Genomic DNA, 288358 nt, shown 5'->3' on the forward strand with positions numbered 1-288358 from the left:
TGAAGAAATGTCCCCATAGACTTAAATGACCGACACACTTTGGTTTATTTTCCGTTTTAAGACGTTGAAAGATAACCGAGTAATCTATAGCTTGTGTGTGAAAATTCAATAGTTTTTACTATTTGGAGCAGGTGATTTATTAACTTAGAAATTGACAGTACATATTTGTCATTTACCTTGCTTCTGTAGAGTGTTTTCTTAAAATTAACCTGGACATATCTTCAAATAAAAATTTAACACATTTTGAAATGTGAAAAAGAGACAGCACGAGTCACCGTGGGTTAAAATATATACCGTGTCACGACAATTTAAAATGGAGATGGTTAATCGATAATTATGCTTTGGTTGAAAATCGTTTCTTTCTCTTTGTCAAACTGACATGAACTGTAGGTGTACTATTCTATCAATGCAAGAGGCGTGGCTTATCAGGCGATGTCTACCTCGTAACCGTGTGTTTCCTGACAATACACACAGCTGGCTTGTCAATCATCCAGCAGTGGGCGGAGCGTTGTGACGTCACGTTCCCATTGCACGCATTCGCTACCGTGAGAGATACACGGCCTAAGAGAATTATGTCTTACTGTGAAAACACTGTGTGTGTTTGAATTTGAGTAAATGTAAGAAGCCACGGATATACATTCAAGATGATACCGATGTAAGTAAGAATGTTGCTTGTGGACTGTGTACGTTTGTGTCACTGTAGATGTCCGTTAGAAGGACGAGGACTGTAAAGGTGAGCGGTGCGAGTCATATCGGTCGATTGACGGCGGTGACACAGGAAATACGCTTGTGACGGACCCTCAAAGTTCACCTGGATATCAAAGTCGTTATCAAGAGGTTTGTACGTCCACCATGCAAAACTTAGGCCATTGTTTTGTCACAGGAACAGTTTGGTGATGGAAAGTTTGGAAAGGAAGATCATGTTTGCTGGTTAGCGAGCTGGTCTAGAGCTTCACGCACAGGTGTGTACACAGGGCTCGTGCGACCGTGCGTGTGCTTCTGCTGAAACATGGCCTCGGCTAAAAACAGCATCGAGAGGCCCGCTCCAAGGACTTCATATCATGTCATATGTATCATATTATTACAGTTTTTAGTGAAATTTTCTCAAGGCCAGGGTCCAGGAGTGATATTTTACATACCCGAGGAGTCGCCCATTGAACGACGGTGGGGACAATCAACACAACGGCCGGGTATACTTACACTATGCCCACACCGTCGCTATATTTCACGTTAGAAAGTTCAACAGGCAAAATTAAAACTTTGCAAGTTATAAATCGGGAGTCACTGTCAGAAGATCAGATCAATATTTTCATCATTGGAAGACACCCTTCTCTGTCCGGTCAACCTATGGAAATTCTTGTCAAAGTTCAGGATATAAATGACAATATTCCAGTGTTTCAAGAATCTGTGTATCCTGTTGCAATACCCGAAAATTCGCGAACAGGCTCCCAGCAACTTTTAGTTACTGCATCCGATGCTGATGAAGGAGAAAATGGAACTATTACAAGTTATAGAATTATTTCAGGCAATGATGATGGTAAATTTCGACTCATTCCCCCCAAGTTCTGTAACACCATTTATGTATTTGGAAGTGCAAGGTGTTTTAGACCGGGAGACCAGGGATTCATACAAACTGAACGTTTCGGCCAGTGATGGTGGGACACCACCCCCTATATGGATTCATACAATTAGATATTATGATAACGGACACCAATGATAACAACCCCACATTTAACCCGAGTGAGTTTGAGGCTAAAGTGAACGAAAGTGCACCAATAAATACAGCTGTAGTAACTGTCCATGCTACAGATGCGGACAAAGGTTTAAACTCAGAAATTGTGTACAGCCTCAGTGATGAGAACAGCGGCCAGTTCAGGGTGGAGGAAAGGACAGGTGTGATCAGGACATTAAAAACTCCCTTGACTTGTACAAGAATCTGCGCTCGTTCATTGAGGTGTAACCCAAACAGCTGCTTGATCACCGTTGAGGCATCAGACAGAGGATCACCATCCCTCCTTGGCCGTGCTTATATCACTGTTATCATCAATGATGAAAACGATCACGATCCCATTATAAGTTTTACTTACTATCCAGACCGAAGTAAGGATTTTGCTACAGTGGATGAGAATGTAACGCCTGGCAAAAAGTTGCATCTGTGTCTGTCATCGATGATGATTCTGGTGAAAATGGTAACACATCTCTCTCGATCATCGGTGGTAATGAACTTGGACATTTTAAACTTTTCACACTCTTTAACCCGTACTTAAGTGTAAATTTGATTCAGGTCATTGGAGATTTAGACAGGGAGAAAGTGAGCATGTATAACCTCACAATGAAAGCAGTTGATCATGGATACCCTCAACGTAGTTCCACTGGCCATCTCATAATCTATGTAAGCGATGCTAACGACCATGCTCCAGTTTTTGCAAAACATGAGTACAGGGTGAAGATGAGCGAACTTGAATTGCCAGGAAGTTTTGTGGAAAGTGTGACAGCCTCAGATGAAGATTCAGGCCCAAACTCTGCATTGTCATATTCAATTGTGACAGGAAATGACCTGAATTGGTTCCGGATTGATCCAGCTACAGGTCTTGTTACCACCCAGGACAAGCTAGACCATGAAACTACCTTCCAGGTCATCATGAATATATCGGCAAAAGATGGGGGCGCTCAGATTTTCAGAAACTACACCACACTGATTGTTACGATTCTTGATGAGAATGACGTGGTTCCGACATTTGATCGATCGGTGTATGATGTGAATGTTCGAGAAGACATAGGGGTTGGATCTGACATCATCACTCTAACAGCGACGGACACTGACGAAGGCTTGAATGGAACTGTTAGGTACCTGTTTCACCCAGTGTTGATCGAAGCTACCCAAACACTTTCCAAATTAATTCTATCAGTGGCAGGGTCAGAACAGCTAAAGAGTTAGACCGAGAGACTGTTCCTAAATACACCATTTTAGTCATAGCAAGAGATGGTGGAAACCCATCACTTTCATCCACAGCATCTGTGATAGTCAGCCTGAACGATGTGAACGATAACGCCCCTACATTCCGAGCCCCGACAATACTTCAGCAGTATCCTAGAGAACCAGCCTTCAGGGACTGATGTGGTCCAGGTGTTTGCCTTTGATCCAGATGAAGGACTCAACAGACGCGTCACCTACAGCTTCTTTGGGGACAGCTTCAGCAGCTTCTCCATTGATGCATCCACTGGATGGGTCCGGACAACCAAGCAGCTGGACAAAAGTCGCAGCCCATACCGTCTGACTGTGCGGGTTACTGATGGTGGGGGGAAGATTGCATCTCCTGATGCTTCTTTGGAGGTCACTGTCGCTAACGTTAATGACCCTGCTCCACAATTTAGTGGTCAAAGCTATACATTCTCCATTGAAGAAGTTGGTGAAAATCAGATTCCTGATGTGAGCAGAAGTGTTGGAAGAGTAACGGCTACCGTGTCAGACAACACCCCTGTGACATATGCTATTGTTGGGGGCGATCCTTATGGAGTGTTCAACATAGACAGAACATCCGGGCAGATTACCACTGTAAAGAAAGTGGACCGGGAAGTACAGTCTGAGTTCCACCTGAAGGTAATTGCAAGCGGTTCTCGCTTCCGGGAGACATCAGTGAAGGTAGAGGTCACTGACATCAATGATAACTCCCCTGTCTTTGTGGACCAAACCATGGAAACCTCCGTGCATGAAAACTGGCCAATCGGCCGGAACATCTACCATGCAGAAGCCAGGGATGCTGACTTTGGTCCCAACTCGGATCTCTCCTACACCCTGACGTCTAATTCTAACAATGTCTTCATGATTAAGGCCCAGACTGGAGTGATTTACCTGAACAAGCCACTCGACCAGCTGCCATCCAACAGAAGCACCCACACCCTCACTGTGACAGCAACTGATGCAGGAACGCCCCAGCTCTCTACCACTGTCGACATCACTGTCTTCATCCAAGATGTCAATGATCATAACCCTGTGTATCAAAGCAGTCATTATGAGAGGTCTATCCATGAGTCTAAACCAGTCAATGAACCAATATTCCAACTGATTGCCATTGATGAAGACTTGGGCCAGAACGGTGCTCTTGTGTACAACATCACAAGAGGAAACCTGCAACATCGGTTTGGTATATTTCCCCGATGGTACTCTCTATGTTGCTCATAAACTGGACAGAGAAGAAAGGGACATCTATTCTTTGTCTGTGACCGTCAGCGACCGGGGTGCAGAGCCTAGAAGCTCGGTAGCCAACATAACATTTCATATTCTCGACGACAATGACAACAAACCAGTTTTTAGCAATGACACATATGAACTCTATGTTCGAGAAAACATGCCCCTGAGAACCTTCACTGGAACAGTCCGGGCAACAGATGCTGATATAGGTAGAAATGCTGAGATTATCTTCTCAGTTGGAGGTGATCAAACCAATTTTACTATCAATCCTCAAACTGGAGAGGTATTCACATTGAAATCTTTTGATAGGGAAAGTATGCAGACTCTAATGGGAAGAGATTATTATGCTTTTGAGGTAACAGCAACCGATAATGGACTGAAACGTCTTCATGAAACTGCTTTAGTGAAAGTTTATGTCACAGATGATAATGATAACCCACCAATCTTCTCGAAGCAAATCTACACTTCATCTGTGATGGAAAATGCCCAGCTTGGAGTGAGACTCACCACAATCACAGCCACTGATGTTGACATTGGAGAAAATGGAGCAATTTCTTACGTGTTCCTGTCAGGAAATGAACAGAAGAAGTTCAGGATTGATGAAACACAGGGTAACGTTTTTCTCATCGCTGAGCTAGATCGTGAAACAATAGATCACTATGACCTAATCATCTTGGCCTCTGACTCTGTGGATGTGAGCAACCGCCTCAGTGCCACTGCTACTCTGCACATCACCGTCATGGACTTCAATGACAACATACCAATGTTTGTCTCTCCTCCATCAGAAGCCAGCATCCTTGAGTCAGCCCAGCCTGGAGAACTTATTGCTTCGTTTTCTGCTGTGGATGATGACATTGCCAACAATGCCGTCCTCTTCTATGACATCAACCTTGGCAACAACGGAAACTTCTTCAACCTGGACAGGCACACGGGTAAACTGTACCTAAACAAACCCCTGGACTACGAGAATACCAAGAAGTTTACTCTGGAGATAATGGTGTCTGACGCAGGGGATGGTGACCACCAAACACTGTCGTCCAGCACCTCATTCGTCGTCAATGTCCTGGATGTCAATGACAATGCTCCCATATTCAGTGATGGGTCCATCTCAAGCTCTGTGAGGGAAGATTCCGCAAAGGGCAAAAATGTGGCTTCAGCTAATGCCTTTGATGCTGACTCAGGTCCAAATGGGCAGATTCTGTACAGCATCATTCAACAGAACCCTGTGGGCAACAACTTCCAGATAAACCCTGCAACTGGTGATATTTACATCCATGAGAAGGTTGACCGAGAAGTGTCTGAACTCTACACAGTAACCGTCATGGCAACAGATCAGGCAACAGATCCACTTTTAAGACTCTCCTCCACGAAAATCGTCAGCCTCATCATCCTCGATGTAAATGACAATGCACCAACATTTAAGTCTCAGAACACATTTCCTGTTTCTTCAAGTGCCACTCGTAGCATCATCACCACAATCGAAGCAGATGATCCTGACACCGGTAATAATGGACGCATATCGTTCAGTATGGTGTCTGGTGACACCACTCTGTTCTCCTTGGCCTCCAGTGGACAGTTGAACCTGTTGAAGAACTTCCCTGTGAATCCAGTCTCCTACTCCTTGACAGTCAAGGCCACTGACCATGGACAGGATGATGGGAGGCCCGATCCCAAATCAACAAGCATGGACTTTACAGTTTTGGTCATATCTGAAAGTGGTGGTCCTATATTCTCCTCACGTTCGTACAGTAGTGGTGTTCAAGAGAACCAGCCTGTTGGTACAAGCGTTTTGCAAGTAGATGCGACATCTTCCCAGTCTGGATTACGTGTAGAATACTTTCTCACAGGCGTTTCAGGCTCCGCAGGAAGGATATTTGACATTAATAAATCAACTGGAAGGCTTACCACTGCACAAGTTCTTGACAGGGAAAAATTACCGGAATATGTGGATGTCACCATTTATGCTGCACTGATTGGTGGAAATGGCCCAAGAACTCGCTCCACTCAGGTAAGACAGAAACCTTCCTATATTGAAGGTAGACAACTCTTAAAAAATTGGCTACATCAATTCTGTCTGAATCTCTGTTGTTTGTAATCAGTGACACCATATATCTTCTTGCTTGAAGAATGGGTCTTTTAAAGTTCTTTTTGTTCTGGTAATATCAGCTCGTAATGGCCCATATCATAACAGAGGTCGCCTGAAAATTATACTACAAGCAAGTTTTGGCTAGTGGACTCAAAAGAGTTCAGCACAAATTCATAGATTCAATTTGAGTGGCATTTAATTTATTTCAACAATGATGTAAGAAAATATACACACAAACATTTTTTTTGTCAGTATTGAAATGTAGCCAGTTTGTAATACAGTAATTACTGTGCATGAGAAAAGTTTTGAAATCGCCATGGAAACATGATTTCTGTAATATAAAGTTTTCACTATTATCTCTGCAGAGAACAAAACAGATACATATGTTCAAGCATGTCAAACTGGTTATATTAAAAACATATCCAAGGAATAGAATTTTTCTTCAGTTTGAATTTTAGCAACAAATTTCTCCGGTTTTGACACCAGATTCAATTTCTGTTTCCATGGTATATTCAAATGTTTTCTCTTGTATTGAATTTCATGTCAAACGTTATTCTCCGCAGACCAGCAAGAATACATTTACACTGCAACACAGCCATTTACTGACACTGTATACCACAAGCCCTACATCGTTATTGGTTTTCTTAGAAAACTCATCACATTACACATTCTTTCAATATGCCCCAAGTAGCCCAACAAACAATACACGATCTGTCAGCTGAGAATATTCTAGCATGTCAAATGGATATAATTGAAATTCAAATCTTGACAAAATATATTTTTCTTTAATGTATTTTCACATCAACAAAGCATTTTCTTGACAAGTGGCGTTAGCTTGTCCCAGGGAAAACGCATATCTCTTTGAATATCTATAATGAAATTTGAATACTTTTTTAACTTGTTTGAGTAACCTGCTTTAAGATGAATCATGAAAGTTGTTTATTTCATATTTTTTTTAAGGAACAGGTTATTGATTTTAACAAAGATTATAAAATGATTGTAACGTCCATTGTGAAAATTCTTATGGTAATATCTGAAGAAATTCCAATGGGATGCTGTAGATTTAGATTCTGTTTTAAATTCAGTTTGGTTTTTATAATGGTTCAAATGAGCTTCGTCTTGCATTCAATCTCTTATATAACAGCATACCCTGCTTTCCCATGTGATTTCAAAGCTCGTTGTTATAATCAATAATAATGTAATAATAGAACCGCAGAAACATTTCCCATGATTCTCAGCATTGTACCTGAAAACGGGAAGCTGTTGACAATGATTGCATTGACGACTGACCTACTAAAGGCTAACTCTAGTTCAACCCCTCAGAACCAAGCTATAATATTGACTTGGTCAAGACACCTACTGTTCACGCTTATTCGCAATAGATCTATTGGTATTCGAGCTTTTCCGTCCCCGCTATTGAAGTGGTGGTATATGGGCTGGTGTATAATCTGTTTATACTGGATCGGTTGTCACTCCTATGTTATGTCAGGCTGGTACCTGTGGGGTGTGGGTAAGGCTGGCTGGTGCACAGCACTTGAAGTCATTGTTCAAGGGACTATTGCAATGGCTATTGTAGTGTGCTTGACTTTCCTTCTGTGCGCTGTTCCACAGGAAGGAAATAATTATTGAAATGTTTGTGTGTTTTTCAAAGGAAAAAGTTAAAAAATATTTGAAAGGTAGACTGTAGGTTATAGAGCCGGTGAGTAAGTGAGTGAAGTTTAGTCCCCAAGTCAATAATGTTGATATGTATTTTCTTGCTTGTGGTGCACACTTTGTTTCTCGGAAACATGGCTGTTTTGAGTGGGGTGCTGATAATACATGCCATAACGTGTTTCGGTGTTTTTTCACCGATGCAATTACTTTACCATGTGCATGTAACAGGAAATGCCATGAAATGTTAATTGCAAAGTACATGTAGTTGATTATTGCCAATGTTGCAATAACTCACTCACTCACTCACTCACTCACTCACTCACTCACTCACTCACTCACTCACTCAGGATATTACAGCTATACTTGAATTTCAGAACCTGTATGAAATAATTATGTGAAAAAGCCAAATATTGTTATTGAGTTTATTGATGGTCATGAAATATGACCATTTTAATAAATAAAGGTTAATTTCAAACGGAGGTTAGACTTCCAAGGGAGATAATTTATATGACATGTGTGATGAGGGGAACCTTAATATATGGGCCCCTGTACCATCTTGCAAGTGATTTATCCCTGGTGCCGTTTAATTTACAGCTTGACTGTAACCAAACTGCAAGATGTCTTTGATACAGAAAAATTGCCAGGATTACCTTGTCTGGTGTGAATTAAAAATTCTTCCAATAAACGTGAAATTGATCGTAACCCAATACAGGCGAACTGGGTTCAACTCAGATTCTTCTTGGAGGGAATACTAATTTGTCTGGTGATCAGCCCAGGTCATTAATGAATGCATTTTTGGAATGTACACTTAGGTATGGAATGTCATTGCAATTCACTAGAGGTCTTTCATTGTGGGTGCAGTGTAAGCTTTTGAACTCTCCCTTGACACTGAGAGCTTCTATTGTGATGTGCTGGTAGTGAATACAGAATGTGATTAATTGGTTTATTCTGGTGGAATTTTTGTTGGACACTCAGGTGTTGCAAAAAGCTGGACTGGGGATGTGGAAAATGATTAGTGAATTGATAAGGTTTTCAAAATGAAAGCAATTTAAAATTGCTATATCGTGGGTTTAGGGCAGCAAGGTACCAAGTGCACTTTTGGGACATTTTCACATTTTTAAAGATTATTGACCACTGTGATGTCATTGATATTCTGTAAAAAAATCAAGGCTGTTTTTTAATTAATTGCAGAGATATTTAATTATGTTAAAAGGTACCAAGTGCATAACTTAGAAATGTTTAGGGCAGCAAGGTACCAAGTGCTATGTGCTTAGGGCAGCAAAGGGCCCATGTGCCACTTGGCTCCTTGCTGCACTCACGCCACGCGTCAAGCCTGGCTATTTTAGCCATGTGGCACTTGGGCCTTTGCTCCACTAAGGGTCCTGCCTATGTTGTTGTTGAGTTTTTATACACATAGATATCTGTGAAGTACTATTTCATGATAAGAAACTAGAATTGACAGTTAGTTTACTTGATACATCCTTCTTAGGGATGGGGAACCTTAACTTGGTTCATTTGCCGCATGGTTGTAGACATATTCACACGTGGACACCGATTTGAGGAAAACATGGACAAAGTAAAAGTAAGTGTTATTCTCTTTATGATTTTGTTATTTATATAATTGAGAAGAGAATGTGTCAATGTCACGGGGAACTGATGTTTTAAAAGAAAACAAACATTAAAATCATGTGGATATCAGAAGAATAATTTGGACTATAAATGTGAATTTCTTTCTCAGTTTGCTTAGTAACATCATTTTCATAGTGAGAAGAACCACGACGCGGATACATAAATTATGAATATCACATAAAACTTATGCTACAGAAAACAATTTACCATTTGAATGGTTCCTCAAATGTATCGTTAAAGTTTCTTTGGACTTTAAAAAGATGTTATACACTGGGATGTTCTTCCATGGTATATTTTCTCTTTGGGAATACATTATAACAGACAGGTATATGAAATGTATTGTTTTAATTGCATGGATAATAGGATCCAGGTGGTACAATATGAATGTAGTGAAGGGTACATTCCATTCTCCTATTTCACATGCATGAACAAGAAGATGTACAGTTTGTATCCTTATATTGAACAGCAGTTGAAGTATGATAATATTCTAATCTTACAGGATTCGGCAAACAATGATCTTTGGCCAGACGATGATGATGATGACTTCACTGTGTGCCATGTACATTGATGAATCAGGTATAGTACATAACCATGTTTGATACCTTGATAACTTGAGCAAATGAAGGGCTTATGAATAACTCATTCACAATCACGCTGCATTTAAACATGTTACCGTCTTGGTTTTCAAAGAAATCAATTTACACCCATTTCTATATGGTGGCTTTTGAATTCATTGATATTTATACTTTTCCCTTGCAGATCAAGTACAAGATGGACAAAAAAGGATTTTTCAATCAACTGAAGTTCTATCAGACGGAAATGAAGATGACGTACCAAAATCAAATTTGAAAAGCAACTTATCTGCAGACAACGACTGCCCCCTCAATAGCACAAACAGACAATGTGCATTGTCAGAAACAGACGATGAAGAGGATGTTCCATTAGCACAGTTACTCCCTGTGCACAACATGGCAGAATTAAGTGATATAGATAGCTCTGGGATTGATGAAACATATCACCCTGCATCATCTTCAGATTCTGATTCCAGTGAGTCAAGGGATTCTAGGAAAAGAATAAGAAGCAGCCCTGTAAAGTTCAGAAAGCGACAGAAGAAAAGCCCCAGTCGAACCTCAGCATCAACCAGTTGTGACATTCAAGCAAGTACGTCTTCCACATCCTGCAAAAACGATTATATGCAAAGAGCTCAACAAACAAGTGCTGAAATGCAAAATCTGCTTATTCTTGCCAGAAGATTTCACAACAAGAGACTTGACCTTCTCCTCAACAGCAATGAGTTACAAGTGTCAGCAGTACCACCAGACGGAAATTGTTTTTTTGCTGCAGTAATCGCAAGTTTGCAAGAAACGCTCTGATCCACAGTCTTTATGAGAAAGAACGTCGGCGAACATCTCCTTGACAATTATGAAAAATTATATGGGTTTCTTGCCACAGGGCAGTTAGATAAAGAAGACCAATTCACTCTCTTTAGACACGAGGTGAACAAAATATCAGGGAATGGAGTTGGAAATGTCCAATCGGAGATTGTCTGCCATTGGCTATTGCCAATATGTTTCAGCGGCCGGTGAGGATTTTTCAAGCAGTGTCTCCACACCTGTCCAATATGTGGAACCGGACATAGCACTGAGTAAAGATAGCTGCCTCAGGTCTTGGCTATATTGCTGCACGCTGTGAGGAACATTACGAGGCATAGTTCCTCTTAAAGCAACACCTGCAACCCCAGAGAAGACCATGGAAACTCAAGTGGAAACATGTAAAGTCACAACATCTACATCAGTACCCATCCCGGGTTGTAACTCCTCACAAAGGGCTGACTACAGAAGCCCCAAGAAAAGGCCTTCAAGCAGGAAGAAGCTCAAAGCTCCAGAACTATGGAAGAAAAATATCAGGAAGGCAAAGCTGCAGAGGGCAAGCCTATGTATCCTGTAGAGGGAAACTAGTAGAAGAAAAGCACGTGCAAGATATCAGTTGTGATAGGTGTCGCTTTTGGGTGCTCCAAAAACATAGATTCGAAACAAGGCAGGCAATCTTTGAGAATTATTACCAACTACCATCCTATGAAAGGCAAAGAAGTTTTGTGTGTCAGATGGTGGATTCCTTGTCACCGGTAAGGTCAAAGGGGAAGAAAACAACTTCTCGACAGTATCATTTTGTCTATGAGGAGAAGAAGATTCGCGGTGTGCCGGGACTTTTTCTTGCAACACTCAATATTGGGAGGAAGGTTGTGGATCATGCATTGAAAATGAAAGAACATGGTGTGTATACAGGCGAAGACAGAAGAGGTGTCACTGCATCTGGGAACAAAATTGACCTTGAAACAATAAACAACATAAGAGGCTGGCATATAACCTCCTTTCCACAAATGGAATCACACTATGTGAGGAAGGACACTGTGAAAAAATATCTCTCGCAGGACTTAAATATAAAGAAAATGCACATGCTTTACAAGCAAAAATGTCAAGAATCAGGTTCAAACTATGTCAAGGAGAGCAAGTATAGAGAAATCTTCTGTACAGAATATAATATTTCATTCTTTAAACCGAAAAGGATCAATGTTCAAAATGCAGTCTGTATGAGGGAAAGAAGTTGGCTGGTACCATTGACAACGAAATTCTCAGTAAGTATGAGGAACATCAGAAGGACAAGGTAGAAGCCAGAAATGAAAAAGAACGAGACAAAGTCGAAGCCAAATTAAATAAAGCCCACTATGTGGCAACGTTTGATTTGCAAGCTGTTCTAAATACTCCATGCAGTCTTGTTGGGGAGCTGTATTATGCAAGAAAATTGTCTGTCTATAACCTTTCCTTCTACTCTCTTGGGGACCAACAAGGAACATGTCACCTGTGGGATGAAACAAATGGAAAAAGAGGAGCCAACGAAATTGCCACATGCTTATTAAAAAACACCTTTTCCGTATGTCAATCGAACAAAAATGTGAAGGAAGTGACATATTTCTCGGACTCGTGTGGCGGCCAAAATCGAAACCAATTTGTTGCAGGCTCCTTGCTCTATAGCCTTCAAAAAATTCAAATTTACACAAATTAAATCACAAATTTCTGACATCAGGTCATTCTCAAATGGAATGCGATTCCATCCATTCAGCTATTGAAACAGCTAAGAAAAAGAACCCAGGTATTTGCACCTGTGCAATGGAGCACGGTGATATCTCTGGCCAGGGAGGTAAGAGATATATTACCATTCCATTGAAATGAGATGATGTTCTTGATTTCAAGGAATTTGTAAATGTTCTATCCAAATATGAAGATCTCGGTTGGAGGAGAGAGAATCAACTGGCTGAAGATCAAGTGGATTCAAGTCCGACGGGGAAGCTGTGAACTCAATCTTTGTCAACTATGGTTTTCAGGAGGACGACTTCCTGGAGATCAAGGTTATCTCAGGGACTAGGAGGAAATCTCAAACAGCAGCGCTTAATGACAAGAGCTCCAACACCTGCTTACAATTCCAAGCTGTCAATTTCTGTTGCAAAGAAGCAGGATTTGTTAACTCTGTGTGGAAAAGAAATTATCCCGACAGAGTTCCACCCTTACTATGAATCTCTACCAACATCAGCAACATCTGTTGATCGGCTTCCGGGCCTGCCAGCGATGAGGAGTGGACGATTAGGGACTATTAGTGACAATCATGTAGCAAGAGACTAATTATGAGGCCATTTCAGTGATTGCCAAATACAATGTATTAAACCGTAACCAATTTATGTAACATAGTCACTTTATGATTTCTGTAACAATATATTCACTTTGATGTTTTGTATTATAAGAAATTCAAATAATATGCATCAAGTCAAACTGAATGGAAAGCATGGCATTTCAATCGCTGCAAAATAGTTTAGTTTGGAATAAAAGTATCATCTCTTATTTTTATTTTTTTATTGTGTTAATATGGTAAATAGTTTTATCTTTATAAAACTTGAAGGTCTGTTTTTCATATTGTGCCCAATATTTTACATCGCAATTAATTAATACAATGATAGCATCTGAGATATGTAATAGATAAAAACAAATCGCACATTTTCACCAAACAGATATCACGATTGACAAGTTAAGGTTGACAATGCGTTAATAATATGATTTTCTAGACAAACATATTTCATTAACATCACCGGCAGCAGTTTGCTAAGTGTCAAATTTCCATATTAAATAGATATAGAGTCAAATGCTTATGTAACAATGAATCCTGTGTCATTAGGTACTCCTTAAGTCAAACTTTATGGCATAAATGCTACGGGCAACAAGGTACCAAGCGTCACTTGGCACATTGCAACACTATCTCTTTACTGTGCAATGTTCGTGGCAGCAAAGAACCAAATGCCACTTGGCACATTGCAACCCTATATTTACTGTAAACTGGTTTGTGCAGCAAAGAACCAAGTGCCACTTGGTACATTGCAATTCAAAAATGACTGTATATAATGTTTGGGGCAGCAAGGTACCAAGTGCCACTTGGTCCTTTGCAGCTCTGAAACTCACGCTGAACATTGGTGAAATGTTGGGGCAGCAAGGTACCAAGTGCCACTTGGTACCTTGCTGTCCTGGAATGTTTGAACAAATTCTCTTCATTCAAAGTGTACCATCATCACAATAATTGATGTAATTAAGAAATTAAGGCTTCATTAGGAATGGCATCAGAGCATTTGATACATTCACACCACCTCTATTGAACATGTATGTATTGGTTAAGCTAAGATATACAGAGCAACAGATATGGTCATTGAAAACTTCAAATGCGATTTTCTCAGAATGATGAAATATGCACTTGGTACCTTGCTGCTCCAAACCCTCGATATAATACGTTGAGTTTTTTTTAGGCTTTTTTAGAGATTATTATTTTTATTAATTTTTTTTTTGCTGTGTAATAAGTTACAGACTTTCTGATTTTTTCCTGTTTCAATAATTACATATTGTTTAATTATCATAATAATATAGTCAACCATTTTGACAGACATGAATATGATAATATGAACTAAAGTTAATAGTTTGTATATATTCATTTATTGTAATTATGGAAGAATCTGATAGAAATTTTAAATTGCTTATGGGAATATTATGGTTTTGTAAAATACTCAAAGTAGTAAGTTTTAAAATAAATTTAAATGTAAAATGTGAAATTAATGATAGTAATAAGATGATAGGAATCTTAATTAAAGTGAACTAAGAAACCTTAACGAATAAATTGTTTCTATCAAATGCGTCATGAGAGATTATCTTGTCTCCATGGGATTTTTCCCTTGAGAAATATGATATTGAATGAAGTCAATCTGCTGATCGGTAACTATCCCTTGTGTGAAGGATATTTAGATTGAGATTACCTGTCGATTGGATATACCAAGCAGACAGTTTGTTCTACTTAGTATCCTTGGAGAGGAGTAATGATTTTACCCACAGTGAGTCAATCCTTTATTAATATGGTAGGTCAGATCATCAACACTAATACGGTTATCGAGTCGAAACATTCTGACAGGTTTGTGTGAAAGTCAAGCAGACGTTCTGTGATCAATTTCTCTTATTTGTATATTGGGAATTTGTGACTCACTCCCCTAAGGCCTCATCTCAAGAATGGACATTTATTTTCAAAGAAAATAATCGATTGTACTGCATCACGGTAACAGTAATGTGTGACAAATGTGTCAGCGAAGTTCAAACACATCTGTTAACTTGAATTAAATGTATTTAGTTCCAACGGGAGAATTATCTGTCAGACCTTTTTCGCTTTTGTTCCGAGTACACTTTTCGCAATTTATATACACCATTGTAAGATATTCTATACAGTCATTGTGATAACTCAATTTTAGTGGATATTAGGCAGGACAAAGACACGACACACTTGAACATGTTGGTAATATCTTGTTTTGTCTGGTTCTCATTTCGTCAGAGATTAGATAGCCTTTATATTGTACATAAGTCAGAACTTAACTTCAGATAATGGCGAGTCAAGTGTTTGTAAAACTCCCCTCAGAGTTTAGGTTGCGAAGTTGATTCAAATTGTATCAGCTGATAAATACTCTATATTCCCAAAGCTGGTTATTTGACAAACAGTAAATTTTTTAGATAAGAATTTTTAATGGATCTTATATCGAACCCCAAGGTTGGATTTGAGACAGCTTGAATTTTCCTTGGCGATCATGTCGATATCTCAACTTGAAAAGTTTGTGGTGGTTTACCTCACAGGTGCTTGCCTCCTTTGTGGAAGTAATGGAAGATGAATATAGAGTTGAACCACTTAATAAGTATAATTCATGTTAGGTTTATTGGAGACTATCTGCCAGATTCGGGTCATATATAATATGGACTGGATGTTCATATAATCTTCACTGCTTCACTGACCATGCACACATGGGTTGACATGTTCGCATACTTGTAGCAAGGTACCCTCCAACCCTGATGACAAGCACCTGTCACCATCTTGTGACATCGGCACATCACAGGATGAATAGGAGGCTCTGTGTTTTGTAACACTCGGATGAGTTATGACGTTCACATTTATATTCCTCCGGAGACTGTTACAGATTTTATCCATCACTCAGGGCAGTGATGTTCAAAATGATCCAAATTATCCTGATAATAGAACCACACCTTTCCAAGATTTGACCATAGACTTACCTGTATCAAATGTTTCATTTATTTTATTAAGTTAGGCCAGACCAATTTTATTTCTTGTTTTACGGATCCGCCGGTCATATTTTTTCAAGATTCAGAAAAATAAATCCTCATGTTTTTATTGGCCAAAAATGTAAACTTACAAGAAAACTTCTTTTAGATTGTTTTTTGCCCCATATACACTTCATAAGTTCCCAAAAGTAAAATACTTTTGGTATTTAGAAGGAATATTACTGTGACTGGTCATTTTATTTTTTTCCCCTCCTGTCTTTAGGTTTTCTCAGGACAAAAATCTGTAAAACAAGAAATAAGATTGGTCTGGCCTTATGTATTTTTCTGTCACCGTGTAGTAGAATCGATAAGATGTACATTAGCTTCTCTTGGACAATGGTTATCGACTTCAACACATTCTGTTAAAAATAACAATCTTTTGTATGGTAATAGCAGCATCAAGTTTATGTTGTAAATATTTTGTGTTACGTCTTATTGGGTATTGATTACATAGAGCATGTTTGTTTATAGCTTGACAACTCGAGCTGTGATGTAAAGTGATTGGCTAATTTCCAATATCAGCTGGTCCCTAGGCTGCACAGGAGGGTAATACAATAGTTAAACCACTTGGGTTGTTGGGGACATGCTATTCTATAAACTGACCTTGAAACAGTGAATCAATAATATTCCTTGCTAGTCTAATAATCTTTCAAGTTGAGATTCACTTGTGTTCCAATATATCATAACATTATTTAAGAAATCATATTTTCATTTTTCATACTAATTGTTAGTGAGTAAGTATGGTTTTATACTGCTAATATTCCAGCAATATCACAGTGTTGAACACCAGAAATAGGCTTCATACCTTGTATCCATGTGGGGAATCGAACCCGGGCCTTTGGCGTGACGAGTGGACGCTTTACCCATTTGGCTTCCCCACCGCCATTAATTGCTAGTCATGGAACACACAGGTGTTCAATATGGCGGTAAAACCCCTTGGACACAACACTTTTTTTTAAACTGACATATTTATTCCTGTAGTCCTTTCTCAAGGAAATAGCTATGCACCATGGAACTGCAAAGCCAAAACAAATAGAACAGAGAGATCAGAAATCAGGATACAGTATGTTTTTCTTTCTGACAAACACACAAAATACAAAACAAGACAACATACCATTCACACATAATGCACAAGGATAAAGTTGTGGATGAAAAAGCATGGTAGCGCTTCCTCAAAATACAACACATGAATAAATCTAAAAAACACACAGCATATTTCAGGAACATCATTTCATGTTTTTAATAGCACTGAATTTATCTGTTTCCCAGTAAAATATTAGAATAGGATGTTGTGTCTTGTTGACGTGCAGGGAAGATATTTACATTAAATTTGATCAGGAATCGCCTGAAGTAATCAATTGAGTAAACTAAGAAAAGGAATTAGATGTTTCATGTTTCACACATAACTCTTAATGGTTCTGAGGAGAAACAAAACAGTTTTTGATGTTACCATAATCTCTAAAACAACAAGCAGCCTCTTTGCAAACAGCTTTTGCATGTGATCATTCGATTCTATTAAGTGGTCGTTATTCATCGGGAGAAATTAATCCCGGTGATAAATGCTATACTGAGGACCTTATTATTGACTAAGCCTTATCAATTATTAAATTTTATGATGGTTTTCTGTAGGATTATGTTCAGGTATAAATATTTAAACACAGCACTGAAATAGTATCTTCCTGACAGCTGATTTTAGCACAGGACCTGTGAAGCCACCGTCTAAGAGTGTGAACATTGATGTGACGGCTAATATGAATATGTCAGTAACTAGGTTACAGTTTTAATGTACTAGTAATGGAGTGTGAAATTTGTTGAAAATTGTCAAGTTCTCAGTTTCTATTATTAGTTTTTAGAAAACATTACCACTGCTAAAATTAATAGGATTTGGTGGAGGTTTCTATTTCTAATGCTGTTAAGAGGTTAGATAGACTTCTATTGTGACCACCAAGTTAGTTTAGCTTAAGTGTGGAAGAATGTTGATGTAGTTAAGCTCAAATGTGAAAGAACTTTGAAGTTGTTGAGCTTTAATGTGGAAGTACTTTAATGTAGTTTCGCTTAAAATGGGAGAACTTTAATGTAGAGATTATTAAAATAACAATGCTTTATTTAGGGATTATGCTATTGACCTAGATAACTGAGACCAGATGAGGTGATATTTAGATAATAGATGCATGTATGTATATCATGTATATGTGTGTCGTTGTAGCAAGATCACCGTGTGTGACATGGACTTCATGTAGTGTCAGCTGGTCTAGTCATCCGATTCAGTGATTTAGAATGAACTCACGCAAATGTGACCTTTTCAAGCAGCATTCCGGTCTCTAAATATGGCTCTCCTTTACACTTGTGACATTTCATGAAGATCGCAGATCTCGGGTTGTTGAAATAATTTGAAGTTTACGTATCTATTTCTGAAGGTTTATGTGGCTGAATCCTAACACTGATGGTTGTCAAATAGTTTACTCGAAAATCAAGGCGTACTGGTTTGTGAATACATCTATGTTATCTATGGTTTGTACAGCTACAAACCTTTGCTCACATTTCACTGTATCCTAATTGTATAGATCAATGCTCATGCTGTTGATCACTGGTTTGTCTGGTCCAGACTTGATTATTTATAGACCACTGCCATTTAGCTGGAATATTGCTGAGCACAACATTAAACAACAAACAAACAGAAACAAAACAACAAAAACAGTTACAAACCTGTAGACTACCATAAGTTTTCAATTTTCTTACTGTTGAAAGCCTCCGTCTACTGTATGTTATCGATGGTTTGTACAGTTACAATTCTGTAATTTATCAGCCACCTTCTCGTAGACCTAATCTACAGCTACCACTAGCTGTTTATGAAGCCACAGCTATGTTGTTTAGCTACATGGGTATTTACTACTCATAGACATACGCAACACTTTATTAACATGCTAAGGTTACAGACCCCTCCCCGATTTAAATGCAGGTCATTGATGGTTACAGTGTGCTGAAGTAGTCACAGATTTCTTTCACTTTCTCAGGAATAGGCGCCATGAGTTTGGAACCCTCGCCTCAAATAAGCAGGTACCATTGGTAATTGTCCCAAGTGAAGCCCATCGGTTTGTAGTTCAAGTTGGGGGAACTATGCCAGATAAAGGGGAAAAATGGCCATAAATCATGTTTTGACATGTGGAATAAATGTTATGTTGTCAATGAGATAGTAAGTATAGGGTGTCATATTTGAAACGGTTTGATGGGAGGACAATGGCAGGTCACATGACACTTTTCTTGTTTGACGGCCATGTCAACAGGTTTCTAAACCAACAATCATGATACAATTTATAACTCTTGTTGTAGATGCAGAAATGGTAGCTGAGAAATAATGTTTTTGAAATATACTGAGGAAAACAAATAAGGGAACACCGCTTCATGGCAGTGTTCCTGTATTTATTGTCAGATTTCCTATTCAAAGCTGGTGATGAAAACTGGAAAATATTAAGGAACACTTGAATTTTCCTGTGTTCCTTTATTTGTTTCTCTCAGTATATGTTAGTCCATGAGGAATATTCTTGGTGGCATAATCATTGTTTTCAAGATGATTATGATTTTGGATTTTTTAAAATATTTTACTTAACTCTTTCAACACCAGTCAACCAGAGGCATTTACTGCCATGACACCGAGTTCCCAGAGACTCTGAGGTCATAGATGAAGCCTATGTTTATGAAGGAAATTATAAGCTTGTAAAACGTTATTGCTACTACATCCCATACACCATTTAAAAGATCTAATCCTACTGTTGATAAATATGAAGTTTATTTTTATAATATTATTAAATTTATACAACTACAACTTAAATAAATTTATATTTGAATGAAAATGCAAGCTTACATTTATAACGTCCAGATAAACCACGAAAGGAGCAAAAACTATGGCGATTTTTTCCATTTGTGACATGTCACAATATGCCCGTGCCTTTTCTTTTATATTTTCATCTTTACGTAATCAGAAAATTATTATAAAAGATTTCTTAAACAATATGTATGGTGCAGCCTATTTCCGATATCTGTGGCTTTCAGCTCGGTAAAATGACATAACAACTGAAAATACCTCCGTTTTGAAGCTTTGTATGAATAACATCTTGTGACAAATCGTTTGATGTCGGGCATCGTTCGAAAGCTCTGAACATCAACAATATCACTGTACCCTTGTCAAGAGTATTTTCACAGTTGTAAGAAGCGATTTTATTGGATAAAAATTGGTTTCTAATGGCGGCTTTTTAGCCACAGTCTGCTATAAGGGTCGTCATTGGTCAAAATCAGACCGTGACCTAAGGCAGCCAATCATATTACAGCAATGGATATCGTCCTCGTAAGCGAAAACCTTTAGATTTAGACAAAAGTTTTGGGTAAAATAATGGTATTCTGAACATATTAAGCAAGAAATCGCTACCTATCGTAAATTATGGAACTTATTGGATGTATCGTGCTTGGTTATGACCTGTGACAAAAATGCTTCATGTATGTATTTTCGCATTAAACATCGTGTCGGCGTGAAGATTGAGGTGAGCGAGATGTCACTCGTCAGTGACTTGACTTGCATTACATGATCGCACAAAAGATGGAAATAGTAATTTTATATATGCGTTTGACAACTTTAATGAATGCTGTTGTTGATTTTATTCATTAGTTATTCAATTTATTTAATAATTTCCTCGAAACATCGTTACTTTGCTCTTTGACAATGTTTATTGTAGACCCGCTGCCGAAGCATGTGTCCGAGAATCGTTGTTTTCAATAACATTGCGAAAAATAGTTTATAATTTTAATTCTGCTGATAATATATGATAAATTGAAATTTAATAAGTGTTTTTAGACATTGTGAAATGTGATAGATTTGATATATGAATCAAAAGTCAGGTAGGTTCCTAAAATTATGTCTCATTTTGACGTGACTACTGCCTGGCCGATTAATCGGCCTCCGGTGTCTGGGGACTCATAACGTTGTGGCCGATTATTCGGCCTGCGGTGTTGAAAGGGTTAATCATGAGTGAAGTGAAAATAGTTTGAAATCTGGTGTTAGCTACAGTGTGTTTGAGAGAAAAATGTGTTAAAAATAGCTCTGTCTTTTTTGTGTGTGTGCAGCTGAACTTTTTTGCATGATGTACAAAGTTATGTAGTTGAGGAAGGGAATTAACACTTTCACTATTGGAATTAGTTTGTGAGACAACGTTCTTGTGACTGAGGTCAGTGTGATGACACTGGGGAATTTGGATGTACACAAGGTGGGAATAGCACTGTGACATTTACCATACATCTACTTCTAATGAAAAACTAACACAGAGCATCAGGGGAATCAGAGGCCACAATTTCTCACCTGATACAACTAAGGATGGAACGACTTGGTGACTCAGTTCTTCGCAAAATGTGGTCATGGGGAATAAGTTGTTTTAATGATGTAATTTGTGGACACGAAACAATGTATTTATAACAGTTGTTATTTGGGTTTGAGAAGGAACTGTGAGATTCATATTTCCCATGACAATATTTGATAGACTCCAGTTTTTGTAATGGGTTTGGTTTCAAGTAATTTCTTTGATTATGAAACTTTATATATTGGTTTCATGTAATTTCTTTGATTATAAAACTTTATTTGTAAAACGGTTAAGTTTTTATGACAATGCTTATACTGTATATCATATTTTACTTTTTATATTTTACTTTCTTTTTATATATAGCTAGTCAAACACTTTTGCTACAATTTGAAAAAATATTGAGAAAAATATTGAAATATTATCACCTATTTCAAGTTAATGAAAGTGTATGTACATTTCATGTTTGAAAATGATTATTTTGAAGGTCTGTTTGGAAAAATCAAATCCGCATTTTTTTCCTCAAGTTATGTGATGCTGTGAGGGGTATTAGCATGAAGAGGTCATCATCTGGTCATGAGGTTAATTACAGGAAAGCAGTATGTCGTAAACTGTCTCTGATGTAATATTGCCCCAGCAGCCAGCTTATATCCGACTGTCTGTTCCCTAATCTCCATAGCCCTTCCTTCCACCCGCTCGGATGATCCTGAAGAGATAATTACTTCTTGTTCAAATCCTCAAAGCTGCTTATAACAAAGAAAAAAGCTACTTTTCAGTAAATGAGAGAAACTGGCAGATTTCCCCCGACGTGTTATGCAATATATCTCTCACAGAGCCTGGTCCCGTCATTGTCTCTATAGTCCCCCACTGCGGAGGTGTTGGGAGTAATTGGTGCGTACCTGTTGGGAGGGTAAAGGTGTACCTCTCTCACCTACGTCGTTACCTTTCATGGGTCATGTCTGAGGTGGCTGGACGCACCAGGGGGTACATCGAGAATGTTTGCCACAAAACTGGTTTGAATTAGCCGTTTAACTCAATAAACAGTTAAGAATATAATCAACTACTTCAATGTCAACTCAGGTTCATTGGACAGAGGCTCTTTGTTGTTGGAACTGAAAAAAAAATAATGTCATGGAAAATCAGTAAGTTCGTTCTGAGTCTGTGAACGAACATAAAATTGATTTTTGTCACCTGTTTGATCAGAAATATAAGTGTCATAGAATGAGTGAGTGAGTTTAGTTTTACGCCGCACTCAGCTGACATAGAATGTTTCGCAGTTAATTATAAAAGTAAATCTAATCTTGAGAGGTACAACTGATGTAGGTTTTAAATATTGTTTTCACGTGGTGGCCTCAGCAAATTTTGTTAAACAGTTTTATCATTTTAGTGCAGTTTGAAATTTTGGTCATTTTCTTAAAAATGTAATATTTGATAACAGGGTGTTGTCGACTAACCTTGATATGATGAAAAAGAATGAAAACTTTTGAAATATTTCCTGTGTCAAGTAGTCTGTGTGTTGAAGCATTCGATATCATCACCTGTGTTTTGAGGCGAAAAGTGTCATTTTCACCAAAGGGGAAAGATTGTGTGTTTGCAAACAAGCAACACAGCAGTCTGGGTTTTGTCCCAATATTGACAGCATAGGGACTAAGCCAGTTTCATGTTTGTCTGTCGTGGGCAAATTCTCTTCCAGCTGACAACTCACCATTACTGTCACTTTTTGTTCTGCTCTGAGATTTGTTATAATGTAAGGTTTATTGAAGTCTGGAGTTTGGGGTCTACCATGTTCAATTTCCTGTGTTAAGGTTTAAGAGTAAATTGTTTACAGTTTGAAGTTTTGTGTATTTTGCATGAAAGCTTATACAGGAAATAAATTTTTGCATTTAATGAAGCAAAAATTCAGTATCCTGCTGTTTGCTTTATACATTGATTTAAATGTGTTTCTTTTTTATATAGCCTTTCAAAACCTCCATAGCATAGGTAGAATGTACTTGAAACTGAAAAAACCCTAAAACATCTGTGTTATAAAAAATTAAATTTTAAAACTCCAATTCAAAATAAACAACACTACCAGTTAATGTGTCAACATAGCTTGAACTAAACTTCCAAATGCTGTGTAAATTATGATAAATGCATCTTGCCATAATTGCATTAAGTTTGTTGTAGTAGTTGTTTGGAAAGCAGTATCTTGAAAACGCTAAGGGTTGACAACCTCCATATTATTTCATTCAAAGGTTTTTGTATGGAGTCTTCATGTCTGTTCACCTTGGGCTACCCTTATTGAATGTGCTATGAACACCAGCAAATACACCAGCGCCCTCTACTGACACCATATGAAAACGAGCAATGGAGAATTTCTAATACTTCACTGGGACAAAGAACATGTTCAATAATAACTCTTCTGTGGCTGCCAATACAACACTATTGACATACTGCCCATTGTCCAAATGACAGCTTTCCTATTCATGTTTTGGTTATTTTGTATGTGTGCGTTAATACTAATAACACTGTACATTCAATAACCCGCTTGGTGAAATATTTTATGAAGAAATGAAACAAAAGCATCCAGTCATGTAGACAGAAAGAAAATCAGACTCTAATTGTGATTTCCATGGTTACATATTGTGTTCAGTAAGTTAAGTGTGCTGGTTGCGATATTTGCTAAATTTGAAACTAATTTGTGTGAATATAGCGCACATATTTGTCTTGAAGTCGTAAGTTGGAGTAAGAAAACACCTCATGTCGACTCGGCTGTGATGACATTATGTGATACGTTGTGTGGATAGGTCCTCAAATAGCAATCTTGTCTTTGTGCGATAATGGGAATATTTTCATTTGGCGATCCAGTGTTGTTGAGTGTTTGCTCATATGTCTCCCCTGGCCTCAATAGCGGGATTGATAAAATCATGCAACCTGAATACTCTGTACAGCTTCTCTTGCGAGGAAGACGTGACACAGAATAGAAAGACGATCGCACATGTCTTCCAAAGCTTTTCAAACGTGGTTGTGATCGTTGAATGACAATGATCTGGCTCGGAACTCTGTCCGCCTGGCTGAACGCGGATAGACTTGCATATCACCATTGGATAAAGAAAAACAAGGCCTCAGGCCTGCCATTTAACAGCATTAGGAGATTTATTTACTCTTGAACTTAATTCAACTGTACTCTTCAAATAAAAGATGCACTGCATTCATCTCTTGGACTGTAATAGTCGAGTATTTTCTGCTTGTACTGGTTGTATTTTTCAAAATGTTGACATTTCTGGTTGAGCTCTGGGCTAGACTGGTGGTGTGTTGTAGAGCTTTTGTCCAGCCGTCTCACAGTCCACTAGCTTCTTTCAGTGTGTGACAGATTTGAAACCTGTATGTTCAGCCTAAATTGTATCAAATGTACCTATAAACCTGCTAATGTCTCTATGAAAGTACATTTTCTCTTCACACAGAATATTTAGCTGGTTCTATTCAGTTGTAAAGCTGGCGTCACCTGATGAATGGTCATAGCTCCCTCGTCACCCTCTTTGAGCATCCAACCAGGCCGAGATCAGGCTGAACCAAAACAAGTTTAAAATCCTATCTGACTGGGACAACACCATAGAGATTTTCTGCTATGGTGAATTTGTCGGTGAGATTCAAAAAGGAAAATCAAGAAGCCGCGATAAAACTGTGCCCATCACCTAATCCTCGTGCCTACGAGTCTGGCCTTGCGATACAGGAAAAGCATTTAGCATGTTTCCGCCAGGAGTTTTGTGGCAGTGTGTGTGTATGGGTGGTCAGGGGACTGGGTTGTGGCTGGAATCTATAGCAAAGGTGATACTCTTCGGTCTACAAACTTTACTTTTTAGCATTCCAAGGTCTGCGTTCTCACAAAACAAATAGTTCCTGTAGAATTGATTTGAGATTGAGAATGTAGGGCTATGATTAGCATCTACAGCAGAGAGCAAAATAGACACAGATACATAAACCACCTGGTGCGTAGAGATGCTCGATGTATCTTGTGAAGCAATGAAACGGCATTCAACATGGCGTATTGATGTTTGGTACTGCAATATTGTTTTTATATAAATGCGCGATATGTTGTCGATGATGGCTGAAATAGATGTATTACTTGATTATAGGTTGAGAAATGTGCCTGCTGTAATTGATGAAGAAAAAAACGCAATTTCCTCACGACAAAAGAATATTTAACAATGTAGTTAAAATGGACATTGATGCTTGTGAATGTTGGCAGATTACATGATGTAATCCAGATTATCTTGGTTAGGCTGTGGGCTGGGGCAGAAGTAAGCTGCTTGAAGTGCACCATGAAAGGTTTTCATTTCAAATTGGGTGATTTGTAGAGAATTATGTGTCGATACAACTATAATTAAAGGCTGAGGCTTTCTGATATGTTTCAGAACCATGTGTTTGGAAACAAAGTAACATTATCTGAAGATTCGAGGATTTAGACCCTTCCTTAGCACAAAAGCTCATCTCAAAGACCAATACAAATTCGAACCTGTGGAATGTAAATTGATGTACAATTTTTGTTTAATTCTGAGTGTAATTATGTCCTTGACATTTCATATATTGTTCCAACTTAGCAAACATCACCGACGCAGACCATATCCGCCTACTCGGTGTAGAGTTTAGCCATGAACTCTAAACAGTACAAAGGACATTTGGCTTATTGGCGTTTGCTTCAGTCGTTAGTGGTCACAGCCCAGTGGCACTATTGTTGGTCACAGAGATTATTGTGGACGAAACAAAGGAGAACATCTACTTTTTCTTCGGATTTGATGGAGATTAGAGTTATTGCTTGACTATAGAGCTGCCAGTGGCCTGACAATTTCAAAAGCTGTTGTAACGGCTATGTTGACATTTGTGGCCAATCAGAGGGGCTATTCTTCAGTCAGTGGCTCTCGCCATAATACTTTCCCTAGTTTACCCTGGGTTCTTGCCGCTAGTAGATACTTCAGCAAATCATCATGTTTTTCCTGCAACTTTGAGCTTTTTCTGCGCAAAAGTCATGACCTTTGAGATGGCTTTACCTTAAATGAAAAGAAAATATTTTTGTATGATTTGTTGACTTAGTGACAATAGCAATGTTAGATCTTAAAGTATCCATTCAGATTTGTTGGGATGAGTGGAGATGGTTGCCCCTAACAACCTTCATGTCTGGAAAATGGTGTTTATGATGTAAGATGGATTTCTCATGGCAGTTATACCAGACCCAGTTCCAAGACAACAGCTTGACATGTTTTTCAATAAACAAAGAAATACAACTTTGCCAGCTCCTTGTAATTATTTCCCTGATCATTTAATTTTTTTCTTTGAATCGTTATTCGATGAAACCGATTGTACAAGTGTAATTGGAAATTATCTGGCTGAATTGATATCTTACTTGTTGAATTTATTTCTCAAAATGGCTGTATTTCAATTCAATTTAGATGTACAAATTCTTGTTTAATTTGCAGACATGTCACAAGAATAGCTATGCGGTGGTTTTATTTCCAGCAACCAAAGTGTGGGGCCTTTGTAGTTAAGGCGACAGAAGTTTAATGGTCACTGAAGGCTCACAACAGGATGTCCGGTTTCTGTCACGTTGATAATGGTGTTCCTTGCCACTTTCACATGAAAGGCTGATGCGAGGCTCCCATGTAAATGAGGCCATTTATTCAACACACAATCATCAGGGAATTTTTTTTATATTGATGACTCGAATATTTTTTTTGTCGTGATGACAAGAAACGTTTCTTATGGTATTGTTTCTTATTAACGAATTACATGTGAATGATTACACTCAGCTTGCTTTGGATTTTTTGGGTCCTTTGAGTTTTGGCTGATTTTGCAGTATTAAATTGAATGGAAATGTTCAGTCAGTCAGTTGACATGATAATGGATCTGTTGTGTTGAAAAATTGTTAAGGAGGGTATTGTCACGGAAACATAGGATAAAATTACCATGCAGAACCCGGGATCATCTGTCTAAGATTTCAGGTGTCACCAATACATATGCTACGGATGCCAACAAAGTCATGGAGATTTATGCTTGAAGTGGTCTCAGAATACCCCCCTCTGGTCAGCATACCGCTTGTTGTTTTATAATGAAACCTCTGAACAAATATAGTATTTCCTTTTTGTCCCATGGCCACCTGCCTGTTTCTGGCAGGTAAACACACTCAATGTTTAATAAATCACTAGGTTAGTCTTTGCAGGCAGATAACCGAGTGTTTCAAACTTGACATAAATTATCTCCCTTTCTGATTTATCATCATTCCTGGTTTGTTTGTTAGGAAGTTTGTCAAACCAAGAATCTGCTGATTTTCATTTTTTGCTGGGAAAATTTCATGGACAGATCATACTTTTAGGGATCATTTCTATAACATGCATCGCCATGACTTCAGGTAAAACTGACGGTCTACCAAACCACAAGGATGATAGAAAATCAGAATGATTATGTCACGGGAGGTGATACACTTGAACTTTTTAACCTTCCAAGCCTTTTCTGAAACAATATTAATAGGCTGGCCCTGGGCTGTCAGGAAAGTCAATGTTAAGATCATAAATATTCAAACATGGAAAGTTCTCTGATCATTGTGTATACAATCAAGGCAAATCTAAAATTTTAATCTAGTTTAGATTTAGAAATATTTCAAATATAACACCTTTATATTTTCCTGTATGGAATCGACAGACTCTCTGGCTAGATGTGAAGGCACCCAAACAAAGATAAGGCATTACCCTTATGTCTCTGAAAGAGGATATTTTGAAAACTGGTGTGATTTCATGACGTTGATGGACATTAAGATAACCAACAATGGATGGTGTGATAAGACGGCCATGTTTGAGGGGTGGCTTCCTCTTTGTAGCCAGGTGAACGTAGCTCAATCCTCCAGGATGCCGCCTGAGATACTCATCCATCGGGAAGGGTTCTCTTGTAATATAAAAATACAGAACTGTCTTCAATAGATTAGATGTGCTTGTAAAATATGATGGATCCGATTTCAAACTTTTCATAAATGCCAAGTTGGTAAAATATTTCAGCATTGTGATACTGATTGTCATGTAGTTGGTCAGAGTTCTGGTTTATTATGAAACCTGCTTTTGAGAAATCACTGTTTGAATGTTTGAATTGGCTTGATTTCCAAATATGAAAGACATGAATCTTGTACAACATAATAATCTTTATAGAAAGTTTCGAGGTCATCCATGTATAACATAACAATCTTTATAGAAAGTTTCGAGGTCATCCATGTCTGACTTTGAAGCTGTTGTTGCTATACGTCTGTGTACAATACGTGTGTATAACAGTTCCCGACAAACGGCCCTTGTCAATCAGACGCAATTATATCAATGACGTTGGATGCTAAAGATTTTATCAATATTAGACCGCTGGATATCGAAACAAGCATATTTTCCCTAAAATGGTGTCTAAAGTGCTTGCTCTGCTGCAATTTCCAAGCAATTGATATAATTGTCTGATGAGATGAACTAGGCAGAATCTATATAATGTTCCTTTGCACGTTTTACAGACAGGCTGTAACAATGCACTTGCTCATTGATTTGATGCTGTGTTTTAGGTTCTTGGAGAGGTCCACCGGTGTGGTAATGTTATCCATGCAATCATGTCCTGCTAATAGTAATAGGCAAAGATAATGACTATCGAGCTGAATCTGGTCCGTTCATTTCATCTCAGACCACTATAACACTATAGTGGCATTTCACATTATGTCCAACCATTTCACCACCCAGCCCAGACAATGCAGTCGAAAATATAAGTATGATCCTCTTGTTCTCAGCTGTACATGTTAAGAATATTGGACTGACAACTGCTTTCAAGCAAGGTAGTTGACCAGGGCCCTGTTCTTCAAAGCGATCGTAACCCTAAGATGATCGTAACTCCCATACTTTAACATAGACTTATGACAGTTGTAGCGCTACGTTCGCTTTGAGGAACAGGGCCCTGTTGCACATCGGTATGCTGGGACTAGTTTCAGGTGTTTGATGGAGTAATTTTGAAGTTAAAAATATTTGCAGAAATGTCTTGTTTTATACCTATTTTTCAGTTTCATGTAATAATTGACTATAACTACCGTATATTACTGAATAAGGAGGTCGGCTTATCTACGGGTAACCTCAGCATGCCTCTCCTGTTAATAAAGCATATTTGTCAATGTAGATACTTTACATTTATTTATTGTTCAAGTATATATGTTACAGTAAGATTGTGAAACAAGGGATTTCCTGATAACCCCGAACAATACTGTCATGAAAACATGTAATCCCTAAAAAATCGTTTAGTTCATGACATTTATTAACAAATAAATATGCAGACATGAAAATTCAGTTAAATATAGACATGTAAAAAAGCAGATTCAGAATAATAACTTGTATTGTAAATGAAACATAAAATGTTTATGAAATCAATATTGACCTTCCAGTTGTTGGCACACAGCATGCTTATCATGCACTTGATAGTGCTCTGTGTTTTGATGGTCCATTGACTGCTAGAAATGTTTCCTTGATGTTCAACAGATGGGGACGTTGTTGTTAGGTATGTGTTTCGCATTGTTGCATGTGACACACCTGGCATGTACAGGTATAATTATATATCAGAGATTGGGCTGAAATGAGCATGTGAAATGTTCCGTGGAAATTATTGATATTTTTATTTCTAATTGCACGAATTGTCAATTCTATGTCAATCGATAAGTGCATTATTCATTCCATGAATTTGTGGGAATGAAATTAAACTTCACGACAAAAATTTTAAAAAGTATGACGCTCAATAACGTAATGGTTGTCATAAAAATTTAATAATAGCTAAGTGGGGTTAAACATGTGAAATGACAAATTCCTTTCAACGTGGTAATAAAAACCTGAAAACATCTATCTCAAACAATGAAGAAGAGCTCTCAGCCACTTGTTGATCACACAACTCATAATGTACACTTATTTCAGGATTGTGGTTCAGTTGCCTCGTGGTTAAAGCGTTTTCTTGTAACACAGAATACCTGGGTTTGCTTCCCTATATGTGTGAAGCCCATTCCTGGTGCCCCTTGACATGATATTGCTGGACTATTGCTGAAAGTCACTCACTCACTCACTCACTCACGATTGCTGTATTGAAAAAGCTGGCTCAGGTCACCAAGGTGGAGCTTGCCATTTGTCAAGGGTTGTTAATTGTGGAGCACAAGCCCCAGCCCAAGCAGTCAGTGTTTGCCAGTGGCAATGGCCACCTTTTCCATTATAGATTTCATTACCTCTCAATAAGGGTCATGATCGACACTATTTTCTATCAAAATGGGGTACAGTGAGTGATACAATGAATTCCTATAAAACCACCTGGGGGAAATAAATTCCACCATTTTACGATTTGTTTATAATGTTGTGTTGATAATCAAACTCTTAAGATTACCAACAGACAGTTAATAAAGACATGTTTTTATAATTAATTGTAGATTAGGAAGTAAGATCCTTCCCTTAATCTTGTACTTAATGCTCTGTTAATTGTATAACTATTTGTTATTAAGAGGATTTATGAATGTTACAAAGAAAGGAACATTGATAGTTCATGTTTAATTTGCAGTCATAGTTAAAAGATTAACTCTTTGTGGTTAAAAAATAACTGCATTTTAGTGTGGTATGTTCAACAGGAACCAAGTTCACAGTGAAATGCTAAATATATTGAATAAATCCAGAGGAGTATTGCACAACAATCAACATTGATGAATAATAATCATACAAGTTGGCTTTCTAATTCGAGAGTCAACATTTATTAATAAAATGAATGCCTTTATGATGTTTAGATACCAAGAGGTAATCAAGTATTATGGTTAAAAGCTTTATGATATGTTGTTCATAAAAACATAGTTGCAAGGGAAGTAGTATTGAGAATGGTTTTTGGTTGTTGCAAATGAATTGTGGTAAATAGTCTGGAACAAATTTATGCAGAATATTTTTCAGAATTCTGTTTTTTGTGTTTGCTGATGAATCATCAACTGTGGGAGACTGACAGAATAACATGCCTAGTTTCCCAGAGCATACCTGTGTTGGGGTCTTTCAACATGGAAGCCTGGGTGGCAAAATGGCTGACTTAACACAGACATCTTTGCTCACAAGTATTCGGTTTCAAGTCTTGGCTGGAATTCGTTAAGTCATAAGATATGAAATTTGAATGATATTCATGCTTCAGTAGAGGTCTGAGTATTGAGTTTCATTTTTATTCACTGACATTTATTTCAGATGAATTTCAATGAGTTGAGATAATATTTTTTATGAGCATGATGATATTGATAATAGTGACAATGTCAATTATATTGCGATGATCGACTGTCTGGATGTGATGGTGAAAGACTAGCTCAGTTTTCTCAAATATTTGTATCGAGGTATAGAAATCTGAACGATATCCTTCTTGCTGTATGACAAGGTGGTATACTATTAGCTGTGTTATTGATGACAACAACTTATGTCATAACTGCACAGAGAATATGAAAAACAAAATCGGAACATTCAACACCACTGAGATTTAGTACAAACCATTCAGCCCAGAGTGCTGAGTCACATGACTGTGTGATGTATCATGCAAAAAGATGTCGTCAAGGACCAAATATGATACAGTATTATGAAGATCTTTTGTGACAGAGGTACGTTTTTCTCTCTCGGCGAAGACTGTATTCATGGTTGATGAAGCCGATTCAACACCGGCTCATACTTAATTACACCTCCCAGTAAGCATTCAAAGTTTACCAGTGTAACGTTTGAGGGAGATTATAATCTCTATTCTGTAGATTGTAGATTAGGCTATTTTTAGAAAACTTGTATATATTATTTGGAAAGATATCAAGAAACTGTAATCATGTTGTCATCAGCAGTCTGTCTGTTCAAACTGAATTGAAAAGTGCATGTTAATCTAGATATTTTTCTCGTCACTGACTTCCTATGCTGGACTGGGAAAGAACACAGCTTTTGTGTCTCGACAGGATTGGAGAGGGCTGATTTTAAATATGTTTGACTTTATGTGGTGCATATTGATTTGAATAAATCCAGTCTAAATGTGCATGGCAGATTGCACAGTGCACTGGCTTAACCCATGGAGGCGGAAAAAGTAAATACAAATTCAAGAAATTGCCAAGGTCCGTTTTCACTCAAGATGTCTTTGTCATTGGTTGGATGAATACGGATTTGCCAAATAAATACTTCGCTGGCCATTCCATGGCATCACCACACTCACCGAACAATATTTCAAGGGATGAATGTTTTCTTGTTTTCCATATGAATGGGACAATATCCTTGGAAACACTTAATATGCCTTTAAAATGCATTGCCTTGGTGAGTCCTGCTTACGTTTATCAAGAAAGTTTGAACTTTCTCTCATGCTGCTAATGTTTTAAACTTTTCAATGTTTGCTTAGCATATTTTTGAATAACCCAATATTCAGTTCAGAAACATTTGTTTTATTTTCTATTATTTCCCAGTTTGAGGGAGTAGTTTTGTTTGACATCATGTTTGATCGCGTTTCTGGGTTGTTTGAGGTGACTTGAACTTTTGATAGGTTTCTGATCAGAATTAATTTTATACACGCTAATAATTCTTACACCCAATTCCAAATGTGTTGATTAGGACAGGCCGTCTCCAAACACAATAATTCAGTTGTTTTTTCATTAATCATGTAAACACGAAAGGCTAAAGCTAGTCGTAACAATAAAGGAAAAGCAGTATTTCGCAGCCAGACTTTCTTTGAGTGTCTTTCTCTGTAGCTCCGGAGTTCCTGTAACTTGGTTCTTTGTAAGCCTGTAATTACAACACATCATTGCGAGCAACCTTAATTTACCCCCAGCCACGCGTGAGTAACCCGTTTTGATAGCCAGTGATGCTAAACAGCAAAGAGTTTGAAAAAATGAAACTGTCTGAAATATCCACAAACAGTTTTCAGGGAATAACGATCCTTATTCTATGTCTATCTCTCTAAATTTGAAGCCTTTTCAATTCTAGTTGAAAAGCAAATTTTTCAGACCATATATCTGTCAGATACATCTCGTCAAACGCTTAAAGGCTTCACTGAGTTGTTATTTATGTGAAGGATATTAGGGATTTCTTTCAGAAACTAAATATTTACAAAATGTTGTGTTTCATAAAATTGTTCATTGTCATGAATAACTGGATAATAAAAAATAAGGATGCATGTTAAAAATTTAATTTTCGGCTGTCACATTATCTCCTAAATTAAGGGTCAGTGTCCTCTATTTATCAATTAGGAGGAAATATGATATTTCCCTAAACACTTTATACTATGTGTGTTGTTATTTTTTAAGACAGTTTTGTATCCATGTGAAACCTGATATAGGTATCTTCTGGTTTATACAGAAAAGTTCCTGTAAAGATCCACAGGTTTTTAACAGTAACTTGCAACTTGTACCACGATGGTAAAGGTGATGTGAATGGCCATGAAAGGGACTGATGGTGTGATAGAACAAAATTCTTTCTGGCTGCGAGAAACAGTATTCCTTTTGTAAGTCTTAGTAAAACTTGGAAGATGCTCCAATGAAAAAACTTTCAAAGTCATTTTTCAGAAGTGTCAAATTTCTGCATCGTTAGTAATAAACAAACTTCTCATTATGGCTGAATTGATAATTGACGTTTACATTTGCAGTAGATATGATTTATTCGAACCTTTATGTTAAATTGAATGAATTGAATGAAGTATCTTTGAAATTTTCCAGCTGACTAAGTATGCAGGTAAAATTGGTCGCCCCAGAGGCGTTATTTGTTTGAAGGATCAATAAATCTACGTAATATCTTTTACGACTCAGCTCAGTATTGTGCCAGGTTTGTTGCACTGGAGAAACACATGAGAAATTAAGAAGTAGGTTGAGAGTGTCCCATGTAAATGTAATGAAAGGTATTCATGTGGGAATACTAGTACATGCTTGGAAGCTTCATGAATTATGCAAGCCCGATGTGCGAAGCAGTGATCAGTGACAAAGGTGTGGAAGAGGCCTGCTCTCCCTCTGTCTCCCCAAACCATGGAAAGGAGGCAAGATTCAATATGTTCCATCTATGTAGTGAGCTGACTTAATGTTGGGGGTAATTGCCTGATCCCCAGCTGTTTTGGCTTCCCAGGATCATGTTAGAAGGAAAAATGAAAGATGTAAATATAGTGGAATTTTGACAGTGATGAGGTTTTTAGGTTTGCAATGGGTAATGCCAAATCATCATGCAGAATTACACATACATCAGTGCTGACTTCTGTCTGGGTCGGTTCTGTGATACTGCTGCAGTTATATCATGGTAGGTTGCAGCATATTTTGGCATGTAGACGTTCTTGTCAGGAAGTTTCAGATTAGGATTGTCATGAGGATTATAGGGGCGGTGGGGTAGCCTAGTGGTTAAAGCGTTGGCTCATCACGCTGAAGACCCGGGTTCGAATCCCCACATGGGTACATTGTGTGAAGCCCATTTCTGGTGTCCCCCACTGTGATGTTGCTGGAATATTGCTAAAAGCGGCGTAAAACCAAACTCACTCACTCACTCACTCATGAGGATTATATGATGGTCATAGAGCTCACAGATTTATTGGGTTGTCAAGCTCATTGGCTTGGTTTTCTGGTCCAGATTTGGATATTTGCAGACCTTTGTCGTATGTCTGGGATATTGCTAAGTGCAGTGCTAGATGATGAACCAAAATCTTTGGTGTTGAGATCTTTAATGGGGTCCTCTCCTGTTTCATAGGCAGTAAAATGGTTATTGGATGGTCACACCTGTTGAAGAGCATGGGTTCAATTGGAATAGCTGACCAGTTTGGAAGATGACCACCCAACAGGCTGATCGTATGATAGATAATTATTTCGCAGACTCTGATTTCTGGAATGATGCAGTCTGGTTTAATATGCCTTGAAACAGTTTTTTCCTCAATAACTCAATCCTAGTCTGGTTATTATATGATGAATTTAATAAAAATTGCTTGATAGGGTTGCAAATCTATAATATTTCTCTGTGAAACAGTTGAAATTCTAAGCATTTTACCTTCCTGATATTGTGTATCATCATAATTCTTTGTTGGGCCACTGTCCGCCATTGCCTGCAGGGATAGTTATGTGTATCAGTATCACGGACAACAATGATCTTCCTTCCTCCCTGTCAGGAGAGCACCCGGAGGCTGTGACAGACAGCAGGGTTGACAAGGGGTCCTAGACATAACATCCCCGATGGAGGGGTAATGAGGCAGAAGGAACAGACACAGACTTGTACTTGGCTGGCCATTCATCTTCAGGACCCTGCTATTCCCATCCCAACTTGCTTCAAGACCACTTGAGTCTTTTATTCATCTTGGTGACCTCCCTATCCCATAGAAATCTACTACAGGACTTTTTCTTGGCTAATCATTTTGGAGACCTGGCCGCTTCCTTACTAGACTTGCCACAAGGCTGTAGAGATTTGATAGTAGCGGACATTAATCTTAGTGACAGGGCAGTTCACATCCTACTTTCAGCAAGCCTTCTTGAGACACTGTGACTCTAAGAACACTTTCAGCAAAGCTGCTGGGGATGCTGTGACTGAAATACTTTACCATATGTTCTGAGATATTTTATGCTTTTGGGAATTCCATTTTTTTATCAATTAGAATCATTGTGGGATACATTTTACAAGTCTGTAAAAACTACAGGAATAATATGCCCTTCTGGGATGTATTGGAGATTGGGTGAGATTTTCGGCTTTGAATGAGAGGTTAGTGACTCACAATAATCAATGGAAACATTCACAGTAAGTTGGTGCTGAGAGCTGCTGGGATGAAGGTCTGTGTGATGTGTTCATGGTATGGTGTATAGTCGCTAGAGAATTGTTTCAATGTCCAGACATTGCAAGCTGCCATCCACAGATCTATCAACCAGGGCATCAGTTGTTGTGGAGTTGAATCTAAAACACTCATATAGATTTCATATGTGTCTGTGGCACTGAGTGAGTGAGTGAGTGAGTTTAGTTTAACGCTGCACTCAGCAATATTCCAGCTACTTGGCAGCGGTCTGTAAATAATCGAGTCTGGACCAGACAATCCAGTGATCAACAACATGAGCATCGATCTGCGTAATTGGGAACCGATGACATGTGTCAACCAAGTCAGCGAACCTGACCACCCGATCCCGTTAGTCACTTCTTACGACAAGCATGGGTTACTGAAGGCCAATATTCTAACCCGGACCTTCAAGGGTTCGGTGGCACTGAGAAATAGTACAGACATATATGATAAACTACAGTTATAACAAACTCAAAAGACCACACATTTTAGATTGTTATAACTTTAGTCCGTACATTGTCCTGGGACCCCAGTTTGTTATAACCATTGGTTTGTTATAAACTTGTTCTTTATAAACATGGTTCTATACATTCTTATCAAATGACCATGCAGATTAAGATGGACAATTCCTCTTGAAGTTAAGACATATGAGATAATTATGATATTTTAAAATTTCCTCAGGTTTATAATAACAACTAGAAGATGATGAGGGATGCAAATTTGATGTCTGTTGCTATGCCTTGTGGGAAGCAACAATTAATTAGCTTGTACTTTGATCCGAGTAACAGTCCGACTTTTGAATCCAACCTTGGGCAATGATTTTAATCCTTGGTTCTGTTAGTATGATAGCTGGTGTGGTGGGGTAGCCTAGTGGTTAAAGCATCTGCTTGGCACATCGAAGACCTGGGTTTGATTCCCCATATGGGTACAGTGTGTGTAGACCATTTCTGGTTGACCCCCAACGTGATATTGCTGGAATAATGCTAAAAGCAGAGTTAAACCACACTCTCACTCACTCACTCACTCACTCACTCACTCACTCACTCACTCACTCACTCACTCACTCACTCACTCACTCACTCACTCACTCACTCACTCACTCACTCACTCACTCACTCACTCACTCACTCACTCACTCGTGTGATAGTTGTGCTGGTGTACATCCTTTATTTCTGTAACATTCGTCCAACAAGGTTATGGACATTGTATGATGTACCATCTGTTGAACGTACTGAAAACCCAAATCATTTATTATATTTTTTTAATAGAATCCATATCCAGTCAAGTGTACGAATCCATCCATTTTGTTCAGAAACAAACTAAATTTCAATTGATAAATATGGAGCTGGAGTTTATAATAATTTCACACCTTCCTACATCCACCCAACACGAGACACACTGTTCCTGAAACCCGACCCCAGCTCTGGACCTGAGGCTGTTTAGGGGAGGGTATTGTTCCAGGTTTATTTCAGGTTTATGGGGCCACTCTGATTCCTGCCTTTGTTGGTGTTTATCATTTGGAAATAATGTTCCCAGTAAGGATAGACAAGAGATACTTGACGAGAATTATCTCTAGGAAATTATCTAGCTAATATTGTCCCTTTAGTATAGACTAGCCGACCAATGGGAGGATCTCTTCACGCTTGAATTACCCCCAGGTGTGTGTGAATAAAACATCTGACACAAAATGGAAATCAATCAGAACTGATGGCGTCTGCTGGGCAAAAAACAATAACTCATTTGTTGGAGGCATGTTTGGTGGCTGAAAAACACTTCCCAACATATCTCGTCATGGGCTACATCGATTCTTCTTCATTTGCGTCTGCTTAGTTTTCAGCAGCAAATTAGCTCATTCACTCACTCACTCAGCCACTACAGGTGACAATTGCTCGGTAAATTTTCGAACCGAAAGATACGCCACATAATGAGAGGGAGATTCATGCCGCATGCTGTCACATTGGAGTTTGCTAGTTGGGACAAAAGTGGCAGAAAAAGAGTCCAATATGTCCTAGATTCTTTGTAGGGTGTAGCTTAAACCTAATAGATGTTTTATGTTGTATGGGCCTTCAGTTCCCTGGTATGTCAGGATAGTTCCAACATTCCTGGAATAGGAACATCTGTGTTGATCAAGGTCCAAGAGTGTGTTTAGGCGAGGAGAAGGTTAGGACATTTCTGAATTATTGTTGTTATGCTGTTCACATGTGCATCTGCATACCCACATACAAAGACCATCTGCATATGGGTTGGCAGAAGTTCTTGTCCAATATTCATAGAAAGGCTTTCTAACGTTTCCTATGTTTATTTATAATTCTTCAAGTTGAGTTGTCATTTCCAGAGGTGAAAATTTATGTGACTTGTTTTGAACAGGAAATATTCACTGGAGTACATGAAACAGAAAAAGATTGTTTTACTTCTGATGTAAGTCAGACTGTATTTCAGCACAATCAGCTGTGGAATCGCTACAAGAAAATTGTTTGTCGTCATTAAGTAGAAACAAAAGTGTCATAAAATATTGCCCATTTTCCCACACACATGCTTGTATGTCTGCTCCCGAACAGCTTTCCAGCCTGTCTCCATGAGGTATCAGGACGCTGCCGTTAATTAAACTATGAAAAATGTTCCTAGGTAATAAAAGTTGACTTTTTAGAAAAATTGGAACACATGCATGTTCTTGTAACATCCTTGTTGGTCGCTATGGTGATGTATTATAGTGCTTGCAGTTTGCCATTTCAGTTTTGTCTTTGTCACTACTTAATTGGGCTCTGGTGTCAGAAAATCAGTCTGCAAGAAAACTGTATCTTACAAGGTGTCTCCTCAAATGTTGACTTAACTGTTCATGTATGAAAACAAATTGTAGACAAACTCACCAGTTTGTCATTGATAAAATAGGTCACTAATTAGTTTGTTCAGATACAGCTGAACTATAGAATGGCTGCTTACACTGTGGAACTGGTTGCTTGGAATTATGCTCAAGTTTGTTCATTCTATCATCCACTGTCAGGTACACATTCTTTAACTTTCAATACTTACAATGTCACCATTTTGTAGATGTAATAAGACTCACTCAATTCTTTATCATTCTCTTTTTTAAAAATTAGCTTTAAATAAAAAATTATCAAATACCTTCTTGTAATATTTTTAATCAAGTTGAAATTTAATTGCTATATTTGTTTGTTTTTTTTCCATCAAATTAGCTCAGTTAATGAGAAGAACATTCAGTGATGTCACAGTCAGAATTAAATTTAATCTTTAAAAACCATCGTACATTTTTAGCACACACTGATAGGCTGCTGGTATTTACTTCTCCAACTGAAAGAGATGTATTTGATCTTTCATCGCTGTCGCCAGTTCTAAGTTTTGTAAATTTTTCAATTCGCCAACCAATTAGAGTCAAGAGGCCCGAATGGAGATGTTCACATATACATGCATGTTGGCCGATGTGTAATTCCATCAGCAAGTTAGACTCCTCGTTAGCATGAAGCAGACAAAAAAGGTGTATACAGACTCCGCCATGTTGCCTCCAGTGTGCCTCTGATGGATAGATCTTGTCTTTTCTCACCCACCCGTTCTCGACCAGCTGCGACCTTCGTTAGAAAAACACAAAAACTACAAGACAACATTATTCCCCGCCAGTGCTCATTTAATTGGCTTGTTTTGTTTGATTGGGTTTTTAATTGGCGTTTGCTCTTTATTATACCTCGTTTTTTTCACTCCTTGGATCAGGTTTGTTTTGAGAAGGCTTACAATTCTGTTTACCAAATTTGATACTATTTTCCTGTATGCAATTGGTGTTTTTGGTTTGGCATTAAGACATGACGTTCTAAAACCAGAAATTGCTCTTATTTATTTACAACACTAAGATAAAAGAACATATGGAATCCTTCAAGTGGTACAGAAAAAATTACTTTCTCACCTGTTGATGGAAGCTTCAAAAGTTTGGCGAAATTTGTTTTTTTTTATCAAGGAAGTGATGGTCAGATATGATCTCATTGTAAATATGCCATTGGATAAAATATATTGTATGGCAATTCCATGTGGAATAGTTGCAGCATCAAATTCATGGGAAAACAATACTTTTACATAAAAGGTTGATGTAAAATTAATTATAAGGTATATTATCACAGAAATTGGCTATTTGCATTGTTTTGGCAGTCAGAATTGTTGAATAATGAGAAATATGCACATCTTGTAATTGTATTATTGACGTGGTTTAAAAGGGATTATTGCCTAAATGTGAAAACATGGTAGCATGTTATGTTCGAGCTAATTGCTATTTGCTAATCAGATGGCCAGTGTGGCCTGGTGGATAGAATATCAGCCTGGAGTGTGAAAGGGTGGTGATATGATCCCTGGCCATGTGGCGCCATGACATCAGACGATGGTACTCCTATAACCTGCCTGGCGCTTGGCGTTCATGGGATTGAGTAACAGTACCCTTGGATTTGGTACCGGTATACTGTGTCTTTGAAATTCATATTCAACTGTGGCACCATACCATCCGAAGATGGTACTCCTATAACCTGCTTGGCGCTTGACGTTCATGGATTCAGTAACAGTAGACATGGAATTGGTATACCGTGTCTTACCAATCCATATTCAACTGTGGCATGGTATATTTGTGGGATAGTACTATGAAACAGGCATTTGTCAGACCAGTACAAACAGCTACACAAACGTATGCTTGCGCTTTGCTCAGAAATGGAATAATCTTAAACACGGCAAGACCTAGACCAACGCTTGGTCTCTGAATATATATAATTTTGATAGTATCAAACAAGCCCATTTAAATTGAAAAGGAGCCCCAGGGAGACCAGAGATTCAGACTGAACCCGAGGAAATCTAGACTTGCTTTTTTTAGGGCTTTAGTACTGCAGATAGGGCTTGGCAGTGGGGAAAATAATGTGGTTCAGGGACTGTGAGACAGACTAGACAAGACCCTAAACCTGATATTTTCTCACCAATATGACATTAAACATAAGCAAAAATCAGCATTGTTCATATGATTGCATTGCACAATGGAATAAAAAGGATATTGTATCATCAGTCTTGAAATAGGTCTCACAGGTTTAATGAGAAAGGGAAAATAATGTGTAACCATATGATATCGATCATCCTGAAATTGGTCCCGAAAGGTTAACCTTAAACAGATAGATGTGACATAAGCTTAATTATGATATATACTTTCTTCAACAAAATCTCAAAGGGTTGCCCATAAGCAGGATTAATATCTTACTTTCCAAGCAACAAACAATACTGGAACATCCTTAGAGGCCTTCAAACGACATAGCTGTAAAGAGGGATTGATGTAATTGCCAGTAAGATATATAGGATTATTACATTAACTACATGTTACAAATATACTTGTGTATGCTTCATATAACCAGTTCTCCTAACCCAGCCTTTGAAAGTATCGGCAAACCTTTTTGTTAATGGAAACTTAATCCATCGTTATGTGAGTGCTGAGTGATGTCCTCTCTCCCTGAGTCTGACCTGTTTGTATGATTACAGCTTTAGTGCTCTCTCCAGAGGGAAGACAGATATGACTTTTCAATCAATTTTTATAACGTTTTCCTTACATTGATTGTATCACAATGGATAGTTGGCATCAACTCTTCAGAGAAATTTGATTTGCTTCTGTCCATTCCATTTCACTGTCTGTTATGGAGGCTCTGGGAATCTCGTCTTCAAGACTAGGAGAAAATTGTAAGTCTTCCTGAGATGTGATTGGGAGGTAGTTTGAAAAAGTTGTTAAGAATATCTGTTGGGAATTTACCCAAAGTGTTGATATCTTTGCACAGTTATCATATAATGTTTTCATTTATGGCATGGCCGAGGAGAAGGAGTTTGTAAGCGATAAACAAGTTCCTGTTGCTTTGGAGGGATTATGTAAACACGTGCTTATGATTAACAACATCGCTGGTGATTGTAGCTGGCGCTATCTGCCATCTATTTATAGCTGGACATAATATTGACGGTGCCATGCCAAATGTACTGGGAAAATAAGCTGTGGGTCTAAACCTACGTTTCGCTGAAAGGAGAAAACAAGCCGAGAAAACAGGAAATATGTCAGGTCAAAACTGGGAATCATGTCATGGATGTTGGCGCATCTGACCTCAATCTGTTGATTCTTGTGTACATGTATCACAAAAATGCACTCGAACATCCATTAAACTGTTATGTTAGATAATGGATGAGGTTTCAAAATTTAGTTTCCAAATATTATTCATATTACAGTTTGGAGACTTCGCATGATTTATCTTCTTAAGTAATTATCAACAGATATGATAAACATGTGTTTCGTTATGGAAGAAGCGCAACGACACGCATGGTTATTGAGAGCTTTTGCTGGAGATAATGCGTGTTAATTAACAACCAGCCATGAGATATTGGCATGGGATACGAGACCATAATGGCCCACAAGACAGGCGCTATATGGTGTATGGTGTCGCTCAGCTGATGGTTCCTCCTAGTAGAGGCAGGGTGATTACATCCACATGCACAATACCATCACCCCTTCCCCCTGCTGAGAGGGGCGGGGCACCCATGTGGCTCACATTAGACCATCTCTCCCGCACATCTCATAAACAAGAAATTCGCCAAGAGAAATACAGAGTGTTCCATAAAACTTCCAAACATTCAATTATTTCCAATTTGCCACGCTATAAGAAGGCTTGATAAGTTTCAGGACTGACTTTTTAATGTGGAGAGATGTTATTTTCCTTGATCAAACAGGTTTTTCAATATTGAAATGTCCATATGAAAATATGTTTTTAGATAGTCAGGGCATGTCTCTTTTTTTAACTTGCTTAGGTTCTGATGGTTAATTAAGGAATAGTAAGTCTAGCAAGCTTCGTATGAAAAATGTCCTCATGACATTTTCAGTATCACATTACAAATTTGTTTAATCTTTTTCAAGTTCACAGACATAGTTTCATGATACGGAGGGTGCACTTGGTGTATGTTTTTCAGTGATGTATCTTGACAGGGTAGTTGGATGGTTAATGGGTTCATTGTCGAGCATAATTACCAGGTTTGATTCCCAATACTGGTTCAGTATGTAAAGTCAGTTCTTGCTTTTGTAACCTGAGTAGACCGTTCAAAAACATGTAAATTTGGTACAAAATGATATCTCTACAAATCTGGTAGTTATGGGTTGCCTGATGCATGGAATGGTTTCTTTTCAAACATCTAACTGATTTTGGTTTCAAAGAAGGCTATAAAGCATGAAATTCCCTGTTGATGTATACTTTGGTAAGAAAAATCTGTTAAATATCCTCTTAAAAAGATCATGTACCCTTTCATCTGACCAGGGCAAAACAAGCCACCCACCTCATTCAATTTTGACACGATGGGTCTGTTTGCAATTTTACCAGATAGACGTCTAGACGATGTGCTGTTTTGAATTCCCTCCTAAGCTATGCAGTCTCAGATGTCAAATAATCAAATTATTCTCCCTTTCCTAACAAAAGTGATGCCAACATTTCAGTAATTTAATACCACTGTTCCTTAACTAAGTCAGAATTATGTAAATATCAATGGCTTCTTTCCCAATATAGCCTTTTGTCATATGTTTTGTGTTAGCTGCTCAATGCTCTCCAGAACTTTGGGTGTAACGGAAAAATATAAGATGATTTGTTTTGTGTGACTGCATCAGTTTCTTATACAAATAGGGATGGTTCACACTTGTAATTTGACATTTTGAGAATGAACTACTGAAGAATTATGGATGCACCATTTTTTTTCGTTCAAGTTAATTTGTTGTTTTTTATGTCATCCATTTGGTTTACAAAGACAATTTACCAAATTTAATAAGCCATTTTAACAAATTGGATCTAATTGTGGGGATATGATTCCCAGTAAACCTGTCATACCTCAATATCAGACAGATAATTTCCAATATCGAACAAATATGTCTCCCAAGACAACCAAGCGATACGACTAATAGCACACGGGCATGCTATTATTTCGCATCTGTTGGAAGGATCATAGCAGACCGGTCGCTTGACCAATGACCGGTGTATTATGCATATTGACTATTGGCAGTTTCGTCTTTGAAGTTTTCAAATTGTTGTGGAGAATACTTGTTAGATTAGCAACTGCTCTGATTTCAATATTGAGCTGTGCCTGGTCATAAATCAAGCATTTGGACGCAGATTGTAGGGTATCAGTATCACACCTTTCAATTAGCTGGAATTCATCAGTTATGCATTCAGAGCTTGGGCACTGAATTATATTTCATGGCACCTTCATCCGTTTTGTTTATTGAATCACCAATAAATGGGTATGCAAAGATCGTACCATCCACCAGTGCCTTCTTGAAATCAATAAAAGATTTACTAACAAAGTATTTGCCTACAGCAAGATTTCTCATGATTTTTTTCTGCAATCTTTGGAGAAAGTTAATGCACTAAATGTCAGGATTGTGTAGACAGCTTATAAAATTCATCAATATGTTGGCAAGTGTGGCCCAGAATCAACTTTTCATTTCATGTTAACTGGAGCAGATGATCATAAATGTGAAATTAATATTGTCATTAATATTTTCTGAGAGGTAATTTGTTGGTAATCATGTTATCTTTCCGCTGTACAGCTCCCTGAAATATTACCAGATATTTATTACAACATGGCTACCAAAATTTGTCATCTCCAGAATTTGGAAAGCCATAGTAATTAGGCTAAGAAATAAATGTGGTACTCCTTGCAGTGGAACCAGAAGATGGCGAGAAAATATCTCCGAGGACCTTTGATGCGATTATTTGACAGCAATTATTAGGAATGATGTACCATTTGTGTAGAGTGTAGATAGGCGGAAAGGTGTTATTTGTCCTCTGAGAGTCTTAAATGCCCGCTAGAGTCTGGTAGAGACTGGAACGATTCCAACTTTGTCTGTAATAGATTCTTCTTTTATGGCACACTTCAAGAAAGGCTCTCGATACCAAGAAGTGTTGAAATGTATATTTGTTTTCTGGTCTACAAAGTACTAAAGATACTTCAGAACTGAGTTAATGCAATGTAACACCAATAGGAAAATATAGGTATTTGATACAATGTTTCTTGTTTAGATGTCTGCAAAATGATACACAGACTTAGAATTGAGTAAATTAAACATGTTGAATTCAATATAGCAAGAATCATGCCATAAAATAGTTGTCAGATGCAAAAAAATATTTCATGCCTACAAAATAAAATGGAGACTTAGATACTGAGTAAAATGCAGTTTAGTGCCAATCTGTTAAAAGAAACCGTGCTGATGGTCACAAGTTTTCTTTTGAAGTGTTCAGAATAAAACTGAGAGTTAGAAACTCAGTTAATTGCAATATAGAGGCAATGAGACCAAAAAATTACTGCTTGACACCATGAATATTTAAGCTGTTTTCACGCAAGGCATTAATCTTGGGGCTTGATTTGATAATGTAAATGTACGAATGGAACCCATTTGAAATGTAGGGGTTTTGTCTGAGTGGTTGCCAGACAAACCAGGCGAGATGTCTGCAGCGCCAAGCATATTCTAAACACTTTATCCCGGTTAAAATCCTATTAATCCTATCTTGGTTGCAGTTCCTTTGTTTTTGTTACGAGCCGGAACTGTTCCATTTACCCACCTTGACCAAGCCCTGAGAATCCTGTTTGAGTTGTCTCATCTCTCTGCAAGGGGAATCCGAGGATATTTCATCAAGCCAAGTCTTCTTCACAAGTTTTATTTGATTAAGTCGGCTTCATTTACCTCTATTTCAGAACACAAATACAACTGTGTAAGTTTCAGGGTCAAACGATTGTTTGACAAGCCAGCCAATCAAAGGATGACCTCCTTGAGAAAACTGTTAACATCACCAGATTGTGGCAAGGAATGATTCGTTTCGCATACTGTTTGGTTGGCTTTTGTTTCAATTTACTCACATCCATTCAAGGCCATAATGTCCGATATAATATGCCTTAAATAGATTTAATATTTAATCTTTCGCAGGCTATGTGTCTGGAGGCTGTTTCTTACTGTTGTCACAATTGATCACGATGCGAAGAAGGCACTTCTTCATTCTACTGCTCACTGATAACGAAATTCTGGTCGTCTAATGTATATTTTCCCATTTTGTTGTATCAAGTTTTAGCATAAGAGGCAAACAGATATAATTAATAATGGGTAAAAATTGACTTTGATGTGCTTAAAGTTGTTGTTTTTTACAAATCAAAGAGTCATCCTGTAGTGGTGTTTTATGAAAGGAAGTGGTTTCTCAGTCTGACAAACTGAAATGACTGCTCTAATTTTTTATCCTTGAGGTAATCATTGTAAACATTTTATTTGTCAACAAATACATTTTCTTTAAGTCAACACTGATATTTATTCCAACACAAATACTTATAAACTGCACAAATGTGGCCACAGCTGTAGGAACATATAGTATTTCAGTTCAATCTTGTCTTACGGGATGTAGGCAGTAAGCGGAAAATTAAGGGACCCCACTTGAAGAAAGGTGGAATGGAAGGGAATGGTAAAAGAGTGTTAAAAGAGTGTTAAAGAGTGTTATGCAACTTTTTCAAATTGCTCAGAGGAGTTTAAGAAAGATGAGCCTTGAAAGGCCCTAATGAGGGGGATCTAAGTATATAATTCAGGTGAGGGGTGGATTTATAACAATGTGATTATAGGGTGTGAGGGATCTCAGAACTGTATCATTGCAGGGGGCTACCGTGGCTTTTGTGCTGATCGGGCGCTCTCCATTCCGGTGAGTTTGGTGTAAAAGCTGTTACATAACTGAGGAGTTATCAACAGTTGGTTGGCTATCAGTACCTGGTATGTGATAAATACTTATTATTCCCGTGTCACAGAGGACATAAACTGTAAAAGTGCCTTCCTTTGTAAAATATAGATGAGAAGATTTAAGTGAAAGGTTTAACACTTACGACACTGTCGTTCAGTGCATTTAAACAGGCGGTCTATTATCAGAAGCTGCCATGCAGTTCGGTGGGAGTATACACTTTATCAATTTAATTTTGTATTGAGATAAGTTGTTTAAACATATGTTGTGCAGAGAATAGGCTGTTAAAATCTCATGTGATCTGTTGTCAACCATGATGATATTTTTTAGGGCAAGGTTTTAGGATTTTGTTATCTTCAAGATTGACAAGTCTAAGGTAGTTTTGTGTTTATCTATTTTAAGACTGAAATTGTATATGATGTTTGATTTATTGAGTTTAATTTGTGTCTGTGAGAGAACACAAAGTTTCATAAATCTTTCAACCAGAGTAAGTCGGTCAGTCAGTGTGCCACTTTGAACATATTGGATTTTCAACACACAGTCTTGTTAATAACACTTTCCTTACAACTATCCAGATCTTGAATCAATTTCACTAATTCCATCTAATTTGATCAAGAGTGTGTAAGATTTTATTAAAGGCGTTTTGTTTAGTGGAATCAAATTATGTTTAACACGCAATAAAGAGGGACAATTACAAACAGATAACAGAAAATCTGGATCTGTTTCAATTGCTTCAAGCTACAACTAATTCCAAATGCTAATGTCACTTAGACTCTCATCTGGCTTATGTGAAGTAAGGATGGTAAGGGGTTTGTGTGTTCTAAAGGGTTAAAGTATGTGTGTGGTTAATCTTGTCCTGAATCTACCCGTGCGGTTGTGATAAGGCAGTTGGCCCTCAGGCTACGATATGATCTTTCTACGATTGAGGTTAATATTTGGTCGTTCAGCCATAAATGTACTCCAGGTAACCCGATCAGAAATTCTGTGATACGCACAGTTCCAGATCTCCAGATTTCATACAGTCTTCACAAACCTCCACTCATCAAGATGAAACAGATCGCCATCATTGATATTGTTCACATGTAGATGTTGAGATGTTCGGTAGCATCTTCCCAGATGATTGAAAGTTGATAGTTTTCATGCAAGTGTTTGTTTCTGTACTTCCTCAGGCTGTCATAAATATAATTGATCTTGTATTAAAAAGTGTAACTGATCTAACAAGCATAACTTGATCACTGATCTGTGATGACAGTTGAAGATTAATTTTCAGTGCACTTTTATGCTGGTATACCTGGTCTTTTCTTGGATGTCATGAATATTATTACCATTTGAAATCCAAATGGCTCATCACAGATCAGTTTCAACATCCTGGAGCAAACTGAAAAGTATTTCACTTGGGCCATAAACTAAATTGAAGCTTGGTAGATATATTAGTATTTCCTCGAGGTGTAGTTGGGTAGCCTAATGGTTAAAGTGTTAGCTCACCACACCGAAAGACAGAGTTTGATTCCCCACATGGGCACAATGTATCAAGCCCATTTCTGATGTCCCCCACCATGATATTGCTGGAATATTGCTAAAAGCTGTGTAAAACCCAACTCACTCACTAGTATTTGCTCGGACCGACTTTATTTCAGATGATACATTATCAGTCCAAACAAAATTTTTTGCTTAGATTTTTTAGATTTTTTTCAGATCTTTTGATCAGATAATTTTTGTTCCCAAAATTTCTGTCAAAGATCTTAGTCGCCACAGACATCAGTACATACAGTCTGTGCACACCGTGTGACAAGCAATAGATTACAGATGCTGTGATTAACGAGAGAGTGTGTCCGGGCAGGGTTTAACAGAAATAAGTAATGGATATGAAATCTGAATATGATCCATGACAGTCATCCATCACCCCAGACAGGTGAATTGTCTTGACCGTGGTAATATACAAAGTCTTTGATCTCTAGCCAAGATGAGACTGAATCCCCTAATGTCAACGTTTACATCAGAGGATTACCCATGAGACCTTGTGGCAGCCCCTGGCGGCCATTGTTGTGAGGTACTACATGCATCACTTTGTCAACTAGTTGCATGTAACGGACCAACAATGGCAAGACTGAGGAGGATTTACTGGGACTTAGACGAGATAAATAACTTGTGAAATGTTGCCTTTGAAGTGGTGAACCTGGCACTTTGTTTCAGTCGCGTCCTGGAACAACTGAGAACCTGTATTAGAGATACTTTCATCATCAGGTGCTTTGTAATTGTTTAAAAGGTGTAAATGTCAGATGAGTTTATACATTTGGGATTTGACAAAACATTGTTTGGAAAAGAGGGACACATTGTTTTTGGTTTATCTGTATGTTTTTGCCATTTGTTTTATGTCGCTAGAATGCTACACCTTGCAAATGACCTTGGAAGCTAGGATAATGGCGAAAATGAACTCAATCATTCATATAAAAATATTTAGCTTTGTTTGTAGAGACAGAATTCTGTTAGGTCTGTAAAACAGTTTGAAATACATCATTCAGGAAGAAATACACTATTTCCACGGCCCTGGCTTTGATCCAAAGGAAATAAAGAGATATGAGTAGAATGTTTCATAACCATCTATGAATATTGTTGTTACTTTTTGGCGGCCATGTTTCTGATGTACACAAAGAAAAAAAACGTTTTTGTATCCCCAGTTAGCAAGAATGACGCTTCAGTCATGTGTGATCAATGGCGGCATGTAAATACACTCTCTAGGGCGTGGAGGTGTAAAACAGATCCAACCCGGACACATCAAACAGAAAACTTATCCTAACACTGTCCTATCCATTGGATCAAAAACTTTATTGAATGTTGGAGCCAAAAGTTCAGACACTTTTCACAGTCATCAATAAATTTTCTTAATATTGAAATATTGTATTACACTCGAGGAAAATAAACTCTGAAAAAAGAACACTCCTTGCTTAGAGCCATCTCATTGGGCGAGAGATTGTCAGTAAATCTAAATATTTGAGGCAAACATAAAGACATGCGGCTATCAGCATGGAGACAACGGCTGTCCAAGGATCAATGGCTGGACTTTGTAATGATAAAAGCTACTGTGGACTTTCTAACCTTATGTTTACATTTTCCAGCACTTCTAGGGGTGATATTTAGGTGATTGTAGGTTCAATTGTCTTTTCATCAGCCTGTCGCTCATACACTCACGTAAACAGGACAAACAAATTGGGACCTCTTCAGATCTGATGAAGAAGGGTTTGTCCAAACTGGACTTTGAGATTAGGGCGCATAGTCCGACTGACACCAGTCGGATCCCAACCCTCGGAACAAAGTACCCATTTGTGAAATCTTTCAACCAACATTAAGTTGAATAACTCACCAAGCTGGGCACGGTGATGAATGACTTTCGTGCTGGTGTACATTGTGTTTGAGGTTGCGTTGCTCACAAGTTAAACATGACTTGCGTTTGATTGCCTTCTGATGCATAGACTGTCTTCTCAAGTATGGTGTGTACAATTGGTGGGTAAATACAGGGATCCCACTGGCCCGCCAAGACTTGCAGTTATCTGAAACACGCTATGAAATACTGGTACTCTTAAATTCCTCACTAGTTGCAAGGAAAATATTCTCAGATTCTCAGTGATGTTAGATTACAGAAAACAATGCAGATTTGTAATCACAATTTAGTGTAGTGAGTGAGTTAAGATTTTAAGTCAAACAGCAGTATTTCAGCTATAGCGTGACTAGACAATTTATTGTAATTACATACAGTATGATAGCAGATTTTATATGTAGTTTGAAGAAATATTGAAATCTGAGGGTGAAAAGTTACTTTTAAGAATAGTGACAGTTTTGATGAACTGTATAATTAAGCGCAAGAATGTAGGTTTTTTGTCAGTGACGAAGAAACAATAATCTCGTTGAATATTTCCTGTCAAGTTTCCGTCTTATCTGATCAAGGGAAGTGAGGAATATTTAACACCCTTTTTTCTCCCTGTTTGTGTTTTGACATGTCGAGTCCATATGCGGGGGGCATTGTGTGCAGGGACAGATGTGTTTTTACTGCTGCAAAGTGGTCTTCGATGTACGCTGTCACGTAACTTCTGCTATTTTGTCTGCCGAGAGAGGAGGAAATTACTTGGCTGCGGCTACATTCTGAGGCAGTGTGTGAAAAACTGTGATAACCTTGGTATTTAACACTTACTTTCTCTTCCTCCAAGCACTGTCTTGAGGGAGCTGTTTCTCTCACACTGCCATATTCCGAGATTGCCAGATCTTAAACTGTCTGTGGAGACCTTTACTTGCTGAACCATGTCAAATGTGATCGTGTCTTATGAGAGTGGATTTAGCTAGGTCTTACAGAGGTGTGCCTTCAGGGACATGCCTTGGTCTAGTGGGTAATATGTTTGCTTGTCTTGTCAGAAATGTCTGGGTTTGATTCTGACACTGTCTGATCACACTTTGTATCATCTTTGTAGACTTGTGTCTTTAGGGACAATTGTTGGTCCACTGGGTAATGTGTTTGCTTGTCTTACAAAAAGATGTAAGGTTGATTTTGAAACACTGCCTGACCATCCAATCTTTAGAGACTTCGGTCTTCTTTGTTGTGGTTGAGTTTCATCCACAGGAGACTTAGTTCTCCGAGTGTAATTTGTTTGCTTGGCTTGCAAAAGTATCATGTTTTCTTCATAAGCAACTTCTAAAAACGTAGAATTCCTCTTTTTAAGCCTTTTACAGCTTCAATGAGGTGGGCTGGTTCAGCTGATAATGCATTTGCAAGTCATGGTTGTCTGGGTCCATTTTTTAACACATCAAGCACGAATATTGATGATTTCAAACTCATAAAGGCCAGCGGTATATATGCCTCTGAAGCAGTTTCTCCATTAAAGAGAAGTGCTTATTGATTGACAAAAATGTCAGAGATTTTTATTTGGAAATTTCTTCCGACTCCTAACTACCTGTATTTACATTTCATGAACTGACGGTGTTATATGTTATTGTGCACACAACTGTAAAAAGTCTATTGCATTAATTGTGTGCCGTTAATATTCCCCAGGTCAGCCTTGCATAACATTATTACTTTGGTGGACGACCTTGCATTCATTTGCTTCTAACTTTGCCCCGGAGATACAAGAGGGGTGAGAAATATGTATTGAACCTGCTGGGTTATTATCGCCGAGATAATTCGTGGCAGGAGACGCTCGACACAGGTAGAATTAAATGGGGGTCGAGGGAAAAGGCCACAATAGCCTTGTCCGCTCAGCACAGCTCTTCACAATACATGATTTAGTGCTCATGACACAGGCATAATATCTACATTGCTCACCCTCGACTAATGGTCTGCACCCTCGTTAGGATGCAGAGTAACTTCCCTTGTCACCCTTTACAGCCAGGTGTGAATGGTCATTAATGCCGTGTCGTTAAAGGACATTGTGGAGGTTGAACATTACCATGATAGCCACAGCATACGGCCATTTTACTAATGGCTGGAATTAGGTTATGCCATGTGTGAGTGGTTTTTGTGATGGGATTAAAACAGATCGTGATCGAGAAATTGCAGAGTGGAGATAAACGCCACTTGATGAAAATAGAAACTACATTTCCTGTACAAACCGCACAGTTCCATTTACAGAGAGAAAAGTCCACCTGAATTACTCAGGGGACACTAAGCAATTGGATAGTTAAGTGATGACCAGACACCTTTCCCCACTACAGCATACAAATGAGTTAATGTGATAAAACTCTTGTTACTTGAAGTAGTGGAGAAGAAGGTGTTAGCATGTATGTAAAGCAACTTGTGAATGTGCCATATATGGGAGTTACTTGCAGTTAAAACAGTAACATCTGCATGCATGCAGAAGCAGTATTTTCAAGGGAGGGTTAAACATAAACAGTTTTCAAAAATTAATGAAACATATTGATAAACAGTTTTGGAGGTGTCTAGAATAGTGAGGAAAGGATGTATCGCACATACCCCTTGTATTCTATTTGATTAAATCATTTGGTTACAGAAGCCAAAGCAACAAGTGTTGAAATATTTAATTTAGGAACTGATTTATTGTAGTTGGGGTAGGCTGCAAGATGTGAAGATCGGTCTCTACTGACTGGAAGGGTTTGATATTGCCCTTTACCATGACCATGTTCACTATCCTTGACCTGTTCGTGATCTGATGGTCACGCTCCTGCTTGAGCAAACCACAATAACAGAGTATTTTAGTGGAAGGAAATGATTGCTTCACACTTTCAGCCTTGAATGACAGTATATGCCTGTCTTACTCATGAAAGAGTAAGGGAGTTTTTCACCACACTCAGCAATGTTCCAGCTATATGGCAGTGATCTGTAAATAATCAAGTCTGGACCAGACAATCCAGTGATCAATATCATGATCATCAATCTACGCAATTGGGATACAATGACGTGTCAACCAAGTCAGCAAGCCAGACATCCCGATCCCGTTAGTCGCCTCTTACAATAATCATGAGTTACTGAAGATCAATTCTGACCTGGATCTTCACAGGCAACTCATGAAAGAACCAAGAACATTAACTTGTTTGGCGTTTCCTGTTAAATCCCTGTCAGTAAGTGTGTTCTTGTTGATATGTGTGTTGCATGTAAACCCAGCTTTCTCTATTCCAAACAAAGATCGTATAGATGGGATAAGTGAGTATAAATCTCATAATCCATGCTCAATATCAACTATACTCATAACGACAAGCTGTCAAATATGTTGTAGTTGATTGTATCTTTGATTTAAATATGTATTGAATTTTGTTATTTGTGAGACACTTTCTCAGGAAAGATTCTGTAGATTTGGAGTAAATTGAAGTTAATTATGTTAGATAGTATTAAATCATGCATGTTAAATCCTAACCTGATACTCTTTTGATGGGAGGTGTATTATAAATGATCTAATCTTATTTGTATGACATTGATGTAAGTAACCCAACATAGCTTCCCTTCCTGCAGGGCATTCGTGGTTCAGAACATCGGACCACATACTTTCTGTATTAACTCATCTTGGAACCATGGCAAGCATGTCATGTTAATCATCAATCAGACTTCATCAATCATTAGCTTTTGACTGATTTTCCATCCCGAGAATGAACGAGCATTCCGGCGATTCATATTGAGGACGGTTAGAAAAACATTTTGGAGATCCATAGTTGGAAGGGAAGTAGCATGAATTTAATGCCTTTGATAAGTGACTGTAGGCAACTGAGAAGGAAGAAAAGAGGCAAATTTGTTTTTCCTTGCATCCTTACGAGGGAAAGTGTTTGAATTCTTCCTTTAATGATAGGTCCCCGTTACTTGTGGAGAGTGGACAAAGACAGGGGTTGGGGAGGTAAGAAAAAGGGGGATAGCTGGTGTAAATTCACAGCTTTTCTGAGCAGTGTTTGCTGAGGAGAAATAAGAGTTTCCCCTTTGCTCTCCATGGCTTATTGTGTGACAAGTGTTACCAGTTGTACCCCGCCTGTACATACCTGCACTGAATCTGTGTTAGTGTGTGTTTAAACCTGGAGTGCCGGCAGTTACACACATCTACATGCAGTCATTTTTATCTGTGTAGTACGTTTGCCATGATCAACCAGCCTATACCGAATTAAACCTGGAGTACTAGCAGTTACACAAATCTCCATGCAATCGCTTTTATCTGTGTAGTACGTCTGCCATGATCAACCAGCCTATACTCGATTTTAAAATGTTTTCGGTTTCAGGATAATACTGAATAGGAAATTGCATGGAATCATGGAACGTTTGAATCGCGTATTATTTATCTGTAATGTGATATGATTTATGTCTCTTGAAATTCGATTTTCTGTGTTTAGGGAGACCGTTAATAAGCATGACAAATAACTACTTTCAAAAATGCAAATTTCTTCCATACTGTGCAATGAATTTACTGACCAGTAATTAAGATTAATTACTTTAAATCTTGATTTATAAGATCTCTTTGGAATTGTTTAATGATTTCAGAAATCGTAATATATTGTCCTGTCTTGCAGAAGAAAAAATAAATTTAAATAACTTTATTACTAACATATTGCCATGGTTAGGGGGACAGTGATAGATAACTCACTGATAGCACTGATAATATTTCAAACGTATCAAACTTTTCTTTAGATAATACTTCATCAAACTGCCATTGATTATTTGTCAGAATGAAAATACAGTGGATTGTGTCGTAGAGTGCCATTCAACACTTGTATCAATCTTAGAACCTGATTGCTGAGATTTGCAAACAAATTTCTTGACTTTGTAAATATGCTTTGTGTTCATGGCCCTAGTTTCATTTAACTCTGACGAATGTAAAAACCATTTAATCCTGTTAATCCATAAATACGTGGTAGTTTTCGACACATTCATGTCATCCAACTTAAAATAGTTATTTAATTTTTTTTAAATCATTATGTGGAGTTATTGAGCTGTTTTTAGTAACTAGTTGTAACAATAAATATTTTTAAATAATGATAATTAGTGGTAGGTATATATCATGCAGTTGTAACAATAGATATTTTTAAATACTTTTAATTACTTGCAGGCATATATCATGTAGTTTGATATCTGTCACTACAGTAAGCGCAATATAGTCACAAACATGAAGGTATTGATTCCCTGACTTATATATATATGGCTTCCAATAGCTTTCCCTTTTGTTAAATGTCAATCTTGTCTGTTGTGGGTCCACACTGGAAACCTATTACTTGTGTCCACTCCCAGTTATTCCTAATTCCCAACCACCGTGACGAGCTGTATTAAAATATGGCCAATCTATTGACTGCACCATACTGCGTGACATTATTGAAAATTACATGCTAGTAGTCCTTGAATAAAATAACTCTGCGAGATCCATATTGTTAGCGTGGAGAAGTGAATACAATTCATTGTCGAGGTTGGCATTATCCTGCCATAGGTCAGAATTTCAGGATTTAGTAACAGGGGGTATGTGAGGAGGTTTGAGCTCCCAGTTCATCCCAGCATGCATCATTATTTGCAAAAGCTGGAGTGCATTTAACAAGAATCCATATACCTCTTTGTCGAGAGTCCACGGCCACTCTCAACAGATGGATGACCAATTGGATATTTGATGTTGGTGAAGGCGAGGAAAAACCCTTTATCTCGATAGTTCCCTGTTGGGAGCGTCCAAGGGCTGTCTTGTCCAACACATTGTTTCTGATGACCAGTCTACCTGTGGCCGAGGGGTCACGAAGGACCTATCCAGGTGGGCTTTGTCAAAAATCAGAAAATTCAAGACCTGTCAGGAAATGTTGTGCCTGGCAAACGTGGGACACAGCAGCTCACGTTAGCTTATGGGTCAATGGTGGTGCAAAGAAATTGTGGTAATGAGCTTGGCTTTTGTAATGGTTTCTCTGAAAAGAGGAAACAGTGATAGGTAATTACGCATTCCGCGGGACAAGCCTGGTCTGGCTGGGGAAGCAAATGTTTCTTTATGGTAGCCATTTCTCCGCATCCCCCGAAATGACACCCTGACCGAACCTGTTTTCATTGAAACATAATCTCAGCAATCTTAAATCAATGTCCATAATGGACTGATCTGGGCTTGTTTGTTATAATCAGTTTGAAACCAAATACTATGTCCTGGGGCATTGTTTAGAGGTGGCATGAAGCTTGTAATACAAATGTGTGGAAACACAACTACAATCACAAGTTGACTAGTCTCCATTTAATTTGACGTCTGCCTGAACTGTCTGGCTTGGAACTCTTGGTTGGGTATGAAGCATTCAATTTTACATAATTACAGACTGCATCATAACAATTAAATTAAACCACTGACAATGGCATCGCATATGAGGTTTTCCTGACAACCAGTGATCATCAAATAAAATTTGTCCATTTGACCTGGCTTGTCAGTCAGTTGACAGGAGGACAGTATGGGTGAGAGTTCATGCTTGGTGCAAGGGTAAAACTCTTGATCCTGAGATTATCATTTTGGTCATGTGAGGTGGTCAGGTTCCCAAGACTACTTGAACAGTGTCAAGCTATTGTGGAAGCATTTCATATTCTGTAATTAAAGGATTTAATAGTGAATAGATCGAGTAAACAGAGCCTAGAATGTCCTTGAAAGAATGTCCACTGATAGCCAGTTAAGCTGCCTTTTATATGCAAGAATTTGAAGCTTGTAATATTCATCTTTGATTCTTGTGCCCTTTTCGTAAGTGGTAATTACGTTGGTACCTACAAAGGCTTTCAAATGGCCATGTTCAACAAGATGTACAAGATGAGATTGTTGTAGAATTGTCAGTTATGAATTATATCTTCTAGTCTGCAGACAGTCAGGAGTGATGAGCTGCATGACCAAAACACACACTTGGAATAAGTTGTCAGTCTAGTAGCGTTACAGTGATTTGAATCATCGACACCTTGGAATAAGAATCTCAGCAGATGACATAAGGTCACATGGTTTCTGATGAAGTTTGCACGATTTTTTGAGTCATCATGTCTAAGTGTCTTAGATTCAGGAAATTGAATCATTCCCTTCTCCCCTCGAACAGACAAGTGAGATGTACAACCGCAATGATTTCCTGAAGAATTAGTTTGGCAGCCATATTGAGCACAGAACATATTGTTGTATCAAGATTAATGATTTCATATTTTGTGACTGAAGAGCATATTAGGGAATATGTTTACACATTACATACACTGCTTCTAACTTGTAACCAATCAACTTCTACTCCAGTAAACAAACTGGCAGTACATAGATATGTTTACAAAGAGATGGTCTATAAATGGCATTCGTTCAGAGTCTGGGTGTATTTTATTTTAATAGTCATCAGGGGCAAATGACACGTTTCATGCCATGTTGAAACATGAGTACCTCCTATTACGAGCGCCACCTCCGTATATCCTTGTGTATTGATCTCAGCTAATGCTTAGAGTTGATGCTTTGTTTCTTATAGGCAATTTATCAGCATTACATTAATTTCTGTTGATGTGCAGTCATATGGAAAGACAAATCATTTGCAATATCAGTGGCAGCCTTTCTGCCACTGTCTGGTCACGGGAAGGAGCTGCAATCCATCTTGCCTGTGATGCAGCAAAACCTGCTGTAATAAGCTTAAGTCAAACACCTCAACTTTCTTTATGGAAGATTGATTGACCACCCTTCAAAATGAAAAATTACCGGCATTAGCATTATGTAAACATGAAGGTCATGGTTTACGGGAATAGTAGCTCAGAGGTGTGAAAAACAAACAACATAATTCAAGATTGAATGGCTGTAAACTCAGATTGAAAGGTTCTGTTCTTGTCATTCTGATGTCTGTGAAAGAAATGGATGCAGTTTAGAATATCTGCTATTCATTAAGGCTTGGTCAATGGTCTGGGCCAACATTCATTAATCTCCCTTGAAAGGACAGGCACCGTGCCCAAATCAATAGAGATTACCTCCCCTTGACCCCTTCATGCTCAGGTAAATATGAGCAGACGTCAACACGTGGCAGGAATCTTGAGATGAATAAAGGACATTAAGATTGTGGCAAGGTCTTCCTCCCACCATCCTATTGTGTGCCCTTGACAGCGGAGGTGCAGTTGCCAGGAAGTCCAGTCCCTGGACACTGGTCTGGACCAGTAATATTCATTATTATTCATTAAAAGTTTGCAAGCTCTTGGTCAAGTTAGTCTCAAGAGACAGCTTTTAAACTAGCAAAGATGACCACATTATCTAATGTCATGTATGTGATATTATTCAAAAGTATCTGAAGGGATTACTGATGGCTTGTCCACTCCATCTCATCATTATCCTTGACCAGTCGTATTCAAATTTATTCATTAGTGGTTTGATATGCTTTGGTACAGGGCTTGATCCTGCCCTCATTATCTTGCAGCTTTTGAGCTTTTGACCACATACTATCTAATTTCATTGTACTCTTTATTTTACTTTTGAGTCACTGCTGGATTTAACCTATCAAAGGCAAAAAGTTGTAAGGATCTGAAAACAGCCAGTGTTAATCTGCAAGCTGTTCCTTTGAAATACCTATTTTGCCTGAGGGAGAAAGCCTGAAAGTCGAAGTGATTGTCTGGCCCAGCATATGGTCATAGTTGAACACAAAGCCAAGTTGTTTTATGTTCCTTTGAATCTCTGTGTCCTTTTGAGTGTGTTCCAGGTGACAGCCTTGCCATTGACCAGTGGTCAGTTGTATGCTCGGTCCATCAATCGGCCATTTGGTCATTGGACTGTTTTGTTAGGTGTGCCCTCAGGTGGTCTGCTGGCCCCTATTCTTTCAGTGCCTGATTTTAAGGGCTCTCATTTTCAACATTCGTCTGGATTAATTATGATCATGAAGGCTATCTTTGCTAACTCTTGTATTATCGGTTTGCAGGCTTTGTTCTCCATGTATTTGTCTGTTTAATTTGTCCTGTCGATGTTCTGACCTGAATAATTAACACACAAAAACTTCTTGGATGAAAGGTTTATTAAATTATCGCACATCTGTTTTATTTTAAATGTGTGGATTTTGAAGGGAATTTGTCATGCTTCTGTTCTTGTGTATTTGATTATTTTTAGTGCCAGTCACATGGAATCAGAGGCTTCTAAAACTTAAATTTCTGAATGGTCTAATTACAGGAAATTGACTCAGTCAGTTTCAACGAATTTTCAACAATATTTCAGATAAGAATGGAAAAAAATATATAACTTTGGAACACTGATAAAGATGTTTTGAATGCGTGATATGAAGATTGATATTTCTGCGTGGAATTTGGTTAAGATACGTGTGGTCATCTTCTCTGTAATGTTTAAAAGAGAAAATTTGCTGAAATTGAAATAATTTTCTGAATCAACCCAAGATTGAACAGCGTTAAATTGCTTTAATAGATGTTTTCCATTACGTTTGCATTTGCAACCAAATTTGTTTCAAGCAAACATTGCATTGATGAAACCGTCTTGAATTTAAAGAGATGTGTGAGAAAACGCTCATTAATCCAACATAGCAACATCACTTTTTTGGAATCAATTTTGACACGATTCCATTAATAGAATTAAATCATCAAAAAATAGACCCTGTTTGAGTTTTTGTCTCCAAGTCAAGGAATGGGGTATTAATTATTCATCTTCATCTGGAGACTCTGGCGCACGCCACCTTCGTCTTAGAGAAGCAATTTACAGAGACCGGGTTCTCACAGTTAAAAAACTTACCAATGCAGTTTGAATTCCTCCCCAGGGATTAACATTGATTGTACTCTTGACTTGGCATGTTATCTTCATTTATCAAACCCAATTAAAAAAAACATGGCGTTAATAGGCCAAGGTTTTTCATATTTCATTTTCGTCTTTCTCCAAGTTTGAATGGAAAGATGGGACAAATTTTATTGATCAATATCATTTTTCAATGCGTGTATTTCTAAAGTTTTCATCTGTATTGATACCGTGTGAATTCTTTTTAGAAAGTTGTGATACTGGTTCTTAGGCAAGATGTTATGCGACAATTGGATTTTCAATTTCTTCTGTGAATGAGACAATCTGCCACAAATTACAGACAACCTTAGTGCTCAGGCCTGCGTGTATGTGCAGATTTGAGAACTCCCACCAGTCTTGTTCTTGAGCGTTAACAAAAGATTGGGTGGTTTCAGTGTGTGGCTTGGTTATTGTGTTATCATATGATGGCTTTGATTGTTACTCTTTTTATCGACCACTGGTTTAGACGCCTCTGTGGTATGGCAGAAGAATACTGCTGTAGGAAGTCAGGCAACAGACAATTTGCTTTTTCATGCACATTGTGTGTGTCTAGTGTGTGTCTAGTGTACCTGAAGAGCATGCTTAGCATTTTTCAGAACACCTGGTGTTGACACAGACTTTCAGTGATATTTGAGGCAGTGTGGTAGCCTAGTGGTTAAAGCATCTGCTCGTCACACCAAAGACCTGAGTTCAGTTCCCCACATAGGTTCAATGTGTGAGGCCCATTTCTGGTGTCCCTCTGTGATATTGTTGACTGACTGACAGTATGGTTTTATGCTGCTTTTAGCAATATTACCAGCAATATCACGGCGGGGGACACCAGAAATGGGCTTCACAAATTGTACCCATGTGAGGAATCGAACCCAGGCCTTCGGCGTGACGACCGAACACTTTAACCACTAGGCTACCCCACCGACCCGTGATATTGCTGGAATATTGCTAAAAGCTGTGTAAAAGCATGCTCATTCACTCATTCATTCAGTGATATTCATATAATTAACTTTGCCTTTTATACACAATGGAACCTGTTTTAGCAGATATCGTAAGTGATTGTTCTTTGATGTTGACATAAGTATATTTCTTTGGTCGTGACTCAGTTATTTACAGGACAATGTGCTAAAGTTCACTGTTGTTGATGGTACATATTTTAGAGAATAAAACTTTTTTAATTAAAATAAAATACAATAAAAAGGAGCCCAGAGACTTTCTTGTGGTAATCTAAACTTGCATGGACTACATTGGGTATATTTGTTTCAGGGTCTGTATTACAGGCTACATAAAGCCATATTCACTAACTCAGATGCCCACTAATCTATATTTCAAGTCAGCCATACATGTCAAAGTGCTGCAGATATCCAAATACGAGTCATATATAGATTTCAGCGTGTTCGGTACAGGCTAGGTATGTCTGTATGCCTGTTTTGCATGAGGTAACATTTGGTGTGGAGGTGTTGTAAACAGAACCACATGTTACCAAGGATTATGGCAACAATGTGTCCAGAACACATGATTATACCATCACAGTGATACAGTGCAGTGGTAGCATCACTGCTCCATCATCATCCTCATCCTCATCCTCATCCTCATCTCCGTCATAGGGGTGGTGGGGTAGCCTAGTGGTTAAAGTGTTGGCTCGTCACGCCAAAGACCCGGGTTCGAATCCCCACATGGGTACAATGTGTGAAGCCCATTTCTGGTGTCCCCCGCTGTGATGTTGCTGGAATATTGCTAAAAGTGGCGTAAAACCTAAGTCAGTCAGTCAGTCCTCCTCCCCCTCCTCCTCCTCCTCATCATCATCATCATCATCATCATCATCATCACCACCATCATCATCATCATCATCATCATCATCATCATCATCATCATCATCACCATCATCATCACCACCATCACAAGCTCTTATTGGTATGAAGGTCATTATCAATACTGTACATTGTTGATCTATTATTCCCATCAATATCAGACCAGGTGTGGTTTAAAGTCACGTTTCATATTCTTGTGTATATATATGAACTGTTTCACCTCAGGAGTAAGAAAATCAACACTATGAATAAATTAACGCTTTTTGAGTTGTACATGTGATTGCAGATAGATATGTGAATATTTATGATGATTGACAACACACTCTCACATTCGCAATGAAGTCTTTTATCACACAAAACAGTTGTCCCCTTTAATCATTACGATTCTGTCCCTTTCTTGTACCTTTTTGTAATGCTGATGATGTATATAACTGGCTAGAACATCGATTTCTAGCTTCTTTACTGGTTGTATATGAAGTATGTGGATACTTCTAGTCATGGTGCAAAACTATTCAAACAACTTCAAACATCAGATGTTCAATAAGCCCTCAAACACCAAAACCACCGACCACCCAACCACAAGGCCTTAGTTGATTGGTCACCATTTAGTGTGGTTCACCAACCACAGTGTATTTTTCCAGATATTAGTGGTTATCTGTCAGGGGACTTTAGTACCTATTTATTGCAGGTTAAGGAAGTGGTGTTGACACTGTGTGTGTGTACTGGGGCCTCCTTCAGTGGGGTCCTCTAGCACGAGCTGTGGATTATAGCCAGTGATACAAACTCACTGGAAGGGTCTTATCTAAGGAGTCTTCAAAGGTTAATAGGCTGAAGAGCAATAAATGAAACCAAGTCACTGTAGAGCGTGTAAAAGTCCTTATCATTGGATTCATGTTTACTTTAGTGTGTGTAATTCCTGATTAATTGCTTAATGAATTCATGCCTCTTTTAGAAGAACTCTTTGATAATTTCGGAGCACCTCGTAAATGCTTATTTTGAGGAGAAAGTCAGTGGTTGGGTTAATGCTTGTTTGTATATTCATAAATTATTTTCTGGTATAATAACTAATTAATTGTTGAATATTCATACAATATTGGGTGTAATCTTTCATATTTGGTTATATAATCAAACAAAATTCTCTGGTATAATAGTGCATGTTTGGTTATTTATTCCAACAATGTTTTCTTGTATAGTAGTGGATATTTGGGTTATAAATAGACACAATATTCTCTGGTATGTTTACACATATTAAATATTTTTCTTTCATGATAAATTGCTTGGTGAGTTTCTGCTTCTTCAAGAGCATTTTTTTAATAATTTCTGAGTACCTTTTAAAAGATGTATTGTGAAAGAAATATCTCTGTGTTTATGTTTTCATGTTTTGCTGTATATTTAAACAATTTACTTTGGCATTATAACACAGATACGATGTATATTTTACCTGTGAGGGCTCCGGAAAAATGGGTATTGTGTTGTTGATAATCAGTAATATGTTACCAGTTCAAAGTTAACCAGTGTGAGGTGATGTTGTCCATCAACATGGCCATGTGTATGATATGAAATATTGTGTAACACTTGATATTTCCCCAGCTCACATGCGGTTTACGTTAGCCATGTGCTAAATGCGTACCTGGTTGTCACTCACACTGCTGGTAAATCTTACACAGCTCCTCTTCCGAATTCACACTTTCTCAGCTTGTTCAATCATGAATTGGGCTTCCTCAGGGTTTTTTAAGGTTAATTTATCAAGAACATGTTGTCCTCCCTAAATTGTTACCATGGCAACGAAGAGGTTACAAGTGCATCCTGATTGACATTGTATTAGATTTGCAGTGTGCTCTAATGAGAAAGGACAAATTTGCTGATGGGAAGATTGTCAACTTGGAATGAAACAAAGGGAGAAAGTTGGAGATGAAATCTTATTTTTGGCAGTATTTAATGGCTGAAAATTGAGATGCGAAGATGCAAGTGTTTTGGTTTGGAGTGAGAATGGATGAAATGTGTAGACATGGGATCTTTGGTCAAAGGTCTGCAAGCATATGGTAGCCACATTGTCGGAGGAAACAGTAGTCATATTTGCTTGTCTACTTACCCTGTGTGTTGTGTTTGTGTGATTGAGACAGAGTGTTGACAGCTATACGGCTTGATCACCACCCTATATTGGTATAAGGTTGCCCATTGCACCTCTCAAAGAGCAGACGGACTGACCAGCGGCTACTATCAACATAACTCTTGGTGATGTTACAACATGGGTAACATTCCCCCTCCCACTATCAGTGGGGTAATGTGCATTAAACCTTGTTGAAAAACAAATTATCAAGTCTGTGATCAATTAAAGCGTCTGGTATGCAGACTTCGTTGTGTCTAGTGGAGATATGCTTGAGTTTGCTGGTAGTAATTCCTTCAAGATCTGTAATGAGGTGCATCGTGTGATTGCATAATACTGTCCCAGAATTCACCTCTACAAGCAGATAAAGTGTCAGTTTACAATTTATATAGCTATCGGTCATGTTTACTTTCCCCCTTTCCAAAATATTACTTTCATGTTATTGACATGAAATCCTTATTTTGAAAACACATTCCTCTATCAAGGGTGTTTGAAATTTTCGAACTATATTGTAAAACGTGTTCACGATATTTGAGAATGTGAAATTTTAACTAAGACAAACTGTGGAAAGAATGAGCCTGTGAATTCTGGAAATCTTGTTTTGTTTGCCCAGAAACCAACCTGTCAGGGATTCCTGAGGCTCGGATTAGTCGTATCATTTCTAAGAAAACAAATTCGGTGGGGTTATTTGTTAACACTCTTGGCAATGAGATACCCTGAATTGGACTGTGACACGAGAACAGGCAGGAGAGCTGGGTGCAGGTTTTGAAGTTTGGTCGAAGTAGAGCTGTTTTGTGATATCGAATGCTTAAAGTCTCGTCTAATAATGGAGTTTTGCTGTTGTTTGAGAATAAAACAAATAAAAGTTGTGCTGTGATTGATTTCCATCGTCATGCACCTAGGTAGGTCATTTAAAGATTGCTCTCTCTTTTTTTATTCAATCACAAATAAAGGAGTGTTGTTTCGGACAGTGTGAATTGATTTCACATTTAAATGAAGATTGATGAAAGGTATTAGGTTAACACAGAAAAGCGTTGATAAATCACAGCATGTTCGGCAACCATTTTGCATCGTAAGAGGAGAATAAACTGGAGTTAATTTCACCAGTTTCAGGTCAAGAAAATTAGATTTGAAAAGTTTGTTTGAAAGATAAATAACCAGTCTCCTTCTTGAATAAATAAGCCAGCAAAATCTGCTTAATGAGCTTTCCTTTTCTTCATTCGTTCATCTGTCATTCTGGCAGTTCATTTAGCTTTCCCCTTGATTAAGTTTTATGCTGTGCAGCTCACATTCTGGCTGACGATAAGGTTAAGTCTCCACATTTGAAATGAAAGATCAGGCAAGAAAACAATGCGAATATGATTGATTTGTGTGGGTACAGTTTGCAGGGAAATAATTCTTTTGATGTTTTGAAAATATGAATAATGCATCATAGACGTACAGTTCTTTCATGGATTGCTGTGACAATCTGGACTTGAAGTCAGTTGTGTACACTTGTTCCCTATCCATTGGGATGAATGGATACAACTGTTGCCTGCATGATTCATCTCATTGTTATGTCTAGGCGGGTAATAGGTTTATATCTACTCATGCGAGACCCAGACTATTTATGTTTATTCTCTGCTGTTTACCATAGAAACGGGACAATAGGAAGCAGAAGATGTACTCAGATGGTAATGAGACAAGTTGAAACATTGACGTTTTGCTAACCTCACAAGCCAGCATTGCGTGAGTCTGAAAGGGCCTGTGGTGAAAATGTCACATTTCATGAAATACATTTTAATGATTAGGTTTACACCAGGCAGATGAGGGTGTGAAACTGATGATCGCATGTTGTATACAATAGCCATATTGAGCAATCATTAGACTTGGGAAATCAAGCATTGAAAATCGATGAGCGGTCCGATTAACTGTTTGAAATGGAGGATGTTTCAGGGAAAAATGTCAAAATGGCATGGTTAGATTTCATTACATGTATTGATGTGCTTTGTTTTAACATGGTATTTGTGTGTGAAGCTAGGACTAATGACAACTAACACTGGGGCAGCATGTTGCACATGTGAGGATGTACTTGTTTAAATACCAGATAGGAATGGAACATGCGGCCATGTTGTGTCGGCCATGTTGGAATCAGAGCATCGCAGTGTGAAGCCTTTTTCTGAAAATGCAAATCAGCAATTTTCTTTTTTCTAACACAGTGGATTTTGGTAGCCCAGTTTTTATAAGTGTGTTTGCATGTCTTGATGAACGCTTCAAATCCTCCATGGTATGATGTGTGTTAAAACTTTTTAGTCTCGCAGCAAATGTCTTCAGAAGTGATTATGTGCCACAAAGCAGTATGAATTCGAACCATTAAAGCCAACGGGTAGTTAGTCTTGAATATTTGCCGAAACAGATTCCAAAGGCTGTAAAAGGCAAAAGAGTGATGAAAATTATACGAAGGATCACTGAAAACTTATGTCGACAGGTGTTCATGAACACACACTCAGTTCAAGATAATATCTGGTTATGATGTAGTTGGCTATAGAACTGTTTATCAATTTAAATTTGACATCTTTATAATGTTAGCTGACAAGTGTCACTCAAATAAATACTTGCAAATACAGCAAATGTATTAGATTTGGCAGGCTGGCAGCAAACAATGAGGAAACTTTCTGCCACCCAGTTAAATGAAGTTTCCCCAATCTTCTTGAGACCAGATTTCATTCTAATGTTCATTTGGTAAAATTAACTGGTTTAAAATAAGACAGATTCCAGGATCTCTTGCCAAAAACCCTTCCAGGCAACAGACACGGTCTTTATGTGAGTGTAAACCAAACACACTTATCAGTTCAATTCAGATCTACCCAATTACGATGTTTACCCTACAGCATGCTTACTAACACTAAATGGTGGAACTCGTTAAGTTCTCATTACACCTGCTATAAACTACCGATCTCCCAGCATTCCCTTCGACCCCATATCGAGGATACAATACTCACATAATCCTTAGTCGAGGACAGCCTACTGGTTTTCTCAATCTAACCTGTGTCCAATTTCGAACCTTACGGGTTCATGCACGTGCTCTTAATTGAGGCAGAGTTATTGCTGGGTTCATAGTGACTATTTAGAGGATAATTACTGCAGAATCATAATGAGTTTGTGTTTCCTAATGTTGAGTGTTGCTCATAATAGCATGAAAAATTGAGTCAATGGACACAGCAGATGATTGAATTTCAATGTGGCGTGATTTATGTTTATTACCTGACCTAAGGAACTCTGCAGGATTAGTTTTAATTTAAATTTAACTCATCTTCATCACTAAATTAATTCCTTGCCGTATCCTAACTGTGAACAAAGATATATTCTCAGACAGAAAGAGCATATTGTTCGTATGTATGTAAGATATGCCATTTGATGATTCTCACATTATCTGTTGTTAGGCGAGTATTATGTATGGCAAACACTATAGGAATTCCCTTTGAAATAAACCAGCTCTTTTGCAAGGATACTTGGTCTTTCTCATGGCCTTTTATCCTATAGGATAAGCATTTAAGCCCAATACAAATAAATCATTCCTGTCTTTGACCAGTAATTTTTTCCCCTCAGGGAAATATTCCGGCAACACTGACTCTGGAATGATATTTAGCTTTTCGCTTTCCTTTGATCTTACGTCATCTTTGAGTAGTTGTGTCCTGTCATCTTGGCTGCAAACATTTGGAATAAGACCGAGACCTGTTACATTTAATCATGCGGAATATATCTGTCAATTTGAGACTTTTTTCTGATGGATTCTTCACATTGCCACCTTGAATCAGACGACATCATTCCTATGTCGTGACAAGATCATGCTTTGATATGTGTTGAAAAATATTTGTATCATGAACTATTCAAAGGTGTAAGTTAACATTTTAAGCTCATTTGTAAACAAGTGTCATGAATCTTAAAAGACTTTTTTTGAAGCTGAAATTACAGTTGGAGTATTATGAATTCTTAGACGTGTTTGTCGCTAGATGCCAGGTAACCACTGAGGATATCTTAGCAACCGGCCTTGAGATTTATAAGCTCTCCGCCTTGGTGACAGCTTGGTAAATATGAAAGTATATAATACTTGCAGCTCTTAGATAGGGTGTGATCAGGTTGATGTCATTTTAATGTCGTTGTGTGAAATCATATCGAATTCTGCAAATGTTAAGAGTCTTGAAGCTAATAAATATAAGCAATAAAACTAGCAAAGTGAAGAGTCCATTGTATGTTTCAATAATTGCAATGAGACAGTGATAATACTAGGTGTTTGTCAAGATATGAGCATATCCTGCACCACCAGTGACCCAGGTCCCAAATACATGCAAAACCAAGTCAAATGTTTACTTGAAAAAAACCCACAGGAACACATGGTACAAGTCAAAATAGGCAATTGCAAATTATGAAGGGTTATAAAGAAGGAGGACATACTTAATTAGGAGATAAACTAGGTTTTAACGTTAAGGATGCAGTGATTTTGAGATATAGATTGAACAGGATCTAAAATGGATGATGCACACAAATGTACAGGATGTGCTGAGACATGACACATGCATCATCACACAGAAGGTACATAAACACACGAACATTTCATGCATCACCTTCATGAACAGATGCATACAGTGTGCATCAGTATGTTAATGTGCATTTTTACAATTTATGTCAAAAGTTTCTTTTTTACCTAAATTGCTCTTTGTGAAGTCCTTCATTTTGGTAATCAAAATATCTAAAATATGCTGATTTTGTTTCCAGGCTCGGATTCGGATTGTGGATGAGAATGACACGCCCCCACGCTTCTCAAGCTCCCTCTTCCTGGAGACCATCTCCGAGAATGCCCAGCTTGGACAGTCCATATTGAAGGTTGATGTCTCCGACCCAGACACCATCGGCAGCACACAGTTACAGCTGAATGGAAATGGCGCTGAGGATTTCTCTATAAGTCAAGATGGTGGGTGATAAATTGTTTTTACATTCCTTGAGTTTATGGCAACATATAAACATTGCTATGAAGCCCTGCTAACTTGGAAGGTCTTGGATCCATCAGAAATATATGCAGTTTTGAGAATAGAGTGCCTGTATTGCCTGATGGTGCGAATATGAGACTTTTGTCCAAGTTAGGAATGATCAGAGATCATAAGGTAGTGCTGATTGACAACTGGTCCCAGATATAAATTTATCTTATTTAAAAATGTCAAACAAAATATTGATCTGCAAAACAAATCCTGATGGAGCCCACCACAATCTTTAATTTCTGGAACTGAGGCAATCTAGATTTGCCAAATCATTCTAAACTTGAGTCAGAATCATGTTTAATCTATTCTCTTGGGTCTGGAGCTGAGGCGATCTAGACTTGCCAAATCATTCTAGACTTGAGTCAGACTCCTATTTAATCTATTCTCTAGGGTCTGGGAGACAGACAAGAGGTAAGACAATATTGAAGAATCTGTATTGAATTATTTGAGTTGAAGTTCACACAGTTTGTTTTATATATTCTACAGTGTCTGAATTTCTAGACACTGGCTTATCTTTGATGTAGATGTATCCTTTGACCATTTCACATGTCAAACACATCACAGCCCTTCCTGACATTCTCATGATTTTAGTTCCCTTTGCTAACTTTCTGATTTCCATTCCTGCCTTAGTAGAATTCCTTTACTGTACGCCTTTAATGTTAAAAGTGTCCTTGTGGCCTTGTAGCCTTTGTTCCAATATGGCGGCAGTCAAAGTTCTATACCTGAACTTTACATCCCATGCTTGAGTGCTAAGATCGGTTTGTAGAACAAGAATAAAAAGATTTGCTTGAGCTGAACCTCAAGAGATATGGACCCAGTCATGGAACCAACATGTTCTGTGATAGGTCAGGAAAGTGAAATAATCTTGGCAACCGAATAGGCATTAAAACATACTTCTACTCCAATTGAAGACTGCAGTCCATCAATTTGTCTGTTACTTCAAGTCCCAATAGTCTCTTGGAGCTCCACAGCATGTCTGGCACCGATATGTCTTTATTGTAAAGTAGAGATTTCTACCCCACTATAAAACAGTGCACTCTGGAACTTTCAACTCTGGATTTTAAAAAGTTCAGATTTAATTTGATTAAGGAAATGGGTTTTTCCTTTTGAAAGATTTTCTTCTTTAGATTTAATAACTTTCTTGTGAAAATACAGATAAATCTAGGTCTGGTGTAGTTTTTGCCTCGTTCTTTATAACTTGACTCCTCTCAATTAATTTCAAAACTTTTCAAGACCTGTTTTGAAATGAGAGCTCCCAGCTTCCAAGCCATGTAATGTGTCCAAAGTCCTTGTAACATGGATGGATTAGGGCTGACTTCAAATTTCCATAGATGACTGCAGTGCTGGGAAGTTCAGCTTCCTTGACGCTGACGTGATGAATATTTCACCAGTTGATCATTTTTTAACGGGAAGCAACAGAAATAAGTGATGCTCTGGAGATGGAGTTGAGTGTTAACCTGTCTCTCCTCCCCCGGCCTGGAGGGTAACGACTTCTGCACATCTACCATGAATGTGCAGTCGGGACTGGCAAAATTAAGTTAATTCCCCAAGAGATCAGGCTTAAGCTGCTGAAACACGAAACTGCTGCATCGAGAGTGATTTTTTACTATATCTCTTTTGAATAAAATCTAAATTGTCAACCAATTTTGCCCATACACTGTATGATTGAGTTGGCTTCTTAGGAACCCCCTTCAGAGAATTAGCTTATCTGCAAGCATCAACTGACAGTTTCAAGGGGGAATCTTCATAAGTAGCTTTTGAGAAGAATGGAGCTGACAGTTGGTTAATCAATTTCACTATTTGTTGCCAGTGCTAATCAAGCTGGAATCTTAGAAATAAGTTTTATGTTGAGAGCATACTTATCTTCATTGACAAAGCTGATGTTTATGTTGGTTTAGTTCCGAGCTTACACACTTTGGTGTAAAAATCAGTTCCTACCAAAGTGTTTACAGCATGAAATCATTAATAAATCGTTTTTATTGCAGGTACTTTGAAAACAGCAAGAGTTTTGAGTCGATCCCGAAGGAGGTCATATGCTTTCCGCATCCAAGCTTCAGATGGGCAGCAGACGTCATTTTCCGATGTTCAGATCTCAGTCAGGGATGAAAACAATCACCCTCCTGAGTTCACCCACTCTTTTTATTCCTTCGATGTCCCCGAAAACTCTGCAATTGGCACAACAGTTGCTAGTGTCACAGCCATTGACCAGGATGAGGCATCCAATGGTCAGGTGACCTATGAACTGGTTTCTGATTGGGGGAAAAGCAAGTTCCAAGTTGAAGGCAGCCTGGGCACCATAACACTGATTGACCAACTCGACTTTGAGGAGGTAAATAAAACTCTAGCCACAAGTACAGATTTGCTACAGATAGATGGACAGTTCTAATATATGAATGCTAAGTTACTTGAGAGAAGTGCATTATATTTCATTTTAGCCTCGACGTTTTGAAGAGTTTAATATCATCATGATGATTTTGCATGAGTCACGCCACAATGGAGAGTGCTAGAGAAACAAATACCTGTCTGAGAACCTTTATAGATATATGACCTGTCAGTAGGACAATTGTACATACCATGCTTTTATGGATTTGCAATTCATGTTCCGTAGTGCAACCTTATCTCAAATAGTTTGTTCGAGTTGCAGACAGGAAATTTGTAATAACATTTATGTCCATTTTTTGTGCTCTTCTGCTTCAAAGAGCCAGACTCTGCTACTTGCTGCTAGGGGTAATATACATATTGCAAATACATTTTCAACCAGGAAATGCTTTGATCTGATGCACTTTCTCCCAAAATTAGATTTAGTCGTAGACTTGGGACTTTGGATGAATGAAATGTAAACAATCTCTTAATTCAGTTGCAAAACTTGCCATTTGTGAAAGTGAATCAATTTTAAAGTGGTTGGTTTCAATTTTGATATGAATTGATAAGGGAGGGCAATAAATATTCTGTATGGGAACCAAATTTTAATAATTGTCACATCTTTGACTGTTGCAAGTAGATCAAAAGTTTCCATCTAACATGTTCTGTTTATATATTCAAGGTACAGTTGTACACCCTGAACATCTCCGCTAATGACGGCGGCAGTCCCTCCCGCGTCAGCACCGTTACCGTCTACATGAACGTGAAGGATGTCAACGACAACACGCCTGTCTTTGATCCAATGTCTTACAGTCAGGAGATCTGGGAGAACGCCCCCATTGGGACAACACTCCTCAACGTCAGAGCCACCGATATAGACACAGGTATGTAGACTCATCTTTCTTGGATGCATCAGGTGCGGTGAAACTACAATCTGTTGTGAGCATTATTAATTACAATCATGGTGTCAGTAAGCCGATGCAGGCTTACCGAGAATACTGACAAGCTGAGGATTACTGATAATTTGAACAGATAATGGATAACTTTGTTTTATTTTCGGTGTATTTGGTATCATGTGACATCTTGTCAAAGTCAGAAACAAAACAAAATGGCTACATTTATTGAACCTGCCATAGTACATTATGCCATCTCAAAACATTTCTCAGTAATTACATTTGCTGAAACAAAAAGAATTTTCTGGTGATTACTTAACACGGATAAGTAACAAAAAACGGCATGACACCTTTTTGAAGTGTTGCTGTACACCTGAAAAATGTTGAGTTTCATGTTACACATGTTTCTTCTGTCAACTACACTGACTGTTGTGATGACTGTCAAATTTCATTACAGTGTAGTGAATTATGGTTGACATTCGTTAGATCGATGGTGTATTGCTTTTAGTATTACACAGAAAATGGGTCAAAGTGAAACGTGTGAATGTCTCTATTGTAACACCACTGTGTGAGTTAACAGTGGAATAGGTAGGCCCCCAGTGATTGTCAGAAGAGCTGACATGAAGTTGTCACGGTGTGGGACATGGCCGATTGTTGCAACAGTCCTAGCAGGCATGGGTTTTCATCATGTTATCAATCGGGGTGGTTGGGTAGCCTAGTGGTTAAAGCGGTCACTCGTCATGTCAAACACCCGGGTTCGATTCCCCACATGGGTGCAATGTGTGAAGCCCATTTCTGGTGTCTCCCGCCGTGATATTGAAGGAATATTGCTAAAAGCGGCGTAAAAACCATACTTACTCACTCACTCATGTTATCAATCAATGGGTATTTAATAAAAATATAATTTACCTGTAGGTAAAGTGTTCGCTCATCACACCAGAAGACCCGAGTTTGATTACCCACATGGTGTCCCTGTGATATTGCTGGAATATTGCTAAAAGCGGTGTAGAACTAAGCTCGCTCAGTCACTCACTCATTCACCCACTCACCCTCTCACCCACCCACTCACTCACTCACTTTGTGGTATTTCCAAACCAATGTTGCACTATTGTGTGCTGATTCAGTTAGCATAGTAGGAAGTGTGTTAGCGTCTCAGTAGAGCATCGAGTTCTGCTCTTCACAAACTTTAAGCCCTTTCTTGTTATGCTGCTTAGAGCTGGAGAGGACTCCACTCTCTGTAGTTGATCCTGAGTGGGTTATTCTGGAGTTGTACTAAATTATTCCAATCCCAGCTTTAACCTAGAACAAGCACAGTGTGATGAGACGGCATAATGTAGTTCACAGCAAGTCTCCCGTAAGAACGTTATATCCCCTTGGATCCCTCCCGGATCCTCGTGTAACTAGAGGTTAATGAAGAGATGGGTGGTGTTTACACTGATGCTGACCACAGAGAAAACTAATACACCAGCTACCTGAGTCCACAGCTTGTCAGGGTGTCCACCACGGGTCAAACAAACTTGACCTCGGTCTCAGGGAGCATTTTGTACATGGGATCAACCATTTACCTGCCTTGTGTGTTAGATATGTTCAGGTCTATTTCTTGGCCTCTGTGGAAATTGCTTTCATTTTGACATGGATTTGTGTGTTGATGTGTGGCAGAATGGAATTTCAGAGATTTGTCAGTTGCGTATGTCAAGAGTTGTGATTCTTCACACTTGGTATAAGGGGTGGTGGGGTAGCCTAGTGGTTAAAGCGTTAGCTCATCACGCCGAAGACCCAGGTTTGATTACCTGCATGGGTCCAAAGCGTGAAACCCAGTTCTGGTGTCCCCCGCCATGATATTGCTGGAATATTGCTGAAAGCAGCTTAAGACTAAAATTCACTGACTGTCTCACTCTCTCTTGAAGTACAGACCTAAGGGTATGTGCAATGACCAGGGCAGATGTCTGGCTCCAACACCCACCTACCTCCGACACTAAACAAATGCAACGTTTTGCCAGTTCAGGAGGTGCTTTAGATCTTGTCCTCTAGTGGGGTTAGCTTAAACATATTATTGCCTCAAGGATGGGGTGAAGGCAAAAGTCAAAACCTTCAGCTGCCAATTAACTGTAAAACTGTTCCAGATTATGTCCACCTCACATGGGGTTTGCATGCTTAGATCAACACATTCCCAAGTTCTCTACGGGGACTCTTCAGCTGTTACCATGTCTGTTTCAGCTTGTTGTTTATGTTGTAAAACAGTCTTCAAACAATTTCAGTGGTCTTTGGGTAGGTGTGTAGTTGGAGAGTCACTTGTTGGTGGACTTGTTCTGTCCCCCACAGGTCTCCTTTGTTAAGTTCATGGTCAGCTTTTGGGGCGGTGGGGTAGCCTAGTGGTTAAAGTGTTGGCTCGTCACGCTGAAGACCTGGGTTCAAATCCCCACATGGGTACAATGTGTGAAGCCCATTTCTGGTGTCCCCCGCTGTGATGTTGCTGGAATATTGCTAAAAGCGGCGTAACACCAAACTCAGTCAGTCAGTCATGGTCAGCTTTGTCATTCTCGCCATGATGTTCATGAAATGTTGCATTTAGCTACAGTAATGTATCGGAGGGTAGATATGGTTTGTTAGTTTCATTGGATTTAAACTTCAACACATTCATGGTCGGAATACTCGCTTTTTTTATGATTAAGTGTTGTGGTTAAAATGTTGGCAAGCTATGCCTTAAAGTTTGATTCCCTGTGCAGTTGAAGCCATATGTATCCCCAACATGGCTGAAACCCAGTTATCTTGATATTGTCAGCAGAGGCATAAAACTCCACCCACACACTCATTCAGCTTTGTAATTAAACAGTTAATTTATTTATTTTTCTGAGCATGGTTTCATTCTCAACAATACACATGAAAATTGTCAATTACAATCATGAAACAAGATTTTTGTTTGCAAATGTTTGTAAATGTTTGCAAGGGCTTTTTGAACATTTAATTTTTTTATTTTTATTCAAATCAGTGCACATGAAATTGCCAATTACCAAATGCGAAACTAGACAAAATACCACACCTTTCCAAGCTCAGGACATTATAGATTCCAGTAATATACACCTCCTTATTGTGATTCTAACACATCAGCCCCAAAGGAGCACAGTGTCAGTCAGTACTGAATATGCATCTCTGAAAGTGTCAGAGAATGTACAGTTCAGCAGATGGTTGACGAATTAAACGTGACCTTTCCCAATTACGCCGTATCAATTTTTTGCAATTGCTCGAAATCTAGGGTCTGTTTTACACTCAAGTTGGAGGAATGTGCTCACCTTTTTCTCTCGGTCACAATCAGCGAGGACGGAGGTGTAACAAATATTGAGGACGTGCAGATTGAAGAGCGGCCATGTTTACCTTCCAGGGTCTTTGATGATGTTCTCTGTCTTCCATTGTGCGTAGGGGTTGCCTGATGACTAGTGTTACACTGATACATCACACCAGTTTTTACTGGTCATTAAATTCCTTAGAGGATTATTGTGAGACAGGTTGTGATTGAGGTACACCTTTTTGCCCTCCTATTCGCAGTGTTCATTTGTCTGCGTAATGTAAAGTGAAAACATGACTAATGGTAGTTCATCGTTTAAAAAAATCTTGTATCTGAATTTTTTTATTTATTTTTAAAATTCTGTTTGATTATACTATTTGAATGATATGGGAGTTAGCTCCAGTTGAAGAAAAGGACACGTTTTGTTTAATGCATTTTCTTACACGTTTTCTCATTTGTAGCTTGAATGGGTATGGAAGTCATGCGATGGTTCGTGTTCAGATTGGACAGATTAACATGTTATTGGGTAGGATATTCACTTATCACACAGAACCCTGTAGGGACTTCAGTCGAAAAAGGTCCCTAGCACTGTAGCACTTGTAAGAGGTGACTAAATTGGATGATGTGTTCAAGCTGTGTAATTTGGATGATTGACTGCAGCTTGATTGGATGATGTTGTTCATGTTTGGTCTAATCTTGTTGAGATTAGATTTAGATGATTAATTTTCACTCCTCACTCACTGCAGCTCAAGCTCCTGACTCCTCACGATCTCACTGTCTCACTCACTCCACGATCTCACTGTCTCACTCACTCAAGATCTCAAGATCTCACTCTCACTCAAGATCTCATGATCTGCTCACTCATGATCTTAATCTTGTCTCACTGACGATCTCACTCACGATCTCACTGTCTCACTCTCACGATCTCACTGTCTCACTCCACGATCACCCTGTTGTCACTCCACGATCTCACTGTAACGATCTCACTGTCTCCTCCACGATCTCACTCAGTCTCACTCACAATCTCAGGATCTCATCTCACTGTCTCTCAAGATCTCTGTCTTACTCACTGTCTCACTCACGATCTCACGATCTCACTCACTGTCTCACCACACGATCTCACTGTCTCCACGATCTCACTGTCTCTCGATCTCAGGTCTCACTGATCTCACTCGATCTCACTCATGATCTCACAATCTCACTCCACGATCTCACTGTCTCACTCCACGAACCAAGATCTCACTCATCTCAGTCTCAACAGACATCTCATGATGCAGGTTTGATCATATATGTGAACCAAGTCATCAGTGAAAAGACATTGCTGGCTATATATGTGGAGTGAGTGATCAGCAGCATCAGCATCTCTCTGCATCTCTAAGAGCAAGCGGAGCATGTAGATGTCGAGAAACTTTTCTTAAAAGTTTGCAGAGCCGAACAGTAAATGATGAGAAACACAACCCAAATTAATACTTTTCCCACATCATTCAACAGGTGACAAGCTACCTGAATCCATAACTTACATGAAATATGAATAAATGTATCAGGTTTCTATATAATCCCCCAGTGAAAGGGGTACGGAGGCTGGTCACCTGTAACAGTTACATATTCATGTCAGCCGCCATTATGGCTTTCTGATGGATGCAAAAGCGTTTGTGTACAAATGTACGTCTATTTGATGGGCTATTTGCACCTGTTGCCTCTGAAATTAAATGAATGCCAGGTCATGTGACGACTGAATCTAATAGTCAAGCTTCCATTGACTTATGTTCATTGGAGTGGAAATATGGGACGCATTGACTGAGAGTGAAATCTTCAGAAATGTTTTGTAAATTTTCAAAGACCATCCTTCAAAGTAAACAAAAACGATAGACTGTCACAGTTAATAGTAATTCCTTTGGGAGAAGCTTGATGATAGGGATAGAAGGATGATTAGTACATGTGTGGGTTTGATAGACATTACCGACTGGTAGATTCTGGAAAGGTAATAGTTTTGTGCATCGATGGATGAATATGATCATAAGTCTGAAGCCATTCTGGTATACCTCACGCGTCTTACTCAAAGGGGGGATATTGTGTATTAGCAAAAGGTACCCTTGTATTGAAATTGAAAAAATTGCAAATCTTTTCATAGGTCTCGTTTCAGGTGAATCAGTTTGGGAGTTATTTCCTTTGAAGGTGTTCATACTTTGGAATTGTTGAAATATGAAAGGGATGTTGTCCAATAGAAACTTTCTTTAATGATTCTGAGACATGAGAGGTCTGAGACATGTTTACTTTGTATTTCATTTTATGGAAGATTGAAAACAAGGTCCACAATGAACCAGGTGGAATAAGAACTTGGTTTGTCCCACTGAAAATGTCAAATTATTAAGTTGCTGAAAGTTGCTGAAATGTTTGAGTGCTAAGATAGTTGAAATATTATAAAATTTATCAGGTGGTTTAAATGGCTGACAAGTAGTTATTTTCTTCCTTACACTTGCAAGATTTGGTCATCGACATGATGAAATTCTTACAATTATGGACAAAATGAGAGAGAAATATGACAAGATTCAGTTTTAATGGTGTACTGGTTTTTGTCTTCTACAAAGGGTTAAATAACTCTAATTTTGTAAACCACACATTTACCTTTGGATTAGTGTTACAAGTCCCAAACATTCTAAAGTTGAAACGAACAATAATTCATTTGAACATGTGGTAACTTTCATAATGATTTGTGATGTTTTTGAAAGTTACATGTTCCAGAAATGTCTCTTATCATGCTTTGTTCTTTGGTTTAGGAACAAAAGCAGTTTTAAAAGCATTTCATTTTCATTCTTTCTCCTCAGAAAGTAATTCTATGTGAACAAGTTGAAAATGTTTGTATACAAAGGACAGAACGGCAGATATTTGCTTTGTTAACAATATGCTGTAGCAAGAACAAGAAAAAAGAGATTCTGATAATCTCTAAATAATATATGTTCTACTTCGGAAAATGGTGTGTAAATACACGTGTACAGACGCTGTTGCTTTGTAATTATCTTTTTGTTTACGGTTTCTTGAAAATGACTTTGGAACAGCCTTAAGTTCATGTTATGGAGGTTGGTATGGGCTATTAGCAGCGGTTGCGGAATATTACAAGGCTTAAGCAGACCTGTTCAGTTGAACCTCAACTGTTGAAGAGGATTAAAGAACGTGTATTAGCTTCGTCAAGATGTTCGTGATGCTGATGAACTTTGGCAACACGTGTCATGTTTAATGACAGTTTTATGTTTCTATTAAAACTGTGACATCTTTGGACTCGGTGACACGTTTGAGAATGTTCTGGCTTTAATGTTGTCATAAATGTTTAATTAATGCTGTCTCCTTCTGACATCTGCCTATTAATTGGAAATAACTGTATCCATTTTCATCCATAATGATGAATACAATTTGACATTACGTCGGAGGAGTTATAATGATCAAATGTTCATTTGAATATGTATGAAATAATAAATAAGGTCTTGTCTATAATACAAAGCAATAAATGTCAAAATAACGAAATGAAAAGTGAAATGATTTTAGAGATAAATATGGAGATTTTACAGAACATTTTTTGTTTTGTTGATTAAAAGTGAGAATGACATTCAAACAAGTTTTCTTGACAGATCAAGAACCAAATGAACCGGAAATAATGTCAAGATCATAAAACAATGTAATTAGTTGTGAACTAGGCAACATTATGACTTCATTATGATAACATGCTAGCAGGTACATCAGTCATCAGTCTTCACAGGAATCAGTTAATCAGAATCAGTCCTGGAGTTCATCACTGGTTTATGATACCCTTATGATATCAGCCAATATGGCTGCCAGATTCCATCATCATTTCAGGGCTGATTTAGTTGACTGCAGCAGTCATGACCATGATGTGTACCACTTATTTCCTTCCACCTTTTACAAGCAGTCTTGGATTGTTTAACTCTACCTGTTTTGTTGATTCTAGTAATCTAAACTTTTTTGATCTGAATCGGTTGAGAGGAATGTATAATTTTTTGGCTGATTTGATTAAGTATTCTGAATTTGCCTCATTTCCGATTGTTATTGGTTTGGGGGAAGATATAGAGTACTGAGAATATAAATATTGTTTGTCCCAATACTTGACCCGTCTGGAAGGAAATGGCTGCTCTTACCAGCTGTTTTTCTCAGGAAACTTCTCGTATTTCATATCAACAGAATCACTTTCTGTGCAAACATCATAATCCCACTGCCAACCCTAGGTGAGGACGCCATCATCTCATGAGCTGCCAAGAGCCTTAGCAGTGTTAGGAGTTTGTCCATGGGCTGAATGATCCAAGTGCACAGACCAGCGATGAACATTTGTGTCACTAAATAAGTGAATTACAGCGCTCATATTGGAAATTTAGCAGAAATGAAAATGGAAAGTATAAGACTAAAACAATAAAAAGCAACATAGAACATATAAAAAAATTCTATTATGGAACAAGTCTGTTTCAATTTCAGCAACTCTGATCCTTTTAATTCATTTACTTTCAGAAATTGGGTGGGGATGTCTGAAACAATCATATTGATTTAACATAAACTTTTTACCAATGCAACAAGGAAAATATTGGGCCTGAAAAAAACAGTTGAAATTTTGGATGTGAGTGGTATACACCTCCCGCAGTTGCCAAGTGGGCCCATCGTGGAAGTTCCGCTGGAAGGTCCATTGGGAGTTTAGCGTGTTGATGTTGTCTGCTGGAATGTATTTTTGTCTACGCTATCTTGTTTGCTGTTGAGAGTGACATGTCTCGGGTTTCCATGAAGTCTCTATTCCACAAGTAATCTCACCCTTCTAAACAACCGATAGAATTAGCCAGTTAAACTAGACTGTATCTGGACTCACGCAAAGTGTTGCCCCTAATATAGATCGGTGGGGAAAAATCAATTTGAAAGAAGTCTTGTTAAAAAGTAATTAGCCTTTTCAGGCTTAAAGTTCTTGATTGATTTTGTTTACTTTGTCTGTGTGATTGGTTAACTGTTTGAAGAGTTATTGTCTTGGTTTTCTGTTACCAAGTACTGGGTTTGAATCCCGACATTGGGACTGATGTTGTGGAGCAGTTTCTGAGTTCCAAGCAACCTATGTCTGCAATGCTGGTTAAAACAGTTTAACCCAACTTGTACATTTGTTGTTCGACTGCTTCACTTGACATATAGCTATTAAAATAACAACTTTATTTTGTTGAATCTTTCCTTAATCAAGAACTGTCAACAGAACATCCTGAAATGGGTATTAAATGATCACAATAGCTTCTGAATTTGTTATGTTAGTGGTTGGAAGCTCAGGAAAGATCAGAAGACCTCATTGATTATGTGTCACCATGGCAACAAGGTTGTTGCTCTCATTATCAACCACTGTTTTGTTTGGTTCAGAGGCGGTGGGGTAGCCAAGTGGTTAAAGTGTTCGTTTGTCACACCAAAGACACGGGTTCAATATGACCACTTGGGTACAATGTGTGAGGCCCATTTGTGGTGACCCCGCCATGATATTGCTGGAATATTTCTAAAAGTGGGGTAAAACCATGCTAGCTCACTCACTCACCTGTTTGGTTCAGTTTCAGACATATTAGCAGGTCACTGTGATCTACCCCATGGAGAAGTAGTCTTCACTAATTTATGCCTGTCATAAAAGGTGATTACGTGTCGATGATGTCTGACATTATTCATAAGATCAATCACCACTTTGTCTGAACCAGACGTGGGTATTTAAAGCTTACAGCACTAAAAGTGAGACTGTGCTTCATGGTGCCCAGGTCCTCTCCAATTCTCTGTGTTGTAATTTGTGTCGGTGCAACCTGGGTTAACATAAACTGCTAGACGTCATAAAATAAAACTGGCCAGACACATATTGTTAGCCTTAAATCCAGCTTGTTAGGACCACCAATTTCCTCACAGCGCGTTCCCCTTAACACAAAACACAAACTCTCAGGTCTAATTGAAATATCGCCGACAATTGCATAAAAGCCCTTTCACTTGACTGAGTGGCCATATCATCAATGCATTTGACTGTTTGAGAACATCAAGATACAGCTTTTAATGACCGGTCAAATGAGTTATTGTATTATTGTGTAGAACCTCCATAAGCAGGAGGCTGATGCTGCAAGTCTGGATGGAGCAACAGCGAGGTGTTGTGAGTGAGAGTGTATTGTTGTGTTGAAGGAAGTGAGTGTGAGAATATGTCGAACAGTCGGAACAGTCAGAGGGAGGGGCACAAGCCAATAACAGATCCATATTGAAATAATCCCTGTATTTCCCCTCACATCACGGCAGGGACATCTGCGATGGTCAGCACAAAAGTTAACCTGAGTCGTGTGGGATGTAGGTATTGAGAGTCGTCAGAGGCATATGCACCCGCTGACTTGCGTCTCGGCTACGTACACTGACAGCTGATATGTTCTTTGTGCTGAAAGAAAGCCTGATTTTTTTGTATGGCTAAAGTCAGTCTGTCTTGGCTGGCAGGTATTACGATCACAGCCTTCCAATTGTTTGTGTTCCGAGTTATATACGTGTATACACGACTGTATATGTGCCATTTACATAACAAAGTTCCCGTTTAATGTCATGAGAAGTTTACCTGTAATATGTAATCAGTTGAGTTTCTTGATGTGCCATTTGCAAGCTGTAATTTCTTTGAAGTCACGACAACTTCTTCAGTGAAGAGGGGTGGTGGGTAGCCCAGTGGTTGAAGCATTCTCTCGTCACACCGGAGACCTACATACAACTCGTGATGCCCATTTATGGCAGGGTTCGAAATACCCCATATATTAGTATGCCATGGCACAGTAAATATTGAAATGGCACGGCTGAAAAGTGTTCTCTGTGCCCTTTTGATACGCCTAATTTTCATTTAATCCCCAAAACAATTATTTTTTTCCAAACTGAATAATACCATACATATTTGAATGCTCATAAACCCATTTCTTTATTTAACATTAAATTTCAAATGATCATCATCATTGTCATTTATTCTAAAAACATGTGGGCATACTTGATTTCTGAAAGGCACACCTAAAATATTTGTCTGGTGCCCTTAGGCACACTTAGAAAAAAAGTATTTCTATCCCTGTATGGTGTGTGACTTATTGCACCATGTAAAAACCATACTTACTCACTATTACGGGTCATCATGTCAGAAACCTTGACGGAAGTAACTGATAGACATTGTCAATATTAATCTGCTAACGATATAGGATAGATTGTTTACTCTTATCTCATAACAATGATTGAAAATGTTTCAAGTTATCCACATTTTGAAACAAGGAGAATGTTGATGTTAGATCATAGTGAAGATGAATATTACACTTGTAATATAAATTTTCTTTGTCTCAAGCAAAACGACAATATTTTTTGTTATCGTTTTACTGTAACACAAGGATGGTGCTGTTTTAGTACAAGGACACTAAGCCATCTTCGCACCATGACTGCTCTATGTCAGCAGCTTAGCCCATGTTAAGTATAGAAGCTACAACCATCTAGCACTAAGTCTCACTTGTCGAAACAAAAGCCAATTATCATTCCCCAGCCTTTTAGGGAATTAAGGTGTTTGTGGGATATGAGAAGTTTTATAATATTCCGCAGTTAGGCGTAGAAAGCTCTCCCTACGAGGAATTGAAGAGGAGATAATAGAGACGTGTTTATCTTGTCAGTGGTGTCTGGTGAGTAGTTCAGATGTCTCGTCCCAGGGCAGACTAATACCTACATATATACACCGCCAAACGACAAAAAGTGTCTTTTATTGATATTGTCTTGGTGAATATCTCGCACCTCAATACATTGGGGATCGTAGGTGAATTTTCAAGCATCGTAAAGTCTCTGTCAAGTATGCAGAGTCGAAGAATGAAATGAGTTTTTTGGGACGAGGGATCACTCTGTGATAGAAAGGATATAACATTGGGTTATTTTCTCGGCTGATTAGATTTAATTTCTTTGTGGCCGAAAATGACAGAAAAGAAATTGTGCAATAGATGATCACCTTCCTTGGCCAGACATGAATGCTAAGCAGCTCCGACACAGTATATCATGTCTATGTTATATAACTGGAATATGAATACAAGTTGCTGATTTCAAGTCCATTGATCTTCACGCTGGTACGAAATGGACAGTAAAGTGTTCACATGTATTTCTCATCTGTAAATAGCATGTGACAGAATTATTACCAAGTGTTTTCAGTTGACTGGGATAATATTTGGCAAAGACAAGCAATTGAGTTGATATTTTGGACAAATTGTGTCAATATTATGGATTATAAATGTTTGAATGCACTCTCACGCATTCGTCCACACAGGACTGTCCAGTCTGAAGGTGAGGTTATGGGTCAGGGGATTTAAGGGCAAGACTCCTACTGTCTGTTCTCGACCCCATCTTCAAAAGCAAGGCTTGAAATGTTGGAATACTTTCATGACAGTTGAGCATGTTTACGATGACCAACAAATTGATTCCAGATCATTTCTGTCCGATTCATCTGAAATTTCCATTCTTTACATCTGCTACAATCACTGTCTGTGATATTGGTAGCCATCTTTGATGTCAGTATGGGACATGCCGTCTGCAACCTTGAAATCAGTGAAAATCTTCATACAATTATTATACAATTTTCAATAAAATTTGGCCTCTAATTACAATTCCACCATTTAATCATTTCAGTAATTACATCAAACAAGATTATTCCTGATGTCTACAAATTATGTCCATAAGATTGTTTTACTGAGCTGGGTTATGTTGTTTTTCAATTATACAATTAAGTACATATTATTCCATGATAGAATTATCTGAAACATAAAATACATGAAAAATATTGGAAAAAAGCCTAATTGCAAATTCCAATAAGTGCTTCCGAGAAAGAGTACTTACAAGCCCCATCTGTTCGCTTCATCTGTGCTGGATAGCCAAACAAAAAATGTTTTTAAATATTCCCCCGAAAATGAGAAATTCCTGGCATGGCGAAGGATGTTTTGACAGCCTCCTGACAATAACCAGAGTGACGTATCCAACCCTGGCTGGGTGATTTAGCTGTTTTCTGATAGTAGCTTGTTGTGTTCTGACCTCACAACCTATTACACCAATTGTCGTGTAAACACACCATTTTATCCTACTCCCCAAGTGGAGAGTCTGTGTTTTAAGACACTACAACTGGATATTGCCTAAAATGTTCAGAGTCTGTGTGTTGTAAATAGGAGATAAGTGAGGGGAAACTTTGTGATTGTTGCTGCTGGCAAATAAATATAGTTTTCTAAAGTTAATTTATTGATTTTAAAAGTTTTTGTGTTTGTTACCAGTCTAATTTGATAAATGGAAAGTCTCAAGTGACTATGTTCATATTGAAAACTCACTTTTTTGACAGTGCCTTTGTCTAAGTGCATCTGAGCAAAGATGTTTGGAAAAGTATATGATATAAATACTTACTTTATTATTATAACTTTATTATTATATTGATGTTCAAAGAGCAACATGTTACCTCGTGGATGTCAGAAAACAGATTTGCTATGTTTTTTTCTGTCAATATGAAAATGAAATCATTCTTATTTTCTCAGATGAATGTTTGAGCAGCCTTTAAGCCATGATGTGTCTTGGCATTACTGGCCAATCAGGACAGAGGCAAAGTGTAGACATTTATATGCTCTGGTCCACACTATACCGTTCTCTATGGGTATTGTAGGATGTGTTTGTGTGTCATGTCGGACCTCAGCTTAAATTCCCATGTGTAATACATGTCCTTTTCTGGTAGAAATGACGTAAAACCATGCTTACCGATGATGAAAGCAAAGGAATCAAGATTATAGAAATAAATATGCTATGAATGTTATGTTCTTTCACATTTAGGGTTGAAAAAAAGGTCACACACTAATATAAGTCCACAAAATATGACAGAAGAAGAATCTCCCTATTGCGTGTTTCAGCTTTATATTCAGGGAACTTTGTTGATTTGTCTATATATGTATGCTACTGTACACTGCTGAACTCTGCCTTCAAAGTATTTCAGAAATGTACTGAAGGAAATACTCATTGACAGATCTTTCCTACAAGGAAAATATGCGATTAATGATTCCGTCTCCAAATGAGAAAAGTGCAATTAATTAATGAATGAGCAGGTGCTTGAAATCTTCTCCCATCTTGAAGCAGATGACATGTTCAAGTTTAGGACATGTGCCCCCTACACCTGGAGGAAATGAAGCGGTGAAAATGTTATTAAAAATTCACCCCCTCCTCACTGCAAGAGCTATCAAACTCTTAACGAAATGGCTATGCATTCAACTCACATTAGTAGCCATGAGATGGCTGATTGACCACCATCGATGACAACAGCTTCTGAATTGTTTCATGGCTGACCACTCCAAGCCATGGTTGTAATGACCATTGATTCAGTTTCACTAGGGATTCAAGGTCTTTCCTTTACGGATTCACAGCCATTATTAATGTATCGCCCCTGCTATCTTACATGAGGTCTGCACGGACACTGGATACTAGTTTCCTGATAACCACTGGTCTAATGGCTATATCATATGCTACTATCCTTACAACTGACATTTTATAGATAAGGCATGGTTCTTTTATCATATGTTTAAGTGATACACAAGGACTGGATCATTGTATTGAAGACTTGTACTCAACTGATAGCTTAAAGGAGACTGTTGCATATATTGATGTTTTTAATTGTCATAATGTGGGCATTTAGTGTGTTTCAACTGCATTGTTTTTCAAAATTCAATAAGTTCCAAAGAAACCATCAGGTTTATGTTTTATCAATCAGATTGGCCCTGAAACATCTTTATCGATAATGTCTGTAAAGCCCCGAGGGATTATTCTGAAGGTCTGTGTTATAATTAGTGCCATGTTGGTCAATAAGTGGGTGTGGTTCAGGGCTGTTGAGTATGGCAACAGTGTTTTCTTTGGGAACAGGTCTTTTACCATCCTTATACCTGCTTTAAGACAACCTCAAAATAATTGCAAGTCGATCAATTTAGCACAGAGGCAAAATACCCTTATTGAAAAAGGACTTTAGCAGACGTGAATATTTGTAAGATGGCGTATGATTTGCCAATCTGAAACTTGAAAGAAATCCTAAACAAACATAATTATTATCAAGGTGGCTTAGACAACATTGACTGACTATTCTTAGCATTCTGCGTCGACTTACGTTCTGCTGCTATCACTGCGGCATCATGGGATTACAGCCTCTTTTTGGTTTCCTTCAGATTAGATAAGGAATTCTTCAAGGCCCAGGCGACCATTTAAATCATTTTGAAATGCATAGACAGATTTTACATTTAAGTTTTCAATTTTGTATGAATGACATGAATAAAACATATCTTAAGAAAAAATATATATGTATTTTACACGATACATGAAAAGATTGCACAAAAACACAGAAAAGGAATCTGAATAATGAAATTCCTTCCAGTAATAAATGGCAGTATATTTTTATTAATATCATTGCATCGTTTCCATATCATGATTGCAGATACAGAGGCTGTATATTTCTTTGTGTTGAATAAGAGGAAATCAATATTTTGGATAGTTATCTTTAACAGTAGATATTGCGTTGTGAGTCATCATTGAATAGAATCTTCGTTCCTGCAAGCAGTGCTTTCTGTAATGGGTGGAAATCTTGCATAATCAACTATAATGGCTGGGATCTTGCCTGGCCATCACATAGATGTAGTTCAAACCTTGCTGACAAATAATATAACTTTTGCATCGTAAAAACTGCTGGTGCATCTTCAAATGACAATAGGCCCTTAACAATGAGAAGATCGATGAACAGTTCAACTCAGACGTTGCATTCAATTCACCAGCTATACACTGGAAGGCGAAAAAGTGCACGTTCATCAGTTTTGAAAGTTTCATTTCTTTGGGAATGGGATCGCTTCAGATCTGCTTGGTTTTATTTGGAGTTAAAGGTTTTCAAAAATGTGTCATCAATTGATGATTAGATAACTTGACAAATCACACTGGCTTAATAAATATTCTTGAACACAAGAGAAATGCATTTTGTCAGTGATGGAATCTTCAAAAAGGCTGAAAGAAACAGATCTTGCTAATATATGTGTTCAGGACACTGTGAGCTTAATCACATAGTACAAGAAATGTTGAATCTAACGATGGGATCAGGATTTCAAAGACTGTTTTTCTGCTTGTGTATATAGGATCACCTGTTTGATGTGATTTTTGTGCAAGTTTATATGCTTGAATTTCATCCCCTACCTTAATCATGTTTGCATCTAGATAAATGCTGACTCCTGTTCTGATGTAAACCCGGTTCATGTTTTGACAGACACCCTGTGCTGATACAGGCGCATATCACACACGTGACATGTGTTTTGTCGGTTATACAACACAGGCGCTAACTCAGTTATCCAGTAGGTCATGTTGCATGAGAATAATGGCTGCTTTTGAGTGGCCATATGTAGGATTTGTACTTCGTCTGGAGTATTTTCGTTTTCTTTCGTTTAAATATTTTGTTTGTGGAGTTGGCTTTGCTTAATAATATTCTTGTAAGCTTTATTGTCCATTCCATGAAACATATTTGCACATGGTCAATTATGTCACACATGCTTAGCAAATATTGAAACAACTTAAAAGCTAAATAGTTACCCTGTACATATGTGGGGGATTTTTGTTGAGGTAAGTTCGTTTAAGAAATATATGTCATACAATGTTTCAGTTTTTCTAAACATTCTGTTTGCTTTGAAATGGATGGATCCTTTTATTGTATGAACGCAATAAAGGAAGTAGTTGTAAAAGAAGTGTTCAGGTATATAGCATATTTACTGTCTGGGTTCATGACAGTGCAGACACTGTAATACAAATTTGAACTTCTTCTTTCAAGGTTCTGCCAAATCATTCATGTAATGCATCAAGATGTGTATATAATCTCTTATCTTTGAGATATACAACGAGTATATGCCCAAAAGTGCCCTGGGTATTTTTTCCCCTTGCACAATAGAGACCATAAATCTTGTTTAAATGATTTCTCCAGTCAGACTGTGAAGATATTTCGAAAGATTAAAGTTCATAATTTATGGTGGTTGATTGTTAAATACCAGAGAGGGTATGTGTGAACAGACAATATCAGTCCTTGTCAGGGGAACAGTCTCAGCCAGCAGGTGCTAGTTTCCTGGTGACATGTAAGAGGATACATGTTTTAGCTGGGGATTTTTTTTATCAAGTTGTAAAAATGATAAACCTGACCTGAAATACAGAAATAAATGAATTCTAAAGATGTTCAGGGAAGTTATCAGGGAAGATTAGAGCCATGAAATATCATAGACAGGTTTGAGAGAAAAAATGTTTAAGTGCATTTGTTTTATCTGCTCTCTGTGGGAGGAGACTGGCTGACTTAAACACAGATGTGTATATATTTTGAACTAATCAAAATAGGCTTTCAACTAGAACTGCTAGCTCCAGTGTTATTTTACCCTGTGAAGTAGACAATAGACACAGTGAGTGATCAAACAGATGTATAAAAGGTAGTTTTATGGAGAGCATTGTTTGCTGGGATGTGATCCAGTTAAACCTGCCATTACATCAGGTGCAGCTGATATTAACATACCTGACTTGATGGGGTTTATAACACCCTTTTAGTCATAATGGAACCAGTCATAGCTGTGTATTGGTTTTAAAGGTATATATTTGCCTATGATGAAACTGTAAATATACTCTTTAAAAAAAGTAGGGGAACTTCATTTTGAATTTATGATTGAAAAATTGGGAGATATATTGGAGTCAGTCATTGTTGATATGATAATAATGAATGTTTTGAGAGTGCATCACCACTTGCACTTCTTTATGACCATAGTTGTTTGTACAGTAATCGCTCTTGAAAGATTATTGGTGTATGACGTGAAATTTGCATGTGTATGATTTTCATTTTCAACCAAACAAAAACCGGCTAGAAACAAACACTAACAACTGTGTGATACAAGATGATTGTCAAAATTAATAGTCTACAGTGATTTATCGACCTTCTTGAAAACCGTCAAAATCAAGAATGACGCCCCATGCACGTGTATGGGGCTACTGTGTTGTGCACGAGCATTCCATGCGTTGTGTTTAGGTGCGGTGATAAAGAAAACTGGTGGTGTGTTCATAAGATGTCTGTCTTTGAAAAGTTTGTTAATGCTTATACTTCCTATACAAATTGAAAGTTCAGGCTCCCCTACTTTTTTAAAGAGTGTACTTCAAATATGTTGTGTTTTTGGCAGTAGATTTTTTACACGAGTTTGATAATTCTTTGTCAGATGTCTCAGTTGTATTCACACCACGGTTGTAACGATGCATCCAACTATCGATGCATTGCAATTGTTGAGTCTCCGATAGCAATTAATCGATGGTAGAAATGAAAACCTATCGATGCATCGATAGTATGTGTGACTATCGATAGTTTAGTAATTGACTTCCGATGATAAATGTGCAGCGCAAACTACAGGAAGTACCAGATTTGTTCACTTTGATTGAGAGTGCAGACTTGCAGCTTGATTGAGTTCATGTGTTAACTGTTTACCTGATCTGGGTTTCAAGTTTCTTGTCAGTTATTAAATTGACTGAAACTACTTGTTTTTATTTCATATAAACTATATGTTCATTTGAGACAATTCAAGGAGAAAAAACACTATTGCAATAGTATTGCAATATTTGGTCACAATAGACTATCGCTATTGCAATAGTATGTTCCAATAGACTATAGACTATCGCTATTTGTTGTTGCACCCTCAATAGTCACCCCTAATTCATACTGAATCTCACAGCTGTAAATGTTCACAATGTTCTACATACGTTTTGTTTTGTTACGCAGGCATCAACAGTCAAATCCGGTACTCTCTAGCGGGTGGAGATAGGAAGAACCAGTTTGGCATCGGACCGTTTAATGGAACGATTTACACCATCGGCTACCTGGACAGAGAAAACATCCCAACCTATCGTCTGATCGTCATAGCAACTGACCAAGCAGAGCCCCCTAGTGATAGATTATCAACTTCAGCAACTGTAATAATATGTCTTGTTTTTGTCTTTGCATTTAACAATATAATAGCATTGTGAATGTGAAGCAGGCGGACTGTCTGTGACTAGTGATTGTTTCATAATTAACAGCCCTCTCCTGTATAGTGTCAGAAATAGTGTCTGATTACAACTAATTCCAGCTTCTAGGAGCCATAGAGCACTACAATTTTTCTGACCCAATTCTAGATGCATATGATTAATTATTCACAGAACACCAGAACCCAATTGATTGAGGATTCTTGGTAGTAATTTAAAACTGATTTTAGCTGATAAACATGATTACTTCATGTCAAGTGTAAAATGGCTTGATCAAACATTCATGTTAAAAAATGTTTAAAAAAACAAACTTATTTTCATTGTAAACCTCACTTGAAATTGCTGTGTTATATGTTAATTGATCATGTGATTTCATTTAGATGACAGCTTATGTGAACAGAATTTGTTTAATATCAACATAACATAAGCAATTAGATGTTTTGCACTCTAGAAAGCAATCAGAATTTCATTAATGTCTGTGGCATTTCCCGACATTATTTAATTAAGTTGTCCTATTTTTTACATGTATTTTATATTACCAGATATTATGTTTAAAGCAATACTATACTTAGGAAAAGGTGATAGTAGTGTTAAGGTTAGTGTACAGGATTACAATGAAGGCCCAAAGCTGGCAGTGGTAATAATAGTCAGTTTAGGTAAGGTTACATGATAAGGTTACATGATATTGGTAAGGGTACATAATATGTAAGTAAAGGCAATAATATGGCAAGGTATGGGTTCATTATATGTATAGGAAAGTGGTAGTAGGTACCAGCTTAGGGTTAATGATGCGTAAGGAAAAGTGATTGTAGGGTGATCAAACATGAAAATATAGAATCCTTTTTTTCTGCTATAGGTCACAATTCAACTGAAGGATGTGAATGATTGTCCTCCCAAGTTCAAGAGCCCCAATGCAACCTGGGTAAAGGAAGACTCGAGCAGGGGGTCGGTTGTGTTCACTGTGCTGGCAACAGATGCCGACTCTGGTCAGAATGGTCAGGTGTCGTACAGTCTCGCATCTGTTCCTGGGTTTGGATATCCGTTTACTCTGGACCAAGCAAGTGGACACCTCCAAGTGAACACGGGCCTGGATAGGGAAACCATTGCAAACTACTCTCTGACCTCACTGCTTCTGACAAAGGTCAGCCATCATTGAGCACCATACAGAGTCTGACTGTTCATATTGAAGACGTAAATGACAACGCCCCGCAGTTTATGAAGCAGACGTATGGTGCAACAGTGCCAGAAGACATTGCTGTTGGCAAGAGCTTGCTGAAGGTTTCTGCAACTGATCTGGATGAAGGTTTGAATGGAATCATTCGTTATTACATCATCAGAGGGGATGACAACTATGACTTCAATCTGGACATGAGTAGCGGTGTTCTAAGGATACAGAAGAATCTGGACTATGAACGAAATCAGCAGTACCACCTGATTGTCCAAGCAGAAGACAGTGGCGTCCATGTTGTGCGCAGTGCAACAGCTTCCATAGTCGTTAATGTCACTGACGTCAACGACAACGCACCTGTGTTTGTAGATTCACCCTATGTTGCATTTGTTCAGGAAAACAACAGAAACATTCCTGTTCACTTAATGCAAGTGACGGCCAGAGACGATGACTCAGCACCGAACAGTCAACTGACTTATTCTCTTCTAGACGATGATGGAATATTTCAAATTGAAGGTCGGTCAGGGGAGATAACTGTTCATCAGACACTTGACAGGGAAGCCACAGCAGAATACAAACTCATCATTATCGCCAAAGATTCAGGTATGAATTTTTGTCATTTTCCCTATTACATTTTCAGGCTCATGAAGACATACTACACTTGCACTTCCCCCCTAATACATCAGATTGAATTTGCCAGCATCAGAGAAATATTGAGATATTTCTATATGAGCTGAAAGGCAGTTGACAGTTTAATGATAGAGTGCCATCCAAGTTCTTCTTAAGATTTAAGGGTTTGATTAATCTGTTATAAATTTCTGTCTTCAGTAGCTAATGGCAAAAAAGATCAATTGATTACAAAAACTTGAACATCAGAACGGAGTTTCAAGTCGATTAAATGTTCCACTAATCGGCTTCTCAATCAGCCAACAAGTAAATAGAATTTCTTTTCGAAATGTTGGCGTTGAAATTTGATTTCTCATGGGGCGAGCTATTAACCGGCATAAAAGTATAAACGTCTACAAAAGAAGAATTAATATGTTTCGAGGGGAATCCACATATTTCACGAGAATGGATTGCATTGATAGGGAGAACCTAGATGTGTGCAGGTCCTGTGATGACCTGGCACGGGCTGTGACAGCCTGGCTCCGAGCAGGCCCCACATAAACTGCACATCGGAGTTGCATGATTCATCAATTAAAGCAGCCTGAAATCACAGAAGCATTGAGGATAATTATGTTGTCTTATCCCGCACTGTTACACAGTCTTTGATCAGCCAAGTATTCTTTGAGTTGCGTACAAAACACCAGGAATTTATGTCAAGTCGCGTCTTCCGACTTATGCCCAGAGGCAGTTGTCAGGAAGATATCAAATTGAGTGGAAAGAGACCTAGCAATAGGAAAACAGTATCTTGTATGGGCAGACGCAGACATAGTACTTAGCATGTTGTCATTGCTTGTATAATCATCGTGATGGAGTTTTCACTGAATATCTCTGATTTGATTCTCAGTGTCCACAACCACAACCAGACCAGGTCTCTAACTATGACAAATTCTGCACCAAATTGATGGGGAAGGAATATTTTTCATATCCATTCCAAACGTTCTCTGGTGAAATGATAATATTTCATGTACCAACTTGGTTGAAATTAGATTTGGCATCCATGCCATTTGATCTTACATTTTTCATGGAAATAAGCGAATTTAGATTTATATATGTGAGGGAAGATAATTATGAAAAGATTGCACGAGTGGATTATTTTATTTACTGATCATGTTAGCATCTGATATATGGCATTTGAGGGCCCATAATGCATTTGTTCCCAGCTCGTGATGTCTGACTGAACACTTTTACGCTAACAGGAAGATACAGCCTTGGTTAGTCGCCTTTTGATCTCAAGCATAATTCTTTGTATGTGGGACGGTGCACTGCCAATTTTCGGAAGAGAATCGTGAAAAAGTGTTATCAAGTCAGCTTTGTTGAGATCAGCAATGTGGCAGCAATTACTGTATCCACCTATAAAGGCAGCCATGGTGGTGCTGATGCTCTGGAAGCAGTGCACATGCAGTGATAAGCCATGTGATAATGAGGAATTATTCTATGCACACACAGTTAGGGTAGGATATTTGCATCAGCAGCCAAATATGGATAATCACCTTGAAAGAAGCTTCTTTCAGGAATCTGAGTTTAAACAGATCTTCCTGTTTTCGGTTAAGCAAGAAACAAATGGTTGGTCTGTAATTGTATTTCATATGTCGTTTGAACCCTTTAGACATTTTTATTACTGAAAATGTAGTTCTAATCCATTTGATGCTTTTACTTCTTTATTGCAGTTATGGAGGAGTTTGAACGTGATCTGTCAGTGCTTTAATGTACAATTAATGTTCTTGTGTAGACGTCTGGCTTGGAGTGTATATTTCATGATATCAACTTCATGCCATTGTTATGGAAGAAAAGGTGTTTTTTTGTTTTGGATATCATGTTTCAATTCTATAAACAGTCATTGTGCACTGAAAAATATCAAAAGACTTTTAAGGGTGTGTATGTGACTCTAATATATCTTGAGTAATGTTCATTGTGATCCTCAGGGTCTTGTCCGGATTGCGGTGGAATATGAACACGTATTCCTAATGGGTTTTTTCCTTTTTTTCCTTTTATTTGTCTGGTCAAAAAGAATCTAAACCTGTGATCAATACAGCATGTTGTATTTTACAGTGTAAACTTAGACATTTTTATGAGAAGCATCCCAGCTGAATCCTGGCCATCTCCTTCCCAGATCCCTTGTAATTTTTGCATCAACACGATTAACCCGAGCTAACAAATTTCATTAAAAATACATATTTGTTTCCCAATTTCTATGTTCAATGAAACTAACACATTTTGGAGTGTGGAAAGCCATCAAAGTGGCATCCTAGTCCTCTTGTGAGATTTTACAACATACTTTAAAATGTAATTCACTTAAATGTCAACCATAAAGAAAATTATGCCGTTTAATACCCCTTGGATTTGCTCTTTATGGAATATAATTGTCCTGTTTAATAGACAGTGTAGGAATAAAAGTCAATTGACAGCCGGGTATATAATTATTGTTGTGAGAGAATTTATTTCCTTTGATCTCAGTTTGTCATTATGCGAGGATAACATTTCATCAGATTTAGTGTCTTCTGCTTCGACATTCTTTAGGATCTAGAACGCAAAATGTCACAAACATTAATGTCATATTTTTCTTCTTCACAGCCATTGTAAGATTAGGAAGAATAAATTATGTGCGATATATATTTTGGTGACAATATTTTGTTAGTTTTAAGATAAATTAAACTCACTTCCAAACTTCTGAAACAAGTATTTTATGTAACCAGCTGTAAGGGAAATAGTACATCAAACATTAAAATGGCTGACATGTATGTATCTTACAAATGAAACTCATGAGTATGTATTGAACATGGAAAGAAGTTTTGATGATGCTCATATTTGTTTTTATAAATTCCACAAGCTATGGTTATATAACCGTAATTAGTCATATGCATTTTGAATGAAATATACACCATCTGGCCAAAAAGAACTGTTGTTATATCTGTCTGCTCCTAATAAGTCACTTCAGTAAAAAGTTCATTGTGTAGACATTTAGGTTGAGATGTATCAAACTAATGTTTGAATTTCTTTGTAGTCATTGTTAACATTGACTGGGATTTTGAAATGTGGTATCAAGAAAGTGTTATTCTGTTGAGACTAGGGTGCGTTACTGGTTGGAGATGTAAGTAATTGCGTCGGGTTGGATTGTAGGAAAGGCATGAAACTTGGTGACTTGTCATAAAAACAGCATGGATTTGCCATAAGGCCAGCTTTTGTGAGCATTGGAGACTATTAAACAGCAGTAGGCTTGGTTCAGTTTGCTCACTCCAGGTCACATGGGGGGACATATATCACACTAGACAATGAAATATCTCTTTTGGATTGAATGAGCGTTCCATCTTTGAGCTAAATGAAAACATCATGAAAACATATATCATACATCTGACACACTGACAGATAAGAAAGTGAAAGTATTTGAAATAATAATAAATGGGATTCAGTTCTGAGCTCTGCCCTTTTCTAGGAGGGTTGTTACAGATATATAAATATGACCTGGGTGTATACAGTTGGTGTTTCGATAAACAATATTCAATGTAAACAAATATGATTTAGTTGTATATTGTAATGGTTTGTAGGGAAACAATAATGGTTTCTAGGGAAACATTTCAAAGTAAATACAATTCAGATTTAGTTGTATACAGAACTGCTTTTCAGGAAAAGAGAATGTGCAATATAATTTGAATACATGTAACAGCAAATTGTGATGCTTAGCATTGACTGGTCGATAATCAAAGTAGTGTTTAGCATTGAGAATTAATTGTGGTTATAAATAGTTGCAGTTTTCAAGTTGGTGTACGGATCATGAATATAGATATGCAGACATTCCGAGGACAGTGTTCTGTCGAAGTTCAATGTTCACTGATGCATTGTGCTGGTTCGACTGTACTGTGCAACCTTTCCTGTTAATGTACATGTTGGTTTAATGACTATATCTGTTGATTCATGTTAGTATGGACCAGTGGGCCATGACCGCACTGGGGTATGTCATGCATAGCTAAGCTGACTGGAACAATACGGTGCTTCATGTTCCAGGCGGTAATTGTTGCTGTTGTATCTCCTGATGAGAAAAGTCTCATTTGTTTTAATAAATCATATTGGATTGGAATTGAATAATTAGCCATTCTTTTGTGATATGCGCAAAACATCTGCTTTTGGCTGTTGACTCAAACACCTGGAACAGTCAGTATTATTTCTTTACATTTGAAGATTCTTTGCTTAAGAAATGTTTCTGGTTCAGTGTTCTTTGAAAAGAAATCATTTAGGTATAATTCACGATTTCACAAAAGAGATGCAATTTTTGAAATCGCTTAGATGAAATTAGTTGTGATGAATAATGCATCAGGTTATTTAAGTCAATTACACTGTGAAGTCTCGGCTATTTTTCTTAAATCGCTTTCATAAAAATAAAAAATAATCGTTTGATAAATGGCAACTGAGGAGAATGTTATGACTCTACAAAGACCTTATCTTTCCTAGTTTGTCTTCTGTGTTCTTTGGGAATAGGGTTGGCGGGAAGCTTTGATTTTGTGTAGTCAGGTGTACTGGGCTGTAGCCTATGGCTACTATTATTCAAGAGGGCTAAAAATATTGAATCCTAAACGATGTGAAATCTCAAGCCTCTGAAGTTATGTGAGGAGCTACAGTAAGATTGCACATTGATTGCAATCTCTACGTTTAAGACCCAGGCTTCTAACAATGCTCAGAATGATTACAGAAGACATTTCTTCGTTTTATTATTTCATTCCAAACATGAATATTCATAAATGTGAGCTGACAATTGGAAACAAAATGGTAAAACTAATTTTTTCTATGCATGAGAAAATAATGCTCGGTATTGATTTCAATCCAAACATTTCCTTGTATTAGATTTGTATATACATTGATCATGTAAATGAGGTTCTTGTATGTTGTATTTCGGGATATCTCTCTCCAAGAAATATTTAATGCAAGAATTTATTTCCACACCGTTCCAAGCATCTGCATGAATGGACGGATAGTGTTACAAGATAACATTTACGAGATTCAAATTTGACACCTAAAAAATGTCATCTGATGGTGTTAGCATGAAAAGTGTGGATGAAAGTGGGAATGGTTTGTTGCCGAGTTTAAATCAGCAGTGAACCAGAGATGGTTGCTGTCACTGAGGTAAAAAAATGAGTCCACTGGTGTTATTTCTCTCCGCCAGCTGCTTCGACGCGTTGTGTTGCTCAACGTGGTGTGCTCATGTGGAAGAGAATGTTGGACAAGGAAAAAATAATGTCATTGGTTTCGATTTGCTGAATCATCAATTAATAATGCTAATGATTATTTCGAATAAAATTGTCAAATGTTGATATATTCTTAGAAGAAAATCATAAAAATTTGATTTGTGATTCCTGAAGTTGTTTTGGTTTTTATGAATTGTCTAAGTGGTTGGGTAGTCTAGTGGTTGAAGTGTTCGTTTGTCATGCTGAATGCCTGGGTTTGATTTCTACAATGTTTTGAAGCCCATTTTTGTGTTCCTTGTCATATTGGTGGAATATTGCTGAACTTAACTCATCTTACTGACTACAAATTGTCTCTTTAAGTGATTTTGTCCTCGGCTTTCAACAATATGGGCTAATTTTATCAGACACTGTCCGTTTCTATGTCTTTGAAAATCAAATCATTCCTGCTCACATCAAATGATTCAGTATATATCAAACCGCTTTTATGTGCTGCCACAGTCTTATAAGTTTGTCTGACTGCATTGATGTTATATTTAGTATGTGTAATTATCTTACAAGAGTCTCGAGGTGGACGTGTGGAAGGTTAAAGTGCAGTGTTAGTGTAAGCCCTCTGCTTTGAACACTGGTAATGACTGGCTTCTGTCCTGTAGCACACCATCTGTATATACAAGCTCTGACTAGCCAACTGACAACAAACATAGTAGGTCTATATACAACATGGCAGGATTGACCACAGACAGCACAGACAGCAGCGGTTACAACAGATGGAAGATAACTCAGATATCTCCCACCTGCTGCCCTCCTTGACCATTAGAGCTTAAGAGTCTGGTTATGAGGAACGGCTTTGAACACAAAATATTGAATTTGTGAATCGATGGAATAGGTTCTTATATACATGCAGAAATTATCACCATGAAATTGTGCATTGATGGACTGATGGTTTGATAGTTCAAAGTGAATAAAAGCTTTCTGTGATTTACCTTAAGGCATTATTTAAATTGTGAAAGGAGCTAAATGTTGTCCAACATAAGTCATGTAGCCTTGCATGTGAGGAACTGTTTAGAGTGGCCTTCATTAGTGAAGAAAGATTTTATCCTGAATGGATGATTATATTCATTAAAGCAACAAGTATTGTATTGTGTTAATGGAGCAGACAACAGTTAACGTCAATAAATGTGTACTTGATCATCACCGTGACAACATTTACTGAATTCCATTCCAACCAGAGTTGACGTCTGCTCCCAACATGCCCTCAGCTGACCACCCCTGTTGAAACTGGACAAACACCACCAAATCAATCCATCATACCTAGCATTGATTCCTTATTTTATTGTACCAATAAATGTCTTCGGTTGTTCATTGCAAAGGGCCTTTCACTCAATATTGTAGTCTTTCCATTCAATATCTCAGTCCATCACTGCCGAGCATTATCTCCACAATACCAACACAACATGATGTGTCATTGTCAGGTCAAAGGTTATCATGTTTGCTTGATGCTAAAAGCTTCGTAAAACAGGGAAAGTCATGAGATTCATCTTGATACTGTTCTGATTCCGTTATATTAATTGCCTCGTAGAATCTTATCAAGACGTCCAAATAAAGAAGATTGGTGTCTTGGAATCAGTTATCCTGCATGTCCAATAAACAAGGGACGATGTATTGGAAGTTGGATGTTTGTCTTAGAGAAGTCTTTAGTTAGGAGGAGAGGTCTCACGAGGACTTGTTTATGGTCATCTCTGCTGGCTATTACCTACCCTGGCTGAGATCTGGTGATAAATGGTCCTGTAGAAAGAAAATTCAGACTTCCACATGACCCTGCTGAAACAGAGTGTAAACAATTGGTTGAGGCAAGTTCAAATCTCCAAGGTGTCGTTACATTCTTGTATAAATATATCAACTTTAGGTTCCATTTATTCCCCATTTGGTTAGTTTACTATAATCAAATGGCATTTCAAAACAAAGTTCTGACTTTTAGTGGTGTGAAGGGTGGAAAATTACCACCTTCAGATTCAATTACCGTCTAGCAGTATAAACAACCGGCACTACTCTGAAACCTCTAGAGAATGGTCTTGTCAGAGAGTGTGTGTGATTTCATTAGGGAAGCAACCTTTGGCTTGTTTTGGATCAGTCATGTGAGTTTATTGTTGTTTACAGGAGGAGCTGCAATAGTGAGCATGTTTAGTGATCTGTAGCTCCCCTCAGGGACTTCTCAGTTGGGCCAACCAGTCCAGATCGTCCTCTTCTGTCTAAGGTTACTTGTATTAAAGGGACTGTGGGAGATTACACCATTGACTATAATATCATTTGGCAGATTAAAAATCAAATTATGCAACTGGTAAATGGCTGTATTAATCAGCTATGGTTAGAGATGAGTCATGAAATTGTAGATTATTACATGGTATCGATTTGATTGAAATTGTGTGAGTATGATTTTAAGATTTGCTCCCTGGGTGCTTCCAGAGTTAAGAATTTCTTTGGATTTTATATTCCATGTTTCCTTGATCTCTTGCTTTACATAGATCTGGTAATTAAGTGTAAAACCCAAGAATTGCGCTCACAAAAGCAGAGTCTTTATGGTATGGGTTTTCAGAGTTTTGAACATTTTATTGTAGGATTTTTCTGCCTTTTTGATGAAACTAAATTTTTAAAAACTCTTCCACAGCTTTAGGCTCTTTGTAAGATTTTTTCACCCAACAATGAAGTTTGGAGCCTTTCATCTCTATTCCAAAGAATGACCATCCAATTAAATTTTGTATTGATTTCAATTTGAGGCACGTTCCCCTTAAAGGAAGTTGACTAGCTTTTAAGGAAGTTGTGAAACTTCTTAGATACGTCCCTAGGGCATTTCACCCTACCACACCAAAAACGTGCAACTGCTGTAGCCTAAATGTGCATAGCATGTTGCCAGTCTGGTGCCACAAAAGTGCAAATGAAGTCGTCTTCTGCTGTAGCAGAAACAAATGTCTTTCCCAGTTGACATCAGCAAGTGTAGATGTTGTCACTCAGCTGCCCCTAAAAGAACAAACCTTGCCACCAAAGTGTGCATCGCATGCTGCCTGGCTTTACCACCCAAATGTACAGAGCTACTTTCTCCTGAACATCTTTGCCTGGGCCGGTGTGGGAGGAATAATTAGCCTTAATTCTAATGACGGTCTCTGCTAGTCTCCAGTCTGTCTGCATGTGGCATGGCAGATGGTCGATTTCTATTCCTCTGTGTCTCCTGAGAAAAGGTAGAGAGGAATTTCCTCAGGCCTCTGTCTCTGAGAAAATAGCCCTGGCCGCCTTCAGTGTTCGGAACCTCTCATTAACACCTGAACTGTCTGTAAAAATAGGTTTTAATTGGATTTTGAGAAAAGCCACAAGACTGTCTTTTGAAAGTGTTTGACAATTGAGGAGGTGGAAATTGAATTGTCAACTTTTTTATTCTGGTTTTCATTTGTTTGAGATATTTAAATTAGGAAGCAGTATCTAGGATCGGCAGCATCAAGGATGAGGGATCACCTGGTGTAGATCGAGAGCTCTACCAAGAGCACTGGGCAGAGTCCCGTCAGTGTTGGCACATCAGGACTTCTTGCCACAATAAATGTTTCCAGCACAGTGGGACTGAAGACATATTATCCACCAGTCATCTTTATCTCATCCCAGCTACAGGGTTATCAGAAAGGGTTGCACATATCCCTGTAGGATGATGTGGACTGTTTGATGTATGTTTTCCTTCTCGATGGGCTGGTCTCATGGGAGACTGGTCCGCTGTATTGAACATCATAGGGCTTGACTTTATTTTCATTTCCTAGTTGGTTTACTGTAGAACTCCGTTTCTAGAACACATCAGGGAAGTCAACAGATGAGCCGGTCTCTGTGGGACGAAATGAACGCTAAATGAAACTGTTGATAAGCATTGATAAGTGTCTTTGACAGCTGAGCACAGATGTGGGGATTGACAAGCTTTTCCACGTGTTCCATCACCACGCTGTTCTGAATGAATTAAGCCTAATCAAAGGATGGACATTTTCAGCTGTCTTTTCTTTCCCCCATCTTTCCTCCATGTTCATTGTCATGTTCTATTCTCAAATGAATTTATGTCTCCTCATTTCATGAGAAACATCCTTTGGTGTTGACACTGGGTATTATTCAATCAGAACTGTTTGAATCTCATGAAACTCAAACATCAGCTTTGCTTGTGTAATGGTGCCAATTAGTGTTGGAAATCTATTGTTACAAGAATTAGTCATGACATGAATACCTCATGTTCTCATCTTTGATTGAGAAGACCAAGGTGGCAGCCATTTTGTTTTGACAGGAGCAAGGTTCTCTTCATTACGTCTGCCAAGATCCACCACCGCAAGTCGGCAATACTTTGAAGTTCAAACAAGAGAAGTGACGGGTCCCTCACAAATGTTTTTTCACCCCGTTTGCCTATGCAACTCACAAACATGGCAGTTGATTGCAATCCAACCCGAAATGTTCAGTAATTAGGATTCATCGATTTTGAGTTGAGTAATTATGATAAGGCACTGCCTAATTACTGTAGTGTTTGAAATTCGGCACACATAAATAGCGGTGCCACTATCTTGTCAGAAGGGATGAGGAAACTGCGAAATGATGCAGAGATCTTGTTGGAAGTTAATGTTTGAAAGGTGCAGTCTTTTGGTATATGACATTAGCCTGTGGGAGGAATGCAAACAGAAACACATGTTGGCGTTGGGCTGTATTGGGGGGACCTCCCACTATTCTACCATGGTACTCTCTGTGCGAGGTCTTTGATGTGCCGGCCATGCTGTACTTCCATATCAGACAGTAATCATCATGAATGTTGAAATGATTATTGCATTGTCGTATCTGGGGAAACGGGATGTGTAGGGTAGCTGAGGCATGAGATGCTGCTTGTTTTTTGTTAAATGTTTTGAAGTTTTCTTCATTATTGTTTAATGAGTTTGAAATGTCACAAATGTGACAACTGTGAAGTTTTGAGGAGTTTTATCTCACTGTGTTATGTGAAGTTTCAATGATAGTGGAATAGCTCAATGGTTGTGTACAGCTAGGCTTGTCCTACTGGAGGTCCAGGTTCTATTCCCAAATAGGTTGTATAGGTTCATAAGTAAACTTTCAATGATAGTGGAATAGCTCAATAGGGAATAGCTTGTTATGGAGGTCCAGGTTCTATTCCCAAATAGGGTTGTATGTTCATAAGTGAACTTTCAATGATAGTGGAATAGCTCAATGGTTGTGTACAGCTAGACTTGTCCTACTGGAGGTCCAGGTTCTATTCCCAAATAGGTTGTATATTATGTTTATAGGTCAATTTTAGGTGCCTGTAAAGTGATGCTGTGTTTCTTCCTTTGCCTCAGGCTGAAGGATAGTTGTGTGATTCTTGAATATTGCCGAATACTCATGTTACATATTTGCCATGCTCCAGTCTAGACGAAAGAAATGCAGGTTTGTCTCCCACCAATCATTACCAAATTCCCCGTAGCATTCTTGCTGTCAAGACAAGTTCCTTTGTTACTTCATTCTGTGCCTAACCAGCTCTCAGACATTTGATACGAAGTTTGCTGAATATCCATATGTGTCTACAAATGTATGCCTGAAGAAGCCAGATAATATGCAAGGAATAGATCAATTGCCCTTGCATATGACCTTACACCCCCATCACATTGCATGGGATATTCCATAACAATAGGTGGATTATTCCATTATGGTAATGTGATGGGTAGTGTCATTAGTTTTCATTAGCATAAATGATTGAATGAAGGAAGGAAATGAAGTAGAATCGGGAGGAAAGCGATAATCTTTCCTCCCATGGAATTGAAATTTGTTTCAGAATGATTGGAAACTTGAAAAAAGGATAACTCCTGCCGCAGCGATGCAATTGTTCAGTTTGAATATTTGAGGGCAAATCCATTTGTTCGGCGCTTAATGTATTGGTAATGTGAACACTGTTTGCATTAACCAGACATGCTTTAAGTCACATCAACAATGTAGATGCAGGAATTTCAAGTCCATGCACTTAATTCCAATGATAAATGCAGGTAGTGTGTAAGACGGGTTTGATTTTCTGTCAATCACATTGACGAGATACATGCATCTCAACTGATAGTAAGGATCCTCTTGCATACCAACGTGTCATTAGTAATCGTGTTAATTGTATCAAGTACCTGTAACACTCCTGTAACCACTTTAAGGAATCATTTTTCCCTTAACTCCATTTCTGTATTGATGGGCACAAGGCTCTGTTTGGTATTGATGAACGCAAGTCCTCAATTAAGCGCCAATGGTAAAGTCTTTGACTGGTGTTTAAAGTTGGTTGGACAGGAAAACATGAACTTCATAGATGAGGTAGTATTCTTGCTTGTCTCCTGTTTTCACAGAGAGAGGGACAGTAAAGAACTTGTGATCCATGTAGTTTAATGTTGAGCTCATGCCTAGTGTTAATTTCCAATACATGGAAGACATGGTTTGTACCTTTGAGGCATTTCTTTGTCTCCAAGAATGAATTAGTAATGGTATTTAGCCATGTATGTAGCTTAAGTCAAGATGGCTGGCCTTCAATGGAGGTTGTTGGCCCGGGAGGCTTGGCTAATTAACGCTAATGGTGACTGTGTGGGCCAACACATAAGGTGGGAACAAAAACATTAAGTTTTAATTAGTGAAAAGAGTTTTTCTTAAAGGTTGCTCAATGCCCATATGAGAAAGAAGGAAATATTGAGCAGTTACCTTGTTTCTCATTATGTAAGGGTTGTCCCTTTCTTAATAACATTACCAGGTGCTTAATTAGCAATTTGGAAAGGAATGTTAAGAGATTAGACTTGTGGATGAAACCCATGTGTTTGTGACTTAAAACTTACAGATGTGAGGGAAAGCTATGGTTAGGATTTTACAAAATGTAAAAAAAATCCAATAAATCAACTGTAAAATTGATTTTTTAAATTAAATTTTATTAAATCTTGAAAAAGGTGATTTGAAATGATTAAAGAAAGAATAGTTTAGTTTTGATGTATGTTTCAGATATTTCAGAAAATTCCCATTTTGATAATGGTTCAGGATTTATGTTGTAATTTCACGTCATAGAGATTTGTGTGACAACATTATTACACAGAAGATTGAAACATTTATAATGAATACTGTTAATGAAAATGATGCTTTTTATGAGAGTGTATAATACCAGTGCCTTCCTGTGTAGAGTGTAACAGTGTGTCGACCAGGTGGAAATCACTGGAGTATTTGGATATTGATGAGCTCCTTGCTCTGTGTTTTATAACAGCAGCTTCCCGCCAGGTAAATCTTAGACCTGGGTCGACGAAGATAACGAACTAATTGAGACAGGTGATTAATTAATCATCAAAGAAATTACAGCCAGAGGTTCTGTTAATCAGCTTTCCCAAGATGAAGGCTGGTCACCTTGGAAACCTTATCACATGTATTTTCTCTACCAAAAAGCATGTTGTTAATATAGACCAGTTGTAGAAATATCGTTCCTTGCCATATATGGTAAACTAATTTCGCTCAGGCAATATGTCTTTGCAGCAAATAACTAAGAAATCAACCACTGTAATAAATCTTCTGGATTATATTAAATCTGTTTATGACATTTTTCTTCTGGTACATGATATTCCAATGCCTAGTTTAATATGTGATAAACCTAAGTCCCTGTTTTGAAGCCTTTGCTCAAGGATCTTGGTTTTGTATGAGTATCTGGTTTAACATGTGATAAACTTAAAGCCCTATTTTGAACCCTTCGCTCAAGCATCTTGGTTTTGTATGAGTAATTTCAACGTGAGAAAAACTTTGAAAGACTTTCAGTGACTGAGAGCAATTTGCAAATTGTTAACACAAAAAGGTGTTTTTATTGGCTCTACACTGTGTGGTCGTTGTGTTAAAATTGTGCTGTAAAGTATATATTTTAAGCCAGCAAATGCCCTTTGTGGGTCATATTTCCGAATATCGAGGTCTGAATGGCAGGTTGTGGGCTTGAAGTACAGAGTGTTTGAATGTTGAAGACTATTTGTTATGCATCATGAACTCCTTGTAAAGTGGAATCTATTTTTGTGGCAGTTGGCATTGTTGTAAGCAATGGCGTTGTTGCAATGTTGAAGTCGAAGCTGCCATTGCATGTTGTTCAGGATGTAAACTGATCGACAGTTTGCAAATTGATCCCCCAAACCACTACGCTGCTGCATGTCCTGTATGTAACTCTGATCCACCATTGGAAGGTTATTGGTATCTGGACTACAACGGCTAGGATCCGGTTCCACCAAGTTAACCCATTATGTTTTCTGTGCAATGGTGCATAAATCATTGTCTGGAATAAGATTATTTCAAATCATAAAAGGTGAAAGGTTACTAAAGGGTTAAGTTTTCAATTGAATGCTCTTTCATGAATATTATTGATTTTATGTAACTGATATATTTATCATTAACCCTAGACTGAGAGAATATGTGTTATCTGTGAACATATATAATAAGTAGAAATTGTGTTGATTTACATGTGCACCAGATTGGCTTGTGAATGAAGAAAATATTATTGTGATAACCCGAAAAAGGATTTATATATTTCCACCACTCTGGTATTAATAATTTGTCCTGCTTTTTGTAAAAAAGTGAAAATATATCAAAACCTGTTCAGTCACATGTCTTGAATCTGGTGGGAAAAACTGATAAATCCTTGAAAGCAGTTTGGCTGCTGTCATGGTAACTGAAAAAAGATAGCTTTATGTGACTGTCAAACCATTCATAAAACCCAGCACGTTAATTTTAGGTTTGATAAGTTGTTTGGAAGGGATTTTTCACACCTTCACAAAGAAAATTGAAACATTAATCTTGTGATAATTAGTTGGAGATATGTCAGTTTCAATTGTAGGTTTTATGAAATGGAGGCACAGCCATTGACGGCAAATGTCTATGATAGCCAAGGCATCTATCACATTCTATTGTCCTCAGGTATCTAGAGTTCGTGTTTGGACTCAGCCTTACTCAGTAATGGAGTTCACTCGAGTGTAATTTCACATTCTTGAGTAAGTAATATGAAACGAATACTGAAAAACTGCATTAGGTCACAAGACTTCATCTATTGTGAACGTGGAGAGGTTGGTTTTAATATGACTTGTATTGTTGATAATGTCGGGCCAGGCATGATAAACACTAGTTTTATCCTTCTTGTTTGAATCGATGAGATGGCTGTCGTGTAAAGAGAGGGTGTTGTGTTTTCTCAGATGTTCAGGTGCGATTAAGGATCATATTTAACCTATTTTTTAGTGACATGTGAAACTGTAAATATTCTACAATGGTTTGTCAACACCAACTTCAGACACTTTGGCTTTGCAAAAGTGTTAAACATCTAGGACCTGCATGACAGTCTTGACTTTAAGTTTTCTTGTATGAGATGATATGTTATGAGTGAGTAAGGGAGTTTAGTTTGATTCCGCACTCAGCAATATTCCAGCTATATGGCAGCGGTCTGTAAATAATCGAGTCTGGACCAGACAATCCTGTGATCAACAACATGAGCATCGTTGTGCGCATTTGGGAACCGATGACATGATATGTTATGATATACATGAAATAATGTTCAAGTGGTTTTAGGGTCAGTGGGGTAGCCTAGTGGTTAAAGCGTTCGCTCGTCAATCCGAAGGCCCGGGTTCGATTCCCCACATGGGTACAATGTGTGAAGGCCATTTCTGGTGTCCCCCGCCGTGATATTGCTGGAATATTGCTAAAAAGCGGCATAAAGCCTCACTTGCTTACTTACTTCAAGTGGTTTTATGACAAAGTCACATAAATTATTTTCAGACATACAAACCATATTGGGGAATTAAACCTAGGTTTTAGAAGTCTTTTCTGTGACCCCTATCTTTGCTTAACTTACTATTTGCCAAAAATATGTATCAAAATAGCTCACTCAAGTAAAATACATCATTTCTGTATTTTGACATATTGTTGTACTTAGAGATTCAAACTGTCATATATTTTCTTTTCAAAATGTGTTTGGAGAAATTGCTTTTTTATGGAGAAAATTCAGATCCCATAAATTAGATTTCCTACAAACATTGTTGTAAGGTTGATGTATTTCAGCTATTTCGTTGGCGCCACGGAACTTTAATTTGACAAGATATAGGAATGTAACGATCATATTTCACCCAATAAAATGCTTTGCATAGAGAGACAATGCAGCGTATCTGTTTTTTTAAGTACCATCAGTTAGGAAATTGCCATGAAACATGCTTTGCCCAGCTGTTGGGATTAAATTAACTTTTAGGAATTCGCTCAAATTTCACAAATGCCATGTTGTCAAATAATTTTCTTACAAAACTAGATTATATGTTCATACTTGATCAAACTCTATGGTACTTTTATGATATGAAAATATTTTGAGATATTCACTTACAACATAATGATATGATAGGGCACTTTCCAATATTTGTGTCTGCTGTAATGAAGCATTTGTGCACATACATCCAGTAAACAAGTTGTGCAAAATTTGTGTTGTGTTCTGAATGCATGAAGTTCAATAACGCTTATCCAGTAACTGTTATAAAGATTTAAGGATTTCATACCAGTTCTGTACTAGTCAGATATTCATTGAGCACCAAAATCATTGTAAAATGACTTTTCGGATATTTATGTGTTCATTAACTGTGGCGTTGAAAACAAATTCATGTTAGAATGAAGGCGGAAGATAAAAGGTAAGGTAACACTGTTTTTGTTATATTCTTTTTAAATTAACAGTAGTTCAGATAGCCATGTGGTTGTTTCTTCACTTGCACATCGGAGTGGGTTCAAATCCAGTGGATGGTTGATTGGGTAGCCTAGCCTAGTCATTAGGGATTCACGGACCACAGCAAAGGTTCTGTTCCCATTTTAATGCAATGTGTGAAGTCTATTTCTGGTGTCCCTTCTTTTGATATTGCTCCAATATTCCTGAAATTGTCATAAACCACTCAATCACCTCCAATTGGACAGTTTGAGTCTTTGCAATTTTTTTTATTCTGTGGCATAATATGGCTGCAATGGCTTGATTAACAACATAAAGCCCTTCCACATTCACCAAGCCTTTTTTGAAGAGTTCCATTGCCCTGCATTGTGACACAGCCATTCTAAGGCTTGTTTTATTGCTGGAACCAATCTCCCAATGGGCTGTTGGAAACTCTTCCTTATTAGCCTGGTGATTAACCTCAACAGTGTTATTGGACTTGATTTAAGCAAACATTGTCAAATACATGTAAATATTGTAGATATTTCACTGATACATCATATGATATGAGAACAAATTTGGGATTTGGTAAACCTCACACAGCTGTGTGTTTGTCGTTCTGGTTGTTCAGGGAAAAAATGAGGCTGATTTGTATTGTTGATGTTATTTCAAAGTAAGATGTTGTTTATAGATAGAGAAGACAGCCTAAGATAGCATTGAATGTTTATGTTTAGATACGTCTGTGTGAGGGTTATCATATAACACACTCATAAATAACTTGGCATTAGGAAACTAGTATCTACTTTTCTTATCATGGCCATTTTTTCAGAATCATTGAAGAGTTTGCGATTGGTCTTATAAAATGTTCGATGTGTTTCTCTTATACAATATTTGGTGTTGATAGGTTTTCAGTAGAAGAGAACCTTCTTAACTAACAAAACAATGTCAATATTGATGCAGTATCCATGATACTCACATGACCTGTGAGATTTTTTCTGTTAGTATTTATATTTTTGGTCCTAGAACAGCCGGTAATTGGAGACATCTCAGAGACATTTTGATAGTGTGAAGTGTTGCACATTGGTGTGAAAGTGTGAGACCTCGGGATACAGGTGCCTGATGTGGCATGCTGGGTAATCTTGATGAATGTTGTCAGGCTGTGATGAATGCCTTGTATCCCTCATTGTCACTGTAAGGAATGCTGATCTACAACTTGTACTGGGTGAACACATATCTCAAACATGATAAAACTTTACAGTTTGTCCAGAGTATTTGATGATATATTAGGTTATGAAGCTTGGTTTTATGACGACTTATAAACTATGACTCATTTTATTGAATATTAACCTGAAATCAATCAAAATTTCTGTTCAGAAACGATCAGTTTCACAGATCATTTTTCTGTCCTTGGACATGCTCTTATTTATTGATAATACTAATTAATCTAATTTTTTTTGTAAATGTGTTTTTTGCTTTTCTGCTAAAATTAAGTATACTTGGTAACATTTTGTGACTATTGATTGAAATTGATCGACATCAGTGGTATAACATATTGTTTAATTGAAATATGTCTCATCTAGAGCCAACATGTATTATAGTATTATATTCAATCAATGAAATGAGAGACCAGATGGGGGCTATTAGTTTCTCATTTGAGTTTTATCAAGATTATCCCATAGATAAGCGACATTTCCAACAGTTTTTGTGGCACTTTTACAACTGAAGCCCGAAATATAGGCACATATAGATGTCTTTATTATCAGAAACATGACCAATTAATGCAGGTGCTGGTTTCAGTACATATGTGACCAGCTGACCACAGATAACCAATCAGATTGGGTTATCGCTATTACCCCCTTGTGAGAAACAGCCAATTATAATACAGATGTTACCAGTCCATGTGAGGATAACCAATCGGAATGGGTGATTTATGGATGACAGCCAATCACATTGTTTGATATATATTGTGATGTATGTTGAATCCTGCCTGCCACATCCCAACATTCATCAGTCAACATGGCTGCTTGGTCTTGTTAAGGGTTGGGAAGTACCATTCCAGTAAGCAGAATGTTTCATGTAAGGTGGTTATCAAAATATACACGATTCTAAGGAAGGTGAAATTTATGTGAAGTTAATGGTCCGCAGATGTAGAACTATTTCCAACAGAATTGAAATACATATTTCAAATTCTAGATCAAAGTTTTTGATTTGATTTAGCATCAGCAACTAAGGTTTATGACAAGAAACACACTTTTTTAAAGTTTGTTGAAAGAATGTTCATTTCGACAAAAGGCCAGCACAAGGATGAGTGAATAACTGGAAGATGTAAGTTAATCAGCTGTAACTTCCTGCTGGCTCATGACCTACACCGCAATTTGACTAATGTTTACTCACAACCACTATGATTCCAATTTCGGTGAGTTCCAGACTCGGCTCAGCTGGTATAATACATCTGATCTAACACAACGCAGCCTAGTCGGACTACAGTAATCACTCCCCCACAGGCCTGGGTTCAAACATGGCAGCCTATTCACTTGATTAAATGTCCTTGTTTCAACATGATCACGATTTATAGACTTCATAAACAAACATGTCCTCTACCTTCAGGCCACCTTACAGGTTTCAATTAATCTTTTTCCTCTACACTTTGTAAATTGTTCAGTCTGTCGCTTGGTCTTTGATCCAACATTTTATCTGTCAGTGACAGAAAATGTTTGCGTTCGCTTGTTAAGTTAGACTTGATGTATCTGCTGAGGTAGAAGTTTATAGGTGGAAACTGTCCTTGTACGTGTTTTCGATTTAAATGATATACTCTGCTGCGATTTGATTTTCAGGAAAAATATTCAGGTTTTGGAGAAAGAAAGACCTTTGGGTATTCTATTTTCCAGAAGAATAATTTTATTACTACGATAATATACGGTAGTTTGAATTGTATGGTTGATTCAGACATGAATTCTTGAAAAAAGACCTACCGGTACAATTGGAATTCTATCTTGTTTGTACTTTAATTATGCCAGTGTTGAAAAACAGAGTGAGGAGTTTGTTCCCAAGGGAGGGTTAACGGTTGTGTTGATGATACTATCATCCCACCAACTGAGTACAACTAGCTTTGACCTGGCCCATGCCCTCTGGTGAACTCTTTAATGGAAACTGATAGGAGCTGTTGTGTCTCTAGCTTCTTGTACAACTGTGTTGTAGATGTCTCCAGCAGTTGTTGAAAGGTTGCTGTGGCTGCTGTTGCAGATAGAGCACCATAGGTCACACTGGAGATGAACAGTTGAAACACTATACACTCGGTCTTTAATTGGAGTTAAGTCAGAAGGGATGAGGAACTTTGACATTTGTCATCGTTCTTTGTAATATATTGATTTCGTTATGTGAAACATCACTTCCTTTTAATTGCTTGAATTGGATACTCGCAAAGACGTTCTTTCATTTTTAATCTTTTTTATTTCTGTCACACAGTTTTATTTGTCATTACTGTAAATACTATGCAATGTCTTACAATTTTAATTAAATTTTCAGACATTATGTGCACTACTTAATTTCCTAATGTTATTCTTTTTAAGAGAATGGCATTGTGATCAAGTTCTGCAATAAAATAGGTTTTATCAATTTTTCATATCTTTGTAAGGCTGACATTGTCTGGAGGAATGATTCAAGCCCTGTTCCTGCTTCAAAGAACATTGCTAAAACAAAGATTTCTCCTGGGTGTATTCTTGGGCTCAACCCTAGACTCAAGCTTGCATGTCTTTTGATAAATAATTCAACATGTTAGTCACCATGCTAACTGTGGGTGCTGGTGAGAAATGAAACCTTTCTTAAATGTTGAAGTGATCTTGAAGTCTTAGCATGTATAATCACAGAAAAACAGCCAAGTGTCATTCTCAAGGCGTAGCTGGAAAACAGTTTGTGCCAGGAATCCAAGACAAATACAAACATCGTAATCTACCCTGACAGAGTCAGACGTTCCTCAAAATGACTTCAGAAGGAGATATCCGAAGACCGGGGGTTCCCAGTAGTCTCAACACTGTTATGATTGCATATCATTTCCGTGACATTTGAATCATGGAGTTTTTCAGTGATAAGGAGTGATCAAGTTGCATACAAAAGGATTGAAAACAGCAGAGGTCGTTGAAGATGTAAACGAGCTAGGATGGCATTTGTTGATTCTGATATCATGGATATTCTTGTGGTCGTTGCTTGCCGTCTCTTAGGGCACCCTACCGCTGCGTGAACTCACCAGCCCACTCTCCGATCAAGGCAGCAGCTGATGGGAAAACCTCGAAAAAGTAGTTTAAAATATGAGGCACCATAAAGGTTATCCAGCTGTCCAAATATGTGGGACTAGGCAGGATGGTATTTGTTTCAGAAGTTACCCCAAATTGGGCCTCTTTGGTTTGGGTGGGAAAATATCATGAGGCATGTGTTTACACATTTTTGGAACCCCATGTGAAGTAATATGCATATTATAGCAAAACAGATGCAAATGTTTGAAATAAGTATTCTACCTTTAGCAGAAAGGAAATCGGGTTTATTGTAGGTTTAAGACATTTTCAATATTCCATACACTTTCCAAATTCCTGATCTGATTTTAAAATATGCTCAGCATATCATGGCATTTCTGGTATATAGTTTGAAGCAAAGGGGGACTTTTTGGGGCCCTGAACATTGTCTGACATGCATGCTTTAGAAAAAACGCTTTGAAGCAGCAACCTCAAAGTTGAGCATGTTTATGTGTTGCAGTGGGCTAAAATTTTCGCGATTCTTAATATTTATCCCTGTATGCCTGATGGTATCTTTTGATGAGGATAGACCATAACTCAGATTTGATAAGAGTGCGATATGTATCACGTCAGCGCTGAAATCCACACTGTGAATTATCATCAAATTCAGTAATAGCTTAGAAGGTTCTACGAGAGAAAAAATGGTAATGAATTTCCACACTCATAAGTGGTGGATATTTTTTTTGTGTGTAGATACACAGCCTCAGGCCATCATGCATCTAGAGTTATCAGTTTTACTTGAAGCAGTTGAGTAGATAGTAGCTTCCATTTTGAGTTTGAAAGAAACTGAAATCCCTGGCCAATATTACGACTGAAATGTAACTTTGGCTGAAGTGATCAAATGATACCTCAAATCTGGGTGATGCTGAAAAAGTCCGATTAAGATGTAGTCGGGAAATAGATATTGAATTTCGGATGTGGTTTTTGGGAAGCCAATCTATTCCCATGGAGGTTTGAAACCTTCCATTTTCCTCCTCACAGCCATGTTTACTCAGGCGAATAATGAGGTTTGATCAACTTTTTGTGGGTTATAGAACTCACTGAGAACATATGACTTTCCCTGTGACTTAACTTTCCTTTAGAAAAAATCCCTTGAAGCCAGTAAGATGTTATCTGTATTGGGGCTGGGAGCAAAGTGGGTTTTCTGACCCTAAATATATTGGTTTAACTAATTGAATTTTGAACCTTTATGCTGAAGAAATCTGAAACTTGATATCATTTCAGATATCAAATAAAATCATTTCTTTCACAATGCAATAACCCCTTCAGATAGTTTAATAACTGTTTACAAGCTACTCTCATCATTTTGAAGTGACGTTAAGCCGTTATGCAAATTTCACTAGTATTTTCTTTGATATTACGTTTTCATCAGCTATTTAAGCCTTCTAAGGTTACAGTGTTTTTTTGGTTTTCACTGGCCTATTTAGTTCATTCCTATTTTGTTGTGTTTCTGTTAATTTAATTGGTCCAGGTATCTAAGTTGTATAAGGCGCTACAATTTCCTGTACAGAGTTGCTTCCCTTGGGCAAACCAGAAAGATGTGATTGTGGGTTTGAATCCCGAATTATCTTCCTAGGTCTGTCAGCAACATAGGATTGAGTAAATCAATGCTCATGCTGTTGATCACTAAATTGTCTGGTCAATACTTGATTATTTACAGACAGCTGCCATATAGCGTGAATATTGTTGAGTGCAGTGTAAAACTAAACTCACTCACTCATTCAGCACCATAGGTTCCACCCAATGGTAAACATCTGCAAACTCCTACACTTCTACCTCTCCTCTCACATTTAAGCCCCACACAAACTGTGATGAAGCAACATTAAACCCAGCTCACTCACGTACGCAGTCTATTATTTTCCTTTCAGTGTTCTCTTGTCTTTGAAAAGAAAATCCCACCCAAATCCAATGATGTATTGTCATTTAGTGAAACTCATGAATTTTGCATATTCTGTGGCCCAGGGTTTATTATGAACACAAACACATACACCATTAAACTCTCATATTATCTCCAAAAAGAAACAAACTACTAACAGCTGTGAGGAAGATTGTATCTTGGATGCAGGCAGACATCTTGAATATGGCGGACATCCTGCAGCACTGGTGTCAAGGATTTGGATTGAGATGTATCCGGAATTGGTTGCATGACACGTCTACCTTTTCCTGTGGATACTGAGAACAAAAAGGTTTTGAACTTATGACAGCAAAAACTGTTTTTTGTGCTCAATATTACTTCTTGTTTTTCAAAGATGAAAAGGTCATGTTCTGAAAAGAAGAGGTAGGATAATGACCTGTTGTGGCCCATATCTCCACAGATTAGGAACTGAGTAAAACTTATATTGTTTATGTAATGAAAATCATCAGAAATGTTCATATGAATGATGATTTGACATTCAACAACTGTATGTTTGACTCTTGAGACAATGCTAAATGCATAGATTATGGAAAAATGTGACAAAAAAGCTGAATTTAAAGGTTATCTTGAGGCATTTTTTTCATATGTCAAATTTGACCAGTCTATTATAGATGTGATTCAAAGCAGATCAAACACATTGTAACAAAGTTATCTTGGGTCATAAACTTCATCATACTGTTTCATTTAATGTTTATTTGAAAATAGAGGAATTTTTTCACACATTCTAGCCATGCTTGTGTGTGATGATCACATCAGAATTTCGAGTGTTAAGAAAAACAAAAGCTTGGTGACAGCCTTTTGAACATGTCTGACAACTGGAACCAATATTCAAAGTTTTCAACAAGTTTATAATTTGACATTTCATGCGGCCAAGTAACGAGACCTTTTCCAACCTCATGTTTTTGTGACCAACACTGAGGGTGTTTTCTGAATTTGCAATATGGTTGGTGAAACTGGTACAAGGTGAAAGTATGTCTTTTTTATCTGCTGTGTTGCCAAACTGCACCTCAAATGTTAATTCCTTGCCTGAATTTGAAACGAGGGGAGTCTAATGAAGGGAGCATATTTTTCTTCTTTTTAATTGAATTTACATGACTGTTTCTATTCTTTACGAATGGGACTTCTGAATGCAGGACATGTGCTTTCTGAAACCTTTTCGCCACGTCTCCTATTTCCCATTTTTTTCTCCGAAACAATTTTAGTCTCCCTTTGAGCAAGAATCTGGGTATCTCATTTCAATGTCAGAGGAATTAAAAACAGCAAAAAAGTAGCGTGTCTCAGGAGTTCTTACAAGGACACATACCCATAATGCAACTGTTCCGTGTGCCATTACTCTTCAGAAATGGAAAGATTTATGACTGGAATGGATGCCACCAAGATTGAGCAGCAGATAGCTTTTATCACTCCACAGCAACCGACAATTCATACAATAGATTCGCTGGAACTGCGTCTGGCTTAATCCACTGCAATTGCAACAGGGGAATGTATTTGTACCCGCTCCCAACTTTTGACTTTCCTGTTTCTGGCACCATGGCAAATACTTCTTGCAATGGTTCCTGCCAAACTAGAGGGTATTGCAATACAATTTGTTCCGAAAGGTTTGACTTCAAATTGTAGACACATTATGCAATGTGCAGGAGTAATTGGTTTGATGCTAGAGTGCCTGTCATGAGTTTCCAAGGCATTGCCAAGGTTGTCTCATCTACAGTCAACTCTCGTATCCACTAACTGGTATATATTCTGTATTTCACATCAATTTTTCGGAACAAGGCTATCCAATTTCTTCTTCCATTACCAACAGGCCACTAAAAGAGATGTTTAAAGAAAGAAAATATGGTTTTGGAACAATCAACATACGAGGAAAAAATATTTTAAGGGTTTATTCTATGGAACTTTACGACATTTTTGTGAGTCCTGGGCAACAGTAATTTGAAGATATTTGAAGACTGCATTATAGTGATTGGTTTTCTGCCTGAGGGGAATACTTTCATCTTTCCATGAGCAATATGTCACAGAGAAATTTGAGATTTTGCAGGATATTTGATGGATTATGAGACCATATTTGTTGAATCATTTTCCTGTGTCATATGAGTTATTGTTCTATTGATCTGTTTGGAACTTAAAGGGTGAAATAAGGACATAAGGTGGGGGAAAAACAATGATTTCCTGTTAAACTTAATGAAAATAATTTTTGGAGTTGAAAGATTTTGTTTGGCATGTTTATTTCACTTCAAAGTATAGAATTTCTTGTCAGTGCTACTGTTGTCTGTTGGGGTATGATAGTTGAAATTTAAAAGGAAATGTCATCTTTAAAGTGTTGCCTCATGTACAGAAAATCGAAAAACTGTTTTTCAGATTTCATTTATTTGATGACACAAACTGATCTTATTAAATTGGTCCTGCATTTTTGCTTTAAATGAAAATTTGTCTTCTGATTTTGTTCAAAGTGTTGTGTAATGAATATTTTTATGCTTTCGTGGCCTTCCTTTAGTTTGAAAACTGTTTCCCTCAGAACAACCAATATCTCTTTTCTGTGTGACAAATGTCAATAATTGTAATCCTTTTTTTCCTTTTCGGCAAAATTGTTGATAATATTAATGGATTTTCTGTCAGAACTTAGATGGTGGAACAAATTCTTCATCTTTCAAATATTGGGTTTGCCACGTTGGTGCCAGCTTCAAGCTCTAAGCCAGAATCCTTAGCTGCATCCTGCGTGGCTTATCATGTTTCACACCCGTTTTGTTTCTGATTAATTACATCCTTGAAATATGACTGATCTTTCTCAGCCCCTTGGTCAAGTGTACACTTCACAAGAATAATCTCAATCTTTCAACTCCATCCTCCACATGCTGTATCAACAAATAATTTGGTTACATTGAGAAAGCATAATTTGTTGAGTCGGCAAGTAATTTTGAGGAAAAATGTAAACTCATCAATTATAGATCCAGGTTTAGGAGCTGTCAGGAATACTAAAAAATACAATGCGAAGATTTAGAATTGGTTCAAGTGGTGGATATACGCGAGGAGTTTCGATCTTTTATGATTGTCGATGCAAACAAGGAATGGAATATTTCTCTTTAAAAAAACAATATTTCTGGTTCATATTGATAAAGGAAGGACTGAGAATTGATCACTCTTGTGTTTTTTGTATAATCGATAGCACTCCTATTGAATGTGGTAATGACAGAGTAGTGGAGTGTTAGCAGGCCTTCATCATCTGGTTTCATTGAATCATATGCTTGTGCTCATTTGTAAAATTAACTCCGAACTCCCATTTCGATGTACTCTGAACAATATTGATGAACTGCTCAAAACTGTCGTTGGAAACCCTACGTTATACAAATGGCCGACAGCAGGTTGTTGGCTTCTGACATTTGATTGACATATGATGACAAACATGCAAGATGGCTTAGTTTGCCCTTTGTAGTTACACGATCTGTCAGGTCATGTGACTTGTCATGTGACTTCTTGTCTTTGATAGCGTTAGATAATAATCTACGACTATTCATAACAGCAAGACTGGACTATTACCAAAAAAGATGCCGAGATTTGACATTTCCTTGTACAAGTGTTGTCAGCGGATATAGGAGTCTGATTACTGATCAGGATCCCTTTTTCTGTGACACTTATCCCTTGGACGTATTGGAAAGGAGATTGGAGGACTGATTTGTGCCCTGTGGGATTGTCCATCAGAATTTGTTCTTATGAACAGAACTGCCTGAGATGGGGCTTTGATGGTCACAATGGCATATAATAATAATAATATGGCCTCTTACATAGCGCTGAACTCTACGCAGCATGGACACGCTCAAAGCGCATACAACATGATGAACATTATTATCCCAGATAACCCAAGCTGCCTGTGAGGCGCCAGAAGGTTGATAGTCATATGACTTATCCCACCGGGTACCCATTTTCTGCTTGGTGAACAGAGGCAATTTTTAACAAACTCACTTGCCTAAGGTGTGACCATGTGTGTGCTCTATTGTGGGGAAGGACAAGTTCTAGTCAAGCTGCTGTACACGACACACATATAAGTTAGGTTTGCTCAGAAGGAATATTTGGACATGATGCAGTTAATAGTGTTTCATGGTGCACTTGGCATCTTGACCCTTGTTCACATTATTGACCATGTTGGTCTGTATATAAATATTTACTTGGAGGCTCGCAATAAAACAATATGGATTATAAAAAATTTTGAAACAGGCTTTCCATGCACTCCTTTTTCATGATTTTAATCAGAATCAAAAAGGATTCTCAGAAGTGCCGTAAGTCCCCATTGCCCCTAGCATGGTGACCTTACCTTTCTTGCACTCACTCACTCACTCACTCAAAATGGCTTCGGAATGTGGATAGAACAATGACATGTTCTTACTGGCCTCATGTTTTGCTCTGAGTGAGAATCAGTTTGAGACAGCCTCCCACTGGTTTGTCTGGGCTCCCAGTGGATTTCAATTATATTTTGTACTCTAATGTAATAATGTCAAATTTCTACAAGACTAATAATATCACTCAGTGAATTGGGAAATATCAAATTAAACAGAAATCAATTCAAACATTTTTCTGTTTCATAAATACGAAAGTGATAATTTTCATTCTTGTTTCCGTCTTCTGAAATTCAAATAACCTACATTGGAGGAAGTTGATGCTATTACCGTCACTTCCTCTGACAATCTAAGTGATATGTGTAGAAATGAAACACTTCAGTTATGCATTTAACTGTCATGTATAAATGTCTTGTATGAGAAGAAGCTGACACCTTGTCAGTATAACAGTCACTAGTCCCACCATCTTGCAAGTCTATAACAGCATCACTGACGGAGGTTTGATACGGTATAACGTAAATATCCCACCTCTCATGTGGAAGTAATCTCAGCAAGATGGTGATGGTCTGTCTAAAATGTTCCAGCAGCAGAAAAAGCTAGCGACTGTGAGACAAAGGAATTTAATATACAAGAGGACAACCACACTCAATGAAAGTCACACTGTTATACATGCCCCCAGTCAATAACCCAGTTATTTCCCTAGGACGGTTTACATAACAAGCGGAACCATCCGAGGTGATTGCCATTTTAATTTCTGCGGCCTTCCTGTCAGAGTTGTCTGTTAGTTCCATCTCAGATACATTTTCCTGAGATGAGAAGGAAAAAACTTGCTTAATTTTCTCGATGCCAATAAAAACAAGTGTGGGATATTGGTTTGGCAGACGGTAGTTGGACCAATTATGAAGTCGGGCTTCGGCTTTTGAGACGGAGGTAGGGAACGGGGGATGTAGTGATGTACCAGCGTTACATCAAACTCAATGGACTGTTAAATGTATTCTAGATGTATTTACGCGAATAGTTCATTTCTTTGCATGCTCTGTTCCTTTTTTTGTGTGTCCTATTACCATTTTCTTGAAACAAATGAATCATAAACAGTTCATGATTGTTACTGGTTAAACTTTTGGTAACAGGCACCAAATGTTTGGCCCCAAAAGTTTTCAACCTTGCCCTATCATTTTGTTCCTTTTTCTGTTTTTAGGGTATACATGTTTTTCAAGGGAATGTTTCTTTCAAATAATGTCATTTTGTAGATTTGGATGTAAAAAATGTCAAGTATACAAACAGAATCAAAGAACTGCCGACATTGAAGAATGGAAATCATTTTATCTAGTTACTTTGTCAACAACAATTCACAGCTGTTGCATTTGTTTTGTATCAAGTTTACTTTAGTTGTTTTCAGCACAATTTACAATTATTCTAAAGCTTTTGAAGTAAATATTAGACAAACAAGTTCTATCTGTCTTTGATAGTCAGACATGACTCATAACGTCTAAATAATTGATCACCTCAGTGCCTGCTTTTTTTTAGCAATCATAAAAAAAAATTGGAAGTCTTGTGTAAGATTGACAGTAATTCCAGTTGAAAGAGTGATGGTGTTTGGGTCTTAAGCGTGACCATATATTTATCTGACCTTAAACTTGTATATCCATAAGGATTACAGTCACAGCAAAAAAGAAAGTTTTTTGACTGTTTAAACTTTTGAAGGTCGCTGTTTTTGGGTTTGAGTGAAGCCTGCTGTATTTGTACAAGACTTGCCTCCCAGGGGCTTGTAGACTTAACATCAATGTCATGCCAGCAGGTTTTGCATTAATGGAGTCTGAGATTGGAGCTACAAGTCATGTTTTGTGTCTCATTTGTCATGTTGTTATGTTCCTGTTGGTATAGGTTCTTAGGTCCTTTGTCATTAGTCGCCTAATACTTATATCATACTCCATACAAAGGTCAGTATTCCAACACCCTCTGCAGGGGATCTCTAGCTCAGTATGTATGTAATATTATAAGATTATGACTGCTTAAGAACATGGGATCACTGAAGTTGGCCTGAATTATGACAAATTGAAAAATGAACTGATCCATCAAAACTTCTTAGATCATATATTTTGCAATCATTGTTTATGTGTTTTTTTGGGGTGGTGGAGTAGCCTAGTGGTTAAGGCGTTTGCTCGTCACGCCAAAGACCCGGGTCTGATTCCCCACATGGGTACAATGTGTGAAGCCCATTTATGGTGTCTCCCACCGTGATATTGCTGGAATATTGCCAAAAGCGACATAAAACTAAGCTTTCTTATTATGTGTTTTTGTAGACAACACTGATTGGTTAAACATGACCTTTGCATGTTACTGGTAAACATTGTCATGTGCACATTTCAGAATAATTATTTTTCTTATCCTTATTTGCGGATACCCTGATACAAAATGGACATTGTTTTATTGGATAGAAATACAATATTATTTTCTTGTGCAAAATACCTTTACATTTCGAGCAGACAATCACACAAGAAATTATGTAGCACTTGCTTTGTGACACTAAATGATAATGTTCATTATGATGTTCATATGTGACTTGATGTCACTTATTTCAAGATGAGTACATCAATGATCATTGGCACCTTCGGTGATGTCATTTTCAAATGTATTTTCTATTTGACACTAAATGATAATGTTCATTATGATGTTCATATGTGACTTGATGTCACTTATTTCAAGATGAGTACATCAATGATCATTGGCACCTTCGGTGATGTCATTTTCAAATGTATTTTCTATTTGACACTAAATGATAATGTTCATTATGATGTTCATATGTGACTTGATGTCACTTATTTCAAGATGAGTACATCAATGATCATTGGCACCTTCGGTGATGTCATTTTCAAATGTATTTTCTATTTGACACTAAATGATAATGTTCATTATGATGTTCATATGTGACTTGATGTCACTTATTTCAAGATGAGTACATCAATGATCATTGGCACCTTCGGTGATGTCATTTTCAAGTGTATTGTCCATTTGACACTAAATGATAATGTTCATTATGATGTTCATATGTGACTTGATGTCACTTATTTCAAGATGAGTACATCAATGATCATTGGCACCTTCGGTGATGTCATTTTCAAATGTATTTTCTATTTGACACTAAATGATAATGTTCATTATGATGTTCATATGTGACTTGATGTCACTTATTTCAAGATGAGTACATCAATGATCATTGGGACCTTCGGTGATGTCATTTTCAAGTGTATTGTCCATTTCAGAAGGAGCCTTGGAACAATTTGAATTTAGTTTAAAGGTTTTATGTCGTTTTCTTGATATTCCGAATGGGTATGTTTTGCAAGGGATCCTTGCTTCTGTTCACACATATGTCCTGGAACTCCAAAGGTTGATGCCACTGTTTTAGCTACTCAGAGAGTTGCCGACAGAAATATGGGTGAAGTGACGAGGAAAAGAAATATTTATTGCCCACAGAAGAGTTCCCCTCACATTTGGTCTGCTGTAGACATTCTTGTAAACTTTCATAAATTTTCTGTTTGGTTGTGTATGATGTGTAGGCGTACTTCTCCTGAGAGTGTTTCAGTTAAAGGATCTTACCAGGCTTTCAGCATGGTATATTTTAATCCAATTTTGAAGCAAAGAAATCTTGTTAAAATCTCTAGTTGGATTCCCCCAAAGTATTGGTTTTTGCAATAGGATTTAGTGTTTTATGCGTCTGAGAGAAGGCTTTAATGCTATTAGCACTTTTAACCGAAAAACAGTGAGGAGATCTCAACAACATGTGATGAAACTTTCAATAATTCTTTTTGCGAGATACCAATATGTTCAGAGAAAGAAAAGCAAATGTTGTAAGTTGGGTTTTTTCATGTTAACATTTGGTTTGAGTAGGAATGTGGGAAGTTTCAGTGTTGCAACAACTAAAACTGAGAAAAAGTTTTCAAGAAAGTAGTAAGTAACAAAGGTAATGTTTTCCTGGAAACTTATGTAGAATTTGAACAAAACATGACCCTGAGTATTCTTTTGTTATTAACATGTTTTTCATTTGCCTTGCACCATGTGTGTTCAGTAGACCGTGAAGATGGTTTCTTTGAAGTGTACATGTAGACAAACACGCACAGACACCACACAATTAGGGAAGGAGCTGGAAGGGCCTTGGACATGATAAATGATATAACCCTTCACCTACTTGTGCGAAGAACAACTAAAACAGACGATTTCCCTTCACTTCTGACCTCGTGGCACACCTCAACATACCAAGTTTCATGCTTATCTGTCACACACCAATTTATTGTCTTGATATGTTAAAGGTTAGGGAAATAGTATTTGAACAATGGTGTAAGTTTTCATTTAGATGGTGTTCCATGTTAATGAGTGTGTGATCTGATCTGAGTCTTCAAAAGAGTGCTGTTGCCCTCTGTGTTACTCTTGGTCATAAAATAGATGGGAGATACTGCCTCATTATGTGAGGAACATGGTATACACATGAAAGTACTTGACCTTCACCTTGAGACGACTTATGTAACTTTGTCATGTCAGGTTGGATTTCAGACTCTCAGTCCATGAAGCATTGGTTTTGTTTATTCATATATGTTTCAAGAAAAGCGACAACTGTGGAGATTGTTGCATATAAACTTGTTTATTTTTTAGGATTTACTAATCCTTTGTTGTACTAATAAGTAATGCATAATTAAAAGAAAAAGAGAAAATATTCTTGGGAAAAAAAACTTGTTCATTTTGAAAACAGTTTGAAAAATAGTAAAAGTGCATTTTATGAAAATACATGTTTAGGTAAGCATTATTAGTAATTATTGTTTGAAGTATCAAGTTAATTATTGAAATAGTTTTGGTAAACAGCATCTGACATTTTCAGTTTCAGATTGTTTGCTACTATCTGTGTAAAGACTAATTCTGTTGATCTTGTTGCAGGTTCTCCTCGTTTGACAGGATCAGGGACCATCAAGGTGTTGGTACAGGACGTCAATGACCATTCTCCAGCGTTTGACAACACGCAGTACACAGGACATGTCCTGGAGAACCTGTCCTCGCCTACCTCCGTACTCTCGGTCGAGCCACAGACCAGGACGAGGGGGAAAACGCAGAGATTGTGTAAGTGTTCCCATGGAGATATTTTAATTACTTTTAGTTCATTCAATCATCATTAAGGATCTGCCGTCATGGTAAAACTACATGCTCTCTGGCACCAGACTCAGGTTTTATAATTCTGTGAAAAAAACCAACCAGTTGTGAGATGAACTGTGGTGTGTTATTGATTTGGGAAAAAAAGTTTAGAAATTCTAGAAAGTAAGATACTTGCTGGCAGGCAGTTTTATCAAACAGAGACTCAAAGATGCATCTCTGCTTGTTTGTATTTATGGCTTATTTCATCATCTGTGGAAGGATCCATCAGACGAAGCTAAAGTATGTGATCAGGGACCTCCTACCTGTTCTTCATGTGGGCACAATTCCACAAATGATCTTGATCTATGGCTCTTCAATCTTTTAAACTTTTAAGAAAGATTTGTGATATAGTTGCAGCTCTTAAGAACACTTAACTGGGAATAGAAGTTTATAAAAAGTTGTTTTGTTGATGAAGAGGAATCTGAAGTTTGATGTTTGTCCAAATGAACTCTGAAAAATATGAATTGTACATCAATCATTCAAATAAAACAGCTGAGTCATATTCGTAGGTCTTCATGCCTTTTAGCCCAAGAACAAAAAATAATCATTGTTAAATTTTTTTAGTGAAACTTTGTAGCATGTATTCAGGTAACTAGTATGTTAATGTCCATCGGCCATTTTGCTAATGAGTCGTTGGTGCCAAAACAATGGTAAGTGATGACAAAGACATGATACACTACCAGTATTTTATCATTTATGGAATAGTGTTACCTCCCAGTTCATTTCGCTGTATCTTGCCTCTTGTGCTATTTTTTCACTGGGGACTATTTGCCTGACAACTGTTTCAGATAACAATGGCTTCAGTGTTTCAGGAAAATCGCTTGAATGTGAACATACAGAGATAATGATTGTTTGAAATATCTCACTTATTGTCCCTTTGTTTCTATTGCTGTGGTTGTTTGATGTGAATCTCTTTTAGGTCTGCATATCAAAATTAGATTATACAAAATTTACATCGTGCTGACTTTTTAAGCTTTGCTTTTATAAAGTGACATGTTTTCTGTTCTGAAACCAGCCTTTGAGATGGACTTTAGTGCTGATAAAAAGTCTGAAATTTGAATTCTTTGATGCTGGACAAATTGGCACTGTAAAAAAATATTTAGGATTATGAAACAAATTTCAGTTCACAAAGTAAATGGCAGTGTTTTGAACCTTTTGTTAGCTTTTTTTGTTTTTCATCTGTTTTGGATTTACATCAGTGGTTTTCACAACTCTGATCTATTGAAGATTCTGTTATAATGAAAATTGAATAACATTTTACATGTTGTCAGTGCCAGATGCTTGGAATGTGATCAAGCTAATGTAGTAAGCTCTAGATTAAAACTTTTGAACTTTACTTGTACATGTGACATAAACTGAGCTTCGAGAGTCAAGGAAGAGCTCTTGAGAGACAGCGCCACTGTACAGCACCATTGCAGTGCATGTACTGCAGTAGTTATCATACATTGATGTCCTTTGTGAGATGAGTGCTTTTTACACAGATCTGTTGCAGGATCTAACTTTTGGGTCTGATCTACAAAAAAATATTTGTAGCGCAATGTCATTTGTAAGCCTATGATAAACTATAGAGTTACGACAGATCGTAACGTTATGGACGCTTTGTGGATCGAGACCCAGGTTTCTATGCCTTGTCTGACAGAAAAATTATCATACTGTACTGGGTCCCGATCCACGAAACATTCGTAGCACTACGACATTCGTAAGTCTATGATAGACTATAAAGTTACCCCAGGTCGTATTGTTGTGGATGCTTTGTGGACTGAGACCCAGTACCTTACATAGAGCCATCTTGTAGAATGGTAATAGTGACATAATCAGTTTGTCTCTAGGGCTACTCTGTGTAAAAACATTATTGGAACTATCTGATGATCTACATATGAGAATGAATGCATTTATTCATACTAAAGAAAAGGTTATGATGATGTGAGGTTGTCTTGACCTGATTTTTTTAGGCCCTGCGGTTTGGATGAACTGAAATTGTGTTGACCTTAGTTTCTTTGGAACTGTTATTGTATCGACCCTAGGTTGTCATATTCCACTACAATGCCTTCAATGTACTCTACTTCCAGCTACAGCTTGGAGAACAGCATGGGGGAGAAGTTCACCATATACCCAGACACCGGTCAAATCGTTACCTTGGCAATACTGGACAGAGAGGAACGCAATGAGTATGAGCTAGTTGTCATTGCCTCAGACAGAGGCATCCCCCCTCAGTCGGCCACCACCAAGGTTGTGATCCACATAGACGATAACAACGACAATTCCCCCGAGTTTGAGCAGCAAAGCTACTCCCAGGTTGTTCTAAGTCCAACGGCCACAGGAGCATTTGTGCTTGGAAGTGACCGCCATAGATCGAGACATCGGCAGCAACGGCCAGGTCAGGTACTCCCTCTCGGGCGACGATGCCAGGAAGTTTACCATCAATGAGAACTCAGGTGTCATCACAGCAGGGCAGGAACTTGTGCAATCCGGATCACGGTACAACCTCATCGTCAGGGCTTCAGACCAGGTGAGTCAAATGCACAAACTGAACTTTTCAAAGTCATATCTACTTGTAAAAGCATTGTATCAGTTTTGACCGAGAGGGACAAGTGTCAAATTCTTTCAATCAGCTTTCGTGTGGAGTTACTGCAGTTTTAGGATGTATCCTGCAGTTATTCCTTACATTGTTTACACGATGTCTCCGATTCACACCTGACTCTGATTACATTGTCTAGACTGATACTGGAACTGGGCAGCAGTGTCTCCTCCCCAGGTTTCCTCTTTGCACAAGTGATGTAAACAGGTTAAATCAATGATGAAGATTGAAACTATGATGGCAGAAGGGATGAGATAAGATCAAGTTGTGACATGAGACACTTGCAGAAAATGGGTACCCAGTGGGATGTCATGTGTCTGGGAACCTTCTAGAGCCTCACAGCCAGCTTGGGTTATCCGGGGTAATGATAATCAGATAGTGTGTTGGCGCTTTGAGCATGTGCCTTTTACATGGAAAAGGCGCATTATAAATTCACAATTATTATTATCATCCTTACTGGTTTCATCATCATATGTTCACTTTTAAACAGTTTTATTATATTTCAGTTCAAAATAAATGTATAATTATTAAAGTTCCCTGAATTCCCTGATAGTGATGTTGTCCTGTATTTTTTCTACAGGGCAAGGTTCCAACTCCAACACTGTCACTGTTCGCGTGGACATGATCTCGTCCTCCGAATCTAAACCCATCTTCAGCCCATTTGATGTGAACCTGTCTGTAAAGGAAAACTCTCTCCCTGGTAAGATTCTCACCACCGTATCAGCCACTACGACCAGGACCAATCAGATCCTGTATTACATCGCCGGGGGCAACGTCAACCGAGGATTTGGAATCAACCAACTGAATGGTACCATTTCTGTGTTTGGAGTCATTGACTACGAAACTACCAGGAGCTTTGAGCTGTGGATTGAGGCCAATGATGGAGGCAACCCAGCTCTGTCAGAGTATAAGATGATGAGGGTGAGCGTAGAGGACGAGAACGACAATGCTCCTCGGTTCCAACAGAGTCACTACAACACCAGCATTCTGGAGAATGTTCCGAAGGGTCGTACATTGATACAGCTTTCGGCCACTGACCTTGACTCCAATCAAAATGGCCAGATCACATACTCCATCCACAGTGGTAATACCAATAAAACCTTCCAAATTGATGCTCAGTCTGGCCTCATCTCCACCTTCAACATCGTGGACAGGGAAGGCATCAGCCTCTTCCATCTCATTGTAAAGGCTGAAGACCAGGTAAGGAAACAGAAATGTATACTTTTTTTTATAAGTATAATGTGACAATATGGCTGAAATACTGCTGATGTGACTTAAAATTGTAACTAATCATATAATGAAGGGTGCCATTCTGTTTTACATATACACTGTATGTTTTGTTTTTCACCAGGTAAGGAATCAGAAATGTTCTTGTATTTTACTTTTGATAGGTATAATGAGATATATAATTCTGTTGAAATATACACTGTACATTTTGTTTTCATGGCATCAAAAATATCCTTATCAAAGTTGAGTAATATATGTTACATTAATGCCACTGGATCTGACCTTTTTAAGGTTACAGGGACAATCGTATATCTGTGTTAACTAGTTTTCAAGATAGTAGGATTGTGATAAATGTTGCAGCAGGATGTAGATGTAAGTTTAAGGAGATAATGTTCTGACAGAATTATGATCAACTCCAGTGATGTAAATTGATTTAATGGAAAACTTATCATGAAGATCTCTGAGTCAAGTCCATTTGAATTTTGTATAGAGAAACATGTTTTCTGATGCTTCTCTTTGGCTTAAAGCCAAAATCTAGCTTTTAAATCCTTCAAAATACCTTGCTGTTAACCTGTAGATTTGTATTACTGATGCAGATTATTGCTGAAGATTTAACTTACAACTTTGATGGTTTTTAGGGTACCCCAAAACTGACCTCTACTGCAACAGTGACAATCCACATCCTTGATGAAAATGACAACCCACCCAAGTTTACAAGGCGATACAGTCTGTCAGTGCCGGAGAATGTCCCTCTCAACAGCTTCATCGTACAGATGAAAACGTCCGACAAGGACATCGGTGACAATGCCAAGTCAACCTTTAAGCTGCAGAATGATCATGACAAGCTTAGCTTTGCTATTGACAGCATCAGCGGCAACATCTCCACCGTGGCACTGTTGGATGCAGAGAAAGAAGACAGATACTACCCCAGTGTTGTTGCTGTGGATACTAACTTCAGAGTATCAACTCAGGTCTTCATCAAGGTCCAAGATGTCAATGACAATGCTCCTGTGTTCATAGAAGACACTCTCAGCTTTGACTTCCAGGAAAACCAGTCAGCCAATGCAGTGGTTGGAAGGTTAAGGGCAATGGATGCGGACTTGGAACAACCCAACAATCAGTACATCTTCTCACTGAAACGCCCCTCAGATATCTTTGAAATAAATGCTGAAACTGGAGACATTACTGCCTTACAAACACTCTACTACCGTCACGTGCCAGACCATCCCCTGTCCATCAACAGATACACCCTAGATGTTGTGGTGACAGATCTTGGAACACCCTCCTTGTCCTCCGAGAACATGGTGATCATCACCGTCATTGATGCCAATAACCATCCTCCTCAGTTTGTACAGAGCAGCTACTTCTCAGCCGTGCCAGAAAACAGAGCAATTGGGGACCATGTCATCTCTATACTGGCTGTGGATGAACATGACTATGGAATCAATGCAGAAGTGTTCTATTCGGTTTCAGGAGGAAACGGTTCTCAGTTCTTCCAGATTGATCAAGATACTGGCTTCATTACCGTGAAAGCTTCTCTTCAGGGCCGACAGAATGCTGATTACCTCCTGTTTGTGAAAGCCCAGGACAAAGGTACACCTCCCCAGTCCACTACAGTAGACGTTCACTTCAAGATCACCGATGTCAACAACTTTGCTCCAGAGTTTGCAACTCAGATCTTCCAGAAAACCATCGCTGAAGACACTCCTATCGGGCAGACCATACAGACTTTCTCAGCAACAGATAATGATCCTGGCATCAATGGCCAAGTCATGTATCTTATCTCCTCTGGGAACAAAGATGGTCTATTTCACATGGGGAAAGAAAGCGGTGCACTCATTATTGCCAAGGCTCTTGACTTTGACACCCATCCAACTCATCTTCTGACTATCAGTGCCAGAGACAAGGCTCTTGTGTATAAGGAGATCAACAGGACATTCACTCTCCATCTCACTGATGTAAATGACAACCCGCCTGTGTTTAACCAGACCTACTATGATGCCTACATCCCCGAGAACTCGGCCCCTTCCACATCCTTCTACACGGTCCATGCTACAGATGCAGACAGTGGGGACAATGCCATCATCCACTATTCAATAGTCGGGAACTCCATTTTCACCATTGAGAAGGAGACAGGAATAATGAGATCCCAGGGTAGTCTGGATTATGAGGTGAAGGACGCTTACTCCGTGACGATCATGGCCTACAACCCAAGCGAATTAAATGGGGGATCGGATATGAAGAAGACTGTTGTCACCGTTCATGTCCATGTGGTTGGTGTCAACGAATACTTCCCTCAGTTTGAGAAATCACGCTACAACTTCAGAGTCAGTGAATCTGCAACAATCAACTCATCCATTGGGTCAGTCATGGCAACAGATCAAGACAAGGGTATCTGATGGCATAGTATATTATTTCCTCATTGGCTCCAGCAACCTTAGAGGATTTCGCATCGACCATCAGACTGGAGTTATTCATGTTGCCGGGCGACCAGACTACGAGTCCTCGCAAGAGATAATTCTGAATGTAATGGCCAAGAACTGGGGTAGTATCCAAGGTAACGACACTGATACGTGCCAGGTGTATGTCACCATAGAAGATGCTAACGATCCTCCAGTATTCAGTAGGAACAAATACGATGCTACAATCAATGAAAATTCTCCCCAGGAAACGTATGTTATCAAGGTTGAAGCCACAGACAATGACTATAAGCCAGAGAACAGAAACTTTGAGTACACCATTCTCAAAGGAAATGATGGAAACCGATTCAAGATTAACCGCGTCAATGGAGAGATTCGGACAACTGGACAGGGTTATCTGGACCGAGAGACTCAGGATCAGTTTAACATCACTGTTGGAGCTGTGGACTCCGGCCTGCCTCCTCAAACAGGTAATACTGATTTGATGATAAACATCTTTAACACTGGTCCGTCACCTGAGTAGCAGTGATAATTTGTAATCTCTTTATAGTTTTGATAATTGTATTGATATTGAAGCATAATTGTTTTATCCTTTTGCTTTTTGTACTGTTGCAGGTTCTGCTGTGGTACAGATAAGATTACAAGACATGAATGACAATGGTCCATACTTTGACCCCACCGTGCCTGAAGGTCACATTCTGGAGAACCGAGGTGCTGGAGAGTTTGTGATGTCGTTGCCTCAGTTCACAAAGGACCTTGATCTGCCTCCTAACCAGGCTCCTTATAGGTACAGGATGTTATCATCTTCAGACAAATTCAGAATTGACTCACAGACAGGGCGAGTGGAGACTATTGCCACTCTGGACCGAGAACTGACCCCTGAGTTCACAGCTCCCAGTTATGGTCACTGATGGTGGCATGCCTACCATGACATCAACCTTGACCTTCAAAATTGTTGTCAGTGATGTAAATGATAACCCTCCAAGGCCAAGGCCACTGGTCATCCAACTGATGATTCTCCAGGGTATGTCATCTATCGGCTTGGTTGCGGATGTCAAACCACTGGATGATGATGTAGTTGGCAACTACAGCTGCAACATTGAAAGTGGGGATACCAACACATTCAACATCTACCAGAACTGTGATCTTCGAGTGATTGGCTCAGTTGATCCAAAGACTTACAACCTACGCATCCAAGGTTCTGATGGAATGCCAAGTCATCCAGCATCTCAACCCTATGACGTGTCAGTTACAGTCAGTGAGTACAAGAATGCCACTGTGGACAACTCCGTACCAATGCTTGTGGCTGATCTGTCAGCAAAATCCTTCCTTGAGTACAAATACGCTCGGTTTGTGAATGCCTTGAAGAATGCCTTTACTCCACAGAACTCATTCATAGTGTACAGTTTGAAGGAGATGGACACAGACCTCATCATCTTCTTGTCAGTTCAGAAGCAGAATGGTGACTATATCCCGAAATCTTCCATTCAGCAGACATTGCAGAGAAACAAGCAGGCGATAGAATCCACTGCAAGCATCTCAATCAGGAGCATATTCTTCAGTGCCTGTCAAAACCACCAGTGCCAAAATGGCGGCACATGTGACAATGAGATTGTCATGCATCCTGGCTACTCAATCCATGACTCGCCAAGCCTCATCTTTACATCCGCCAAACCAGAAGTAAAACCAACCTGCATCTGCCCTCCGTCTTTTGGTGGTGATTTCTGCGAGACCCCGATTGGTCCTTGTGGAGAGAGCTACTGCTACAATGGTGGCACATGTATCCAGGACATCTGTCATTGCACACCACAGTGGAATGGACCAAGCTGTCAACAAGATGTGAACGAGTGTCTTTCTTACCCATGTGTTAATGGAGGGTCTTGTGTCAACCTGGATGGTACCTTCCGCTGTGACTGTCCAGATGGTTTCCATGGAGATTTGTGTGAAAGCACTATGTACTGCACCAGTCGGCCATGTTGGAATGGTGGAAGCTGCACTGACATCCCCGGAGGATACACTTGTGACTGTGTCTATGGCTTTTTCGGCAGCAGATGTGAAAAATCAAGCAAAGGATTCAGTGAAGGCTCCTACATAGAGTTTCCTCCCTTGTCTAACCTCAATAACACAGACATCACGCTCTTCTTTGCCACCAACAAAAGAAATGCCCTCCTGTTCCTCAGTCAAGCAACTGTCACCCCAACTGTTCTAGGGTTTGTTGCCTTGGAGATCATTGATGGAAATGTGAGGTTTTCCTTCAAGTTCACGTCTGTGTTTCCAAAGGTGCTCCAAGTGAACCGCGCCGTCTCTGATGGACGATGGTATCGAGTTCAAGTCCAGAAAGTCACTGAGGTGAGTTTTTGTCCATTTTCTGGTTTTAATTCTGCTATCCCTTCTCCCACAAAAATATAAGTAAAAAAATTAACCTGACCAATAAAATTAGGATTTTAGGTGTAACCATACCCGAAAATGAAGATGATTTGTTCGTGGTCTCCAGTATTCGTTTGTATGGACTGAACTCAGTTATATACCAGTCTGTATGATATCAATGCGTCTTTGCTAACTGGCACAAAACAAACTACACACATTTTTGATTATTAATATTAATTTTACACAGTGAAAAGCCACTAATATTGTTCATGAGTTAAGACTGACTGACTGAGTTTGGTTTTACGCCGCTTTTAGCAATAATCCAGCAACATCACGGCGGGGGACACCAGAAATGAGCTTCACACATAGTACCCATGTGGGGATTCGAACCCGGGTCTTCGGCGTGACGAGGCAACGCTTTAACCATTAGGCTACCCCACCGCCCCCATGAGTTAAGAAGATAACATGCTAATTAAAATCTATTGATCTGTATTTCAACAAAATTGAATTTTTTTTGCATACAAATCTTCAAATCGTTCAATGACAGCTTTAGGTGTGCTTATTCTCAGAGACATTATGAAGTTGTGTCCCAAATGCAAACATTGTTCACAGAGGGGATAAATCCCCCCAAGTTTGCCTAGTACAGGCCTACTCTATCTTGTTCAAGTAGGTATTCAGTTTGATAACATAGTTACTGTGTTAGGCAGTTGTCATAATGCACTCGCCTGCTCTAATATAGAACTGAGATCCAAGCTCTGATTTATACTCACAGATTGACAAAATAGGTTTGAATGTGTGCCACATGACTGCCTTGTGTCTGATCCTGCTAGTTTCCTAGGAACTGATTATAGGTGGAAGTATGGGAGAGACCCTTTAGTGTATAAGGGAGACTTGAGCTGATTAATGCGTACCACATGGGATTTCATGTCATCCAACCATTTTCTTATCTTTGTGGTAACCCCTGTTCTTGTCAGCAGCTTAAACATACCTGTTTTTCTCAAGTGATAGGGAACAGAATAGTAGGAGTTAAATACTGAGAAATGACGTCTGCTACATAATATTGAGTGATTTTCTGTTGTTTGGCTTGTAATTAGTTTGTTTAAAGGGAATATGGATGAGGTAATTGGCATGGTACAATTTGGTTTGAATTATTCTTTTTTTAGCCATGATAGACCAGAATGATTTCCTTGTATTTGCAGTGTTCTATAAGACAACACATGGGTAAAGTTTCAAAATGGAATATAAATAGGCTGATCTTGTTAAAGATTATTACAGAGAATATATATTATACTGTTGTGAAATCATTTTATTGTTAGGTATTTTTATTATGGGTTACATGCCAAGGTTTGGAGACAAAGGCTTGAAGTGTAGAAAGTGGGATCTTTGTTTGAAAACAAATCTTTCTGTAGTCAGCGACGGAGGAATCTCGCCATTAATTAGTCCCTTGTTGGATTCATGATAAATCACCAGTGCCCAGTGTAGTTGGTTTCCATGCTGAACAAAACAGAATTCAGCATTTAGAGGGTTGCAGGTGGCTACCAATTATGTCCCACGGTGAATATATATGCAGAGGATTGATCATCCATATATCAAAACAATATTCATTGTCTGTCAAAAGTTTATCTTTGGGCTGACTGGCTGAGTATGGTTTTACGCCGTTTTTTAGCAATTTTTCAGCAATATCACGGCGGGGGACACCAGAAATGGGCTTCACAAGTTGTACCCATGTGGGGAATCGAACCCGGGCCTTCAGCGTGACGAGCGAACGCTTTAACCACTAGGCTACCCCACCGCCCCTTTATCTTTGGGTGGGAGGGATGGTGGTATTTTTTGGGTTGTAGTATTCTCCAAAGATTTTGTCTGTTGGGAGGATTGATGGTGGTATATTTTGGGTGAGAGGATTCCCCAAAGATTTGTGTGTGGGGTGTCAGTGCTGTGGGGGGGTTTTGGTGGGAGTGGGTTGGTATGGGGCACTGGTGGTGTTAAGTGTATACAGATTGTATACGAGTTATCTAAATATTTCTAAAATGCTGAGATACGTCATATTTGTCAGCAGGTGTAGGTTTGATCTTCATGAACTGCCCCCTGCTAGTAGATAAGCCCGGGATTATTGTCTCGGTGGAGGACTTTCTGTTGTCCTCTGTGTTATGAGGACTGGAGACAGGGTGTAGCCTACAACATGGTGACTCACACTGCCGTCATGCTAGTTCAGGGATCATAATTATATGTCTCCTTCACAGGAATATTTATCCTACATGGTTCATAACTAATAACTATAAGCTCTGTTGCTGTTCTTACACATGCAAAGCCTGGATCATGTTACTTCGAGATATACCTCCTGTTAGGATGACAAGTTAGGTTAAGTCCTGGTTAGTGTGTCTGTCCTAAGAGGTGGCAAAATGGGGATTGTGTGGCTACAATGTCTGCAGTGACAGACGGAATAGAGGAAAAAGACTCTCCAGCTACTGGAGTTTTAGGTTCAGATCTGACTGAGACAGCAGGTACTGATATATGCCATAAAACCTAGACTCAATAATGGGTGGAATCATGAATTATTTGGGATATTTTTTGTAGTGAGGACAGTCTTGTAAAAATATGTTATGTTTCATATCCCCAGAAATATTCCCTAAATGATCCCTAATGTTTTATGATATGAGTAACTCATTAAACTGAGGTCTCAACGGGTACAATATATGTAACAATAACTGTTTTGGGTTTTCTTTTTGGGGAGGATGAGTATTATATTTCAGTGAACAATAGAACCTGTTTTGTGAAGCCTGCACGACCTGTTACTGTGCTGCCTGCTTGTCGATGTTTAATGGCATGATGTTCTGATGTTCCAGGGTGCCATCCTGAAGGTGCAGCACTGTCCGAACGGAAACAGCACTTCCTGCGAGGAGTGCGCCGTGGGGCATCCTTCCTGCTACGTCTTTACAGCAGATAATGGGTAAGGATCGTTGTCGTGTATTGTGATTGTTTTCATCAGCATTAACCACAATGGGAGTTCAAAGAATTCATTGTAGGTGCAAGTGTTAATGTTTAAATTGGAGCTGTCTGTTCCTGTCTCTTCTTGTTACTTCAGTCTTGATGAAAGATTTCATGATGATTTGTAAAGGATAAATTATCAGTTTACACTAATCTTCTGTCAGATTGGATAAGGGCGTTTAAGGAATATATTGTCTTTATATCTCAGTTCCTCAAACATTTTTCTTTCTATCCAATGAGTCACATATTTTTCTACTTTTGTGGATGTCATTTAGTATATATCTTGCATAAGTTTTAATAGTGCCTGAAGTCTAGCTTTTGTTATTTACACTGACAAAATATTTTCATTAGAAATTTATTGTATGAATCTGTCCTTATAGTGAGTCTGATATCTTCCTTCTTGTAATCAGTATGTGTTATGAGGAGTTATACACCAGTTATAGTCCAGTCATGCTGGCTGAAGTTTGCCATTTCATGAAACACAATGAGTCTGCGTTTAACATTCAACATGTGAATGCAGGAAGCAGACGGCAAGAAACTCAATACATGTGCATGTTTTTGAGGAGCTAATGTATGTCCTCATGCCCTGTATCAAAAATAACATAGCCGGTATCCTAAACTTTGGCTGTGATATGGTCGTTAGGAGATAGATGTTCTAGATAAACCTTTGAGGAGCAATCACAATAGACGTTGATTTAATCAGTATAAAACGTACCATGATAGTGAACACTGTCATGTTTTTGCCAGATTAATCTATCTAACATAGGATCCTAGTGCAGTGGAAATAAATCTGTGCCTGGGTTTTGCTTTGTCTGCCTGTTTGTGTCCATCGATCTTCCAAGTTGATGAAAAGTTTTTGTGCATATACGTAAAGAAAATAGATGCCTGCAATTAAAAAATAGGAGAATCTAGGTGGCTTGAAATTTAGAGGAATATTTAAAGACTGATGAATTGTTCCATTGATTTGTACAGGGAGGGTGGGGAAGGAGCTGCAATTCCATTGCAGAGTTGTCTCCCTTACATGTGCAAGGAACCTGTGATTATGGGTTTGAATCCCAGATTCACCTGATTGTAGTAGCTTGTTAGTTTCATCAAAGTAGCCCCACATCACTTCAAGATTTCCTCACACAGGGCTATCATTCGCCTGATACACTGTTCCAACTGGGGTAGAACAAATCTTGTTCACTTGCTTAGGAAATACAACTCGATCACTCATCATTGAGCACAATACTTAACAGGTTTACAGTGTCTACTTGGATTAACAGACATCACTTGTAAATCTTACTGTTAAGAATCCATCATCTGTCTTTCAGCAGTATAAAGGCAATTATTGTTGTATGATGTACACGATTCCTCATTCTTGAATTTCTAAGCTCGTGACCTTTGATCCTTTAGTGGCCATTTTTGACACTCACCGTCTGAAGATTCCTGTTGAAACTCAACGAAAATTAACCATTATAAGGATAAGCTATCACCCAGGCTCCAGGTACAAATGTATGCATTAAGATAAAATGGCAGGGTTTATCAATACCACTTAATTTCAAGTAGAGAAATTCAAAAGTAATAACCACATTTAATCTCATTGATAACACGGCTGATGACTGTACGATGCTAAAGGTGAAACAACAGTGGCTTAATGCTCCACGGTAATTGTAAACAGGGAGGCAGGTTTTCAGCTGCTAATTTAGGGAAAGTGTTTACAAGTGCTTGAAATCATTTGCAAACTATTGTGTAATATGATAAACAAGGAGGGGAGACAGCTGAAGTGCTGCCCAATGTGTATGTTCCACCGAAATGTTGGCCCTTGAGGCGAGGAGTGTATTTGTATAGTACTTCAATATGTGCAGAATCGACAGGTTTGAGGGTGGATACTCACTGCAACTTGAACACATCGGCTGTCTTAACAGGAAGCCTATTTGAAAACACGATAAATTTAGGTTTATATTTTTTACCCATTTCCTTGCCACTTTTAATCAATTATGATCACTTCAGTCCAAGATTGGAATTTAATGCTCCACCTAAACATAGTTGGGTTTTTTTATGTTTGGTTGGTTTTTCTTTAAAGTAAAATTTGTATTCCATTTTCCGTACACCTGCTCGCAAGACAACTTACTCAAGCTCTAACTATTCCTCACTGTTTAACACACACATCCACAGTTTCTTGTGATCTTAGACAAATAATCATCCCTTGTAAAGGATATCGCAATTGCAAGTTACTATCTTAGCAGCATGTCAGCCATCTTTGACAGATTGTCACAGAACTCAGCATATATGTACATGATACTGCAAAATGAGCCGTCTGTTGTCCGTTTTCCAATTTCACCCTGGATGTTTGCCGACAAACTTCAACAACTGTCGTTTTTCCATCCCTCCACCCTCCGCTGCAACACTCCATGTCAAGCAAGCATGTCGGACATGTTGCCAAGAGAGCGTCACATGCCGTCCAGGCTGAATATGTTTTTTTGTCATTTTCCTGAAGTAATCTGTTACCCCACTGTCAAACCTAAATACCAGCTCATGTTTCCATCAGGGACTGTTGACTCAGAATACATCCCTTCAACCACAATGTACATTTTACATCTCGTTGCCACCTTCCATGAAACATCCCATTCGTATGAATCATGACTGTTTGATTTTTCTCACGTATTTGTTACCAAATACTTGTCCCGATATTTCAGCATAGGTCTTGACTAGTGGATTACTTGTCTTCCCTGACACTGGCAAACAGCGAGGGGAGACGTTGTGTGCTGATGTCGACCCTGCCACCTTGTCACTATGACTGCTGGCTATTGCTTTGTTTAAGTTAAAGATCTGTGTCCACAGTTTACTGGATCCGACTAGTCATTAGCGGTACTCACTGCCATAATCTCATAAATATTCATGACCATACGTTCGCTAACGTGCTGCTTGTCCTATTTTGGGAATTATTTTTGTCATATTTTGTCCATCGTGGAGATTTTTTATCCATTTATCAAGGAATGATATGTTTACATTGGAGCTTTTATGTCATCCAAAATGTCTGATTATGTGTAAGATGACACCTCATTGAACTAACTTAAGGGATTTGTAATTTTATCTTTGGTCAAATCCATAGCAAGCAAGTGAGTGAGTTTAGTTTAGTTTTATGCCACTTTTAGCAATATTGTAGCAATTTCATGGCGGGTGACACCAGAAACACATTGTACCCATGTGGGGAATCGAACCCAAGACTTTGGCATTCTGATTTGATGCTGTAACCACTTGGCTACCACCCAGTTCTTTTAACTAAATACCACAATGTAACATTTAAACAATTACTTCTGTTAATTTTCTGTAAATGTTTACTACCAGCTAAAATTATTTGACTGAGATAAGATTTCTAGTTGGGTTAAGTAGTGCAATCCATTGTGTGAGTATTAAAATGACCATCTTGACTCCAGTGTCAATTAAGTTTGACCTCTCCAGGACATAAGACAACAGTTGGATGATTCAGGATTGACCATATCCCATGACCAATATGGCATTCCTTCACAACTTGAATGCAACCTCACACAGCCAAGGACTGTTATCTGTCATTCTGATTAGTGAAAAGCGAATTACTCATGGTTTCCGATGTCCCTAATCCCACCGCGTCTCGTGTTATGTATTCTCTTCTTCCCTGATCTAAATCCCAGGAACCTCGCTTTTTCCTTATCCCGAATTTAAGTGGACTTTTCTCTGCTTGTTCAAAGGGCGGATGAGGTTCACAGGCCTTTCACTGTGGCAAGCTGCGACTAGGAGAGCTCCGTTCATCTCGGAACGTTTTTCTGACAATACAGTGCCAAATTTTGAAATATTCTGCAAATAGATATTGTGTCTTCCTCTGCAGTTGTTTGTGCCTTTCAATATTTATTTGTTTAGGATTGTTTCCGAGTTAAATTTGGAAAACTAATCCTGCTGCTATGCAGCCCTTGAGGAAGTTGAATACTTCGTGTTTAAAACTTTGTGACAAACTACTGGTTTGGTGTTGCTTGTCCAACTGGGAACGATTTAGGATTTGAGCTGTCAGAAAGCTATTTCAGCCCCAAAAATATGTTCATGTATGCCTTTCTTTAGCATGCATGCAATTAGTGTCATGTAAATAGTATCAGAATTATATAATGACTACATTAGTTTGTAAATGAAAAGTTTTAAAATGATTAGATACGTTAGCATGTAAGATTAATGATACATTTAGTTATGAAAGAAATTTTTCAAGTTGATGTTTTAATGGACTTTTTCTTGTTGATTGTAGATAGCTGGGATTAATGTTCTCATATCAGTGTGTTGTAGTTGGATGTTTTGGTTTTCATGCAAAAATATAGAAATGTTGTAAAAATAACATTGATCTGAACTTTTTTTCCCTCTTCACGAGTTGTATCGTATGTCGATTTGATTGACTGGGATATTTTAGCTCTCATTTTCCATGTCTACATAAGGGAAATGCTTGTAAATTTATCAGATTAATTTTTTTCATCTTCTTACAAACTTGAAACATTTAATTTCCAAATTTGCTCAGCTCACTAGATTGTATATTTCTAGTTGATATAAACTTTATTACTTTAACTTGCATTTTGGATGTTGAGAACAGCAACCGTCATAGTGTCACAAATTACTGACAAAAGCTCAGCATATATCATAAGCATATTGAGACATGTGATACCTCTCAGTGCAGTTGAAGTGTAGATTTTGTTTAACATCAGATACTATGCAATTTTACACAGTGTGGATTCCGGTTTTACGTTTATGCCTCCATAAACGCAAAAACATATTTATGTCAATTCTTAATTATTCACTTCAATACAATTTCCATATCAGTGGGTATTGCCTTGTTTGATGTTTCTTCTGTTTGTCCCTGGATAGAACTTAGAAGTGAGTATTAACCAGCAAGGGGCTCTGTCGAGACATCTCATTATGTTGTGATCACGTGAACACTTCTGTTATCTCAGATAGGAAATTAGAGATCATACAGTGACATACATAAAATGTCAACCTCCATTCCGCTGTTATGTATCTTTGGATTGAAGAGAGCTTTACTGCCTTTGTATATATTGAAATTATATAGCAGTTAAAGAACAATTCTGTAAAAAGTTCCACTTTTCTTACCCTTTCATGCCCTAATAAATTGAATAGATGAAATGCCACACCCAGGTAAGTGCCCCACAACCAAATCTTAAGTTTGACCTTGTAAGAGTGATTACATTAGTTTCGTATGTTTTCAGATATGAAACAACTAAAGCTAAGGTTTTGTTTAAGTTTTGTATAATAACGACAGCCATGGCACTATTATGGCTTGACTGTTTTTAACATCGTCAATCGATCAGTTTTCATTCATGTGCTATTCTCAACTCCCTGGGGAGTACAGATACTAAGATGCTTGGAATTGCTAGTAGTTGTGTGTTCTGAAATTCCAGGGATGCATGCTGTTACTTTGTGAGAGACGTGACTGCTTCCTAACACAGAAGCTGTGTACTACTTTCCTAACAAAGTTCATTACTACAGAAGAAAGTGTAGACAGATTAGGTTCGAATATAATTCAACACAACAGCAAGTATCTCAAAACCGTTTGGCGCCTTCAAAGGGCTGAAAACTCTGGTGAAACATTCTTGACTAAGAGCTAGATGACAGTGTGTGTCGACCGGGAGTCACTTCCTGTAGATTAGGGCGCTGATGGAGTATTCTCACACGGTGCACTGTGCATGTACATCCTTGACATAAGACGCAAAAAGTGAACGTTTTTCACATCTATCGCAAGCTATAATTTCTTCTGTCTAGTTTTATAGTCATCACTCACTACGCGTTTGATCTAGCCGCAGGATAATGTTTGCCAAGAATTCAAAATATAAGCCGCTCATGACAGGTGAGCCCTATCTGACACAAACACACACCAGGCGGAGCTGGTCGTGTAACGAGAAAATTAAATTTTTAGCTGTGAATTCACCAAAATGTTGAAAAAGTTTAAATATTTCTGTTTGAACAATTTGTATATTCTAAATCAAGCTGAAGTGTGCAACGTGCGTAAATAATATTATGGGTGTGTTGGTACGTGCAGATGTGTGGGACTCCCATCAGATGCTTCAGTGTGGAAAAGTAAACAGTTGATTTTCCAGTTTAAGGATCATTGTACTTTGGTACCTGGAGCTGAAAAAACTTTTGGCATGTACTTTGGATCCCAAAATTGCCCTGAATTGTTTTATGACAGTTAGCCAATTAGAAGCCTTGGCACACTGTTAGTTACATGATGCTGGAGATAAGGAGTTGGATTTGACACAGGTGTCGGCCAATCTTTTTTGAATGGATGGTTTGTTTAGTTCATCTTTAAATGTTTAAATGATTAAAATATTTGTCAGGTTACGTAAGTGTGGAAAAATGTCGAGAGCATTCACTTTGCACTTAGATGACAGATTTCAGTTCCAACATGAAAATGATATGTGAAGGTATTGCTAAGATATTGCTAAGGAAATAGTAATATTACCTCATGGAGACAAAAACTTTGTCAAATAGGATTCAGCTGTCTGTCTCTTCGTGTTACTTCAGTGGTGAAAGATTTAAGGATGATTTGTAAAGGATAAATTGTCAGTTTACACTAATCTTCTGTCAGATTGGATAAGGACATTTAAGGAAAATATTGTCTTTATATCTCAGTGCCTCATACATTCTTTTTCCCCCATGAGTCATTTATTACTTAGCTGGATGTCATTTGGAATATAACTAGCATTAAATTTTAACAGTGTCTTAAAAAAGTAAAGCTTTTAGCATTTAAACTAAAATGTTTACTCTCCTTCAGCATAAACAGTGTTGAAATTTTTATGAAGAATTGGCATTTATTGGTGTGGATGTGTTTTTGTTTTTATATTAAAAGCATAATTTTTAAATTAAAGTGTATTTGCACCCACAAACTTTTCTCTTCCTCTTGTCATTGGCAGAAAAATGTCACCACTGTGAAATAGGAAACCAACAAGGCTGTAAATTTAAACACGAATTAGAGGAATTGACAAATTCTCTCTGAAAACTATACATCTTCACTCAACAGGGATAAAACTGACTGGATTGGTGAAGGCAAGGGGCTCACTAAACCCTAGTCTGTGTCACAGTCCCTGAACCACATTATTTCCCCTAATGCCTTGCCCTCCCTGCAATGCTAAGGCCTTAAATGAAGCAAGTCTAGATTTTCTCAGGTTCTCCCAACTCACTAGGGCTCCTTTTCAGTTTAAATGGGTTTATTTGTTACTATCAGTATATGTATATATACATATTCAGAGACTTAGTGTTGGTCTAAATAAAAACATGCACACTTGTGTAAGGGTCCATTTTGAATGGGTTGTGTTTGGGTGAGGTGTTATGAGTCCGGGAACATGAAGGATGCAGGTTCTAAATCTTTCATCACTTTCCATCACTCTTTGAGAGCAGTTAGCAGAAATGCAATATCTTCGGTAAATTTCAAATTTATTAGAATTTCATTGTAAAATATTTTGTCCCCAAAGTGACGAGACAAGTGCATGGCCTTCGTGTTCTAAGATAGATGATAATTTCCAGTATATGCAACCAACACGCTGTGTTCATTAATTGTTTACTACTTCCAGGTCAAAGGTTGTGGAGTCAGTTGATGCACTCAACATTGGAGGAGTTCCCAACATCAGCAACATTCTCCAATACGCTGGGGATGTGCAGTCACATGATTTCGTCGGGTGTGCTCACAGCTTCGAGGTGAATGGCATTGACATGCTGGACGTCAGAGGGGCCCTTCATCGCGCAGGGAGTCGCTGACAAGTGTCCGAGGTCAAGCCCAGGAGGCCAGTGTGCTTTGATGTCATGTCAGAATGGCGGTCGGTGTGTGGACGAGTGGACGACCACCAGGTGTCAGTGCAGAAAGGATTACATGGGAGACAAGTGTGAAGAAGGTAACAGTAATGTTTTCAGTTGCAATAGATGAAACATGAATAAGATTTACTTCTTCAGTGGCACGTGAAGATTTTGGTTAGAATTGGTCTTCAGCAACTCATGCTTGTCGTAAGAGTCGACTAACGGGATCGGGTGGACAGGCTCGCTGACTTTGTTGACACGTCATCGTATCCCAGTTGCGTAGAAAGATGTTCATGCTGTTGATCACTGGATTGTCTGCTCCAAACTTGATTATGTACAGATCGCCTCTATATAGCTGTTGTCCAAGATATTTACAGACAGTATTCAGATTGGCGCTTTTAGATCTGAACTTGTCCTATTTGATATTTTGTTATCAGTGTGCTTTTGGTTGTATTTGTAGAATGGAAGCCATTTGGGTTTGGACCTGATGCAACAGTGGAGTACAAGGTTCGGGACAGTTATCGCAGAGACACAAAAGTGTCAGAAGTGACGTCTCGGAGAAAACGAGCATTGGACAGTTCAAAGGTTTTCCTTCGATTCCGAACAACAAAATCCAGTGGAAATCTGTTGTATGTTGCCATCAACAACAAGAAATCCTATATCTGGGTAAGTCATATGTTCTCAATGCTTCATTTGTCAATATGTTTTAAAAGTTTCAGAGGAAAGATGATTTAGACTTGTGGAAATGTATTCACATATTTTTTACAAGATTTTAAGTGTATTTCCATTTGGACAGTAGTTTCAGAAAGTCTGAAATACCCATTATAATGTCTCTTGAAAGTTTTATAAATTCACCTTGAAAACACTCTATTTTTCAGATTGAGGACAGCACTATAAAGTTTGTCCTGATGAATGGTGATGTGAATGACCCACTGTCAATTGAGGGTGCAACTGTGACAGATGGCGAGTGGCACAACGTGACGGTGACTGGATCAGGAAGCAACTTCATCCTCAAAGTGGACAAAACTACCACCGAGTCCAAGAATTTTGGATCATCCTTCGACTTTTCTTCCGTTGATGTATCAGAAATGAAATTAAGTGGAGAAAGAACTGTTCCAAGTGGTTCCGAAATACCAGGTAATGTTTGCTTATGATGTCATTGATTGATGTTATGGCTTGTCAGCTTACTCTGGCGCAGAGTCACTTAGATTGTAGACATTTACCAGTTGCTAGGGTCATGACCAGACAAGTTCAGTGTTCACTCATCAGCAGATTCTGGCATGACAAAGGGACATGACTCTGTTCAGATTATGGCACTTAGGTGGTGGTGAAACATTTTGTTACTATAATATATACTGGACAAAAATAGTTAGGGATATATGTAAATTTTGAAATTATGAATAATGATCTATTTATTCATTGACACACTGATAAAATATCAATCATAAAAATACCAATATCCCTAACATATTTTGTCCAGTATAGTTGGCTATTGTCCTTGTTTTCACTGTAAAGTAAATATTAGATGGATAGTTTAAATCACTGCATCTTTATGTGTATAATTACTGTTAAAATCTTTCCACCAACTAACAACTTGGCTGTTTTGTTTTCAGGTTTTGATGGTTGTATCTCCTCCTTCTTCATTGATGATGAGAAACTTCCATTCGGAGGATCTGATGGTCGGTACGAGATCACGGTGTCCGGAAGTGTTGAGACTGGTTGTCAAGCCCTGTGTGAGAACAACCCCTGCGGAGGTGGGCAGACGTGTAGTGTAGATGGAGAGGCGATAGCCTGTATTGCAGCCCCCGACAACGGTGGAGGTCTCCAGATCGGAGTCATCATTGTCATCTGTTTCTTCACTCTGCTTATAATCGCCATCGTCATTGTGTTCATCATCTTCAAGCGACGTGGAATGTGCCGGAAAACGTGTCTGAAGAGTCAGACGAAGACAAATGGCAACCTGGGCCACAGTCTGGGTGGGTCTCAGGAGAACCCAGACTCAGGATATGTGGAGAACCCAAATGAGGAGATGATCATCGGTAACCACATCACCAATGAACTGATGCTCCAGAAGAGTAGCTCACTTTCGACAAAACCAGATTTGATTGGATCCAACACGATGGGCCGAGCTCTTCCTCAGCCAGTGGAATTAGAAGATGGTACTGTGATTGTTGAAAATGGAGGCAGTGTCAGCCACATGCAGCCATATGATGAGAATATCCCGGAGTGTTACGATCTGGAAAATGCCAGCAGTATTGCTCCCTCAGATATAGACGTGGCACTGCATTACAGACATTTACGCAATGGCCAGGGGCCAAAATTCAGACCTAACCCTCATTCATATCAGCAGAAGGCTCCGTATGGTCGCCATGGTGAGAGCCCATTGACATTTGGCCCTGGTGGCCGTCCTGGATCGGTTAGTCCAAGCATGCTCAAACCTCGAAATGGCTACCAAAATCCTAGCTCCATGACTGGGTCTGCTGTGTCAGTACCCGCAAGGAACAGTCCACATGTTCTAAATGTGCGGAGACCCAACTCAGCACAGGCTGTGATGAGGAATAGTCCTCTTCAAAATAATCACAGGGCCAGTCCTCTTGGCCAGCTTCAGATGAGAAACACCCCGTTGTCGCAGGCTCACAGCCGGAGCAACTCGGCACATTCTCTCGGGAGCCATCACAGCCACAGCAGCTCCAGCTCATCAGCTCCCAGGATCCCTACTTCCCATCTACACAAGCCTGCCAGACATAGCAGGAAGCATGGGGAGAAAGGCCTGACTGTGGAAGAGATTAACCGGCTAAATGCCCGACCAGACAATACTGCACCTGTCAGCATGGCTGAAGCCTTGTCTTCCTCCAGTGGTGACCATAAATATCGTAGCATGAAGCTACAGGAACAGCTGGATAGTGGAGTGTTGTTGGAGCCGCCAGACTCCAGTTCTGAGGACAGTGGAGCCAATGATTCCTTCACTTGCTCCGAGTTCGAGTATGAAAACGACAGGACCAGAACAGACTTTGACCAGGGTTTGATATTCTCCAAGTTGCCTGATGTACACGAAACTGACGAAAACCCCATTGATAGTCGTGTGAATTCAGATGGTATGGATTCTAATGGTGATTCCTTCACAAGTACTGTTGCCTCGTCAGAGGACAATCCCTTCAACCCCAATCAAAAACCAAATGGGGCATTCAATTTTGATGCCCTTTTGAATTGGGGTCCGAACTTTGATAAACTTGTAGGAGTGTTTAAAGACATTGCCTTGTTGCCAGACAATGAGAAACAAGCACTTGAAGGAGTTCCAGGAAATGATTATGAAGAATATGTTTAGGTATTAGTTAATCAATGGCTATTAATTCTCATTTGTTACTACAGCAGTCATTTGTGAGATCTTCATTATCGAGAATCCTCCATGGTACACAATGGATTTCAGATTCAACTGAAATATTTTACCTCAGCATCGAGTATCAAAATGTAGATATCCTTTTCTATGGTGTCGTTTAGCAATATGTACATGTTCACTTTTGAACCACCATTTTTCAATTGTAAATAATTAAGTTTTATTTTAACAATGGTGATTATTTATGTTCTGCACCAAAGAGCAAATTGTAGAGAAGGCTTTGTTGACCCGTATAAGGCAAATAACCATTGTTCCAGATACGAAATACAGGATTCACATCAGATGTAAATATTGTCTTGTGATGTTAAGTATTAGATTGGACTGGAACATTGAGATTTGTATTTAGTCAGCAAGGCCAACTATTCTGTAGAAGACACAAGCACATCTGCTTAAGTGGAGGCAAACCAATGAATCTCGTCTGTAATGCGTAGATAAACAAATACAACTTTCCTTAAAACTACTTGGCATAAATGTAAGTGTAAGTGCGTCATTGGAATGACAAACAACTGTTTGTGATAACAAAAATATTTGATAATGTCCACTCAGTTATGTAATTGAATTAGACAACACATTAGGCATCTGGTGTTTGGCAATGTCTATGAGAAATGGATGATGTTTAAAGTTGTGCATGTTTATGTACATGTTATTAAGACGAGTTTGAGTAGAAAATGAGATTAATGAGACGTAGCTTAGCAAAAAGTGACGCAAATCTTAAATTGCAGAAAAATTACTCTGACAAATCAAACGTAATTTGTAAGAGATGTTGTTCATCTTGTAAATCATTTCTTCATTTGTGTAATCGCCATTTTTGTGCCCCATGTGCATCTTTTGCTAGTTTCAAATCACTTGAAGGTTATGCCTCCAGAGAAATGGAAGTTAAACATCACTTAGTGTAGTTTCCATGGCAACACCACAAGGAGCACTATTTATTTTTGATACAAATTGTATGGTTGATTGTATGAGTGTGTTTGATATTTTTATTGTGTACAGAAAAGCTGCTTTTACAATCCTGATATTTTACTCGTGTACAGCAATCACGTCAGGTCTAAAGGCAGGTGAATTTGCTGATCGGTGTGTGTTGTTTGGAGATGTAAATTATCATCACCTGAATCGAAGTTCTTGCCAGTATCTCCAACAATTTGCAAGATGGGTGACGTTTTATGTGGATAACATTCTCATTGCCATATAACCGAATCCAAACAGTGAGATTCTTCCAAAACTCTGCTCTCAGCTGATGATGAAGGGCTGAAATCGATGTACCGCAATTGGATATTACAGCAACTATGTATGGTTATGCAACTTGTCTTTGTGAAAAAATGATGTCATTATTACTTAAGAATCTATTACATGTCTACTAAACCTTTGTGAGAAGTGGTTTTGAAATCAGCGTCTTGAAGAAGTCACTTGTTCCCATTCTTATTTGTGTCACCATGGAAACAGTGGACAGGCAGATTTTTGTGTCATCACCCTTGTATATACTCACATTGTCCATGTTTTATTGTCATGACGACGATGTACACAAATGCCTTCCATTCAGTTGCAATGAGTGGTAAAAGAGTTGTCTCCCTTCACATTCCATACTCCATAGATAACATGTCGTCAATTCTTTGTATTGAGATTATCAATTACATTGTCAGTTACACAGAATCATTGACAGTTTATTGTTATGTTTTAAGTGCTGGTGTTAATGCAATTCTGTGGAAGCTATGTTATTGGCTGACTGCCAGACCTGAAGCCAGTTAATCATCGTCATGCAATGAATGTTCAGGCACTGATCTTCCATGAAGATATTGGTAACACATAGATCAACAATATCGGCATGTTGTTATCTATATGTTATCCCAATATTTCCATATATTTCTGCATAATGGCAGTGTTAAGTCTTTGAGTTGAGTTGAAGTCAGTCTATGTTTACCACTTTCACCAGTAGGGTGCAGATCAAGAGACCAAAAAATGATACTCATGACAATCAGGTTTTTGTTCTGGCTGAACCTTGTGGCGATAAAAAGTATCTGAAATTGAAATAATCATAAAATATTTAAATGAAATAAAATTTTGTGAACATCATTAGTCTCATGATGACTGCAAACTACTATGTGCTAAAGGAAGGCTTTAGTCTGCTATGGCCTTATTCTCGATTCCTATGCAAGCTGCCAAAGACTGACAGTGTATCAAGTACTTGTACAGTTGTCATTCAGTTGTATTGTAATTGTTATTGGTTTGTTTGATATCTGAATGCAAGGTGCGAACAGGCCGTGTCATCTGTATCTGTGGTCAGAAATATAATTCAACATGATGAAATAAAATGCCAAATAAATATTTAATAAAATCCTGTTGTGTCTGTCATGATTGATGGGAGATGCGTAAGCGCTTGTCCACAGTGCTGGATAGGAAGACATGGAGGTGGAAACTCGGCCAAGGAACTGTCCATGTTCACAAGTCCCTGTGGTCGACCATTTAGCCGACACCTTTCTCTCACTCTAATGTGGCAACAGGTTGCTGTCATCGTGGTTTATACTGCACTTTGCAAGATTCCACCTTGGATGATGGCCAGTGAATTAAGGTGTCTGGGCCAGACAAACCAGTGATTGATAGTATGAGCATTGTCACAGGCTGTCGGTGTTAAACATAAAACCAAAATCTACAGATCCAGTTGGTCACCTCTTATGACAGAGTTTAAATACGGTGTGTGTGTGTCTGTGTCTGTCTGTCTGTTCTAAGGGGGTGATGGGGTAGCATAAGGATTGAAGTGTCTTGTCTGTCATGCTGAAGACCCAGGTTCGATTCCACATGTGGGTACAACTATGTAAAGCCCATTTCTGGTGGCCCCCACCATGATATTGCTGTAATATTGCTATCAGCGGCATGAAACCATACTCACTCACTCACTCTGTTCAAAGGTGAAATAATCATATCTTCATTATACAAACATGCAAAGGCTGGGGGAAAAGCCAGAAATGAATTTATGTAACATGACTTTTTATGGCACATCCTTCAGTTTGCATACTATGGATACAAAACAATTTATTTTCTACATATATCACAAAATACCAAATTGACAAATCAACAAAAAAGGTAATAAGTTATGATAAAAATAGTAAAGCTAAAACAATGACAAGGGCAAAGTATGTTGATGACATCACATCAGCAATGATGTTATTTGACAATAGGACGTCTCCATCACAGATAAGAAACTGACTGAAACTTGAGTTCTGCATAAAAACCGATGTCGTGGTTGTCAACTTGCCAGGTCCAATAATGCTGCTGTTGCAGGTTCCCAGTTTATTAACCAAATTTACTTGACAAGTACAAATTGCTAGAGTTTTAGATCAAGAAAAACTTGGTTAGTTAAGTTTAAAAGTCTATGGTTCTGCCTGTAGATGAGCACAAGCCTCATTGGGGACACAGCCTATGGAATACGTTGGTAGGGAATGCTTTCAGACCTCACAGTTCAACATTTTCCTTTTTGTCTTGGTACCAAAAACAATTTGGGAGCCAGCAACACGTCACAAGGATCCAAAATTTAACAAAACAGTTATAATACCATCATGAAAAAAATTATGCTACTTTCTTTGCAGTTAATTCTGAGCAAGAATGTCAAATTTTCTGAACATGCATTTTAACAAGCAAGCGAGCTTAGTTTTCTGCCACACTCAGCAATATTCCAGCTGTATGGTCTGTAAATAATCAAGTGTGGACCAGACAATCGACTGATCAATAGCATGAGCATCGTTCTACGCAATTGGGATACGATGACATGTGTCAACCAAGTCAGTGAGCCTGACCACCCGATCCCGTTAGTCGCCTCTTACAAGCATGGGTTACTGAAGATCAATTCTAACCCGGATCTTTGCGGGTGTTTAAGAAATAAGACTGTCAGAATTATAGATCGTAATGCAAATTAATACAGACATAAGATGTCAACCATTACATGATGAGTCTGAAAAATCACCCAATTCTGAGACTCGGAAAGTAAAAATACCACTAACATAAGACTGACTGACTGACTGAGTTTGGTTTTACGCCGCTTTTAGCAATATTCCAGCAACATCACGGCTGGGGACACCAGAAACAGGCTTCACACATTGTACCCATGTGGGGATTCGAACCCGGGTCTTCAGCGTGACGAGCCAACACTTTAACCTCTAGGCTACCCCCACTAACATAAGAGGTAGCAGGGGAGAAAAATGTTGAAAAAAGTTTGTTTGTTGTTTAACGCCGCACTCAGCAATATCCCAGCTACATGACAGCAGTTTGTAAATATTCGAGTCCAGACAATCCAGTGATGAACAGCATATTCATCAATCTAGGCAATTGGGATACAATGACACGTGTCAACCAAGTCAGCGAGCCTGACCACCCGATCCCATTAGTCGAAGATGAATGATGCATTTAAATCAGTTTCATCAAAGATGATCATCCTTGCCGACGTGCTAAAGTTACCGGTCATGGCAGCAGATGCAGAAGTCGAACACGAAGAAAATCACTTGCAAGATTTGGCTGATTTCCAGAGCAGCAGCAGTAGCAGCAGCAGCAGCTCCAGTAGTCTGTGTGTGACATCATACATGACAATGAGATACTGGAACATTCCTGACTGAGGCAGAACATGTGTGACTCCACTTACAGCCTTCCACCATCATGTTTCTGTCGTGTAAAACCCAGCTGGGATTGATGAGGCTTGTCTCGCTGTCAGGACAACCTCTACTACGTCTACTAGTACACAGGGTTGTAAGATGGAACTGTGTGTAGTTACAGTAATACAAATGTAACGTTTCAGGTTCACACAGCATAGCTATAATTCTATTGTCAAGGAAGCAATTACGTAATTAATTGCTGAGCATTTACATTCCACTGGAGTTGAATCTCCATCTTTGGTGACTAGGTTTGAATCTAATACTTTCTTGTCATTAGCTTTACTGGGCTTTGGTTTTACATTGGGTTCATCAGGTACTGTTATAATAATTGTTTCAATGTAATCATTATTAATTTTTGTTTACAAAATAATGTGTCATGATTTTTCTGATTAAACAAACATAATTAACACATGATTGAAAGATGACATAAAACGTTTCTTTAAATCTATCATGTTATATATATATTTATTTGTTTTTGTTGGAGAATATTAATGATAAGTTATAATGCTTTATGTTATTAGGCATATTGACTGAGGTTGACATTCAGCTGATAACTTTGCTTTCCACGTTTCTAATGTTGTGAAAGAGAAATTAATCATAACAAAAACTCTAATTTGTGATATCAATGACAGATTAAACATGAGACGTTGGTGCACTGATTCGAAATTGTGCATCTTAAATTATCATTTGGTTTTAATGAAATATTTCATAAATTGTAAAGAGATTCAACTTCCATTGATTGTTGAAGCACAAAATTGCAATCCAACAAAGACATGTGTTTGATAATGTTTAACAATGACCAACATGGAAATTTTATTATGTCATTATAACTTTTAAGTTTTCTGTAGTTGTGCTATAGTAGAGTATGATATACTTATTCTACCTGTAGATACCCTTCAACTCTGTGAACCCATTTCCCACTCATTTTTACCTGTGTAAAAGTGTCATATATATTTTCTTATGTTAATATTTTAATGTCATGCATTTTCTATTTAGTGCTAATCAGTTCTGCAATATGAATTTATCTCAGGACAATGACTTATGATCTATTCAGATGCGGCAGTAAAATACCCTTATAAAATCCGATGTCGATCAAAGGGACATAACTCTCAAAACTCGAAGGAAGGAATCAATTAATTTATAGACGCTTTCACTATTAATTAATGTCACCATTTGCAACATATTGTGTCAATGTCTATAAACATATGTCGAGTTGTTACGACAAAACCTGGCAGCAACATTTGTTTGGAACAGTTGTCACGTGATCCAAACAACACGTGGTTACATTGTTGACCGAGCCACGTTGCGTCCCACGTTTTTAAACGCGTTTGCTTTTTCTCTTTTGTTTCCATGATATGAAGCTACTTGAAATATCATCATGAACTGAATATAATTTGAATTAAATACATTATTCTAATTTACACAAAAGCACAAACTTTTAAGCTTAACATTTTACAAAGTCGCCCTTTCATTCGTAAGCATCGGTGGTCTAGTGGTAGAATACTCGCCTGCCACGCGGGTGACCCGGGTTCGATTCCCGGTCGATGCACATTTTTTTTTTTCTTCCTCCCAATGTTTTTGGGTTCTTCTTAACAACAGCATATGATTAAATCTATTATTTGGAATTAAATTTATGTGTTAGATTAAGGCATTAAGAGATCTTGTTAAATAATCGTTGTTCTGGTCTCTGTTAGGTTCTTGCGACTTACAGGTAAATGAATAAATAGTATAAGCATTATAATTTGTTAAGTGTTTATAAGATATCTTTGTCTTAAAAGTCCCGATGTATGATTGTAACTATGATCATATTTTATTTTTCGCGCAGAATCTAAACCATGTTGTGTCAGTAATGGAAAATGGGATTACTGATGTTACGTTCTAAGTTATTAGCATACTTTTAACAATATGACTGACTGAGTTTGGTTTTACGCCGCTTTTAGCAATATTCCAGCAATATCACGGCGGGGGACACCAGAAATGGGCTTCACTCATTGTACCCATGTGGGGATTCGAACCCGGGTCTTCGGCGTGACGAGCCACGCTTTAACAACTAGGCTACCCCACTGCCCCTTTAACAATATGAATACAGTGACTGTTATAATATTTCACTCCAGGGACTAGATATTAGTCTGTCAAACCCAGTTTCTCACTCAAACAGTATTTTTGGTTGGTTTGTTGTTTAACGCCGCACCCAGCAATGTTCCAGTTATGTGGCGGCGTTCTGTTAATAATCGAGTCTGGATCAGGCAATCTAGTGATCAACAGCATGAGCATCGATCTACGCATTCGGCATGCGTCATGTGTCAACCAAATCAGCGAGCCTGACCACCTGATCCCGTTAGTCGTCTCTTACGACAAGCATCACAGGTAACACAGAGGTACATAACTGCCGAATATACAATGTCCAATTGATAAATGTTCACTTCTAAACGTATCGTGTATAGCCTACTGTGAGTTGAATCATGTTTGTCGCTCAGAGAACCATTCCACAAAGCGGGTGAGCGCGAAACGTCGTCCCCGGCACCTGGGACTGCTTTTATGGCAGTTGCAATATGCCCGTTTCTGAATAATTGCTCGTGATTCCGTACCATTTTATTGCTAATAAAGCCGTTATGTTTACGTTTATTTTCACACAAACAGAATATTCAGGCAAAACCTGACAATTTGTTTGTTGCACTTGGCAATATTCAGCTGTATGATGTCAGTCTGGACCGGCAATCAAGTGATTGACATCACGAGCATTGAACCAATTGCATGAACCAAGTCGGGGTAGCCTGACCCCTCGATCCCCCTCAGCCATGTCCCCCGTCGCTATTTTAACTTCTTTAGGTGGCAGAAATTGGAGAGTAATATACGGACAAACTTAGCATGACAACGATACAAGATCTGTATCGAAACGTCGCATCATCTGAATAAAGAAGTTGTTTATAAAGTTTGTCTGTATATATCTCTCTATTTTACTTGCATTTAAGAAGAACTGACGCCATAGTCTACAAACAATGCACTACAAACTGTCTCCAACAAACCGTCTATAAATAACGAACCCTTCGGCATTCAAGCGTATAATGTCTGTATTATAATACGATAAAACGGTTATGTGATGAACTGGATAATCGAGACTTATGAGGTGGGGTGAAATGGGGTTAAACGTCGTACTTACCAATATTTCGCTCATATGACGACGTGCATGCGTGTGTAGGTGTGGCTGCTTGTACTAGCCCAGACGTAAGCTGGTTTCATAATGCTAGATTACTGAGACACTATACCGAAGTTAAGCATGATTTCTCAGACACATTATACTGACTCCAAGCCGACCAGTCCTTGTACCCATTAACGCCGAGCGCCAGGCAGGGAACAACAAGTGCCATATATATGTTAACGTCTTTTGGTATGAGGCGGTCGGGAATCAAACCCGCGACCTTCCGCTCTCCGGGCGGACGCTCTAACCACGGAGGCAGTTGAGTTTGATGAACCCCGACACATTAAGCATTTCATAATGCAAGTAATACAGATTGAATAAGAAAGCCAACGATGTTTAATAAATAACAATGATAAATGTACAATTTACATATAAGGCGGAAATCTGTGGAAGCTTCATTTTTCGAAGACGCGGATGCTTTTAAGTCATGATTAAATGGCATGTTCCCGGATTCTCTCCATGTCCTCTGATATGTCGATCTGGTAATGATGAAACCTGATTAGTCGATCAATCTATGAGTATATTCTGATGTGTAGATCGGGCTCTAATACTATGTTCTGATGTGTCGATCTAGCCATGAGTATTCTGATGTGTCGATCCATGAGTATTCTCAGCTACGTGATCTGGGTTTGATTAAATCACATGAGTCGAGGACATCCTGATGTGTCGATCTGGCTTGGAAAATATTCTTATGTATAATCTGAAGTGTTGATTTTGGGTATGAATATATTCTGATGTGTCGATTTGGTTATGATTATCTTCTGATACGTCGATCTGGTCATGAGTATATTCTCATTTCGCTTTTGGCATGAGTAGGGGTATTTTCTGACCTGGGTATTTATGAGTATATTCTGATGTGCTGTAAATGCCGTTCTCGAGTGTATCTTAGGTTGCGAACGATGACAAGAAACAGAAGCGTAACAAAGACGACGAGGAGAATCACACCAAATATTCCTCCAAGGATGAAGTTAGCCACTGTGTATTTCGCCTCTCCGTCTGGGAGAATATCTGTAACAAATACGGTATAGGGGTAAGATGGGCATTCAACAGTACACAAAAGTATCCAATGCAAGTATCCAGTGAATCCTGCACATGTGTGGCCAACTCGTGACCATGTCTATACTGGACAACAAGCAGCTTCATCGGGGAAAAAGTGAGTGAGTTTAGTTTTACGCCGCACTCAGCAATCTTCCAGCTATGTGGCGGCAGTCTGTAAATAATCGAGTCTGGACCAGACAATCCAGGGATCAACAGAATGAACATCAATCTACGCAGTTGGGATACGATGACATGTGTCAACCAAGTCAGCGAGCCTGACCACCCGATCCCGTTAGTCGCCTCTTACCACAAGCATGAGTCACTGAAGATCAATTCTAACCCGGATCTTCACGGGTCGGGAAAAGGACAAAGATGAGATCATATGTACTATCATATATCATCTTATATAATAGACCAACCAAATAACTTCCCAATTATCTTTGAAATTAATCTACCCCCACTGGGGCACTGGGAATGTGTCCCGAACACTCCAAAGCCTGGTATGAGGTCACTCAAATGGGAACTCGTTGGGTTTCGGGTTATAATTGATGCCCAGCAACCTATGCTGGTATGGTCCAGAGTATACCTGAAAAGTTAACCCATTCTAGTTGAGCATGAGGTATAGCGTATAGGCAACACCTTACCGTTCTTTGCTTGCCAGTACTGGATATGGCAGCTGCAAGGACCAGCATGAGGTATCTTGTGGGCTATAGCGTATAAGCAACACCTTACCGTTCTTAGCTTGCCAGTACTGGATATGGCAGCTGCAAGGACGAGCATGAGGTATCTTGTGAGCATATAAGGTATCTTAGTGGGCTATAGCATATAGGCAATACCTGTACCGTTCTTAGCTTGTCAGTACTGGATATGGCAGCTGCAAGGACGAGCATGCGGTATCTTGTGGGCTATAGCGTATAGGCAACACCTTAGCTTGCCAGTACTGGATATGGCAGCTGCAAGGACCAGCATGAGGTATCTTGTGGGCTATAGCGTATAGGCAATACCTGTACCGTTCTTAGCTTGCCAGTACTGGATATGGCAGCTGCAAGGACGAGCATGAGGTATCTTGTGGGCTATAGCGTATAGGCAATATCTTACCGTTCATAGCTTGCCAGTACTGGATATGGCAGCTGCAAGGACGAGCATGAGGTATCTTGTGGGCTATAGCGTATAGGCAATATCTTACCGTTCATAGCTTGCCAGTACTGGATATGGCAGCTGCAAGGACGAGCATGAGGTATCTTGTGGGCTCTAGCGTATAGGCAATATCTTACCGTTCTTAGCTTGCAAGTACTGGATATGGCAGCTACAAGGACGAGCATGAGGTATCTTGTGGGCTCTAGCATATAGGCAACACCTTACCGTTCTCAGCTTGCCAGTACTGGACATGGCAGCTACAAGGACGAGCATTAGGTATCTTGTGATCTATAGCGTATAGGCAATATCTTACCGTTCTTAGCTTGCCAGTACTGGATATGGCAGCTGCAAGGACGAGCATGAGGTATCTTGTGGGCTATAGCGTATAGGCAATATCTTACCGTTCTTAGCTTGCCAGTATTGGATATGGAAGCCAGGCTTGGCTTGGCCGTGAGTCACTGCTTGGAACAGCACTGTCGCCGTCTTGCCCGACGTCTTAAATGTCTTCCCCTGGGGCTTGACTCCACACCATCCCAGCAGCTTGGGACTCAGTCGCCAGGGACCTGTGGGCGAACACCATGATTGGAATAATCGTTATAATATATCATAACATGATGACATTTTATTTGTGAACCCTGTATAAATGTTCAGATTCTCAATCAGAACGGGCCTACAGCGATCGTTGTTTCAGACAGATCATATTATACCGATAAAGAATGTCCTAATGATGATTAAACAAAAGGGGATAATGTTGAAAAATGTCCTATCAAAATTTGATACACATTCAAATATCTTGATGGCTAATGCCATTTGCCCCCGGTAACGTCAGAAACCTTATCTTTCGCTTACAAAACTGATGTTTCTTGAACGGCAAACTAAGCAGTTTCAGTCATTATTGCAAATTATATACATTTTCGCTGGAAAGTATTACAAAATATGTAGACATTTCGTTAATACTAACAGCGATATTTCTATTTATAGTGACGAGAACTACTTAAAAGTTAAATCTTGTCGGAATATATTAATGATTTTACACAAACCATTTAACCCAATTAAAGGTTATTAAAATTATTAAAGGGCCACACATAGATTAGCATTACCGTCTCTAACGTCCAGGTAATCTCTGTAACAAGATGGCGACCCCTCCAACTCAAACTTGATAACCTTGAACTTGATGACGCCATCTTGAATATTGCTTTCTATGATCCACTTACATGCTGAAGGCCTGAAGAATAAAACGTACATTCCTTACAATGCAGATGTTACAGTTAAAGTTCCTCCCGTTCCCCCATCCCAAATAATATTTATAAATTAATATATGCTAAAATTATTAACAAAACCTAACCCACCAATGACTAGAAAACTCACAAAAATAACTAAAAGCCCAAAAATTAATTACAATATATAGAGTCGAACCACGTTACGTTACCTCTGTTAATCTGCGGAAGAAAGCCCAGTCCTCTTATCAGTATTTTAACATGACACAACGCAAACACTACCAAGAACCAGTCTTTGCCGAAGGTAGGTACTTTTTTTCTGCATACATGTAAAGCAGCAGCAAAAGTGGTGAGTTTACGATTAGTGACTCTTGTCAGCGAATACGTTTGTTCGTTGCGTTACAACGCGTGCATTCGGTATTTTCCAGCTCTGTGAGGGCGGTCTGTAAACAATCGAACCTAGAGTAGACGGTCAGTGATTGACATCATGAGCATCGATCTACGCAATTGGGTTACAATGACATGCATAAACCACCAGCGAGCCTGACCACCCGATCCCGTTAGTCGCCTCTTACGAGAAGCATAGGTCCATGAAGACCAATACAGGGATGAGTGTCCCCTGTTAAACTGAAAACACTTCGAGGTCGTAAAAAGATCCCTAACAGAGTTTGCATTTAAAGAAGCAGACAGACAAACAGACAGACAGACAAACAGACAGACAGACAGACCAATTTAACTACTAGATTGCCCCACCTCCACAGTGGACGTTGATCAGTGAATGCACAGCTAACCTGACATAATTTCCAGGAAAGCCAGGCGATGTCAGATTCTGAGGTGTGTATGTGGCGCGGATATACTTCTCAACTGGACATGGGTCTTCATCTGCGGCACTGGCTGATGTCCCTGCAATTGTTGTGGTCTTTGAACATATTTACCGAAGTTCATTGCAACAAACATTATAACCTTGGAAAATGATATTTCATAAACAAATTACAAACACCGCTGTATCGAGGTTGAGCGACCTACGTAACTACTTCGAGTTTTCCGAAGTTCGAACCAAACGCAAAATGACGGCTAAAAAGTATAGACATGGATTAGTTTTTACTTCGCGACAACCATAACGGGTTTTTTTTGTAATTTATTTACTGATTTTTACATGTTTTTGTTTTGTTTTTGTAATTGATATTTTATTACTGAATCCTTGTTACATGTAGGGACAAAGGAACCAGGGAATTCCTTGCCCTCTTGGAGAATAGAAAAAAACATGATGAAGGATTCAGTGTTTTAACAAGATAAAACTGTCACACACACACATGCATACCAAATGACACACAGTATAACACACAATACAGATTTTTACATGTTTGTATATTCTCTATACACGAGTATTAAGGATACAGATTATTCATAGTATTTCACTTTTCACATATAGATGGATATAAGTGAGTGAGATGGGTTTAAGGCCGTCTTCAATCAGTGGTTCGCATTACGTCGTGTCAGCTCAGATCATACAAAAAGTATTGTTTCTTGTCCTCGTTTCGGTCCGTGTCTAAGTGGAAGGCGGAATGTTTAGAGTGAGTGAGAGAGTTTTGTTTTACGCCGCTTTTAGCAATATTCCAGCAATATCACGGCAGGGGGACACCAGAAATGTACTTCCCACATTGTACCCATGTGGGGAATCGAACTCGGGTCTTCGGTGTGACGAGCGAACGCTTTCATCATTGGACCACCCCACCGCCCCTGTTTAGAGTGAAAGCCGCGGTAATCGTGGATGCAGACCAAGGATGATACTCGGGATCACCACGGGAGTCGAACCTACAAGCAGCGGACCCTGGCTCAGATATTCAAGGAACCCAGGAAAACTGGATTTGGTCAGGTTGCACATGGTGCTCGGTGAACTGTTGTACTTTTTGATCAGGAAAGACATGGTGTCATCAATTATCGTGTTATTTCCAAAGTACCAGGTGAGCTATTATGCTATTTGATCAAGAAGAACAATGTACCAGGTGACCTATTATGCTATTTAATCAGGAAGAAAAAAGAACCAGGTGAGATATTGTGCTATTTGACCAAGAAGAGCAAAGTGCCAGGTGAGCTATTGTGTTATTTGATCAAGAAGAACAATGTACCAGGTGACCTATTATGCTATTTAATCAGGAAGAACAAAGTACCAGGTGAGGTGATGTGCTATTTGGTCAAGAAGAACAAAGTACTAGGTGAGCATTTGTGCTATTTCACCAGGAAGAACAAAGTGCCAGGTGAGCTATAGTACTATTTCACCAGGAAGAACAAAGTGCCAGATGAGCTATAGTACTATTTCACCAGGAAGAACAAAGTACTAGGTGAGTATTTGTGCTATTTCACCAGGAAGAACAAAGTGCCAGGTGAGCTATAGTACTATTTCACCAGGAAGAACAAAGTGCCAGGTGAGCTATAGCACTATTTCACCAGGAAGAACAAAGTGCCAGGTGAGCTATAGTACTATTTTACCAAGAAGAACAAAGTGCCAGGTGAGCTAAAGTACTATTTCACCAAGAAGAACAAAGTGCCAGGTGAGGTAATGTGCTATTTGGTCAAGAAGAACAATGTGCCAGGTGAGGTATTGTGCTATTTGATTAGGAAGAACAAAGTACTAGGTGAGCATTTGTGCTATTTCACCAGGAAGAACAAAGTGCCAGGTGAGCTATAGTACTATTTCACCAGGAAGAACAAAGTGCCAGGTGAGCTATAGCACTATTTCACCAGGAAGAACAAAGTGCCAGGTGAGCTATAGTACTATTTTACCAAGAAGAACAAAGTGCCAGGTGAGCTATAGTACTATTTCACCAAGACGAACAAAGTGCCAGGTGAGCTATAGTACTATTTCACCAAGAAGAACAAAGTGCCAGGTGAGCTATAGTACTTATTATGTGAACAATTTGGAAATCCAGCATACTAACACGTTTGATCGAAGAGAATATGGCGGACATCAGCAACAACTCTCCAGCCCTCATGACAGCGATATCCTTCAGCAGAAGCCTCGTTATGACCTGAAAGCGAGATGCACGTGAAGCACGTTATATGCACGACTGTCTCGTGCAGGTTACACTTGCTTTTATCTGAAGACAAACTCGTGTGAACGCGGCACGGATTGCATATTTTCTGATTGTTTACACGATGACTTTAAACTAGTACCTTGCAAAGATCACCCTCAATTACCAATACGTCATGGTGTTTATATTCCATTAAGCACGGACCGAGATCATAACAGAATGCCCTTTGTTTTTCAGATCCATGTTCTATAATTCAACTCCAAGGTCGCATATGAATACAAATGATAAAACTAAAGTACTGTCGGAAATAGAAAAAACTTTTGTTTTCGCATTGATATCTACAATTTATGCAGTTAATATCTGTAAGTGTGAAATATCTGTTAAACTAAGTTCGGCCTACCTACAGTCTCAGTGGTAGGGAGATAGGAAACGTAGAAAAAGGACTTTACTGAGGAGAGATTAGTGCAGAAATGAGAAATGCGTTTTTTGTCCAAGTCCAAAGCGACTTATTTGGAAAAGGCCATGACTTTATGCAAATTAGTGTGCGATGATCTTGTATTACAAAGGACAACTTTTAAATGTCCATTTTCAAATTAAACTAAGCTTCATTATAAACGATAGCTGACGTAAAAATAACTGTAATACTGAAACTATGCATGAAGGATGTAGCTGCCATGGAGTCTCACTATCACTATAAAAAGACCAGGTAGGAGGGGTCGTCTCAAAAGTAAATCCAGGACGGTTGTCGCAGACAGTGGTTGGGATCGGGCTGGGGGATAGAGATATAAGTATAAGATAAAGCATGACCCGCGGGCATAACGAAGAAGTAAGGATGTTTTCCCTCGAGGAAAAAAAAACGGCCCTCGGGAAAACATCCTTACTTCTTCGTAACGCCCGAGGGCCATGCTTTATCCAACTTATAAACCGACCGAAGATATACTTTAGATATAATTTCAATATTTAGTATTTACTGTTGAAAGCAACTGGGATGAGACTGGCAGCCGACGCCTCGCCTTGCACGCGCAATGCACGCGGTCTGCACGCGCTACGCGTGCGCTGCCCGTACTACCCGTCATGCCGACAGACAAACAATCTTTCTTTCATAGCGATCCTTCGTAGCCTAGTGGATAAAACCTTGAAGCTAGTAAGCGAAGGGTTGCTGGTTCGAAACCGGGTGTCGGCACTACATGTTGGAAGTTTTCAATAATGTTATACGATTGCATTCAGTGATGGCAAGACAAAGTCGCATCAATCTTTAAAACAAGTAATAATTCAAAGTCAAGGTCTATTCCTCAGAAAATCCCCGGGCAGAGGAACGATATTGAAGTAATGCCCCTAATCGACGGGGCATCGGGATAAGACACGAAATACTGCCTCGCTCGAACAATAGAGTGACGTCACTGGAGGTTTATAAGCTGAGATAAGATAATCCTTTAGGGGAAGCAAACGGCATGTCACAACAATTTACAAATAATATCCAGTCCTGTCGATCTTCGGGTGGTTATGCCACCTGTATATTGGGAGACATTTAATACGATGGCTGATTTAAGTTTTTCCATGGGTATCATACCCTTTTACGTATCTCAACATAAACTCTCTGATCAATAGATGAGACATATTCAACACACGTGAAAAAAATATATCTTTGAGATGACCCCTTGTGCTTGTAAGGTAGGACGTGCATTTCATGCCAGGTGAGTCGACGGTCCGTCATCATACCTGGCTGATGACATCTAATTGACATCTATAGTCCGATCTATTGTTTTGAGCAGCTATTCGTATTTTTTGCCCGATTTTACGAGTAAACTTGCGTTTCTGGATATACTATTACGCATCCCACTGAATGCCCAGTTGGGCCGATGTGGGTTATTTCGATATATGCTATTCGTAAATTTGTCAATTTTAGGGATACAGACTAACAGCCTAAAAGCACGGTTTTTTTTCTATTTCCGACAGTACTTCAGGACAAAAGAGATGTGTCTGCAATGAAAGCTGTTATCAGAAAATGGGTTACTCCAGTTATATGTATATTATTTGTAGAAATCTACCTGACACATTTCATTCCTTTCGCATAGAGATTTAAAGCACTTTGACATGAAAGACTTGTGTCCAAATACACTCAGAACCTGTGTGCCTTGACAGGTCTCCTGTTCAGGTGTAGATCAGCCAATCTGTAGAGCCATAAACATGTCAATATAATGAATTGTAAATTATCAGTCATATATAAGATCACAATTTCCTTCGTCACTTGTATTATAACAACGGGTTTTTATATGCCAACGCTGCCATTCTTCCAATGAGCTTGAGAGAATCTTGAGTGACACGCAGAACTGTTTTCTAAAAATGAATACATGACACGATATAGGTGAATGATTAAGGAGCATGAATTAGCTCTGAAACGTCGTGATAAAAAAGGAAAAAGTTGTTATCCGTAAAACGTGTCATGTATTCATGTTCGTCCCATTTCTAAATGTCTTGAAGAACTGCTTTATAAAAACGTTAACAAAACAGACCCCGTACCTTGATGTCGCCAACAGCGAGAGATCTTGTATACACCGACAGTCGGAGCGAGTGTTGCACAAAACCACGGCTCGCATACAGAAGTAAAGCAGGTATGAAAGTTCTCGGCTCTAAATGTGAACCGAAGAAATCCGATTGCCTCCGGACTAATACCCACTCAGTATGATAATCTACCTATATATGCGAGCAAGCCACTCTCAATCTGTACAGGATCAGTAGTACTAACCCATGGGCTATCAATGTTGCGTTGTGGAATGCAACAACTGAATTAATTGGGTGATTAATGCTATTTGGTAGTCAATCAGTTCTGAACACATTAAATATTCAGTTATAAACACCCTCTGATATATGGTCCATGATAAAGTTGAGGAAAGCAAATGTTACAAATATAGCTTAATTAGTCACATAATTGTGTCTTGAAAGACACGACAGTGTATGTCCACATGTCAGTACAAATGCATACTTCATAATCGAACTATGTAAAGTGTGAAGAGGCGCAGTTTAAATCGTAACCAGATATACCCAACATGTTACGCACAAGAGGTTAAAGAAATCTGACTCTCTCACATTACTATAGTTAACGACCGTGAAGATCCGGGTTAGAATTTGTCTTCAGTAACCCATGCTTTTCGGAAGAGGCGCCTACAGGGATCGGGTGGTCAGGCCCTCTGACGTGGTTGACATAGTCATCGTATCCCAATTGCGTAGATCGATGCTCAAGCTGTTGATCACTGGATTGTCCGGTCAAGACACGATTATTTACAGAGCGCCACCATCCCAGATAGCATTCGGACGTTGGGCCAACGTCTGAATGCCATCTGGGATACAACTGGAACATAATTCGAACACTTCCGTCTTTCATCGGATAGTGAAACGTATGGACTATACTGAAACGAACATTATGTGCGCCAGGTGAGATGACCCAGCAAGTCAGGCGCTGTTCCATTTTCGAGTTATTAAATCATTTGTCTTTCTCATTTGAACCCAAACGGACTATACAGTAGAGTTACTTCCCTTTGACATACCGAGACAAGAACATACTTAGTAAGAACTATACATGTTTAAAGAAATCGCCAATGACAGTCTGCTTGTAGAGTGGCTTGCAAAATGCGCGCATGCTGACCATTGTCTCCAAGTTCTTGTCATCTCCAACACACTCGAAATAATTGATCATAGAGTCCCTACACTATAATGCATTACCGAATAAAGTTCATCTCATCCACCAAGACTGGGTCCGCCAGTAAATACGTCACGTGGCCTCGGGATCACCGCATCCATCATGAACTACGCACCCAGTCTGATTCGACCTGTAACCAAACTTACATATAGAGCTTGCACCTAGATCCTTCTGAGAATCATTGAGGAACCGTTATATATACTCAGCAGCAAAAAAACCACGTCAGTACGAATTCAAAATTAGATAGGCACTGTAATCAAATCACTACAGAAACATTTTTGGTGTACAATATCTTGACACATCAGTGAATAACTCAGCACAATTCCAAGACATTACGTGAACGTTTGCAGTCCATTCAGACTCTTGACTTCAGTATCTAGTGTGACCACCACGAGCGGCAATAACTGCAGCACAGCGTCTATGCAGGGAGTGCACCAATCGATTGATGAAGGCCACTGGCACCTTGAACCACACTCTGAAAAAGGCCTGGCTCAAGAAATCGGCTGTGTTCGGCCTTGGTATGACATTATTCAGTCTCCTCTGAATTTTATCCCAAAGATGTTCAATTGGGTTTAAATTAGGACTAAGGGCTGGCCAGTGCATAATGTTGACACCGCTCTGCTGTAGGAAGTCCCGTGTAGCTCTGGCAGTATGGGTCCGGGCGTTATCATGCTGGAAATGTTGTTCCGGTGACGTGCGAAACGTGGTAAGACGTGGGGTCTGAGAGCTTGGTCGATGTAGCGCACCGCTGTGATGCCGCCTCCTCTACCTGGACTAAGGTTCTGGAACACCACAGGACCCACTCTCTGGTTCAGGCCTATTCCACCCCATAACATGATGCTTGCAAATCCCCATGAGTCTCTTTCCATAACACATTGGCCTAAGTAAAATGCCCACGTGGTCGCCATATTCTTGTTCTGCCATCTGCAGTTGATACGCAGTACCGACTCTCATCTGTGAACAGAACAGTTCTCCATTGTCTGTATGGCCAGTTTTGGTGTTGTAGGGCAAACTGTAGACGTTCACGCCGATGACGAGGGATGAGGATAGGTCCACGGTAAGGTCTACGGCAATGGAGGTCCCTGCTGTTAAGACGTCGGGTACTGTATCAGTACTGATTGGTCTTCCGTGTGTTCCCACTGTCTGGCGTGCTGTTTTGGATGCCTGCACGAAGGGATTCTGTACATGCTGTTGCACAACATGGCGCTCTTGTCGTCACCCTTGGTCTGCCAGTACGGGGGCGATCATTTGTGGTGTTGGTGGCCCGGAAACGTTGCTGCAGCCTGTAGATGGTCCGAACGTTGACCTGGAAGTGATTGGCAACGGCTTGTGCAGTGTGGCCAGCTTCAAGTCTTCCTAGCGCCTGGTTCCTCTGAGCAATAGTGAGTCGCAGCATCCTGCTGACGTAATGTGAATGTTTTAACCAGGTTTGGGGGTGTATTTTATAGGGCTGGTCCTTGTGAACAGCACATGCAGCATGAGTTGCATGAAAAACATGGAGAACACCGTACCATCTCCGAGATCGGGTTGCGTTTTTGAGACCATTTCCTGGGTTCCATTCTGAGTTTGGGAGGGAATGTCTTTGCTCAGGTGAAGTTGGAGATGTTGTAAAAAATATACAATCAAAACATTAAATGAGTTTACATTTATCCGTTTCTGCGCAAGAAAATTCCAAACTGACGGGTTTTTTTGCTGCTTAGTATAATTTTTGCAGCAGCACGAGCATTTCTGCAGCTTGTCTGCATGGGATCCTCGTTTGTGTGTGCTATCCTGCAAATAATCGAATCTGGACCGGCCAATACAGTGATGATTTGCAGAGATTGACTTTTAGTCACCCAAGACACTTTTGCCACCCAGAAACCCAACAAAATCCAGGAACTGGAGCAACAAGGACCAACACCATCTTTGGCAGGTGGTGCAGACTCATTTAGTTTGATATTTAGCATAGTGGCAAACTCATCCAGATGAATCTCTCCAAGGCTTCTCTTAGCAACATTCCAGTTTTATGAGGGCAGTATATATTCCAGTCTGAACTGATAACCCAGTGATTGATATTGTAAGCTGAGCATCTGAGTTTTTGCGAACGGACCAGATCCCTATTCGATATGCAGTTAACAGTGTGACCTCTGATTTTGGCATTTTTGAGGCTGTATGGATGGTTCATCTCCCATGCCTCAAACAGATCTTGTAAGGAGTCACTGCATGCAGAACCTGGCCACAGCCAAAATATCTAGCAAAGTGGTCCTGTAATTGCAGGGAGGTATTCTTGACTTCCAACTGTGAGCCTTTTCGGCAACTTTGTCAATGAGGCATCTCATTGTACCACCAAAATCTGTGACAGAACGATCAACAATGGTATAAAACAGAACAAAGAAGGTTTTCGCTTAATCTTTTTATCTTCAGACAGATGTCGTTACACATGAAGTCCCAGACTGTCAGTCGGTTCAATGTTTGGAATGAGAGCCTGAACACACCAACACAGGTCAATCAAGTTTTAGCAAAATAAGCATGGAGATGCATATAATTTAGGTATTTTCAAACCAATTCATGTCAAAATCTGGTAACCATACCCTACTAAACGTAATATAGACTAGCTGAACCACAAAATTTCCTCTCCTTGTTGGTCATTCATTTCTCTTTCCAGTGAAAAATGAACAAAAAGGAAATTCAACTTATTTAGATAACACTGTAATATGAACTTTTGAAACACATGTTCCTGACAACTTAATATTATTACACTTACATGATAGATGGTCAACATGGCAAAAATACTTTCTGTGATACAAACATTAGTGATAAACATTATAAAGCATACGACCATGGATGGTATGAAAGACTGTTTCTATGTCGAAGCATGCACAAATGCTGATACATACAACAGGTTCATGACTATATACAGGTGTTGAAAATAAATAGACTGTTTGCACGATAACAACCACTCTCACACATTTCAAATACTAAGCGATTGATACTTGTTTAAAATAATGGAATATACCAAATTAAATTGAAAAGGAGAGTACAGATGTCTGTCTCTTAACCACTGACTGAAGTATGAATGAAAACGCAATTGCATAAAAAACACCAATTATCAATATTGTCAGATATGTATTAAGACTTCTTGAGGAAGTGGTGTACAAAGAATACAAAACATTGGAATTAAAACAGAACGAAATGCCAAACTCTCTACATACAAGGGCCCTTAAGTTAAAAAGACAAAAATCCCAAATCCTTAACATACGAGGGCCCTTTGACTGACAATACTATTCCTTCATAACATGCAATTTAAAAAGCAGATCATTTGAATGAAATCGGTGTCCGGAAATGTCCTATTTTCAATCTCATCACTACCGCTACACAGGTCATAGTTGTCCGCTTTATAGGAACCTGCACAATACAAAGTGTAAGAGAAATGCTAAAAATGAAAAACAAATTAAATGGACATTGAATTGCTAAAATATTGTGTTGAAAGCAGTATAGTCTTGGTTCAAGTTGCCAACAACAGCCTACTCCGTCAACAAATTATCATTTACTTCATGTCTGAAAGACTCGAGTCAAAGAGCACCAAAGGTTCATGTAAGTTTGCTTTTCAATATTGAACAACTGATTTAGTGCTAGCTCAGTCCAACTTAAACTGAAAATATTGCTGTCTCTAAACAATAAGTACAGGCATACACTTCATTCCAACAAAATCCATGTGGGTTATGAATCTGAATAAAACCTATGCACGCTTGCATACAGCCTTAGCACTGTAGCTTACAACTTAGGAACACTTACTTAGATCCAATGTTGAACGATTTGTATTTCTCCAATGGTACATCCCTCGTTCCTCAATTGAGTGAATGAGTGAGTGAGTGTAGTTCAATGCCACTTTTAGCAATATTCCAGCAATATCATGGCAGGAACACAATTAATGGGCTTCACACATTGTATCCATGTGGAAAATCAAACCCAGGTCATCCTCGTGACAAGCAAATGCTTTAACCACTAGGCTACCCCTCCGCCCTAAATTATTTAATGTTATCTGTGTACTCACATATAGAAAGTTGCCTACCAGTGATTTGATTTAGTATTGCTCTGGACAGTACTTCAGTCATATCACAGTCAGTGTAAATGTAAGGGCATTGTTTAAGTTTCTTAATGTCACACTCAACAATATTCCTGTATATGATGGCATCATCAAGGATGGGTCGGACAAACAAGTGGTTGATATCATGACCAACAATCCACAAGGTTGTGGTGTGAGGACAAGCAATCAACCAAGTCATTGAGTCTCACCACCATTAAAGTGTCTCATATGACTATTGGTACCATTTTAACGCTGTCCAAGTCCCATGTAAGGAAACCAGAAGGGAGACATGCACTATTACACACAGATGATGTTACTTTGGGTAAATGTTGAAACACTATCATACAAGATACAGAGACCTTCATGTTACTGTTAGAGAACTATCTGAATTGAAACACTGTACACTGGCATGTCTTTCAGCATTCAGAGTGAATGAGGAAGAAAGCATTATTTTTATCAATATTCAAGTTGAGGACACCAAGAACTTGCGTCACATGTTGTACCCATGTGATATACATCTGAGTCTGTAGCATGAGTCATTGACCCGTATGAGGGTTCAGATTTGAATTGGTCAATAATTACCATAATTTAACACTATAAAATTAGAAACATGTTTAAGAAAATTCTTGCTTCTAACTCTACAATTAACATTATGAGTATTTATACATTAGCTGGGATGAAAATATAAGACTGCAAATACTTAAAAAAGCAAAAAAAAAAAAAAGAAGAAAAAAAGAGAGAAAAAGGTTCACTACTGACACAGAGCTGATTTATGATGTGCTTTTAAAATTGAAACATGAAGGAAAAGAATTAAAACATCTGTTTCCCCTAGCAACTCTTGGTCAAATCTGACGATAGGCATCTTACAAAGAAACAAACATGATATTACGAAGCAATCACCACACACACTTGCTCTCTAAGATTAAATGTTACATCTCCATTTGTACATGAGCTTCGTCCCGGTCTGGTTCAGGTCCTGCTTCCCATTGGGCCACATACACCAGTGGTCCACCCAGCAGTACATCTCTCCACATTACTGTTCTCTTTGTTAACGTACAATAACGACAGCAGCAGACTTGGTAACAACATGATAACAACAAGTTTACTTTAAACCACAGCAAGTTGAAAACACTGGCTCATCAAAACTGCACCAGACGAATAACATAAGCTAGTGAAAGTTTTTGCAAGCCTTGTATATGTTATGGTTTTCCAAGCCGAACTCTGCATCTGCAGCAACACTTCACCGGCCAGTCCGAGATCAGGCCCTTGTGCCAGTCCAGATTCTAGTTCTACCCAGTCCTTTCTGCCAGCAGACAAGTGCCGACAAAGGTCATGTCTACATGACTACAATACACACGCCTACGGTCCCCTCCTATCAAGACTTGGACAGGTCTATCACTACCGGAGGGTTATTTGTGGTGGTACTGCGTGCGTTGGAGGCATCTTTCTTTCCACTGCTGCCACTTGGCGTTGCGAGAATGCTGCGCAGTGCTCCGCGTGGGGTCGGGGGCCGGTGTTGCATGCCAAATGGCATGCCCATCCTGGATCCCATCGGACCACCTGCACGGGGATTGGCCATTCTGTTGCGGGTCAAGTCGTTGATCTGACGCTGCTGGGTGCGAATGTCGTTCTGAATCCGTTGTAGTCGATGCATCTCCATCATCCCGCTGCTGTTCAATCTGAAATAAAGCAGATGAGCAGGTGACTAGGGATTTGAGTGAGTGAGTGAGATACAAATTCATGTCGCATAAGCATTATTTCAGCCATATAGTGATGGGACCAAATGTACACAAGTCCACTATAAACACGAAGTCACACTTGAAACCAATGGACTTCACTTCTCTCCCACTGTAGATGGGATGTAACCATGAGCCCGACATCACTTTAGGCAATATCCATGCCCTGCTATATCAAGTTTCTAGTCAAACAGAGTGTGGACAAGGCCTGCACTGACCTGCTGGTTTTGCATGGACTGCTGGTAGAGGATCTGCTGCTGAAGTATGGCCTGAACCTGCGCCTGGAACAGGTCCGGCGGTAGGTTGGGGAACTGAAACAACAAACAATCACAGATACAACACATGTTTCATAGCTGCCAGCACCCTATATATATATTTTCACAATAAATAATTGACAAGATAAGTGGAATGCTTACTTCAGTACTCCAAAGAGATTTAGCTAGGCCTGCTTGAAGGGCTTAATGTTTACTATCATTACAATTTTTCATATTCACATAAGATCTGTATCAAAATAGAAGCATTCAGGTCTGGTTTTAGCCCTGAAATGCTACTAGTCAAGGACTACTTACTATCTGTAGATTTTTACTTGTTTGTGGACAAGCATGCATTTCCAAAGCTATCGAGTGATTTATATAGTGGTGAGTTTTTAAATTCCTTTTAAACATTATTCCAGCTGTGTAATTAAGTAAATGTTGTTTATTGAAAGCAATATTCCTGTCATATCATGGCCTGTAAATAATGAATTGTGAACCAGATAAGCAAAGCTCGATTTGAGCTAGTTGTTGATATGTCAAAATCCACGGCCGTATGATCCATAAAAGTTGCATGTTAAGACTAGCATAGGTTGTTTGGGGGTCAGTCTCTGGAATCAACTATTCTATTCAATTGTATTTGGCTTCTGTTGAAACAAGGCTGCTACCTTTCATGACAAGCAGTTAACTCCTTATTTACACAGAAATCATTGTGTTCAGTACATGCATATTATTCAGAATTCGTACATACATGCAAGTATTGAGAATTCCTGCATTCGCATCACATTTACATCCAAACATAAACCTACCCTCATCTTGACCATCTGTACAATCTGCAGGACGTTGTCTGGGCTGAACATTCCGACACCAGACGCTGTGCTGGCCTGGGCCACTATGGAAGAAAGGAGAATCAGCATTATAACATGCCTGTGTTTAAAAAACAAAACAAAACAACTTCTTAGGAGGCAGGTGAATGCCATAGTAGTGTACAGACTTAAATAGATCAACAAACAAGTGGTCGTGTCAGTCATCAGCCATGTGACATGCATGTTTTTTTAACTTATCGCTGCTGAACCTGGGGAAGTGAGCACTTCTTTCACAATCTTGGACCCGTGAAGACACGGCTTTGATTAATGCCTAGTCAGCTGTATAGCAGGAATGAATGCTAGCATACTACGAGACACAATCGGCCAAGACAGTCTGACTCCCAGTCAAATTTAGTCACCATTTTTGACCAGTCAGCATAGCATCCTTGTTCCTATCATAGATGATTGGGATCAACACTTACCTGAAATCACCATATAACATAGATCTATCGAGCACCCAGTGCTATTCATTCTTATGCTTCAGCTTCACAATTGCAAAGGGAAACCACACTAGAAAAGAAGAAGGTGATCTTGAATGAGTTTGGCAAATTGAAAGTAATCCCTCCGTACCTCTGTTGGAAATGCCTTTCCTCTCATTGTCATACTCTTCCCATGCTGCTTTCTTCTCGTCCTCCGTCAATGTTTGGTCCTCACGGTTCTCAAGCAGGAGTCATGCTCATGGAACCTGACGATCTGTTTGTTGTGCTTCAGAAGCTCAGCCAGCAGTACATCCTGGATACAAAACAACCGTTATCTCAAAAGTTGTTCATTTTGCGATAATTAAAACAGCTGCACTTTGTTTATGGTTCAGAATGAATGAATCTGTACAGTTTTACCAACATGAACCAAACCTTTTTTTGCATTACAAGCAAATTACTCTGCCATCAATCCTCAATGACTTACCTTTGGCAATGCATGGGTTGTCTTGGGGTTATTTGGATCATCAAGGCGTTCAGGTTTGAAATTGTAAAGTTCGCCGAGATCAGCTGAAGTGAAATGTCTGTCAATCTGATGTTCATCCACTACTCGCTGAGAGAGAGACTGTTTTGTAACTTGTCGTTCATAGATCTTCTCTTCCATAGTACCCTGACAAACACAATACAAATTTGTAACTAAAAAACAACCTGATGGCAGGACATAACAATTACCTGCGATGAGTCATTTCCAGGTTAACTAACTATATAAGGTAAGAAGACAGCGAGTGAGTATGGTTTTACACCGGTTTTAGCAATATTCAATCAATAACACAGTGGGTGACACCAGAAATGGGCTTAACACATTGTACCCATGTGGTGAATCAAACCCGGGTCTTCGGCGTGATTGTTGAAGGCTTTAACCACTAGGCTACCCCACCGCCCCTGTGTAGATAGTGATTAATATTATCAATATCATTCACTCATCCACAGGATCAGTTTATGATGCGTAATCAACCAAGACACTGAGTCGGACAACTAGGGGTGGGTATTGCAGAGAATTTTCATATTGCGATATATTGTGATGAAAAGCCTATTTTGCGATATGTATTGCAATATATTGCAAGAATTATTCTTCAACAAAAAACTACTTATAATCTAGTTAAAGCTTGATTTATAGAGCAAAAACGCAACAAAATAACTATGCTTGATTAACCTTTAACAACAACCTTTAATCATGACAAAATAGAAATGTAAATGATATTTGGCACAAATGAAACAAGGAAATATCCATGGATTTCCGAAGTTTTCTGAATGCAAGTCAAAATACCGTTTTTTGATCAGGGTATCGCAATACATATTGTTTTCATGTCTGAACCGATAAATCGGTTATATTGAGCAGCCCTATGGACAACACAACCCATTTAGTCTTCTCTTAAAACCACAACCAGCATACCCAAGGGAGCTATTGGTAGGAATCAGGATTCACTTGCCAAATGATAACAACAAACAAGTAATTTTTAAAGAAAAATTGATATTTTATACTTATCCTGACTCATGATCTTTTGCTTATCTCCTTCTTCTATGCGAATGTTAGTGGAACACTTGAATCCCTTGTAGTTCCCTAAAGCGGACGTAAAAGTTCTCTCACCCACTAGTTGCCTCCCTTTTCCCGTGCAACAGTAATGTGACGTGCCATGCTTGCCACTCTCTCCTGAATAAGCCCATGCAACTGGGTTTGCTGGGAAACCCTAAGTGTCTTCTGCTGGGAGGTTGGGAGGGCTTGACCTCACGAGTCAGGATAAGTCAGGATAAGTATCAATTTTACTTAAAAAATTACATATTTTCCCTTATCCTGACTCATGATTTTTTGCTTATAGAATCCGACGGATTGGTGATGGGTCAAGCCACTTCGTGGATTCATCAGCTGTCCTTAGATACGTCCTGTAATCCCCCATGGAAACTGCAAGAAACTGAACTTCCTAGATCCTATTCTTCGAACTTTCGTTATAACTCGGGGGGATCACAATCTTGTCTTACTTCCCGCTCAGACAAGTGAATCTTCTAGATTCATGTGGATTTTAGATATACTAGTATCTTCTTTTTACTAGTTATCTATAACAACCTATAGATTATGATAAGATCGTTATCATAAATGAGTTGCGACCCCTTAATGTACAGGTAAAATTTTACCCGTACAGAGTCTTAATCACTCATGCTAGTCTAGTCTAGACTGTGTGCATGGACTTTCAAACTAAAACTTCTTCGTAGTAAAATTTATCAACAAGTCAACGTGATAAAGGGTGAGAATCCAACTCAGCGCCTTTGTGGGACCGTTAGTTGTAGTGCTACAACAAGTGGCCCAATTGGTGAATGTCGGAGACGTTGTCAGAGGTGATGTCTCTGAGGTAGAGGTTGGCAAACACTGTGTCCGACTTCCAAAAGCAGCCCTCCATTATAGCTGATATCTAACAGCTTCCGTGCAGAGCGAGTGTGGACCTCAGTGCTCTGACTTCGTGTGGGTTGGAAGCTCTTGGAGGTTCTAATCCTGCTGCTTTGTCGGCTCACATCCACAATGATATTGTCGTCTTTGAGACTTCTACTGTCGTCTCTGCTGACAAAGGGGATGAATAGGCGCAATTTTTCCTTCTCCTTGTTTTAGTCTTTTGAAGATATATCTCCAGGGCTCTGACAGGACACAAGGATAAGTCCAGAGTATCCTCTGTTCCCGAGGATCGTAGATAGTGCTGGGACATGGAACTGTCTGTCCGATTGGCGAAGTAACTGATTCTTTGCAGTGAAGTCCCATCTAAGTCCTAGTGAATCTAGTTCGTCCAAAGTTTAGCGCATATATCTCTGACATCCGAGTTGCTGTGGCTAAGGCGAGGAGGAACAGAGTTTTCTGTATGAGTGGCTTGAAGATAGTCTACTCTAGTGGTTTGTAGACATCACTCGTAAGATGTTGTAAAACCACGTTCAGATCCCAGACTGGTGCTCTGAATTTCTTCTGCTGGTCTTCCAGCTTGAAGGAGCATAGTAGAGCAAGTAGTTCTGGCATATTTTCGTCAGGTTGATGCTCTCAGATGACATAAATAATCTGCTACATGAGGATGCGAGGCCTTAACAGCTGAGAATCCTTACTGCGTAGGAAACTGGTCAAAACTTTTCCATTTATCGTCGTAGAGGTTCCTAGTTGAACGCCTTACGGGCCATCGTGACTGCTTTAGCTGCTCTCGTGGAATAACCTCTTTTCTTCAAGCAGTGCTTAATATGGTCCACACGTGAAGTCAGCATCCTGTTGGATTGCCGCGGCACTGTCGTGTGTGTGGATTGATCAGTAGATTCGGCCAGTCTGGTAGGCGCATTGTTGGTTCTCCTATGATCTGTATTAAGTCTGGAAACCAGGTTCACGCTGGCCAGTAGGGCGAGGCCAAAAGCAGACGTACGTGTAGTACTCTGGTCTGTGCTATTTTGTGCAGTACTTGTGGTAACAGGACCGGCGGCAGAAACGCATATGCGTTTAGTCCTTCCCATGGGAATGACAGTGCATCGAGAACTCAGGCTTGAGAATCCGGTACTGGTGAGACATACGTTGTCACTTGGTGACTGAAACGTGTCGCAATTAAATCTATGAGAGGACAACTTTGGTCTGCTATCAGTAGTTGGAATGCCTCCAGGTGTATCATCCACTCTGTGGTTGATGGATGGCGTGGTCTGGATAGGACGTCGGTTAACACGTTCTGTGATATGCCTTAAGCCACAGGCTGAGGTTGTCTGCTAAGCTGAAAAGCTGGAACGTCAGTTCTAGTAGAGGTGCTGACCTTGTTGCGGTGAGGTGAGTTGAAATTGGGTTTAACGTCGTGCTTGAGAATATTTCGCTCATATGAAGACGTGCATGTGTGTGTATGTGTATGTGTATGTGCGGCTGCTTGTACTAGCCCTGTCTTAAGCTGGTTTTATAGTGCTAGCCCACTGAGATACCATGCCGCAGTGAAGCATGAATACCCCACTCAGACACATTATACTGACTCTGAGCCGACCAGTCCTTGTTGTACCCATTAATGCTGAGCGCCAGGCAGGGACCAACAAGTACCATATTTTAACGTCTTTTGGTATGACGCGGTTGGGGATCGAACCCACGACCTTCCGCTCTCCGGTCAGACGCTCTAACCACTACACCCACGGAGGCGGTCTGCTGACCTTGTTGAGCCTTGTAGATTTATGTAGAAGGCTACTGTCTAGTTGTCTGTGTGAATCATGAGAACTGATTCATTAGTAGCTGAGCCCAAAGTTAAACTGCGTTTATGACCGCCCTGAATTCCAGCTGATTTATGTGTAATCGTCTCTCCTGTTGTGACCAACTCCCTACTGCCGTGTCCTCGTTGCAATGCGCTCCTCATCCTTGTAGTGATGCATCCACGAAGACATGAATGTTGCATGCTGGCCCTTGTAAATAAGTTCCGCCGCAGACATTCAATTTGTCAGTCCACCATAGTAGGTACGATTTTAGATGTGGAGGAATGGCAATACTCTGCAGACTGAAGAGATGAGGTTTGAAAAACTGTACCTTCCTCTGTGGATGAGAGCCTGAGCCGATGTGAGAAGACCTAGGAGTCGTTGCCACGCTCTTATGTTGATGGCGTCTGGTGGACACGCCTGGATGCTCAACCATCGGCATAACTGCGTCAGTAGTTCAAACATAAACTGCAGCTGTCATCTGAGTTGATCTGCTTGTTGATGCGTCTAGATTGTATTGTCTAGGCAGAATGCACTGCAAAGTCTCCGCTGATGCAACAGTGGGGTAGGTTACACATGTAAATAGTCCCCGGGGCCAAGGAATTCCAAAGGGGAAAATACCCTTCATTTCTGCAACAGGCAAGCAAGGGACATAACTCTATCTTGACTACGCCACGAATCGCAGAGACGACCGCAAAATGGGTATCACCGCCATTTCTTTCTTCTTGTGCACTTCTCATCCTCGGAGATAGGCTTCAGCGATGACAACAACCTTGTCAAGAATGGCAATTTGCAGTGATGATACATCATTCCTCCCCTTCTCGTATACGCAGACGATCTGTGTTGATCAGCATAATCAAAGCGTTGCCTATTTATAGCAAGACTGGTTCCAGTGTAGTATCAAATGGGACAGGTACTCATACAGGCTTTTATCAGCGAAAAATTCAAAGATAAACATCGTTTATCCTGCTGTCAAGGCTAGACATCTATTAGTTCCCATGATGATAATGGGCCGTAGTTGTATGCTGTTTTCAAGGCTGCAGATGAAGTATTCCCCCGTACAACTGGTTTGTTTACAAGTCAGAAAACTTGCTGGCGCCTGATCTGTCAGTAAGAGGCGTTGTCTGTCCTGGACCAATCAGCTTCAAAGCATGACGTCACCTGTGTTGTAGCAAGTTGGCCTCCATAAAATCTGGTGATATAGTTGGTTGAGTCAAGTGCGCGTAATTCTACGCCGCTCATATAAACCTCTTGAATAAGGGTTGCTCCAAGTGTAAAATATTGTTCAGTGATATTATCACGTATTCCCACTGTGGATAATATAAGCCAGCGTGACGAAGGAGGCTGTCGAGACGTATGTCTGTTTGGATCTTGAAGAATACCGATGTTGAATCTAGTTGACAGGATATAGATTCCTTATCCCCACGCTGAGTGACGAGTGTTAATAATATCATCTGTACATCCGTCCAAGAATTCTTGAAGGCATTGTTAGTGAGTGAGAGAGTATGGTTTTACGCTGCTTTTTAGCAATATTCCAGCAATATCACGGCGGGGGACACCAGAAATGGGATTCACACATTGTACCCATGTGGGGAATCGAACCCGGGTCTTCGGCGTGACGAGCGAACGCTTTAACCACTAGGCTCCCACCCTTCCGCCTGAAGGCACTGTTAACCTTAAGCCCTTTACGAAGGTCGCCTTGAGGTTCTCCAGTACTTGAGATATCGGCTTCATAGGTGATATCATATTGGAGTTGAAGTCATCAGCATATATGCAGTACGTCTCTGTTGGGTTGGTTGGAGTGAGTGAGTGAACGACAATATCAGCAGGCCATCTGCTACCCAGGATAAGACCTCCGCATCTGTGTAGATGAAGGGATTCCCCTCATCAAGTAGGTTGTCGCCCGAAACTGAACCTACTACAGGTGTGACTCCAGTGCTCGCCCAACCATCCGCGTGGGCGATGAAGGAGTGACAAGCATGGCACGTCACATGACTGTTTGCGTGGGAAAAGGGAGGCAACTCATGGGTGAAAGAAATTTTACTTCCGTTTTAGGGAACTACAAGGGATTCAAGTGTTCCACTAACATTCGCATAGAAAACGTGAGATAAGCAAAAGATCATGAGTCAGGATAAGGACAAAATATGTTGATTTATATACATGTAGCCATCTTCACCTACCTGAGCCAAGAACCTGTAGACATAGCAGGGTTTAGTCTGTCCAAATCTGTACACCCTGAAGATGGACTGAATGTCATGTGAGGGGTTCCACGAGGCATCGAAGATGATGACACGGTTTGCTGCAACCAGGTTAATACCAAGACTTCCTGCCTTGGTTGAGATCAGAAATAGGCGAGCTCTGAAATAACATACAACATCTGAAGAAACAGAACTGCAAATAACTTTTTAAGAGATGTCACAAATCAAACAAACTTTAGGCTAAACTGACCGACATCGATCAATAACCCAAACTAAAACTATGGGACAAAAACATCACCAAGTCGGCTTTATATCTTGCTACAACAAATCTTGTATTACGATGAAACACGCAACATAAATATTCACTTGGCACCAAATACCCACAACATCATAACCACAGCCTTGAATACGTTTCATTTGTAACTGCCAATGAATGTTCTGTTTCTGCAAGACAAGACTGGAATATATGCTATCAGTAAAATATTTGTTGTTTAACGCCGCACTCAGCAATAGACCAGCTATATGGTGGTGGTCTGTAAACAAATCTGGACCAGACAATCCAGTGAAAAACAGCATGAGCATCGACCTACGCCATTGGGATATGATGACGTGTCAACAAAGTCATGTAGTCTGACCACCCAATTATGTTGGTCGCCTCTTATGACAAGCATCATTTTCTGAAGACCAGTTGTAACCTGGATCTTCACAGGTAGTAAAATATTTGACATTCATGAGACTGCAACACACCTGAAGTTTTCTGGGTCATTGAAATGGTCTGACCACTGACTGCGGAGTTGCGGACTGGTAGACCCATCCATTCGAAAATAGTCAGCCCCCTTTGTCCAAGTCTTCCCAAACACTGTCTGAACAAACTGAAATTGAAAGAGACGCTCAGACTTTCCACTCATATGCACCTCAGATCATGTTGATTAATTTATTCAATAGTCAGAATCAGACAAAACCGACATATATATCTAATAAGCAAAGATTAATAATGGCAGATACATGCAAACTCGCCCTCGCCAATTCCACTGAGTATGGTCTAACAGGTTATTTGGAATCTGGAATATTTGGAGTACTGCCAGTTTTTATATCCTTATCCTGACAACAATGTGCAACATTCCATCATTCATGTAACAGTGTACAACATTGTAGGACATTCATCCGAATCACCATCACCCCAAGGGGATCTTAGACTGGTGATATAGTGAGGAGGTGACCAGTCTACGATCCCTCGCTGGTGGCAAATTTTTGAATTCTCCACAGATAACAATTTCTGGACATACAGAGTTTCCGTAGGAGATTAACATACAGATGAACATCCTTAAGCTGAGTTACATGCACCTTTTACATGTCTTTTTTTTTCAGAACCACAAAGTTGTGGCCACAAAATTGCAATACATACTGTTGTGCAAACATTTTATCCATATGGGAAATCAAACATGGGTGTTTGGTTTGACGAGCTAGGGTTATAATCACCAAGTCCCAGAAGAGAATATCTGAACAGTTGTGTATGTTTATTGACACTGTTACATATTTATCTGATCTTGACTTGGGCTTAAAACACTGAATATCATATCTTTACCTCATTATCATCCTCTTTCTTCTCTTCATCTTTGGCGTCACCATTTTGGTCTTTCTCTCCCTTTTCTTTCTCTCCCTCTTCTTTCTCATCTTTATCTTTCTCATCTTTATCTTTCTTGTCTTTATCTTCTTCTGCCTTCTGCCTCTCCTCTTCCTCCTTCTGTGTGGCTGCCTCTTCTGCTCTCTTGTCGATGACATCCAGGAAGTACTCAATTATGTTCAGCGAAAGCAGACTCTGGCTAAATACAAGCCTGCAACAGTTCGTGTAACATTTATAGGATGAATGTCAAGGCATAACACATGTTATATTTGGGATAACACTTTCTCAGTAAAGTACAGATTCTAGTACTTTTGTTGGGTTCCTACACATATACTGAATACAGAACTATCACATTCACAGTCTCCAGTGAATAATCAGAAATTGTCTTTTAAATGTGATTCCAACTCACACATTAACAGTACTCACACTTTGTCTCCTATCTCTTCACACATGCGAAGGATCTCAAAGAGAAGAATGAGTTTGCCACTGAGATCCAGATTGCTTTGGTCCTCCTCTTTCACATATTCGGCCCACCATTCGTTGCTCACTGGTTTCGGACCATCATCTATATCTATCCTTTCATCACCATCCTCTGCAATACCAGGTTGGCAAGCATTAATACAATTCTGTGATTGCAATCCATGCTTTGTGCAAGACGTGCAATAGTCTAGTATGTATTACCCACATATACATAAAAAGTTCATCATACTATCAACATGCATGTAAATATTCCATGAATTTCTGACCCGTGAAGATCCGGGTAAGAAGTGTTCTTCACCTAGATGTGCTTGTCGTTAGAGGCGACTAACAGGATTGGGTGGTCAAATGGCATTGCAGATGGATGCTCATGCTGTTGATCACTGGACTGTCTGGTCCAGATTCGATTATTTACTGACCTCTGCCATATAGCTGGAATATTGCTGCTGAGTGCGGCTTTAAACAACAATCCAATCAACCATGAATTTCTAAAATATAAATGCAAACTGCTTAGACCTATACAGCTGGGTGACACATTACCCTTGGTCAAAAGGGATGCAGGTCATGGAATTTTCCTCATATATCCACAGAACTGACAAACCTATCAGGGAAACCTGTGATTCCAACCCTTGTTTAGCAGATCCAGGCTCAAGGGACACAACTCTCCATGGGAGGTTGCAGTGTTGACTACATTCTACTAAATGACATGATTGTTCTCACCTCCACCTCTTGACCTTGTCTTCCAGTCTTTGACCACTTCTTCCTTATCACTATCTTCTGGAGGTGGCCTGGAAGTTGACAAACATCCATTGATAAATACTGTGACCAGCTATTTCCTATCTATCAGGTTCCTTGTCTACTTCCTAGCCAATCATGCATTAGCTGCTGTCAATTTCACAAATTCCAATTTACATCAAAATATCTCAGACTAAAATTGATTCTTTCCATAATAAACTTGTAATACTATTAGTTTTCATCAATCTCAGCTGTATATTTTAGAGTTCTACAATGTTTTACTTCTTACTTCTAAATGTGATAAAAGATTTACATCAAAAACCTATATGGCCTACAAATGTTGAAAAGCAAAATTCCTCAGAGAAAGAACATTTTTGACATTTTGCTTCTGGATTTGTATATCAAATTCACAGGTGATGATGATTTGAGTATGTGGACTTACTTCCCCCGCCTAGAACGCCGAGAAGACCTCTTGCTAGGCCCCGCCTCCACACTCTCCCCAGAGTCACTCTTACTGACGGCCATTAGACTGTCCTCGCTGTTGTCTGTCATAGATGCTAACTCCTCATCAGTGCTGTTGTCGATGAACGAGTCTTCACTATCATCATACTTCATCTAGTAACACAAAAATGCAACACCATATAGCAGAACTTATCACAACTTCATTGAGTGGAGTTTTTTTCATATCTGCGGTTCTAGTTAGACATTAAACACACATGGAACGCCAGAGAGATTATGCATCAGTAGTTAATATTACAACGTCTTTATTCGTACACCAAAGAGGGGCAGGGACTAACCAAGGTAAATATATCTGTGAAATCTCTCTGAGAACTCCAGGCAAAATGTTTTGGGATTCCTGGCATGAGACCCTAGGGGCTGTAAACATTGGCACATTTGATTTCCAAGAATTTTAGAGCTTGCTTACTTTTTAACAACACCAACAGCAAAATACTATATATACGACAGTGATCAATAAATAATCAAGTCAATCTTGTGATTAATGAGCCGTACCACCTAATCCCATAAATCAACTCTTATGACAATTGTGTTACTAAAGACCAAGGCAAGTCTAAACCTGGATCTTCACTTGATACATCAGGCCCCGATTTCTTGAAACAAACTTAAGTTTTTACTCAAATTTCAAACTGAGTTTGACAATTTGAAACAGCTGAATTTTGAACTCAACTGCATTTTTAAAATAAAAAAGCCCAAACAACTTAAGTAATCCATCCACCAAACTCAAATTATCTAGTATGTTTGAGTTTAAAATCAATTTCAGTTCATTCTGCTAAATGCATTTTCTCTATTTGAGTAAAAACTCGAACTTAAGTCAAAACTCAGACTTAAGTCTGTTTCGAGAAATCGGTGTCTGGTGAGAATTGCCATGTGAACAATTGAAGTCCCTGTTAACTGAGCAAGCATCCCTTCATGCAGTTTGGGGCTCTATTTGAACAGTATCACAGATAGGCTATACATTTTGTTCACGTGGGGAATGTAATCCTGGGATTTCTGTATGACGAGCAAATGCCACAAGGTTAACCCATTGTCTACATCCAGTAGAGTTACCAACCTTGTTTTCTGCTCGGATCTCAGCCAGCTTCAACACCCAGGGATGAGTCCAGATCTTCATGAGGTTCTGGTAGTCGGAGAAGAGTCGTGCCCCTTTATTGACAGTGGGTGGGCCCCCATCTGCACCAACGCCTGCCAGGTCAAGGTACTTCTCATACAAATCTATCTGGACTGGGGACAGGCGGACTGATATCACATACTCAAACTTGGGTGGCAGGAACTTGGTAAGGGCAGAATAGTCTCGTCTCTGAAATACAATAGTCAATGAAAGTGGGCAAGTTTGGAAACCACAATGTCTATGAAGACATGAGTGAAAGTTGTTTTATAGCACACTGAAGATCTGACAAAGCACAATGAACTGTTTCCATGGTGAGTTTGTTTAAATATCCCATGGTTTACACAGTTTTTCACCATATTCATATTTCTGACTGACAGACTGCATGCAAGAGAACAGTAAACAAGAGCATGACATTATCATTACCAAAGCAGGAGACTGATACAGATGCACTGAAATCATTTCTGAGAATGCTATGTTTAATGAAATATGTTATCCACCAAATTGATGCAGTCATATGGACCAAGTACAAGGTTTCTCCAAGAACACTGGAAAATTAAATGCGACACACCAAAAGTCCTGACCTTGCTTTACTTAATAAGAAGGTATAGTTTGGTTGGTTTGTTTTTTTAACGCTGCACTCAGCAATATTCCAGCTATATGGTAGCAGTCTGTAAATAATTGAGCCTGGACCAGACAATCCAGTGATCAACAGCACGAACATCAATCTAACACAATTTGGATACGATGACGTGCCAACCAAGTCAGCGAGACTGACCACCCGATCCCAATAGTCACATCTTACGACAAGCATGGGTTGCTGAACACCAATTCTAACCCAGATCTTCACGGGTAAGAAGGTACAGCATATACCAATTGGTTCCTTACATTTGTGTAACGTCATATGTACGTTAGGGCCATTTCTTAATGTTGTATTTATATAAACTCCCCACATCAATTCTATTGACCATGAATGCTTGTAAACAATCGACATTCCTCTGTATATGTAGCAGTAGTTTGTGTTACAAGATTACATTGTTCAGTTCTCTCAGCAGAGCATGTTGGGCATTGAAGTAGGATGTATGATTACCTGAACACATCCCGCAAGCATCTCATGCAGGACATGAGCTCGACGTCCCATCACTTTCACGTCAAAGGCTGTGGAGTCTGAATGCTGGCCATTTGTGATTGGGTTGATGAATCTGTTAAGAAACTCTTTTCTTGTACCCATCAGGTTGGGTTTCACAAAGCTGGCCATGCAGTGATCTGTCCAGAAATAAAGCAATGACGGTTGAAGTCACCAAACCAAATGTCACAGATCTTCTAAGGCATGTTAGGTACCAAAAAAATGCTAATAAACACCTGTTTCATTCATATTCCTATTGTTAATCTGTCATGACATATAAATATTAATAATGGGCAGGCCTCGACTTGTTTTTAGTGGCAAATGTTTAATAACACTGAAGTGAATATTGTTTAATGCCCAAACAATTTTGTTTGTTGTTTAATGCCGCACTCAGCAATATTCCAGCTATATGGCAGACAATCCAGTGATCAACAGCATGAGCATCTATCCACACAATTGTGACATGATGACATGTGTCAACAAATCAGCAAGCCTGATCCACCCGATCCCGTTAGTCACCTCTTATGACAACATTGGTTGCTTAAGACCACTTCTAACCTGGATCTTCACAGGTTTATGCCAAAACCGGCACTACTCCAGCAATATGTAGGCAATAACTAACAGCATCAGCAACAATTCATGCCTTCAGGAAATAACATTACAAAACCATCAAAGTTGTCAAATTACGATACGGCTTTTAATGGACAAACTCAAAACATTGGATACTTGGAGATTTTTTCAGCCTTGGAATCCAAGAGAGCATGATGTTTTGAAGAATTATGTATTCCACATGTAAACATTATGATGTAGTACTATTGTCGGTACTTAGACTGGAATTCACAGGCCATATTGAATGAAAACTACAACCAATGCAACAATAGATCATTATGGATAATTTGAAAACCATAAATCAACCACTAAATAGTTCATGTTAGAGAAATTACTCAATTAAATGAACTTAAACATGTCATCAAAACTGCTTTTGTTTTTTCGTAATCATCACTTTCTATTCCAGCACTGACCATGCACTTGTAAACTTATGGCCAAGACATAGAGAGTAGGCAAAAAGAGATTCTTGACTTTAAGAACCACACACTGCAATGAAACAATCAAAATACTTTGAAAAAGATCTCTTCACATACATTCCAGCAGATTATTCTGCAAAGGTGTGCCTGTGAGAACGACCCGACGTCTTGTGCGGACTTTGTTCAGCGCCTGTGATATTGCCGATGAATCATTCTTCAAAATATGACCCTCGTCACAGACAACCAGATCAGGACCTGTGTACAAGCAAAGATAGAGAAAATGTAACAATGATTTTAAACAAACAACTGAACGAATGGGTTGTGGTGTTTTCACCATAACTATCTACAAAATGAGATATCGCGTTAAAAGTTTGAAAAGAGGTCAAAGTGTTGTGGTGACCTTGAAAATAAGGTCAAAGTCACCAAAATCAAATGGTGTCTGGGTAATCCCCTAATGTAGGCTGTCAACAAATTTGAAGACATTGGGTACAACAGTTCATGAGATATCACGTTAACAAGAATCGGGACGTACGGACACCGCTGAATACATTTAGTCCCCCGTTCCGCATTGTGACGGGGGACAATAATCAAGTCAGGACCAGATAATCCCGTGAAGAATATTTACAGCCATTAGGGTATGATGACACCCACTGTTACCTAGACTGCCCATTCAATCTATTTTGTTGCCTCTCACGTCAAGCAAAGGTTGCACAAAAAAATCCCATGGTTTCAAGCGGTTTTACACTATAGACCGTGATATTCAAGCTATGCCACAGACGATTGTATAGAATCAAGTCTGAACAATCACACCGGTACTTGACAGTATGAACTACAACTCACAAGGCAGAAGGACAGACAACAGATAAGTTGAGACTACCTAATCCTAAAACATTCTGCTCTTACAAGTATGAGCAACTAGGAACCAAAAATATCCCACAATCTAAGATGGGTTTACATCGCACACAGAGGTTCTGTCAAGACAAATTTCTTTCACTTCTACTTGTGTTCTGGTATTGCAGGTAAAGGACTCTAACCTGGATCAACAAGAGTCTTCTGGAAGATGGCTTTCAACTTCTTATTCTTGATGCGAGCACTCTGTGTAAGGTTTCGATACATTTCGTAGCCAATAATCATGATACCTCCTCCTTCATGCCAGTCTTTCAGGTAGTCAGCACGAGGCCAGTTCTGTTTCACGCTTGATATCTCGTATACCTGAGGAAAAAAAGTCACATGGTCGTCAGTGGAAATGGCAGTCACTACTGAGGCATGATGTTAAACAAGCCTCGTTCCCCTAGGTCTAAGACCAATCAAAGCATCTTCAGAAGGTGTCAACCCCGTATGAACACAGGTTTGTGGGATATGTAGATCACTTGATGCATGTATATTTTTAACTCAACTGACAACAAAAATTCACATCAATTCCTAAAAAAGATACTCAAATTCTTTCAAGATATGGGAGCCAAGACCCAAATAATAGGCTCCAATACTTTTCAAAGAAGCCTGTTATCAGTCACATCATAATAATATCTTTTAATTGGTTAAGATATTTCTGTGCTTCTTCAACTGATGACACCTCAGCAGATGAACCCTGAGTGTCTTTACATTTTTGAGCTATGAATTTGCTCAGATTTCATTTACAAGAAACAGAAATGATTGTCTGAATGCTTCACTCTTGCAGTAAGATTGAGTGAGTGAGTATGGTTTTACACGAATTGTAGCAATATTCCAGCAATTTCACAGCAAGGGACAACAGAAATGGGCTTCATATATTGTACCCATGTGATGAATCGAACCTGGATCTTCGGACATGACAAATGAATGCTTTAAAAAGGCTACCCCCACCAACCCCTCACAGCAAGAAAAAGCATAGTCACTAAGGTTACATAATCCCCCGCCGCAAATTATCAAATAAACTTAAAAAGTAATGAAAGTGAAGGTCGTAATTTAAGAAGAAGTTAAATGTCAACCTCTCTTGATAGCTTCCTCTGCAGTTGTTCAATCGCACAAATATTTTCAAGACTCACTTTGACCTTGACATGAATGTCTTAGTGTATGAAATATGCAAAAATAGTAATAAAGAAATTGCTTATTGAAAAACATTCAAGAGAAGTCTTAGTCAAGGAGCTTATGGGATTCCGTGAAAGTTTTTTGATGAAAGCAAATCATATATTCTTTTGTGTTTATATGTTAAAGGAGTTTAAAAAAATGTTTGGTTCCAATCTGAATATTGATGCGAAAGCTATTTTTAGCTCAATATCCAAGATGGCCGCCAAAATTTAACCGGGAACTGAAAAAGTTGCAAAAACTCAGAACAAAACAATGGTTTTAATATCAAATACCATGCATATTTGGTTACGGAATATATTTCTCATATGCTGTAAGTCACCAGATCTTTTTAGTTTGATTTTAGTCTTAAATTTACATTAAAGAGTCATTTTTAGCTCTAAAACTTTTAATGATGAATAAAACCCCCATTTCTTCACAAGGCATATATTTTGTATAGAACTAGTAGAATATGAAAAAGGAATATACTTTTTACCCTGTTTATCAACTATAGAAGAGGTCTTTACATGAAACTGCGATTCAGAAATATACTCTTCTAAAAAAGAAACGCACAAGCCATTTTTAGAAGAATTTCTTGCATTAGTTTAAGAGCTATTATTTCATGTAATCCCAATGGTAAAAGGTGAAAATTCAAACGTCTATAGACAAAGCCTTTACTGTTGTGTTTCTGTTCTTTTGAGTCCACAAGATGGCCGAAGTCAGTTCTTTGTATGGCCACCATTGGCAGCAATTACTGCTCGGCACCGTCTCGCACAGACTGGATAAGTTGGCGGCGTAGCTATTATCATCGAGGGGCGACTTCAATTTCCATTTGACAACAAGGATAACCATGACACTAAACGAATAATTAATCTTCTTGAAGTCCCACAACTGTGTACAACTTCGTGTCAGAGGCAAGCCACAGAGGTGGACACACTCTGGACTGGATAGTTACCCGTGATTCAGACGCTGCGTGTGTCAGTTGTGTACCTGTATAGGATCTACAGCTCTCTGACCATTTCCATGTATTTGTGAGCTTGGACCCTCAATACCCAGTCCAATGTGAAGATTACTGGCTGTAGGAACATGCGCTCCCTGGATATGGATACTTTTAAAGACAATTTGCTAAACTCAGACCTTATACTTGAGCCACCATTTGGCTGCTGAGTCCCGTTCTGCTATACAATAGAGTTCTATCTGAGCTGCTATATAGACAAACATGCACCAGTGAAGGACAGAGTCATACCGGTCACTAAAACATCTGCTTGGGACTTCACACCTGAAGTTCGACAAGCGAAAAAAGACAAGAGGAAAGCAGAACGCAGATGGAAAACAATCTTTCCTGGAGATTCATCTCCAAATGCATATTTCAGCCAAAAATCACTCAACAACGGTCATCAGACAAATCAACATCTCAATTCTAAGATTGAAGCCAACGAGTCAAGTCCAAAGTTGCTGTCCAAACTTTTGTTCAGTATCTTGAGTAAACACTTTGAATCGACACTTCCGACATCTGATGACAATGAAGTAATAGCACAGACATTTTCGGATTATTTCTACAAAAAGATCCAAGAACATTCATGACAAGATTTAGTCTTTCATGGGCTATGGATGAAGCTGATATTCCTCCAAAATGTTTGATGGCACTCTTACTCCATATTGATAGTTTCACTGATATTTACCAACATTAGTGCTGATTATTAACTCTTCTACTTCATCTGGTTATGCCCCAAGAGTACTCTCAAGTTAGCTCTAGATTAGGCCACATCTGAAGAAATCAAGCTCTTGCAGTTCCAGTTGTCTCATGGGCCACCTTTCCTGGCATAACATATGAGGTTTCATCAGCCTTTTCCACAACAATTGTCACGATTTCAGGTTTGACACATACAAGCCTGTAATTACAGCAGATAATTTCACCAGAGACTCTAAAATGTAGATGAATTCTGCACAGGACAGGACTCAAGCCTCAAGCTGGTATTCAACCTCATAGGCTTGGCGTCCCACAGATCCGTGGCTTTGGCGTCCTCTTCACCCTCTCTGATTGCTTTGTTGAAATTTCTTGACCACTTCTTATGAAGATGAGGGTGGAGAATTGTGCACTGTTGTCAAAAGGTCGATGTTGCCAGAAGTCAATTAAAGCCTTGAAATGAGTAGTCCATTCTTGGAAAAGCGAAAGTGTGACATTAGTGGGTGTTTCATTTATAAGGATGTTGTCATCGATCAAGTTAAGCATGATTTATGTATTTGTACTCCCTAGGGTTTTATGTGACCTTTAAGATATTTCTGTGTCTTCTTCAACTAATGATGAATTTACCTCAGCAGATGAACCCCTGAGTGAATCTCCTTCAAACTATTCGTTGACCAGTGCATGGCGAATCTTGCTCAGATCTTCTTCTTCATTTACAAGAAACAGAAATGATTGTCTGAATGCTTCACTCTTGCAGTAAGATTGAGGAGATTTGAGTATGGTTTTACATTATAAATTGTAGCAATATTCCAGCAATTTCACAGCAAGGGACAACAGAAATGGGCTTCATATATTGTACCCATGTGATGAATCAAAGCGCTAACCTGATCTTCTGATTGACATGACAAATCAATGCTTTAAAAAGGCTACCCCCACTAACCCTCACAGCAAGAACAAGCATTGTCACTAAGGTTACATAATCCCCTTGACGCAAATTATCAAATAAACTTAAAAAGTAATGAAAGTGAAGGTCGTAATTTAAGAAGAAGTTAAATGTCAACCTCTCTTGATATCTTCCTCTGCAGTTGTTCAATCGCACAAATATTTTCAAGACTCACTTTGACCTTGACATGAATGTCTTAGTGTATGATATATGCAAAAATAGTAATAAAGAAATTGCTTATTGAAATCATTCAAGAGAAGTCTTGAAAGTCTATGAAGAAAATCCTGTGAACTGTTCTTGAGATATCTCACTGACAAGGGTAAAACGTTAAAATCCCTTTGTGACCTTGAAATAAAGGTCTTTCTTTTACTGTGATGAACCTAGGTACCAAATATGAAAAGAATCCAGTCAACGGTTCTGAAGATATTCCAATTCGTATCGCGGACGGAGCCTAATACTATATCCCCCGCTTCACGCTAACCGCGCGGCGGGGGATAACAAAAGCCTTGATGGTGATAAGCTGACAAAAAAAATAATTACCTGATGCAACCTCCCATAGGGCTTAAAGCAGAAAGCCATAAAATTGGTTGAACTAAGATGACACCAGGGTCATACTCACATCTAGTTGGTCCTTCTCATCAAACCACATGGTCCACTCGTTACGCCAGTTGATGACAGTGTTCAATGGACATACAATCAGGCAAGTTCTCATGGTCGTTTTCTCTTCATTGGACAGCATTGTGTGTACAAATGTTATCACCTGGAACAAATTTGGTAAAAATCAGTTCACATATTTGTGTACTGCATGTTCTTTAAGACAAGTTACCAACATATAATCCACCTACATCAGAGCAACATGGCCACCAGGTCACAACAGAGGGTTTGTTTTCTCCTCGCAAATTCGTCCCTCCATTTAAGAAGTCAAAATCGACCTGCATAATTCCAAGTGAATAGGACAGGTAGCCATAGGGTTGGGGTTCACCATGAACATGTGAAAAGGTATTACAAGTTTTTATCTTGCTCAGATTAATTTTCAAAACCCATTGGGTAGTGTTTCCATTTTAATGATTTATTTATCTTCAACTGTTTAACAACTTTGAAGAGATGCTTTTAAACTGAACCGACAGGTAAAAATAGAAAAAAAATATTTCATTGGAAAAAAACTAACGAAACACCATTATCCTATTCAACATCTCTGAAGTTTGTAGCTTTACTATAAACAGTATTGTAGTCATATCAAAATGTGTCAGCTTGGGAGGAGAAGGGAAAGGGAAGAGGGAGAAAGGAAGGAAAGAGAAAGGGGTGGAACTGAAAAGCGCCCCAAATCAAAAGTTTCTAAAATGTCCAAGGAAAACAACTCTACACAGCAAAGTGAGACGTCTTGGTCAGTTGTGCTACCATCAAACCTAGCATACTATTCAGGTCAAACATCAAATTTGTACCTACGATACCTGACATCTGCCAGAGACAAATTAGATTAACACATCCATACCCACAAAGCAATTAAAAGGAAACATGACCATGTTATTTTTTTCAGTTTACTGATCTCCTGAGTAAGGCTGTGTTTAGACAGGAAAGACTCACCGATAACGTTTTACCAAGACCCATACAATGAGCCAGGATACAGCCAGATCCTTCCTTTTTCTTGATGCGATCGGTTGTTTCACACATGCAGTCCCACATGAACTGGGCAGCTGAAGACAGAGGAACAGATCAAGTAAAAGTTGTTTAATGCAACATGATAAGTTCAAATACATCACAGTGAGTGAGTGAGTATGATTTTAGACAGCTTTTAGCAATATTCCAGTGGGGGAACACCAGAAATGGGCTTCACACACTGTACCCATATGTGGAATCGAAACCCAAGCCTTTGGCGTGATGAGCGAATGCTTTAACCACTAGGCAACTCCACTGCCGCTAAAATCTGTCACAAGCTACTTGCATAAGAAGCCTTAAATGGGTGGGTGGTCAGGTTCAGCCATGTGGTTGATGGCATGAATGCAGTGAATGTTGTTCATACCAATCACTGGTTTGTGGGCATTACATATCACAGCTTTTTAACCAATGTAAAATATTCTTAATCATACATTATCTAATTTCAAATGAGCTGTAAAACTGAAACTACAGTCTTCTTTTCAGTTGGCCGTTGCAAGCAGATTCTGTTGACAGCTGACATTTATATTCACATACAATGGTACAGAGTGATGAACAGCCAAGGGTTATGTTCCTAAACAGAAAGAGATGGCGTGATTCCCTTGCTCACCTTCCACCTGGTGAGGTTTGAGTTTGCGAACCAGCTTCTTGTTCACTTCTATAAGGGGATCTTTCTTATCCTTGTCCATCTCCAAAATCAACTGTGTAGTGATGGGGCACTTGGTCTGCTCATCTGTTATTTGTACAACATGGTTGAACTGGAAAACAAACAACAAACACATTAAAATGTGGAAAATACAGCACCATGTCCACTGGCATTTCCTAAATACTTAAATACCCTTTAAATTATTAAAACTAATATCCTTAACATTTGCGCAAACTCAAAATGTCTAGAGTTCAGCAAATTCCTTCTACACACAAAATTGGTGATTGGTGCTTCAGTCAGAAGTACAGTCAAATCCCGATGAGTCGAATCGCTGGGGACCAAGTAAAACATTCGGCTTATCGATGTATTCGAGACATAGGTATGTCTATGAGGGTAGAAAAAAAAGATGATTCAATATTGAACAATTCCTTTATTCAGCACATCTTATCTAAATATAGCACAACAATACATTATTTGACATAGATAATGGATAATAATGGATAATGGAAACAAACATTTTACAAATGAGAACACATTTCAATACTAGCACAATAAAATACAAAATACATTTACCTCTTAAAATCCATGAACAAAATCTATCGGCAATCGATTGATATACTTGTACATGTCGCCATCTTGAATCTTATTAATACAAAAAGATGAACTCACTTCTGGAAAAAGTCTGACATTAATGTTTGTTTCTGTGAATTTCCCTTACATTTATCCACAAATTCACGGACGCTTGCCATGTGGGAAAAATGTTCGTTGTTTGTACCTGGAACCCACTTCGAGAAAGTGTATTTTGAAACAAGATACATATGAGAGACGGTAAATATTTTCAGTATCTAATGTATTTGATATTTAAATACTTATCTTGTATTACAGATAGTGCAATGTATTGCTCTTGAACAATGGAGATCTCTCTCCAGGGCACTGTTGTACAAAACAACCATAGCACTATGACAGTCATAAGTCTATGCTAGGTTATGGGAGTTACAATCACCTTAACCCTAAGGTCACTTTGTACAACAGCGTCCTGGACAGAATACTTCCATGAACGAGTTGCTTGAACAAACTCGGCATTAGGCATCACATCCAGCTGCACACGATATTATTGATTTAGCAAATTTAGAAGTCGTTTGGGTGATGGAAACACGTAATGTGAATTCTATCTCAGTAGTCAGGACGTCCATGGACCAGCCCTGGGGGGTGTCCACTTAGAGAGGAAATGGTGAAGTGTCTGAAGGTGGAGTATTGGGTGATGATCATTGCATCTGGGTGAGTGAGTGAGTTAAGATTTTTTGTCAATATTTCAGCCATAGTGACAAGTGAGTATGTTTTTATGCTGCTTTTAGCAATATTCCAGCAATATCACGGCAGGAGACACCAGAAATGGGCTTCACACATTGTACCCATGTGGGGAATCGAACCCAGGTCTTTGACGTGACAAGCGAGTGACAAGCGAACGCTTTAACCACTAGGCTACCCCACTGTCCCTCTGAACAGGAGAAACAGACAGATCTTCAGGATTGTTTCGGTTCAAGAGCATGAGACTGCATCATAAGTAACAGGACAAGTAAACATTTCAAATCTGGGTCAGGGAAACCTGTGACAAAGCTCGGGCACCACGGACACTAGCCAAATCACCAGGCCTGAACTACTACTGCAATGGCATACATTGGACCTCTTCTTGCCTGGTATTCCCGTAACATAAATCTACTCATGTCAACTGTGACCACAGAATACTAACCTCTTTCTGGCGTTCAACAACCCTCTTCCTTCTGCATTCCTCAGCTTTGCGGGCCCGCTTAGTATCATCAGTGAGTTTCTTATCAGACTTTATCTTTCGAATATTCTTCCTGCCAGACTTGTCCGGGGATTTACCATCGTCATCGTCGTCATCATCATCATCATCACTTCCATCCTACAACACATTGCAAGCATCATCTTTTACATAACATTCAAACCCAAGGTTACAAGCCATAACAAATATTCGTCACTAACCAATCTTTTCGAACTCATACAAGGACCTAAAGAGAACTTTCAGTACAGGTAAGAAGTACAAACTAAACATACTTCAGTCAAATGAAAAAAAAAGGAAAAAAAGAAAAGAAAAGAACTTTGGCTGATCTGATGCTAGAGAGCTAACCAAATATAATAAACACTTACAATATCTGAATCTGTCTCTATTTTCTTATTTTCATCAGAGGAATCCTTCTGCTCCTTGATTCTACGCCGCTTATTCCCCTTTGCTTTCCGCTTAGCTTTGCGTTCTGCCTTCAGCTTCTCTCGCCTCTCCTCCTCCTCTGTGTCCAGACTAATCTCACTGTCGGAATCACTTGCGGAATCAGAAGATGATGAATTCCCAGATTCGGAGTCACTTGTCAGTTTCCTCTTCTTCCTGGATCCCGAAAATAACATTTGTTTATAACATGCACTTCAACATTCCTGACAAATACACCCAAGTTTTCCTTGTTTTCAAGTTCATTAGCATCTGATCTGGGTACAATTGCACAAAGCAATCTTAGCACTCTGATGATCGTAACTTCCATACAACAGTAATTGTATCACAACTGGGCCCAGGTTTTATGGTTGAAGTTCCAGCTTCCTTCAAACAAACAAAAGACCCTGAATTTAAAAGGGTTTCTTGTGCTAGCAAGGTTTGATTCGATTTGAACATCAACTTCTTCAGCTGAGACACCATATGACATGCAATGAAACCACCACATCCACTTACTTGCCTCTCAGGACAAGCACAGATTACTAGGAAACCATATTATTACACAGAATCACCACTTGAGGAGTGAGTGAGTGATTGAGTGAGTGAGGTGAGGTAAGTAGGTTTTATGCTGTTTAGCAAATTCGTACAAATCTGTCGAGGTTTTGTTTCTTTGAAGAAAGTCCTCCTTGGGGTACATATAAGCATTTAAATGTCCATTTTAAATCCTACCACAGTTGTAACAATATTTTAATAAAAATATTTACAAAACAAAAAACTTGTTTTTGTCTTGTGAGACCACCCCTACAGGACCCCCTACAGCCAAGAGCAGGTAACTCTGTCTGTTTACCTCGCACCTCACGTTTCATGCTCAACGAATCAGATAGAATGAGGGGAGGTGGGCGGCCGTGCCCCAAGGAAGACTTTCTTCAAAGAATCAGAAACCTCTACAGGTTTGTATGATTCTTTTTCAGTAGAAGTCTTTCTTGGGGTACATATAAGCATAAGACAGACTCCCAAAGATTGTAAGTCGGGAGTGGTATTCTGTCTGGCAACACTAAACCCGTGGTGGAGTTAGATCTACAACCGAATCGCAGATAGAAAAACACACTTACCTAGTCACCTGACCGCTGATGTCAATCAGGCGGGGACCGCCTCAGTGGTGTAGTGGTTAGAGCGTCCGCCTGGAGAGAGGAAGGTTGCGGGTTCGATCCCCGACCGCGTCATACCAAAAGATGTTAAAATATGGTACTTGTTGGTCCCTGCCTGGCGTTCGGCATTAATGGGTACAACAAGGACTGGTCGGCTCGGAGTATTCATGCTTCACTGCGGCTGGGTATCTCAGTGGGCTAGCACTATAAAACCAGCTTCAGTCTGGGCTAGTACAAGCAGCCGCACATACACATACACACGCATGCACGTCGTCATATGAGCGAAATATTCTCAAGCACGACGTTAAACCCAATTTCACCTCACCTCACCTCAATCAGGCGGGGTCGTGGCTAGGGCGTGAAATAGAAAGCCCAGGCTTATATTTCGATTGGCTCAAATCTAGAATGACATAAACCCCACCCCCAACCATTACAATGGAAAGGAATGTATGGGGACATGCCGAAACAGCTCCCAACCTTAATAGTCCGAACCAGCGTAAAAACGCTTAAAAGCCAATAACACTGGGGTCGAGCCAAAAAGTACTGCAAACTAAAGGCTCGAATGCACCCCCTTCTTAGAAGAGGGCTTTGCTGGGACCTCGATAAAACCAGAGAAATTATTAGCCTCGCTAAAAACTTTATGAGGAAATCGAACGAGGACAAATGCCATTGTACGAGTGAAAAGCAGGATAAAACACCCACCAAACGCTCTCAGCGCGAGGAGGGTAAGTGTAAACCACCAACACCCGAAGTACTAACACAGACTCCCACATACCGAAGTCTCTGAAAGAGGGAAAAGCTGTTAGCGTATATAAAAATCCCCTGAAATAGCGCAAATAGCCGAACGTGTGTTGGCTCACTATTACGCTTACCTGGTCACGTGACATGTGGCTCTAAGAGAGGCATTCCAAACAGTTACCTGTGGGGGGTTAATACCCAATTCCGTCGTAAGACGGGTTAATAGCATATGACTGGTTATAGCGTTCAAAACCTGCCCCGCCCTCTCTTGCCTTCAGCTTAGACGACATAAGGGACGATTGTACACCAAAAGCCGACCCGACCCGAAAGGGTGGTAAGGCTGATACGATGTAGTGATATGAATCATATTGACATTGAATACAGATACCAATAACCAGTTACTCACTTGGTCAGGGTGGCAGGACACTCACAGGGAAGCCGGAATTGTGTCTGCAACAGCTGCAGGAATTCAGTGTGTCTGGAGCTTAGACCCGACAGAGGCCAAGCCACCCAGAGAATCTGAGGATTCGGGTGTGGCGCCCCGTTCAGAGAAAGAATGTCTGGCCTTCAAGGTAATTTGAAACCCTGCGTGCGGGATCGAAAACCAACCTGACTGCTGTCAATTCCAGCACATTGATGTGCAGGTAGTGACTTCGTTGTCAAGAGAACGCGGGTTGCCCAGAACATCACCCCAACCCGGGAGGGATGTATCTGCCTGGACTGGCATCTCGAGCTTTCTCGCAGCTCTATGAGTGGGAACCCAGGTTCAAAAGCTTGTTGCATGGGTCTCATCCTCAAAATCAACCCCCAAGACCGGATCCTGCTCCGACTTCTTGAGATTGACAATTCAGCCCAGTTTCATAAGAGTGACCAACACTGATCACGACGTTTCTAGACTCAACTGATATTCTATAACCCCGATGAGCCAGTCGCCTAATTATGGGAGACAACACCGGCACTGCTATCTGAGCTTTAATAAACCTCAATTTGGTGAACACCCTCGGCGCCGTAACAAACGAAACTGGTAGCACGTCCGCCAAACAAGAACAGAAGGTAATTCTTGAAATCGGGTGTGGAACAAGGAATGAGACTTTGAGTTCGATTGACGCCCGGCCAATTCTTCGACAGAAATCACTGAGGTGCATCCTGAAGGACAGTACCTCTATTAACTTGAACAGATGAGGATGGGTCTGAACATTCCGTTCTTGATGGTAAAGAGGAAATTGGAGTCGAACCCCACATTTCCCCTGACCATTTGAAACCCCTCGATGGTTGCCTTGAGCAGAGACTGGAGATCGGCACTGAGTATTTCTGCGGTGGAACTGACACAGGTGTCACACTCCCAATGGGATTTGCGGCAGAATACAGTAAACCATTGCAGCCGGCAACATAACGTTTACCGGTGCCGGGGCACCTGAAGGATTAACGACAAGCCCGACAAACTTCCATATTCCACGTAGTCCCAGGTGTCATAGGCCTAAAACCGCACTCATAATTTGGCTGGCACAGCTACAAAGCAGTCCCTAGCCAGATGAGAGTGGACCTCCGTCAGCTGCCGCCCAGAGTTGCCAATGAAGAATTACCGGCGCTCTTTCCCCTTTCCACCAGCTACCTCTGCAGAGCAGAGAGAGGCATCGAGTAAAGCATACAGCGTACAGCTGTTAAGGGGAAAGGATGGCAGACTGACAGTAGAATGTGAGGCTGTGAACCGGATGCCTTGCTAGAAGTAGGCTTCCCCCCGGGAGGCAAACTCCAACGGTCCTGGCCCTCGTCGTGGACAACACCTGAGGCAACACAGCCGGGATTCTATCTTGCACCTATCGGTGCCGAAGCCCAGGTTGGTGCTACTCCCCAAGATACGTAGGAGTAGCCTGATAAATCAGGGTTCCCCTGGTACTGTTACCACAAGCGCACTGAGCATACAGTCATACACTGCCGATAGTGATATATAAACACCCATATATATACATATATGTACTCGGGCGGTGGTTCGGTTTCGAATCCCGGTCCCGAGACACACGGGACGTAGCTTGACAATGCAGTGTTTCCCTTGTGTACATGTGGCAGACCTCGGGAGCGTCTAGGTGATCGGTACATATACATATATGTACTCGGGTCGGTGGTTCGAGTTCGAATCCCGGTCCCGAGACACATGGGAGTAGCCTGACAATGTAGGGTTTCCCTGGTGTACACGTGGCAGACCTCGGAGCGTCGAGGTGATCGGTAGCTCCATCACACTCAACAGCGTCTTGGCAAGGGTGGCGATAGACCTCAGGCCGAGACCCCAGCTATCAGCGCCGGGGATCTGCGCCCAGGTCGGTGCTAGTCCCCAGGTTCAGAGAGTCCGAACTCCGGTCCCAAGACACATGGGAGTAGCCTGACAATGCAGGGTTCCCCTGGCATACACAGGTAGACCTCGGAGCGTCAAGGTGATAGGTCCGTGACACTCAACAGCTTCTTGGCCAGGGCGTCAATAGATATCAGGCCGAAACCTGAACTCCCGGCGCCGGGGATCTGCGCCGTACCGGAGCCGAAGCCCGGGTCGGTGCTAGTCAGACCCCCGGCTTGGAGACACATGGGAGTAGCCTGGCAATGCAAGGTTCCCCTGGTGTACACGGGTATACCTCAGAGCGTCGAGGTGATAGGCAGCTCAGTAGCTCCGTCACACTGAACAGCCCCCTGGTCAAGGCGCTGATAGACATCAGGCCGAGACCTGAGCTACCGGCCCGGGTCGGTTCTGACCCCTAGGTTCAGAGCGTCCCCGGGAGGTCGGACCCTTCCCAGAGCTGGAGCTCGGGTCGGGACCTCCCCCCAAATGATGTGTCTCTCGGAGTCTGGAAACCGTGTTTGAGATAAGAGTGTGCACCGCCAATCTCCGCTGCTGCTATAAGTAAGAAATCATTCATTAGTGGTGTAGCAACATTATTTGTGGGGGAGGTGTAGGTGGGGGTGGGATAAAGGGATTTCCTTAGAAACCCTTAATCCAATATCACCCCCCCACCCCCCACGATGCAGATTAGTGACCTGAAAGAACGCTCGCGAGGCGCAAAAACCCAGACAAGAAACACAACCTTGGTCACCATGAGGCACGTGTGTATATGTATGTGTAACATAACACAACATAACATAACAGGAAAAATTGTTTTACGCAAGGGCGCTAATTATAAACATCCTTGGTGGTGTGAGCCTCCTTGACTAAACATTGGAGGCACACCTTATGGCCATCCCGTTGTGGTAGTGTGGCACTGCACAACACACAGGGCTAAAACTGCAGCAAACTGAACAGCGCCAGTGTTACTAGAAGGAACTGTGACGCAGCAAACATGTAAACACAAGTAAATGGCAATAAATAAAACGCACAGGCGATATTTAAATGCTACCAGCTACAGCCATTTAAATACTAAACATGAAGTAAAGCAGAAAAAGGCTAGCCACAACCTGCGTATACATACAATGGAGTAAAATTGAGAGTGATACGAAACGAACACGCCATCAAATTACTCACGACTTCCCGTAAATTCCTGAGAATTAAGGCAAGCCAATCATATAATATGCAAACATAATATATGAACTTCCAACAACAGGCTAAAAAGCTAACATGTAGAGAGGAAACCACGATCGCGTGGCCGCCATTTTGCTTGCCACATGGCTGGAAAACAGAGACCCACAACACAAGGTTACAACAAATGATGAATGAAAATATCAATATGTGAAGTCCATCTAACGCCCGTGCGTAAAGAGATTAACCATAAATAGAGTTTGAGAAACTTTATTACACATTGTCGATTATAGGAAGAGATAAGAATCTAAGGACACCATGCACGTATATTCTAGAGAACGACAGCATGAAAAGTGAAAACAGAGTTTTTTGTTTTGTAATTATTTTTATTAAAATATTGTTACAACTGTCGTAGGATTTAAAATGGCCATATAAATGATTATATGTACCCCAAGGAGGACTTCTTCTGAAAAAGAATCCAGCAATATTACAGCAAGGGGCACCAGAAATGGGCTTCATACTTTGCACCCATCTGGGGAATCAAACCCAGGTCTTTGGGTCTGACAAGTGAACAAGTTATGTCACTGGGCTACCCCATCTCAATTGGATTAAAGTCCTATGTGATAATGACTGATGCTACATACCCCCTCTTCTTCTTCTTCTTCTGTTTCTTTTTCCTCCTTCCCTTTTTCTTTTTCTTGCCCAAACTTGAATCACTGTCAAAATCTTCATCTGATGATTTCTTCTTCTTTGATTTTTTCTTGACAACCTCCTCAGAATCACTCTCCTCTGACTTCACCTTTTTCTTAGACTTTCTGTCTTTAGAACTAGACTCACTGCCTGACAACTTAGCATCTAAGAGTTTGCTACGTAATCTCTTCCTCTTATTTGGCACAGTATCAGAATCTTCATCTTCACTGTCATTTTCATTGTCATTGTCACTATCATCATTCTCTTCCTTCACGGGTTTCTTGTCTTTTTTGGCTCCCCTTTTCTTCTTGGCATCATCATCTGATAGATATTACAAAAGAGCTGATAAGCTACAGTATATGATGTTCTTTTTTCAGCACAATAGAACTCAAATAATATCAACTGTTTACAGTTTGTGCCAGTGCTTTATAATTAAGTATTGGGGTCCTTTGTTCCTATGACTGGGGACCATCTATTTGAGATTTTTCAACTCATTTAAGAAAAGACAGTGCCAGGAATCCATTGATGTATTTGCATAATTTGATCACTGGTTTTGTACTGTAACATAATTGCACATGTAAATGACCACCCTAAACATGTTTGGGTTCAAAAGACCAGGAATTACATTGCTGATGTACCCATTTAGGTAATCAAACCCAAAGCTATGAGTATAGCAAAGTGAGAGGTAATAGCCAAAGCATAATCAGTAACTAGTTTCGACCTTCAGTTGCTCTCATCTAACTGCTTGCATTGACAAAATCTTTGTAATCTGGACGTTGGGTCTAACCAGACTAGTATCTTTCAAAGATTTCAAGACTTACACACAAGCATTAAATTCACTGCAGAATTCTATATGTACAAGTTGGTCTTCTTAGACATACAGGTCATTTTGACCCAGAATACTCCAACAAACTGATATTTGACCCATACCACAAGTCTACAGACACATTTTCATTTTTGCTAGACACCTAAATGACCTTACTGCCAAGATATGCTGCTTGCAATCACAATGAGTTCCACAACAAAATTGGTCAAGTACTATCTTATGAGAGGATATCCTAAGAAAATCGTAATGGATAACAAATTCTGGGCTAATACCAAAATGAGACTGCTCCTCTTGTCTAACAAAAAGACACCTCTGAAGATCCCAAACCAGTCATCTTCATCAGATTATAATATTACTGCACTCAAGGTCAGCTGTCTGATTAAACATTCCAGGAACCTACTTACAGGGTAGGATGTCTACAAAAGACCTTTCCTAATCCGACACATCAGAACTCACAGTCAGAAATATCCTCATGGAGGTGGACATTACATACCACCACTTAAACCACAAATCAGTGGCCGAACCGTCAGCAATCTGGATGACAACTGTCATACATGAACATGAACATAAAACCAGAAACACCTTCAGTAGACACAGAGAAACACTGAGGCAAGAAATACAAATGCCACATAAACTTTAGTTGTAAGAGTAGAAACACTATCAACTTATGTTTTACCGTTCCAAATATGAGGAACAGTATGTTGGAGAAACAACATGTACCTTCTCAATCACAAAAGGGACAAACCACTTCAACTCAGCAGGACACTCCACCCGAGACCTGGGCCCCTATTCTCGAAAGTGTCCCAGCTAAGACAGATCCTAAGTAGTTAAGACAGAAGTTAGGACATCCTACCATTAGGATAAGACCCATTCTCAAAATGATCCTATCCTTGTCCTAACTTGAGCTACCTATCCTAGCTAGGATAGCGAGCTCTTCAGTAGGTGAGATAGAAAAACATTCATTAAGTTGGGGATTCCCCTAAATATTACCCACGATTCAATCCACAAAAAACACATAATATAAGGAAATTCAGCTTTTGATGGACTTAGTAGATGTAGAAGAAATTATTCAATATTTTCATCACATTATAGTAGTTTTGAAGTTTTTGAAAATTCATTTTGGACAAGGCGATAACAATTTTACTTCAGAATTTGAAAGTCTGCCAAAAAACAATAAGGATATTAAAGATATGTGCAACAAAATATTTTCATTGTACAGTAGAACATGGATATAACGAACTCCAAGGGACCACGCGAAATTTAGTTCGCTATATCCCATTGTGTTCAATATTCACATTTGACCGCCATCTTGGATTGTAGAACATGTTTAACAATCACAACAATCTCAACAATACATGTATATAACTTAATTACGTTTAACAAAGTCCACAATTTTGCTCTGTACACCACGCCTTGCAGACTTCATTTTGTCGACTGCATCACAGACACGTTAATGGCCATCGAACAATGTTGATTCGCCGCCGCCAACAAGGTTGATGTATACCGCCAAGTGGCTGAGCTGACACTGAGTGAGTTCGCTAATCACATCGTTAGTTGGGCTTGGGGGTAGTAAATCAGTTAAGCTATAGCTATTAATTAAGCTACTCACGAAGTTCAAGTTATTCAAGCAGATAATTTTAATATTATAAAGGACTGTTGGCCAGGGACTTTTAAATTTGTTTCGCTATATCCGTTTGTGCGCTATATCCGTATATCCGTGTTCTACTGTATTTGTTTTTATGAAAATCATGACTTGAACTCTTATTATGCGTCATCTCACAAACTGAAAAATTCACCTCGGAAATAACCAGGAGTTACTTCCCCTATCAAGTTGGCCTTGACATTGACATTTCAAGGCAATGTGACTGAAAAGAGCAATGTTGTGATTAAAAAAGCCGAGAATAGGTAAGAATTGAACAAATCTCTTTTGTAGATCTAAAGAATATGTGCATTGCAACAAGTGTGTCTATTCATTACCGCTAAATTGATAATATGAACTCAAAAAAGTCTTCGTAACACATCAAAACTGTGTGCTGTTGTAAATTCAAATGTAATTTAGGCGAGATATTTCGTTTGACAACGTTAAAATTGGTGAACAAACAAGAACCACACTAAGTTGACTTCCAAAAGATAGACTTAGGGCAAATCAGAACCTATCCTAGAATTTGACCTAACTTAGGATAGCCTAGCGCTAGGATACTTTTCGAGAATAAGGTAGGACCCCTGTCCTAGACCCTAGGATCAAAGTTAGGATATCCTCGAGCTAGGATCCTTTCGAGAATAGGGGCCCTGCACTACAAGATCATAAAACAGCTAAAGTAAGATCCCTAGTCTGCTCAGAGCATGGCCCAAAACCCCGATACACAGAACTAGAATGGATCCTCCTTCTCAAAACAATAAACCTGTAACTCATGATTCAGTTGTAGTGTTCCCCACTCTCCTCTCAGTCCAGCTATGATGGGTGAACACCATAATCCCTCGACATTCCTACCATCCCAAAACATTCAGATGATCAAGAATAATGAAATGCCAGCATACAGCGACACAAGAGTATTAACATCTTTAGCAGACTAAAACTTTCCGAAGGCTTTCCTCCACATATTGTATGTCTATAAATATGCTACAATATATAGAGAGCTAGTAATACGCATCTTGTTCATAAAAAAAAGTGCAATGGAAGTTTTGACAAGCAGACATTCCCTGTATTATTCATACCTGACTCGCTGTCATCGTTGCCACTCTCATCACCTCCCTCCGTATCAGCATCCTCCAACTCTGCCATCAAAGCTTTCTTTGCTACCTCATTCTCAAGGTCCTTACCATTCTGTGATTCAGGTGCCTGAACAAGGGGAGAGTGAATGAGTGAGTTTAGTTTTACGCCGCATTCAGTAATATTCCAGCTATATGACGGCGGTCTGTAAATAATCGAGTCTGGACCAGACAATCCAGTGATCAACAGCATGAGCATCGATCTGCGCAATTGGGAACCAATGACACGAGTCAACCAAGTCAGCGAGCCTGACCACCCGATCCCGTTAGTCGTCTCTTACGACAAGCATGGGTTACTGAAGATCAATATTCTAACCTGGACCTTCACGGGTTGTACAAGGGCATGGAGAAAGTTGGTGACTGTTGAACTCCATGAAGTTTCCCCATAAGCATCTTCCCTATCATTGGGATGGATAATACCCTAATAAGTGTCTAATCCCCCTGGATGCCATTGTACAAAGCGATCCTAGTGCTAAGGTGACTAACTCCCATACCTTAACATAGACTTAAGTAGTCTTAGCGCTAGGGTTGTTTTGTACGACAGCAGCCTGGTAGGTTTTGCATCTCACTTAGCCTTACCATTCAAGAGTCCTTTGAATATTTTTCAAGGCTGCAATGAACATTGTTCACTTAACCAACTTTTCACATGGTACTCTTTAAACTAATATTGACCTGAGCGAGATTCAAATAAGTTCATCTTCCAGGACACTGGGAAAAAAATTGAAGATTATATTTGTTCCAAATTTAGTACAAAGCATTCATGATAAAAAAGGTGGCATCAAATCATGACAAGTTGAAATGGCTTTATACAAATTGTATTTTGTGTTGACAAACTGTCAAATCACTCTAATCAATCCAGGAAATAAGAAGTTAATCATCACACAAACCACTAGTATCGAATCTACATACCTTGTTCTTTCCATTCTTCATTTTTGGCACATCGTCTTCATCATCTTCGTCTACTTCATCATCGACTTCATTGTTATCATCATCTGAACTGGATGTTTCTGCCTTTTTCTTCCCCCTGGTCTTTGTGCCTACAAGATATATGACACCTTCTCAACCTTTGATAAGCAAAGTTTGTTAATAATTTATAGCAGATATACACATCACATGGTCTACTACAAGAGATGATCTTACCAAAGACAGTGTTATTGCTAACTATTGATCTTGTCCGTTCAACTGCTTCATCCCAACAGCGAAAAACTACAGATGATAGAAGTCCTAAAATATACATGATTCGAGGCTGTTTTTTTATACATTAAATATTACTCAGATCAATATAGCTAAAATAGAGGAAATGAAATAGATGGCGACATATGATTATTTCCTAGTACACTTATGATAGTGTCTAGACAAGTCCCACACTGGTCTGAAGCCTCAGTTAAGTAAACGTCTATCTGATTACAACAGCACTTAAACCTCCTCAAAATGGCGCACACAGAAGAGTTTGGCACAGTAGACAGAGAAGTTTTTGGCACAGACTGATGGCTGGGAATAAGCCCGGCTTCATATTTCAACACAGAGCAAAATGCAGGTCATACGCTTTATAACATTCAGCAAAGGACATACACCATATGTAAACAGTCGAAATATCAACAAAACAAAGCGACAATTTCAAATTTTGAAGAAAAATGTACATGATCAATATCTGTGTCCAAAGTTCAAACGTATATAGATGAAAAGGGACATTGTTCACAATGGGCTACACTACAGAAATTCAGTGATCTGCAACATAACATTTCGAGGCCAAATCTCTACCACGAAACATGAGCCATGTTCTATCATCAAGGTCACTGACACAATGCAGTGGCTGTAACTTGGTTCTTATCGAAGAACAAAAACATAGATTCGATCACCAAGTCTTCATTCAAGTTACCACTAAATAGCTCCCTGAAGAGAAATTTTTAAAAAGCATTTTCACTTATAACAGGAACACCCTTAAATTATTCAGTTTTCGGACAGTAAGGACGTCTCAGACTCATTGTATTCACACTGGAGTTGAAACACCAGACCCTGCATTCTAGCAAGCATGGCAGACAGAGGGAGCAAATGAAAGGAGAACACAAGGTACCAAAACATAATAAACGGTCGAGTCAGGCGCATACTTGGCGGATGTGCGACAATCTTTTGCTTGCAGTGAGCATGACCAGACAAACTGGTCAAATAAGGTCAAGCTGTCATAAAAGGTTAAAAAAATATCCTGAATGCGAACACAGAGTTCTGGCTGTATTTCCATTTTGATGGAAGTTATTCTACAGCAGGAGACTTCAAGCAAGCAGTTTTCACACCTTCCTTTTCTTCAATTGTAATGCATAGAGGAAATAATTCCAAAATCGTCTATGCAACTTAGCTATTTTCTGTGACAAGAAAACAGCAAAGAGGAATATGGGCGTACGTTCATTAAAACCTGTAACATGCAGTGAATAAAGCAACTCCACTGTGATGATACCACTGGGCAAATATATCAGGCAGAATGTGGATGAATTGTATTTCTTCTCCAGACTTGCCTTTCTTTTCTTCATCAGATGCTTCCTTCTTCTTTTCCTTTTTACACTTTGTGTCCTCATCAGAGTCCACCTCTGAGTCTGTCTTCTCCTTCTTTGCCTTCTTTTTCTTCATTTCTGGTTCTTCCTCAAGTTTGGAAATCTCCTTTTCTAGGTCATCTTCACTATCAGTGCCTTTGGGTTTCTTCTTTCTCAATTTGTTCTCTTCTTTTCTCTTCCGTGAACTTCTTTCCTCTGTTTGTTTCTTCAGCTTCTTCCTTTTTTCTTTTTTCTTCTTCTCCAGTTTCTCATCTGTTCTTTTTTGTGAATTTCTCTGACCTAAAATTGAAGTAGCAAAACAATCATAATAGGTTTGTTCATAGGCAGATCATAACTGTGGCTATCATGGAAAAGTTACTTACAAAGACTGCAGGGATAGAAAATAATATATATGTTCACTAACATCATCTGCAACAGAATTACCTTCTACCTAATTAAAAAAAGTGGTAGTCCACGATAAATACTTCCATACTTTTACAAGATTCTGGCAAATGGAAACAATAATTTCATAACCTTGCCAATGAAGAGCAATGACAAGATATCTTGAATGTTTTCAATCACCACAACCATAGAGTGACTATGGTACCACAGTTAAGCAGATGTCATTGATAAGCCAAAGTCCTAACTTGACCCTTCAAATCAGTATCAAAATGGTATGCTCCATAGATAACCTGAACCATAAACCTTTGCTCATTATTTTGGTGTGATCAGTCATCAGAAATTGAATGTCAACAAATCCATATTGAATTACACAGGTATTCAACCAAAAGTTGAACTATAGCATGGTGTTGTCTTCTTCATGGAACCCATTTTATCATATTGCACATATTTTAGTTACTCTTTTACTATTCTGAGGTTTGTGAGTGAGTGAGTGAGTGAGTGAGTTTAGTTTTACGCCGCAATCAGCAATATTCCAGCTATATGGCGGCGGTCTGTAAATAATCGAGTCTGGACCAGACAATCCAGTGATCAACAGCATGAGCATCGATCTGCGAATTGGGAACCGATGACATGTGTCGACCAAGTCATCGAGCCTGACCACCCGATCCCGATAGTCGCCTCTTACGTCAAGATAGTCGCCTTTTTATGGCAAGCACATGGGTTGCTGAAGACCTATTCTACCCCGGATCTTCACGGGTCCTGAGGTTTGTAGTTTAATGACACACAGGTACATTCCAGCTTTATAAAAGTGACAGGTAAGTATCAGAGATTTGCAAATTTACCAAGACGCAACCCCCTGTCATTCTCTGAAAGCCCCCAGAAACAGAAGCTTTGTATCACATATAGCAAGCCAAATCCATTTACATTATTCCATACAAGACATTGAAAGAACAAGTTACCTTTTTCCTTGTTCTTCTTCATACTCCAAGACTGGGCAAAATCACTATCAGAGCTCATGAGGAGGTCTGAACTAGACACACTGTCATCCACTGAAGAATCCTCATCACTCTTAGAACTGTCCCCACTTTTGTCTTTGATGTCCCTAGAAACTTGTTTCTTGTCCTTCTCTGGTTTACTACCTTCCTTTTCAGGGACCTTACTTGATTCCTCATCCTCATTCTTTTTCTCTTCCTTCCTTTCTTTCTGCTCTTTACACATTTCCTCTGCTAACTCCTTCAGCAATTCCAACTGGCGCTGCCTCATTTTCAGTTTCACTAAGAGGCCTTGAGCCCTTAACACTGTCATTATCATCCTTTGTTTGGCTTTCAGATTTGTCTGATTCAGGTTCAGTGTTCTGGTCTTTACTTACTGTATGGCCGTCCCCTGCCCCATCAGTTGGTCCAAACGTGACTGGGACATCGAAGTCATCCGTATCATCATCGTCTACATCACAGACTTCATTTGAGAAAACATCATTATCTACACTGACGTCCATTTTGGATTCCTTCCTTAATGGAGACTTTGACTGGTCCTTCTTTCCATCCCTGTATTTAGTGGGAGATCGTTCCTCTGGTTTTGACCCCTTTTTGACCTGTCGACCTTCACTAGTACTTTTCCAACTGACCTTTATCTCCTGCTGTGAGAGGTCGGAACTATTATCATCATCACTTAGAGAAATGTGTCCATTGGAAAGTACACCTTCATCCTCTGTGGTTTCGCCGTTTTCGATTGGGGCTTTTTCCTTTGCTTTCAAGGCATCACACAAGACTGTATTGAGAGACCTGAGGAATTCCTTGAGGCCAGTCTCCAGGGTTTTGGCACCATGGTCCTTCTTACTATTAGCCTCTCTACTGCTATTTTTAACATCCCCCGAAGTATTAAGATCAACGTTTAAAACTTCCAGCATTGTATGAAAGCCAGCTGATAACCCTAACAGTTGGGTAGAAATGTTAACAACATTTGATGAACCTAGTGTGAAATTGGCGAATGACACTAAATTTTTATGTGTTTTACTGGTGACATGCTCTTTACTACTCATAGATTTACCCGTTGCTTTCTGAGGCTTGCTACTGCTTGATTTCTTCAAGTCTATACTGCTCTGCATCTTGGCTTTCAGCTTTTCCTTATCAATCTTTTTGAACAAAGAGTCACATTCTCGTAACAATTTCTTCAGTTTAGATGAGTCGCACACATAGCACTTCCACTTGGATCCATCTGGAAATGAATAAATTAATGTAGAGTTTACAGTGTTTGAAAATAGAGGGATTATAAATACAATTATGGAACAGTACAGGATCTCCTCTGTCTTGTTACCACTACTAGAAAGTATATGTGTTATTTACAAATCTACTATCCCAACACAATAGGCTGGTCGTTTTGATTTCATTCTTCAATAAACACTATCATCACAAAAAACCATCCTCCCAGCTTTTACCATCAGCCATGACTGTGGTGAGTTCCGCCCGGCTGAAGTTCCTGATGATACAAGACTTGCAGAAGGCATTGTGACAGTGATCGCAACCGAGTAGCCTTCCTCCCTCCCCACACCATCGACACTGTTCATCCAGTCCATCCTCGTCCTGCTCGATCTTCCCACTGCGATAGTAGCCGTAACATTTCTGGAACACATGTACAGGATATGATTACACATAAAGGGAGGTATCTACACCTGTTCAGAGGCCAAACTAGGGACTCACATCTGCAGCCAATGACACTACTAGGGCTGTAACGAATACACTATGTTGCCAATGATACGTATCAACGAATATTTGGTAACGAATACCAATAATTATTCATGAATACAATATTGTAGTTAAGTGACTGATGCACAATACTGAATGCCCATGTTGACAGTGTTAATTTGTCCAGGCAATAACCAGTCATCTCATGACACTCAAATTTGGTATGTAATAGTTAAGTTGACAGTACCATGTGCGGCCTTGGCAAACTAACATGACTTGCGCTACTACAAGGCTAGTACATAATGCATTCTTGCATATCTCATTTTGAAAAAGGACATAAGGGTTCAAGTAAAACACACTCCCTTAAAAATTGTAAATATTCATGAATATTCGGTTCTGGTGACCACGAATAACGAATTGAATTCATGAAGGGCTACGGTTCGATTCACCGAATATGCGAGTGAATCGTTACAGCCTTAGACACTACACATTCCTAGTTTGAACTATGACGGCTGTCATTAAATAACTCAGTCTCTACCAGACAATCCAGTGACATGAACATCATAATGAGTCAGCAAGCCTGACCACCTGATCAGATTAGTTGCCTCTTACGACAAACATGGATTGCTGAAGACACAGACATTTACAAACTGATCTACCAAAGTTTGTCCTATGCATTCTTTCCAATAGATTCTATTCCTTCTACATGAAATGCCATAAGATTATTTTAATGATTGAAAGGAACAAACTGCAACTGTATAGATTTGGTGGCCACCAAAACAAGGTTTTACATAAGACTACACCAAGCACTTTTGGCTTTTTATCAGTGAAATTCATAAATATGGGATTCCACAGACCTCAGTTTAACCGACTGACAAAATATCCGCCAATGATCGGCCAATGCCAAACATTTCACTCATATCAGATTATCTACCATCGAGAAGTCTCAATCTGGACACATGTACTGTTGACACCACATTTAGAAAATGTTCATGCAACACATACTATCTGTGATTAAATTTGATAAGATAGAGAACTTGTGACAGTACACTATCTATAAAATACCAATGCACAGAAAAATCTCTCAATGTTGCCTTTAACTGATTAATGGCAATCTAATTCCAATAATATACTAGTGTGAGTGAGTTTAGTTTGATGCCGCACTCAGCAATATTCCAGCTATATGACGGCAGTCTGTAAATAATCGAGTCTGGACCAGACAACCCAGTGATTAACAGCATGAGCATCGATCTGCGCAAATGGGAACTGATGACATGTGGGTCAACCAGGTCGGCGAGCCTGACCACCCGATCCCATTAGTCGCCTCTTACGACAAGCATGGATTACTGAAGGTTCATTCTAACCCGGATCTTAACGGGTGAATATTATACTGGTCCTTTACTAAGTTGAAGTGCATATGTTGCCAAAATTGTGGGAATTCTTAAAGCATTTGTGTTTGGTGAGTAAACAAAGACATTACCCTGCAAACTAGGACTTTCAATTCTGGGTGTCGTTTTGCAGCTCCAGATACATTAGGGTTGATCTGTCTCCCACAGGATGTGCAGTTGACGATGTCCAGGTTGTCTGGTACTGGAAAGATTTGTCACAATACTGACCAACATTTGGGTGATATACTGCCTCAACACAACAAATTCCAGTAACATCATTGCCAGATGTCACTAGATCCCCCTGCAATTCTGGGGTAACAAGGACCGACACTGATCATGGTTAATCTACCAATGGCAGTATGATGCAGATATCCAGTGTACATCATGTAGGTAACAGATGCTGCCATAGTATCATGTATCATTTCATGACATCTGATCAAATTAATTACTTAATGAAAATCTGAAAACCATAAATTCCTAATCCCTTCATGACAGAATGCTGTATTTACTGCATGTGCAAAAATACAATCAGAAATTATTCTGAATATGTATAAACTTTGGTGAAACAATTACCTTTGGAAAATTCTGGTCCACTAAACCGTATTTTCTTTTCTTTAACAGGTTCTGGTTTAACAACAACAGTACCTGAAATTCAAGATCCAGATAAATCATCAGAAAGAAGTCGTCATCCTTGAAAATGCAGTTGGTGAAAATATCTTACTTCATTTCATTTTCAAATCATTTTCAGTAGGTCTTCAATACAAAACTTCCAACTGTGCTTACAACACTGAAAATAATGTCAAATTCATATGGGTGTTTACTTATGTTAAAGATTGTCACAGTAAACAGTTTGTGTCTTTCAGTGAGTTGCTTACCTTCGGGCAAATCAGGTATGGACTCCGCATCTGAATAGTCAGAGTTGTCTCTCTTTGATCCAGATTTCCTCTTGGAATAATCAGACTCATAGTCATCATTGTCAGATTCGCTCTCTTGTTTCTTCTTGCTCTGCACTTTTATCTTCATGGTAAAAGCTGGTTTCCTGGAAAGAAAAAAGATGTTAACAGATCTCAGAAAACCAAAAACAAAAGGGACACATTATATTAATATATAGTTACTATTAGATGACAACAATGTGACTATCGACTAGGACTACCCACTAAGTTTTATGATTGAATTAAAATTCTAAATGTTTATTAAGGCTGCAATGAATACACTTTGAGACCAATATGATATAGTTCCAATTATAGGGCAACGAATACAAATATTTATTCATGAATACTTTATGCTTAACAAATTAAATATGCATTTGTTTTGGTTGAAACATTTCAATGACTTTTTGTAAATACATCAGATAACAAGCATTGTCACTAATGTGACATAATCCCCCACCGCAAATTATCAAATCAAACTTATAAAGTAATGAAAGTTTAAGATGAAGTTAAATGTCAACAAAAACATTATCTTGCTCTTTAGTTGTTCAAACACACACATATTTTCAAGACTGACTTTGACCTTGACATGAATGTCATAGTGTATGAAATATGCAAGACTAGTACTAAAGAAATTGCTTATTGAAAAACATTCAAGGGAGGTCTTATAAAGTCTATGAAGAAAATCCAGTGAACCGTTCTTAAAATATCTTGCTGACAATTCAGGTTAACATTCTGATATCTTCATAGTGTCGTCGTGACCCTACAAATTATGTGAAGGTCACCAAAATTGACTGGGCCCTGGGCCTTCCCTAGATTAAATATGAAGACAAATCCACTGAATATTTTTGCGATATCTTGCTGACTATCTTAACAAGCAATTTAACATGCTGAAATCTACAAAGTGTCTCTGTGAACTTGAAACTTAAGTGAAGGTCACCAAAATCGACTGGACCCTGCACCTTCCCTGGATGAAGCTTGGTGTCAAATATGAAGAAACTCTAGTGAATGGTTCTTGAGGTATCTCGCTGACAAGCATAACATGTAAGTTTAATATGCTGAAATCTTCAAAGTGTCTCTGTGACCTTGAAAATTAAGTGAAGGTCACCAAATTGACTGGGCCCTGCGCCTTCCCTGGATAAAGCTTGGTATTGAATATGAAGAAAATCCAGTGAAAGGTTCTTGAGATAGCTTAACATGCATGTAAAACGTGAAAGTCCCCTTGTGACCTTGAAATGAAGGTCAAGGTCACCAAACCTTACTTGAGCCTTTATTATAGTGTGATGAACCCAGGTACCAAATATGAAAAGAATCTAGTGAACGGTTCTTAAGATATTCCAATTCATACGTACGGACGTACATACATACATATGGACGGAGCCTAATACTATATCATCACTTCGAGCTAAACGCGCGGCGGGGGATAATGATGCTTATAGCCTAATGACAGTATCATGGCACAAGTTACTCTATTGCATGGCTTGTATATTCCATTTTGAGCATCACACTTTGATAATATCAGACCAGTTCCAAGTGAAAAACACTGTTTTAATATGGAGGGATGTGATGCGGTTCACTGAATATTTGTGTGAATCATAACTGGGCTAATGTTTATGCACTTACCTCTTTGAGGAGCCTTTTGAGCTTGAGCCCTGCAAAATGAAATATGTCTCTGAATTGAGCAAAAATTAAACGGTGAAATCAACATGCTTGAGCTGCAGTGATCCTGTATTTTAAGGGTCATCCAACCTTCTCTTCAAAGGGAAGCATGAATACAGCTTCCCGAAAGAATATTGGAACGAGGAAGTTTGTCGAACATTAAAACATACCCTGAGAGTGTGTAAGAATTTGCAGCGTTAAAAGAATTTTTCAAGAAGAAACAGAAACATTTTTGTGTATTCCTGAAAGGATGCATATTACATGAAGCATCTGTAAGCCTGATTCGTGATAATTCATGGGAGTTCTTTTAGAAGCAATGTAATGAAAACCAGACAATGCAGTGATTGATGTTGTGAGTAATCCAGACTGTGTGGGGTTTTATCCCACGACTCAATCTCGTCAAATACTGACTGAAGCACAATATGCATGCTTTCAAAGATATCTAAAGGATTTACTTAGTAGCATATTCTTTGATTGTTTTAAACTTTACTGTGAACTATGAACAACTATTAGAAACATTCAATACACAGGGGAGCTCATATCAGAACTTGGCACAGTGTTTAATATTGCTGTCCCTACAACCTCTTTTTCACTCAATGTTTGGGTGGTGGGGTAGCCTAGTGGTTAATGTACTCGTTTGTCACGCAGAAGACCTGGGTATGATTCCCCACATGGGTATAATGTGTGAAGCCCATTTCCGGTGTCCCTCGCCATGATATTGATGGAATATTGCTAAAAGTGGCGTAAAACTAAACTCACTCACTTACTCACTCAATGTTTACACTTTCAAACAACAAGACAAAGATCATAAAATACAGTGGTATGTACATAAAAATGATGTTCAAAACCAAATCTACTACTCCACATGTGAACTGCATAATAAAAATACATAACTTTATGAGTGTAAAATGTACTGAAAGACCGCCTTTACCTCCATTGTAGCTGTTAACGGTCAAACCTGAAGCCTTCACCTTTTCAAGTCATATTGCTTTACCTGCAAAAGAAAATCAACAAATGTATAAGATTGACACAAAATCTGCATGAAAAACATTTAGAGATACTGTCATTCCCCGTTCTTTTCTCACATAATATTTTTAACCTATTTGTGACAATAACACTATCATGTTACATTATATTTTGTTGACCACTGCAACTGCTATTTGTCAAAAGATGAGTCCTTATTTTAACTTGACTTGGTCATGTCTGATTGTAGAAATCACAATAGTTGATGGGTAAGACTTCCGCCCGTATCCCCCCCAGGATTTTAACGATAAAGAAAAATTTCTTTGAGTGGCATTTTAGAAGTTGAATATGTCACCCAGTATGTTTAGATACAATTAAAGACACATGTTAAAACTCATCCTTATCAGATTGGGAATATATATTCAGGAAATATGATTTGACAAGAATGAAATTTAGGGGGATACGGGCGTAAGTCTTTCCATCTATTTACCCAACTTGGTGGCTTAATACTTGGTAGTTCATTCGATTTTACTTCATTGTCTCAATCAAACTTGAGCTCTATCACTATCACTGCCTGTGGACATATTTCAATCATGCGCTTTTCAGCTTACTGAAATCATTGATTTTGAGAAATCCATAAACATAGCAATCACGTTTTGAACGAGAACACAGTGCAAACAGTTTAGCATGCTGCTGTTGTAGTACTAGTCGTCGAGAAATTATCTCGCGACAGTGATTTCGAATGAAATCAACTAACAGAAAATGATCAATCTTTAGAATCAGCATGAGGAAGCGAAATTTATACAAAACAGTACTCTGTGTACAGACACTGCACGTGGTTCAAGATTAAATTACGCATTTTTATCAATTCAATGAATAACAACAGACGATGAATACCTATTTTCGCTCCAAGAATGAAAAACTAAACCGGAAGTTTACAAACAGACATGCGCGATCAAAAAATTCTATGGCGGGTTTCTTTTCCTTTTCGCAGTTATCTTGCCTAAATTGCGGACAAAATGTCGTGTAACGTAGGATCAAATCAACAATCTCCACTACAAAAAGCCACAGCCGCTGTAAATAGCAGTGTATCGAGTGCGAGGCAATGCTTTTATACCGGAACTTGTTTACAGTGTGACGGCAAGGTTTTCCGCGAAAATCAAGTTTCGCAAAGCCGCTCGCCCTGACAATCATTAGTGGATTTAAACTCGCAGTAGCTCTTGGTTCGCTATCTATGGGATCCGGTTCAGCTGTCTGGCTTACTTGATTGAGAAATACGGCTGACTGACACATCGGTTCCAAGTTCACATGAGCTATGCAAGTCTGCCGGATTTGCTCTCTGGAAACATGGCGGCGAACAATGTGTCACGTGACCACGTCAAAATGAATCTCATTAGCATAATTTATGCAAGTTGTACCTCATTAGCATATAATTTGCATAACATTTAATTTGGGTGGGGTCAGGAAAGTTCTTTGATAATTGTCACATATCTATAAAAATAACTTCGGTAATTTTCCAGATGACCATCTTCCCCTGTCACTGTCACCATTGCATCTTGTAGAAGAACCTTGCAAAATTCATCTAAAACACTGACGTCACCTATTAAAATTCACGTTTATGAATCTAAGGGCAAGGACATGCCACGCTTTGAGGGGTACATATTGTTTGAGAACCACTGTGACATTCGCAGCATTGTGTCTGGTGCGCCCATGAGACTACATCTTGAACCAGACTAACGAGTACCTCTATTGATTTACTTTAGGGAACAGTTCTCTACTCAAACGTGAAAACATACCTAGCCAAACAATGTTCGTTAAAACCGCTTATGTAAACGTGAGTAACCAGCTGACAACAACGCGAAATCGTAACATGCAGATTTAACAGATGACCATCGAAAAAAAAATTCTGCAACATACATACATACTCGTACACACACACACGTGTATATAGTGCGTTTCGCAATAGTCTAGTGACTCGCTTTTCACGGTACCATTTCTCCAATGTTTATATTGTTTGAGACTCATTTCTGATATCGCTGGAATTTTGCTAAAAAAGAAGCGAAAAACTTCACTCAATCCATCGCTCATTCACACGTATACTGGGATACCTATATGGGCATGTCAGTCTGAATGGGGTTTGTAAATCAGGACAATGTATCTTGAGCCATAGAAGAGGATCACGTGACCTTTAACGATTTAGGCGATGCTCTGGAAGTATATAACGCAAAGAGACAAGAACAACTTTATTAATGAGCGAGTATGGTTTTACGCTGATTTTGGTAATATTCCAGCAATATCACGACGGGGGACACCAGAAATATGTTTCAAACAGTTTAACCATGTTGGAATTCGGTCTGACGAGCAAACGCTTTAACCACTAGGCTACAACGCCTGGAACTTCTGGACATCCTGACATGTCGCCACAACGGCAACAGGTTCAGTCTTGCACGTCAGTTCACTGAAGAGCAAACTGGAGGATCTTAGGATGGGGAGGGGATTTTTAAAACCAACAATTAATATATAAACCACATATCAAACGTTAACGTGAGTTGCATAACCCGAGGGGTCATGATATATATAACACCCTGGCGACATACAGAGGCTTTGGTATAGCTTGAAAGAACGAATGTTTTATGACGCCGCAGCCATGGCTATTCCTGTAAGAGGATCAAACAAATCGGAGAAAAACGTGACCATCTATCTATTCATGACTTCGGAGAACGATGACACACCAAATGGGGAATAATACCGACAGTGTAGGTATTGCATTCAGTCTGTGGATGTAGAATGTGGGGTGAGATGAAAATGCCATGGGTTTAACCTAGCTTTCGAGAACATTGCGCTGGCATAGCGTAAGTGCGTGAGCATGTTTTTACGCCGCAATATTCCAGCAATATCACGGCGGGGGACACCAGAATTGTATCCATGTTGGGAACCGAACCCGTATCTTCGGCGTGACGAGCGAATGCTTTAACCCCAAGGCTATCCCACCGCCCTTCTGAGATAGTGACATGCATGATCGTGAGAGCGGTCTGGTGTGTGGCTGCAGGTACTTACCCGTTTTACAGTGAGGACATGCCCGTTTTACAGTGAGGACATGCCCGTCTTACAGTGAGATACCATGCTGCATTGTAACAAGGATTCCCCTCAAAGACACCTACATGTCCTATCCGCATGAGACACAGCCAGGGAAACAACAAGTCCCATATATTAACGTCATTAGTCTTGACGCATTCGGGTTTCGAACCACCAACCTTACTCTCTCCAGGCAAATGGCCTTTCACCACGGAGGCGGTCTGTGAATCTTGAGGATCACATGTGATGTTTAGCAAACTATTGCACGCAGCACTATTCAAAAGTAACTTTTGGTGTTATACCACCACCAGAAACTGATCACTGTATCACAGAATTTATTTCAAACACAAGAATTTTAAATTTTATACAGCTCGTGAGACATCAAATAGAGCCAGAAAAAAAGCGCCAGAAAACAATGTCGACAGAATGTGTGATTGGCATGTGTCTTCCTTTTTGGCGGGGCGCAATGGCTTGTATGACGTAAATATTTCAAAGGGACGCAACTCCATACAAGTTTTGCACCAAACCTAAAACGATAGTTTAGATCGTATGAGGTCATTTCAAAAGGAGAGTTACCGCCCTTTAGAGACAAAAACGCTCGTCCGTTGGGATTGGAGTTTCATAAATTTAGTAGGATATTCACGAGAATATATATACCTTTGCAATACACATTAATCTTTGGCTGCACTGAATGAGTCGTAACTTCCTTATATTAACAGCGTCAATGTGACATCATCAATGCTATATATGCTGTCTCTGGCTGTGTGATCTTCACTTGAGTCTGTAACATTTGCACTTGTGAATGATAATTGTGAACTTGGTTATATCTAACACGATGGGTAATAACAGATGTAGACAACATTTTGAATTCACTGATATGATATCTCTTAATTCACGCAAATCAGGGCAGATGTAGCTCGTCCAGATATCACCTTGTCATCGGATAGCAACAGTATCGAACGATGCAGGTTCTACTAAGCACATGTATCGTTTACCTGAATACAATGGTGTACATTCAGCAATAGACTATATCAGTGTTTAAAACTCACAAAATTCCAAGCCAGACAGCCGGACTGGTAACTTGCCTGTCCGGTTTTCAACAATGACAAAAATAAATAAATCAGGTTTCTGAATACTTTACTGTTTGTAGGCATCGTAATGAACATCATAGCACTAACAGGCAATGCACTGAGTTTAGGTAAACTGAAAGTACATGTGTTGTGATTGGTTATTGCAAAATGAACTGTCCAATCTTAAATAGTTTAACATAATTATCATAATACCTTAAACACCTCAAACTGACGACAAGAGAACCTGTCTGATATTATGAAATATTTACTGTTAGGGGTAAAAACATCTACCAGACCACCGGACAGGCTACTTTTGAAATTTGACCGTCCGAGATGAAAATAGACCGTTCCGGACGGTCAGGCAGGCGGGAATTTTAAACGCTGACCATATACTTTCTCACATGATCAATATGAACCGAAAGCAGCAAATTGCTGACACATAAAGCCGCAACGCCACACACGACGTCAGAAAGCCATGACTAACATCATGCATTTTCGTCATTGTCATTCTGTAGTAACAGTATCTCAAACTTTCTCACGGCTTTGATCACCGAACCATGGTACAATACATGCTACTTGTCAGACAGCTAGTGTTCGGATAGCCGCATGAATGCTAACAGAATGATGATATGCTTTATAGGGTAACCCTACCCATGTCACTGACAATGACTCCACGTTTTTTAGTATTGTCACATGTAATATGGAAGACTGATTATTATTGCATAATAATTAAGAAAAATGCCCCATCTAGTGTGTGCGATTTGGACTATACATAGTCCTGAACTGTATTTTAGTTACATCCCTATAAGAGGTTGGTGTGGGAAGAAATCCGAAGTGATGCAGTGAGTGGAGATCTGCCACTTAGAAAAAAAGGTGTCTTGCAGAAATCCTTTAAACATGTTCAGGGAGAATCTGACATTATTCATACTAGTCTGGCACGCTCAAGGGACGCAACTCCACAGATAATTGTTCGCAGTTTCAACAAGGTTAATTCCAAGTTATATATATGATGAAAATATCATGTTTTTCACATACATGTAACTCACATTTCACTAGACACATAAACATATTCTATTTTGTTGTGCACTTCCTATTTTGTTTAATTAATTTTAAACAATATCAATCCGAGAAAATTAACAGAATCCAAATTCTGTTTCCCTTCTTTCTTCAAGCACAGATACGACATATTTGTATCATTTGCTATCTTTTTATTGTCATTGTATGAGTAAGATCAGCACACATGATAAAAGTGGAGACGTCATCTCAGAGTGGGTAAATTTAGCACGAGATCACTTACTACGACTCTGACGTCACTAACAATGAATCCGTATTTGCTTGCGACAGTGTGGTTAATACGACACCATGTTGCAATGAGATGCTTGTCGAACAATGACACAATTGGTGTGAAATAGCCAATCAGCATTAAGCAAAACATATACTATACTGCCCAGTGAAAGTGAGTGCACTGATGTCCTTACTAATGTATTGTTTGTTTGTTGTTTAACGCTGCACTCAGCAATAGTCCAGCTGACGCCAGTGTGTAAATAATCGAGTCTGGACCAGACAAATCAGTGATCAACATCTTCGATCTACGCAATTGGGGTACGATGAAATAAAAAAAAAACATGGCAAGTCAATGAGCCTGACCACCCGATCCCGTTATTCGCCTGTTACGATAATAGGCGACATATATCGGTCATGACAACCACCAACCCTTCATCAGAAGGTCATCGCAATATTAAATTGGATATATAGTAAACGTTGCGTTTACTGAAAGACCTGTATTGTTTCAGCATAACGTGAACCACCAGCATAAAGTAACATGCTACAGTCGTTGCAATGTGGCAAGTTTGAAAGAGACCCTTCAAACAGCGTCTTACATCGTCTACAAACTCAAACATAATAAGGCTCCTGTTCTGATTCCACAAATCGGTGGTAGCGTAAATCAGTTTAGACAAACGTGTGTAATTAATTGCTTTACTCAATCATCGGTAGTGTATAACATATTCTCCACTTTTGCACATGATCATCTTCAGATTAAACTTACTGATTTTCTGTATCAAAGATTGATTAGTAAATATTATAGTTCGCCCGTCTAAACCAGGAACCTGGTTACATTATCGCGCAGAGAGAGCCACAATCTCGCTTTTAGACCCCAAATATATAATAAACCATTCACCCTATTTCAGCATCACCCCTTCAAAGTGATACCATCACATTTTTCAACTAATATTAACACATTGGCAACTGGGCGCGGACACCAGGAGACAGTAATTGTTAGTAGTCGAAGTAAGCGATGAGGCGGCGGTCGTAGCCGAAGCCGAGCCATACCGTCAGCTCATGTCGATGATCTGGGCCTGTCTAGCTGTATGTGACAATGTTGACCAGGTTACGTAGATGTATTGCATAACATAATACAAGGTCAGACACCCTCGCACAAACGTAACATCAAGCGGCGTAAGGAGGTGTTAAACGGCGTTTACAGATACCGCTGGGACCTCAGTGCCCTGCCCTGGGGGCTATTTCGGGTATACTGCCCTAAGTTATCAATGATTAACACTGCCTTACTCACGTTGAATCTCGTCAACACCGCTTCCAGTGAATGTAGTAACGTAGTTTGATTCAGGAAAGTCACATATTAATAATCGAACGTATGTGATGTGTAACATTGAATAATCATTAACTGCCAGAATGTCCGTGTGTTGTTTTAGTCAGCAGTAAGAAAGTATACACTTACAAACTTAAAGTCCTAAAAACAGCCATGATGCCCTGTCAGATACATAACCATATCATAGCTTTTCCCAGTTTGATTCATTTAAGCCACCCTCGACCAAACCTGGGTGTATACTTTCTTTCGACCGTCAGTATATATGATCGGTTGACAGCACGCATAATGAAGGTCTCATTCCATTAGGGGCGCACCATGTGATTTTTTCGGATAGGGGAAGTTGATGTTGTTCCTCACAAACATTTGGTTTCAATAGAAATGTCATGCAGCCTTCCATCTGTTGAAAACAAAATGCTCAGCCTAAAAAAACATAAAGAAGACAAACATCCCAAATATTCTTGACGAAACATGGCCACCCTCACCAAAGAGTATTTCATAAGCAAGGGCAGATCTTTAACATAGAGACAATGTACCAATGCACGTCCCCAACCTATCCCGGGTCAATAGAGACAATATCTCAAGAAATGGGACTGGACGCCATTCTTCTAGATGCTTACTCGCACCGTTTCACGAAGCAATTTCAACGTACAACGAATGTCGTAACTCCCATGGTTAAACGTAGACCTACATCATTCGTAGCGCTGTGTGATCCTTGCGCCAAGGGCGATTTGGTTACACTCCAATTGTTCTCTTGGTGCCTTGTCTATTGATTGAGCTGGTCATGGCACGTATGTATAGCATATTGTTATCTGGCTGAAAACGTGCGACGATCATTCGGCTAAAACTAAACCTCATTGGCCACTGCATGCACGTTACGATATGCACTGTATCGTACAGTACTAACGACTTGTTCTTTCTGTGTATCTTTAACCTTAGCAGCTATTTGTCAGGTCCATCGGGATGGGTGTGAATGAAAAGTACATCATTCGTATGTGCACATGTATGCGGGGGTTGGCATGCTGCAAGTGCAACCAAAGCTTTATTTCAACCTTAAGATCCACTGATCCTTGTATATAGCATATACATCACGCATAAAATTGTTTTGGCTGTGTTTGGGAGATTTATTTTCAACCATTTTGTAACACTTTTTGTAATATGGACGCAAATGGACCATGGTTTCGTGAAATTTACTTGTGTCGTCGGATATGCTGTTTATGTTATGGTCTACATATTACCTACATCTGTACAGTTAATATGATTTAGTGAACAGTGAGAATATTTTCACATGTGTTCCATTTGATGAACTTGGAATGCGACGTAAAACATAATGATAAACAACTATAATAGGCGGATCCAGGAATTTTCAAAGGGGTGGGGAGTTTCGAACGCCCTGACATCCCCCCGCTCCGTCAATTCAAAACATTGATTGGGATTGGGGTTTTCGAACCCCTGAAACCCCCATCCCCACATCTGGATCCGCCAATGACTATGACGCCACTCACAATTTGATTGACATGACATTCATGAACACAACGTGCCGGTGGAATGTATTCTCTCATCCCAGCTGCAGCTGGACGCTGGAACAATATACGACTCCTTTTCAGTTTAAATGGGATCATTTGTTACTATCAAAATTATATATATTCTGAGAATAAGCGTTAGTCTATACAGTAATGAGCGTCACATATTTACAATTCTCCGGTCGTCTCTGCAGGCCTTTCCTGTACTGCAGTGTACACACAGTATAGATGGGGAAAGCTAGTCACATCACCATGTTGACACCTGTTCACAGCGGGATAGACAGTTCAAGCGTTACATGTAGCAGGTACGAGCAGAACCAACACCACTTCACCACGAGAATCTTAATTACCTGTGTTGTGCAAGGTCACACAGTAACATGTGCGCTCTAAATACTCTCCGTAAGGTAAAGAAGTGCAGAAATGTCTTGATGTATATCGTCTAGTATTATCACAAATATATAGTTTCAAATGGATTTGATGTTTTATCAGATAAGAAAACTACATCTCTCTCTTGATGTCGGTGAATAGATAGAGGTGCGGACTAAACATAAAAAGAACATACAATAAAATAAAATCTCGTAAATAATTATCGACCATAAAATATCACAGTATCTATCTTCGCAAGATGCATTAATAAGTCGTCAGCGTTACAATATGTCATTCATCAGGCTGGAGTTGTTGGTTTTTATGCTGAAGTGGTGGTCTGAAATTATCAAATATTCTGAACACAACGACTTGAGCAATGATGAGTCACCTGAGAGGTTTTGATTAGTGAAGGGCTTGGGGGCATTTGCAGACTACCTCCCGAGAAAACCTAAAATGCTTTCAATTTGGCGAGTATGCAAAAGTGCTAGAGAGGTTTTTCGAACACCTCAAATTTCTCACTTGAGTTATATTTGTTCTGAAAGTGGAGCCGTTTGCGTAGTTTGGCTATTTTGAGAACTCCTCTTATCCGCATTTTGTCGTCTGAATCGTAGGTCACAGGTCACGTTGGCTTATCGTTACATTTCCCTAACAACTATTGGGGGATGTTGCTGGTGCTTTAGCGACGAAATCTATAATTTCAACTGAGACCCCACGACGTATATCCTCACTCAAATTCAGGACCATATATACTAACTAAAACATAATGTATAGATAGAGTGTAATTATTTCATGTTTAATGTTGGAATCCTTAAATGTTCTGTATCCTTCACTTAACTGTTTCTATCATTTGATACAAGCTCTGAAATTGAAAACAGAAATACATGTCTAACGAACATCAATTGTAGTATCTTAAAGAAACTGACAAATTTCTGTTCAAAATTGCGGTGTTGTCGTTAGCGCAGCCCTTAAGACAAATATAACATGTTGTTGTAAGAGACTGTTCATAATTTATGTGTGTGTGTGTGATGATTTTTAAGGGGAGGGGTTCAACCATTTTGCTGTGGGGAGGTAGGGGTCATCAATTTCATACCCATGTATTTGGAGGGGGCAGGGGCAGCAATTTTGTACATAGATATATTAATAAATCATGCTTAAACATCATGGGGGTTGTCATTGATTTGAACATGACATGCAAGGGTGGAGGGTCACTTACTTTGTACATAAACTTTAGGAGGGGGGGGGGCTTTCACGTTGTACATGCTTCTCAATAGAAATCATCATCGCCCCCCTAACCAAAAATAAAATATGAACGGTCCCTAAGCATTATATATTTTCGGTCTCGTGTTTAAACAAACTCGCATTTCTTCTGTGAGAGAAGAACACGACCTCTTCTCTTGGTCTTTTTTTTACAAAACGTGCAAAGTTCAAACATCATCATCCTGTGACTTGTCTATTCGCTAAATATTGTACAAAAGTACATTGCTTTATGCTCGAAAACAATTTAGAAAAATGCCATTTTGTATGATGCTTGGTTGTTTTGGTATTCAACATCTCCATCAAAATATAAAGCAGGTATATTTGAAGAACAACAACTAATAATTGCTAAAAAGGGTTCGTATGATATATTGATATATTTGAATAGAGGTCTAAAGACTTCAAACTGGAACTGAGAATATTCGCCCAATAATGTAATTTATCATACGTTGTGTTAACGTTATTGTCAGGCCCGGCCGCGTCATACCAAAAGACGTTAAAATGTGGTACTTGTTGGTCCCTGCCTGGCGCTCGGCACAACAAGGACTGGTCGGCTCGGAGGCAGTATACTGTGTCTGAGTGGGGTATTCATGCTTAACTGAGGCATGGTATCTCAGTGAGCTAGCACTATAAAACCAGCTCAAGTGTGGGCTAATACAAGCAGCCGCACATACACACGCATGCACGTCGTCATATGAGCAAAATTATTCTCAAGTATGACGTTAAACCCCATGTCACCTCACCTTGTTTGGAATATCACAGTATACTTTTGAAGTTATCGTTTCTATGTATATACGTGCAGTCAGTTCCGGGTGTTTCAAAAAGCCTTTCTAAACATTTGGTAATATCAGAAATGTACATCTATTACTGAATGTGTCGAAAAACAACAGAAAAGATCCTTATTTGATTTTTATAATGTTCAGAAATGTGTAACCTAAGAAATGAAATAAATGTAGTCTGAATATAAAGGGTATTAAAGCCAACGTAAGTACGTCTATACTAAATGTTTTCTTGCAGAAGACCTCAAAGTAACGGTTTTAAAGTCAGGTGTGATTTTAGACGACAACCTCCTGCTGCAGTTGTCTAGCAGATGCCTGTGGACATTTGGAAGGTGTTGGAAGAAGGTAGTATACGAAATTTTCATGCGGAAGTATTACAGCGCATGCGTTATAAGGTGTAAATATGGCGTCAAGTGCGATGAGATATGTCGTGAAGTAATTTTTGTATATTGTGATTATAAGTAGCGAGTAAGAGTAACGATGGACTCTACGGATACTATGATCGATCCCCAAGCGGAAGTGAAAAAGCTTCAGGACCTTGTAAAGAAGCTTGAACTTCAAAACGAGGTGTTGAGGAACAAGCAAAAACTACCGCTAGACAATTCTCTGCAAAATGGAGATGTTCCCACTGATAAAGTTTCTATCCACAACAATAATATATCTAATAATGACTTGGAGCGTACACAACGGAAGTGTAGATCGTCGTCAGGAGAATCCGAAGACGACATAATAGACGTGGACATTCTGTCTCTCAGGGAGGAAGAAGATACATGGTGAGATTTTCTAGCTTTTGTTTCGAGCTGTCATCTGTCAAAACTGTCATTGCAAGATTTTATCGAAGACGATGGAGCCGGATTGATTACACCCCTGAGCTTTTTTCCCATTGGTTACATGTTCTTAAGTGTAGTAACACCCAGCAGAAGCCTGACTTGTAGAATGTGTTGATTTTGATAACAATGAATCAGTGGTATAAATATCAATTGACTACTAACAGTGACTAACTAGCCTAAAACTATGCAGAATCTACATCAACTCGATAATGAAACTGTCTAAGAAAACACCCCCCTGTCAAAATGGCACATGTTTTGCAGCCCTACATCATTGGGAAAACAGACTCTTATTGGTTAAGTGACTTTGTTATTTTGTATTCAGCAGTGTATACATTGTTCCAATTTATTCATCATCATAGATGGATTAAATAAAATTATGTTAAATGTTCTAGCCCTACATTTTGTTCATCATCTACAAATGTTATGTACCTAAAATACTGACCATTGAAATAAATGTCATACTTTTGAAATGTGTCAAATGTTACAAATGTGCCACCGTCACATTTTTGTGTGTGAGAAGTGAGATACATTAGCCTGACAATAATTTGTGCACCACACAGTTTAATGTATGTTATATGCAGTGTTTGTCATTGAGATAGGATTTTAAAACGAAGTGCATTTGTCAGGCAATGGGGAAAATCAAGCACAACTGGGATGATTTAAAGCTTTGGTTTTTTAAGATTGAAACATGTCAAAAGAAGGCCTACATCAACTTTGTATTTTGAGATTGCATTCAGTGCAGGAATGCTGTAAACTGTTTAAAATGAACACACTTATAGTTATAATGAACTGATGGATATATCAAGAAGTGTTTTTTTGTCAAAAGGCATATAATGAACAATGGTTATAACTGTTACATGATTACAACCTCTTCCTATTTCTTTTGTCCCGTTACCACTGTAATAGAGGATATTTCTACAAAACCATACAATTAGGTATTTCATTTATAAATTATAACTTAATCCCACTTTGGGAATATATGATATATTTGATGCAGTTATGGCCAAAATATTGGTCAGGTCTAGGTAAATCCCTGTCTTGTTCAATAATGGCAGAATTGTAACCGAAAGGCAACTGTTGGGCACATGATTTACAATATGAAAGAATTTCACATAAAGATCTCAACATGAATTATTTTATGACATTCACCATTCATCAATGTGCTGTACTTGATGTAATACCAGCGCCTTGAGCATGCACTAGTTGGGTGGATATGTGCGCTATATAAATATGCTGTAATAATTTTAAAAATAATAATACTTGCTAGTGAAGGGTCCATAGTTTTATAACAGGGCATTTTATTGGCATACATTATTCAAGTAGAAAAAATCATGCAATTGGCTTATACCAACATGGTTAAAAATTCCTATCCACATGTCAAACAACAAATAAGTAGTATTTAAAGGGGCAGTTGAGTTCTGATGGATGGAAATTGATAACAAATCTTGGGATGAAAAGCTGAAAACATCCTCCAATCCATGACTTTCATGTTTAATAAAAATTGATTAATTGAGAATATTTGTAATGCGCCTTTCCATGCTTCATATCCTGCTCAAAGCGCACAATCTGATTATTATAACCTTGGATAACCCAAGCTGCCTATGAGGTGCTAGAACTTTTAGAAGGTTAATAGCCACATTGCTTATCCCACTGAGTACCCATTTTCTGCTGGGTGAACAGTGGCAAATTTGAACAAACTGACTTGCCTCGGGTGAGACCACATGTATCACATGTGCTTTGTAGTGTGGCAGGACTGATGTCCTAGAAAGTCTGGTGTCAAGACACGGTCACCCATCCAAGGACTCTCCGTGCCAACTTTGCTCAACTCCCAACTGATTTGTGACCTGAGTGCTATGCACAGGACAACAAACAACCACATTTAAGAGTCAATCACAGCTCTGCTTTCATGATGGGTGGGACATTGTTTCAGGGAGACATGCATTAAGCTTTAAAAAATCTAATTTTTAAAAACTTCTGAACCACTGACTGACTGACTGAGTTTGGTTTTATGCCGCTTTTAGTAAGTTTTAGCAATATTCCAGCAATATCACTGCAGGGGACAGCAGAAATGGGCTTCACACATTGTACCCATGTGGGGATTCGAACCCGGGTCGTCGGCGTGATGAGCCAATGCTTTAACCACTAGGCTACCCCACCGCCCCCACTTCTGAACCAGCACCCTTACATGACATGATGAGAGTAAACATCAAGTATTTTCATGATCCCTCTTTCTGAATGACACAACCCATTTTGTGTGTTGATAACAATCCCACTTGTTTTTCATAAGTGAGCCCTTCCTTGTTGTTATCTATACACAGCCTAATGTTGATCAGAAGAATCCAAAATGTGAAATGAACCTATGGATCATAAGTTTTGTTGTTTTCTCTTGGGTAAACAGAATAATTGGTCCACACATTTGATCTTACTAAATTATGTTCACTTTCAATATCAAAGTGTTAACCCTGAACACATTTTTTTTAAGTCATCATATTATTTTTTGCATTTATTTAATCATTAATCAGAAGATTGCTAATCATGGTTTTGAAATCGGGAGCATGGAACAGTTACCAAATTCAAGAGTTGTGAATGTTTATAATAAGGTTCTTCTGCTCTTTTGGAATAGTTTTGTCACATCGCTGGCACATTTTCACCCAGATCAACATACATATGTGCACTCAGGTCTTTGTAACAGATTTAACAAGTTAGGATTTGTTAATACTAAGTCTTTCATCACATGACTAAAATATTGCAGCATAAACGGTAAAACAACTTAAAGAATCTAGATCAGTAGATCAATGACCATGATGACTTTAGTGTATGATGCGAGATGACTTTCCATTTTACACTCTCTCTGTGAGTAAATCTTCAGAAGGTTTCCAATGGTTGTATTGATAAACATGTCTTGTATTTCCTTGTTTTACAGGCTGTATTCTTCACCAAAGCCTCCAACTCCACAACAGACCCGAGTCAGCCCGTACAAGTGGGTGCGACAGGAGTTTGATCATCCAAGTCCTGAACTGGAAACAGCAAAGAGATCCCTTCTCTTTAAGCTAAATGAAGTCGCTAAAAGTAAGCATGATTTGTTAAATAGTGGGAAGTCCTTGGTCCCGAATCGAATCTAGGGTCCCCCAAAATCTTTATCTATTAACATGATGATTATGACAAGGACCCCCCTAACCCATAATCTCACACGCTTATGTTATTCCTGATGTCTTGGCTTAAGGATAGCTTTGTGGTTAGTATGTTCTAATTCTGAGGCTTCATCCAGGCTCTTTCAGAGGTCAATATACGGCTAAAGTCCTGCATAAAAAAAAGTCCAAATTTAAGTTTTGGCATCAGTTTTTAGGTGAGGTAAAATTGGGTTTAACGTTGTGCTTGAGAATATTTCGCTCATATGACGACGTGCATGCGTGTGTATGTGTATGTGCGGCTGCTTGTACTAGCCCGGACTTAAGCTGGTTTTATAGTGCTAGCCCACTGAGATACCACACCCCAGTGAAGCATGAATACCCCACTCAGACACATTATACTGACTCCGAGCTGACCAGTCCTTGTTGTACCCATTAATGCCGAACGCCAGGCAGGGACCAACAAGTACCATATTTTAGCGTCTTTTGGTATGACGTGGTCGGGGATCGAACCCGCGACCTTCCGCTCTCCAGGCGGACGCTCTAACCACTACACCACGGAGGTGGTCGCATCAGTTTTTAGAGTTACTCTTTAGTAAACAGCCAAATGTGTTCATCATGTGGTCATTGGATGTGTCCATGCAGTACTAAAATAGCTCTGACAGTAAGCAATGACAATTTTTTAAAATGCCAGGGCCCCGTTTCACAAAGCTCTCGTAAGACTTGGATCTCGTAACTTTTCTCCAAGCATTCGTACTTCCTATGCTATAGTATAAGAAGTATTACTGCTGCAAGAAAAGTTACAAGATCTTGGGCTTACGAGAGCTTTTTGAAACGGGGTCCAGGGCATTTCCATTAAAATTCTAAAGATAATCCCTACAGTATGCTTTCCATTTAGCTTTAGGGGACAGTTGAACTGATGAGCAGGGTTCAAGGAATATGTTGGCCTACAGAACAAATGCTTTGAAATCAGTCAGTCAGCGCTGCAAATTTTTGGTACGAATGAGAGAATCATTCTTTGGTTCAGAACGAACATTTGAATTCTGTCTCTTGAGAACAACATTAATCACCCTGCTCTGTTTAGAAATGATAAATATCATGTCCTTCCATGCTTACAATAAAGGTCGTGTTTGAGGACTGTGGAAGAAATGTTAGTCTTTTTTGGTTAAAATAAACAATTCTAAATCAAATTACTAATTAGTTAAGAAGTGAAGCCAATTGTTTTTATGCAGGTGACCTAAAAAAATTATGGAGAGAGGTATCGTATTGAATGAAAAGATTATGTTTAATGTGGTTGCTTATTAATTCTTAGACGAAGGGCAAGACTGTTACGTAGTGCATGGTTTGATGGACAATGGTGGAATTTATCTAGTTGTTTGTGTACATAAAATTCCCGTGTTGGAATCAATATTTCCCTATTTAGGTTATTTTGATCACGGTTATTATGACCTGTAGCTGATGTTTTGTCATTGCATGTGTGTCTATTTCACTTATAACAGGATGAGAAAGAAAACAGAATACTTGGTTTTGTAATATTTTATTATATACAGTGTAAGATATAAGAATACTTTGAAGAAATTTCCAAATTGAATGAAATTGTCAATAACTTGCTCCTTGCATAGGGCGATATGAATGAATCCAGTATTCTTTGTGCCTGTTTCTGTTGATGCCAGATATAGATGTCAAGAAAATTTGCTTGTCAATGCCTACAACATACAGCTCTTATAGTCCGTTTGGCTCAAAATCGGACCGGTGAATTGCAATCTAACTCGAAAACTACTAAACATATAATACTCAATGAAACACTGATCATAATCAAAACATCAGACCAACTCTGTGATTTTTTACAGAATTTATGTCCTAAAAATAAAAAAAGTTGTTTAACAAGCTATCATTAAAATTTTGACAACGTTCACTTTTTGTTACGAGGGAGGACTGCAAAGAGGAACAGCCAGGTGTACTCGGAGCACGTGCACATGTGCCGACAAAGTTATTGAATCATTTACCTGTGCTGTCTCCATCCTTTCTCGTACACCTGGCTGTTCCTCTCTTTGCACCCCTCCTCGTAACAAATAGTGAACTGTGTCAAAATTTTAATGATAGTTTGTTAAACAAACTTTTTTATTTTTAGGACATATACTTTGCAAAAAAATCATAGAGTTGGTCTGATGTTTTGATTATGATCAGTGTTTTATTGAGTATACTATGTTTAGTTGTTTTCGAGTTAGATTGCAATTCATCGGTTCGATTTTGAGCCAAACGAACTATAGTTATCTCCTAGATCACTGGACACTGCCCTCTGCTTTTTCTGCTAACCATGGGCCAGAGGGCCAGCAGTTAACAAAACCCTTGATGGATCAGTCCTCTTCATTACTATACCACAATCCATGCAGAAATGGTTATGTATACATTTGAAAGTTGACTTATGTACAGAAAATCCTTGTGTAATACACAAATATGGATTGTAAACATGTTCGGACCCATGAACGTGATGAATATCCTTGTTAGAATTGATCTTCAGTAAGCCATGCTGGTCGTAAGAGGCGAGCAAAGGGATCAGGTGGTCAGGCTTGCTGACTTGGTTGACACATGTTGTCATGTCCCAGTTGCGTAGATTGTTGTTCATGCTGTTGATCACTGAATTGTCTGGTCCAGACTCGATTATTTACAGACCGCTGCCATATTAGCTGGAATATTGCTGAGTGCAGCATGAAACTAAACGTAAACATGTTTGAAATCAAGCATAAACTGAAGATGTCTTTTTTCATTGCCCTTATGATAAAAGGTACAGAGTTATGGGTTGCCAATATTCAAATGCTATAGAAACAAACCTGCATATTTTGAGACATATTTTTATAACTCCGGCTTGGAAATATGTTTGAACAAATCTGACATCTTCACCATGCTGAAAACAATGTAAGCATTCTGCTGAGGAAATGTGTGTCAGGGTAACCCAACATACACAATAATTTGTTTCATCTATTTCTCATGTATTCTGGAATGCTAACAGACGCTGTAATATTGTTTACCATAGGCATAAACCCAAGCTTGTCAATCATACGCTGTGTATAGATTTCTGTGCAGTTTGGGATTACTTAACCTGAAACCTACATTTGGTGCGTCAAAGTTGAAACTCTGAATTAGTTTACAGTGTTTTGGGTTTATTGACAGAATCAGTTTGTATCTTATCCGTAAGCTCTTTTCCAATATTTGTTTCAATGAAGCCGCTGGGTTCTCCTGTTTAAAGAAAGCAGGATCTAGTGTGACCTGAAATGTATTTTGTCAAATGTCAGCAGGCTACTCCCAGATGTAGGGGAAGGGAGTGCCCCATGCTGAGTCTTACTTACCTAGACTGCCCCCGGTTTACCTCATCTCACCTGTATGTGGTGTAATTGTAAATAGGTGTGCATGTTACTTCTTTTCAGTATCTGTGACTCACTGAAACTTTTGTTCAGAATTATCACAGACAGTAATACATGTACTAATAATGATTGAATTTAAGCAGGAAGGAAAAGGGAGCACCAGTGTAAAACAAATACTTTGCTTAGTATCAAGCCAAACTCAAATGATTAAATTGTTCTGGTATATTCTCAACATGTAGAACCCACTGTGAAGAATTGTTAGAATTTGTCTTCAGCAACCCATGGTGACTTATTATTGCCATCAGGTGATCAGGTTTGCATCGGTTGAAAGTTTGCTCATTGTAAGAGTTGATTTCATGTTGATGTAAATTTCAAACACTACTACGTAATTAAGTACTTTGAGAATATCATACTGTAACCCTTGGTCGTTGTAAACAATTATCATTTACATCTATTGAAGAAACAAGTTAGGGTTTATGAATAGGGGTGGGTATTGCAGAGAATTTTCATATTGCGATATATTGCAATGCAAAAGCATGTATTGTGATATGTATTGCAATATATTGCNTGCCCCAAGAAAGAATTTTTTACATGAACTACTTATTGCTATCATAGTGTAGCAGGAATCATACCTTTGAACAGTGCGTAAATCGAGGTTAATGCTTGATTTATAAAGCAAAAACCCAACAAAATCACTATGCTTGATTAAACTTTAATAAAAACTGTATAATATTTGGCACAAATGAAACAAGGAAAAGAATAATTTAACATCAACACAGTGGTTACTAGTCTGGGCCTAGATTCTCAACGCTCCCTTAGCGAAAAGATACGCTAAGATAGTCGTAAGTGCCATACATTAACATTAACTTACAACTATCCAAAAAAGCCCTGAGATTTTAAACAGCAACTTGACCTGGTCAGGACATATCAGAAATTACTGGTCATTAATGAGTAGATATTTAAACATTCAGATCCAAAACATTGCTAAACACTTGAACAAAAATTAAGAACACTTCAAACCGAACTTAACTTGACTTCTGGGTTGAAAAAAAGGAAATAGTCGAAGATTTCCGAGTGTTCCGAACGTTTCCGAACGCATGTCGAAATACCGGTTTTCGATGAGCGTATCACAATACGTATAGATTTCATGTCTGAACCGGTAAATACCGGTAAACTGGTTATATTGCGCAGCCCTATTTATGATTATTTTTTTGCACTTGAGACTGAGCTCACAGTTTCATGATGATTTTCCCAAAGTATTGATGATCTCAAACTTCCCTTGTTCATTATTTTTGTATCATCTTTTTGCTTATTTAGACATGTCTTAGAAGAAGTTCTGCATTTTAAAATTGCTGTACAAGCAACAGTATGACGTTCTATAATAATGTATCATCCCATAGTGTGTAGTCTCCAGCTTTAGAGGTATGTGTGGAAAGGAAGTAGTCTTGATTAGATTGGCAGGTATTTTATCAGGTTTGTTGTGTAAGGTCAGACAAATGGAATGAGCAAACTAGTGGAGCATTAGCTGTCTAAACAAATGAGTGTTGACAGTATGAAAAGATGGGGCGGTTTGTTGGAAGTGAGCACTCAGCACTGTCCTTAAAATATAGGTCCTTGCCCCAGAGAAGATTATATTTTTTTCACGATAGTTGTGTATATTTTGCATGGATAGATGTTTTAGAACTTAGGTATTACAAGATGATTGATGATAACAGAAGCTTATAAAACTTGGTGAACACATTCTTGTAAATAATGTGACATATTTTTTTTGCAAGTTCCAGAACATTTCAAATGTATTGCTATCATAGTGTTAGCAGGAATCGCCTTTGAACAGTGTATCTGGTTTAGCGTAATAGCAGTGAAAATGACAATCAAACAATGATATAGAATCTGCATAATATATTAGGTGTCGAATTTTTTTTATTAGTATTTCTTTGCAGAATATTGACAACAGTCATTATGGACATGATGAATGCAAATATATGTTTTGACCATGTTTACATTTACATTGAAAACAATATTGAAAAAAGTGTTCTGCTAGAATTCAAACACTTGGCTATAGGAGCAGTTGCCATTTCTTAACTAATATTTGTGTCTTGTTGGAAACCATTTAAATTATTTACATTAATAATAGAAAATGTTTGTTACCATGAGACAAAAAAACCCAGTTTGAAGCTTTTATTCCTATAGCCAGGCTGAGTACTAAATATCCTGGTAACATACTTCAAACTGTCCTGTTTCTAATAGCTTTGCATAATGATGATTAATGTTTGACATTTATGCAGAATCATGTGTGAAGAACACCCTGTAGGAATGGTAGAAAAACAACCTCCAGTGACTGTTTGATTGATTCTAAAATACTTAAATGGTTTACTACAACCCTTTGTGAGGAATGGACATGTCTACCAGCCAGGTAGTGTTAATATATAGCTGTGCTCACCTAAATGTTTAAAATTCTGCTAGCCCTTAAGATACCTCAACATCAACAAGACTGGTCAGAGTAGAGGGATCATGCTAGTTTCCATCCCTGCGTTTGCATCGTTCACATTTTGATCAAGCTGTTGGAATGTAGGCAGTATTTATTGGATATAAACGGCTGTATCAATACTATATTCTGTTAGCAGTTGATAGCTAGGAATTTGATATGTCTTATTTATACCTGAACACATCCAGAGAGATGATAGGGTTCTGGAATATCTTAAGAACCGTTCACTAGATTTTTTTCATATTTGGTACCTAGGTTCATCACACTATAAGAAAGGTCCAAGTCAGGTTTGGTGACCTTGACCTTCATTTCAAGGTCACAAGGGACTTTCACGTTTTACCTGCATGTTAAGCTATCTCAAGAACTGTTCACTGGATTGTCTTCATATTCAATACCAAGCTTTATCTAGGGAAGGCGCAGGGCCCAGTCGATTTTGGTGACCTTCACATAATTTTCAAGGTCATGGCGACACTTTGAAGATTTCAGCATGTTAACCTGCATGTTAAGCTATCTCAAGAACCGTTCTCTGGATTTTCTTCATATTTAACACCAAGCTTTATCCAGGGAAGGCGCAGGGCCCAGTCAATTTTGGTGACCTTCACTTAATTTTCAAGGTCACAGAGACACTTTGAAGATTTCAGCATATTAACCTACATGTAATGCTTGTCAGCGAGATACCTCAAGAACCATTCACTGGAGTTTCTTCATATTTGACACCAAGCTTCATCCAGGGAAGGCGCAGGGCTCAGTCGATTTTGGTGACCTTCACTTAATTTTCAAGGTCACAGAGACACTTTGAAGATTTCAGCATGTTAAATTGCTTGTTAAGATAGTCAGCAAGATATCGCAAAAAATATTCAGTGGATTTTCTTCATATTTGACACCAAGCTTCATCTAGGGAAGGCCCAGGGCCCAGTCAATTTTGGTGACCTTCACATAATTTGTAGGGTCACGACGACACTATGAAGATTTCAGAATGTTAACCTGAATTGTCAGCAAGATATTTTAAGAACGGTTCACTGGATTTTCTTCATAGACTTTCAAGACCTCCCTTGAATGTTTTTCAATAAGCAATTTCTTTAGTACTAGTTTTGCATATTTCATACACTATGACATTCATGTCAAGGTCAAAGTCAGTCTTGAAAATATGTGTGTGTTTGAACAACTAAAGAGCAAGATAATGTTTTTGTTGACATTTAACTTCATCTTAAACTTTCATTACTTTATAAGTTTGATTTGATAATTTGCGGCGGGGGATTATGTCACCTTAGTGACAATGCTTGTTCATTTGAATACAGATTTGTCATATTTGAATGTTGCTGAATGAAAATACTTCAGTAGGAAACCCTTGAGGACCAAGTGGAACCACATAGTTTATAATTGTGGTTTTTTCCAAAAGATGTGACAAACACAATCTGTATTTTGTACATGCAGGCCGTTCCTGAAGGCACCCCAATGACCGAGCTGCCATGTGTACCACAAGACTATTCTGGTATGGTGATGTTTGTGTGTTTTGTTGCAGTGAACTGTCCCGCTTACCCAGACAAATCAGTTTAGGCCCCCAGCCCTAGGTAACTACACCTCCCCACAAAGCACCAGACTATGCTGAGTGACTTGGTTGCTCTACTGAAGGCACGATGCTCAGCACTGGGATTATTTACAGACAGCCTCAAGCCAGACACTCCTTGCTGTCCACTCTTGGTGAGTTCCATGCTTGTTTTGAGGCCTTTCTGGTCCTGTCCTGTTTGCAATAAATGAAGACTGTCCAGATATACTGGCTTACCCAGACAAATCAGTTTGAATTGCAGTATATGTGAACCTACTCCTCCATCCAACTTAATGTATGATACTTCTTTTTTATAGGGATATTTTTATCTTTCCATGAATCCCAAGTTACCGTGAAATTCCTTACTGACATTTGTTGCTGATCAAATATGATTTAATCCTCTGTGATCAAATGCTACCTGACACATTGATGTTGGCTACCAAGTGATTACATGCCCAGCACAAATTGTCTTACATAAACAATGTACAGTAAATGGAGCATAATAGTGTGCAGTGTCATTTTTGCTTAGTGAAACACACCGTCTGGTTGTAGAAACCAATTAACATATTGCTGGCTAGATGGTCTTGATAGCCTCAATAGCCTTGCTAGTTTCAAATTCTGTGAGCTGAAATATGTGAAAGTAAATGTTCTTGAAATATGATTTGAAGTAATCACAAATTCCAGGAAATAATAGCAGCAGACAGCACATTAAAAGCTAAAAGTGGTCTACATCGTCCCTCAGCATGGATACAGATCTGAGATTCTTTTAAAAACATTCCGAACATAGTGTTAAAATCCATCTTTATGTCTTGTAATGTGCTCTACTTATTGATTTGTGTTGACATGTGACATCTCAATATGACACCATTGATTTTGATGGAGACAGACAAGTTTCCATGATCATGATGATTGTCAACTTATTGATCTTAATGAAAAGCAATTATTCTTTTTGTGTAAAGGTGTCATGTAAACATTTAGAGTTGCAGTTAATCAATTTCTTAGGGAATTTGAAGTCGACAGATCAATAAAGTGTTTAAAATTGAAGTTTTCTTGATTTTCCAAACTATCCATGGCAATCTTAAGTTATTTAAGCATTTGTCTGTCAGTGAATTAAGAATTTTGTATAATATAGTGTCAAAATTAAATATTTAATGATACTTTGATATTGTGATGATGGATGGCATCTCAGCATATATAAGAAGTCAGTTTTATGAAATATAGACTGATGCCAAACCCTTTGATACTGACGAATAATGCTAACATGCTTTGACTGGCTGTTTACATGTAACATCTACTGGGATCCTTGGAAGACCATTAAACACAATAACTGAACTGCCTTATACACTGTCATATAAACTGTGTCATGCCAAGCCTACCTGATCCATAAAAGTGACTGAAGAGGTCGTGTCAGTGTTCATTAATAATGATGTATTATTTTTATGATCTTGTCATTTATGACAGCAAGTGTTCTGTTTTACTCCATTGCCAGTGTGTCATTACTCTAAATATTAGATGTTTATGATTATATATTATTGTATGGATAAGGATAACCAGAATTAATAAGTGTGGAGTAAAATTGGAACAGTAATTTTTAGGGTGGGGACTATGCACAGATGCACTGATACATCATGATACATTTAAGTTTAAGACAGCTATCGTATCGTCGACTGGTGTATCGATACAAAACGATGCATGACTTTTTTTCAAAACAGTATTATCTTAAACATGTTACTTATTTAGAGAAAAATATGCAAGTATGACAGAGTTACTTGTTTGTTTACTACAATAGTGTTATTGCTATACACAAATACCTTGAAATAAATCATTTTTAATCTTAATACTGTGTCATTCTTTCAAGGTGTATGTATCGTGATACGGATCGTATCGCAGGTAAAATATCACGATACGTCTCATCGTGACATAGTGTATCGTCCCAGCCCTAGTAATGTTTTCATACACTTAGTCTGGAAATTTATTAAACTAAAAAAGTAAATACCGATCATTAGCAGTTATGGTCCTGTTGTTGAGGCCTGTGGCATTGATGGTATTAAAGGAATGATTGTTAATGAGGTTCATACTGCTTCCAGAATTGTCTCATTTGTTAGCTGTAAAGACTGATCATGTATTTACAGTTCTTCACCCCACAGACTGTACTATGTAAAGACTACTTAAAACAGAAATATTTTGAAATTTTATTTTATTTATTCTTTAGACCAGTAACATTATTTATTGTGAGAAAAAACTGAAAACCAAGTGATAATACATATAAAAGGTCTTATTTGTAAAACAAGTTGTGTGGACACCACATTCAGTACATTGCAATGTGATGGGCATGTCAGGTTACCTGATGTATGACATTCCTCAGTGGTATTGCTTGCTATCAATCTCTAGAACACAGCTGTCTCTTACAAGCCAACTGTTACACACAGCCAGTGTTGGAATTGATTTATCATGCACATTACCAATATATCCAGGACAAGCGGTAGTGATGGAAGGTGGAAAACTGGGTTGGATTTGTCATTCCATTGTGACAAGTTTTAAGTGTCAACATGATTTTTATACATGAGAGCTGTTGAACTATGATTGGAAATAAATTTGATGCCAAGATTGTTTTGTATAATAATGAAGGAATTCCTAGTGCACTAATGGAGTCTATGTCAAACCCATTTGCACATGCTGATCTTAGTGTTATCGTATGGAATTTTATTTTGTAATATTCATTAGATTTTATTTGACCACAAATGTTTTTACTAAACTGGGGCTATAGACACAGGCTGCTAATGATCCAGTCATACAAAGACTATAATGTGTTTTGAATTAAAAATGAAAATAGAAATGAGCACTGTTCAGGAGACCTGTTAAGATGGATGGATAGAAAGTACTGAAAGACATTTCTGTAGGTGTCACTTTTGATGGTAAATAATGTCAGTTTTGCATTGATTCCTGATTTAAAGTTAGCCAATGACAGCAGTATTATATATCTGCCAAATAATCTCAAGGGCCCCTAGAATTATGTTTCTGTTTGATGACACAAAAGCGTAAATTTGCTAAGTGGCGCTCCCAGACATATCTTTTAGCAATTTCATGCTTAAATTATAGGTTTGGAATGGAATACATTTGAAAAAAGAAGATAACGTCAATTGTCAATGTTACTTCTGCTGATATTCAAAGTATTCTCAGAGCTAGTTCTAGCACACATTTCATCATTTTCAACATGATCAAGGCTGTCCTTACTTATAACACTTTCAAGGTTAAATTATAGCTGCCGTTCTACATTTTCTCCTTTCATCTTCACCACCTGGCTGTTTTTCATACAAATTGTTGGTGCATGATTTTCATACTTGATGTTTACCATCCTTACTATCTCTTTTACAGCCGGCAGTCGTGTTGACACTGGCACCTTCACTCGACCAAAGAAATCTCGAGACAAAATACAGCCTGGCAGCTTTGAAAAGGAGAATGATCCCCGGGATGACTCTCAGAGAAACGCCAATGTTGCTGACATAGAGACTCTTGCCAAAATGCAGGAAGAAAGTAAGACAATGCCCTCACTTTCTTGTACAACTATTATGGAAGTCTAAAAGAGTGTAGCTCAGCTTTAACATGTTAGAGATATTGTTAAGGCAATGTCAGTGTTCAGTGTGTATCCTGTCGTGTTGCTTTGCATTGTTTGGATTTGAATATTTAAAGGTGTTGGCTGAAAAGTCAGAACAGTTGGTTTTCAGGAAAAAACGTGAAATACCTCCTGGACAGTTGGGCCTCTTTCCTTTTCTGGTAAATGTGTGAATGAAGTTACCTGTTTGGGGATATACATGATTACCAAAGACATTTTTCTTACACATGTTTGTAAAAATGGGATTGTAATTACCTGAAAATCCCTCGGCCCCCATTTTGATGACAGTTAAGATCATGCGACAACTCTCAAATGCATTTCATGTTAGCATCAGACGGCATTTCAGATCAGTGTTCTTTTCTGGTCCTCTCAGATGTTGGCTGCTCTTATACAATGGGGTCTATCTTATTAAGACATATTGAAGTGATGCATCCACTCTGTATGTTATAATGAAGTTATTACCTTGAAACTCAGTGAGTACTTAGTTTGATTTTTGTATTAACTACTAACTATCTCCTTTCTTCAGTACAAACATGTAAATCCACTTAACCCTTCTCATTGAGAATCTTCTGATTACATAATTCTCTTTTCAGGTTTACGACAAAGTATAAATGCTTCCCCAAGGAAAGGTATGTATTATTTGTTCATTCTATGAAATAACATGTTAAAAGTGATGTCAGTTGCAGTCATATACAAAGCATTACCATGATCTTCAGTGGTCATTCCAGGCTGCACCATTGCTCCACAAAATTGCTTAAATTTTACATGGTGCTTGTAAAATGTACAGGAGGGTTGTGTTGGCTCTCTAATGAAATTCAACTTAAATCTGAAATTCATTGCATTGCAAACTCATGCAAAACCAGTAGCGTTGTTTCAGTACTTTAAGATTGAGAAATCAGATTTACACTGTTAGCTTGGCTGAGAAAATTGTTCAGTCAGTGTTGAAATGTTTAATAAAGTTGAACAATGTATCGTTTATTTTTTTCATATTACAAAAAGTCAATATAAAATGATGACAGTACCTAGATTGGGAATGATTAATAGTTTATCAGCTATTCATTTATTTTTTTCCAAATCATTTTGTATAAATGGCAACCTTTTAATAAATGTGCTTAGCATCTCTTCATTTGGTTTCTCTTGTTTAAATGGTTGATCTTACCTCTGTTGGAAGTTGAAAAAAGTAAGAGAACACATACTAGTATTTCCCAGCAATTTGACATGAGCTACAATATTTTCTAAATGGCCTAGATAACTGTGAACAGGATGAACATTAGATCTTATCTGAAAACCTTTGTAGGATCATTGAAAGGAAAGCAAGATGAACATGTATGTTACAGTTTTGACAGAGTTATTGCCCTTTTTCAGGTCTGCGAGCCCGACAGTTGCCAGGACAGTTTGGTACCAGTGATACAGACAACAGTGGTTCTCCTGGCGGTTCTAATAGATCTAGTCCTGGGCGCTTTGATAGTATGTACTGGAATAATTTTGTTTGCCCATGTACCAGTAACATTAGTAAACGGTTCATGGCAAGGTTAAGACATTCATTCTCACTTTCTATTTGCTGTCGTAATTTACTTATGTCAAATTTAGAATAATTGTTCAACATACAAATGAAGAACATATCTTATATAAGTGAAAACTACTCTTTGCATTAGAATTATTAGCTTATTAGTTTTTATGAATCAGATAATCTGCAGATAATTTATTTAAGAATTGGTGTCACTATTAGAATTGCATTTATGTAAGTATAAACTTGTAAAATGACATGCATGCTGTTTTTACATTTCAATGTTTGAAAGTCACTTCTTAAGAAAATATACGGCCACAATAATAACTTCAAAGAATTAATTGGTCATTAACTACAAAAAAAACTGTAGACAATATATAATCAGCGACATCTTTTAGCATATTGGCCCATTCTGTTATCTGCCAAACAGTACTTCCTCAGTGGACAAAGCTTGTTGTTTTTAGTGAGTTTTAGCCAATGAAAAGCGAGGGAATCACTTTCCATGTATTTATATGCTGACTATTTTCATTTGCAGGCGGTGGGGTATCCTAATGGTTAAAGTGTCGGCTCGTCACGCTGACGACCCGGGTTCGAATCCCCACATGGGCACAATGTGTGAAGCCCATTTATGGTGTCCCCCCGCAGTGATATTGCTGGAATATTGCTAAAAAGGCGTAAAACCCACTCACTCACTCATTTGCAGGCGATGGCATGTATCATCAGCGCCACAGAAACAGCCTTGGTTCCGATGCCAGTAGTCCCCCAGATAGTCCACATGCTAGTCAGTACATCAACCCTGGAGGGAATCCTTTTAGTACAGGTATGTACAGCTGTGGGGTGGTGGGGGTAGCCTAGTTGTTAAAGCAATCACTCATCATGCCGAAGATCCAGATTTGATTCCCCATATGTGTGCAACGTTGAAGCCCATTTCTGGTGTCCCTTGCAGTGATATTGCTGGAATATTACTAAAAGCGTCGTAAAACTAAACTCACTCACGCACCTACAGCAGTGTTAAATTTGAGCATTTATGTCAAGGAGTCTTTGTCAATATGTCAGTCATTCTTTATTTCTGCACTGAAGAGGCACCATGCCGATTTGTATACATAATAGCATGATTTTAAAAATGTTGTGCAGACAACTCAAACTTTGACTTTTCGGATTGTCTGATCTTTAGTGGCGGTGGGGTATCCTAATGGTTAAAGTGTCAAAACAAATCGTCAGCTGACGACCCGGGTTTGAATCCCCACATGGGCACAATGTGTGAAGCCCATTTATGGTGTCCCTCGCAGTGATATTGCTGGAATATTGCTAAAAAGGCGTAAAACCCACTCACTCACTCACTCACTCACTCATTTGCAGGCGATGGCATGTATCATCAGCGCCACAGAAACAGCCTTGGTTCCGATGCCAGTAGTCCCCCAGATAGTCCACATGCTAGTCAGTACATCAACCCTGGAGGGAATCCTTTTAGTACAGGTATGTACAGCTGTGGGGTGGTAGGGGTAGCCTAGTTGTTAAAGCAATCACTCATCATGCCGAAGATCCAGATTTGATTCCCCGCATGGGTGCAACGTTGAAGCCCATTTCTGGTGTCCCTTGCAGTGATATTGCTGGAATATTACTAAAAGCGTCGTAAAACTAAACTCACTCACGCACATACAGCAGTGTTAAATTTGAGCATTTATGTCAAGGAGTCTTTGTCAATATGTCAGTCATTCTTTATTTCTGCACTGAAGAGGCACCATGCCGATTTGTATACATAATAGCATGATTTAAAAAATGTTGTGCAGACAACTCAAACTTTGACTTTCGGATTGTCTGATCTTTAGTATTTACATTTTGTTGATCACACATTGCTTCTTTCTTTCCAGAATCTCCAAGTGGTCGTCGAAGTGTGCCCAATGTGTCCCGCCTGCAGTACCCCCAGCCTGGCCTTCACTCGAGTGACTCGAGTCTAGACCATCAGTCAGTAGGGAGTGATGAAAACAACCTTGCCCCAGAGGCACGTAATATGTCCCGTCTACAGCAACCTGCACTCCGGTCAGCTTCACCAGCCATTGGGGGGCTAAAACAACCTGCCCAGATCCCCCGCCGGGCTACGTCCCCCTCCAGAAGTGGTCTTCCTACTCCCACCCGCAGGACAATCCCGCGCCCTGCTACAGGCAGGACTTCCCTTCCCACTCCTAGAAGGTATGTAGGCAGCTTTGGAGGGCAGAAATAATGTGAGATGTCATGATAGTTATATTGGGGCGGTGGGGTAGCCTAATGGTTAAAGCGTTGGCTCGTCACGCTGAAGACCTGGGTTCGATTCCCCACATGGGCACAATGTGTGAAGCCCATTTCTGGTGCCCCCGCCGTGATGTTGCTGGAATATTGCTAAAAGCGGCGTAAAACCAAACTCAGTCAGTCAGTCATTATAGTTATATTTTTGTTTCAATATTGTGATGTGAAAAATATGCTTCAAAGAATTGACTGGATTTTCCTATTTTTTGTTGGTTCAATTTCCTGAGATATAACTGAAATACTGTTTATATAGCACAGAACTCAATAAAATATGTGACTTATTAGTGAGCTTATGATGTGTCCTGCCTGGCCTGTGTTGTGTTGGTGTGTTGTAAGCATCTTCTCCTCCTCAGAAACCACTTGAACAATGAGCTGAACCTTCACGTGCCTGTTCCTCCGAAGCATGACACCCATATTAATAATTCAAAATGGCTGTCTTGACAGCCATGTTGGAAAACCTATTAATGGCCATTACACAATATATTGTTTTCAAAATGTGATGAAGTTTGGTACATGTGTGGCTAGTAGAGGGCTCAACATAAATGTTCCCTTTTTTGTGACATTTTGAATTTTGACCATATTTTGACCTTTGCACATAGACCTGACTGAACGGAGGCTTAACTTCTGCATATTCCTCTTTTAGATTGCACATTGTTGAAATTGTTTGATTTTAAGCCGTCAGTCATTGTTGAATATGAATGCCAAGAGCATTTTATTAAAAGTGTCTCTTGACATTTTAAACTGTTGACTACATAGTAAGGAGATCTACAATATTTGTCATACATCTTTTCATTTATAAGACTGAACTGCTCGTATCTGTTCCGTTATGTCTGATGCTTTTTGTTGTATAAGATTCCTGAATAGTGTAGTTCATCATTATCCCTTTCAAATGTAATCAGGGGCAGTTTTAGTCGAGAGGTCTAGGGAAGCCACATACATTGTGCACAATTAGCCATGCCAGGATTCGCTGCTGACTTTGTTTTCGCATCTTGACTGTGATCCTTGGTCTGCCAGCAAGCTACCACGGCTTGAGAGTTTAACCAAAGTGGTAAATGACCAACATTGGATTTTCAACATTCTGACATTCCCAATATACAGTAGCATGGATCAAAACCTCATTCAAACATATAAATCTTGAATAATGCATGTTCATCCAATATTCACATAAGGGCCCATTCATAATTTATGACTGGGGGGTGTGATGATGATTTTAAGTGGGGTCACCCATTTTGTTCTGGGGAGGTAGCAGGGGGTCATCAATTTTGTACACATGTACTAGGGGGTGGTCATTGATTTTGTACATGACATGCAGTCGGGTCACATACTTTGTACATAAATTTTAGGGGGGGCATTCACATTGTACATGCTATATACTTCTCCATAACAATGATCATCATCATCATCATCATCACCCCCCACCCCCCCAGCCCAGGCATAAATTATGAATGGTCCCTAACTAAGATAAAGAAATTGTTTTCAACACAGTATTGTTTATTTTTTTTATATTTCAATATGAAATGATGACAGTGCATGCACTTTGACATTGCCTATTTTACATCTGCGTTTCAGATCCAATGCCTCTTCACCGCGCCCTCCCTCATCTCAGGACTCAGATGAAAGTTGGCGTGAGGGTTGTTTCTAGACTGTCTGCTGTCTACCTTGATATATTCTAACCCGACAAGACAATGGTGTTTCAATATGTATATCTGACCTGTTTCAGGGGAAGGTAAACTGCCAGCCGACGTAGGGCATATGTAAGTTTGTCTTGATAAGTGCTCGTCACCTCGTGTGGGAGTGCTAGAGTTCCCCTGTTTGACTCTATATATTCACCTGTCAGGGCCTAGTCTATATATGCATTGGTAGTCGACGCAACGTTATGCGTGACATCATCTTCATGCATGTGCAACACTTGCTAATCTATCACTCATTCATCTTGTTGATTTAGAGAATTAGAGTTGTGATGAATCACTGAATGCAATAAAACTTGCTAACTACACAATTATAATCTTCATTGACATCTATCATTTAACTGTCTGTGGTAGTGTTGTCAAAACAATGTCAATCATGTATCGTCTTAACAATCAGAAAACAGTATTATATTACCATGGTCATTGTGGATTGTATGAATCGCTATCTACCTGAAGAATTGTTGCTGTTTTGGCATGGTTACCGTGGTTACTTAAGTAATAGCAAGGTGGCACATTGTCGTTTTGAGATTAACATCAGAATTTCTTTTGTGTCTTTATTACAAAGGATTTTTACTGTACAACAAGGATAATTTCAGGTAATATCACATTTTATTACAATCATTTTCTAAAAATTGTAGTAGGTTTTGAAAATGATATTAATTCAAAAGGTTACTGAAATTGTTTTTTGGAAGAAGTCATGATCACAATCCTTGCTGTGCATTAAAGTTTGTGTATTCAGTTTGCAAGAGATTAGAGAATTCTATATTTCAATGAAATATGTAATTAAAAGCAAGCTTATTTTGCTTTGACTTCTGGAAATTGTCCTCTACATCTCTTGACAATTATCTCTTGCAAACAATTGATGTCCTTGATTAGGGATGTCATGATGCACCAGACTAACGATTAACCTGTTTTTTTGGACACACTGCACAATTTCATTTTTCGTTTCGATACAAATGATATGTCATATCTCTTGACAGAAAGTGAAAGGTGTGAAAAGTTTGATCGAAATTTCCAATATGTTCTCAAAGGCAAAAGTAGTTATGATTACGTTACTTATGACTGATTTAGACTTATCAGTGGTCTGTGATACACATACTTCTAGTAATCTTTTAATCAAAAAAGAAAGTCACACCTATAATTTTTCACTTGCGTTCAGTCATGGATTCTCCTGCATTTAAATTCGACATTATTACACTTTAGATCTTCAATGATAAAGAGAAATTTTTTTTAATGTGTTCCTAAGAACAAATATGAACAGTATCACAGTTCCTTTTGTTTTTGTGTATATTTCGATCAAATTGAAAATAGTTTTATTATTATGTATTTTCCCTCTGATATTCTTCTAAATTATTCTGTCCTGGTAGAATATGCTAGAATAAGATACATACAGTGCATGATGTGTAGCATATCTTGAGAGACCAGTATTGTGACATCCCTATTCTAAATATGTAACTTTGTCAAATCAGACTGGCACGGTGATGAAGTTTGACAACATTTTCTGCATGAGTTCTCAAAAGAGTTAACTGAGAGTTATCTCCCTTAGTAGATGCTTGAAATCTTCCACAATGTATACAGGTATATACTGTCTCTGTACGCATGTATTGTTTCTTCAAATTGAGACTGAAAGGAACATGAAATCTTAAACTCATATATGAAATCCAAACTTGCATCGTGATAGAGTGATTCTCATGTCATTCATAAACTGAATTAATGCTGTCTTCACTATCCAACTTTTCATTGAACGCTGCTATGCAACTAAAATACAGCTTTTGTTCTAAACAGGCTACCAGTGGCATTCATTGATAAGCAGTGCTTGTATGTTGTCTGGTTGTTTATCAGGTCATCTTGGATGGAACCATCAAGTTGATGCTGCTGGCGCTAACAGCTTTTTTCAGTACATTATTTCTCATGTGTTATGGAAACCATTTCGGTACCATCAGTCTGAGGTGCTTCAAACTGTTTATTCTGTCTATTTGTGAATCTATTTTGATCATGAATAATAATGTTGTGGTTCAAATTATGTGTGTGTCAAAATTCTGACATGTTTGTTGTCAAAGAGTCAAGATTATGAACTAAATCCATGACCTTTCTTTATACTAGTTCTTATATCATGGCTAGATGTTTTTGCCATTCTTAATTCCTGATGGTGTTGGACCATAGGACTTGTTGTCAGTATCATTTAACATGAAAACATTGAGCATTACAGCCAAAAATACTTAAGATGAAATTGTGAGAATTATCTGCAGTGAACTAGCACATCATGTATTAGAGCCACAACATTTTTTCATTTGAAGCCTTGGCAGTTACTTCTTTGAGTGGCAGGTTCGCTGAATGGGATTATTACACAGTTGATGTGTAAATATGCTGGCCATATAACATCCACCATGCTAGTGGTCTATAAATATGTACATTGTATCATCATCTTCATCATAATCATCATCATCCCTACCTGTGTATATTTCTGCCTTTTATATGGATTATTTTTGCATCATGATCTCAACTCCCTGTGTTATAAAACACCATTATGAATCTGGAGTGATTCAGCCTGTATATATGTAGCATATTTATCAATCATATGCTCTTCTGTATCCATACATAATGAGGCAGGTGTCAGAACAAACGATTGTACAGACTAGGAATGGGAAGGTAGGGATAGCCTGTGTATAGTCATCATGGTAAACCATTCTACATGACCATCCTCACCCCCTGCACAACACCGTCATCATTGTAGGGATGGTTACTCCAGACTTGACAACCATGGGCCAGCCACACAAGCATCTTTAGCTCTGCAACCGAATTTATGATAAAATATTATGTAGTTTAGGGGCTATGCCAGTCATGCTATACATCTCAACTGGACCATATTGACCCTAATTTTTTTTCTCAATTACCTTACTGGATGCCGTATAGTACATTTTGATGACTTTGATCATTGAAGCTCATGAATCTTTAAGGAATAATCAGGGAAAATAGTTTGGGGTTTTGTTATGTGAAGTTGTTTTAAATTATATTTCACGCAAAATATATAGATGTAAGCTCTGTGTTTTGGCCTGTTGAAGTTAGAATAGGTTAGAAAAGGCTGCTATAGCAAGGCCTTTCTTTGGGAGGCAACTTTAATAGGTAAATTCATTTTGATGAGGTCATTCTAAAAAATTGTATTGACATTATCAAGGTTTGTTTTGATTCATTTTTCAATGACAATTTTGAATAGAATCTTTGTCAAAGAATATGAACCAATATGAATCTCTGTGATCTAGACAATGTTAACTCAAAAGGACACCAATCTGACAGAATTTGACATTAGGGTTTTATGTTCTGAGTAACATTTTGATGTTTATTCTACCAGGTAAAGAGTCTGAATGTAACCTGTACAGGACGTATACACACTACCTGTTTTTGTGTTTCGGAGGAATTATTGATTGTGATGTTGTGCAAGGGATGAGAATGAGTTTCACATTAGAATGCATATTCAGTGTCGACATTGTTACCCATGTCAAGAATTAACCTGTAAATATGATTTGCTTGGTACATAATATGTTGATGTGGATATTGTTGGAATGAACATGATAGTTAATACTTAAAAGACTCGTAAAGAGCGTCAAACTTTTATCTGGTGCTGGTGTGACCTTGTTGCTTGGTGTAAGTCAGTGGTATTATATTTCATCATAATTGTTATCCATTAAGCTTATACACACTTTATTTGTTTTGTGTAAGAATAGATTATTTTACTGTACAGCTTCAGCTAAGGTTAGGTTCCGCTCTTCATCTGTTGATGCTGTAATAGTTTTGGCTTTTCAGCTTACCAAGTTTGGGAAATACTGTTTTCATGGTTTGTGACCGTCGGCCATTTTGATGCAAAAACAGGCTGAATTTTGTACATTGGCAAATACCAAAGGAAATGTTTTCTTCAAATAATATTATTGAAAATATATTTTAAGACAGATGTCAGCACTTATCATTAGATGCTTGTAGTATTGCTTTGTTATTTGTCATGTGAAGTGACCGATTGATGTTCCTCCATTGGAACATGTCCTGAAAAGTTTATAATCAAAGATTTATATTTAATGATGTGACATTGTATAAAGTTGATGCATCTTATGATATTCAAATTTTTAAAAAGAACTGCTATTTACAAACTTTACCTCAAACAGATTGAAAAAGTGATACTTTCTGATTTTGTTTGAAGCAAGTTGAAACAAGCTTCTCCTGCTAGCCCTCGAGAAGCCTAGCTTGTGGAGAGTAAGGCCTATTTTGGGAAATTATTTCTTTACTAATTTTCTAAAATTACTAGACTTAGTGGTGAGTATCTACTTCCCTCACTCATCCTACTGATATTTTGTTTTGTTACTGAAGCTGGACAGCAAATTCAGCTAAATTTTTAAAAGTTAGTTTTAGTCCTTATGTTTTGAAATTTCTGGTTTAAGCATCTGAAAACCAAGTTATTGAATGTTTGATGTTATTGATGATTATACAGCCAAAATGGATACAGATAGAATGGCCTCTAGCATTCGTAGGTATGCCAACAGTCGTTTACTTATTCTTCACATCTTACTGATCAAATTCAGTTTGGATACTAAGAGCCATGTTCAGGAAGTAGACTCAAAAGATTTTGTCACAAGCTGTTCAAATTATTGTAAGGACCCAAGAGATAGAATTTTGCAATCTTTATGTATATAATTTCATATTTACAATAAAAAGATCTGATATGCAGCACTGGACTTCTGGCTGCACAACAGCACTGGCTGATTATACGAACACCTTTTGTTTCCAACCAAGGCACAAGTTGTATAATCTGAGTGCACTGATCACTTGCAGCCACCCACTGTTGTAGTTAACGGGTAGAGAATGAGCCTTGATGGTGTTAAACACTTTAAACACTATGCTTAGTATTGCCATTACTTCCTAATATCTGCACATATTTGTTCTGGAATGACCAGGTGCTGGGAATCAGTTTCCATCCTCTGGAGTAGTTTCAGCTGACAGAGGAACGTATGAGGTCTCTCAATCATGTTTAATCTCTTACATTAGGCTGCATAAAAAATATTGTTCTTTCTCATTGCTGTTTAAAAAATATTATTTTCTCATTAAAATTCCCAATGTATAAATGAAAACAATGAAGTACAGGGCATGTTTTTGTGACTTTTTACTTATTGGTGGTCAAAAAGCCTTTCGGCAAAAATTACAACTTCGCTGTGAAAAATGACTGAGTTTTGCTTGCTAAAGAATTAATAGTGTTTAGGGTTTGGCTGACTTTTTGTCATTGATGAAAAGAAGAGAATATATTTATGCGGTCATGTGTTAAAATCAAGTTATTTATTACATCAAAGAGACAGATTGTAAACATTTCAATGTTGAGGCCTAGGATTTTTCTTGGGAAAGAAATGTGCATGAAGAAATATCTTTTCACTGCTTTGGGAGAAAATGAGTCAGTTACCAAATGAAAGGATTTCTGGTGAGCAGACAGAATTGTGCTTATTGTTTTAAAAATGTCATTGTCTCTCAGCAAGTTATCCCATATGAAAATAACATGATTGGTTAGTGATGATATTGTGTTCTAACATAAAATGTTATTTTTTTTGTGACATTGTTCTGTTACTGAATCTGAAATAATATTGTTTGATTCGCTGATGCTGTCACATAGCTAACAAACCTTGGCCTAGATTTTCGAAATGATCATAGCCCTACGAACCTCTTATGTCCATTCTTAACCCATTGGCTTCGATTAAAGTTAAGAATTCTTATGGATACAAACTTTTTGAAAATCTAGGCCCTTGATTGTATCTCTTGTAAGAGCAAATAAGTTGTTTCGAAAATTCAGTGCTGAACCCTGCTACGGATTTGTGTTGATGACCTTGTGAACACAACATGAACATAATCTACTGGTGGACATGTTGCTAATGCAGTTAATGTCGGACAAGAAATATTAAAATGTTTGTTCTATTTCTGTATCCAAAGTGTCCCTCGCCAAATGCATGAGCTAGTTTTGCATGGATGTTGCCTGGCATTTTGATAGAACCTTGTGCTTGATTTATCTCATTTACTATTACTGAAGTTTTCCTTTACGTACATGAGTCCATTCCTTTTTCGATAAATTGTACTTTCCCACTAAAAAGGACAATGTTATTGTTGCAGAAAAAATGTGGAATATTGTTATGAAAGTTATTGTAAATGAACAAAAGACAGCAACCTTATTTTTGGATTTAAATTATCGGTCAGAACTGAAATTTGTGAACATTTAAGATTTTGTAATTTGTTAAGTGATCACGGACAGTTTTCATCAAGTGTCTGTAGTCTTTTGTTGCATCTCTGACATGATGAAAAGCTGCTATCGAGGACCGTGTCATGTTTGAAACTATTTAGCCTTACTTAAATTTTGTGTTGTTATACACACATGCATGTGTAGGAAAACACTAAGTTTTCCATGATCAGATCAGTTGAGATTCATGTTAACACATCTAGGAAGTTCGATAAAGATCTCCTAATTTCTTAAAACATACAGACCTGGGCCAGATCTCTAAAAGATCTAGATGCCCCAGAAGGTTCTGTTTGGGTCCTGAATGTTTCTTACTATACAGATCAGTTACTGGGTGGTGGGGAAGCCTAGTGGTTAAAGCGTTTGCTCGTAACACCAAAGACCCGAGTTCAATTCCCCACATGGGTACAATGTGTGAAGCCCATTTTTGGTGTCCACTGTCGTGATATTGCTGGAATATTGCTAAAAGCGATGTAAAACTAAACTCACTCACTCACTAATGATTTACTCGCCCCAAAAAGTGATATCGTTGGCCCAGAACTTTCCCCATTCTACCTCCATTGTGTTTGATCAAAACAAGTAAAACTGGGTTTTGTTACACTAATATGGACAGCTATCATGAAAGGAGTATAACTACTAGTCTCAATATACTTTTATAGGACATAGGGTTCATTGAGAGTTAATAGATTTGGTAATTATTACAATGTGGTGAATGTCTCAAACAAGAATGTAGTGCTTATATAGATGTAGTTATGTTTTGTTTGCTTCATATCATAGAGATACCACGCCTAGTGCAAGCTTTGCATATCATGGCACACATGGTTGTCGGTATTTGGTATACTACTTCCCTATATAATGTTGTTATCAAAATATATATTTATCAACGGAAAGGCTTGAAAGGTACTGTAGATACTACAGCATGCAGTTGAAAATGTTTTTGCCTTAGCCGTCCTTGTTTGCAATTTATGTTCTGTTTTGTTGTAAATTACTGTAATGATTATATATCATTGTGATTGTAAGAATGTATATTAGTTTGTATTTATTTAAATGAGAGTGCTGATTTCGTGACTTTCTGTTGTTGAAAGACTGTCTTGTCCATCTCAGTCTATAGTTGCAGAATACTGATAATCTAGAGCAGAATGAAGAAGTTATTGCTAATTTGACAGACTTTCTTAAATCTGGTTTATTTTCTTGACTGGTATATATTTGGTTGTTTTCTTTGATTACCTGGAAAATACTCTTTGTTCAGTAAACAGGATTATAAAATTAGTTTATGAAAGGATTTTTTATTAAGAATAATGCTTTTACTCTGCTTTGCTTTCATAATTAGATAGAATATAGTTCACTTACAATTTTTGATTGCACATAAGTTATATTTCTGCTTGTAGCTTAGCATGCTCCGGACACTTTCGATAGGGATTAGACTTTATTGTGGAAATGTTGAATGATAACTGCCAGGAATGTGAGAGTGAAAACATGCTGTATTAAAAGGGGTATTGCTTGCAGTGTCAAACATGGTTTTTGCCAAAAAGATATTGTTCAATGTTCTTATACATGTAAAGTTTTTAGTGTAGACATTGCCATGACGTTCTAAAACTGTGCATAAAAAGTGTTATTCTTTGCAATATTCATGGACAGATTTTCTTTCAGCAAAGGAACATGTACCAATGATACAAAGATGTAAGCATATTTCCTAATTCTTGGCCAGGGCTGACAACCTAGCCATTGAAATTAACTACTGTAACGTAAATAATTTAGTCTTTCAATTGCCCTTAGAAACTAAAGAATGTTTGATTTGTCAAAGTGTTGTACACTTGTGGGATCTTTCCAAGATGTTAGTTTCGGAGTCTGCATGAGGAGCTATTCTAGGTTTATCCATGGAAACAATGTCATGTCAGTGTGACCTTTACATTGCTGTTTGCTTCTAAAGGAGACAGGGGCGGTGGGGTAGCCTTGTGGTTAATGCGTTCCCTCATCACACCGAAGGTCCGGGTTCAATTACCCACATGTGTGAAGCCTATTTCTGGTGTCCCCCGCCATGATGTTGCTGGCATATTGCTGAAAGCGATGTAAAACCATACTCACTCTAAAGGAGACAGCTGGTTGAAGTCAGTGATGTATGAGTACCCCTTTTAGATATCCTCATTTTGCTTTAGATGACGTCAACAGTTTGATAACAGCATGTCCAAATTTGTCCCACTTGTGAGAACTTTTTTCACAATCAAATGGAGAATGTTGGCAGTGTTCTCTCTTAGCATTTACTGTAAACAAATAGTATCTCTGAACTTGTTGTATATTTAATATGAAAGCTAATGGCATTATGATGATGCAATGTGATAGTAGTAAGTCATGTAGCTCCCACCCACTCTGTAACACAGTGCTGGTGAGGAGGATTGTAGATACACTGTCATGCTCACTGAGATGGCTGAAGACTGGACGACCAGGCATGGTCATGTATACCAATACTGTCAGGATGGTCAGCATATTTCTCATTCCAGGATGGAAATTAAAACATTATATATAGATCTGTCTTGTGTTTTTTTGTTGCGAATGAAACAATAATGATAATTGCAGCCAAATCCATACTTAAGTTAAAGCATGCATTATTACCCACAATTTTTTCATCAGCTGCCAGGAGAAATATGACCCAGTCTACCCGTAAGGAAGGTCAACAGTCACGTTACTTTCTTCTACTGGGTACCCATCATCTGCTGGATGAACAGAGGCATATTTTGAAGGAAGTCTCTTTTAGGAGATCTTAAGGAGACGTCCCAATTGAACCCTGCAAATCTCAAATTGAAATAGCGCATGTCACCTGTTGTCATCTGCTTAATAGTGCCATAACACCATGTGTGTTCAAATTGCTGTTATTTGATTAATGGCGTGGCAGCTTTAAACCTGTGCTCGTGCATTGTTTTCTGCCTTCACATGTCCTTGACTTTATAATCAGTACATGGGCATGGGTTGCAGAGTCCTCTATGGTCCCTGACATGTGCAGAGCTTATGTGAGCCAAAAGCCATGTTCCAGGTTGCTCCCATTCTCATGCATTGTAACAAAGTTGTGCATAAAGCTGGGCTTTCCTCTCCTATCAGGCTGACAGGCCATGATATTTAATGAAATACTATTTGAAGCAGAACTGGACACAACTGCCTCCAGGATTGGTAGCTACTACTTTCCGCTACTGGTCATAGATACTAATTAATTTGGATCTGTTTCTTAGAAATGACAGAAAAACAATGATGTTCTTGTTAATTTTATTAATGCAAATATTCACAGAATACCACTGAAATCTATTTTAGTGGACTGGAAAGCTACAGGTGCCAGGAATGCATATATGAGTGTTGGTGAAAGTGTCATGTACACATTTATATCAGTTAAGATGAACTCTAAACTCAAACGGGACACTTGCAAGATGGTATTTGTTGTTACCCAGCCTGGTGCTTGACAACAAAGCATACAAGGACTGGTCAACTCAGGAGATTGTACACATGGTCTCCATGGTGAACCATGGCATGGTGATTCATGAGCTAGCACTATAAAACACCACCAGAACAAGTAGCCACACACACACTCCAGCATATTTGGGCTGGGACGGGTCCAAACTTTCTACCCGGGTATCCCACCCCCTATTACCCTACCCTACCCTGATACCCGTTGTATTAATTCCTGACATCAAATTTGTAAGAAATGGCAATACATTCTTCAGCTTGGAGGTTAAATTTTCGAGTTTTTCAATATCTTAACCATGTATTATATTCAAAACAGGTGACTACACAATTATGTCTAGATCTTCAAAGACAATACAACCTTTTAGTCATGACAATAACATATTACATTGTTTAATCTATTAGTCACATGGTCATAATGGGTCCGGGTATTGAGACGGGTACCCGGGTCCAACTCATTACCCACCTGTTCTGGGTATCTTGGTTATCCGTCCCAGCTCTAGAGCATATCACTATTTAAGTGCAATCATCTTGAATGTGACATTAAACCAAGTTCACCTCACTGGCTCATTTCAATATATGGAACATTTAAAATGTCTTATAATAGGTTTCAAAGTCACGTGCATTCGTATACCAAGTGGGGCGGTGGGGTAGCCTAGTGGTTAAAGCGTTGGCTCGTCAAGCCGAAGACCTGGGTTCGAATCCCCACATGGGTACAATGTGTGAAGCCCATTTCTGGTGTCCCCCTGCCGTGATGTTGCTGGAATATTGCTAAAAGCGGCGTAAAACCAAACTCAGTCAGTCAGTCGTATACCAAGTATGTACAATGTATGCAATGTAAATACACAATGAAAAAAGCCAAATAATTACATTTTCTTCAGTAAAAACACAATGGCTCAAAGATGACAACAAAAAGCAAGAGCAGGGTCAGCCTCTTTGGCTTAAGAAAGCTACCTGGATGTCCAAATATGGTGTGGACATAACAATACTACAGTACAATACAATCTATGCTCACTTAGAGCAATTAAAAAATCAATTTGTTGAAGCAGAAAGTTGGGTGTCATTTTCATGTCAATTGTTCATGACACCTTGTTGAACTGCTCAGTGACACAGAGGAGGACCTGACCTCATCCTGAATGTACCAATATTTCATCAAATGGAGAATCCTATGTTCAGCTTTCTGAACTTTACTCCTTCATGTGTTTAAAGAGTACATCTTTCAATGTCTGGAGTCACATCATTTCTTGATTATTAATGATATAACTTCTTGAATAATTATATACATGTTAGTCAGTACTGACATAACAGTTTATTTTGTGTAAGTAATAGTATAACTGCTTAATTTTGCATTACACACATATCTTCTTTGTGTCTTACAACAACATGCTTCTCCACTTTGACGTAACATCACATCTACTTTCAGTAATCATTTCACTTTCATGTAATTTCACATCTACTTTCAGTAATCATTTCACTTTCATGTAATTTCACATCTACTTTCAGTAATCATTTCACTTTCACATAATATCACATCTACTTTCAGTAATCATTTCACTGCTCCACTTTCACATAATGATATCACATCTACTTTCAGTAATCATTTCACTTTGACGTAATGATATCACATCTACTTTCAGTAATCATTTCACTTTGACGTAATGATATCACATCTGCTTTCAGTAATCATTTCACTGCTCCTCCACTTTCACGTAATGATATCACATCTACTTTCAGTAATCATTTCATGTAATCCTTCTTCAAGTCTATGACACCAGTGTATTTATAGTCTTGTCTCCCTTCAGAGACAAGTACAGATGTTGTCCAAACTGTCAGATTTCTTCATCATGTCTCCAGTCATGACACCCTATCTTCCTGAACAACTGATTCTTAAATTGGACACCCTTAGCTTGTTCTCAGCACCCCTCTAACTGTTTGCACTACACTTTGGCATTTGAATACTTCAAGGTCGGTTCCATATCAATCAATGTGGTATAGATCCTTAAAAGTATATTCCAGCAGAACGGGAAACAAACCGCAACATCATTAACACATCTCAAAAACATTATTTTTAAGGAAATCTATTTTAGTTGAAAAATTACTTTTCAGTGTTGTATTTCAAGGTCTTAGAGTGAACAAATATTTTTCTCTCTTCACTAAACCATCTTATAATTCCAGAAGCAAGAGTACATTCTGTTAGTGCAAAACAGGAAATAATAGTGTGAATGTTAACACAAACCAGGGAATAATAATGTGAATCTTGAAACAGCTGGTTATTCCTTGCTGAGATACCACCACAGCCCATACTTTGTTTCCAAGGTAAATGCTATGCTACACCACATATTCCACAAATATTACCAACATGGTGCATGAATTAGCTGTCCACTTAACTCAACAGGGCTTGTTATGTGTTTATCAAATTCTGAAAAAAAACCCAGCTAACTTTTGTATGGGTTCATATTTTAAAAGTGCTAGTTACAGATAATTTATGACTGACATAAAAAACTAGAATAATTCAGAACACTTCAGTATGTATTTGCCATAGTGACGAAAATCTGTATATTGGTATAGGCCCTGTTTGACAGTCTCTTATCAATGTTGATAGGTACTCCTCCTGGCTCAATCTGGAGTCTTCATACTCCTAGGCTCCGCTCGGCTCCCTGTAAGCTGGTCTGAATACCTCTGGGGTTTCTGACACCATGGTTTAGGGATAGTCCTGCCTTAATCTATAATGCCGCCTCATGTGCCGCGGCAGATGAGACAGAGGACCATAATCATCATCATCATCATCATAATCATCATACCCATAGCGACCATATCCATAAGGCTGTCGTTCTCTTTCCTGTGCTGGTGAGATTCTTGGAATACTCATCCCAGATCTTTCCATCAAGTAATGCATAACGTCACCATGGGATGAAATTGCTGAGAGGTTGAGAGGAAGCATCCCATTACTGTCCCGCGCATTCATATCCGCCCCCATGTCCAACAGTTTCTTTACAAGGTCAAGGTTACCATTCTTTGCAGCTATGTGTAATGGAGTTTCGCCAGTACTGGAACTCTTGTTAACACTTATGCCAGTCTCCAACAAAAGGTCAATAAGGTCGCGGTCACAGTTGCTGACGGCCTCGTGAAGAGGAGCAACTCCACTCATTGTGTAGACGTGGGCTTGGGCACCTTTGTCTAACAGATATTCAGCAGACTGTGTATCCCCGAGGTAGAATGCTTCATGCAGCGGTGTCCAACCATCTCGTCCTTTCCTGTTCACATCTGCTCCTTTCTCAATCAGCATCTTCACCATTTCTATGTCTGTGTTGGCAACTGCAACTTGCAACAGAGGTCTTTCATCATCTGCAGGAATATTTACGTCTGCTCCTTTCTCTAAAAGCAGTTTGGCTGCATCTGTCTTCTTGTAGTAGACAGCATCATGGATTGGAGTTTTGCCCAATTTTGTTTTTGCATTTACATCAGCGCCATGTTCTAACAGATGCTTCACTACCTCTATCTCATTCTTGCAGACAGCAAGATGGAGAGCCGTTTCTCCCAGTTCAGTCATGGCATTCACTTCTGCTCCTTTCTCGAGAATTAGTTTCATTGCAGGACCATTGTTGCCCAGAGCAGCAAAATGTATAGGCTGGGCTTTGTTTTCAAGAAGGAGGCTGAATTCAAAATTTAGGATCTTATCAGCATCTTGTACTGATGCAGTAGAACTGACTGGTGCCATAGCATTCAGAAGTGCAGACAATCCAACTGTTGGTTTGGCAGGCTCAGGTTCATCTTTAGGTCGATATCGCATTGATACGATCTCCGTCACACCGCCTCTATAACAGCAAGCCAGCAAAGCAAGGATCCATTGTTCCGCAGAACCCAAACCATCGTCAGCCATGCGAGACAAAGATTCCTTTTCAACAAATCCTTTAACCACCAAGTCTCTACCATACCATGCAGTCCAGAACAGGAAGGAGAGTCCATTTTCATCTCTGGCTCGATATACTGCTTCCAGGTTGCCAAGACGATCAAGATACTCAAAGAAATGGTTTACAAATTTCTCATCTGTGAAAGTTTGATGCATGCTTGCAGTCCGGATTTTTCCTTGTAAGATGTCAAACACTAACCTACGAGCTAGGATGTCAAACTTGAGAGTGTAGACATTGAATGTACACTCATGCATGCCCTCAGCATACAGTCCACTTCGGACAAATTCCATGAAGACGTCAGGACTGGCCATCTCTATAACCATTTGAGCATTACCATGGGAAAACTGTCTGAGTACATGTTCTGTTATACGGTGATGAATCATACGATAGCTATCAGTCTGTATCGGTAACAGGAACACTCCGGACAAAACCCGAGCAGCCTCTTGTAGGATCCAGAGTTCAAGGTCATCCACAGGGGCCTTCAGTGTCCTCAGAATCTTCTTAAGATTTTCCAACATTTCTTGGTCCAGTTCCGACATCTGTTTCCCTTTCAGATTTATCATGCCGCCATTCAAGGCTGCACACACCAGCACGCCAAACACAGTCTTGTCGTAGCTGTCAACCTTCTCAATTTCTTGAGGAATATATTTAGAGGGATCATTGAAGAACACCCTTCCTAAATTCCGAAATGTTTTGCTGATGCTATACAATCTACAGCAAAGGGGGTAACCTGAATATGAACTGTATGCCATCATGCCAGCAGAATCACCGTAGGATAAATAGCCAGCATTACTACGAAGAATGTCCGCCCGCTCTTCTGGCTGAAGACCTAGTCCATCGGCTGATATATCAACCATGTGACAGTCTTGAAACACCTTCCGCCCATGAAGATACTGCTGGACCTTTTCATAGAGATGACGCCCACATGTTATGACCAGCCTCAGCTTTGACGTACCGGCCCTCACGGAAAACTGCATCATGTCTAGGTAGTCCACCCATAACTCTATTTTGGACAGATTGGCGGTGTGGGTTCCAAAAATATCATCTACAATAATAATCTGAAATGATGTTGGGTCTACTTTCTCTTTGAACTCAGCTGGGGATTTGATGTATAAAACTTCATACCTGGGCCCTGAGCTGCTCATGTGGCTGTTGTAATCTTCGGCTAAATATTTAGCGCATGTTGTCTTCCCCTCACCAGGGTATCCCAGAATGACGACTAGATGGTGAAAGTCAAGAACTTTCCTTATTGCTGTATATGCTTTTGTCTTCTTGAATACACTCTCCTCTGATTTATGGCTTTTACAAAACACAGTCCTCCATTCTGAATAACAGAAAAAACAAATTACTGAATACATGGAATATGATATGGTCTTTGTTACATACTGGGTGTTAACTGGCCTCTGTTACATACTGGGTGTTACCTGGCCTCTGTTACATACTGGGTGTTAACTGCTCTCTTTTACACACTGGGTGTTAACTGCTCTCTTTTACACACTGGGTGTTAACTGCTCTCTTTTACACACTGGGTGTTAACTGGCCTCTGTTACATACTGGGTGTTACCTGGCCTCTGTTACATACTGGGTGTTAACTGCTCTCTTTTACACACTGGGTGTTAACTGCTCTCTTTTACACACTGGGTGTTAACTGGTCTCTGTTTCATACTGGGTGTTAACTGGCCTCTGTTACATACTGGGTGTTAACTGGCCTCTGTTACATACTGGGTGTTAACTGGCCTCTGTTACATACTGGGTGTTAACTGGCCTCTGTTACATACTGGGTGTTAACTGGCCTCTGTTACATACTGGGTGTTAACTCTGTTACATACTGGGTGTTAACTGGCCTCTGTTACATACTGGGTGTTAACTGGCCTCTGTTACATACTGGGTATCAACTGGCCTCTGTTACATAATGGGTGTTAACTGGCCTCTGTCACATACTGGGTGTTAACTGCTCTCTTTTACATACTGGGTGTTAACTGCCTCTCTTTACATACTAGGTGTTACACTGGGTGTTAACTGGCCTCTGTTACATACTGGGTGTTAACTGGTCTCTGTTACATACTGGGTGTTAACTGGTCTCTGTTACATACTGGGTGTTAACTGGCCTCTGTTACATACTGGGTGTTAACTGGCCTCTGTTACATACTGGGTGTTAACTGCTATCTTTTACATACTGGGTGTTAACTTGTCTCTGTTACATACTGGGTGTTAACTGGCCTCTGTTACATACTGGGTGTTAACTGCTATCTTTTACATACTGGGTGTTAACTGGCCTCTGTTACATACTGGGTGTTAACTGGCCTCTGTTACATACTGGGTGTTAACTGGCCTCTGTTACATACTGGGTGTTAACTGCTCTCTTTTACATACTGGGTGTTAACTGGCCTCTGTTACATACTAGGTGTTAACTGGCCTCTTTTACACACTAGGTGTTAACTGGCCTCTGTTACATACTAGGTGTTAACTGGTCTCTGTTACATACTGGTTATCAACTGCTCTCTGTTACATACTGGGTGTTAACTGGCCTCTGTTACATACTGGGTGTTAACTGGCCTCTGTTACATACTGGGTGTTAACTGGCCTCTTTTACATACTGGGTGTTAACTGGCCTCTGTTACATAATGGGTGTTAACTGGCCTCTGTTACATAATGGGTGTTAACTGCTCTCTTTTGCATACTGGGTATTAACTTGTCTCTGTTGCATACTGGGTGTTAATTGGCCTCTGTTTCATACTGGGTGTTAACTGGTCTCTGTTACATACTGGGTGTTAACTGCTCTCTGTTACATACTGGGTGTTAACTGGTCTCTGTTGCATACTGGGTGTTAACTGGCCTCTGTTACAGACATTTACATCATCCTCTATATCTACAAAACTGAATTCCATTAAAACTGCACCTACATCTGGATTTATACCCATTGCAAATAACGGGCCAGTGATTTTGATTAACATTTTACCGACCAATCAAACTTTAAAATAATTCAAAACGTTAGAAAGTTAACTCGTATTACCTAAAAGACAGAGCCCCAATTGTTTTAATGGACATGACTACATCCTTTCCATCAAAAATATTGTTGAGAGCTTTCTAGGGGTGAAACAGTATACCGCAGTATTAGTAGAAGCACGGTATTTAGCCTTCGGTTCGGTATACCATAATGCAATCCAAATAATCGGTATTTTCGGTTTTCATACCGTCATTTTATTAACCCTTTTAAACCTTTTCTAAAATGTCTAGAAATCGAATCAGTTTGTCCAAATCTATGCATTTCTTTTCTTTTCTGCATTATGATCATATCTCATATACCAGACCGAACCAAAACAGACCGAACCGAAGGCCTTGGTCCACAATACATACCGTACCACGGTAAGATCGTACCATTTCACCTCTAGGGCTTTCTATTCAATGTCACTTAGTTTCTCAAAATTACATTTTTCACAAACCTTATCATAATTAATGGGGTTGGTTGCCATGTCGCCATATTACCAACCCAACATTGAACCTGATTTTTAACCTGCATTTTGATTGGTACATTAGACTTAGTAGTGTAGCCACTCAAATAAGCAATGGAAATCAAGGGCAGGTAATTTGAAATAACAAGAACCACGTAAATGGATTCAGAGGTTATTTAATTTTCATGTACCGGTAATATAGCCACTGATACTACACTGATACATTTTAATGTCAATGATTCACTAGCCATAGTCAGTTACTTCTGACAGATAATTTGTGACAAAGGTTCTATCATCTAAAATGGATGTTACTTCTGACAGCAGAACTTACGTTCTAGGGCTTTATTTTCAAGAAACGGGAATTTTTTCTTCAAAACCTCCATCTTTTGCCTCTTCGCTTCTGCTTCTCTCTTCTTTCTCTCCTTCTCTGCCCTCCTCTGCTGGCGACGTTCTTCCTGCTGCTGGTGGATGTCGACGAAGGCACCTTGAGCTTGACCTTGGTTCTGTCCATGGCTGGATACTCGGATGCTACAGTTCTGTAGGTAGCCCATGTTAACATTCAGAATGCTTGACAGATTCCTCAAGGCACTGGGGTCATATCTGCCATCATCATTGATGATATATATATTAGAAATCGGTGGACCTGGAATAGAAATATATGATTTGAAATATTTTGTTCCCCAAATCTAAGAATGATGTACTACTTAAAAAGGTTAACCACCACCTGATTCTTTCATATTACGGTTACACCGTTCGCTCGTCACGCTGAAGACCCGGGTTCGATTCACCACATGGGTACAATGTGTGAAGCCCATTTATGGTGTCCGCTGCCATGATATTGCTGGAATGTTGCTAAAAACGATGTAAAACCATAATCACTCACTCACCTTCATATTGAATTTAAGTTTTACAGTAAATTATCAAGGATTCTAAACTAAGTAAGTGTCATGGCAGGCAATTTTGAAAAAATACCCGGGTATATATATTTTTAGTAAGTAAGAATGGAAGTCTAGAAGTAATATCATAACCCTAAGGTTGAAACTTAAATATTTGTGGGGATCCCTAGATCCAAAAACTATAGCAGAAATTCTCAAGGGCAAACATATAACTAAGTTACCATTGTAAGATCACACAGAAATATTTTCAGTAAAATATTTCTGTGTGACTATTAGTCTATCAGCTGATTTATTTTGGTTTTACAATGACCAAAATTATATAAAAATGTAAACCAATAATGATTGAGAAAGAAGTGCTAGTCTTTAAATACATGTATCAATGTCTGGCTTGAGGAAGCAGTAAAATCGCCTGTTTCAAGCAGAGGTGGTTACTGAGATTTGAAACCTCTGATTTACTACACAAACCTTAAGAAGCCATGAAAATATGCATTTGCTTACCTGCCATTGTGTTGTATGACTGAGTCTCAGCTGTCAGCAAGATTCAGATCTGAAACAAAAATATCCTTCCTTTATTTTAAGTGATAAAATATAAGGTTTACATTTATTACATTATTAGGGCTCCATGTCCTGTTAAAATAATCTATTCAACAATGTCATTACACAGCCCCATAAGGCACTATTGGTATTCAAAAAATTTAAATTCCTGCACCACTATCAAATATGGTTGAAGTTCAATGACAACACTTACTCAAAACCATTTGTTAACCTATAGGAAAATAGCAGTACCGGGATTTCCCGTATTTAAGCCCTGGGCTTAATAACGGAAAATGACCCCTCTCGTTAACAAATATAAACCCCATAATTAAGCCCAGGGCTTAAATTCAGGAAATGCTTGTAACTGAAGAAAATGATTCTTAGACACAGTAAAATGGAATGAACTTTAATACTGATACAGGGCTCCAGTAATTTTTCAACATCAGGAGTATTTACTCCTTATTTTTTCAATACAGGAGTACTGGAAAACCTTAACAGTACATTTAGAGTACTGAATAGAATTTAATGGAGTATCAGTAATCTTGTGTTTCATTTCATATATGCACCACAACATTGCTACGCTTAAGTAAAATGATAAAAAAACAATAAAACAATAATTTTTCAGAAAAATATGTCTGTAAATAATTCTAAGACCATACACCATTGGCGTGGTGCGTATCTTCTACGTTTTCTAAATTATTTCCTACCGTATCGTGCATATTTTTATCCGTACATACGCCGATACGGCCCTTATCTGGAGCCCTGCTGATATTATCATATTTTATTGCGGCTGCCTGTGAGTCATATGTATTGAGATTGTCTATTTGAGTATAGAGTACCTGACTTCTCTTTGGGACTCCAAAACGTTCTTAATTTGGGCCCATGGGCTTAATAACGATAAAATATCCCGTTTTTAAGCCCATGGGCGTAATTTTGAGTGAGCTTAAATACGGGAAATCCTGGCAATAGGAACCAGACATTAGATACAAGGAAGCTGGTATTCTAGTGCTACATTTAACACAGTGAGTGATTCAGAAAACATCTAATTGTGGAAGGATTATGTCCTTTATACGGTCAATCTTTCAAGTTCTCCTTTTTCCCACAATGTATATTAAATAAGCAAAATTGCGTTTATTTAGAACAAATTGGCTCTATTTTTATTGATAAATGGAGGAAAACAAATCTCAAGAGGGCAAACATTTGGTATACATAATTAGCCAATAAACGCCAGTATATCTATCTATCATGTTAATGTATCAGTACTAATTTCATGTGAAAAGTATTACTGTTAGGGGTTCAATTGGGAAGCTGAAGTCAGGATCATGAAACTCAATCCAGTTTGAAAACTTCAGATAAAAATAACGAGAGAACAAAAAAGTGCTTTATACATCTGTGGTTTTAAACCATAAAGCAGGAAGTATGTGAAATGTATCTGGTGATCCATACAGAGAGGTCATACTGGCCCTAACAATTTGAATTTGTTGTCACTTTAAAACGGTTCTTTTTTCCAAATAGTCCGATATTTGCAAACCGAAAGTAGGAATGCTTAGCTTCCATGATGTGCCATAAATATAGGTCACTATTAAACAGGTCTTGTTTGTAAGGATATCTAAACTGCCTCAGTTATCGCAGATTATCGGCAATCGGTAAAACAATGACATTAACTACTAATATCATTTGTAATGGGTAATCCCAGTGGATAGTAAATATAATTCAGCAGAGGTATGTGGAACACCCACATATGGACGCAGTAATAAGGTTAACTAGAAGACGGTAACTCTGAAGAGACGACCTACTATCAGGAAGACTATCATTTTTTGTGGCTTATAGCAGCTACAAATATTCTAGTATATCCTGGTATAACAATTGTAGGGGGCATGTACGATTATGAGTAGAAATTCGTCTCACCTATCGAGTCTCGTCAGCTGCCATTCCAACTGCGCCAGTTTTGTGCAATTTGACGATAGGGAAACTACGCTGTGGGGAATCCCCTTATCGGGCGGACTGGTTACCGTCTACTGATGTCGGACGCGCATTCCGACTACAAAGTTTGTTTTGTGAAGGTCCGTGGCTGTGTTGTTCAGACTGGTTTCCTGACTTTTATGCATCATTTGAATATGCACACCATGTAGTGCGGGAAAACAGAGACGGAACATAGCGAGCTATAGATGTAAGGCCATTGTTCACGTCTCCCTGGGAGATTTACTGGTTTCATTGATGGTACGCGCAGTCACCTATCCACCGTTTTACAAATAAGGAGCCCAGTTTCTTACAGCGACAAATGCGCGATGGGTCCAAGAATGATGTTTTCCCGTGAGTTATTCTTATGGAACAGTGCTGTAGGAAGAAACATCTTTTGATTTTGTTTACTTTTTGAGAACGTCAAGCAGACCTAGTTCTGTTTTTTGTTTTGTTGTTTGTTTTGGGTTTTTTTGGCGAAAATATTACATATTTCTCATACGGGGTTCATATTTTTCATACGATGCCCTAGGGCAAAATATCACTTTGTCATTGTGACGTGACGTCATGAACAATGCTATGACGTCACGTTTCTTCTATGACGTTGCGTTCTACATGCAGCGTCGGCGGGTAGCCAGCCTATGTTTGAAATGAGATTTGGGTTTACTTTCCTCAATATGACGACTTCGGTAATAAAGAGAATATTATATTCGTGCCCATATCATATTATGTTTACGACACTTGTGCCTAAATATCGTATATCCCTCGCTCTCGCTCGGAAAACACCAACATTTAGGCACTCGTGTCGTAAACATAGTATGACATTTGCACTCATATAATATCCTCTGTATCTTCCTTTACTGTATTTGGGACTAAATAAAGCAGAAAATAAGAATGACAAGTGGTGAATATTTGTGGCCTTTCGGGATGTGTGATAGTGGCTAAAAAGCCATGGAGAGTGTATTGTTCGGGATACACTTCCTGTTCTTTTCCAATGCGAACGTAGTATGATAATATTTATTACCTGCGAGGGAGAAAAATGTCCGGGGTCATATTTTTCATACGATGCCCTTGGGCAAAATATCACTTTGTCATGGTGACGTGACGTCATGAACAATGTTATGACGTCACATTTCTTCTATAACGTTGCGTTCTACATGCGGCGGCGATGGGTAGCCATATTTGAAAGTAGATTTGGGTTTATTTTCCTGTTTTTTTGGTGGTAAATATATCTAGAAAGAATCAAGAAAACAAACTGCGAAGATTATTTATTTGTCACTTTTGTCAGTCTAATGATGGGAAGATGCAAGCAAGGGTGTTAACCGATATACCAGTCAGTTAACTCTCTTGCTGCGGCATGATGCCGCAAGGATAATCATTCACCTTTGATAGTGGATTCTCTGGGTCGCCGCTTTCAACATTATTCCTGTTATGTTTGATCTGACAAAGTGTTGTACACTTGTGGGAGTTTTCCAAGATGTTAACTTCGGAGTCTGCGTGAGGAGCTATTCTAGGTTTATCCATGGAAACAATGTCATGTCAGTGTGGCCTTTACATTGCTGTTTGCTTCTAAAGGAGACAGTGAGTGAGTGAGTTTAGTTTTACGACGCACTCAGCAATATGGCGGCGGTCTGTAAATAATCGAGTCTGGACCAGATAATCCAGTGATCAACAGCATGAGCATCAATCTGCGCAATTGGGAACCGATGACATTGTCAACCAAGTCAACGAGCCTGACCACCCGATCCCGTTAGTCGCCTCTTACGACAAGCATGGGTTACTGAAGATCAATATTCTAACCCGACCTTCAGGGTTCTAAAGGAGACAGGGGCGTTGTGGTAGTGGTCAAAGCGTTCCCTCATCACAGCGAAGACCCGGGTTCGATTCCCCACATGGGTACAATGTGTGAAGCCCGATTCTGGTGTCACCCGTCGTGATATTGCTGGAATATTGCTAAAACCGGCGTAAAACCAAACTGACTCCCTTAAATTTGAAAACCCTAAGCGCCTCAGTCGCAGTTATTAACGGTTTGATTGATTCACGAGCACGAGTATGTGCAGATAAAAATAGAAACACGAGCTGGGTGAACCGGGAATCGAACCCACGATCATAGGTTTCTGGCGGGAGCAAGGGACGCAACTCTGCAGAGCGAAACGCTGCGCCTCAGTATTTTCTTGTTGATATGACTTAGAAAACCATAGTTTCACACGAGAAATTTAATAATTTCATGTAATCTGAAAAAGGTATTTCCCCACCAAATAGCAAAGAGTATATCTACTGCGGTGTTAACATTATCCAACATGTCAACTCTGTTTTCTGTGACAAGATTATGAGAACCCGACCCAGTGTGTTTAGTCATAGGGACCAGTCGTAGAACACAGGGCGGGATGGGGATTTAGGGGCATGAACGTGCTGAATAAATTACCTTCCCCTTATGCTTGTCATGACCTTCAAATGACCCTCCCAGAAAATATAAAATGCAAAAACAGTTTATATTCATTTCGAACTGTCCTTTCAATCATGACTCCCCAAATCTGGTATATTTTTCCTCCACTGGAAACTGTCATATATTTCGGTGACCTCCTCAATTCCCTATGACACATACCCCCATTCCTAAATCTAATGACCGGTCCTGTAAATAAAATAAAATACAGAATATGTAGGATTCAAATCGCAGTGCATTGAACCGATCTATTCCCTTGCTGGTGAAGAACATCATAGCTCAGTGTTGTATAATACTACACCTCTCCTCCACCTCGCATGTATTCGTTTAAATGCCATATTGCGCTGCGACGAATGAAGGACGAGAGAAATATTACCTGCGACTGTTCACCTGCGATTTGGTTAATCGTTTCGCTGTAATAACCTGTGTTGTTTTAATTTCTGCTTTGTAATACATCGTAATTTCAAAAAATATTATTATACCATCGGTGTTACTGGACAATTACGGATGTCGATATGGATCATGTGATTGACACTTCATAATACTTTTCTTGCTAAAATGTATGTAATTACAGACTCTTTAACAATGACATTAGTTAATAAAACCCACATATTTACCTTCTATAGTCAATGCAGTAGGTGGTGATAAAATTCCTATCGGGGATTCCCCTGACATGCGCAGATCACAAGCAATATTTGGTCAATGATGGGCGTTCCTTCTGGTCAGTATAGGGGTCTATTCTAGGCGATATAGTATTATACTATTCATATACTATTCACTATTTTATGGCATTAGATGAAGGTGTCACATTATAGATTTATGCTATCATATTTACTCATGGTTCATATACAGATGCAAATTATCAAACAAGAAAATATGTATGGCCGGGAAGGTAGGCTAAAATCGCGACGCTTCTCGGTTCAGTGAGCGTAGCTTTCGCGGTACTTGCAATGCAATGTTATGGCTGAATGAACACGGTGCTCCTCACTCGGAGGCTCTGACAAATTACAAAGAAAACAGGCTTACCGTGGACGCTCTTTCATTTGGGCACACATACTAATATAAATACAGTTATTTACCCATTTTCATGTCTATTCTTCATTATGCATTGTCTTTAATTCGACATTAAATTATCATTTTCCATGGAAAAACACATTTCTGTCAATCTACTTAACTGCAACTTAAATATACCATAATATTATAGCAATGTTTTGAAAAGAAATTCTTATGAAAATGTATTCCAAGGTAGGTATAACTATCAGACATGCTCAAAGGTACATCACCAAGATAAATTTTTTGAAAATTAACTCTTGCAGTTCCAGAGCCAAATACGACTACTTTAGTCTTTTCGATATTTGAATTTAACTTCCACTTTACACAATATTAATACAATGCTGTAACTCATCCGCACTCAAATGAGACCATGTCATCAGCATACATCAGTACCAAAATCTTAACAAATCCAAATATATCATCAATTTCTACATCATCACAGGCATTAGTCGCTAGATATGATTCAACGTCATTAATAAACAGTGAAAAAAGGAGAGGTGATAAATTTTCTCCCTGGCATACGCCTTTACAACAGTCAAAATAGGTAGTCATTTTCACCTCTTGAAACACTTGGTATTATCATACATATTATAAATAACCGTGATTAGTAATTCCGTGTTTAACAATTTTTGCCAAAGCCTCACACGCCAGACATTATCAAAGGCTTTTTGAAAGTCTATAAAAACACTATATAACTTTTTCTTCTTAGATTTAAGCTTAGTATATCAATTAATCCATTAAAAACAAAAATATTATCTTAAGTAGAGTACCCCTTTCGGAAACCCGAACCGTAAACAAGCGAAGGTTATAACAATGATTTGAAAAGAAATCTATCTACTCATGGATTATGCCTAGTGACTATTATTCTAATGGGTTTTTATAATTAAATACATCTGAAATACAATCGCCACTTATATAAAGTTCTAACGTATCAGAAATAAATCGCGATATTGGCTTAGCCAGAAGCCAAAGTTAAACCCCTCAAATCCCGGGACATCTGAAAAATAAATTTTAGCCTTCCCGGCACGACACCGATATAAGATATCACTGTATCTTATATCAACATGTTCTATGAATTAATTACTCGGTTAAAATTCTATTCTCTTACTTATTCAAATTTAATTCTGTCTAACGTCTAGGGCAGTCTTTTGGATATAATACGTAACTAAATTAGCTGTTATATATAATACCTGAATATTTCTATGACTTTATATAACTATGTAAAATATATCAACATTTTTCCTGGAATGAAAATCACGCACAGGACCGAAACATGTCAATTTCAATGTTTCATTTTCATATGTTCATAGGATCATAATCACTGTGAACATTTAAGAATAAAAGCAATGCATTTCCGTACTCTGACTTTTTACAGTGAAACCTTGTTAAACCGCACAGTCAGTACCTTGTGAAACAGTCCCGAATAATGCAGTCCTGTATTATAGAAAACCGTCTTGAGGCGAGAGAGAGAGAGAGAGAGAGAGAGAGAGAGAGAGAGAGAGAGAGAGAGAGAATATCCTGGAGAGCATTTTCCTGTAACCTTTGATCACTTTGACCTTGTTAAACCGCAGTCAGTACCTTGTGAAACAGTCCCGAATAATGCAGAGATTGGGATGGTTTTGTTCCTGATAAGTGTAGGAATACTTAACTACACGTACTATGCATATTCATATAAACAGTATAAAGATAGATATATATATATATTAAATATTTGAACATATAGTGTGTACATTATGCACATTTTATCCAATATAATGACAACATGAACTTTTATTTTTTTGGTTCATAAACTGTACGTGCTGATTTTTATTTACGAACATGAAGAATATTCTGAAAAATGGAAATTGGAAATTTACAAATAGTAGTTTGTTTTATACAATAACTTTTAATCTTCTGAATAAACTGAAAATCATTCAGTTGTCATACATGAACAGATGACCAACCCGGCCGTATGAATCCGGTGGGAGATCGGTACACGGTGTGAATAAGTACTATACACCTAGTAATTAACCAGAATCAATATCCGAAAACGCAAAGACAAAATCTGCATTCACTACTTACCATTCACAGCTGCTACTGAGAGAGCCGCCGCCTTAACTAACTTGACATGCATCTACCGAGCACTGAGAAGCTCTGGTGAAATGCCCAGCAAAATTTCCGATCAGGGGATTTCCCTTGAGCATGCGCAGACATGCAGGAAAGTTAGCCGCGAGGCTTATGAGGACGTTACAGAAGAAGCTTTCGCTCTACTCTGAGAAACACTCTGAACATAATAATCAACAGTATTGTATGTAAGCAATAATAATTAATGCAAGGCTGTACACATATAAACACAGTGCTAAAGAATAAACACATATATGCGTGTCATGCCAACCGCAATTTATACACACTCTTGAGGAACATTTTCCTCATTTTACTTCCTTGATAATAAACTCGACTGATGATCTGATATATACAGAACGTGAATATTTATAGAGCCCCTGAAATTTTCAAAGTCTTAATATAAACCGTTGATAGTTCTAAATACAATCACAATAAATTCTCAAAAATGTGTACCCGCCCCTGTGTACATACAAACGGCTATGTGTAATTTGAGTGTTTAACGATTGAATGTGTACATAGATTCATGCACACACTCTCTCAATCGCTCGCACGCAAACACACACTCACACACACACACACTTGCATGCATGGATACAAGATGTGTACAAGCAAGTGAGTGCATACCTACATACGTACGTACACACACACACACGTACGTACACACATACATACATACACACACACGTACGTACATACATACACACACACACGTACGTACGTACGTACGTACATACATACATACATACATACATACATACATACACACACACACACAAGATATGGTTTTCAGCAACCCATGCTTATCGTAAGAGCTGACTGACTCTTTGGATGGTTGAAGCATGTCACCGTGTCCCAATTGCGTAAATCGATGTTCACACTGTTGATCACTGGATTGTCTGATCATGTTCATAATGTTCAGTACTTCCCCCTAGAACTATGCTTCTATAATTGTAGTACATATAAAACTGAAATGGAGTATAACACTTGTTTGTCTATATATCTAGTTCGACATCTGTTGGATTGGTTACACGTTAAGAATCGAAAGTCATACAATACATGTCAATGAGCATTTGTCAAACCTATGATCTTGTTATAAGCCTCTCTGTCCGGCTTTGAGTGGGTTAGACGGCTCACTTTGTGTGCTGGTGATTAGGTGCTTGACTCAGAAGTTGTGGGTCCGAATCCCGGATGGGACTCAACCCAACAAAAGTACTATACAATCTGTACTGAGTAAGTGTAATACCAAATATAACATGTGTTACAAGTATATATAAAGTGCCGGTCAGAAGAAAGCGTTTGCCTATGGCTGATAATGGCTAAAAATAATGCAAAAAAGAAACACTTATACGATGGTTATGCAAAAGGAAACATATACGATGGTTTTGTGTTTGTTGTATATGTATGGGGGTGTTGCAAATATACATCACAATTATAGAGGGAGCATGGAAACACGCTTTCTTTTTTCTGTTTTTTTTTCCATTTAAAAAAATATAAATTAAAATTTCGGGATTGGTCATTTCTCATTAGGAAGGGGTCAGATTACATGTTACATGATTTCGCGAGCATGTAACAATGTTACAAGAATGGATGGTCAGAAAATATGATACAGTCTTTACACAAATCTCCACTAAGTCCCACCCAACCATTATCGTGTCCATTCCCACCCCACCCACCAATGAAACTATTAGAATCGGATGCTCTTTAACTCCCTCGGGCTGGTACATATTATCATCATAGTTTTCGCTCTCGGAAACTTTGGTACTAGATTATTCGAGATAACGCCATGTCATTCTGACCTGATTAACTACAAAGAACGTTGTTATGTTAATAACCTGGGTCGTCAGTAAATGACCATGAGGTTTCTAATACTGATGTGCTCCACGTGGTATGTTGTCGCCGGCATCAGTGACGTCGCACCCATCCCTCCTATGGGTTGGACGACACAGGGGCTGTTCGACTGCCGTGTCAACTGTACAGCCGGATTAGAAACATGTCTCAGGTCAGATTGCACAAATGCGTGTGTGGATAGCTGCGCCTTTATGTATTATCGCCCAGAAAGATTGGTGTGTTGTTTAACGCTGCACTCAGCAATATTTCAGCTACATGGCGGCGGTCTGTAAATAATCGAGTCTAGACCAGTCAAACCAGTGATCAACAGCATGAGCATCGATGTAAGGCAAAGAAAAAATATATATGTCCGTTTCCTATTACATGCTTTTTAAAAATAGGGTACGTGGGTCGGTTTTATCTTTTTTTAAAAACTTTTAAAAATATTTTTAGTAGCACCAGGTGGGCGCCTGAGAAGGTCTTCAAAGTACCATATCATGTAGTGACAATGCCTTGTGATGAAACATTTAAAGATTTCTATCTCTATTCATTATTTATGTTATTTATTGCAGGTTTTGTCAGTGAGAGTCTATTATGTCAATTCATGGCAATCCATTTTAGCCCTATGTACATTGAAAAACATGAAAATTTCGTACTCGATTTGGATGAAAATGATGAGTTGAAATGCATTCCAGTCATGATTTGGACTTGGTTAAAAGAAGATTTAGGGTCGCGTGCGTGCGTGCGTGCGTGCGTGCGTGCGTGCGTGCGTGCGTGCGTGCAAACGTGCGTGTTTGAAACGGTATTTTTTATTGGCCTAATTGGGATACGATGACATGTGTCAACCAATCATGACCACATGATCCCGTTGGTTGCCTCCAGTACGACAAGCATAGGTTACTGATGACCTGTTCTAACCCGGATCTTCACATGTTCGGCCAGAAGGAAGAATGTGTGTTTGTATTTCCGCATCTGTATACAAAGGTTTGCAGACTTGCCACAGGTTAGAAATCAGAGTGAGTATGCGCGTGATCATTCACGTATTTCCCGGCATTTGCATGTCCAACGGATTGGTGACTTGTCTCAGGTGATCTGACGTCACATTGCGCGACCGGCGATAGATAACCCCATGTGCAATTATGAGGTCATGCTCATTACATTATTGCTGACGTCACATTAGTAATGACGTTCAAATGAAGTTAATTTTTATTAATAAATTTACACCTTACAGATTTTACAAACCTTCTTTGGAACTATGAATATTCTTCCACTCGCTTCGGTAAATTCCCATGACACACACACTCAGGTATAATAATCTCCATCTTCGATTCAGCCAAACCTTGATCAGGCAGATGGCTGTTACAATGGCAACAGATGGATATCGAGACGCTGGTTACAAGTACCTCGTCATTGGTGATTGTTGGTCGGAGAAGAGGAGGACTGCACAAGGGAGGCTACTCGCAAACAAAAGCCGGTTCCCTGACGGCATCGCGTCACTGGCTAAATATGTAAGCCAGCGGAGTAAGTGAGTGTGTTGGGTTTAACGCTGATTTGAATAGTATTTCAGTTATATCACGGCGTGACAGGTTAATGGTGTTGGTTGGTTGGTTGGTTTGTTGTTTAACGCCGCACTATATTCCAGCTATATGGAGGCGGTCTGTAAATAATCGAGTCTGGACCAGACAATTAATGATAAACCGCATGAGCATCGATCTACGCAATTGGGGTACAATAACGTGTGTCAACCAAGTGAGCGAGCCTGACCACCCAATGCCGTTAGTCGCCTCTTACGACAAGCATGGGTTGCTGCAGATCTTTTAAAATACCAATTCTAACCCGATCTATATGCTATAGGGACGCCCGTAGTGAGGCAACCGTTTACCAATATAATGAACCGAACGATCCTTTACATACTGGCAAATGTTCATGATCAGGTGGAATGACGGACATGATCATAGGATTCTGGCAGACCAAGGGAGGCAACACCGCATAGCGAACTGCAGGCCTCTCCGCGTCCTTTATAAGAATACCAGTGAAGATCCGGGTTAGAATTGATCTTCAGTTGCCCATGCTTGTCGTAAGAGGCGACTAACGGGATCGGGTGGTCAGGCTCGCTGACTGGGTTGACACATGTCATCGGTTCCCAATTGCGTAGATCTATGCTCATGCTGTTGATCAGACTCAATTATTTACAGACCGCCGCCATATAGCTGGGATATTGCAGAACCTTATAAGAAAGAAAAGTCCAAAGTAGACTATCTGGTTCCAAGACGATTTTATTATTATCATTTGTTTTATAAAAAACACTTTATGAAAAGGATAAGTACATATGAGAGATCTATTACCCTCGTCTTTTCGTTATCGATAAGACCCAGTTGTCGAAACGTCATCACTTCAGCGATTTCCGTGACAATGAAAGTTCATTACAATCTGACATTTCAGCTCCATTCAAAGAACTTAAAACTTGGACTTCACATGGACCTGGGGATTGTCACAGAAAATGGGTACCCGGGCTCAAAAGGTCACGTGGCTACAGACGTTGGCGACATGGCAACGTGGGGAGTAGACATGATCTACGTTGATGGAGTTTCTGAGGATGTTAAGGAATTGGAAACTAGTGAGTTCTGAAAGAGTGTAAATGAGAGTCAATTACATGCATGCCTCTGTCAGTCAGCTTAACCTGGGGATGTATCAGGTAGAAGACGTTTGTCACGACCATGGCTCTGACAAACCAAGGATAATAAACAACGGATCTAGCTGGGATTCGAACTGGTGATAATGGTCATAGGATTGGTGTATCAGTATTTGACTAATTATTGCATTTCTTCAGGTGCTGTATTCCTTGACAAGATCATCAACTCCACTGGGTGGTCTCCCCTTGTTTCCTGTGGTTGGCCTGCGCGACTTGTCCGAGCCAATATTACGGTATGTTCTTGGTTAAATGTTCAACAATTATCTTCATTCAAATGGATAATAATGTATCCAAATGTACTGTGCTTGCTACTTTTATGCATTTTATGAAATTGGTGTTAATATCGTCGTGAACTAGGTAATAAATATGAATTCTTTCAGCCAAACTATGACGTCATCAAGGACCTGTGTCACACGTTTCGGAGTACAAAGAAACTGAGTTACACCGCCATTTGGAATGACATCTACAACACCTCACTCTTCTTCACACGCGACGAATACAACATCATAAGCCACCAAGGGCAAGGTCGATGGAATGATCTGGGTATGGTATGTCTAAATTGTTTTATTTCCAATTGGAACACCTTGATGAAATGGACATTTCTGGTAAACTACTGCCAACCGAAAACAAATCTCAAATACAAAGCCACCCGAACCTATACTACGGAAACTACACGGACAGGCACACGGTTCTTGAAACGTTCGTAGCCCTAAGAATTCTTAACTTTGATCGTAGCCAATGTGTTAAGAATGGGCTTAAGAAGTTCGTAGGGCTACGATCGTCTCGAGAATAGCTAGCCTGGTCTCGTTCTCCTCTTGTCATACGCTTGTTCTGGAAATCATTGGTGACTTGGATCAAACTGTGATCGATCCATCCACTTAAAGGTACACTGTGCTACACGACCTGGTATGGATCTAAACGTTATAGTTATATAGTGTCAGTTTAGTACATTGTTTGTAATTAGAGCATTTTTCAAATGGATATATATTCACCATAAGATATTAATTGTCCCATATAAAGAATTAGTTTGTAACAAATGCACTTTAAACGTGCTTGAAGACGAATATCACTTGTTGCTAATATGCCCATTTTATAACCGATGCAGATCCCAATGTATTCCAGCCTATTTCTACAGCCCACCTTCAATTGTCAAATTCCGAGCCCTTATGAAGATACACAGTGTCACTGTTCTTAAAGGAATATGTATATTCCTGAAGCAAAACCTACGTTAAAATAATTGTATTATGAATTATATTTCAACTCTACACACCATGACAATGTTGTATTACCTGTTGTACTCTTGGCCACATGGCCTTCAATTCTGAATAAAGTGATCATCATACTGATAAGATAAAAATAATATACTGTTGAGTAACATTTAATGGTACTGACATTTGATTGCGATAGCGTAGCCTAGTGGTTAAAGGTTTTTAAAATCATCAGGGTTCGATTCCCATGGACTCTTCTAAAATCTAACATTATATCTTAAGAATTGCTGTATCCTTCAAGTTAATCTGCAAAACGTAATTGTATTTGTGCATACAGCTACGAATGATTTTGGTAAGATAGCAAAGCACGAAGAATATGCCAGTTTGGGTTTCTTGTACTTCTATTTGTCCTTCTTTTTTTACCAATTTAGTTGTTGCTTGGATCCAGTATTCTTCCGGAGAAGTGCACACACACTCAGCTGTCATTCTGGGCTATGCTCAATTCCCCTCTCTTTCTTGGTTCCGATTTGCGCCACCTAGCGGCTGCTGACAAGGCCGCCGTACTTCGGAAGCCCCTCATTGGGCTAGATCAGGACACTCTCGACAATAACCCATTGATCAAAACACAGGTATAGCATTCAATTTAGTCGTAATCAGCGACTGCAATTAAAACGAGCAGTTTAACTTGCAAAAACACACAGATGTATGTGCGAAGACGTATTTGCAAAGCAGGTACACAAATGGGATCGACAAATACATATTCTCAAGGGAACTCTCACTTATGATACTGAGACATACGTTTTCAAGACAGAAGCATTTTCTAAAAGTGGAGCCGGACAATTCCTTTTTATTCATCACAAAATTTTAAGAAGACATGAGATATTAATTGAAAATAGCGATAGCAACGTTCTTAACGCATAAAAATATTAGAAATAAGTCGTTTTTAATATTTAAAAAAGAACATTGCAGAAGGGTGTCAAAACTAATTATACCATTAGAACTATGAAATTCGTTTTCCCATCTACCCTACGTTTTCACATCACTGTACGAATAAAGGATACATGTAATTCAGAGAGACCTTCAACTTGACGTAACATGTTATACTTGGGATTACACTGTCTCAGGATAGAACAGATTCTAGTACTTTTGTTGGGTTGAGTCCCTTAACTAAAGAAGGTGTAATCATGGTAATCCCAAATATAACATATGTTACATCTGACCATTTCCTAAATGGCATTGGGTCTTCAATTTGACCTTCTCGCGTATGGACCGGAAGTGTGACCTATACCGACCATTTACTTTCAAGACAACCAGCTAAAAAAATGTTGTGTTGTTCATCTTCACGTGGCAAGGTTTATGTTTGCCGGAGGCAAACTTATATATTTCGTTTTTTGTTAGGAAACACATTTTATGAGAAGGCGAAGCGATACCAAGGTTCGTTACACATGAAAATATTAAATAGAAGTATTTTATAATTTTTTTAAAAGGACATTGCACAGGAATGCATACAAATATTAATTAAACCATTAACAGGCCAAAAGAAATGCATAAATTCATCAAAGAACAATGAAATTCGTTTTCCCATTTACCATACGTATGCACATAACACAGACCACTTGACTTCATTCTACGAATAAACGATTCATGTAATTCAGAGAGACCTTCAACTTCACCTTCTCATGTAATTCAGTATGGACCGGAAGTTCAGGTGTGGCACCGTTTTCTGACCTATGCCAACCACGCCGTGCTCGTTGTGTCCTGGGCTCCCCCGGAGGTCATCCCGCGGCCAATAGTGACCAACCTCACTCTTCAGGACGCGGGGGTCAATATCCAACCAGCCTATAGTGTACAGGATCTACCCAGTGGTCAGCCGATTGGTCACTACTTCACTGATGACGTCATCATGATACAGGGGGCACCTGTCACTGTCTACCCTGCCGGACACATCTTGTTGAAGGCCGTCTCTGAGCACTAACCTTTAGATCTTACGATGTCATTTTGCGAGTAGTTCGTATGGACGTTTTGAATAAAATCATGCATATTAGACTCTGTTATATCATGTCAATACACTTAATACATTGACCCGGGCTAGAACTGATAGGCCACAAACGGGCGCGCTGAATATATTGATTTATTACCCACGTGGTCAACGTATGGGTAGTTGCATACTAATCTCGTACGTCACACGTGTGTCGTATTGCGTTGACCTGTGTCGTAACGACTTGACCTGAGATTCTAACGATTTGATTGGATAACCGATGACCTCTCAATTAGGTCACATTCTGACGTAACTATTTTTTCATTCATAACAAACACGTGAATTCATTCATTCTACAACTTAAATGCATTGTGGGAATGTAAACATCGAGAACGTTGCCGTGTCGCTGTTTAATTGTGAGTCAAACTGAGACATTATATCCGTCGAAAAACATAAACGCAATGTTTCCACCAGTGATGTTAGCCGAACGAAGCAACTGCAAACCAAGAAACGGGGTGCTACGGAGTAGTTTACTGTAGGAGGCTGTTCGAGGCGATGACAACTGACATGCATCGTGACGTCGGTTACCAAGGCAGTGACGTCATTTTGGTGTGACGTCATGCAAATATTGTACTACAGTACAAAACTCTTCCGCAAGCCCTTTATGAAACCGGTTTCGGTTTGAAACCAAAATGTTAACAAAAATGCGCAATTTTGTCAATTTAATGCATGTAAGACGTGAGTAATAAATAAAAATACTCGGTCTCATTACATACGATTACGAAACTCGTCTTCCTACATTTATCTGACCTCGCTTTCGCCTCGGTCAGATACCATAGGAAGGACACTCGTTTCGTATAATATGTTTATTCTCTATGTATGTCATGGTATCCACCAATCGCGTAGATCGATGTTAATCACTGGATTGTCTGCTCCATTGTTTACAGACCGCCGACATATAGCTTGGATACTGCTGATTTCAGCGTTAAACAACACACAAGCAAAGACAAATATCATTGCATTAATCATATGTCAATCATATGTCAATCATATGTCAATCATATGTAATTAAAGTGAATGAACATTCCCAACAAAGAGGTTTTCATTTTGGATTTTTTAAGTTACCTTATCGAGGCCAAATGGGCACGACCCATGCTGACACACAATCAGCTAGGTCAATGCCATTTATCCGGAAATATATCTTTCCGCGTAAGATCTGTGGACACATCTGTAGATGGCATCCTGTCCATCTCCACTGCTCGCACATTAGTCTGTCTCACAGTCCCTGAACCACATTAATTTCCCTACTGCCAAGCCCTCTCTGCAGTGCCACAGGGACATATATGTCCTTCCCCTTCAACCCTCAATTTCAAGTCCAATAAAAATCAAAATATCCCACGCACACAAATACACTTCACAGTTTCGAATTCTGCGGGAAATTTCCTGTTTCTTGATAACACCCACTAGTATTTTAGACAAAGCTCAAGTGCTGAAAATGACCTTTCAAAATTGGCTTCATCGAAAATGTCGCCATTTTTGACACAGTACGAAATCGCGATTCACAGCGTTATTTGCTGTATGTTTTGAAATGTGAAAATCGGATAATTACTGGGAGTATTGAATTTCAAAAATAACATATTTATGATCACTGATATCAGTTTTACATGAAATCGCTAATTATAATTCTAAAACGTTGCCGATGAATCTAGAATCGGTTGGGATGTTTTCGAAAATGCACTTACACGAACACCGTAGAGCGCTTTCCGCCATATTGGATAGTGTTTACAAAATCACGTTTCGCGAAGGCCGGTATTGAGATGCCTATTACATCACGTATATTTCATATTCAGCTTCGAAAAATGCATCACTGAATTCCCCATACATTTTAGAATCAAATTGCAACTGGTCTGTGTCACCAATAATAACTGTCTAGATAAAATGAGACTGAAACATATTGGGTGTGAAACGAACGCTGTGCTTGAAAGACTGCGTTAGTCCGAAATGTAAACAAAGACAAATTCCGATTTTACACTGCGTAGCATTTTCTGAAATTTTCAATCCTTCCGATTACACTGTCAGTATTATGGTGTATATTTTGAGTATTAGTTCAGATACTTTTCATGAGAACTGACTTTGAGTATCTACATTTAGCCTTGTTCAATATCATATCATACGTGCTTATAGGGTTTACGGTGTTTTATTCTTTGACAGTTTTTGATTGTTTAAATCATATTTACATAAGAAATTGACATATTTAGTGCAATACACCATATTATAAACCTTTACAGAGGTGTTAGAAGATCAAACGTAGCAATAGCTGCAACTACTTTAGTTCCTATGATGTACAATAATCAATTTAATTTTTTTTTTACTAATATTGCAATTTCATATGAACAGGTTAATGAACGTTGATTTAATTCAACCTTTCATGTAAAACTGATAATATTATTGACAATGAGTAATATGTGGTATGAAATGTATATGCACACATATTTAAAGGAATTATCTTGTTCATTGCATAATTTTGTGTCGTTTATAGACAAAGAATGATGCATATTGATCGACAAGGTGCGCGTTTGTTGGAAACGCTTTATGATTCTCTATCATTGTTTTCGATAATATATTCAATTCATATTCGATTAAATAATATTGTGATGACAGGATATCAAACTCTTACTACATTTATAGGAAAATTGTTAAATATATATACCATCTCATGTGTTAATTCGGACAAATCTTACATCCTTATTCTAATATATAGTTCCATATATAAAAAGTTATCTTTTGCATCTTTCATTACATACGTATGAAGAGAAATAGCGACATAATCATAAACAAACAAAATTCTTATCCCAAACAAACATTCAGATTGTTGTTTAATATATTATTTTTATTTACGTTAAATTGATGCCAAACAGGTGCGCGTGTTGTTCACAAAATGATACGCTGTCAAACCGTCTAATTGTTGATGTATTCAGGACACTATTAAATGGAAAATCAGTCATTTTATGTTTTTGTCTAAAGAGTGTTAAATTCTGACATAGAAGTCTAGACCTTTTACACAATTAATGGAAATTAAGTGAGATATATACTAATCAGCATACCAATGTCGTCTTTTCCGACGTCGCAAAATGCATAAAACAAGCAATGACGTCAACTAAAATGTTGTATCATTTTCAGCAATTTCGTTACATTTGAAGATATGGCTAGTACTCTATTAATAACGATGCAAAATAAGTCAAATTACATCTACACAAACAGGAGAATATGGGAATCTAAGAACTAACTTATATATCGGATAGGGCCATTCAACTCGCTATTACGTGCTTTCACATGTAATGCGTTGACATCTTTTCTTATAAATTGTGAAACTACCAAAGTGTATCCGCTCACATTGGGGAACTTTTGAATTGGAATAGTATGGTTCACCATGAACATAAAATAACGAAAATATAGCGTCCGTATCCACAACAAATTTTCTCCAAGTGATCTGAGTTACATTGACCTAGTGTTACGCATAACGGAGTTATGCCCCTTATCATTTATACGTGTATGACCTCTCTGTCGTCGTTTGACGTCATAGAAGAAAATCCATTTTGACATTTATTGCGAGTCCCCTAAAGTCCCCATGAAATGAATTTGTATATTTCTGTGATGTAAACAAACACTGCACTGAAGCCTTACAAAATGTCAGGCCAGTCTGACCACTGTCGTCATGGGAACACAACCGAGCGAGTCGGTGTAACACATTTGTACAACAATATTGCAACGTCATGGTTAAGAATAGGGACAGCCGTGAAGTGAACAATGTTCTGAAGCAAAAGATACAAATATGTTTGATTTCACTGCGCATATTTGGTGGGGATTCTAAAGGCAGGCCGCGTGTTATTCAAGACCACTGACAGATCTCTATACGTTACAGCCTCGTCACGCCTTGTTTATTCTGATTGACAAGGTTCAGGCACATATTAAAAGCTCTGACACAATTGACATTTTAAAGTCCCAGACTTAAAACCTGTTCTCAGTATATTACTTTATAATCTCGGATGTAAATATTCTCGTGTAAATTATCTGTACACAGCGCTTTGAGCATGCCCAAGGATGTGGAATGACGCACTATAAATACGCATTTATTATTATTATATTATGCTTGATACCCAGCGCATGCTGTTGATCACTGGATTGTCTGGTCCAGACTCGATTATTTATAAGCAGATACATAGCGTTCACTAACATGAACGCTCATGTTAGTGAACGCTATGCATCTTAGCTAGATTATTTACAGACCGCCGCCATATAGCTTGACTATTGCTGGAGTGCGGCGTAAATCTAAACTCACTCACTCACTCAGTTGGTTCGTAAACAACTTTCTATCATTTGCTAGACTATGCAAAAGGGAGATAACGCGTGCCTCGCATTCCTCTTTCTCTCGCACGAAAGAGTCTCGATCTAAGCTTGGATCGGATCGTAAGATCGGGACCGGCTACGATCGGCCTAAGATCGGTTAGTGGAACGGGTGTAACTTTTAGCTAAGGCGATTGTAAAATTGGCGTAACTTTGCTAAGATTGATCTTAGATAAGATCGGTTAGTGGAACGGCAGCCCTGGACATAAAGAGGATGCCATAGAAAGTGAACTTGAGCGAACTTTGACCTCCAAGACTAAATGAAAGCGTGGATATGACGTCACGTTGCTAAGGTTAGGTTCGCTCCTCAGTCAACGACAAGCAGAAAGTATAATGAATGCTCAGTGAGTATAACTGACAATATATTTCACGGAAGTCCATATCAAGTTGTTGATTTACGCCACAGTCAACAATACATGCAATTAGCAGGTCTGGGGAAGGTAATCCAGTGGTTGAGAGTGTGAGCGACTATCGACGCTATTGATTTGAAGCAACGACACAAACAGGGTCATCCATTAGAGACAATTGTTCCTCAACAGAACAGACAATTCTTACGAAAAGAATCGGATAAATCGTCAGTCCTGTGTGTTTGTTTAATTGATGTTTAACGCCGCACTCAGCAATGTTCCAGCTATATGGCGGCGGTCTGTAAACAATTGAGTCTGGACTAGACAACCTGGTGATCAACATTATGAGCATCGATTAACGCAATTGGGATACGATCAATTTTGTACACATTGACTGACAGCAATTGTGTATATAACAATATCCAAAAGTTATGTTTAAAGATTATGGGAAGGGGGAGGGTCATTGATTTTGTACATGACATGCAGTGTGTGTGTGTGTGTGTTTATGGGTGTGTGTGTGTCACTTACTTTGTACATACATTTTAAGGGGGGGGGGGTGTCATTCACATTGTACATGCTTCTCCATAAAAATCATCATCACCCCAACCCCCACCCCCACATATAACTTATGAACGGTCCCTTATGGCACGTAAAATTTAAAACATGTCACTAACTCATTTAAGACAACTTTATTTAAACACAAACCATAGTCCGACTACTTCGAATGTCCGTAGGACGTAAACAAACCCGTAATCATGGTAATTAGCGAGAGTAAACGTATGACGTCCGAAAACATATAATCCATCGATAATATATGTGAAAATGACTGCGTGAAAATTCAAGAAACTAGTCAAACATTAGGGTTTGTGAGAGAGAGAGTGTGTCTGCATGTGCTTAGTAAACTGTATGTCTATATATTAGTTGAGACATAAGAATCTGCCAGCCCCTGCTGCCAGCAGATGTCCGAGGCTACATCCCCAGGACTGGTGACAGCTGTGATAACTAATAATATAAGACTTATAGACTAATTGTCTTTGTGGGGTCCTGTGGGTTCTGACCTGATCAACAACGATAAGTGTCCGACAAAGAATTTAAGATTCACATGTGAAACGAAAGAGTGTGAGAAAGAGGCAGAGAGCTTTAAGATACTGAAGAAGGAAGCTAGACATGTATTTAAGTTTCTAATAGAGGTTGTGTGTTGTGGGCTTAGAGGACATACGGTTTTTCAACCTGTCCAGCCACTGTCTATTCACTGTCCAGCCACTGTCAAGTTAGTGTGTAGCTACTGTTATTCTTTCATTGTGTGGATTGTGTGGATTGAAGAGTCATAAGAAAAGCTTGGAACTTGTGATTAAAGGACATTTTGAGACCACTGGATCGAGTTGAAAGTTTTAAATCCTCTACCTCCAACAGTTGGTTATTATAAGAACTCACATTGGATTTAAAATTATCCTGAAAATGATGTACCAGAGACCGTATGCTGATATACCGCTTATCTGTTATGTACACTCATTGTAGGCCTACAATCAACATGACCAATTCGAACTACATGTATCTAGTTGAAAATGATCTTACAATATCATGAAAATTGAAGATAGGATGAATTCAACAGATCTACTTCGCTATGCTTCAGTTCATGTTCTGAGCAGACAGTGTTGCCAGATAATAACTTGAGTGAGTGAGTGAATGAGTTTTAGTCTCACGCAGCACTCAGCAATATTCCAAGTAATATAACTGAGTCTGGACCAAACAATCCAGTGATCAACAGCATGGGCATCGATCTATGCATTGGGATACGATGGATAATAACTTGACGTTTCAAGATATTATAATATGATATGATTTTGTGGCCCTACTGGGCTTCCGTAATCTATAGTCTCGAGCCTTTTCGAGATCTGGAATAACTGTGTAGATAATGTCGAGTTGTGTATAATATCCCTCGTTGGATAATGAATCCGAACACGTCCTTTCGTATATTTCAGCGTGACTGGTTTGCCGCACTGCCACTTTCACATCTCAACTATATTCTCGGAAACGAACAAAACATGACTACAGGTGGCGCTTTTCGCGGGAAATCGCGTCATATTCGAACGTGAACGAACACATTGAGACGGAAGGGTTGAAGAGGCAGAGCGGGTTATCAACGGTTGAAATAAACTCACTTGAATGTATGTAGGTGTATTTCGTCAACATTGTGTGAGGTAGCATTCGTTTCTGTCAGTATATTAGTCCTGGTGTAGTAATTAGTTATTGAAACAGCAAGTTAGTGTGTTTTGTCCAGTTTTCGATCAAAACATTAAGATCAAAGCAATGATATTTATTTCTCCATCATATAAACCCCACACTGTCAAACACTGAGAAATTATTTAGTGAGATGAGATATGTACATGCATTATGTAACAATTATTAGTGGTTACAAGTTAAGAAGGAAGAAACACAATTACTGAGAATATATATTAGAACTGAGATATAAACAAAGACCATATGATGTCTTTCAGTGGTATTTAGAAGTTGTACATTTGATTCAAGATATTTTATGATTAAACTTCTTTTTAATTTAAATTAAATTAAAAAGAAGTTTAATCCATAAAAATATCTTGGACATCAAAGACCATATGGTCTCTGATATAAACAATGCTAAACATGTGATTATAGTATCACATATATATGTTTTAGATATAGATATTCAAGATGTCAACCGGAGATTTGAAAAATAACCTGAGGAAGCTGCAGACAGAGGTCAAGTTGATGAAATATCCAGAGTCTGTTGATATCAAGGGGTGAGTCTCTCAGAGTTTTGTTTTAAACTCACTACCTAGTTCAAAATTAAGCTACTCTAATGCACATACATGTAAGCACTTAGAATTGATGTGTTTAACAAGTGGCAACATGGTACCTGTCTACTTTGACCATGCCAATATAGGCTTCTAATCATGATAACAAATTGTAATATAAAGCTACACAAAAGTCCCATATAGAGTATGTTTTATACTGAAACTGACTGATGAAATTGTTTGTCCTTAACAAGTGTTGTTCAGACTCCCATTCCCCTAACTATTAAAATGTAAGGGTAGCCATTGAAGGTACACTGGTTTTGGTGTTGATTTTGTGTAACACAGTATTTTGTCTTATGTTTGCTCATAAATATTTTGTGAGATTTGTTTTTCGAGATGAAGATAGGAATTTACTTATGACCAAATTAGATCCTCAAAACTTTCAGTCTATGACGTCATGACTCTCCAGAGATCTAATTAAGCCTTGTATTTGTAGAAAATATGCTGGATAAGCCACTATAACCTAATTCATTTGGATTTCTTGATTACAAATACACATGAATAATTTCAAAAGCCCAGTAGTATGTTGCTGCATAACGACACAATGTAGCCTTTTCAGCATGTGTACCTGAATATTATTACACATGTGAATGAAAGGCAGGTGACTTTTAGATTGCTAGAACCACCAGAGGTTAGTTTAGGCTAACATAAATAAGGAGATATGCAGGACATGTGTGAACAAGCAGTCACTTTTCACTTTCTATTTTGCTTTAGTTAAAACCCACAATGCCCAGTTATCCAAATCTCATTCTCATAAATTTCAGAAATATGTATGATAAACTATATAAGAGCACTCCTGAATCACTGATTGTTTTTGGTTTTTGTATTGTCTTGGCAGGTTGACTCAAGGTGATGCCAAGGCCTTCATGCCGATCCTTCATCATGGCTTCACAAGCTACAGCACCAAACTGGCCGAAGATATTGCTGCTAAGGATATTGTACTCTTTGCCAAGTCTGATACAACATTCATAGATTCTATTTACAAGGTTAGGTGATATCAGATTGATTACTTTGTGTTAGCACCTCTGCACATGAAAACCACAAAGTGCAGATGTGAGTGTTAGCAATATCACTCTGGGGCATGCAACAGAAATGGGCTTGAGCGTGACGAGTGAACACTTTAACCGCTAGGCTACCCCTTCACCCCTGTGCGGATGTGTATACATCCTTCCAAATACTCTGGACAACACATGGGAG

General features: G+C 38.8%; 9 protein-coding genes, 1 long non-coding RNA gene, 1 other non-coding gene and 1 pseudogene across 14 annotated transcripts in view; 9 read left to right on the forward strand and 3 right to left on the reverse strand.

The window, feature by feature from the left end:
• Positions 1 to 1697: 1697 nt before the first annotated feature.
• On the forward strand, positions 1698 to 4017 carry LOC124283801 (cadherin EGF LAG seven-pass G-type receptor 2-like). The gene is made up of 4 exons (XM_046719829.1): positions 1698 to 1877; positions 2285 to 2847; positions 3085 to 3976; positions 4009 to 4017. Exons 1-4 carry the CDS (start codon positions 1698 to 1700, stop codon positions 4015 to 4017), a joined length of 1644 nt encoding a protein of 547 aa, XP_046575785.1.
• Positions 3952 to 130534, forward strand: LOC124283802 (cadherin-related tumor suppressor-like). Its single transcript, XM_046719830.1, is given in 12 exon segments — positions 3952 to 6200; positions 68948 to 69143; positions 71193 to 71536; positions 72251 to 72452; positions 90551 to 90741; positions 91649 to 91910; positions 91913 to 92563; positions 123940 to 124077; positions 124080 to 124119; positions 126261 to 126568; positions 127350 to 127969; positions 128635 to 130534. Coding segments are annotated over 12 exon segments (6837 nt in total). The 5' UTR covers positions 3952 to 4076; the 3' UTR covers positions 130396 to 130534.
• Positions 27916 to 28033, forward strand: LOC124283807 (annotated as a pseudogene).
• A 12832-nt stretch (positions 130535 to 143366) lies between the features above and the next one.
• LOC124283793 (cadherin-related tumor suppressor-like) lies at positions 143367 to 149291 on the forward strand. The gene is made up of 4 exons (XM_046719819.1): positions 143367 to 143666; positions 144029 to 144234; positions 144447 to 144705; positions 145182 to 149291. Exons 1-4 carry the CDS (start codon positions 143477 to 143479, stop codon positions 146891 to 146893), a joined length of 2367 nt encoding a protein of 788 aa, XP_046575775.1. The 5' UTR covers positions 143367 to 143476; the 3' UTR covers positions 146894 to 149291.
• A 3783-nt stretch (positions 149292 to 153074) lies between these two features.
• Trnag-gcc lies at positions 153075 to 153145 on the forward strand. The gene has a single exon. It is a non-coding gene; the product is annotated as a tRNA-Gly (tRNA).
• Positions 153146 to 155113: 1968 nt separating this feature from the next.
• Positions 155114 to 170006, reverse strand: LOC124283803 (cubilin-like). Its single transcript, XM_046719832.1, has 6 exons — positions 169916 to 170006; positions 161127 to 161216; positions 158979 to 159090; positions 158071 to 158195; positions 157372 to 157533; positions 155114 to 155803 (listed from the first exon to the last, which is right to left on the reverse strand). Exons 1-6 carry the CDS (start codon positions 170004 to 170006, stop codon positions 155634 to 155636), a joined length of 750 nt encoding a protein of 249 aa, XP_046575788.1. The 3' UTR covers positions 155114 to 155633.
• Positions 167294 to 216072, reverse strand: LOC124283794 (transcriptional regulator ATRX-like). The gene is given in 32 exon segments (XM_046719821.1): positions 167294 to 170661; positions 170937 to 171029; positions 171779 to 171861; positions 172406 to 172504; positions 172507 to 172567; positions 172739 to 172921; positions 178665 to 178842; positions 179430 to 179554; positions 180268 to 180517; positions 180733 to 180898; positions 181504 to 181571; positions 181961 to 182133; positions 183089 to 183334; positions 184233 to 184408; positions 185411 to 185548; positions 186328 to 186505; positions 190586 to 190726; positions 191551 to 191660; positions 192230 to 192377; positions 194016 to 194189; positions 194435 to 194666; positions 200516 to 200882; positions 204103 to 204226; positions 205066 to 205193; positions 209130 to 209297; positions 209518 to 209701; positions 211245 to 211354; positions 211726 to 211797; positions 212028 to 212191; positions 213705 to 213733; positions 214672 to 214734; positions 215967 to 216072. Coding segments are annotated over 31 exon segments (4644 nt in total). The 5' UTR covers positions 214678 to 214734; positions 215967 to 216072; the 3' UTR covers positions 167294 to 170391.
• Positions 216073 to 225747: 9675 nt separating this feature from the next.
• On the forward strand, positions 225748 to 254596 carry LOC124283804 (SLAIN motif-containing protein 2-like). The gene is made up of 8 exons (XM_046719833.1): positions 225748 to 226148; positions 229129 to 229274; positions 240102 to 240260; positions 240933 to 240968; positions 241705 to 241806; positions 242550 to 242666; positions 243718 to 244036; positions 245699 to 254596. Exons 1-8 carry the CDS (start codon positions 225856 to 225858, stop codon positions 245769 to 245771), a joined length of 1245 nt encoding a protein of 414 aa, XP_046575789.1. The 5' UTR covers positions 225748 to 225855; the 3' UTR covers positions 245772 to 254596.
• A 715-nt stretch (positions 254597 to 255311) lies between these two features.
• LOC124283795 lies at positions 255312 to 271922 on the reverse strand. 2 transcript variants are annotated; one of them, XM_046719823.1, is made up of 4 exons: positions 271830 to 271922; positions 264278 to 264326; positions 263215 to 263526; positions 255312 to 260755 (listed from the first exon to the last, which is right to left on the reverse strand). In XM_046719823.1, the coding sequence occupies exons 2-4, from the start codon at positions 264282 to 264284 to the stop codon at positions 258222 to 258224; spliced, it is 2853 nt and encodes a 950-aa protein (XP_046575779.1). In that variant the 5' UTR covers positions 264285 to 264326; positions 271830 to 271922; the 3' UTR covers positions 255312 to 258221. The 2 variants fall into 2 exon arrangements, with proteins under 2 accessions (XP_046575779.1, XP_046575778.1); XM_046719822.1 differs by lacking the exon at positions 271830 to 271922 and adding an exon at positions 266222 to 266305.
• LOC124283796 lies at positions 262340 to 266554 on the forward strand. Its single transcript, XR_006900406.1, has 3 exons — positions 262340 to 262626; positions 266482 to 266483; positions 266544 to 266554. It is a non-coding gene; the product is annotated as an uncharacterized LOC124283796 (long non-coding RNA).
• A 1753-nt stretch (positions 271923 to 273675) lies between the features above and the next one.
• On the forward strand, positions 273676 to 279642 carry LOC124283806 (alpha-N-acetylgalactosaminidase-like). The gene is made up of 7 exons (XM_046719834.1): positions 273676 to 273870; positions 275032 to 275206; positions 276141 to 276315; positions 276529 to 276623; positions 276771 to 276938; positions 278030 to 278227; positions 279289 to 279642. Exons 1-7 carry the CDS (start codon positions 273719 to 273721, stop codon positions 279571 to 279573), a joined length of 1248 nt encoding a protein of 415 aa, XP_046575790.1. The 5' UTR covers positions 273676 to 273718; the 3' UTR covers positions 279574 to 279642.
• Positions 279643 to 286222: 6580 nt separating this feature from the next.
• Positions 286223 to 288358, forward strand: part of LOC124283797 — a 12282-nt gene continuing 10146 nt past the window's right edge. The window contains exons 1-3 of one of the 3 annotated variants that reach the window (XM_046719826.1): positions 286223 to 286495; positions 287004 to 287107; positions 288000 to 288147. The gene's annotated coding sequence lies outside the window, so the exon portion shown is untranslated. Of the gene's footprint in view, positions 286500 to 287003; positions 287108 to 287999; positions 288148 to 288358 lie in introns of all 3 variants that reach the window. The other 2 variants (XM_046719825.1, XM_046719824.1) reach the window with 2 other exon arrangements.

This window comes from Haliotis rubra, unplaced genomic scaffold (genome assembly GCF_003918875.1).
Source record: "Haliotis rubra isolate DU_JTF1 unplaced genomic scaffold, ASM391887v1 Scf321, whole genome shotgun sequence".
NCBI lineage: Eukaryota > Metazoa > Mollusca > Gastropoda > Lepetellida > Haliotidae > Haliotis > Haliotis rubra.

What these genes read in the sequence shown, in the direction of transcription:
- LOC124283801 (XM_046719829.1), top strand. Translation starts at nt 1,698, where the DNA reads ATGATAACGGACACCAATGATAACAACCCCACATTTAACCCGAGTGAG. An exon ending in AGAACAGCGGCCAGTTCAGG is followed by an intron (nt 1,878 to 2,284) that starts GTGGAGGAAAGG and finishes AATTTGATTCAG; the next exon opens with GTCATTGGAGATTTAGACAG. An exon ending in GGCTTGAATGGAACTGTTAG is followed by an intron (nt 2,848 to 3,084) that starts GTACCTGTTTCA and finishes ACAATACTTCAG; the next exon opens with CAGTATCCTAGAGAACCAGC.
- LOC124283793 (XM_046719819.1), top strand. Translation starts at nt 143,477, where the DNA reads ATGGCATTGACATGCTGGACGTCAGAGGGGCCCTTCATCGCGCAGGGA. An exon ending in GGGAGACAAGTGTGAAGAAG is followed by an intron (nt 143,667 to 144,028) that starts GTAACAGTAATG and finishes TTGTATTTGTAG; the next exon opens with AATGGAAGCCATTTGGGTTT. An exon ending in AAGTGGTTCCGAAATACCAG is followed by an intron (nt 144,706 to 145,181) that starts GTAATGTTTGCT and finishes TTTTGTTTTCAG; the next exon opens with GTTTTGATGGTTGTATCTCC.
- LOC124283803 (XM_046719832.1), bottom strand. Translation starts at nt 170,006, where the DNA reads ATGTACTGCTGGGTGGACCACTGGTGTATGTGGCCCAATGGGAAGCAG. An exon ending in TATTCTCTTCGATCAAACGT is followed by an intron (nt 159,091 to 161,126) that starts GTTAGTATGCTG and finishes CAACAATTGCAG; the next exon opens with GGACATCAGCCAGTGCCGCA. An exon ending in TTTCCTGGAAATTATGTCAG is followed by an intron (nt 158,196 to 158,978) that starts GTTAGCTGTGCA and finishes TTTATTCTTCAG; the next exon opens with GCCTTCAGCATGTAAGTGGA.
- LOC124283804 (XM_046719833.1), top strand. Translation starts at nt 225,856, where the DNA reads ATGGACTCTACGGATACTATGATCGATCCCCAAGCGGAAGTGAAAAAG. An exon ending in TGCCAAAATGCAGGAAGAAA is followed by an intron (nt 240,261 to 240,932) that starts GTAAGACAATGC and finishes TTCTCTTTTCAG; the next exon opens with GTTTACGACAAAGTATAAAT. An exon ending in AGGGAATCCTTTTAGTACAG is followed by an intron (nt 242,667 to 243,717) that starts GTATGTACAGCT and finishes CTTTCTTTCCAG; the next exon opens with AATCTCCAAGTGGTCGTCGA.
- LOC124283795 (XM_046719823.1), bottom strand. An exon ending in TGAAAATAAAGCCCTAGAAC is followed by an intron (nt 260,756 to 263,214) that starts GTAAGTTCTGCT and finishes TCTGTTATTCAG; the next exon opens with AATGGAGGACTGTGTTTTGT.
- LOC124283806 (XM_046719834.1), top strand. Translation starts at nt 273,719, where the DNA reads ATGACCATGAGGTTTCTAATACTGATGTGCTCCACGTGGTATGTTGTC. An exon ending in GGATTAGAAACATGTCTCAG is followed by an intron (nt 273,871 to 275,031) that starts GTCAGATTGCAC and finishes TCTTCGATTCAG; the next exon opens with CCAAACCTTGATCAGGCAGA. An exon ending in TCGCGTCACTGGCTAAATAT is followed by an intron (nt 275,207 to 276,140) that starts GTAAGCCAGCGG and finishes CTGACATTTCAG; the next exon opens with CTCCATTCAAAGAACTTAAA.